At 41.3% G+C, this 239,700-nt stretch overlaps 3 protein-coding genes and 1 long non-coding RNA gene across 13 annotated transcripts in view; 1 reads left to right on the top strand and 3 right to left on the bottom strand.

Annotated features, from left to right (window-relative positions):
- The window catches only part of LOC109268490 (uncharacterized), a 17,401-nt gene extending 12,730 nt beyond the window's left edge, over nucleotides 1–4,671 (bottom strand). The window contains exons 1-3 of the long non-coding RNA XR_008417190.1: nucleotides 4,336–4,671; nucleotides 2,262–2,384; nucleotides 376–538 (exon numbers count right to left, since the gene is read on the bottom strand). This is a non-coding gene — a long non-coding RNA (uncharacterized LOC109268490). The remainder of the gene's footprint in view (nucleotides 1–375; nucleotides 539–2,261; nucleotides 2,385–4,335) is intronic.
- Nucleotides 4,672–14,965: 10,294 nt separating this feature from the next.
- On the top strand, nucleotides 14,966–47,368 carry ABHD12B (abhydrolase domain containing 12B). Of its 2 annotated transcripts, XM_019451839.2 has the most exons (13): nucleotides 14,971–15,182; nucleotides 20,204–20,331; nucleotides 21,462–21,564; nucleotides 23,176–23,295; nucleotides 25,224–25,254; nucleotides 28,425–28,470; nucleotides 28,577–28,706; nucleotides 29,128–29,165; nucleotides 33,254–33,333; nucleotides 41,903–41,985; nucleotides 43,232–43,310; nucleotides 43,895–44,013; nucleotides 44,138–47,368. In XM_019451839.2, the coding sequence occupies exons 1-13, from the start codon at nucleotides 15,127–15,129 to the stop codon at nucleotides 44,163–44,165; spliced, it is 1,041 nt and encodes a 346-aa protein (XP_019307384.1). In that variant the 5' UTR covers nucleotides 14,971–15,126; the 3' UTR covers nucleotides 44,166–47,368. The 2 variants fall into 2 exon arrangements, with proteins under 2 accessions (XP_019307385.1, XP_019307384.1); XM_019451840.2 differs by lacking the exons at nucleotides 20,204–20,331; nucleotides 21,462–21,564 and having other exon boundaries at nucleotides 14,966–15,182.
- PYGL (glycogen phosphorylase L) lies at nucleotides 44,667–88,017 on the bottom strand. Its single transcript, XM_019451838.2, has 20 exons — nucleotides 87,523–88,017; nucleotides 82,562–82,663; nucleotides 79,795–79,873; nucleotides 76,498–76,601; nucleotides 68,564–68,695; nucleotides 64,871–64,982; nucleotides 64,320–64,402; nucleotides 61,494–61,637; nucleotides 61,172–61,264; nucleotides 60,401–60,547; nucleotides 59,900–60,063; nucleotides 59,312–59,426; nucleotides 58,682–58,783; nucleotides 58,389–58,536; nucleotides 58,208–58,266; nucleotides 57,961–58,102; nucleotides 56,336–56,543; nucleotides 48,057–48,191; nucleotides 47,556–47,622; nucleotides 44,667–45,014 (listed from the first exon to the last, which is right to left on the bottom strand). The coding sequence occupies exons 1-20, from the start codon at nucleotides 87,763–87,765 to the stop codon at nucleotides 44,838–44,840; spliced, it is 2,556 nt and encodes an 851-aa protein (XP_019307383.2). The 5' UTR covers nucleotides 87,766–88,017; the 3' UTR covers nucleotides 44,667–44,837.
- Nucleotides 88,018–112,823: 24,806 nt separating this feature from the next.
- On the bottom strand, nucleotides 112,824–223,959 carry TRIM9 (tripartite motif containing 9). 9 transcript variants are annotated; one of them, XM_019451830.2, is made up of 13 exons: nucleotides 222,943–223,958; nucleotides 161,873–161,968; nucleotides 159,450–159,572; nucleotides 147,226–147,336; nucleotides 145,718–145,871; nucleotides 137,729–137,874; nucleotides 136,397–136,535; nucleotides 123,848–124,036; nucleotides 121,171–121,212; nucleotides 120,747–120,770; nucleotides 119,589–119,892; nucleotides 116,875–117,037; nucleotides 112,824–114,847 (listed from the first exon to the last, which is right to left on the bottom strand). In XM_019451830.2, the coding sequence occupies exons 1-13, from the start codon at nucleotides 223,762–223,764 to the stop codon at nucleotides 114,785–114,787; spliced, it is 2,376 nt and encodes a 791-aa protein (XP_019307375.1). In that variant the 5' UTR covers nucleotides 223,765–223,958; the 3' UTR covers nucleotides 112,824–114,784. The 9 variants fall into 9 exon arrangements, with proteins under 9 accessions (XP_019307375.1, XP_019307376.1, XP_019307374.1 ...); XM_019451831.2 differs by having other exon boundaries at nucleotides 119,643–119,892; nucleotides 137,729–137,886; XM_019451829.2 differs by having other exon boundaries at nucleotides 137,729–137,886; nucleotides 222,943–223,957.
- Between the last annotated feature and the right edge of the window lie 15,741 nt (nucleotides 223,960–239,700).

Consider the following 239,700-nt stretch of genomic DNA (forward strand, 5'->3'; position numbering starts at 1 on the left):
CTCTGTTTTAGAAGTTTCCTGACTCCTTCCCTCTCTCTTCACTCTCTTTCAGTGTTTTGAAAGAGAAGCTGATATATATGGCCTTGGCTTCCTCATTCCTCACTACATTGAGATCTGGTTTCTTGCAGGTTTAGGGAACTGTCCCCTGGAGTCACCACTGCCAGACTCTGGCCTCTGATTGGTTTGCCTCCTATGGGGCCTCTCCAGTGCCTCTGCAAATGTCGACACCACTCTGCCCTGCATCCTCTCTGTCGTGCCCCCCGCCCCTCCCCAGGGCCAGTCCTTCTGGTTCACCTCCTTCCCCTCTGACCACTCCACTTGATCTTGGTCTCTTTGGCGGCCCCCTCTCCTCCCCGGGTTCCCTTAAGTACCTACCAGTGTCCCCCAGGCTCCGGCTCAGACCACTTGTGTCCCCATCTCCATGCTATTCCTGGATATGCCTGTTCATTCGGTAACAAGTCTCTGCTCTTGACTCTGCAGCGAGATTTCTATTCCCATGGTTGCTCCTGAACTTTGTAGCCACATTTCCAACTTTCTGCTGGAAAGATCCATCTGCTTCTCACATGCAACATCTTCATAAATGAAGACCCTCCTCCTCCTCTTCCTCCTCCTCCTCCTCTCCAAACCTCTCCTCCCTTCGTGTTGTCCATGGTGAAAGGTGTCACCATCAATCACCCAGGTGTTCTTAGAGCCTCCTTCTTTTCCTCCTCCCCCCCCCACTCCCCATCTCCAATCATTAACAAGCATTATTTATTTTATCTTTAAGCCAGATGTTCTTTTTTTTATTGAATCACTAGACCTCTCAGCAGTATGGTGAAGACTTTGGATTGCTTCTAGAATAATGCTTTTTAGAGAATAAAACAAAATCAAAGGATCAAAAAGGAAATAACTTTTTGAAATACGGCTTCTGAAATTATAAAAAGTTTTGATATGGTAATACATGTAATAATACACTAACAGTATTAAATACTTGGATCCAATGTCAGGTGTAATTACCATCATTTTATTTTTTTAATGTTTATTTACTTTTTTGAGAGAGAGACAGAAGCATGGGTGGCATGGGGGGGGGGGGTGAGGGGGCAGGGAGAGAGGGAGACACAGAATCCGAAGCAGGCTCCAGGCTCTGAGCTGTCAGCACAGAGCCTGATGCAGGGCTCAAACTCATGGGCCATGAGATCATGACCTGAGCTGAAGTTGGACACTAAACCAACTGAGCCACCCAGGCACCCCTAATTACCATCATTTTAAAGTAATGAGGACCACAAATGATACTCGGGGATTCTTGGAGAAATGCGATGTGAAAAATCTGTGATTTCTTTTGATGACAAAGCCATACATACTGCTAATGTAATTTTCTTATATTAATCATCAAAGAATATGATAAATTTTAGTAAGAGAAAAGTAAAAATAAAGATATAGTGTTTCTCCCATACAGGTTTACAAACCCCTTGAGTTCTATCCAGACTAAGAAGACCTGCTTTAAAATGATCTCAGAGGGGCACCTGAGTGGCTCAGTTGGTTAAGCATCTGACTTTGGCTCAGGTCATGATCTCATGGTTTGTGAGTTTCAGCCCTGTATCCAGCTCTGTGCTGATAGTCTGGAGCCTGCTTCAGATTCTGTGTCTCCCTCTCTCTCTGCACCCCCCCCCCCCGCCCCCACTCATGCTCTGTCTCTCTCTCTCAATAATAAAATAAATAATAAAAAATTTAAAAAAATGATCTGAGGAACTTTCCTACTTCCATTGCTCCTGCCACTGACCTAATTAGGGTCCTTCCTTCCACATGGAATCTCCACAGGTGCTTGATTGGCTCCTCCCCTTTCTTCAAAGCCCAATCTTGTTATTGCAGTGTTCCCAGCATGCCTGAGAAGAGCCCCCCTCCATCCTGTCACCTAAACTGGGTGCCGAGTATCAGGCTTTGTCTCCTCAGTAGAGCTCAGACACGTCTATCTTCTCCACCCAGCTTGACCATCTCATTGGTCCATTTGATTGCTCACGGCCACCTCCCTGCTACCCTGGCTTTGCCTCACCAATCCTTCTGGAAGCACAAATCTCTCTAAAACCCAAATCAGATAATGACACCCTGTTGTTTCCAATCCTCTCCCGTCTTCACTATACAATTTGGGCTCCTTAGCCTCCCATGGCTTCTGCCCACCTTTCCACCCCGCTCCTGCAACTCTGTTCCAGCCAGCTCTCACTTCTAGAGTTAGCCAAACTGGAAGATAATTGAGGGTCAGAGCAAGGGCTCTGGAGCCAGAATACCTCAGTTCAAATGCTGGCTGCACCGCTCACGAAGGACGTGACCTTGAAGAATCACTCCATCCTTTGGGCCTCAGGGACCTCAGCTTTAATATGGAGCCGTAAGAGTGCTTGCCTCACAGAGTTCTGAGAACGAAGTGAGATGACACATTTGAAGTGTTCAGAATGGGGCCATAGCATATAGAGAAGCAGAGAAAGAGAGGGACCCTGGTATTATTTCACGTTTCCCTTGTGGGGAATGACCTCTCTCATGTTTTCTGCTTGGCCAACTGGTCCTTTAGGACTCAGCTCAGGCACCTCCTCCTCCTGAGAACCTTCTGGAACATGGGCTGGGGGCCTGGGGGGGGGGCAGGCAGGGTTCTGGGCTCCATGGCCCCTACCCAGCCATCACTTAGCTGCATCCCACAGGAGAATGTGTGGCTCTCTAGGTGTGGGAGGTGGCTCCCTCCGTTTGTAACCCAGGAACTGCGAGAGCCAGGCACAGGGCGGGTGGGTGTTCAGCAAGTGTGTAGAGGCTGAATGGATCAAAGAGAGAATTCAAATCAAAGGACAAAGTGTTAAATAAAGAGAAGCCAGTTCTCTCCTACTCTCCTGACAATTTGCTTTTCAAAGTATTATATACAACATGGACTTATTGTACTGTTTTTCTGCATGGTCCTGTCTGCAGTGAATCCCTCCCTGGCCAGTTCTGGGGCTCGATAGCATGAAGCTTCTGAAAAAGAGAAAATGTAACATAGGGTCTGGGAGGTGTGTGGGGGGGGGGGGGCGGGGAGTGGGCAGGACTCTCCACCACCAGCCACTGACAAGGAAACCCTCAGGAAACAGGCATCCAAGGATAGGATATGCACTTAATACTCTTTTAGCAAAGGAGACTACAACAGTAGGAGCAAGAATTTAAGCATATTTTTAAGAATGGAAGAGAAAAACCTGCTGTGTGGGGCCCTGGCTGAGGGCACGTCCAACATGGCGATGGCCCTGACTTTAGTTAGAGCTGTCCCCATTCTTTCCTTTTCAAACAGTACAAAATAATTCATGTCTTGGGAAAAGATGAAACAGTGCAGAAGGGGAGAAAGTAAAAAACAAAAAAACAAAAAAAATCCCCAAAGCCCCCAAAACCAAAACAAACAAAAAAACAAAAAACCCCCAAACCCCAAACTTCCTATTCCCCAGAGGCACCCTCTGCCTCTGTGCAGATTCGCACCCCCAGGGAGGCTGACACTTGCAAGCATGCTCAAAACATCAGAAAGTGAAATCACGCCTGGATTTGTCCAGAGAGACAAACCGGATGGACATGTTACCACACTTTTTTTTTTTTTTTTTTAACAGCGGACAAAGAAACGATTTAAAATATAACATGTAAAGGAACCCTTTCTATCAGAGATGGCCTGGGGTATAGAGGCGCAGAATGGAGAGCAGGCTTTGGGGTTGGCCTCGAACCTGTGCTCTTCCTCGCGGCTCCCGCAGGAGAAATGGCCCCCACTCAGCAGGAGGAGGGCCTAGCATTTCTGGCGGGCGGCCGGGGACGGTCCCATTTAGAAATGCCCCCCGGGGGCCGGGGGTCCGAGGTGGGTTGAGAGAGGGCCCGCAGCTTCGGGGCAGGGCTGGGCGCTGGGGCCTGGGAGCAGAGGCGGGGCCTCAGCCCCGGTGCGACCTTCCCCAGCCCCCTCTATGCGGCTACCAGCGCTCTAGCGACTTGACATTGTGGGAAGAAGGGAAGCTCAGCACCCGGAGGGCCGCGCTCCGGCGAGCGGAAGCAACAGTTGTGCGAAGGGAAGGGGAGACGGGGTGGGGAGGGCAGCGCTGGCGAGTCTAAACCTGCCGGCCTAACAAAGGCCTGGGGTGAGGCTCACCGAGGGGACCGTGCTGGGTGCTCCATGCGGGCAGTTCTGGGGCCACATGGAGAGGGAGCCCAGACCCTCCCTTCCGGGGTGTCATTCCCCAACTCCCCAAGGGACCAACCTGCCTTTTATTGTGGACCAGCCTGCCCTCAGTAAACACCCTCCCCCCCCCCCCCTTGCTTCCAGGCCTCTCTCACTTGCACCCTGGCTTGGGGGGTAAAGGTGGGTGGCTGTGGTACCTTTGTTTACGAAATCCCCAGTCTGCAGCATCCAGGTTTCAGACAGGCAGGGATGAGATGAATCCTCTTTGGGGAGGCAGAGGTAGTGCGGCTGCGTTCCCTCATTTAAAAAGGAGCCCTTGGAAACCAATTTGCTCTAACGATGTTGTCAGCTCCAGTCCACCGTGGGTTCTCCACTAAGGCGGTCCTTGTTACCTTGTGCACCGCTCCGGGCTTGCCTTCTGTGCCCTCCTGGGGTAGGAATATCTTGATCCACTCCTGGGGCTTCAACTTGGACCAGTCAGGAAGATGCTTGTCAGCTTTAAAATGCTCATACTCCTAAATGGATTAAAAAATAATATTTCTGCGTGATTTCCTACAGTGTTGGTTCTTCCCTCCAGGTTGGGAGGCAATAACCACCATCCCAGGAATTCTCAATAAATTTTTATTAGTTAAGCTTAAAAAAAATAATAATAATAATATTGTCGGGGTGCCTGGCTGTCTCTGTACAGAATGCAACTTTTGATCTCGGGGTTGTAAGTTCGAGCCCCACGTTGGGTGCAGGGATTACTGAAAAATAAAAAATCTTAAAAAAAAAAAAGAAAATTGTGAGTAAGCAAAGCAAAACATTTGGGAAGTGAATGAAATTAAGCGCTAACAGGGAGCAGAAAACATATGCTAGAACGGTAAATTCTGCTAATGTTTGATTTTAAAGTTTTTAGAATAATGTGTTTCTGTTTGGTTTCAATGATTTTAAACAGCTAGCTGGCTTCTCCTGGTCTAGAGTCAAACTTTCTGGCTCAAAGCTGTTCCCATTGTTTCTGCTCCTCATTGGCTCACTGCTGCCTCCCTGTGTCTGATCTAAAAATCACAACACCGTGGTCGGCTTCACAAATACAGGGTAGAACCCCCCTCCCCACCAGTCTATTAGCTTCCATGACAATAAATTACACAGGATTAAAGCGATACTTAAGTTTGTTAGCGTGAGCTGTACATACCACCTACCTTCCTTCCTCCTTCCTTCCTCCTTCCTTCCTTCCTTCTTTCCTTCTTCCTTCCTTCCTTCCTTCCTCCTTCCTTTCTCCTTCCTTCCTTCCTTCTTCTTTCCTTCCTTCCTTCCTTCCTTCCTTCTTTCCTTCCTTCCTCCTTCCCTTCCTTCCTTCCTCCTTCCTTTTTTCCTTCCTTCCTTCCTCCTTCCTTTCTTCCTTCCTCCTTCCTTCTTCCTTCCTTCCTTCCTTCCTTCCTTCCTCCCTTCCTTCCTCCTTCCTTCCTTCCTTCCTTCCTTCCTTCCTTCCTTCCTTCCTCCTTCCTTCCTTCCTTCCTTCCTTTCCAATTCATTGGGCCTTTGCTGGAAGGACAAATTTAATCCTTAGAGAGATTGGTTATGATTATATTATCAATGTAAGTCTTACTAATGATACCCCCTTCCAGAGACATCACATAACTTATCCATATCCAGTGATGTACATTATATGTTATTTGATACCGTTCAATAAAAATCCTACATCCAGGATGATTACAAGTTTGCACAAAGAGTCTCTGATGTGAGATAAATTCTGAAAAATGGCTCAAACAAATACACATCAAAATGCAACCTCCTTGTGCTCACCTGGTACCTTTGTCTTTAGTGAACAGATCAGATCCCCACCTTGATGTGAACTAGCTCCCTCTGTGGGTTTGTATTAAGCACCAGTTCTTCCCGTTTCTTGCTCATCCATGTAGTTTGAGATGCTTCTTGCTTCATAGAAACTGGGAGCCACACCGAATATCATGTTGTCCCAGATGGATTTTGGAAAATGCCTTCCATCCTGAGTAGATCAAGGAAGGGGCTGCTCCCTTTTGCAGAAGCATCACCTGCATGGAGGAAATTACCACTTGCTCCTAACGGTCACCCCAGATTCTTTCTATGCTGCAGCGGCGGCCTTACTATCGTCTCTCAAAGACACCTGCTGAAGCAACTTCGGTGGCTCCTGAGTGCTTGTCTTTCGATCTTACCGGTCTTTCACTGCTCAATACGAAAATAGCTCTGCAGGAGAAGACATGGGCTTTACCTCCTCCAAAGTAATTAAACAAATCTAGTGAAATTCAGTGCCCACATAGGATGCTGTAGCTCCCCTAAGGCAGATTGTCTTACACCCAACCCCATATCTGCTCCCAAAGGGAAGATGTGAAGGGCACGGTGTGAACGGGCAGCCAGTATTACTGAACACTTCAAGTTTGTGTTCCCACCTGGGTGACTTTGAACTTGCTCTTCCCTCTGGTTAGAACTCTGTTCTCAAGTCTTGCCATTAAGATCTCAAAAAGGGGTGCCTGGGTGGCTCAGTTGGTTAAGCGGCCAACTTCAGCTCAGGTCATGATCTCGAAGTATGTGAGTTTGAGCCTGGCGTCGGGCTCTGTGCTGACAGCTCAGAGCCTGGAACCGGCTTCCAATTCTGTTTCCCTCTCTCTCTGCCACTTCCCTGCTTGCTTTTTGTCTCTGTCTCTCTTAAAAATAATAAACATTAAAAATTTTTTTAAAAGATCTCAAATAAAATAGTTTTTCTATGACCTGATTTCATTTTAATAGCATTTATCTGAATTTGTATCGTGTATTTGTTTGTATGATTATTTTTTTGTCTTCCTCCTCTAGAACGTCAGCATCATAAGAGCAGTGAAGTTATTTGCTTTGGTTAACATTGAATCCACAGCACTTAGAACAGTACTTAGCACATATGCTAAATAAATGCTTGTAGAATAAATAAAGAACAATGCAGAATTTCCCTAACTATAATCTTAGTTCTTGAGATCAGGGGCCATATCTTATAATTTCTGCTCTTCTCCTTAGAGCCTGGCATGGTATAACTTGTACAGATGGTGTTTAATAAGTGCTTGTTGAGTGGGATTGCACAGGAGAGGGAATATGTGTGGAATCCTTAGGTGGGTCAAAGGCAGAGTGGGGCAGGACGCCACCTTTGCAGAGGGCACGATGGGCATACTAAGCTGGGAATGTGGCTCTTGGGTGTGGGGAAAAGGAGAATACGGCGGTGGACCCGCAAGAGACCTCTAAACTTTCTCTTGTCTTGAGTTCTACTTTTCCATGATCATGCAGTTCAAAATTGTATAGATGTGAATCAGAGAGTGCCAGAGGGGCCAAAGAGAATGTATGTGATGGGGAGATTGGGATCTTGTGGCACTGGTCAGGTTGCTGAATGATTCCAGTTCTTCAATTTTTCATTCATCTTACAAAATACTTACTGATGGGAATGCAAGCTGGTGCAGCCACTCTGGAAAACAGTATGGAGGTTCCTCAAAAAACTAAAACTAGAACTACCCCAGGACCCAGCAATTGCACTACTAGGCATTTATCCATGGGATACAGGTGTGCTGCTTCGAAGGGACACATGCCCCCCCCCCCATGTTTATGGCAGCACTATCAACAATAGCCAAAGTATGGAAAGAGCCGAAATGTCCATCGATGGATGAATGGATAAAGAAGATGCGTGTGTGTGTGTGTATATATATGTATATATATACACACACACACACTGGAGTATTACTCGGCAATCAAAAAGAATGAAATCTTGCCATTTGCAACTACATGGATGGAATGGAACTGGAGGGTATTATGCCAAGTGAAATTAGTCAGTCAGAGAAAGACAAAAATCATATGACTTCACTCATCTGAGGACTTTAGGAGACAAAACAGATGAACATAAGGGAAGAGAAACACAAATAATATAAAAACAGGGAGGAGACAAAGCATGAGACTCATAAATATGGAAAACAAACAGAGGGTTACTGGAGGGGGTGGGGGAGGGGGGTGGGCTAAATGGGTAAGGGGCACTAAGGAATCTACTCCTGAAATCATTGTTGCACTATATGCTAACTAATTTGGATGTAAATGAAAAAAAAAAAAGACTAAGAAAAAAATACTTATTGAACACCTGCTTTGTTCCAGGTGTTATGCTAGGTACTGGGGATACCCGTGCTGTTCCAAACTTGACAAGTAATGTCAAACATAACAAGGATTCCCAATTCATACAGTCCAAGGTGATAGGGTTGTGTGTTAAACCCTATAGCCTTTCTGCTTAAAAACTGCTTAGCAGGTCATGTCACGATGCAATTCAACACTCGCCTCTCCATCATGTGCTGGTGGAGTTGCTAAGCAGTTTGTGACTGCCTGGTTGGGAGGTCTCCTTTGGGAGTTCCTATCCCTTTTGACACTTAGCAGTCAGGAGAGGGAAGAGTGTCCCTTACCCCCACCCTCAAGCATTCCTTTGTCTCACACCGTAGGGAAGGAAGAGAGTCTCCTGCGATATCAATTTTTAATTCCTTTTGGTGGGTGATGAAATTGATGAGATCGGCCGCATGGCCTCCTCTGTACATCTGTGTACCTATTCGTATTTATTACTAATTAAACTTCTATGTCAGTCTATGAGCCACAATGCTGATGACTGTATTTCTAAATGAATGCATGCAAATGTGCCTAGGAGCCGGACAAAGACAGTATCAAATATACTCATTAATAAATAATATCAATACTGTGCATCTGCAGGCTGAGATGTTTTTAACTTCAAAGAAGAGCTTTCATATCTATGATCTCATCTCACACTACATATTATTATTTAAAAACTCCTCTCTAGGGACAGGTTGTTCCACGCATGTAAAGCCGGGCAGGGTGAGGATAATGAAGACCCGCCTCAGGCTACCCGACATCACTCCGCAGGGCAGCCCAGCACTCGGTGCCCTCCAGTCTCGTGGGGTCTCTCTTGGCTTGTTTGAAAACTAAAGGCAAACATGAAAAAGTACACTCGTTTCAAGTGGTGCTGGGAGCACACACACACTCGGGGCAGGAACAGGGAACTAAGGAAGTGAGGCTACTTTCAGGACTGACTTTGGAGCTTCTGCAAACAATGAGAAACAGACAACTTCAAACTCACGTCAGGCATCCAGAAAGCCCAGAATTGGAAACCTCTAGTCTCCTGGGACTGAAAAGCCAGTTCCTGTTTACTCTATCTACAGCTGTGACTTTTTCCCTGTCTTCCCCAATTTCTCCAAGAGCGTGCCTTCATTTTCAGGAAGGTTTTTTTTTTTTTTTTTTTTTTTAACATATTTTCACCTAACCTTTTAAGGTTTTTCTGTTAGACTTCCTTTGGAGTAAAAACACCATGTCATTGTTTTCCTAAGGCTGGGCTGTGGTTATGGAAATGCCCTTCTCTGAAATTGCTCGGACATTTAAAAAATAACTCAAGGGCGCCTGGGTGACTCGGTCGGTTGAGTGTCCAACTTGGGCTCAGGCCATGACCTCACTGTTCGTGGGTTCAAGCCCCTCATCGGTCTTGCTGCTGTCAGCGCAGAAGCCTGCTTTGGATCCTCTGTCCCCTCTCTCTCTCTTCTTGTCCCCCACTTGTTCTCTCTCTCTCAAAAAATAAGTAAACATTAAAAAAAAATTTTTTTTAAATAACTCAAATAAAAGTAAAAAACAAAAAAAAAAACCACAAAAAACAAAACCACCCTGAGAGTGAGGCTCTCCCCCATCCCTATCTGTACGGTCCTAATACCAACCTGCAGTGTTTACACTTCACAAAAATTCAGGCTGTATCACCTTCCCTGGAGTGGACACTGTAAAGGTTGCTTCAGAATTTCCTACCTGGGTATCTGACCAGGTACTGTGGGTGGTGAATTCTTCCACCCTGATTACTCATGAAGAAAGAACTAACTTGTGATTGGCTATTTTAATTCTTGCATTTTCAAGGGTAAGTGGAAGGACTAGTAACCCAGGTTACAACTACCAGTTGGTCCCACCCACTTTGCCGTCACTGCCCTGCCCCTTGGGCTGCTTTGACACAGGTTGGTTTCTTACCAGATACCAGGTGCCCTTTGAGAATTAGTCTCACTTTGCCTGCTGCTGTTTTTTTTTAGTGTTCTTAAAAATTTTTTTCTTAAATGTTTTTATTTATTTTGAGAGAGAGGGAGAGCGGGGGGGGGGGGGGGGCAGAGAGGCAGAGAGGGAATCCCAAGCAGGTTTCGCGTGTCAGCACAGACTCTGATGCGGGACTCGAACCCACGAACCACGAGACCATGACCTGAGCAGAAACCAAGAGTCAGATGCCCCTCACCTGCTGTTTTGAATGAGTGTAGCCTTTGTGCGCAGTGGGCACTCAATCCATCCTGAGTGAATGCAGCTTAACATCATCATTTGGTCTCTGGGGGTCTGAGTGTCCTCTATGTAAAATGAGAGTACTGGCAAATGACTGCTTATATTTCTTCCAGTTTTAACATTCCATGAGGCCTTTTGGACAGCCATTTAAAATTACCTCCCATCACGAAAGCTGTTTCCAAGCAACAGAACAGTACTTCCTGACTCCTTGCCTGACCTCTCAGCCCACAAACATGTTTCTCACCGAGCCTACAGCATGATAGTGTCTGTAATGCGTATTTATTTATTACCTAGTGATACATCTCAGGTTGTTATTTAGCTTTCCGGCTGTGTGGGTCCTGTCCTTGAGATTAGAGTGTAAGCTTCCCAAGCCAGATACTATCCAGAATGTGCTCAGTAAGTATTTGTTAAATAAATAAATATTACAACAAGGAATAATCTTCCTTCTGTCTACAGGGAATTCTGGGCTTAAGGGAGGCAGAAGAAATCAAGGGTGAAGCCCCGATTTGCGGTTTGGGAAACATGGTGTGTGATGAGGCTGCTCTTCAAGACAGGGAGTCCTGCAAACATGCAGGTTTGGGGCAGGGAGGAGAGGAGATGAATTTAGAGAAGAGCTGCATTCTATACATCCTTCTTGAGATTCTCAGAGAGCATTGGCCAGGCCAGGTAATTATTTTGAGACATGAGGTCCTGGCCAAAGGAACATACTTTGTGTTCAGCCCAAAGCTTCCCAAATAACTGAATGTGTGTGTGTGTGTGTGTTTTCGTGTTTGTTTACTTTTGGGAGGTGGGGAGGGGCAGAGAGAGAGGGAGACACAGAATCCGAAGCAGGCTCCAGGCTCTGAGCTGTCAGCACTGACCCCAACTCGGGGCTTGAACCCATGAATTTTGAGATCATGACCTGAGCTGAAGTCAGATGCTTAACCGACTGGGCCACCCAGGCGCCCCTAACTGAAAACACTGGTATAACCTGCGAAGAGAAGCAGGGCTAGGAAGGAAGCCTGCAGACCAAGTCACCTTTAAGGAATGGCCAGGGGCATTTGAAGAAGAGCATCCAGAGAGGGACGAGGAGTTTTAACTGCTGGGCCTTCATCTGGGCCCAGTGCTTCCATAGGTACAGGGAAAAGGCAGAGACCCACCTCTTGCCAACGGAGCGACAAGGAAGCCCTTGGGCCATGTCCTGGACCGTGCGTGGTTCTTGGGAAGATAGAAGGCACTTGAGCACTTCGCTCCCAGGTTCAACTCTCCCATCACTCTCTCTTCTCAAAGAAATCACCCCTTCCACTAAAAGGAAGCTCAGAGGAACACTCTGGAGTTCAAACCAAGAGTAACCATCCACTCTTGTAACTGTAATAAATCAGGCTTTAAATTAGACCTGATGTAGGCAAAGACAATACAAAACTTTAAAAGCATAGAAAAATGAATGTTCTGAGTGAGTCACCTCACTCACTCACTATCATCTGGGACTGTCCTCAGACTTCCCTTTAATGTTTCATTTCAGCATCAACAGCATCAGTTTGTTTCTTTTGGTAATTGCCTATTGGCATATGGGAAACTGAGGCAAGGTGAAGACGTCGAGCAAGGGGGTGCACGGGGTGCTCATGCTGGTGGGATTGAACAGTGGGGTAGCCACTTTGGAAGAGAGTTTAGAAGTCCCTCAAAAAATTAAACACAACATTACCATATGACCCAGCAAAGGGCATGGGGTTTCCTTTTGGAGTGATGAAATATTCTAAAATTAAATAATGGGGAGGCACTTGAGTGGCTCACTCGGTTGAGCATCCGATTTGAGCTCAGGTCCTGATCTCACAGCTCGTGAGTTCGAGCCCCGCATCAGGCTCTGTGTTGACAGCTCAGAGCCTGGAGCCTGCTTCAGATTCTGTGTCTCCCCCTCTCTCTGCCCCTCCCCTGCTCATGCTCTGTCTCTCTCAGTCTCAAAAATAAATAAAAACATTAAAAAAAATAAAATAAAAAGAAGAAAATGCAAGGGGGATGAATACTTTACTTTCAAGATGAAATTTCTCTAAATAATATAAAATTAGCGAGTTGTTGTTTGCTACTTCTTTGTTCCTCAAGTGTTTTGTCACCAGCAGTTTGTTTTCACAGCTGCGTGGCAACTGAGAGACAGTGTTATCTCCGATTCCTTTTTGCCAGAATACCTCTTTCTTTTTTCGTTTTTATTTATTTAGGTAATCTCTGCACCCCATGTGGGGCTTGAACTCATGAACCCCGAGATCAAGAGTTGTACCTTCTTCTGACTGAGCCAGCCAGGCGCTCCTCCAGAACAATTCTTGGTGGTAAAATTAATCTATCTCTAACTGAGATTTCTTTTTCTACTAGAAGCGTAAATAACATCCACCCATTGGTTTCTGAAATATGTGTACCAGGGGTGTCTTGTCATTTCTACAAAATCACATAAGACATGTTTACTTATATAATTTGTCCATACATTTCTTAGATTTCTTTCCACAAGTCAGGTTTGTTGAGGTACAATTTATATTCGGTCAAATTCACCCTTGAAAGGTTTCCAATTCTATGAATTTTGGTGAAAGCTTACAGTCATAAAACCACCACCACACTGGAGATGTATACTTTTTCCATCACCCTAGAACGTTCCCTCATATCCCTTTGGACTCAACCTCCTCTCCCCACATCCAGGCCCTGTGCCCCCCTGACCTGAGTGCCCTTAGTGCACTCTTCAATTCCTATCCTGTGTTCTCGTGATTTCCTCCGAGATAAATCTCTCTACCGAGCAGGGTGCTGCTTTGTATCCCAACGTGGTACCTGGCACTTAAAAGTTGCCTAGCGAATAATGCTGAATAAATGAATGAATCACTTGTGTTTTAGATTCTGCCAAATCCAATCAGAGACTCTGCTCTCTGATTTCCAGGACATGCCATTTGAAAAGGGGCTATTAATGTCAGGGAAAGCTTTCACCTAGAGTTTTAATTTTTACAGTCTTTTTTAAGCACATTTTTTTTTTTAAGTTTATTCATTTTTGAGAGACAGAGAGTGAATGGGGGAAGGGCAGAGAGAGAGGGAGACACAGAATCTGAAGCAGGCTCCAGGCTCTGAGCTTGTCAGCACAGAGCCTGACGTGGGGCTCGAACTCATGAACTGTGAGATTGTAACCTGAGCCGGAGTTGGGCGCTTAACCGACTGAGCCACCCAGGCACCCCTCATCTTTACAGTCTTTTTAAAAAAGGGGCCATAGTGATTTCCAACTTCAGGGATTTGGCAGAGCATTTCAAACATTTTGCTAGACTTGGGGCCTACAACTTTTTGGCTGAACCAGCTTGTGGACCTCTATCCTCTCAACTTGAATAAACAGATGGAAATGCAATCTGGGACCAAATGCAGCTGCTGCATAGTCCTCCCCCAGTGCTCCCTGTCTCTGATCGCTCCACCTCCACATGGCAAGGCCTAGGGTCTCCTCCAGAGCTTCCCTAAACAGGTTCTATGGGATTCCAGACCCATTTTGTGAAGGACATCTGCTTGAGTGGGAACGTAACCTCCCTTACCATGCAGGGTGTGGGTGGCCCTAAGAAAACTCACCTGCAGGTGGCTCATCAGTCAGGCCCAGATCCCTTCCATCCTTCCTGATCTGATTCCTCTTCTGTCTTGATAGGACCCAGAAAATTGACATCCCCAGAGCAATTACAAGAGGCAGTGAACAAAATTCCTCCTTGGCTGGCTAGTTATAGGAAATGGCCTAGTCCTTGAAGAGAACGGCCCTTTCTTGAAAGGTATGGGTGCTTTTCTCCAGACTGTCCTACTGGACCCAAGCAGGGGGGGGGTCCCTGTGCCCTTTCTGGGGTTTGGCAGTCCTCCCTTATGCCCTTTGCCCCATAGCACAGGTACCACAACAAACAAACAAACAAAAACACATAAACACATGCTCCCTCCTGGGGAGGTTGCTCCTTGCCTCCAAGATGAAATCTTCATACTGGCATCAAATTGCATCTGATAGAGACCGCATTCCCTTCCTTCCTCCTTTGCCCCCACACTTTGCCCAGCGACTTCCCTGCGTGGCAATGCATTATGTAGGCCAAACCTGTCAAGGCGTGAACCCCTGGATACAGGGCAAGGTTCTGAGAGATGTTGCTAAATAAACCAAATGGCAAAAAGGTGTTAATTTTAGTGTTAATTGTGTAGTTCATAACCCTGTGGACCGATAAACCATTACTCAAGGGAAGGGGGCTGGAGGTGCGGGGGAGGGGAGCAGGGATGCTGGAGATGGGTAAGCTTCAGAAAAAGGTAAAAACAATAAAGACAAAGAAAAAAAAAAAGAAGAGGGGTCAAAGTAGAGGAAAGCTTATACTCTTCATGCAGATCTAAAACTGTGACCATCAGATTTTTGCGCTATTACCACCATGATAAGAAATCTATTTTATTTCGTCGCGCGGGGCGCGCACACACATCCACAGATGTATGGAATACACTGGAAAGTAAAATCGTGCACAGCTAGCCCCAGGCGTGGGTGACTGGCTTCTCCAGCACAGCCGGGGGGCCGGGGTCACGCCGCCAGCAGCCGGAACCCCGAGGCCCGCCCCAGGCCGGCAGCCGACAGGGCCCCCGCGCGGGGGAGGAGGGCGGGCCGGGCGCCCGCGGGGTGGCTCGGGCTCCCGGCCGGGGCTCCGCGGTGGCGGCTGGGCACACGGCGCGGCGCCGAGATGGACGCGCGGGACTGCGCGGCCGCCTGGTGGGAAATGGTGGCGCGGAACCTGCGGTGAGTGCTGGCCGCGCGCAGGGCCCGGCGCCCCGTCGTCCCCCCGCCCTGAGCCCCGGGGATGGGCAGGGCGCATCGGGCCCCAGGCGGCGGGCGGACCTGGCCCTGGGCCTCCCCGCAGGGTTCGAGGGCCCCCAGAGACCTGCGAGCCCCCCGGCGCCCTTTGGGCCGCGTGATCCTTCGCCTCGGCGCCTGTTCCCACCCGCGAGCCTCTAGGGTTTGCTTTTTCAGGAGCTTACATCCCCTTGGGGGTTCTGAAATAGAGATTTCCAGAAAGATGGCTCAGGTTCCTCTACCGGTCTCTTACCTGCTTTGACCATTGTGCTAAAATTCTGGGCGGATTTTTAAAAAGACCAGTAATAGTGACAATACGAATCTACCATGACTCTTAGATGGCATCCACTTAGGTCAAAGGCCTGTCTGTGTGGGCGGAAGGCCAGCTCCCCCAGGGGGAACTCTCTTGGATGTATTTAAAGAACATCCCTCCATAATGCTAAAAATGTATAGTGCATTGAAACCATACCTGTGCCAAGTTCTTACATCCTTTTAACTCTGAAATGTCTGTATCAAGTGGGTTTAAACTTCTTCTTTCTCCTATTTTAAATCCGTGGCTTTAACAGTAATGTTAAACTACCCTGAATCGACCAGCAATATATTGCCAGTCTCATTTGCATTGAATCCAGGTGTTGGTTAGAGACCCTGGACTCAGGAGACTCAGTATCTTGATTTGTTTTGTTGGGGTGGGAAGGTATTGGCATTTCTGTTCACCTTCCTTTATATTCCTATGTTTTGTTTATTGCTGATTACAAAATATCCAAGAGTCACATCCAGACACCAGGGACTTCACTTTGAAATGTGTGAGTGATGAAGACTAAAACCGATCTTGTCTCTTCTATTCCTTCTGGAGCAGAGAGCAGCTCTCCCCTGGGCCAGCAGTGTAGACCCACACTGACCATTAGTCAGAATATCCTGACTGATTACACTTTTCAACTTCACATTCCTGGGCCTTACCTCCTTGACATGGTTGTTCTGAAAAAGCTGGCATTTTCTGCTTTATCTTTCATGCTCTCTCTAGAGTTGACGGCTGATTATTTAACATTTATTTGGCAGAGAATCAAAGCTGCAGTTCATGCTTTTAGAGAACAATCCACTTTGTTGATAATGGAATGGGACATGGGGAATTGGGGACCCTCTCTTACTTGCTTTACTAATTACTAAAAAAGAAGTCTCAGGAGATGCTTCCTGAAAGAATAAGATACAAGCACATTTCGTCATCTCTACTGCTCTAATTTAAGACCTGCTGAGGCTGAAGCACAGACCGATATCCAGCATCCTGGATCCTTTTGTTTCTTGGAGCCAAGTTAGTTTAGATCCGCAAGCATTCACGGAGGGCTGGCCCTGTGTCTGGAACCGCTAGTCGCACAGGATGTATTGTGATGTGTTGTGTGACTCAAGGAAAACATTTAATGAAAAGGTGTTTTCAGTGATTATTTTTTAATGCCTTGGGGATCTGTTTATTTTGCAAATATTTCATAAGGTGTAGTTGCTACTTAAGATAGACGGGTCCAGGAGAGTAAATCTTCACTTGCAATTGGTTTTCTTCAAACTAGAAAAATGGGAAATGTGCTCAGGAAAGAAGCTGAGGGAAGCCAGTGGGCTATTTCCCTCTTCGTTGCTCCCCATTCACCCTGAGTCTTTGCATTTCTGGATAATTTAAGAATACCCCCCGCCCCCCATGAGCAGGCTGGTAGACGGATTCATTCTTTCCACAGCACTGGCTGTCGCCTCCCCGTTGGGCACTAGTTTAGGCTTGAGCACAAAGAAGTAAATAAAACTGGCACAAATCCCTGCTCTTGTGAAGCTCACATTGATTAATTTTCTTTTCTTTTTTTCTTTAAAAAATTTTAAATGTTTTATTATTTATTTTTGAGAGTGAGAGAGAGAGAGAGGGAGAGACAGAGCATGAGCGGGGCAGGGGCAGAGAGAGAGGGAGACACAGAATCCGAAGCAGGCTCCAGGCTCCGAGCTGTCAGCACAGAGCCCGATGCGGGGCCCAAACTCACGAACTGTGAGATCATGATCTGAGCCGAAGTTGGACGCTCAACCGACTAAGCCACCCAGGTGTCTCTCCCATTGATTTTCAATTGTAATTCAGAAAAGAGAATGAAGCCCTTCTTCTCTACCCTGAAGCTACTAATACGCATTGCTTCCTTCTCCCGTAGGAGAGAGATCCACTTGCAGGACAGTTCTCGGACCCGAGCTAGACAGGGAGCACCGTAAAAACAGCACTACATGCCATGTGGTTCTCGTCAGTGGGAACGCAGGACTGATAGTGGGAAAACAACTGGAGAACAATTACAGGTCAAACTGAGGCCCAATTATAATTAGTGGGAGGGGTGAAAAGAGAGGGAAGGTCACCGTGGAAGGTCTATCTCAGAGAGAGGCTTCAACAAAGAAGAAACCCTTGAGTGGATTGACGGAAGGGGAGGATTTGGTCGGGAGGAAAGAAGGGAGGAGAACACAGATATAACTTAGGTGCTCGGTGATCAATTCATGTTGGCTGAATGAATGGGTACATGGGACGCCTGTGTGGCATTGTCTTACTATTTGGAATAGCTGTCTTGCCAAATGGGGTTAGAGTTGGGCTTCCTAAAGCTGGTGCCTCTGAGCGTGAACATGAATGATTCGCCCCGCAGCAACTCAGGTTCCAAGGTAAGAATGATCCAGTTAGGTTCTGTGGCCCCTGTGGGTTGCTGTGCAGTTACAGCCACAGCTGATCAAAGGGCAGGCGAAAGAACACCAAAGCATCAAGGTGGCTGTTTGATGTGGCTGGCCGTTAGCGGGGATTGGGCTGAAATTGCATCCTCCACTCAAATAAGGTCTGTTAGCCACTGGTGACTTTTGATCCCCTGCTGATCTAGGGGAAGTCAAATTGACAACCCCTAGTTAAAAGAAGTTGCTGTGCATTATTGATGCTCCAAGGGATCTGGTCACTCTGTTCTCTTCCCACAGTGCTTCTCACAGAAGTGCCTTGAGCTATTTGAGAGAAGGGTCCTGTATGAATTATTCTTTAAAAACAGAAACATATTTCCCTCTACTGCCTCTGCTTCCCAAGCACCCTGCTACCTTCAAAAGATAACTTAGCGGGAGACTAACAGGCAGGGTAGCGTGAGTTCAGAATCAGGAGAAAGAAAGCCTGAGCCAGCCAACTGGAAGGAAGCATAAGAATTCAACCTGTGTTCCGTTCTGCCCATCTGGACTTGATCTGGGGCTCAAAGTGGCTTCTCTGGGTTGTTGGTTTCTTATCTCTAAAATCAGAACAACAATGTCCTCTCCTTCCCACCTCCTTCATGGAGGCTATTTTAAAGTATTATGAAACAATCATTTTCATTTTCTCCTTGCTGATTTTAGGCGTAGGCAGTTGCCTATGCCTGCTACTTGGAGGGCTACCCATTACACTTAGCCCACGTCTCTTTTCCACAGCCTGCAGAATTGCTGGAAATTCATTGGCGATGCATGATCTTCTCCCTTCATGCCTCTTCCAGACATATAAGCACTCTGAATTTTTAGTATTAACACGAGGGAGAATTTCTTTTTAGAGGTCTTTCTTTAATGACTTTGGAGTCAGAAGGCTCCTTGAGAACACAGGAACAGGAAAGGAGAAGAGTGTGGGAGGAAGAATGGACCCTAAGAAAGGCCAAGGGTGCAGAAGGGGAGAAGGCAAGAGTGGGGGTGGTCCTGAAACAACTTCCTCTAAGGACTGAATTTTGTTGCCAGAAGCCAGTCTTGTTCTTGAGGTTCATTTGTGCCTGTGTGGATGGCAAGCAGCATTCACCGGGACTGTGACAGCTCAATGGACATCTTCATAGAACTCTGGGGTCACACCGACCTGTGTACACGTGACTCGGCCATTCATTGGCTCTGTGGCATTGGGGAACTTACTTAAACTTTTCAGTCTCCTCATTTGCAAGTTGCAGGTAACAACAGCTATATTTTAAAATGCTCTGGTCTAGCAGAGAAATCAGGGTTGGGGGGGGGGGCGGGGGGAACAGTGCATCCAAAATGCTTTCCAGTCCCACAACCTCATGATTTGATACACTGAGCAGTCTTTTACATTGACAGAGTGAAAGAGGGAAAGGGATTTCTTTAATGGATGATGTGGATAAAAACTGGAAGCAGGAAGTGGTGACACTGACTTCCTGTGTCCCTCGTTTCTCAAAGGTAGGAGGCATTCAACTCTGATAAGAGATGTGGCTTGAGACGGAGGTGGCATTAGTGACCCCTCATGGACAAGTCCTAACTAACTTGTCTGCTGATGGCTCCTGGTTTGGGTGGTTTGTGTCATGGGAACAAACAGTAGAATAAACAAAATGTGTATGGCCTGCTGTGTCCCATTTCCTGACCAGGCCCCCGCCCTGATGCAGCAACAACCTCCAGGTACTCCCCTGCTCCCCACCCTGCTCCTCACAGCCACTCTTACCTGGGATGTCACGTCAGAAGTGGGGATTTTTCTTTCATTGGCTCATTTCTTCTTAAGACCCAGCCAGAAGACTGGGGAATCTGATGATTTTTCATGCACTGCTTTAGACTAATAATAGTTAACATATACAGCACTAAATCATGATGTGATCAAAGACTGTGGCACCTGTTAGTAGTCTGCATCCTATTTCCTGATGACTTTGGGGTCCAGCCTTGGTCTTCTTTGGGGATGCACTGGGGGAACGGGCCTGACCCTGGTGCATTCATGCCCCCTCCCACTTCTGTTCTGTGAAACCTGGGCTTTTTCAGCAGCTGGTTGGGGCCTTGATTTATTGCCTTCCTTTCCTATTCTCCTTAGTGCCCAGTCCTGATCTGTCCTAATTACCTACAATTCTGTAAAACATTTTGCTTTAATGCCAAGTCACCTGTAATTCCCAGTGTTAGTCTCTGAAATTCTATTTGGTTGTTAAGAGAAAAACCACACCAAGACAAAACTTGGACTAATTTTGAACACCTTGTTTTTGTTTCACAATATCTTTCAGATCCATTCCACGTTCCTGTTCAACACTAGGAAGAAAAATTGCGGCTCTGTACAACAGCTTTACTAGTAAACCGTTAAAAGAACACATTTTTCCTCCTTTGATGAACATGCTAATATTTTTTAATTTTTGTAAGTATATATCTTTCATTAATTTGCCTATATATTTTTTCCCAAATAAAGACCTCACTGCCTTTTAAGTTGTGACAATGAAAAAGGCATGTCAGCTATAAAATTGTAGCTAGAGGAGCGTCTGGGTGGCTCAGTCAGTTTAGCATCTGATTTCAGCTCAGGTTGTGATCTCACAGTTCATGGGTTTGAGCCCTGTGTCAGGCTCCACACTGACAGTGTGGAGTCTGCTTGGGATTCTCTCTTTCCCACTCTCTCTGCTTCTCCCTCACTCGCACTTTCTCTCTCTCTCAAAAATTAAAAAAAATAAAATAAAATTGTGGCTAGATTTCAATGATCTGAAACCTGTTTAACACTGGCTTTGGGGTCTAGCATGAATCCTTGCAAACTGTTGGGGGGAGATGGATAGAAAAACATGGCCTTGTGGGTGGGGTTTAACTTCAGGAGCTCAGTCTTCATATTAGCTGGTAATATGGATACCTTACTGCTTGGTGTATTCTCTACTTTCTTGCTTCTTCATTTTACCTGTACCCCTTGAAAGAGAGAGAAAGCAGAGAGCTGGGGTGGGGAGACACTGATGTGAGTAATCTGTTTTCCCATGTTTTTTCTACTGAGTGCTGTTAATTAATGTAACTGTGTACATTGTAACAACACAGTCCTTCCAGCGCACAGCCAATGCTCTCACTGCCTGGTCCCACAGGTATGTTGATTCTGGCCATCTCATGGTTTGTGGCTAATGATTAGATTTTATTTAGTGGAAACAGTAACGCTTGACATAGGAAGAATCCTCATTCCTTTCTTCTAGACCCTCTTAACTTTTTAGGGGGATAGTCTCCTTTGTTTTTAGCTTAAGACTAGGCTAAGGATTGAATAAACTCTATTATGGTCTATCACACTGGTGCTATTTTAAAATCTTGCTTTAGGGTTTTTTGTTTTCTTGTTTTCTTGTTTTGTTTTGGCACCTCTCCTGTGGGCTACTCCTAGTTTATAAAGTAAAATACTTTGCTAAGAATTTCGTGTGGTAGCTTGCAACTTAGAAACCATGTTAACCATGAGACTAACTACTTTTTTCGATAGTGATTAAAAGACACGGAATTTGATTTGGGGTGTTGATAATGACTTCTGCTTTCTAGTCAAAGCACCCTTTCTTGTGGATTTAAAGAGACCGGAGTTAAAGATTGCTCACACAGTGAACTTCTATATCAGAGTCGAACCTGGGGTGATTCTGGGAATCTGGTGAGTGCACTGAGGGACACTGGGCCGCTTCACGGATGTGGTTTTCATGTTACAAGGGCACGGGTGAGCAGCACGGTGTGAGTCACCTGTGGAGAGGTTGGTGTTTCTTGCTGTTCCATATACCTTCCCTTTGTACGGATATCTGACCTACCTGAATTTGCTTCACACTAATTTTACCTTGGAGTGCAAAGTCTTTTGGGTGTTGCTCTGTGCATTGGCTCTTTCACCGGGTCTGAAGGACCTGCCCTGCCTCACTCTTCTGCCTTATTCCACACCAGCCTTCCTACACTATTGCAGACCTGCTGGCCTCCTTGCACACCAAGCCACACTCTCGCAGGATATGCTCTGAGTGCAACACTTTGCTCCCTCCTTTCAGCCAGCTAACTGCCTACTCATCTTCAGGGTCTCCATTTCAATGGTAATTTGGTAATTTTCAATGAAGCCCTGCCTCATCTCCCATTTTAGGCCACCTGTGCTTGTCCTGTACGGCATTTATTCCCACGGTAATTCAATCAGTGCTTGTGCGATTATTTGGTTAATGCCAGTCTTCTTTACAAGACTGTAACTTTTGTAGGTGACTTTGTTGGTGGGTTTTCACTGCTTAGCACAGTGCTTGGCACAGAGAAGACACTCAACTGTCAAAATCATGAGCGTTCTGTTGTTTGTTTTGCTATGCTAATGTCAGTATTTTTTTCTGTTTGGTTCTACTGCTTGTTCTTGGCTGCCATTTTTCCAGTGTCCTGTTTTATGGTTCCTCTTCCTGAGTTCAAACGTGTGTTCCTAGAATGTGTGGAAACCAACATGGGTTCACATAACTTCTTCCTAATGTGCACCGTGTGGTTCAGCTAATTGTGCTGGCATTTGAAAATCTTTTTATTCTTTGCTCCTGCCCTGGCTTATCCAGCTGGCAGTGATGCCTGTCCTCTCGGTGCTGATGGGTTTGATGTCAGACTTTGTGCCCCTAAACGGTTGAGAGGACTGAAGATTTATCATTACGTAGCCAATTCTCCAAGTCCCTTTGTGACATGTCATATGGCAGGATTTGCGTCCTCAGGATTCGTTCACTGATTTAACAGGGTGGAGGAACTGGCGTTTAGGCAGGTGTTTAAAATCACAAGGTCACAGCTTTCTGGAGAACAGCTTCATTTCACACTAAAGTTCTTTTCTCCTACCTAAACTGGTTTCCCTTTAAATTCTTTCAACTTGTTTTTTTCAGCGAAACAAATAGCAGGTGACAAATACCTATTGTCTTTTACTTGTTTCCACCCAATGGACTTCATTTCAATGGACAGCACCTAAGATTCGCAGTCTGGGAAGATTAATAGGTTTAGGCATCAGAAGAACTAAAACAGCAAATGGTTAAAAGGGATTGTTTCTGTGCATGAGGGAGGTGGGGTAGAGTAGTGCTTTCTGCTGTAAGATGTTTGTGGTATTATATTTTAATTTTTACCAGGTGCATATAATACTCAGAAATTTCTATACATAAATATGTAGTATATATTTATACATATATAAACATATAAATCTATATGATTGACGTAAGGAGGGCTTCAGACTTTGGCTAGGAAAGCCAATTCCCTCTGTTTGTTAAAACCTTTCCTTGCTCTTCAGGCACACGGTTCCCAGCTGCCGGGGTGAGGATGCGAAGGGAAAGGACCGTTGCTGGTACGAAGCAGCCCTTCACGATGGCAATCCAATCATTGTTTATCTTCATGGCAGTGCGGAACATAGGTCAGTGCCTTTGCTTGGAGTTTTTTGTTTTTTAAAGAGAGAAGTAGCATTTCAGCCCCATAGGGGAATAAAAGGCAGAGCTCAGTTTTCAATTCTGTAAGCATGCCTCCATATAGTCTTTTCTCCTTTGTGGAAATTTGAGGGCGTTCTGGCAATAGGCTTCTCTTAAAAAAAAAAACCCTACATATTCCATATGTAGAATAAAGTAGATCTTTAACTGAAAGACTAACTTCTAAAATTTGGATCCCAATTTCAAGGAAGGCAGTGGTTCCTTTACTCCAAAGAGTGTCTGAAATGATGAACTGAGCCCACGGATAACTGGAAAGGGAACAGGCATGAGATATGGGGAAAAGGAGAGCAATTTCCATATCAATGGTCTTCTCACAGAAGTACATGGAGATTCCTTAATTACCATGCATCCTATTAATCAAATGCATGGACTCCCTATGAGACATCATCTGGAATTCTGACCACTGGTACTGGGGACCATCTGACTGGTTCTAGTCTAGCATACTGATGCCTCAGCCCACTCTCTGTTGTTCCATCCTTGCTTTGTAACAAAGAACGCCTCCCTGAAGTCCTGCTCCCTTTTGATGTGCTGCCAGAGCCTCCAGTGGGCCTGTCATCGGTGATGATTATCAGCTGTGACTGCATCGCTTTGGGTTGGGGGAGGGGTGACGTGCCTCAGAGACCTACAGACCCAGCTCTGTCTCTGAAGGGACATTGCACACTAAGTGACAAGCTCTGGAATCTGCCCCTAGGCTCTGTTGCCTGTGTCTTTTTTTCACTCTCTTTTTCTGTCTTGATGGCTTTCTCAAGACTTGACTTTGCACCAAGGGCTTTCAGGAGATGTCCATTTTAGAGAGATATTTACAGAGGCTTTCCATGAAATTCAACATCTTTCAACACTGTTTAACATTGTTCTGATTGGGCAAACTTGGGCACGGTGCTACAGTGTATGTATTTGGCCCACACGTTCATTTCTGCCCCTCTGTGTGAATCTGCTGTTATCCCAGATTTACTGGCTCTGGGGTGAGCCCCAGCTTCTTCCTGTTTCCTGCCAGAAGTCTCAGCTTGCTACCAGCAGTACTGAGCCAAAAGGAGGCCAAATGGGAGGTCACCAGGACCTTGGTGAAAATAGTGGTTCTAGACTTGGGACCCAGAGAAAAACCCCGGAGGGTCCCTGAACCTCTTCCACAAAATTGTACAGAAAATGTCAAATGTTAAGCTTTTTCTGGGAAATGGGCCCATAGCTTTAATTACATGTTTTAAGGGCTCCATGATCCACGGAAGTTGAAGACATTTGGCTCTAAAACAAAAATTCAAATGGTTTTTAAAAGAATCCTCTGCCTTTTGAATCATCTTTGTCTCCCTTTTATTAATAGAGAGTAGATGATATGGTTATTTGGGGGAAAAAGGGTTTCTTGTACCTTCGGGACTGTGAGTCTGTCTCCTTCACTTCATCTTGCACTTAATGGCAGGGTGAACGGGGTACAGGCACATCTTAGTTTAGTGAACATGGCTGTGTCATCCTTTGTTCTGAAGAGCCACTTTCCGGAACTGATTTTCCTTTAGCTTCTAAAAGTATTCTTAGAAATAAGTTTTGCTGTGTAGCAGTGAAAGGAAGTGGATTACCAGTAGTTAATCACATGCCTCTTTTGAGAAGCACTGGCCACCTGGGCATCCGGCACCCATACAGACTCACACAGCAGCAGTGGGGAGCCATCCATCATTCACCCTGACACATCCAAGCGGGCTATGACACCAAAAACCATTTCCCTTCCTCCTAGTTATTTACTTTCCTAACCTGAAAAAGAAAGGCATGAGGTCAGATGCCAGAACCATGATAGTGATTTTTATTGGATTTGTCATGGTAATTCCTAATTCTTGCTTTTTTTTTTAATTGTTTTTTTTTACCTCCTTTACAGGGCAGCTCCTCACAGACTTAAGCTCGTAAAGGTATGTCTGAAGGGGCCTCAAGGTACCAATTCTATGTCTTTATTTATTCTCTTTTGGGCTACAGCCACAGATCTTTCTCAGCCCTCAGCACGGATATCTACTGAGAGCTCCTGAGAGTGGGTTTGGTGTCTAGTGCTCAAAGTCCCTCACATGGGTTTCTCTTCCTGCAGTCACCACGGGGGATGAAAACAGAAGTGAACATCTCTGAGAACCAAAACACTTTCATAAATATATTACCTTCATCACCAGATGGAGTTGAAGACCTATTTGATTTTTCTGAGGGCTGGGAGGAGGGTTGAGAGAGTATATTAAATGTGAAAGTTACTCCTATGGGAAACAGCCCCCCCCCCCTTTTTTTCTTTTAGTGGAAGAGGATAAAGACATAGAATGTCTGCTTTTAAAAGTCATTCAGGGGGCACCTGGGTGACTTGGTTAAGTGTCCAACTTCAGCTCAGGTCATGATCTCATGGTTTGAGGGTTCCAGCCCTGTGTCAGGCTCTGTGCTGACAGCTCAGAGCCTGGAGCCTACTTCAGATCCTGTGTCTCCCTCTCTCTTTCACTCTGTCTTTCGTGCTCTGTCTCTCTCTCAAATATAAATAAACATTAAAAAAAAAAAAAGTCATTCAGGCTCTGGCTTCCGTCCCATGAAGGGTTTTGCAAGTGAAATGGTGGCCACACTGCTCTTCTCGCTAGCCTGCTACCTGACTACAGTTTGTGGGGCGCGGCCCCTGCATTTCCAAGTGTGAGGGAGCAGGCTTTCCACTCAGCCATCTCTGACTCATGGCTGGTAGGGCAGCTACCTGTTCATCTTCTCCCACACCCTGATTGGGTCACCTCTCCCTCAGGTGACCAGGCTGCTTGTCCAGTTATTGACCGCAGGACCTGATCTCTCCTCCCACATGCCCTCCCACCTCAGAGCCCTTTCCTGGCGTGACAGCGTTAATGGGAATCCTGCCAGGCCCAGCATGGCCAAGTGCCCCCTTCATCCTCCCTCCCTTATTCAGACAAGAAACTCCTCTCTTGTCTACTCCTCCCTGTCTTCACTGCCTTCTCAGACTGACTCTTGCGGAGGAGTGGTGGTCTGGATGCAGTTCTGCCTGGGATGATCATGTCTATTAATTTTTAGGTTTGCTTTCTACCCTGCACCTCACTCTCCACACTTCCTAGGCCAGATGGTGGTGAAGCTGATGTCCATGAGAACATGTGTTTTTCCCTCTCCCACTCTTGGCAAAGCTGAATTGTATATCCCCTGTGTGCACAGAAAGGAAAAGAGTCGTAGGTGTAGGTGTGAAAAGTAGCCAGGTCATGCTTGTGATAGTTGGGGTGGGAGGGGAAGGTATGATAAGACTTCTTCCCCCAGGCCGACCCTGGATACCTTGTGCCATGGTCATCATTTCCCAGCCTGACCAAACATCTTAGCCCTTCATTCTCTTCTTTGAATGGATGATTTCCTTTAAAAATTAAATCTTGGGGTACCTGGATGGCTCAGTCGGTTAAGTGTCCGACTCTTGATTTGTGCCCAGTCATGATCTCACAGTTCGTGAGTTCGAGCCCTGTGTCAGGCTTTGCGTTGACAGTGTGGAGCCTGCTTGGGATTCTCTCTCTCTCTCCTCTCTGCCCTTCCCCATTCACATATGTGCCCTCTCTCGCTCTCTCAAAATACATAAACTTAAAAAAATTAGATCTTTACTATTGTTGTCGTTCCTCTCTTTCTTCTTGCCTTCCTTCCTTCCCTCCTTCTCATTGTCTCATTCATTCATCCATTCATTCATAGCTTCAGTCATTCAACATGGCTGTTTTCATTAATTTGTAATCCACCTTACCGTCTTTATCTCTTTATATAAAGTTTTTATATAACTGTGATTGCATCTGCATGTAATTTTATGTTGTGCTCTTACTTAATACTACCTTATAAACATTGTTCCATGTTTTCCCATAGTTACCACAGTCACTAATTTAAAAGGTGATCATTCTCCATTATATTTATTGACAATTGTTTATTTACTTAACTATTCCACTGTTCTTAGATACAACATTATCTAATTATAAAGTCAATAGTCCCCCTGCTAAAATCATTTAAACAATATTGATAGAGAAAACTTTAAGCCTTTAGTTTATTCTTCTTTTGGAATTTTCTCCTAGAGATCAATTCTTAGGAGTAAGATCTGTTACTGTTCTTGAGTTGTTTCATCAAGTGGTCTTTCATTGTATAGTGATCACGTGAATACTCCAATTTCCCCGGATGCCTAACTGCTCTGTGTCTTGGATAACTATTTTGGAGATATTACAAAGTTTCACTTCGTTTCTCATTATCAGTTGGATTTATATTTAAAGATTCCTAGTGAGATTCGGCTACCTACCTCTATGCAATGGCAGGGGAAGTGCAGTGTTTGGACATAAGCAGTCCCAGGTGTGAATCCTGGTTCTGCCTCTAGCCATTTGGGTGACCAAGAACTAGTTACCTAAACCCTCAGACTCAATTTCTTTATCTATAAAATGGGGATAACACCTACCTTTTAGGGACTATTGTGAGGATTAAAGAACATTTTCCATTTTTGTCCCCCTTTTCTCTTTGCCTATCATTGCAATTCATTTCATTTGAAATTATATTTTCGTATTCCTTCCTCATACATCCACTTGGGGCTTGGCAATGGTTTCACAGAATCAGGCAATCTGTTTATTTTTGATTGGTATTAACTCTTTGTTCATATTTAATATAAATATCTTCCCATTATTTGACTCCTCTGCTACAACTCTGTGTAGACCTTCTGTTCTCAAGGGAATTCTTGAAACAGACATTTACTATGTACCAAGATACTTTAATATGTCATTTCACGTATTCTTCCAACGATCCTGAAGATAGCCACTAGTGTTTTTCACTTTTCAGAATAATATTTACATATTCGGATGTTTAGTGGCTTGCTCAAGGTCACACAGCCAGTAAGGGGCACAGCCGGGGTGTGAGCAGGCTGTCTGACCCTGCTCTGCCCCCGCCTCGCTCCTTTCCTTTTGAGGCTGACCTTCTCACATTTGAAGCCAGGCAGCAGATTTCATCTATTCCCTGCCTATGAAACCATCACAACTAGTTTTATGGAAGTGTTGAGGAGGTTATACCACCTTTTCTGTTTACACCCCCTAATTAAAATGGTAACAGCTCCTTTGTCATCTAGGTGCTGAGTGACGGTGGCTTTCATGTCCTGTCTGTGGACTACAGAGGTATGTGTTAAGAACAGTATATAAAGACTTTTCAATAAGCAGGAGGGCTTTTGATGGCCCCGGTTTTGGAGGTAGTGATTCTGTGCTTGTCTTTCCTTACTTCCAGGGTTCGGGGACTCCACAGGGAAGCCCACAGAGGAGGGGCTGACTGCAGATGCTATTTGTGTCTATGAGTGGACCAAGGCAAGAAGTGGTACCACCCCTGTGTGTCTCTGGGGCCACTCTCTGGGTACAGGGTAAGTGGGGTCTGAAGATGGCTTTAGGTGGGTCCTTAGGACTTTGGTGTCATATCAAAGGCAGCAGTGAACAGAAGAAGGAGCACTGAGCCAGGAGAGGGGGCTCTGGTTTCTCTCACATCCCACATGTGGCTAGAGACAATTGCCATCGCAGATGCTAGTTTGTAATGCACGGGAGGGTGTAGCTCTATGGTCATCTGTGACACTGAAACCCATTCCAGAACTCTCCTTGAGAGTTTTAAAGAAAAGGATTCTTAATTTAGGGCCACTGGAACTCCTTGAAATCCTATGCGAAATTTTGTGTCTGTGTTCTAGCGGAGGGTCCAGAGCTTTCATCAGATGCTCATATTGGATGTCTGTACTGTTTACTTGACTGTTAAGTTACTGCTTCACAAATGTACTAATTTTCATTGCTTTACAGAGTTGCAACCAATGCCGCAAAAGTACTGGAAGAGAAAGGTACCATAAAATGCTCACACGTTATTTCTTAGCTGGGGGTGGGAAAGTAAACACTGTGCACGCTCAGAACACAGAGATACCTCAAGCACCCCAACCTGAGACAGTTTCTGATAGTGTAATAAGCTTTTTTTTTCTATTTAATACAAAATAACAGTTGCTCTTCAAGATCATGAAATTAAAAGTAAATGCTGAGGAACAGTTAAAATTACCTTTGAAAAAGCCCTCACTGTGAAGTAAATGTTACTATGGAGTAATTTGGATTATAGGGGAGGAAAAAATACATTTATGAAATAACAAGCAGGACTTGCTTGCTGCAGCCCTTCTTCCATCACGTTAATGTCAGTGTTTCCCAAAGTGTTCTGACAGCTGCCTGTATCAGAATCCCCAGAGGTGCTTGTTATAAGCACACAGTTCCTGTATCCTAGCTGTTTTCATGAATTAGAATCTCTGTGAATAGGACAAGGGGATTTTGATGTACGTTAAAAGCACGTAATCTCTTGCGTTATATCTTAAACCTAACTTGTCAATACAGGTCAGGTTGAGTTACATAACATTTGAAAGCAAGTCACCTGCTATACGCAGTCTTAGTTATGGAAATAAAGCAGATATTATTTCCTGCTCCTCTAAGTTCTCATAGCTCCCTGCACACACTTCCTGCACAGTGTTGATGATGCTGTATTTATCTGACCTAAATTCTCACACAAATGAGTACTTCACTTCTTAGATAAGCAATGACCTTAGAACACTTTAATTCCATCTACATTCCTGACTTATGAACTCTTGCTATCATGTATTTTAATTTCCTCTTTATTACTCGCTCCATAAAACATTACTATTCTTATAGTATGAAGTCAGTATTTAGATTTACCCTTTTCTTTGCTTTTTACTACTTATAGCATTTCTGTGCTTTCATTTGGGATTTTTGTTCTGCCTGTCTGTGGTGAAGAATTCTCTCAGTTTGGGCCTGAAAATATCTTTATTTTATCTTCATTTTTGAAGGATATTTCCATTGGGCATACTTGGTTGGTAGTTATTTTATTTCAATACTTTGAAGACATCATCCATTTTGTTCTGGCTTTCACTATTCCATTGGGAAGTCAGCTTCCAGTCTTACTGCTGCTCCTTAATTTGAAGATAATGTTTACTTTTTCTTCTGGTTATTCTGAGATTCTTTTTGTCTTTGGTTTTCAGCATTTTTACTGTGATTTTCCTAGGTGTGGGTTTCCTAGTACTTATCCTGCTTGGGGTTCATAATACCTCTGAACTCTGGCTTGATGTTCATCCATTTTGGAAAATTGGTCATTATATCTTCAAATATTGTGCCTACCTCATTTTTCATCTTCTCTCCCCCCGGGACTATAATTATATGTATTTTTTTAGATCTGTTCCCATGTCCTGTATGTTTCCAATATTCTTTTCTGGGTTTTCCAGACATTTTTCTATTTGTGCTCTAGTTTATTTTTATTTTTTTAATTTTTTAAAAATGTTTATTCATTTTTGAGAGACACAGAGAGACAGAGTATGAGTGGGGGAAGAGCAGAGAGAGAGAGGGAGACACAGAATCTGAAGCAGGCTTTAGGCTGTGAGCTTTCAGCACAGACCCTGATGCGGGCCTCAAACTCACAAACCTCAAGATCATGACGTGAGCCAAAGTCAGACACAACTGACTGAGACACCTAGGTGCTCCTGTGCTCCAGTTTAAATATTTTCTTTTGACATAGTACACTGTTTACTATGTAATACCAAATTTTATTAAATATTAAAATTTTAATAAATATTTTACTATATTACAGTTTATTTACAAGTTATTTTAAAGTCCATATATCATAATGCCAATATCTAGTTCCTTTGTTGATCTGTTTCTGTTATCTGTTGTTGTTGTTTTGTATTTTTGGTCTCTTTATGTTTTTGTTTTTATTTGTTGTATGCCTAATTATTTTTGATTAAATGTAGACATTGTTTATGGAAATTGTAAAGGTGATTTGAGGGACTAGGGATAATATTCCAGACAAAGTTACTTTTCTTCTGAAAGGCAGTTAAAATAGAGGGGAGATCACCTTAATTCAATCAGAAATTGAGCTGATTTGAAGCTGGGCTTCAGTCTTTATGACAGCTGGTCTGTTTCTAGTTCACCATTACTCCCAGGGTGTAGTCCTTTGAAGTCCCAACAAAAGTCTGAGAAATTTCTTGAGCCCTCCTTCTTGTCAGATTCTGAACTCTAATTTTTGTCCTTTTGATCCTGTGGGAATGCTGAAAGTTCTCTCTAGATCTAAGCCTCTATGAGCAGCCACCACTGTTGCTTTCAAAGTTTCAACTGCTTTGAGGGGAAAAGCAGCTCAAAATCTTGTGGCTGTTTTTCTTTTGTTATTGGCTCTCAAAATCTCATTGATTTAGTAGCTCTGAGATGCCTTCAAACATACACATATACATATAGTAGCCCTCCCTTATCCATGGGGAGTATGTTCCAAGACCTACAATGGATGCCTGAAACCACAGATAATACCAAACCCTATATATACTATGTTTTTCGTATATGTATATACTTATGATAAGCTTTTTTGAAAAAATTTTTTTAATGTTTATTTTTGAGAGACACACAGAGTATGTGGGACATGGGGGAGGGGCAGAGAGATGGAGACACAGAATCCGAAGCAGGCTCCAGGGTCTGAGCTGTCAGCACAGAGCCCGAGGCAGGGCTCTAACCCACGATCCGTGAGAGCATGACCTGAGCCAAAGTTGGATGCTTAACCGACTGAGCCACCCAGGTGCCCCTGATAAAGTTTAATTTATAAATTAGGCACAGGACACCTGGGTGCCCCAGTTGGTTGAACTTCTGAGTCTTGATTTTGGCTCAGGTTACGATCTCCTCGTTCATGGGATTAAGCCCCACATGGGATTCTCTGCCCCTATCCTACTTGCACTCTCTCTCTCTCAAAATATAAATTAGGCACAGTAAGAGATTAATAATAACACACTAACATATATAACAGTATACTATAATAAAAGTTATATGACTATGGTCTTTCTTAAAACATTGTACTGTATTCAGTTCCTGTGATGATGTGAGGTGATAAAATGCCTACACGATGAAGTGAGGCAAATGATGTAGGCATTGTGTAGTGTTAGGCTACTACTGACCTTCTGATAATATGACTGAAGCAGGATTATCTCCTTCTGGACCATACTTGACTGCAGGTAACTGAAACTGCAGAAAGTGAAATTGTGGATAAAGGGGGACTACTGTGTACCTATACAAATTCATATCCCCGTCTAACACACATTTTCTCATTGTTCTTAGAGGGAGTGTTGGCTAAAACAACCTAGTAAGCATCTAGTACTTTCTAAACAATGAGCTGCAGAACAATCTCCCTTCCTATAGTACTTTGCTTTCTTAAATTATCTAAGTCATGAAAATGTGGTTTTATGTTTTAGAAGAAGGTAATGGTTTTCAATTATCATGTGCATAGAAATCTCTTGGGGTGGGGGTGCTTGTTAACAATGAGCATTCTTGGGGGTGCCTGGGTGGCTCAGTTGGTTGGGCACCTGACTTCTGCTCAGGTCATGATCTCATGGTTTGTGAGTTTGAGCCCTGCATCGGGCTCTGTTCTGACAGCTCAAAGCCTGGAGCCTGCTTCAGATTCTGTGTCTTCCTCTCTCTCTGACCCTTTCCGGCTCACATTCTGCCTCTCTCTCAAAAAAAAAAAAAAAAAATTAATTAATAAATAAAAATAAGAATAAACAATAAAAAATAAATGAGCACTCTTGGGGCACCTGGGTGACTCAGTCAGTTAAGCATCCAACTCTTGATCTCAGCTCAGGTCTTGATCTCAGGGTTGTGAGTTCAAACCCTGCCCTGGGCTCCATGCTGGGTATGAAGCCTACTTAAAAAAGTGTGCATTCTCCACCCCTCTCCTTCGAGATTTTGACTGACTCAAGTCTAGTGTGGAGTCCAGGAATCTGCATTATTAATAAGCTTCACAAATAATTTTGGCATAGGCAATTCATGTACAAGACCTCAGAACTCCTTATTTAAGAAAGGTAGTATTTATATATGATAGAGGAGTTACTTCTTTTTTATTATTTTCAAGGATTCCCAGTTGATGCTATTATCCTGGAGGCTCCATTTACCAACATATGGGTTGCAACTATCAATTATCCCTTGTTAAAGGTGAGTCTCTGATTCATCTTCACAAGATGTTAAAGTGTTTCCAAAGCTATTTCCACACACTTATGCTTATTAACCATTTTCTGGTATTATATGTTTCTAAGTTATTCTAACCTAAGACAAGTTATTAGCCAGTTGCTATTGAAGGAGGGCACAATGCTTTTGGATTTTCTAGTTCTTTTCTTTTCTTCTAATAAATTGAGATAGTGGCTTATTAAGGGCCAAAGTTTTTTTCCTCCTCTTCCACTAACTGTATCTTGTATCATGTAGTTTTTTAAATAGACTTGACTTAGGTTAGTTTATTACACTTTCTTTTTAAGGTGATAACATGCCTCTCATACATCATTTTTAGCCCTATTATTGTCAGCCATATATTTTTCATTATTTTATGATTAAAAAAAAAAAGTCTTTAGAGAATTCAAGGAAACTACCAAATGGTTTTATCCCAAGTAGAGAAGACAAACTTCCCAAGAAGATAAAGTTTAAAGAATTGGGCAACAAAGTGTCATTTTTAAACCTGTCATGTAGATTATCCTAATTTAATATTTTCATTATTAATTTCATAATTCCATGCCTAATGTTCAGTTGCTTAGAGTCATGCCTCCATATAAATGTTAGTAAATGAGACAGAGAAAGAGAGTGGTAGGATTCTCAGAGGGGATACATGACAACATGATCCAAATTTTTAGATTGTTGGTTAATGTCAGAAGGCATTTTAAGGGTACTTTAATTCAACTGCCTTTTGGAATTTTTTTTTTTTTTTTTTACAATAAATCACCATAGAACTTTCTGAATTTGCTTAACTATTTCTGGAGAAGGTAGCTCATTACTTCCTGGGACAGCTAGTTCACAGAACCACATAATCTTGAGAATAACTGTATTATAAACTCCATCTCAATATAGGAATCTTCCCATTAATAGATGATACTGAATGCTGAATAATTTAAGATACAATAAAACACTTCCAATTGGTTTTAGACAATTAAATATTCATCTTAAGGTAACCACTAATGAGCATTTATTATATTACTCTAATTACTAATAAATTCACTAACTTTTAAGTATAATTCAGGTACAATCTTTCCATGTACTTTTGTTTCTTTATTGAAATTCTAATTTTGAAATCTAATAGGGAAACACACAATTTAACAAATAATTATGAACAGAACATCCATGTAACTAACACTTAAGTCTAGAAATTAGTATCACTAGTACCCCAGAAGTCTCCTGTATGACATTTCCCAATCCAATAAGGCTCACCTTAGATATACAGTCCTTACACTGAGTTTTATGGTCATCATATCCAAGCTTCTCTTTATAGTGTTATTGCCTATGTGTGCCTCTCTGAGCCATATAATTTTATATAATTTAATTTATAACATATATTATATAAATATATAATTTGTATAACATTGAACATAATACCAAATAGTATATCATCGTATAAATATACTATACTTCATTGACCTGTTGTTTATGGACATTTGAGTTGCTTTCTCTTTGGGCTAACTAATAAAGTTGTTATGAATGTTCTTGAACATGTATTCTGCAAACGTGTATATGCTTCACTGAAGTATATACCCTAGGAGTAGAATTGTTGGATAGTAAGATATGCATATGTTCAGCTTTAGTAATTACAGTGCTAAACAGTTTTCCAAGGTGACTTTACTACTTTACTCTCCCACCTGTTGTGTGTGAGCATTCCAGTTGCTTCATATCCTTGCCCTTGTATGTATATCTCATTGTATTTCCCTTATGACTAATGAAGGTGGGCATTTTTTGAAGTTTATTAGTCATTTAGGTATCATCTCTTGTAAGATACTTGTTTATGTCTTTGCTCCTTTTTAAATTGTCTTTTTTTATTTGTAAGATAAGTTTTTTTTATAGGATAACTCATTAGAAAATTATTTGTACTGCAAGTATATTTGCTTATTTTGCCTTTTTTACTCCCTGAATGATATCTTATGATGAAGAGATGTTCCTAAATTTAATGTAGACCAGTTTATCAACTATTTTTTATGGTTAATATTTTTAAGAAAAGTGTCCTGCCTAATAAAACTCTGGTTACCAAAGATTATGAAGATATTCTTCTATGCTATCTTACAGAAATTCTGTTTTACCTTTTACATTTACAGCTATAATTTACAGGTGGGTTTTGTATATGTACGAGGCAGTCCATGTGGATATCCAGTTTTGGTTTCATATCATTTACTAAACAAACCTTCCCTACCAACTCTACAGAGCCAATGTTTGCATATATCAGGGCTTAATATATGTGGATCTGTTGGTAGATTCTCATTTTTCTCCCTTGTCTATCTGTCCATTCTTATATGAATACTGCAATCTCTTATGTACTATACCTGTATAATATAGGTTTTTGTAACTGCTTCAGCTTTTTCCTTCTTATTGAATATTTGTCTTGACTATTCTTGATCCTTTGTATTTTGACATACATTTTGGTATATGCTTACCAATTTCTATAAAAAACATCCCAGGATTTTGACTGGAATTGCATTAGGTCTATAACATGGGTGAATTGATACTTTTCTAATATTGAATCTTCCAATTTATGAACATGGTATTTATAAATTTATGTTGACTGATTGAGGTTTTCTTAATTTTAGTTTTAGGTCAGGTTCTCCTAGAAGCAGAACCTATGGCAGAGATTTGATGTCACAATTTATTGAGAGAGTACCATAAAGGAGAAGCCTGCAAGGTCATTTGAATGAGGGTTGTAGGATAGGGAAGGGGAAAGAGCAGAACAAGATGTAACTTCAGGTAAAGTGTAGCTTTGGTCTAATCCACATGGGACTCTAAGCTGCGAATTAACAGGGGTGGTTGTTTCTGTTATCCCCAGGGTCAGAGGATAGGTTGGAGGAAGGTGACATAACCTTCTAGGGGTGATGGCTTTGGTTATCCAAGGCTAAGGAGAAGGGAGACAGCCAGTGTTTATAGCAAGAATTATTTTTTAGTCTTTTCAAAGAACCAACTCAGACTTTGTTGATTACCTATGCTGAATGTTTTCTATTTTATTAATTTCTGGTTTTACCTGAATTATTCCCTTTCTTCTGTTTTCTTTAGATTCAATTTATTATTTTAAAAGTTTCTAGGGATGCCTGGGTGGCTCAGTCGGTTTTAAGCACACTTTTGATTTTTGCTCATTCATGATCTCATGGTCATGGGATCAAGCCCTGTGTTAGGCCCACCCAGTGCAGAGACTCAAAACAAATAAACTTTAAACAAAATTTAAAAAGTTTCTAAGATGGTACTTGAATAATTTATTTCAGTATTTCCTCTTTTCTAATTTATTCATGAAGGCATACTCCACTGAAGCCACCCTTCAGCTGCATCCCACATTTTCAAATGTATTTTAATTATTATTCAGTTCAAAATATTTTATAATATTGTGACTTTCGGGGCGCCTGGGTGGCTCAGTCGGTTACGCGTCCGACTTCAGCTCAGGTCACGATCTCACGGTCGGTGAGTTCGAGCCCCGCGTCGGGCTCTGGGCTGATGGCTCAGAGCCTGGGGCCTGCTTCCGATTCTGTCTCCCTCTTTCTCTGCCCCTCCCCTGCTCATGCTCTGTCTCTCTGTCTCAAAAAAAAAAAAAAAAAAAAAAAAAAAATTGTGACTTTCTTGACCTATGGGTTATTCACAAGTATATTTTGTAATTTTGATACATTTGGGGATTTGGTTATGTTTGGCATTGATTTCTAGCTTAATTCTATCATGATCTGAGATTTCTCTCTGTACGATTTCAGTTTTTGAAATTTATTCAGACTTGCTTTATGTCCCAACATATGGCCAATTTTGGTATATGTTCCATATGCTTGTAAAGAATATGTTCCGTTTTTGGCATAGTGTTCTATTTATGTCAATTAGGTCAAGATTACTCATGCTATTCAGTTCTTCTATATTCTCACCGATTTTTCTCACTGGTTGTTTTATTGGTTACCCAGGGAAGAGTATTACAATGTCTCATCATCATCATTGTGGAGTTATTTCTATTCTAGTTCTGTCAATCTTTGCTTTAGCTTTTTTAAGGGTATGTTATTAGGAACATACATCTAGTAATAATTTAATTTTATATCTTCCATGTGAAATCGATCCTTTTTTTTATCATGAAATATCCCTTTTGTTGATTAATAATGCTTCTTGACTTAAAGTCAACTTTGTCCATGTCCGATATTAATACACCTTTGTTTTGAATAGTGTTTGCATGATGTATCATTTTCTATTCCTTGACCTTCAACGTTTCTGAATTCTTGTATTTAACATATATCTCATTAGCAGCATGTAGTGGGGTTTTGATTTCTTTTCCAGTACCACAACCCTTGTCTGTTAATCGTAGTAGTCTAGTTAACTTAATGTGGTTATGATATATTTAGGTTTAAATCTACTTTCTTACTATGTTCTTTTCTATTTGTGTCATCTGTTTCTATTTGTGTTCTTTTGTCTCTACTGTTTTGCTTTCCCTGACTTGCCTGCTGTGTCTCCAGGGGAAAAGTGGTGTTGAATGTCAGTTTCACCTCTCTGAGATTCCCTCCTCTCTGGGATCTAGACCACTCAAGACCTCACTGCCTTGGTAGGTCTCTGACATCTTCACAGAAAGGTTTTTAAGATATTTTTTTTCCAGCTTTTCTAGCTGTCTTGGGCAAAAGGCTTGGTTTGTAACAATTCTATTATTAGAAATGGGGAATCTCCTAATATTTTTAAGTTTGGAATTTAATTAAAAATGTCATATAACCTTAGTTTAATAGGTACATTTATGGTTTAGAAATGTAGGAGTTCTGTACTATCACGTTGTCTTTAAGAACCACAGCTCTGGCGTCAGACTTGCTGGCTTGATTTCCAGGGCTGTCGTGTAACAGCTGTATAATCTTGGACTAATTGCTTTTAAGGACTAAACACTTTATCTATAAAATGGGGGTAATAATAACCTATTCCAGATTACTGTGATAACTAGATAAATTAACATATGAAAAGCATCTATAATATAATAGTTCCCAGGACAAAGTAAGCACTGAGTGACCATTAACTATTTTTGTATCAGTGGAGTGCCTTTACTCTGAATATGACTGTTAAATAAGAACATGTAGGTGGCGTGAGACATACAAATAGAGTGAAAGGCATGGGTCCTCACTCCCAAGAACTTCCTGTCTAGTTGGGGAGACAGGAAATTAATAGTGGGTATAAAACAATGACAGGGATTTCCATATGTCACTTTGGAATCAATTTCATTACTCAAAATAGGAAGGCAGCGTGACACGGTGGAAAAAACAGCATGGGCTATGGAGCCAGACAGATTTGGGTTGAAATTTGGCTTCTGCCACTAACCAATTATGACCTTGGTAAGTTATTTCCCTGCTCTGAGTTTTCCCATTTTTATATAATGGGGTTGATACTGCCTATACTTGTTTAGAAGATTAAATTAAGTAAGATAATCATTGCAAAGTACCCAGCTGCTGGTGGGCACTCAACCAATGTGTGTTCCCCCCTTCCCATGTTTTCTATTGCAAAGTAGATTAAGGTAAGTGCTAGTGTGGGATCCAGAACAATAATTTCAGGGAAGGAAGAATTCAGGGAAGAGAAGGGTTTCGTGTGCAGGTATGGTCAGTGAAGGCCATAAGATAGGATCTAAGTTCCTTTCTTGAAGGTAAGGGAGAACAGTTAGCAAACACAGAGGAGAGGGGAGAATGTGAACCAAAGCACGTTGTGGAATGGGGCAACTGTGTGTTATAAAATACCTGAGAGTCATATAAGGCTTCCATGAAATATCTTGCATACTTGTCATCCTTTTAAATCCTCATAGCAACTCTCTGAGTTTGGCATCACTGCCTCTACTTAGGAGCTGAGTGAAATGGCGGCTCAGAGGCTTCCCCAGCTGTCACACACCCTATAAGAAGAGGAAATGGGACTCAATCCTACATCTTCTAACTCTAGGCAGACAGACTGGAATTGTGCAGCCTTTGGAATGAAAGATTGTGGCCAGATGTGGATGGGCTTGCAGTCAAGATAGAAGTTCCTTGTTTTAAGTAGCTTGTGTGGTAATGCCAAAGCTTTGTGACAGTACGTTTTGCATAACTGGTCTTTTAAGGATATTTATTTGGTGGCATTCCAGAAGACAGGAGGCAGGAAGACCAATTAGGAGCCCATCACTGTAGTCTGGGCTAGCGGGGATGGTGTGACCGCTGAGTCTCAAGAGTCTAAGTCTCCTTACCTCTGGCTGGTAAGGAATAGTGGGAGTAGATTGACTTGGGCCTGCTTTCTTTTTATGCCTTTGGACTTTGAGATGAACTGCTGAAGGGCTTCTCTTACTGAATTTCCCTCAGAGGAGTCCTGATCCCAGGGGTGGCAGAATCAGACGACAAACACAAAAGAAAAGAAAACAAAACAAGAAATCTTGCCCTTAGTTATGGGTAAGAGGAGGGAAAAGGAAGAAGGGACATGAGAGGGTGTATTAGGATCTCCAGGTTGCACCTGAATGCAAATCACTTGCCATGAGACCATGCAAGAAATGCAAGCCAAACAAATCCCATGAAAACATGGAAGTTTCCTGAAAACAGCAGGCCTACACCAAAATTGTGAAGCAGACGTTTGTCTGTACTGGACCCAGCGTACCTTTTCTGTACCACTTTCTCTATAGTGACGGGAATTATTTTTTAAAATCAGGAAACCACATTTTTTTAAAGTTCATTATATTTAGAAAGATGCTGTTCTCTATCACTACAGTTCATAGCAAGAGACTACAGTAAATGATTTATGCTAGCTGGCAACTCTAATTTCTCCATACCATAAAGGGGCAGTGATATGCATAACCTAAAAATTGCTTCTACAGTGAATATCCTTCTTTTCTTTTTTAAACTGTGAAGCAGTTGTTTGTCTTTCCTGGCCCCAGCCTCCCTATGCTGTACTCATCTCCTTCCTTTGGCAATGCCCCATTTATTACATTGCTCTTTCCTCCCCACTCCCCTCGTAGGCACAATGGAGGAATACATGTGATACTTTTCTGGCCTTTTCTCTTAGCAAATCTATTCCAAGGAATAAAATCTGAACGAAATTCAAGTCACACTAAGATGAAAATGACAGATAATAGCTTACCGTTTACGCCAGGGATATTTGCACAGTAGATTCATTCCATCTTTAGCAAGTAGGTACCGAGCGTCTGCTAGGTACCGGGAACTTTTCTAGGTTCTGGGAATAGCACCGGTTGGAAGAAAATGGTGGCCTGACCTCCTAGGAAGTATATATACTTGCTGGAGAGACAGAGAGAAGGCAAGTACACAATAAGCTGATTCTCAGGAGTGAGTACTGCTGTGACAGGGAGTGACTGGGTGGTGGGGAAGCGGCGGGTAGGGAAAACCTCTCTTAACTGTCATCTGACGTGAGACTTGCATGATAAGGGGCTGTCATGGGAAAATCTGGAGGTCTTGAGTTGAGGGAAAAGATAGGCAGGGGTCCTGAGATGGGCTCAAGCCTGATATATTCCAGGAACGGAAGGCAGCAGGGCCTGAGGGTGGACAGGAGTGGGCTTAGTGAGAGGGCAGAGACACAGCAGCCACATTCTGTAAAGCCTCGAAGGCCAAGGTAGTGCCTTTCGAAAATGTGAAACAAAAGAGTGATATGACACAAACTGCACATCAAAACTACCACCTTGGCTTCCCCATGGGAAGTGGATTATAGCAGCCTGAGGCTAGAAGCAGGGAGCCACAACAGACTGCTGGCACAATCCAAACAAGAGGAGAAGGGTAGATTATGCTGGGTGACAGTGGGAATGGAGAGAAATGAATGCATTGGGGATACAGTTTGGGGGTAGGGTTAGAATTTTGTGACAAAGGTACAATATTGCTCAGGGTTCCTGTCTTTTCCTCATGTTCAGTTGAGATGGATGTTTTTTAGGACATGTAAACGAATTTACTTATTGATTTAATAACAATGTGGTAAAAGCTAATTAGGCTAGCCTTCTATTTACTATAATTTGCCACTGAAGAGGAAATTCAGTATGTTTAGAATGATAATTTTTATATTTGGAGTCCTGTGGTCATTGTTAAAACCTAAATTGCCCTTTTAAAGCACTGCAACATTAAATTTTATTCAACAGTTTCTAATGTTTAAATCCTTTAAAAAATTATCTATGTATTGCATACTTTCATCAGAATTTTTGACTAATCAGAATATTCTGTTTCACACCTAAACCAGTAAATTATGTTCACCATAGAAGCAATTTTTAGATTATGCATATCACTGCTTCTTTACAAGTGTGAAGAAAAAGAGTTAGGGGTGCTATTTGTATTTTAAAGAAAGATAGGAAGCAAAAACAACAAAACGTTAACAGTGATTATCTGTGGATTGTGGGGATTATGTGTGATTTGTTTCTCCTTTCTTCCTTTTGGTATATTCCAATTTTCCTACAATGACACGAGTTACTTTTAAATTCATGAGGTTTTTTTTTTTTTTAAGTTTATTATATGTAGTAAGTTGCTATTGTCTACATTACTAAAATTCATGTAGGAAACTAACAAATGACACAGATATAGGCCATGTTTTAATTTTTTTTCCTTTAAAAAAATAGATTTACCGGAAACTTCCAGGATTTTTACGCATGCTTATGGATGCCCTGAGAAAAGACAAAATAGTCTTCCCTAATGATGAAAAGTAAGCTAATGATGAAAATATGTCATTACTATATCTGTGGGATTCTGGGAGGGGGTTAACTATCATGTGACTTACTGAATGGGTAGATGAGAATTTTTAGATGGGCTAACGTGTCCACAAATATTTAGTATTTGATATTTTTCCTCATGTCTGATTTTATAACTTCACCAATTCAGTACTTTCTCTGAAGTCGTAAAGGGAGTTGTAGATTTAGGGTCTATCAGAAATCAGAACCTTTTAGGGGCGCCTGGGTGGCGCAGTCGGTTAAGCGTCCGACTTCAGCCAGGTCACGATCCCGCGGTCCGTGAGTTTGAGCCCCGCGTCAGGCTCTGGGCTGATGGCTCGGAGCCTGGAGCCTGTTTCCGATTCTGTGTCTCCCTCTCTCTCTGCCCCTCCCCCGTTCATGCTCTGTCTCTCTCTGTCCCAAAAATTAAAAAAAAAAAAAAAAAAAACAACGTTGAAAAAAAAAAAGAAATCAGGACCTTTTAAAAGGAGCTCTGGGGTCTAGCCTAACATTACTTGGTCTAATGACCAAAATTTGGCAGGTTAGCTCTTGCAGCTGGAGAAGGTAAGAGTGCCTCCAAATGGGCCGTTGTTATCAGTCCTTTCTCTATGTCAGCACAACTGAGGGATCTAACCTTCCCAGGAGTAACAGTGAGTCACTGGGATGGGGTAGATGAGTATCAGAATTTGGGGAGTACTGTTTGAGAAAGTTGCTAGAGTGAGGAACAAGTCTTCTTCCTGCTGTAGCCTTTCTGAATTACTAAATCAGGAGGTTGACCAGGAAGCTGATTAAACTTGTTGATCACGTGTCCATCTGTACATTTATGGGGGAAAGTAAAACATTGCTACAAAGAGTTCTCTTTAGTCCTGTGGTGGTTCTTGTTATTTTTGGGTTTTGAGTTGTTTTATTTTCTTTTATATGGTCTTTTAATTAAAATATTCCAGAAATTATGAAATAAGGTAGAATAAAGAAAAAGATTAGGTCCTTTTAAGTATAAAAATTCAGTGTTTTTAGTATTTTTCTTCTTCATTATTTTAAAAAATCACATAGAAATAAGTTAAATTAATTAAATACTTAATTAAATTGTCTGAGTAAACAGAAGAGAGATAATCTTGCCTGGAAAGAAACAGTTACTATATGAAGTTTATTATGTACAAAGTTGTGGTTCCTGGGAGAGAAGGAAAGAGAGATCCTGTATTTTAAGGCAAACCTCAAGACTGTTCTTCTTCTACTTGTCCCTAGTGTTAAATCCCTGTCTTCTCCCCTTCTCATCATACATGGTGAGGATGACAACACGGTGCCTTTGGAGTTTGGAAAAAAGGTAAACTAAGCCCAGTGCTGACTAAAACATGCCATGCTTATTTCACTATTCTCTCATCTAGCCACAGTCTGATTAGAGCCCACAGGAGGGTCTCTGACATTATGAGGGACTCTCTCCACCCCTAAATAGCCATGCTGCCTGGCGTATACAAGAAGCATTAGTGTGCTGTGCTACTTAGCTGAAGGTGTGTTTGTGGTGGACCCTGGTTCCTCATCCATGCATCTGCAGGTATAGAAAGATCCCAGGCCGCTATGGGAACCTCCATGTAGTCTCTCCCACAGCAGCTCTAAAAATGGGATGTCAATAAACAGAGATGGTCTGTTGCAGTTCCTGTCCCCATGCAGGGAGGGTGTTGGCGGAGAAGGATGACGACCTGTCAGTGTTTCGCGTGACCTGTGCAGCTTTCAGTTCCTCAGTTGTAGAGGCAACCAGCTGGGGGGAGGGAGTGGAGACTCCCTCGTCTCTGACTTAATGGGACTACCTCCCCAAGATGGCTGCTTCTGTACCCTCTTAGGAAAATTAAACTAGAAAAACACCACCTTTGATTGTCAGCCTTTGAGTCTCGGTCTTTCTGTCCCGTGCAGCTCTATGAAATTGCACATAATGCATACAGGAACAAAGAGAGGGTCAAGATGGTGATCTTTCCTCCTGGTTTCCAACACAACTTGCTCTGTAAAAGCCCCATGCTGTTAAAAACTGTGAGGTAAGAGTTGCTTTACTAAATGTGATTATTTTTCCCTTCAAGGCAATTAGGGCTGCTCTGGCTTACTTAGACAAGGAAGTAGAGAAGGCATGTGAGCTGACCTAGGTCCTTTTTTTTTTTGCAGAGATTTCCTGAGCAAGCAGTGGGCATGAGGGCTGAGAGGGATGGAAATCTACAGTGAAGACTTGGTCTGAACACCACCGATGATATATATTTTTTATGGGAAACTGCACCGGGCTGCTTGGATGAGCTGAAGTCACTGACATTTCTACAAGTCACCTGCCATTTTAGTAAGGAGGGAAAGCATGGATGCTAGGTGTTATTGAAAGTTCTCATTTACCTTATCTCAGTTTACTTTGTGGAACAAACTGAAACCTCACTGTAGAGAATCAGAATTTGGTAAAATTTGGATCCCATCTAAAAATGTGCAGTTATTAAACATCCTGGGGATATTTATGAATAAGGTGGTCTGTGGTTGGGACTTAAAAGTGTAGGAAAGGTGCTCCGATGTAGTTAAATACCTTGTTTTAGTTTAGTAAATTTAAATGGAATTAAAACATTTCAAGTATTTCCTAGCTTTTTGAATAGCACTGGGAAAAGTTCTAGCATGCTACTCAGTCTGCCATCAAATAACAAGTTTTGGCACTCATGCAGCTCTTGTAAATTGACACTTTATTTTTAGCCCTAATACAGTCTTATACTTTCTTCCCAATGCCCAGAAATTCTTAGATTATTTGCTAACAAAACAAAACAAAATCAAAGAATGTTGTAAAAGTGTTTAAATCCAGTAAGAAGCTGTTTTTTTTCTAGAGACATTTTACAACTTACTTTCCATTGGCTTTGTTCACCCCATTGCTAGATTCACTGGATAGGGAAATCTTGAGATCTGAAGGCTCCATGTTCCAAATGTCCCTGGCATATTCCTTAATTGTTCGGTCACTAGAGAATTTCCCTGCAGCAGCTATGTTTTTGAGTACCATTGTGTTCCAGGCCTTTGGATTCTGTAAACAACACATACATATATATGGCCCACAGCCTGAGTGCCCATCAAACTTTATGACAAACGCTAGGCCAAGTATACCCAAGCACATTTCATGGAGAAAATGACAAGAGTAAGTTGTAGTGAATCATAAATATATTTCTTTCATGGCTGAGAGCTAGATAGGGCAGATTGTGCTTTTCTCCTATTTAGAATATATTTAAGAGTGAAAAAAAAGTATTTTTCATTTTAAGAGAAATCATGGATATAAATTCCCTAATTGGTAATTGTTGCTATGGTTACAGTGTTCTGGCATGCAAGCCATATTTCCCATGCTTTTATTTTTTATTTTACCTCCCTTTAGACAGAACATTCATTGTTTGCTAGATGCCATGTCAAGAGATTTAACCTGTGGCTGACATCATAGTTTGAAAAACTCTAGAATGACAGCTATCATGCAGCAAATAATCTAATGGGAGAATGTATTGACCTACTTCTCTTCTTTTGTTCTTTCTGAAGGAAGATGCTCCAGTAGATTTATACTGAATCCCAAATGTTCCATTGGGATTTCAAAACAGGATCAATTAAGGCCTTACCCTTAATAAAATATATAATATCCAAATTTTATAATTTTTATACAAAAGAATACAAGAAGCTATTTATTTTACACTCTCATGATATTGTAAAGAACTCTGAAAGTTCATTAAAAATGACCAGAGCATGATTCAAAGCCATTAGCAATGTATCATAAGCATTTAGAAGAAAAACTAAAACTTCCATTATTCCACAAGTACTGCAAAACAGAGTCTAAAATCAGTTTATTCAGGCTTTGAAAACTTACTAAAATAAGAGGAAAATAAAAACCTTTTTTCACTTTTTTAAACTATTTAAATTTATAATGAATAGACTTCCCAACATGTTTCTAAGCCTAACAATATGATTATTGTTAAGAGTAAAAACTGCAATTTGTACAAATGAACAAGAAAGACTGAACCAAATGCAGGGCCTTGAGATAGGCATCTTTGGATATGGGCCAGAACATTAGCAAAGAGGTCCATTGTGCAAAACTGACATTCACATGTCCTTGCCCTTGTTCATATTTTCCTGTCTTGCTCTATTTATATTTCTTTTCCTCTGTAGCCATTCTACACATAGCATGAGTTGAGATCAAGAGGAAAGAGCTTGAGTTGGCCACTTTCTTTCGCCTGTTTTGAGTTCTTGGAGGCAGGTAGTGAGCCACTCAGCTTAAGGACTGCCCTTCCTTGCTTAGAGCCATTAGCTGGAATTTACTGTGCCTCTGTACATTTTTGGGGGACTGGATATGATTCTACCAGAAGATAAGGTCTGTAAAGCAGCATGGGCTTTAATCTTATTTTAAAACCCCAATGGGACCCATGGGATAACTGTAGGAACTACCTGTCACCTGTTTTGGGAAAGGAATATAAAGAAATGTTAGTGAAGCATGTTTTTGTTGGAAGTAGTCAGTCATGTGTCCAAAGGGCAGGAGAAAATTCTATGGAAACTTGCTGTTCTGCTGTATAAAGGCTTTTGAATTAAAGGGCAAAAATGGAGACTATATGAGCAAGGGAAACCATGCCCAGAAAGCTCAAGGGCATCAACCTCAAGAAAACCATCCTGGAGTCCTGGCACAGAGCCAGTCTCCTGTATCTACTCTTCTGTAGTTCCAGCAATTACTGAAAGTCTTTCTTATCAGAGATGATCAACCTCTCTATATTTACTAAATTTCCATTTTTACTAGCATTTACTAAATGCTCCTAGAGGGCTAGGCTATTTGAAGATGTATAACCTTGCATGTGAAGGGTTACTCACATGGCTCTAGCTTTTTTTTTTTTTCTTTTTAATAAAGCCCAGTCTTTCTTGTTCCTTTCTTTTCCTTTTTAAAATTCAAACATGAAACCTCCCCTCTTTCTATATATTTGTATCATACAGATAGCCCCACTCCATGGGTAGTCCAGGAGAGGTACTTATTGTGCAATTTTCCTGGACTACGGGTCAGTCCTTGACCTAATTAACTGAGGCTCAGCCTGAGAATCATCTTAACAAGTTTTCAGACACTGATGGTGATCCCACCCATTACTGGGTCACCATCTCTCAGAGTGGGGCTGGCAGCCGTGTTTTGGAGAAGTTGCTCCCGGTGACTGTGATGCACACTTTTGGTGGTGAGCTCTAGTCCAGTGCCTGCCACCAAGGAGTCCCCAAAGCCTCTCTGTCAAATCAACGAGTTGGTAAAATGCATATTTAACTTGGCTTTATAATCTTAGCTTCCAGGCCATGCCTGCTATATGGTGGGTGTTCAATAAATACTGAATTGTGATATTTTTACTTGAATATTAAAAAATTCACAATTACTACTTACATGTCAAATCTCAGCCTCTGCCTGAATGTGACAAAAGCCAAGTTTTGATTTGAATAACCTAGATAGTTGTCTCACTTCTCTTTTTGGATTGATAATGGGGCCCTATTATTTAGATTTAATAAAAAGAAACAAAAATTTTAACCATAGTAAACTGGGTCCTTTTATAGGTCTCATCAATGTACTTACCATGTACAGCTGGCTGACTTTTTCTTGACACTTGACATAGGCCTCATAGTCTGCAAAGACTTTAAACCTGTTTTTTGTGATTGGAAGGAAAACACAAACCAACAAAAAGCTTCATTAAAATATGTGTGCTAAGATTCCACTTAAAATTCTGTTTTACTTAATGTCAGGTATGGCTGGTTCACCAAACTTACATTTCAATTCACAAGAATTTTAACCAGCTTCAACCTTTATATGGTTCTTTCCACAGATAAGAATGTCAACATATGGATGTTTGTGAAAGCTGGGTATACCAGCAGAAAGAGAAAAAGAATACCAGATTTGTGGGTCTTGTTCTTAAACCTTCCTAGCTTGGTTAGTAGAGAATATCTAATATTTCTTTCTAAGAGTAGGTTAGCTTCTCAGATCACAGAGCATTCTAATTACATGGGTGTGTTACAGCTGGTTTAAGATATTCTTGTCCACTTTTCATGGCTGAAATACCATCTTCTTGTGGGAACTCACCTGTCATGATAAAATAGCATGTTGATTAAGTCTTTGAAGAGGTCCGGCTGTTTGGGAGAAAAGAAGCCATTGTCAATTTGATCAATCACAAGCTTCAGCTCTGGAAGTGCCTCATAATATTCTTTTGCATCATACCTGTGAGATGGGAGTGGGGATGATAAGAAAAAGGTTAAGTTAGTATATGTGATTAACAATACCCTAGACAGGTGACTTCCAGGGAAGATGATGCAACAGGAGGACCCTAAGCTCACCTTGTCCCACAAATACAGCTAGGTAACACCCACATTAGTGTAAATAACCCAGAAAATGACCCAAAAACTGACAGAACAGACTCTCCACAACTAAATGTATAGAAGAGGCCACGCCAAAGAGGGTGGGAAGAACAGAGACATGGTTGGGAACTAAAGTGACCCATGGGACTGTCTTTAGGAGGGAGGGATGCTGTGGGCATGGAGAGGGTAGAGAGACAGACTCTCACACAGAAGAACCCACATGAGGAAGACAAATCCCCATAACATTTGGCTTTGAAAACCAGAAGTGTTGAATTTTGTGAGTTCTTATAATCAGCGGGGATTACCACCTGGGATTTTAAAAATCAGCAGGCTGGCTCTGGGAGAGCAATAGGAAACCAAGTCCCTGACTTTAAAGAGATAGTACAGTAAACAGCTCTATGGAGATACAGCATGGAAGCAGAAGTTTGAAAAACACCTGAGGTAAACTGGAGGAATGTCAGTTTACTAATTTGAGAGCATGTACTAGAGGGGCAGGGGTCTTTGGGAGGCTTCTCTAGGAACAAAGGAGCTGGTAGGTGCTATTTCCCTTTCCTGTCCCCCAGCCTAGCCACATGGACACCTACAAGAACAACTGCTGTGCCAACACTTGCTCCTTAACTTGCTAACAGTGTGCCCAGCCTCCAGGTTCCCCTGCAGATACATCTCACCAGCCAGTCTTCTGCTCCAGGTCCCCTCCCACAGCAGAGCTGTGCAAACCTTGCTGGCACTGCCCACCTTGCCCCCGTGTTCTCCTGTGGTCCTGCTCCCTACAGTATGCTCTTGGCTGGAGCCCATCCAAAGTGGTGCCACAGGCAGGGCAGTGTGCAAGCAGCCCCCAAGGGGGTCAACACTACTCCAAAGTGACTTTTGCCCCAGGGAGAGGGAAAGAGAACCATATACAACAATCCAACTGCAGGCCCAGCAGAGGGCTGGGGGCAGACAGCTGGTCTGACTACAGTCCCCACCCATCAATAAAAGCTTCTCAGGGGACAACAGAGGGAGAATACATTGCAGCTGCGACTACAGCTCTGGAAAATACCTGGTCTGACTCTACTCAAGCTCAAGGCAGCCCCAGACTGGCCCACTAATGACACAGGGACCAAACCCTGCCCACAACAGGCAAAGAGCCTTGCAGACACCTGAACTGGAGGAAAATGTGGCTCAGCCACAACATAAGGGTGTATGCAATACACACAGGAGATACCCCTGAAGTACCAGGTTCTGGTGAACAGGGGACACTGCACTATAGGGCACTAATGGACCTCTTTTTCACAAGGCCACTACTATCAAGAGTGGGAGATGTAAGTGACTTTCCTAATACATAGAAACAGACACAGAAGGTTAGACAAAACGAAGGACAGAGGAATATGTCCCTAATGAAAGAACAGAACAAAATCACAGCAAGAGACATAGGCAAAATGGAGATAAGTAATATGCCTGACAGAGATTCTAAAGTAATGGTCTTAAGATACTCATGGGAGTTGAGAAGAGTGCAGGACCTCAGTGATACCATTAACAGAGAGAAAACATAAAAAAACAGCCAGAGATGAAGAACTTAATAACTGAAATTAAAAGCATACTAGATAGAATAAATAGTAGACTAGAGGAAGCAGAAGAAGGGATTAACTTCTTGGAGGACAGAGTAATGAGAAGCATCTTGTAGAACAGATGAGAGAAAAAAAAAATGAAAATAGATTTAGGGAACTTAGTGACTCTATCAAGTGTAATAACATTCACATTATAGGGATCCCAGGAGGAGAAGAGAAAGAAAATGGGACAGAGAATTTATTTGAAGACGAAATAGCTGAAAACTTCCTGAATCTGGCCAAGGAAACAGAAATCCAGATCCAGGATTCACAGAGAGCACCCAACAAAATCAATCCAATGAGGTCCACACCAAGAAACATAGTAATTAAAATGGCAAAAAAATAGTAGTAAAGAGAGAATTTTAAAGGCAGCAAGAGAAAAGAAAACAGTTACATACAAAGGAAACCCCATAGGGCTATCTGCTGACTCTTCAGCAGCAACTTTGCAGGATAGAAGGGAGTGGCATGATATACTCAAGTGCTTAAACACACACACACACACACACACACACACACACACACAGTCAAGAATACTTTATCACTCATTATAGAAGGAGAGATAAAGTTTCCCAAACAAAAGGGGGTTAAAGGAATTTATGACCATTAAACCAGCCCTACAAGTAATGTTAAAAAGGATTCTTTGAGCGGAAAGGAAAGACCATAAGTAGGAGTAAGAAAAGCAGGAAGCACAAAAGCAGTAAAAAAAAGTATATCTAAGAAAATCAGTCAAAAGATCCACAAAATGAAAGGATGTAAAGTATGACACCATATACGTAAAATGGAGGGGGGGGGAGTGGAAAGAGTAAAGAATGGGTTCAAACTTAAGTGACTGAACTTAATAGAGATGGCTACACGTGTAAGATGTTATATACAAACCTAATGGTAACCACAAATCAAAAACCAGTAATAGATATGCAAAAAATAAAAAGGAACCCAAGTATATCATTAAAGAAAGCCAACAAACCACAAGAGAAGAGGACAAGAGAAGAAAGTAACAGAGAAGAACTATAAAAACAACCATGGGGCGCCTGGGTGGTTCAGTTGGTAAGCATCTGACCCTTGGTTTCAGCTCATGTTGTGATCTCATAGTTCATGGGTTCAAGCCCCATGTTGGGCTCCCTGCTGACAGTGCAGAGTCTGCTTGGGATTCTCTCTCTCTCCCCCTTTCTGCCCTATCCCTGCTCATGCTTTCTCTCTCAAAATAAATAAACCTGAAAAAAACAATAACAACCATAAAGCAAGAAACAAAATGGCAATAAGTACATACCTATCAATAATTACTTTGAATGTAAATAGACTGTTCCAATCAAAAGACACAAGATGATGGAATGGACAAAAAAGTAAGATCTATCTAAATGCTCACTACAAGAGACATACTTTACACGTAAAGACACATGTAGATTGAAAGTGAAGACATGGAAGAACATTTATCATGCAAGTGGAAATGAAAAGAAAGGCAGGGTGCAATACTGACAGCGGACAAAATGGACTTTAAAACAAAGTCTGTAAAAAGAGAGAAATACTACATAAGCATAAAGGGAACAATCCAAAGAAGATATAACAATTGTAAAGATTTACGCACCCAACATGGGAATACCCAAATACATAACGTCGCTATTAAGAAACACAGGAAGTAAACAACAGTAATCCAATAATAGTAGGAGACTCTCAAACCACACTTAAATCACTGGATAGAGCATCCAAACAGAAAATCAACAAGGAAACCATGGCTTTGAATGACACATTGGACTAGATGGATCTAACAGATATATTCAGAACATTGCCTCCTAAAACAGCAGAATACACATTTTTTCAAGTGCACATGGAACATTCTCTAGACTAGATCACATGTTAGGCCACAAAATAAGTCTCAATAAATTTAAAAACATTAAAGTCATACCATGCATCTTTTCTGACCATAATGCTTTGAAACTAGAAATGAGCCACAAGAAAATATCTGGAAAAGCACAAATACAAGGAGATTAAATAACATGCTACTGAACAATGAAGGGGTCAACCAAGAAATCAAAGAGAATACAAAATACATGGAGGCAAATGAAAATGAAAATACAGTAATCCAAAATCTTTGGGATGCAGCAAAACTATTCTAAAAGGGAAGTTTAGAGCAATACAGGCCTATATCAAAAAATAAGAAAAATTTCAAAGAATCAACCTAACCTTACATCTAAAGGAGCTAGAAAAAGAAGAGCAAGCAAAGCTCAAAACTATTAGAAGGAAGGACATAATAAAGATCAGAGCAGAAATAAACAATGTAGAAACTAAAATAACCCAACAGAACAGATCAATGAAACCAGGGAATCGTTCTTTGAAAGTATCAACAAAATTGATAACCTTTATCCAGACTCATCAAAAAGAGAGAGAGAGAGAGAGAGAGAGAGAGAGAGAGAGACAGATGACTCAAATAAAATCAGAAATGAAATGAAAGAGGAGAAATACCAACCAATACCACAGAAATACAAAAGATTATAAGAGAATATTATGAAAAATTATATGGCAACAAGTTGGACAACCTAGAAGAAATGGATAAATTCCTAGAAACGTACAAATTCCCAAAAGTGAATCAGACAGAAATAGAAAATTTGAACAGACTGATTACCCACAATGAAACTGATTCAGTAATCAAAAGACTCCGAACAAACAAAAGTCCAGGACCAGATGGCTTTACAGGTGAATTGTACCAAACATTTAATGAAGAGTTAATACCTATTCTTCTCAAACTATTCCAAAAAAATAGAAGATGAAGGAAAGCCTCCAAATTCATTCTATGAGGTCAACATTACCCAAATATGAAAACCAGATGAAGACATTACAAAAAAGGAGAACTACAGGAGAACTAGTATATCTAGTGAACATAATAGATGCAAAAATCCTCAATAAAGTTATTAGCAAAACAAATCCAACATTATGTTAACAAAAATCAGTCACCACGATCAAGTGGGATTTATTCCTGGGATGCAAAGATGGTTCAATATTCACAAATCAACCAACAGGATACATCACATCAACAAGAGAAAGGATAAGAACTCCATAGAGTCATTTCAATAGATTCAGAGAAAGCATTTGACAAAGTGTACCATCCATTCGTGATAAAAACCCTCAACAAAGTAGATTTAGAGGGAACATACCTCAACATAATAAAGACCTTATACAAAAAACCAACAGCTAACATCATACTTAGTGGTGAAAAACTGAGAGCTTTTCCCCTAAGATCAGAAACAAGACACTCACCACTTTTCTTCAACACAGTACTGGAAGTCCTAGCCACAGCAGACAACAAAAAAGAAATAAAAGCCATCCAAATTGGTAAGGAAGAAGCAAAACTTTTACTATATTCAGATGACATGATATTACATATAGAAATCCCTAAAAACTCTACTAAAAAACTACTAGAACTGATAAATTAATCCAGTAAGATCACAGGATACAAAAATCAATATACGTAAATCTTGCATTTTTTTAAAGTTTATTTATTTTGAGAGAGAGTGTGTGTGTGCGTGTGAGCAGGGGAAGGGCAGAGGGAGAAGGAGAAGGCTCTGTCAGCACAGAGCCCAATGTGGGGCTCGATCCCACAAATCATGAGATCATGACCTGAGTTGAAATCAAGAGTCGGATACTTAACCAACTGAGCCACCCAGGCACCCTTAATCTTGCATTTTTTATACTAATAATGAAGCAGCAGAACAAGAAATTAAGGAAAACAATCCCATTTACAATTGCACCAAAAATAATAAAATACCTAGGAATAAACTTAACCAAGGAGGTGAAAGACCTGTACTCTGAAAACTATAAGACACTGATGAAAGAAACCGAAGATGATATAAGCCATTGAAAAGATATTCCATGGGCATGGATTGGTAGAACAAATATTATTAAACTGTCCATACTACCCAAAGCCATTTACACATTTAATCAATCTTTATCAAAATATCAACAGCATTTTTCATATAACTAGAATAATCCTAAAATTTGTACAAAACCAGAAAAGACTCTGAATAGCCAAAGCATTCTTGAAAAAGAAGAACGAAACTGAGGTATCACAATCCTAAATTTCAAGCTGTACTACATAGCTGTAGTATTCAAAACAGTACAGTACTGGCACAGAAACAGACACATAGACCAATGGAACAGAATAGAGAGCCCAGAAATAAACCCACGATTATATGGCCAATTAATCCTTGACAAAGGATGCAAGAATATGCAATGGGAAAAAGTCTCTTCAATACATGGTGGTGGGAAAACTGGACAGCTACGTATGAAAGAATGAAACTGAACCACTTTCTTATACAAAACACAATAATAAACTCAAAACAGATTAAGGACCTAAATGTGAGACCTGAAACTGATAAAATCCTAGAAGAGAGCACAGGTAGTACTTTCTCTGACACTGGCCATAGCAACATTCTTCTGAGGCAGGGGGGAAAAAAGCAAAAATAAACTTTTGGGACTACATCAAAATACAAAGCTTCTGCACAGCAAAGGAAATAATCAACAAAACTAAAAGACAACCTAGTGGATGTGAGAAGATACTTACAAATGACGTACCTGAGAAAGGGTTAGTATCCAAAATATATAAAGACTTATACAACTGAACACCAAAAAGACAAATAATCCAATTAAATATGGACAATTAAAGGTGGCCAACAGACCCATGAAAAGTTGCTCAACATCACTCATCACCACGGAAATGCAAATCAAAACCACAATGAGATATCACTTCACACCTGTCAGAATGGCTAAAAATCAAAAATGTAAGAAACAGCAAGTGTTGACAAGGATGTAAAGAAAAAGGAACCCTTATGGACTGTTGGTGGGAACACAAACTGGTATAGCCACTGTGGAAAATAGTATGGTGTTTCCTCAAAAAATTAAAAATAGGGGCGCCTAGGTGGCTCAGTTGGTTGAGTGTGCAACTTCGGCTCAGGTCATGATCTCACAGTTCGTGAGTTTGAGCCCCACGTTGGGCTCTGTGCTGACAGCTCAGAGCCTGGATCCTGCTTCAGATTCTATCTCTCTCTCTCTGCCCTCCCCTGCTCACATTCTGTCTCTGTCTCTCTCTCTGAAAAATAAATGTTAAAAAAATTTAAAAAAAAAATTAAAAATAGAACTACCATATGATCCAGTAATTCTACTACTGGGTATTTACCCGAAGAATACAAAAACCCGAATTCAAAGGGATATATGCACCCCTCTGTTTATTGCAGAATGATTTACAAATAGCCAAATTATGGAAGCAGCCATGAAAAGAATGAAATCTTGCCATTTACACCATGGATGGATCTAGAGAATAATGATAAGTGAAATAAGTCACTCAGGGAAAGACAAATTCCATGATTCCACTCATACGTAAAACTTAAGAAAAAACAAATGAACAAAGAAAAAGAGACAAACCAGAAAGCAGACTCTTAACTAGAGAGAATAAACTGGCTGTTACCAAAGGGGAGGTAGGTGGGGGGATGGGTGACATAGGTGAAGAGGATTAAGAGTACACTTCTCGTAATGATCACCAGGTGATGTATGTAATTGTTGAATAACTATACTGTACACCTGAAACTAATATAACACTGTAAAAAATGCACTCAGAAATATTAGCACTTATAGAAGCCATTATGGAGTTGAACACGGGTATAAATAATATTTGACTAGATCTTGAAAATTTCCCCCCTAAATTTGATTAGTTTCTTATAACTGGAGACCCAAAAAATAGTAAATAATAAATATAATCTAATCTGGTAAAATACAGTAAGATTCATTTCAAAAGGACTTTACAGCTCTAAGCAAGTATTGTATTAAGAGGACCAGTTGCTTTTTGGACCCACAGATCCCCCAAATTTGTTGTTCTTTAGCGGAAACTCACTTTTAAGGGCCAGGAAGTATATCCAACACCCTCCAAATTTTTGGATCCCTATTCATTTCTTTGGGCAGAGCTCCTTATTTGTTTTAATTCAGATTAAAAAACGTATCTAGATATTACGTGAAACTAGTATGATTGATTCGTGGGTGCTTCTGTATATCCATACCTATCCTCTACCACATTTTAGTCCATTTCCCTGAAATCTTAAAAGAGCACTCAGTGGTTTAAATTATAGGCAAAAATTTTAGGAACTGGCTCATCTTTTGATCAAAGTCAAATCATAGATGCAGAAATGAAAGCTCACTAAGCCCAGATCTTCAGTGGCTGATAACTAATAGCAAGGACCTCGTGTACCTGTGCCTTAGCTCCTTTCATGTTCACTTGCTACGTTTAATAAAACTAACCTGTGGCCAGGAGGCTCCTCTGATGCATGGGAGATTTTCTGTGGCCACATTTCATGTGACCCAACATCAACAGGATACCTGGGTGGGCAGGCACTCTCCTGGGGGTGGAGGGCACCCACCCAGTAAGGAGGAGCTGCTCTCTTACCCTTTCTTGTCCAAAGCAGCCACATCATCTACTCTCATGCCAAAGATGAACAGGTTCTCTTCCCCAGCTTCTTCTGCCATTTCCACATTGGCCCCATCCATAGTCCCGATGGTCAGGGCCCCATTCAGCATGAATTTCATATTGCCTGTCCCTGAGGCTTCAGTGCCTGCGGTGGAAATCTGCTCCGACAGATCTGTAGCTGGAATGACTGCAAGCAAGGCGTATTAAAATCAGTGGATTCTGTCTCTCTAGACCTGCTTGTATTGTATCTGAGCATTTATCTACCTGGCCTGTTTTGATCATTAAAGTACTACACGTACATCAAAATAAACATTCCTATGGTATACAGAAGGATGGATCTCACTCTTCCCCTGGACTCAGGCAACTGCCTTTATCCATTTTTGATGTGCTATCTGGGTGGTTATTGCCACAGTGCTAAATAACTATATGCTTATACTACTCTTTCTTGGACTGGAAACTCTGAAGAGTATCTACTGCTCTCTGCTATAAAAGTTGACATTACATTTCTCTCTTCTCTTCCTCCCAGTTTTTGTTATGGTTTTATTTTTATTTCTTCTGCTTTATAACTTTATAAAATATATTAAAACTTTTCTTTATTGAACTTGAAATTTCAGCCTCTGCTGACTCTCCCTTTATAATCTGAGGAAATTGGATTGTCTGCATTCCTTCCTCTTCTCACCTCCTCCTTCCCTCTTTCAGCCCTGAGCACCTGTGGTGTGCCTGGGGCTAGACACCAAGCCTCTGACCTTTCAGCCTAATTTACACACAAATTAGTATTGCCAGAAGGTCCCTTTTGACCATTTTGACTTCAAAGGTCAGGATGAATTCTCTGTTTTACTTTGAAGGCTTCTTTGTGGATTAGCTATATCTTCATTTGCATCTCTAGGAACCTGGCTCTTTTCTCTTTATGCATACAATGTTAAACAGCAACTTCAGAGGACCCAGAAATACCTCAAAAAGAGAAAGGTCTGTTTTCAGTTTGGGACTTGGGTGAATGCACAGTTGGCATTTGCAGGTGGATGGTGCTTTGTGAGCACATGATGCAAATAAGCAAAGGTCCCAGTGGTAGAGAAAGGGATGTTGGCTTTCTGCCAGCCTGACTTTCCCCACGTGGGAACTCCATGCGTGATCAGTGCCCATCTAAGCACAGGTAAGCCTCATGCTTTGCAGCCTGATGTCTGTCCTTACTCCTTGTTGTCATGTACACAAATGACAGCCCTTCTTCATTCCACGAAGTGACCAGAGGACTATCAGGGGCTGGGGAACTGGTGTTCTATTGCAAAACTGGAGCTGGGAATGGAAGACCTTTCCTTTACTTTGGAGAGCACAGTCTACACTTTGCCAAAACCTCAGGGTCACTTCCTCCAGCACCCAGCTCTGACTAGCTGGCAGGAAAATGCACTTGCAAATGTAATCAGTGATACTGACTTTAGGGACAGCAATCTTGTTGTGAGTTGGATCACCTTAAAGGCTCTTAGCCTAGGCCCTTATTCTTCTATCCTAAGTTACTGGCTTCCTGTGCCCAGCTACTTCATTTTTCCATATCATGTCATCTTTCTCTAGAATTTGTCCTGGCCCCGCATGATTTGTGATGAAGAAACTACCTTTTTCAGCAAGAGATACTCTGTAGTTCTCCAAGAAGATGACTTTCAACTTGCTTCCAACCATAGGGTCATTGTTCACCACATCTGCCACTGAAGTGATCAGCTTTATGATCATTTTGGCCATGTGATATCCTGGGGCAGCCTTGGAGAAGAATGTCAAACACACTGACAGAATGCAGCCATGATCAAGTGGAGAAATGGTGAGAGATCAGGGCCCCCAAATCCCCAGTGAATAGAATCAACTTACTTTGCCACCAATTATGACTGTTCTGGGCACGAATAACTTCTTAGGGTCTTTCTTAATACCTGAAAGAGAATGAGAAGCGGATGGAACGGAGGGCAGTTGATGGCTAGGGAGGCGAGACCTGCGCCAGCCAAGAGTGTCACTTCCACTTCCAGGGGGCGTGGTGGCCACAGGGCTGACTCACGGTTGTACATGGTGACCACGTGCAGGCAGTTCAAGAGTTGCCGCTTGTACTCGTGGATCCTCTTCACATGCACATCAAACATGGAGGATGGGTTGATTTTCACTTTGTACTCCTTCTCCAAGAACTGGGAAAACTTCAGCTTGTTCTCCTGTGGAGACAGTGCATGATGCCAGAGCCCTTTTGACTTAGAAGCATCAGGTTGTCTGTTTTTAAAAACTGGAGCAATAATAAACCATAATAAAAACTGGAGCAGAACAAATGCCGTGGAAAGAATCCACACTGGGAAGCCTCACCTGCTTCACGTTGGAGAGTTCTCGGAGAAAGACGTCATCACCCACGAAGCTATGTAGCTTTGTCAGCTGGCTCAAGTCTTTCACGTAGTCTTCCCCGATTTTCTTTCAGTTTAAAGATGTGATTTAATTAATCAGGATGGCAGTCAAGCCCAAATGAGCAGTTTCTGTCAGTCCGGTGAGTGCTTGTGCTCGCCTACAGCAGGATGGCTGACCTACCACATAGTACGCAGAATGGCCACACTCACAGAAGAGGCTGGCAAGGCCATGTGGGAAGAACACTTTGCTAGTATCTTAAATGTAGTTTCAGTGGCGTTAAGTGTTAAAAACAGGAAACCTACCTAAACGGGGTAACACGGAACCCAGGTTCTACTAGTTATTTATATGGCCTTTGTTATTCTCTTTTACTAAATAGCATTACCATCTTTCATCTTTGTGTCATAGGAGTACGGTCAGCCAGGTATGTAATTTGCAGGCCCTTCCTTTACAAATCAAGAATTTCAAGATGGTTACAGTGGAAAATTAAGTCAAGCACAGAGCCTGTGGGACAGCACAAGTCACATGCTGGTGGCTGATGTAGCCGCCTGCTGCAGACTGGGTTCACAAAGTGCAAGGGCACCCCTTCCCGGTTACCTCTGCTATTAACTCTGCAAGCCCCGGGTTGCAGAGTAAGAGCCAGCGCCTTGGAGTGATCCCATTGGTTTTATTCTGAAACTTGTCTGGTTCTAGCTCGCTGAAGTCCTTGAATCTGGAGACAGAAGAGACACATCACTGAATCTGGCTGCAAGAGTGTGTTTCTGCTACATTCAAGAAGCCAAGTGTAGGCTTCGCAAGATTAAAAGATGGAAGGAGGAGCTGGCAGCAGCTAAGGCTGTTATTTGAAATAGAAATCCATTTGCAATTCCAAATAATTACAAGAAAAACTCCACATCGAATCAGCTCCGTATGATTTCCTGGCTGGCACTGACATATAGACCAGACTTTTCAGCAGAATAATTTTGTGTGGGTTTTTTTTTTTTTTTCTCCTAAATCTAGAACTAGGATGGTTGAGAGAAGAAGGCATTTTTTCTTTTTTAAGTGAATGTTACTTCATGTAGAAGAAAATACTTCTGCACATCTTGATAGGGCCTTTTGTTATCCCCAAATGCAAGCCAGCATCGACTAGCACCAGTGCACTGACGGAGCAACTTCAGACCCAGCACCACAGGAATGGACACTCACACTTGGGTCTTCACGATGTCTGAGTGAATTTTGGCCACGCCATTCACAGCATGGGAGCCCACAATGCAGAGGTGGGCCATGTTGATCCGTTTGCCTCCTTCCTCTTCAATCAGAGACATCCTTCTCAGACGGTCGACATCTTTAGGAAACAAGGCCGCAATTCTCTGGCCAAAGGAAGAGAAAGGCCTTGCTGGCCACTCAGGTTTAAAGCAACAGTGAGATAATGTCGTTCACTTCCCAAACAAAATCTTTGATGGAGCAAATACAAAACTTCACTCCCACAGACAGGGGTCGGGTTATCCCTAGGGAGTTGCCATCCTCCATTTTAGTCTTTTCAAAAAGATGCTTTTAACAAAGCCCCACCAGACTTGAATACTTTTTATGTATCAATGACGGAAAGATGTTTGGGCCTCCAGTTCAGTAAGAGGGGACACTGTAGCTACCCTTAACATCTCAAGACCTCGTTGTCAAAAGGGCTATGAATCTCTAAAAATGACTTACATCTAAATGCTTCTGATTTATCTCATAAATGATTTGCAAATGTCGAGGAAGCAACTTTTCCACCAGGTCTACAGGCCAGCGCTCCAGGGCCTCTGGAAGCACCGTGTGGTTGGTGTATGCGAAGGTCTTCTGGGTGATCTCCCATGCCTGCAGGAAAAGGAGGGGCTTAGCAGCTTTCCTCTGCAAGAAAGGTGGCCCATCACACAAAACCAGACATTCCCTAAGCTCCCGCCAGTCTGCAACGGGACAGTTCATCTACACAGTAAGACACGCTCAATTCTACCAGGTTCCTGAATGGTCCAGAGACTGGGAATATGTAAGGGGGGGTAGGTGGGAAGCAGTTATTTGCAAAACTGTCTGATAAAACTGAAGACAATATACTGATAAGGTTTCTCTACTATCCTAACATGCCTTTTATTTATAAAATAAGCAAAATCTGAGGAACACAAACAAGTAATGTTTTCAATTAGCTGTGTTCTGAGGTTGCAGAGTTTAATTTAGAATCATTTTAGATGCAGAAATAAGGGTAAACACAACAAAAGTCTGAACTACCGAGCTGTGCCCCATTAGGAATGTATTTATTTCTTAATCTTACTCCATGTAAAGCAGTAAGGAGAGAGAGATGTTAGCACCAGGGCAAACTTATTTTTAACCACTGGGAGTTAGCAACAGTAACTTATTTTGAAAAACCGTAAAAGGACCTTTTGGCAAAATCTCAGAACCACAGATATTCTCGTTAATTGAGGGAAAAGGAAGCCAAACTATCCAGACCTTGCACCAGGGCAATTTTTCAATATCCACAAAAATCCTCATCAGCTCAGGGATGGCCAGTGCGGGGTGTGTGTCATTCAGCTGGATGGCAACCTGTGTGGGGAAAAAAGGCATCGGTGTGAAGGTGACAGATGGCCTAGTGTCTGCTTCTTTATCCTCATGCATGTCTGTGCAAAGCACCAAGCAAAATGCCCACCTTTTGTGGGGTGCTTTAAGCCTACCATACTTACTCAAATGTTTTAGCAGAGAAAGGGTTGTAAATCTAATAGGAAGTCCTGAGCCCTCAGTTGTCCCTCTCTGTGTTCACAGACCAAATACTTGCCTGGTCTGGAAAGGCATCAAATGTAGTCTTGGCATTGTCAGTGGAGCCAAACTTGGAGGCTTTGAAACGTCGGATGACATCTTGCAAGGTAGCAGCCACCACAAAGTACTCCTGCTTCAATCGTAGCTCCTTCCCTTCAAAAAACTTCAAGCCAGAGAGACTGAGTGAGAGTAGCTCACCCGGTGGGCGTGGCCAAAATATGACGGGGATCTCCCGCCCAGAAAACTTTAAGACTAAAGCTCATAGGACATACAGTGGAAGATGGCAGGTTGAATGTCAAGCATTAGACTTTGTTCTTTCCTGAAGCATTATTAAAATGACAGTAAAGGGGCTTAAAGAAGGCATACAAATAAAGGATGAAAGGAATGGGAGACAACAGTAACAAACTTTTTGAAGCTGAAAAATAGATGGATGAGTGTTAATTGGGCCAGAAGACCCAGGAAAGCTGAATTTTGACCTGGTAGAGGAGAAGAGCCAAAAAGCAGCTAAATTTATGTGCCAAATCCTCTAAAGGCTCCGGACTTGGCAGCAGTGGGTGCATTTGGAAGTGGGGGTGAAGATGCGGTAAAAGGTTAGTTGCGAGGGGGTGCCTGGGTGGCTCAGCTGGTTAAGTGTCCAACTCTTGATCTAGGCTCAGATCATGGTCTCACAGGTTTGTGAGATCCAATCCCACGTCAGGTTCCACAACGACAGCATGAAGCCTGCTTGGGATTCTCTCTCCCTCTATCTCTGCCCCTCCCTCCACTCTTTCTCCTTCTCTCAAAAATAAATAAATAAACATTTAAAAATAAATGGTTAGTTGCAAGCCTAGGAAGCAGCTGGCCTCAGACTTCATCCCCAGTTCCCTCAGCTGAGCAATCTCCTTCCCCAACTCAGACAGAAGCTGACATTCTCTGGAGATGGAAACACAGGGTTCTCTGTGCTGGAGGGAAGCAGGTACAGTCGAAAGCAGGGTTACCACTCTGTACTGAAAATGGGGGGAAAGGGAGTTAAGTGAAAATTTATGGGCTGAATTGTTGAGACTCTAAGTTTTCTTCTCCCAATCAAATTTCAGAACACAGGCAGCCAACATTAATTCTGCGAGGAAAGAAGCTGTAAGAGCCTTCTCTTGGAGGTGAGAAAGATCAGAGCAAACAGTCCTGCATGGTCAGACCTCAGACCAGGGCAAGACCATGGAGGATGCGTCAGAACTCAAGATCGTGTCATTTTTTTTTAAAGGTTATTTCTTTATTTTGAGAGAGAGAGAGAGGCGCAGAGAGAGAACATGAGGAAGAATCCCAAGAAGTCTCTGCACTGTCAGCTCAGAGCCTGATGTGGGACTAAATCTCCTGAACCAGGAGATCATGACCTGAGCTGAGATCAAGAGTCAGACACGTAACCGACTGAGCCACCCAGGAGCCCCTCATGACTGTATTATTGAGGAACTTAGGGAGCATATCTAAGATTCTGTACTTTTCTTATAGGTGATTAGAAGACTTTAAAGAGCTTTAAGCAAGGGAAAAAAATCTAGCTAGCAGAGGGAGGACAGTTGGAAGATTCCTGGAAGAGAGACTAATGTCTGGATGAGGGCTATGGCCAAGTTGGGAAGACAGAATGAGTTTGCTCTTGTAATTACAGTACAAAAATGATTTATTAACTTGTACTTAAAAATAGGCACGACCCCAAGAGCTACCTTTTACTCAATGAATTTAGTTAACTTTGCATCCCATGCTAACTTAGTATACTCTGTGAACTGCTAGAGATAATTACTTCCGAGTAAAGTTAGGTTTGGCCCCTACTGAAGCCGGAGGATGCATTTTAAGCCCCTTCCAGTTAAATAATTTGGGAGGCTGGGTTTAGCTAGGTAGTACTTGGAAGGATTCTTATATTAACTGACCACAAAACAAGACCACTTTTTGCTTTTGGGTCAGAGATTTTTCTGACATGCACTGAAGTCACAATGTTTCTCTCAAAGGAAAAACTATACTATAAAGTTTCTGAAAATACTACGGCAAACTTAATCCTCTGTAGAGACTATAGTTCAACACCAAGTGGACACCTGGTCTTAAGGACCATTTATATCCCAGTCTTCCAAACCTTCTTTTGTGCCACTTTTCAGAGCACAGTAGTAATTTGGTTGTTCCTGAGACTTATTATAAAAGAGTAATCATTACAGCTTCAAGAAAACAATTTCACCCGTATATAAGGTAGAGCTAAGTATATTTAAATCAACTGAGAATCCATAGTGGTCTTCTGTGATCCAGTTCCAAGTTTTTTAAAAAAAGATTTTTTTTTTAAATTTTAGCTATTTTTAGTGTAAGATTAGGAATAATCACCTATTAAAAAAAGTTTCAAGGGATGAATAAGTGGCATAAGAAACAAATGTTTGCTTCTGGGTCTGCTCCCAGGTCCAGACCCCACCTTGCCTGAGGGCAGAAGGCTGGGACGAGCCTGTCAGCAAGGGGAAGAGGCCAGGCAGGAAACTTCCAGGGTCTCCTGACCCTGTGGAAGAAACTTCTGTTTGGAACTGAAGCAGTATTTCACCAGTGCTCCCTTCATCTTTTATATCCAGGCTTGGTTTTGAAATGCACATACATAACCTCCCAACTGGTCATGAGGTTACTAGTCAAGGGCAAAATACCCATTCTGATTTCATGAAATGTACAAATTTGTTTTCCTTACTTGGCGGGGAGCGGAAGGGAAATCTAGTAATTCAGGAGGTGACAGAGATTACTGTGCACTGAAGAAAAAAAATCAGTATTGAAGATGTGCTTTATGGGCTATAAAGGGGTACTTCTGAAATAAGCTGCTTCTGTTTCTACTGGGAAAGCAAGCTTGACCACTCACATTATCATTGGGATAGAGGACTCGGGAGATGTTCTCGGCCAGATTTCGGTCCAGCACAGCCTGAATGTAGTCTCCAACGTTAACTGGGGGGAAGGTTAGAAAAATGAACAAACAGATAAGCCAGCCACTGTTATCGAAGCCCCTTGACCTCACCTGATGCTTGCTGCATGCCATGTGGATGTAGGGATTCTACAATTCCTGAAAGTTCAAAAGGAATTCCATAGATCTCCCTGCTGTGATTTGCATGAGAGTCTAAGAGGGCCAGACAGAAGGACTGCTTTAAAAATGTCCTTGCATGTGCTCCATAAAATGGCTGCTCAGCCACTTAAGAGTTCTATCAGAAACTCAAGACTGTTCTCTCAAGCTCAATTTGATACTATTAATCAGAAAGACTACACAGGCATACACACACATATACAGAAACCATTTATGCCCCACTCCCCAATATCTTTGTTTTGTGCCATCTTTTAGAGTTCGTGCTGATTTGGTTGCTTCTGTGATCAAAATATTAAACATACACACACAGACACGAGAGCCCAGTCTGTACTCACAGTCTCTGAGGTTAAAGTCATTTGGCGCCCGAGCAGACCAGAGGCGCATGGTGTTGACGGTGTTGTTCATATAGCCGGGCACCGGGGTGTCATATGGCAGGGCCAGGACCACCTGTGGGATTAAACCAAAGCAGCTGCTCAGTTTCCCATGTGTAGGGACGTTGGCTGAACAATGGGATGTAAGTTAGCAACTGGGTTTCTGTTCCTGGCTCCATCACCAACTCAGACTGTGAGGGGCCTAAACCAAGATGAGGGTCCTAGGACTGGAGGGTAAGTTATTAGGGACCATGTGGAGCTTCCTCCTACTGGAGCAATCTGGGTGGCTGGAACCATCTAGACTGATGGTCCCCGGAATCATGCCAATGGTGCCTTCCCTTTGTGTCCCTTGCCTTGATGTGGATGCAGATCTTTCATGTTTCAGAATAAGCCATTGCTCTAAAAATAATAAAATATGATGTGCAAAGTGACAAAGTGAATCTGTATTCACTAAAAACAGGAATAGGGCAATTTTAGTGTAGGTAATTCAATAGTCTTATTTCAAATATGGTGAAAATTAACAGAACAGAAACATATGCAGCTAGATTATAGATGACGTTTAAAATACTATGCTAGATTTTTCAAAGTTGCATGGAGAAGAGTTATTTTGGTGATGAGACCAATCAGCTGATGATCAGCTGAGATGGGTGTTAAGAGGTGAGCTTTGGAAAATTGGTAGCTCAGTCTTTGTGGCAGTCATTGAGACTGAGAAGTACAAGAAGGTAACTGTGTTTCACATGAATTAAAATTTATGTGGGAAAAGACTCATTTCTATTCTGACTCATCAGTCAAGCTCTAAGGAAAGGCAATGACAGAGAGGGAGGGGGGCAAACCATAAGAGACTCTTAAAAACAGAATAAACTGAGGGTTGATGGGGGGTGGGAGGGAGGGAAAAGTGGGTGATGGCCATTGAGGAGGGCACCTGTTGGGATGAGCACTGGGTGTTGTATGGAAACCAATTTGACAATTAATTTCTTATTAAAAAAAAAAAAAGAAAGGCAATGACAGACTGACTGGACTGAAGGGTGCTAGAGATCACTTAGTGCAACCCACTCTTTTTGGACATGACAGGAATGAGGCTGAGAGAGAAGTGACTTGCCCACAGTCACAGTCAATGGTAGGGGTGAAACCGAAACACAAAGCTCTTTAATGCGAGTTATGAGTGAATGAAGCCATATAGTCTGTATCAATCACATATATTTAATCATGCTTCCATGAATACCAGGATCTCGAAGTAATAAATCACCCTCCTTTAAATACCTTTTACCAGGAAAGACAGATCTCTGGAGATTTTTAAAGTACATTGTGATCCATCAGGAAAAGGTGGTTACAGAATGGGAGTGAATCTGGGTTGAAACAGGATTTGTCCTCTGATCCTTGAAGTGTAATTGAGGCAGCTGTGGAAATACACTCAGATATCCCTTCAGAGAACTTTAGGCAGAATTTGCCACCAGGGAGCTTGAGCCGCTGAGGCCATGCTTTCCTAGGGATGCTTCCATCATGACGGAGCTTGAGAGCTAGGACTTGGCTCAAGAGCAATCTTTAATCTCAGGCCCCACCAACCTGGCTGCTTGCTCTGAAATACACAGCCACCTGAGCTCTTCCCGAGGATCCTCCTTCTTTTCCCTTTTCTCTTCACAGGTGCCACACCTCCTCCAACTGCCCCCTCCTCTCTGTCACTATTAGCAATTGCCCCAATATGTCACTTGTACTTCTAATTCTCTCTGGTGTCTGCTTCCCAGAGGACCAGTGCTGACACACATGTGAAATGGATTGCTCAGTTTCCTGGAAACTGCCCACAGCATGTGTATACCACGCCTGTCCTCATGCTCTCTGACCTCACCAGCTACAGACCTGCGGCTGATTTGGGTGATGGCTTCCATAAATCCATAAAGTGCTGCACAGTTTGGGCCAACTCACCTTATGTGACACCTGCCCCATAACCTTGCCTTTGTGGGCACAGAAAAATATATTCTTTCTAATTGAATGTCTGGATATATTATAAAAATGCTTAGAGGTGCTCTGTAAATACAAGGTAGCTCAACAGTGGGACCTGGTGTAAACAGAATGCTTCAGGACTGATTGTGTTAACTACATACATTTGAACAGGTCAGAAGTCACTGGAAGTTTTTAGACACCAAAACGTATACCAAATACTTGCTAGTTGAATACGAAATACTTGCTAGTTTAATACCAAATACGTGTGTGAATTCTTTGGGCATATTAATGATTGATTTGTTTACAGCTCTCCTGATCACATGTGTAACCAACTGCAATTTAGATTGTATTCTATTGTTCAACTAAATTTAGAAAAAGAGAAACTTATCTTGAAATTATAGTATTAGTTTATCCCTTATACCATTATACTATAATGACCTATTTTAGTTTCTAATCTATTTCATATGTTGAAGAAATTCATCCTCAGATAGAAAAATCATTTTTAAATAGTCTTATTTTTCTGAACTGCAAATAGCTCTACATGGATTAGCAGAATAAATTATCAGTTTAAAAAGTCAACTATAAAATGGGTGTTGGTTCTTCTAAAATAAAATGAAGCTTTTATTCATGGAGAATAATCCACAAACCATCTGAATTTAGCATTACAATACTGAACTTCATTCACAGTTTTGCTAAATAAAAATATCTACTTGGTCTTTACCATTTCCTTTAAGCTTTTAAAGAATGGCTAGTGACACATCGTTCCCAGCCTGAGACCATATTTATTAAGCAAATATCTCAAATGGAGCCTCCAAAGATTAGACAATGCAGTCTCGTAATAGGGGTTATTTTCAGGAAGTAAGAAGACAGCAAAGCACGAACCATCACTGGGGGTGCTGAGAAGTGAACTGGTCAGCAACATGGTAATGCTCCATATCCATCCATGAATTAAGTACGCTTGGATCGACACCAGCATTATTTTTCTAGAAGTGATTTTGCACAAAATAACAATTTGTAAAATTTTGTATTATTTTTCTTAACATATAAATGTTGGCATTCCTCTAAATACTTTAGTTTAAAAAAATTATTTTTAAATGTTTTATTTAATTTTGAGAGAGAGAGAAAGAGACAGAGTGTGAGCAGGGGAGGGGCAGAGAGAGAGAGAGAGACAGAGAATTCAAAGCAGGCTCCAGGCTCTGAGCTGTCAGCATAGAGCTTGACATGGGGCTTGAACCCACAAACCATGAGATCATGACCAGAGCTGAAGTCGGATGCTTTAACCGACTGAGACACCCGGGCACCCCTAATAAATACTTTAGTTTTAAAATATTTACCCCTGTGAAGTAGCAAGTAAATATATGGCAGTGAGGTGAGGAATGACATTTACATTTATTTAGTCTTGGCATCAAAAACTTTTTATAAAACTGGAGAGTTAGGCATGCTAGGATTACAGAATCAATTAATCTGATGAAGCTGATTGTAAAATGACCCTGATAAGTTACTTGATCTTGAGGAAATCACTTCTCTCTTGGTCTCAGCTCCCTTGTTTCCAAAATGAGTGGGTTCAATAAGATAAGTAATGGATTTATTTGTAAAAATATACTCTTCAATTATTCAAAACACAATGTACTATATCAGTATCACATACATTATATTTTATGCTATGTATCCACTGTGCTATACAGTACAAAATATTCAGCATGAGGACACTCTGAATACCTGGGTGTCGATCCATTTGGTGCCAGTCTTGGTGTGCTCTACTTTTCCATAGAAGTGCACAGGCAGCATGAATTCAGGACGGGCTTTCTCCCAGGGGTTTCCATGCCTGAGCCAATCATCTGCCTCTTCTACCTGCAAAAAGGACATGGCTTAGAATTTATTTTTCAGGAGGGATGCCTGGGTGGCAATTATTTAATGTTTAATAAGTAAACATTAAAAAAAATTGAAAAATAATTTATTTTTCAGGAGATGTGGACCTTCATTTATATCAAATCAAAAATATCTTTGACTAAATCAATGCAAGAATACTTTTCGTAAGAAAGAACTGTGAAACTCAATTCACCTTTGTTAATGTATTACAATAATTTAGGTAATACATTACAATAATTTAGGTAATACATTACAATAATGTATTACCTAAATTAACAACAATAATACTTGTTAATACATAACATTTAATCCTCATAGCATAACTCTATAGGATGGAACTATGATGTTTCCTTTTTTATTTTTATATTTATTTATTTTTAAGAGAGAGAGACAGAGACAGAGCATGAGCAGGGGAGGGGCAGAGAGAGAGGGAGACACAGAATCTGAAGCACCTGCAGGCTCTGAGCTGTCAGCACAGCCCAAATGCGGGACTCAAACCCACAGAGAGATCATGACCTGAGTCAGACGTCCAACCGAACGAGCCACCCAGGCACCCCTATGTTTCCTTTTTTAAAGAGGAGGAAATTATAACATCTGTCACACAGATGGTAAATGGTACAGCTGAGATTTGACCTTAGGTCTGCAGGTTCCAGAGCCTGTGTCTTAATATCTGTAAATATAATTGTCCAGCTTGAGGGATAGAGGGAGGCCATCCAGGAATGTTTATAACTGGATACCTGGACCTGATGGGTCCTAGATGATGGTTTCTGTCAAGATTCTTTTGCCTAGAATACCCAGAATCAGTTAAGAAATACTACTCATAGAGTAGTATAAGCCTGGGTGGCTCAGTTGGTTAATCATCTGACTCTTGATTTAGGTTCAGGTCATTATCTCACGGTTCGTGAGTTCACGCCTCACACTGGGCTCTGCACTGACATTGAGGAGGCTGCTTGGGATTCCTTCTCGCTCTCTGCCCCCCTCCCCCCCGCCACTTGCTCATGATCTCAAAAATAAATACAATAAAATAAAAAAAAAACACAATACTACTAATAGAAAATTCTCTTAAGAAAGCTTATTTCAATATAAGCATAAGACACTATTACATTCTGTAGTCTTTAATTTAATCCTTCATAATTGTGATCTGATAATGAACTATTAATTATGGTTCATTTTGAAAATAACATCTACTAATACATAAAGAATTTTTTGGCAATTTCAACATTTCCCCATGTGTTTATGTTAATTTATAACAACACATTTTTTATAAAAAATTTTAAAATCATAATTTGTATGATTTTAAATCATGTATGGACATGTATGTATGCACATCAAATTAATTTTGGTTTGCAACACACATGCCCAAACAAGAAAAAACACATTGGAGAGGGGGGGATGTATTTTTAAAGTAAAGATATCATTAGTGAAACCTTTAAAATACTATATATATATCAAAAAATTTAGTTGTGTTTTCACAAGAAAGGAAGGGGTAAGGGATTTTAGTGTAAAGTACTCATCAAAGAGATTACCCCAAATATTGATATTTTACCTATTTGATTCCTCACCTTCCCCTCTTAGAATATATAGCTTTATTTTAAGAAGATTTTGCTTATGAATTATGACAGACTGCTGGATGTTTCATGACTCTCACCTAAATACAAGTTCAATGCCTACCCCAGGCATACTGTAGAGAAAAAGAAATACAGTATCTTTCAGGTATTAGACAAAACACTGATGTCAACAGATAGACAAGAAAATACACATTCATTTATTCAAACATTGACTATGACTTTATATCAAGAAAGCCAGTAAGCTACCCATTAATACTAAGTACGTGCATAATGGTGAATCAAAAGGGGACTCAGAGAAACAACATCTGCAGGTAGTAGATCTGGGCGTGAGACAGACGCTAGAGGCAAGATGCACCACAGGTAGGGTGAAGCCTAGAGAAGGCTGGAGCTGGGTTTGAGCTAATCAGCTGATCAAACCTTGTTAAAATGCAAATTCTCAGTCAGTCTGGGAGGAGGTCTAAAATTCTGCACTTAAGGGGCACCTGGGTGGCTCAGTCGGTTAAGCATCCAACTTCGGCTCGGGTCATGATCTCATAGTTCGTGAGTTCGAGCCCCGCGTCAGGCTCTGTGCTGACAGCTCAGAGCCTGGAGCCTGCTTCACATTCTGTGTCTCCCTCTCTCTCTGACCCTCTCCCGTTCATGCTCTTTCTCTGTCTCAAAAATAAACGTTTAAAAAAATTAAAAAAAGATAAATAAAACTCTGCACTTAAATTTTTTTTAAAACTTTTAACATTTATATTTGAGAGAGAGAGAGAGAAAGAGAGAGAGAGAGAGAGAGAGAGAGAGAGAGAAACAGAGCACAAGCAGGGGAGGGGCAGAGAGAGAGACACAGAATCCGAAGCAGGGTCCAGGCTCTGAGCTGTCAGCACACAGCCCGATGCAGGGCTTGAACCCACGAACTGTGATCATGACCTGAGCCAAAGTCAGATGCTCAACTGGCTGAGCCACCCAGATGCCCCTGAAGTTCTACATTAAAAAAAATGTTTTTAATGTTTATTTATTTTTGACAGAGAGGGAAACAGAGCATGAGTGGGGGAGGGGCAGAGAGAGAGGGAGAACAGAATCTGAAGCAGGCTCCAGGCTCTGAGCTGTCAGCTCCCCCGGGCTCGAACTCACGGACCTCGAGGTCATGACCTGAGCTGATGTCGGACACTCAACCGAATGAGCCACCCAGGCGCCCCTGAAATTCTGCATTTTTAACATGTGTCCTGGGGCTCCATCCATGGTGCAACCAGGAGCTATGTGGTGATACAAAGTCAGTAACTGCAACTCAGAATTTAGACTTCCGCTTATTCTAGTCGGAAGAGAATATCAAAAAATGAAGTAAAAATTTAACAAGGAAACAGCTGAATTTTAGCAGCTGATAAGCTGGTTAAGTTAGAGTCCATTAGCTTGTGTTGACAGCTAGAAACGCTACACAAATAAATGAACATATCCACAAAGGATCAAAACATCCTGACTTACAAAACACTTTATGCTGCATTTAGGCAAGGGCAGGCTGGGGGTTTTCAAACACTGGTCAGTGTGAACACTGCTTCCTGTAACAGGAAGAAACCTCATTTCAGCACTGGAGACGGTTGTAAAACCCACCTGAAGGCATTAAACAAAATGGGACAATGAGGCAGAAACAGCTTTCCTCAAAAATCTGTGTATAGGAGAGCTGACAATGTATCTTCTGCTGAGAAATGCAGCAGGATCATATCGTTTTGCCCTCAAGCAGCGTGAAATGCTCTCAGAACAGATGAACTCTGGGCTCGTCACCACTGGCCCACTGCTGAGAAAGTCAGAGGCTGCATTTGCTCTTTTGAGAGAATATGAGGTGACAAGGCACCAGTCAGCAGATTACTCGTAATGCCATCAAATGTCGGTCTTTTTAATTTTTCCCTGAATAATGGCTGATTTCAACTCCACTGGGTTAACAAGTTATGTAAGAAGACAGAACTCCTAGCTTGCTGTTCTTTGTCTCGAACCTCTTCCTGATTTGGTAAGGAACCGGTTAATTATTCCCTCAATTTCACAAATCTTGTTTTTAGGGTAAATTGGCCAACATTTCATAAGCACAGGCTGGTCTGAACAGATCAGAGGAGAAAAGGGGAACTGCGGCCACCACCCCCACTAAACCCTCAGAAGCTGCAGAATGGTGATAAACCTCTTCTCTACCTTGCTTTCTTCCAATGAATCAACAAACTGGTCTGTAAATTTAGACTTCCATGTAGCCAGTGACCCCTGAATGCACCGACATGCTGAGTCATGTGAAGGGCAGGGGCAAGATAGAAGAGCTTTCATTTACATCCAAGTGGGCTGCTGGATCTGAACACGTGGGATCAAAGAGAGCGGAGACAAAGAAAGTGTGGGTCTGTGGAGGAAGGAGCGGTGCTCCTGTCAGGGGGTGGGGTGGTGAGGAGGGGGCACAGCCTCGACTTGGCATCTTCCTAGAGGAATGGCGCAATGGCTTCTGTGTTCCAGCCAGCATGGGAGCAGAGGTCAGCTCAGGGAGCTCTGTTAGTGACTGAACTGTAAGAAAGGCTTTCCCCGTCGACTGGGACACATGGGACATGAAGAACTAGTGAGCCAACAAACTTTGTTTTCTGATGGTACAACAAATTGAAAACTGTTTATGGGGGCACCACAAATTCAACAGTGGTAACTAGAATCTTGCTGGGCAATGTGAATTGTGCGAGAGAGAGAAGGGTTGATTCTACTCTGAGATACCTACTGTGAGCACCTTTCTACTCTGAGCTTTGGTATGGGACTGTTAAACTTTAATGTGAGGCTGTTCCAATTGTCTTTCCCTCCTTCCTCCCAGGGGCCAATTATTTTCATTCAAGACTATTACTGATAAAGTTTCAATGATCCCCATTAGAGTCTAAGGTAAGTCAAGAATTTTGGCAATAAAATTACTTTCCTGGGGTTTCTGGGTGGCTTGGGTGGTTGAGCGTGTCTGACTCTTGATTTTGGCTCAGGTCATGATCCCAGGGTTGTGGGACAGTCCCTCTAGGGTCTCCACACTGAGCATGGAGCCTGCTGAAGATTTCTTTCTCTGTCTGTCTCTCTCTCTCCCTCAGCTCCTCTCCCCTGCTCTTGTACTTTCTTTCTCTTTCTAAAATAAAAATAAATCAATAAATCAAATTATTTTCTTTAGGGTATTCACAATGAACACTTTAGTACTGCAAATGTTCCTTGAAGAGACTTCAAAAACTAGAAGTTCATTAACCTTTAAAAATCTTCCCAGTGTGTGCCATTTTCTTCAGCCTTCTCCACTGCAGGAGCAATGATGTAGCTGATGTGTGTGGGAGCATGCCCATACCTTCAAAAGATAGGCTTTCCTGGAAGATACTTTTTTTTTTAATAGAAATAGCTTCTTTTTTAATGGTACGATGTATTTTATGTTTGCCCTTTAAAATCCCATCACAGTAAACAATGGATATGGTAAATATGAGTTTTTCTGACTCAGATTCAAGTCATAGTGAGAGTAGTGATGATGGCTAGCAAGGTCAGCTTTGGAGACTTGCAAAAGTCATGTAGTGTCTCTTTCTCATGAACACTAGAAATATAAGCTTCCTGGATCTGACAGGAGAGAAAGGGAACGTGTCCTAGAATAAAGGCCATTTAAAAGTAGCAAAGGTACATTGAAAAGGGCATCTTTTGGGATGAGCACTGGGTGTTGTATGGAAACTAATTTGACAATAAATTTCATATAATAAAAAAAAAAGAACACCTAATAAAAACTTTAAAAAAAAAGTAGCAAAGGTAGTAGGTATGGTTTTAAAACAGTGAACTTACATAAAATCCTGGGGAAAAGGCACTTGAAGAAAAATTGAGACTGATGTGCTGAGTTTCTCTTAAATTGTTCACAGAACAGTAAAGAGGTAAGAAAGGAAATCCTTATTCTGAGGTATAATGCATGCCACACATACTTTCAAAGACTGAGACTGGATACTATGTATTGTTTGGTCGGGTTGTATCAAAATGTTGGTCACGCTAGAAATGCCTGTTAAACTAGGCTTCTCACAGTGTAACTCTAGATTACTTCACTGTGGAAGGGAGCCTATTATTTTGTTTTCTAACTTTTATGATTATAAAATACACACGTCTTGTGAAATATGAGTCATATTGAAGAGCGAATGTAGGATACTAAAAGTGACCTGTAATTGTATCTCCCAGAGATAATCACTGTTGAAGCTTTGATGTATTTTTTCCTAGTATTTTTTCTTTATCTTTTTGGCTTCTTTTGAAAATCCATGATTCCACACCTCCTTTTTTCAACTAACATAAATAATCTCCCATTTTATTAAAATTAATCAAAATATATTAATAACTATATTAATATTATACAATACCACAATTTGTTAAATTATCCTCTTTTTCTTAGGCAAAATTATCACTTTTTTGAGTGCCTATTTGTGTGCCAGACATTGTAGATATCTTCATAATAGTTTCATGAAGCTGGTATCTCCATTTTATAGGTGAGAAAACTGAGGATCAGAGAGGTCAGGGAACCTAATCAAAGCAACACAACTCATAAGTGTAATGAGTAGCAATTAGGCTCAGATTAGAAATTAGATCTCAGTTATGGCCTTAATGGTTTTTTTCTACACAATGCTGCCTCCTAATTCCTTTAGGGATAGCTAAGGGGCGCCTGGGTAGCTCAGTAGGTTGAGTGACCGACTTGGCTCAGGTCGTGATCTCACGGTTTTTGAGTTTGAGCACCTCATTGGGCTCTGTACTGACAGCTCAGAGCCTGGAGCTTGCTTCAGATTCTGTGTATCCTGCTTGTGCTCCGTCTCTCTCTCTCTTGAAAATAAATAAAACATTAGAAAAAATTATTTAGGGACAGCTAAGATATACTGGTCCTTAACAAAATTTGGAAGTGTGTCTTTCAATATGTTCCCAATAGTCTCCTTCTGAGACTTTTTCCTTGGTGCATTCTCTCCTCACATGCAAACCTTTTAGTTCCTTCTTCCTTGGCTCAGAGTGTCAAAATACTGAGGGAGGGAGAGAGAATGGTGCTGACACTAAGCTTATTCTCATCCTTCCTCTCCCCTGGGATTAGCTCCAGCTGAGGTCCCCCCATCCAACTCTGAGCACTCCGTCCTCAGACTGACTCATGGAAGTGTGGGAGGGGCTCCAAGAATGTGGGCTTTTTGAATTTTGTCAATGATGTGCGTGTAGGGGGGAAAGATAGGGAGAGAGAAAGCCTAAATCACACTAGGCATCAGAAAGACCGTCCACACCAGGGCTGATTGTAGGCTCAAAGAATTACCAAAGATAAAAGAAACTAGCACCCAAGAATCCAGTTTAGTTATATAAAAATCAAATGAGAGTCATTTGTATGGACTATTTGTGCAAATATCTGTGGAGCACTATAATTATATGTATTAAATATGTGCCAGATTTATTTGATTTAATAGTTATAAAATTGCCTGCTTGCATCTTATAAAAAATTAGAACAATGAACTCATCTATCTTATACGATAAACATATTAAGGAGGGCAAGACTGAGTGTAGAGAAAATCTGGGGATACAGACCCATGTTTGCCAGCAGTGTGATCTGAGGTAATGCTACTTAAGAGTCTCAGTTTTCTCGGGGCAACTGGGTGGCTGAGTCGGTTAAGCACCTGACTCTTGATTTTGGCTCAGGTCATGATCTCATGGTTTGTGAGTTGGAATCCTGTGTGGGGCTCTGTGCTGACAATGAGGAGCCTGCTTGGGATTCTCTCTCTCTCTCTGCTCCCACCCTGCCCCTCCCCTCTGCTCCCCCCCCACCTCGCTCTCTCTCAAAATCAATAAACATTAAAAAAAAAAAAGTCTGTTTCCTCACCTATAAAATGGGAACATGCTTCCTACCATCAAGAATTATAGGGGAAGATCATAAGTCAAAAAATGTATTCCTCCATCTTGCATGCTGCAGAGAATAGACATTGTACGTTGTAGGTGGTCCACACTCAGGTGTCAATGATAAATATTTTCAGAGTATTCTCATGAGTCAGGTACTATGTGAGGTGCTTATGGATCTGGTGCTGAATGATATTGGTAGGCTCTCTGCTCTTAGGGAACTCACATCCCAAAGGGGGAAGACTGATAGTTTTCAGTGATGTCAATTAAATGCCAGAGAAATTAGTAAAGCTTTATATTAACTGTACATTATAAATCACCCAGAATACTATGAAGGAGAAGTATTTTTAATAACAAAATTTTGAAAGATGGCTCACATACCTGCCATCCATCTCGGATCTTCTGATTAAAGATTCCATATTCGTATCGGATGCCATATCCATAGGCTGCAAGTCCCAAGGTTGCCATGGAATCCAAGAAGCAGGCTAAATTAAAGAGAACACAGGCAAAAAACAGAGTCATCAAGGTTAGTCCAAATTTCATCTTTCTTTAAAAAACACGGCAGCCAAAAGACATTTTCTCTAAAACACATTTGTATTTAAAAGCACAGAGACAGCTGTGGAGTGGGTATTCAATTTTTTAAAAATAACATTTTAAAATTGTTGGCATTTTTTTTTAGAACAGATAAAGAAGATGGCCTGCCTTAGATATATCCATTATTGTGTCTGTCACTCACACTACCCTTTCTAAGGGAAGCTGTCTCTATGGCCCCTACTTGAAAAGACGGCCCTAGGAGAGTATAATTTACATGTTACCATCTAAACAACTAGCTGGACATCTGTGGTAGCCTCTCTTTCTGGCTACTGGAATTCCAATGTTGTTCAGATATCAGGTGGCCATATGCTTCAGGGAGGCTGGGCCAGGAAATGAATCTTGCTTTGGTCTAAGCTTCTAAGCCAATCATGGGCACACAATGACCTACAATCTAAGGAGAGGTGCTAGGAAATCTGCAAGATGCAGTGAAAGATTTCTTTGCCCCTGCCATTTTTTTTTTTTTTATTTTTTTTTCCATGAGAGGAAAGCCAAAAGAACCACAAAGATCTGACAGAATCATGCTGTTGAACTAATCTTGGGACGGCCCAACTCCTGGAGTCCTTGTTTACTGACAACACATGTCCTTGTTGGTTGAACAAATTTTTGCTAGATTTTCTGTTACTTGTGGCTAAGAACATTAATGACAGAACCTCCGATCCAAAGCAGCCAATCAAAAGACTGAGTAGGGATCTATGTTGTGGCCAGGAGCAACCTGGGGGGTTACACTAATCTGATTGTCCCTCTCAGGAATTTGAACTGAGAAATATACAGAGAATGAGGAAATGTACAATAGGCTCTAAAACCTTTTGAAAAGAACATTTGTAGATCAAACAGAAATGGACTGAGTTAGGGTCATGGTGGGGCCCTAAAATGGAGAATCCACAAAAGCCAACAGCCAACGCCTTCAAGTTACTGTAACATCACAGTGGTCTTCTAGTCCCTATGTTCATGTAGCCTGACTCTCCCCCAGTTTCTGCTCTCTCAGAGCTGTGGCCACTTGTCTTTTCCTGGGTCACTCTCAAATTATTCTTAGAGCTTGACCAGAATGGGGTCCCAACCTTTTCAGTCAGGTAAAAATGAGGCTATCTAATGAGAATTACTCAAGCCTCATTCACCACTTCATTCTTTGACCTTACATCCTTATCAGGAGCTAGGTCATTAATGTCAGGCACAGAGTGGGGTTAACTCAGCCAACAAATAGGCCTGGGGCTTTACATGAAAGGCAGGCTGGTTGTCATTCTTAGATGAATATGCCACTGGTTCTGCTGGTCTTCCTATAGCCCCATGGAAAGCCTACTAAATTGTCCAATGGTTGACTTTATAAGGTAGTAAGTATCTCTAATACTAATAGCAGTATTAACGAACACTGCAACTAATGTAGTAAGGATTAAATGCTGCAAAATACACACAAATGGATTTCCCATAATTTGAAAGTGTGTGTAAAATTAAGAGTAAAATCATTTCGAAAAAGAAGAAATGGATTATTTTTCATAGAGCACAATCTGATACATACATGTATGATGGTACATTTCTATTACTCAATTTAAATTTCACATGTACATTGTATGTTAATTATACTAGAATTAAAATAAAAAAATAAGCAGTGACTGGGTGGCTCAGTCAGTTAAGCATCCGACTCTCGTTTTTGGCTCAGGTCATGATCACATGGTTCATGAGATCAAGCCCTGCGTCAGGCTCTGCGCTGACAGCGTAGAGCCTGTTTGGGATTCTCTCTCTCCCTCTCTCTCTGCCCCTCCTCGACTCTCTTTCTCTTGCAAATATAAATAAACATTAAAAAAATAAAAAAATAAATTTCACAATACAACCTCATTGTAAAAAAACATTGAAACATTACAGATGGCATCAGTACCCTCTATTTTGCACTCTTCTCTAGGAAAGATCAGAGGGAATATTTCAAACTCCAGACTTTTTTCCCTATGAATTTATACATATACTTACAGAAAATATTTATTTTTTTAGTGTTTATTTATTTTTGAGAAAGAGAGAGAGAGAGAGAATCCCAAGCAGTCTCTGTACTGTCAACACAGAGCCAGATAAGGGGCTTGAACTCAAGAACCATTAAGATCAGATGACCTGAGCTGAAATCAAGAGTCAGGAGCTTAACCAACTAAGCCACCCAGGTGCCCCAGAAAATATTTAATTTTTAAAAAACATAAATAGTATCACACTGTGTTACTTTTAATGTCACTTGGGGTTTTTTTCCTTCCCCCTGAGAGGTCTACCCAGAGAAGTATATACAGATCAATTTTACTGTTTTTATTTTTTACTGTAATATTTTTACTGTGTGTGTGTGTTTTTTTTTTTTTACTGCAATGTACATGTTCTAATACTTACTCTTATATCAATGGACATTAGGTTATTTCTAATATTTTGCCTTAATAAATAATACCGTAATAATTTTTTCACATGCCTCCTTGTGTACCTGTTTGAGCATATCTTTAGAGTAAATATCAGGAAGTTGAATTGCTTGGTCATAGGGAAGCATATCTTTAATTTAATGGAGTTAGTATTTTTTTAAATGTTTTCTTTTACATTCGTTGAAAAAGCATTTCCTAGATAAAGCACTCAAATTGCGTCCAAACAACAAAAAAAGATATTAATGAACTAAATCATACCAAAAATATAACAAGTGTATCACTGCCTACTAGTCAGTCAAAAAGCAAACTGTCAGGTGCATAAGACAACAACACGATGGTTAAACAACTGAGGTCATACCTCCCAAGTATGGGATTCGAGCAGCTATGGACAAATAACTGTGAAGTAAAGGGTCCGCTTTGGAAACCCTTCAGCGCACAGGAAGGAGCTGGTTAACTTTGGGGTTTTAAGCAATGTCTCCAAGGGGTTTAAGCAATGTCTCTTTTGTTCAAGTTCCCTTCTCTACTATTTGTGTAGAACTGATCAAACCATAGTGCAAACTCAAAAACAAATCCATCTATAACCAGCTCACACCTTGCACTCCTCCTACAGAGCCTTTCTGGTTCCTGTAAGCATGGTCTAAGGTACGCAGCATCTGAGAAGCCACTGACTGTCCAGACAACAGAACACACTCACCACGTCACTTACCAGCAAGCCTCCCAAGACCACCATTGCCAAGCCCGGCATCTTCTTCAATTTCTTCTAGCTCCTCCATATCCAATCCAAGCTAGTGATGAAAGGAAAACACACTGGATGCAGATACAAATGCAGGCCATTTCAGAAAGCATAGTCATTTCCTAAAGCTCTGGGTCAGGCACCTGGGTCATCTGTGTACTCCATTCTGTGGGCACCCTCACAGAGTATTCTGGCATCAGATGCCCGCTGCAGATGGTGGCGACCGCAGATGCATACCACACAAGATGGCACAGCAACAGCTCGGGGAGGAGGGGAGGATCCAAATGTCCATTTCTGGCTCTGTTACTTCTTAGCTACCTGACTCTGGGCAAAGTAACTCTCCTTATACTTCTCTTATTTCAAAAACGAGGACAGGGCCCCCGGGGGGCTCAGCCAGTTAAGCGTCTGACTCTTGATTTTGGCTCAGGTCACCATCTTGTGGTGCGTGAGATCGAGCTCCACGTTGGGCTCTGCACTGAGTGTGGGGCCTGCTTGGGATTCTCTCTCTCCCTCTCTCTCTGCCCCTCGCCCCTCATGCGGATGCATCCTCTCTCTCTCACGCAATAAATAAATAAACATTTTAAAAAATAAAAAATGAGGATAATAGTATCTGCCTCATTTAGGGCTGCCATGAATTAAATGGGAGTATACAAAGCATTTAGAATTACCTTGAACAGATATTTCTCAATAAATATTAGCTACCCCTCATTTTTAAAATTATTTTTTTGTGTGTGCTAAGAGGTAAAACCTCAGGAATGGTCCAGTGCCACTCTGATACTAACTAGGCTGAAGGACTTTGAAAACTATCAAAAAGTATGAGGTCAGACCTTCTGGGATGAACTAAAGTTCATCTTTTCGTGACCACAATATATTTACTCAGTAGGGTCAATGGTTGTTAACCCAAAACCAGTTACTGAGTCACTGCTCAGGAGACCTGGGGTCAGATAGCAGTCAGGGAAACAGCCCTGTGGGCCAACTGGTAAGGGCCAAAATCCTCTACTTCTTTCTGTGGTGCGTAAGAGACTATGGGAGGCCAATGAGCCTCTGTGACGCTGGTGATAGATGGAACTGGTTCCCAACCAGCTCCCTGACCCAGAGCATTTGGTGTGCACAGCCAGAGGCCACTGTCATCAGCATGGACTCGTGTCAGAATTGTGCAGCCCTGGAGATGACTCTGGACCGTTTATCTTGCAACGAGGAAACTGACAGATAAATTAAATGACCTCTTCTATGTTGACTAGATAGTAACCTAGCCCATGCTTGGCTAATACTGGTTTGTTGTGAAAAGGACTGTATTCTTAGCTAAAAGTGATGCAATCCACAAAATCCAGAATTATTTAAAATGGAAACATAATTAAACATATTTACAAACATCCATAAAAATTAAAAGCATGAAGTTGATGCCCAGGTTTTCATGGAGCCACCTACTTGGATCCCCACCTTTATCCCAAAAGTGGCTTTCTCACACCAGTGTCAATAACTAAATCTTCTCAGAATTCAAGAATGGCTTTGTCTGTTTACTGTTGAAGAGGTTTTCAAATTTGCTCCCTGGTGACTAGAGTTTACTGGGGTCCTTGTGCAAGCCAACAACACAATGGTTAAGCAACTCAGGTAATACCACACAAATATGTGACTTGAGTAGCTGTGAACAAATAACAGTGAAATAAAGGAGAGGCCACTTTGGAAAAAACCTTTCTCGGTGCTAACGTCAACATTCAGGATGTTTTCAATTCTCAAAATGTAAATCTAAAGTAGGCTGTAAACCTTGAGTAGCTTGACAGGGGTTACTTTACCCACCTGCTTATGCGAGGGCGGGGAGGTATATTATTTTCGCCTGCTATCAGGGGACGCAAAGAAAGGGAAAACAGGGGAGCTGCAATGATTCTTTCATAGAAAATACCTCTCGCACGTGAAGGAAAACAGTCCTTAGTGACAGCAGCTGGCCACATGAGACAATCCCATGCTAAGGAAAAGGAGTGGTTTGAACAATCTCTCATTTAGAACGTGTCTTTGCAAATACACATTTCTCCTTTCAATCACATGAAAAGGATTAAAAACTGTTTGTTTTTTAGCGTGGAGATCCCTGAGGCTCTGGGGAGAAACAGTTAAATACATTCATGAAAACAAATTAGCATATTGAGTTTCAGACCTCAAGCTCTTCATTTAAGGAGGAAGTGTATTTTACATCTCATTAAGCAATAAAGCAAGTATGTCAATGCAATTTTAAAAACCTATTATTTATACATGTTGCCTTGATGTATGAATAATAGGCAAACTTTGATCATTTTTAAAAGTAGACACGAAGGGCTCAGTTGGTGGAGCGTGTGTGTGACGCTTGATCTCGGGGTTGTGTGTTTGAGCCCCACAGTGGTGTAGAGATTACTCAAAAATAAATTCTTTAAAAAAAAAAAAGTAGATAGGAGCCCAAAGTAAAACCTGTGATTCTGATAGCAGGGGCTCAGGTACTTTTAAAAGGCTTGTTCAGATGCTGATTCTTAACATGTAATTTGTAATGTGTCAACTGATTGCAAAAGAAAATTCTCATGAGGCAAAACCAGTTCTCTTTGTTTCTCTTAAACCAGAGATCTCCACTAGTTTATATTTCTAATTGTAATAGCCACAGATAAAGAAACAACTTTTCACTTTTTTTTTTTTTTTTTTTGGTGCTATGCTCCCAAGTTTCCTGAACTGAACTTGAAATTTAAGGGGAGAGAAGCAAAGATATATGGAGACAATGTACCTGGTAAATGGCCTCATCACAGGCATTTTGCAGGCCAAGGTTGATCATGGTGTTCTGTAATGTTCGGCCCATATAAAATTCCAAAGAGAGGTAATAAACTCTCTGAAAACAAAGAGAGGTCATGTTAATGCTAGAAGGCCAACCTTACTTGTCAACATAAAAGCACAAAAGGTCACCAATAAGAAACAAACAGACAAGACTACTTTAATACAAATTCAAATGAGACTCTTATAGAGGTATGAAGCGCTAAATAAAAGCATAACTGACAACTGGCTTTGAGAAAAACCATTTTATACCCTATTTTTGGCAAAGTAGTTTCTATGCCTAGGGAGAAAAAAAGCAAACTCATCCAACTAATCAGATTCAGTGTTTTGTGTGTGTGTGTGTGTGTGTGTGTGTGTGTGTGTTTCCTTCCTGTTCATAAACCTCATAAATTAAGCTATGTTTTGGACAGAAGTCAGACTGCCACAGCTCATCAATCATTTGTAAAATACTTATAGGATGAGAGTCAGGTGGGGTTGACTGTGATCATCTCGACTCATCCAAGAAACGTAAACTCCTTCAAGATACACCCAAAGGCTAGACTATAGCCACTTTGACCACTGCAAGTAACACTGCGATTAATTATTTTAGGATACAATTATTCTTGAAAGGCTATGATCTGGCAATAACAAAAGATTACCTCAGGTTTATTGGGGTTTGTTCTTGATGAGGTGGGGAATTTCTCTAGCGACTTAGAAACTGTTGGCCTTTGACAGAAAGCCAGGTAAATACTATTTGAGCTGAATGTGAAAGGTGCAAAGGTCAGAGTTGCCTGAAACCTTTCAAAGTACAAGCACAATTTACTAATTAAAAAAAGAGAGGAAGATCAGTGAATAACTTCATCATCCCCTTTTACGATGCCTTACTTTCCATATCAGTTCCCCTTTTCTTTTTGGCCAAATGCAAAACAACAAACATCTATAAATGCATCACTATAAAGCACTGCAAATTTTAGGAATTCTTTCATTTCCAGATAGGAAGAAGCAGAAAGAAAGTATTTGGTCAACCTGAAAACATAAAAAGAATATACTTCAACATAACAGATTTTTATTATAATATTTAACTCATTAGTTACACACATATATTTAGAATAAAATACTATATGAAAATTTCAACTTAGAAATTTCACTTTTTGCCACTTTCATTTAATGAAACAATTGGCTTTTAAGTGTTCCCACGGATAGTCAATATCCATATCTTCGTGGGTAGTATAATGCGATCTTCCAGAGTATATCATCATTATTTTTATCCCAGTGGTCTGAATATCTATAAAGCTGTTATTAGCTTATTAGATGCCTCTGTGTGAGTTGGGAAAAGGTATCTTTCCTGAGGCAGACACACACCAAAGAGGTGCATGGTGTCACTCATGCCCACGGATGTCCATGAGGCTAGTATAGCACAGGAAAGAATGCCTCAAGCCACACGTATCATTTGCATAATGTCAGTGCAGTTTTCCCCATTCTTCCCTGTACATTCATTATTTCAATAAAACCACAATGTATTATTGCTTTTCACATTTTAGTGATGTATAAAAAGCTTGTTTGCAATTGTGAGGTCACACCTGCAGATGACTACATGTGTTCACTTTCTTTGCTTCCCTTTTAATGAATTAGCATGGACTTAAGACATTTCAAGACATTTCAAGGTCTTCCTAAAAAAATGTTGTTGCTTAAAGTAATTGAAAAAGCACCTCATTATATGACAGACTTTACAAGCACATGAATTTAAAGTGATTTCCTGTTTTCTCATAAATAACTTTCGGCAGGGAGGAAACCTCATCTCCTATTTGGGGATATATGAGACCTTGAAAAATTGAACTCTCTCCAACCTGAGTCAGTGGTCTCTGAACACTTAAAACATACTCCTGGTAGTAAAATATTTGAACATCTCCAACACACCTTAAAAACTGGGTACATGCACTACTGTTACTGACATTTTATGTATATATTACATAAAGTGGACATTTTCAAAAGGCTTATAAAAAGACACAAGAACTAATATTTTAAAAATAATATTATTTTTATTTCTAGCATCAATCAGAGGACCCGGGTACTTCTGGGAAGACATATGAACAGGTGGCAACACAACTGACTTGCAGGACAGGTAAGAGTTGAGCGTGGAGACACGTGGAGGGAAGGGCAATCGCACATGACAGGTGCACTGTGGGCAGAGGCCCAGAAGTGGGGAGTACAGGGCAGGGACAGGGACAGAAGATTGGTTTGGTGGGAAAGCAAGGTAGGTCCAGGAGAATAATGGGAGATAGGATAGGAGGGACAGATTCATCTGGACTGAGAAGGACCTTAAATGCATGACTGTGACAGGCAGTGGGGGCCATGATATCTGAACAGAGGGCAACATGTGTTCCTTTAGGAAGCTTAATTGGGCTACAGTGCCCAGAGGGAGATGGGATTGCATACCTAGATGCCTCCAGGAGCCAGGCAGGGAAAATAAATGTGTAATGGAAGTCACATGAAACAATGAGGACTCCTGGGCCAAGAACTGGGGTGTGTGTGTCCTGCTCGAAGGCACTGAAAATTTAACTGCTTACAGTTGTCTCGCTGGCCAAACAAAACACAGTGTCTAGCCACATTCAGCCACACACTGCCAGCTTTACCACTCAGTGGAAAGCAAGGTAACCGCTCAGAAGTCTACTTCATACACCAGGAGCCTGGGCCTCAAGCTCAGAAAAGGGAGAATGCAGGGGAGTGGGTAATTTCAAGAGGACCCACGGGAATCAGCAGAATTTGGCAACTTGCTGAATGAAGAATCTAGGAGAAGATCAAAGGTGAGTCTACAGCGTTGTGTCTGGGTGACTGCCAGGAGGGCAATGCCATTAAATTAGAAACAGAAGATAGGTCAGGATTGGGTGGGGGTGGGGGGGTGATGATTTGAGTTTGAGGAAATAGGAAGAGATTTAAGTATGTATGTTCACTGAGCACTCAGAAATGTAGGAATGGAGTCTGAAAAGGAACTCAGGCTAGAGGTCCAGATTTGGGATTCATCTGCATGGTTCCCAGAGAGCAGGGGAGACGGGAGGGAAGCTTGGACACATTTACTGGCTCCATTCTCTGCTCTAATGAGGCCAGGGATCTCCTGTTTAGGGGAACTATCACAAAGGAGATACTTTATTATTTTTGTTCATTTTATTTTAGAGAGAGAGCGTGAGCATGATTGGGTAGAAGGGCAAAGGAAGGGAGGGAGGGAGAGAGGAACAGGGAGAGAGGATGAATCTTAAGCAGGTTCCACGCTCAGCACGGAGCCTGACAAGGAGCTTGATCCCACAGCTCTGGGATCATGACCTGAGCCAAAATCAAGAGTCAGATGCTCAACCGAGCCACCCGGGAACCCCTGAGGAGACAGTTTATTAACACGTGTGGAATGAATCTTGTTTGCTGTTGTATCCCCAGTGTATCATTCTCAGAATACCCAGTGTATACCTGCACTCAGGGCCAGTGAAGAAACTAGCCAGAGGACAGAAGAACAATAAAGTACCAGATAAGGCCACTGAAGGAGAAACATACAAGGTCAGTGTATTCTATGGTGCTAAAGGCTATGGAGGGGTGTGTGGGGGGTGGGGGTAAGGTTCTAAAATATGGCTCATTGCCTCACTCTCCAGCTTAAAAACTTATAAAAGTATTTTTAATGGGAAGTCCCAAGCTGCAGTCCCTTCTGTGCAAATAAAAAGATACAATAAATAGAATACACAAAGTGCTAAGATTATATTTTAGCAGTTGCCACCTTTGGGTAGAGGCCTAGGCTTCTGGGGCACAGAAGCATTTGAAAGCTTTGTTACAGCTGCAGTTTCTTACTATGAGAATTTCTTTTGCTCATTGGTTCTTTGGAGTATTCTTTCTTTTCATGCTTTTACATATTGAAAATAGTCCTAATAAATGTTTATATGCATTTCCCACTGCCTCCTGGGTATATTCCACTTTCACCCTTTCCAAGATGCCTCCAGCCAGTCTTTCCAGTTTCCTCTCCAATACTTACTCACACCCACCTCGTTATGCACAACACAACACCTCTCCCTGCCAGGTTCCTTCCAACCTTGGCACTCCACCTTCCTAGGTTGGCCAGGTTGGCCTGGGTTGTCCCTCTGTGCGCCCGAAACCTCCCTAAGGACCCCTGCATTCCAGCCCCCGCGCAGTGGACAGGGGTAGTCTGTGAACACCAGCAGCTCCTCGGTAGGTCTCAGAGGCCAGAGCACGTCCTGGCCCTCTGCCTCCAGCCCGCAGGAAAACAAGGAAGTGCAGGAGCTCCACACCCCACTCACTGGTAGGAACTGCTGGGAGCCAGCGGGCAGAGCTCTGACTGCGGGGGCGGCACCCTTGCCCCTCCCTCCCCACCTCAGACGGGATGAGAAGCCCGGGTCATCCACGCATCCCCCAATCTAGCCCCTCCAAAGCCTCTAGGGGCAGCGAGGCACCTTCCTTCATCTCCTCTTTTCTGCCTCCTCTCCACGCCCCCCCACTCTCCCAGTTCACATTCCCCTTTCACGGCCAATTTGTCTCCCCTCTCTAAACATTAAACTTAGCCAAGGCAGCGCTTTTGTTCATTTTGTTCGGGGCCGCCTGGCCCAGAACTGTGCCTGGCGTGCAGGCAGGAGGCGCCCGAGACCTCCTATTAAACGCAGATGAGCAGAGACGTTCCAAAAAAGTTAGTGAAATAAGCGGGCAGCGAGGGTAACCTGGGCGGTCGCCCACTGGGCGGTCGCCGGAGCCCACGGGCGCGGCGGCTCGGGTGGGGCTGGTGCGCGGCGCCGCCGCACCCGGGTGGGGCTCTGGTGGAGTGGCGCAGTGCCATCCCCTGCCTCCCGAACACGTCAAGCCCGGGCTTCTGGGGGCACTTCCCCGCGGGGGACGGGGGCAAGAACGGGGTGAAGAGGGTCACTCCGGGGGCTCCTCCCGCCGGGCCGGTACCTTGGGGCACTTCTCGTAGTAGTACTGCTGCGTGCGGATCCAGCGCCCCACCAGGTGGTCGCGCACCGTGTGCGCCAGCGCGAAGAAGTAGTCGCGGGGGGTGGCCACGTTGCGGTCCTTGACCAGCGTGAAGTGCAGGTGCCGGTTGAAGCCTTTCTTCAGCTCGGCCACGTTCTCCACGCCCACGATGCCGCGGATGCTGATCTGCCGCCGCTTCTCCTGGTCCGTCAGGGGCTTGGCCATGGCGGCGGCGGCGGGGGCTGAGCAGGTAGCGGGACTAGCGGCCTGGCGCCGGAGGCAGGACCGGCGGAGCGGGCTCCGCGCCGCGCGCCGCCGCTTTTGAGTCTGAAGAAAGTTTGGGGTCCGCCCCTGGGCGCGGCGCCGCCCCGGGTCCGGCCCGCCGGCCGCGGGGCGGAGGGAGGACCTGGCCCGCCCTGGACTCCGCGGCCTCCGCGTCGGGGGCGTCGGGGGCGGGGCGCGCGCGGGACCCCTGCCGGCCGGAGTGTGCGCACCAGCCCTACCGGGCTGGGGCGGGGTGGGGCCGGGGCCGGGGCGGGGGGCCGGGGGCGGGGCCGGGACCGGGCCCGGGGCCGCGGCGGGGTGGGGCCGGGGCTGGGCTGAGCCCTCTGGGCGGTCCAGGGCGGGACCTCCGGCTGGTCACGTAGCCACTCGGCGGCTCGTTTCCGAATGCGGGAATCCGGGAGGAAGGCAGGTGTCCTGTCAACCCACTGGAGATGCTCGGCTTTAGGAGGACGTCTGAAAGCACGTTGTCGGCAAACTTTTGTTTTACAGAAGTTTACCTGCTGTGTCGTCATTTCTCACCTGGAAGGGGTGCCACCAATAAGCATCTGAAGGGATCAGCACGCCTTTACTTCAGTCCCGTCCCACTTGTCAGTCCGTGGCATTGCCCCACCTTGGATCCCAGACTTCAGAAGGAAATCCCAGGGTGCCTCTTTTGCTTTCAGCTAAAAGGACTCAAGGATTCGAATTTCTTGACTCCTCAGACCCACGTTTGCCCTGGCAAAAGCCCCCTACTGCTCATCTGTAGAGACAACTTAGTAAGAATCAGAAAGTCCTGCGTTGGACCTTTGGGCTGATGAGGCGGCAGGAGCTTTTACGTTAGGCCTCTTGTTTGAATTACCTTTTAGTTTTTAATTTTTTATTTAATTTTTTATTTTAAGGAGAGAGAGAGAGAGAGAGAGAGAGAGGGAGACACAGAATCCAAAGCAGGCTCCAGGCTCTGAGCTGTCAGCACAGAGCCTGAGGCAGGGCTGAAACTCAGGAACCTGGAGATCGTGACCTGAGCTGAAGTTGGAAGCTTAATCGACTGAGCCACCCAGGCACCCCTGAATTACCTTTTAAAGGAAGGTGGGGTGCAGTAGGGAGAAAAGAAAAGGGTCTATGTGTGGAAAGTGAAGGGATAACTCACTGAGCCAGTTGCCGTGTTAACAAGTTGCCCACAAAGCAGTCTGTGTTAATCTGTAGTACAGGCTGATCTTTGCACACTGTTTGCCTCCAGCTTGGGTGCTATTTGTGTGTGTGTGTGTGTGTGTGTGTGTGTGTGTGTGTAAGCCTTGGAAAAGGCAAACACGTGCTGTTTTAGGATGTCATCAGAGGCTTTTGCTTCTTCAACAAAGGGTGGTGTTAATCTATCAGACTCTATCAGAAACAGTCCATTGCCAGAATTGCCAGCAATGACTTGTGCTATTCCTGCTGCTCAACTACCGGTCCCCCGCGGGTGCTATGATGAAATGGCACTTGTGAATACCTGAACAAACTGTCCGGACCTCACAGGACAAGTATAAGTTGCCCATTGTCAGAAACGAACGTTGGGAAAGTGAGTTAATCCACGTCTTCAGAGAAGCAGATGCTAAGACATGATTAAACGTGCAAAGATTTTATCAGGGCAAATGCCTGTGGGAGAGAAAACGTAGAAGGAGCCAAGTTAGCCTGGGAGAGTATCAGACTGTGAGGCTAGTTTGACCACCTCCCCCCACTCTGTACCACTGAAGGAGAGAGGGAGGGAAGAATGAGAAAGGACATCCCAGGCTGCCCTGAAGTCCTAGGAAGAACCAGCAAGGCCACAGGGCTGTTCTGGGGCCAAAGTCAACTGTCAGAGGTGGCCCTGTGCTCTCTGAGTCATCGGTGGGAGCATGCCCCGGAGGCATGGCCCCTGTACAAGCACAGCGAGGCTGTCCAGGAGGTCTGGGGCCCTTGCTCAGTTATGTTTTCTACAGTGGGAGGTCTCTGAGGCCCATTCTGGGGGCCACCACAGAAAGATTTTAGATAGACATAGATTAACAGTCAGTATGTTTCTAAGTGGAGACGATTGTGTTGACATTCCACTTTCGGATTCATCAAAACTGCAGCCGGCGTTTCCTGAGGGCTCTGGCGAGGTGCTTAATGTGCATTCCCTCATTTAATCCTTTCACCTGCTCTGTGGGCAAGTTGTAGCTTTCTTCCCATTTTACAGATGAGGAAACCGAGGCTTAGGGAAAGTAAGCAGCTTGCTCAAGACCACTTGAATAAGGGGCTGAAGAGGTTTTCAGTTCTTTGCATGTTGTTTTCCCTCTTCTGAAACAGGGTTTGAGATCTATTTTATACACCTGAATTCTGACTGCCCTTCAGCTGACCTACTTACCCCATCCATGTGGTTTGCTTAGTACTGTTCTCTGGCCTTTTCACCTACTTCTAATCAGTTTTGAAATTCAGGGATATGTCAGAAGTCCAAAGTGACCCTGCAACAGGTCACTTGCACTCTGGGGATGGGCAGGATAAAGGTGAGCTGAGGTTCATGTTCACTGAGCTTATTTAAGTACATTCCACTCAGTATATTTAATGTATGAGTCTGTCAACCAAGGCTACTACCTAGGCTCTGCTGTTTTAAATATTTAGTAAGATGACTGAGAGCCCAGACTTATTATACTGTTGAATTCCCTTAGAATCTGTAGACAGCACGGCTGACCGAATTGCCATCTCTGTAATTGTCTGTGACTGTGACCATTCACTTGCTACCTGAATATATTTGGCTTATCCTGAAGCAAGTGAGTGTTTCTGGCACTTTCAGATCCTGTCATATTTGATTTGCTCATTAATACGGTAGTTTGGCTTGTTAGGTGTGGCCCAGTGGGAGTTCCCGAAAAGCCAGAAATATTTAACAATCTGTCTTCTCCCCATCCATCAAATCACTGATGGTCTTAATATGCCTGGTGTGGAATATGCTGAGACTGGAGAATCACTTAGTGCCTCAATTTTGACTTCTGCCAAATAAGACTAAAGCTCTCTGTCCTGTTCACTCCACAAAATGGCTAAGCTCAAAAAAGGTATGCATGGAGAGATACTAGGCTATGTTAAAAGCATTCTTAAGATGTAAACTTTGGACTTGGGATTATGTTTGGAAATATTCATCAATATATTTTTTAATGTTTTTTTAAAATTTATTTTTGAAGGAGAGAGAGACAGAGGATGAGTGGGGGAGGAGCAGAGAGAGAGGGAGACACAGAAATTGAAGTAGGCTCCAGGCTCTATGCTGTCAGCACAGAGCCCGATGTGGGGCTTGAACTCACGAACTGTGAGATCATGACCTGAGCTGAAGTTGGTCGCTCAACTGACTGAGCCACCCAGGCGCCCCTATTCATCAATATTTAAAAAAATTATTTTTAATGTTTACTTTTGAGAGAGAGAGGCACACAGAGTGAGAGTGGGGGAGGGGCAGAGAGAGAGTGAGACACAGAATCCAAAGCAGGCTCCAGGCTCTGAGCTGTCAGCACAGAGCCCGAAGCGGGGCTCGAACCCACGGACTGTGAGATCATGACCTGAACCGAAGTCAGACGCTTAACTGACTGAGCTACCCAGGAGCCCCTACATTCGTCAATATTTCAATTTTCTCCTGGTAGTTTGCCTTTCCCCCATCTCCCTTGAGGAGCTGCTCTAGCACCTGTACTTATAAGCTCTGAGGAAAGACGTGAGCCTTCCTGGTTTGGGGGATGCATGAAGAGGAAGGGCTAAGGGCTGAGGAGACTGGGGCAGGAGTGAAAAGATGACATATCGGGTATGGGGGAGTAGAGACGTAACTGATCTTGCAGCAAGGAGCCTGGAGCCTGCTTTTCTGGGGAGACAGCAGAAAACCCAGGTAGTCTGAGTCTGTGAAAGCAGCCTGGGATGTTGCTCTGCTTTCTTGGAAGATCCAGGGAGGTAGCAGGGCCCCAGGGACGATGTGGCTGCTCGGAGGCTTTCAGTGGTCCAGGCTTAGATGTGTTCACAAAGACTCTCCACCCACCAGGAGCCAGGCTGGAGACCTGTGCGAAGCTGACTCAGAGAATACGGGGCGGGGGGGAGGGGGCAGGGGGAGAGGAGGGGGGCAGGGGGATGTCAAAGCCTGAGGCTTCCATCCCCCACCCCTTCCACTGGTGCCTTGGTCTCCAAATGAATGGACCAATTGACCGCGATCACATTTTCCCCCTTCCAGGAGAAATGAGGGCTCAAATTAGAGATTAAGCTGATAGATGAAAAATAAAGCTGCATTTCTCATTTAACTGAGTTTATATACTGCTGTGTTTGCTTTAGCCTCTGGTATTATTCCTAATGCAACAATGCATGTTTCAGAGAAAGCTTTACCTTGTAATGGGAATGAATGAGAAGATTAATTCTGAGAAAATTTTGCAAAGAGATATGAACAAATCCTGACAAGTGAAGGGAAGTGAGAAATGGGCTAAGCACAGGGTTTCAGCAGATAATCATGATGCAGCATGCCCTGGGGACAGCATCCCAGTAACCTTGGCTCAGGCCCTTTGTCATGTGCACACCTAGGTGAGCTCACATTTTGACTTACCCTTTGTGTGTGATTGATTAATTGTAAGCATTAACCAAATAAAACATAGGCCGTAAGAAACTGTGGTTCCCTGAAAACCTCTTGGTTCTCCTGTACAAATATTATTGGGTTTTAGAATTTTGTTTCTTTAGAGGTTGACCTGAGAATCACCAACACCAGGTTCTCAAATGCCAGATACTTTAACAATTTCTGAGCTGTGTAATTACCAACCTTTAAATCTCAGTAAGGTGTTTAGATACTGAGGGCTTAAAACATGTAACACAGAGAAAAATAGTTTCCTTTTCACTTGATATTTTCAAGGATGAGTTCTGGGAGTTGGGATGCTATATTGAAAGCTGTTCTCATACACAAATGCACGGCTTTTCTTTCTGCATTTCTTGTCTTCTACGGATTGTAGTTCACAAAGCATAGTTTTACATAGCATAATCTATCTCTGTTTTTCAAATTCAATATTTCTAATTTATTGTTTTATTAGAAAAATATTTAAGTGCCTACTGTGTATCCAGCACTGGGCTGGGCACTTGAGATACATCTACTGACTATAGAGTAGCCAGATGCATTGTTTCCCTGGTAGTCTGTTTTCTGGGAACTACCTTCCTCTCTTGATCTCCTTCTCACTCCTTTATATTTAAGAATAAGTCTGTATACTTATTGTGGGAGTGGTCATTGTACAACTGGATCCAGGTTGTACAACCATGACTACAGGACTCCCTTATGGTCATGTACCAGGTGAAGAAGGACCTGCAAGTATTGGCCAACTTGGAAAGTCAACAAAGTAATCATTGAATGAGCACCCACTGTATACAAGGTACGGTGTTCACGGCTAATGGTACAAAAAATCGAGGCCACAGTCTCTGCCTTACCAAGAACTTTAAACTATGTTAAGTTACCACAGTCACATGAAAATACAAGGCGGAACAATGCTAAAGGAAAAAAAAAATAGCCAGGACCTTAAGTGCTATCTAAGTTCACAGGAAGGAAAGAGCAACTTGTCTTTGTCTTGAGGTCAAATGACAGCAGCTCTTTATCTTTCTTCCTGGAAGTTCTATCTCCTCTTCCACCCTCTTGAATGATAGTATCTTAGTCATGGAATCATAATACACTCCCAGTTTAAGATGAAAACATGAAGTTTCACCTCACTCATAATTTTCATGACAAACCATCTTTCACGTTTTTGAGGATAAGATTTAGTGCGAGAACTGCAGAGACAGGCTCACACCAGCAGGTGGAGGAATGTGCCGTTTGAACTTGACCTCTCAGGTTACCCAGTGGTTCTGGAAAGGTTGAGATTGCAATTTTAATTACTGCCTTAGTTCTCTTTCTTTGTTCCAGATATTTCTGCACCAAAGTACCCTGAAAAAAATACCCATATTCTGAAGAAGATAAATCAAAATTGATTATTTTCGTCACTGGGGCCAGAGCATAAAGTTTGTCCCTTTCAAAATCGGAGATGTAAAATATTGAAATCTAAAGAAACAATTTATTCTGAGACAGAATATTGGAAAAGTCTTAAAATTAAAAAAGAAAGCATGGGATCTTAACATTCTTTTTTTTTTTTTTTTTTAATTTTTATGTTTACTTTTGAGAAAGAGAGAGAGACAGAGTGCAAGCAGGGGAGGGGCAGAGAGACAGGGAGACACAGAATCTGAAGCAGGCTCCAGGCTCTGAGCTGTCAGCACAGTGCCCCATGCAGGGCTCGAGCCCACGAACCACGAGATCATGACCTGAGCTGAAGTCAGATGCTTAACTGACTGAGCCACCCAGGTGCCCCAGGATCTGAACATTCTTATGCTAGATTTAAGACAGACCTAAGTTGGGTGTGCTAGTAGGCTTCCCAGTCAACTACGAGTTTACAGGATTAGAATGGCAGAGCAGAGGGGTCTCCACTAGAGAGGTTTTCAAGGCTATCTGGGCATGTCTGAACTGATAAAACAGGCCTGAGTGAAGTCAAGTGCCCAGGGGAGGTTGAAGTCATCTGGGAGGAAGTCAAGTCATGCCCACTGTGGGGTTCAGGTGTATATGAGCATGTCTGGCAAGCTGTTGCTGGTAAGGTCTGAGGAGCTTCCTGGGTGAGAACTCACCCTAAGGGCAAAAGGAATCTGGTGATAAGCTTGAGCCAGGAGGAAACCTTAGTTGTCAGAGGGGAGCAGTGTGTCTGACTGGGACATTGTAGCAATCTCTTGATTGTATTCTGTAGTCTAGCTACTGAGAAGCATGTGCTTCATTGGGACATAGAGGACTATGGTAAAAACGGAATGAATTTTTGCATTAAGCTTTATACAAAATACTCAGATCCCAGAAATACTGTTTTCCCTTCCAACTTGAACAGGTGAGTCATTCTCTTGCATTTCACTCCTGCACAGCTTGGAGGAGGGTCTGGAAAACTGCTTGCTCAAGGGGCAGAGGCGGTTGCCAGCAGAATTGGGAGCACATGGAGACACCTTCTGGAGACTTCCAGAAATACAGGACGTGTTATATAGGGGCTGGAGGTTTGGTAGCAAGAACCAGGGACATTTGTGTTGGAGTTAATGGGATGTCCTCTGACTCAGAGGCTTGTTAAAAACTGGAGAAATAGGCATTACAGATATACTATTAGCCAAGTTCTTAGAATGATAAAACATCTACTAAAAGAATCTTCATAACTGTGTCTCTCTTGATGTATAAGCTTTTTTTGTAAAACCCCATTTCTTGGGCAATATTTTTAAATTTTTTCTTTAATGTTTATTTTTGAGAAGAGAGAGACAGAGCATGAGTGGGGGAGGAGATAGAAAGAGGGAGACACAGAATCTGAAACAGGCTCCGGGCTCTGAGCTGTCAGCACAGAGCCCGGTGCAGGGCTCCAACTCACGGACTGTGAGATCATGACCTGAGCTGAAGTCGGACGCTTAACCGACCGAGCCACCCAGGCGCCCCTTGGGTAATATTTTTATAGCAGTAAAACATATGCTGGTGGATAAATCTTAAGTTTATATCACAACAAATTTTACAAATGAAAAACGTGTGCACACCCACCTAGACTGATTTACAGAACATTATGAACAGCTTAGAAGTGCCCCCTGGGCATACTTCCACTCTCCCTCCCTAAGGGTAATCACCACCCTGATTTCCAATATTGCAAATTACTCTTGCCTCTTTTTTTTTTTTTTTTTAATGTTTATTTATTTTTGGGAGAGAGTGCACAAGTGGGGAGGGGCAGAGAGAGAGGGGGACAGAGGATCCCACGGGGACTCTGTGCTGACAGCAGAGAGCCTGATGGGGGGCTCGAACTCACAGACTGTGAGATCACGACCTGAGCCAAAGTCAGACACTTTACTGACTGAACCACCCAGGCACCCCTCCTCTTGGCCTCTCTTAAACTTTGTATAAACGGAACCATACAGAACATCGATATTGTGTTTGACCTGTTTTACTCAATACTATGCCTGCAAGTTTCATTTATGTTCTTGCCAAACTTCATGTTTTCATTGCTGTACAATATTCCATTATATGAATGTAGCACAATTGTATTTATCCATTTTACTGTTGGTGGACATTTGGGTCGTGTCCAGTTTTTGGATATTATGAACAATGCTGCCATAGAGATATCAGAACCTGTTTTTCCTGCACACATGCCCTCATTTGTCCGGATCTGATATATAATTTTTAATGGCATTTTTTTCCTTCCTGATGTAGAAAACGTAATTTCCTGATGTAGAAAATGTGCAGTTCTCCTGAAGTAAAGGGATTGAAGTAAAGATGAAAGTAATTTGAAGAGAAGGCTAGGAAGAAAGCACTGGCATTACTTAGACTAGCTGGGTACTGATACTTTTGAATACTCATTTGCTATCATAAGTTAAAGTAGCAACAATGTGAACTATGTCATTGCTCATGACAAATTTAAAAATAATTAAGATAGGGGTGCCTGGGTGGCTCAGTCAGTTGAGCATCCAACTCCTGGTTTCAGCTCAGGTCGTGATCCCAGGGTCGTGGGATGGAGCCCTACATCGGACTCTGCACTGGAGTCTGCTTGTGATTCTCTCTCTCTCTCCCTCTGCCCCTCTCCCCCACTCTCTCTCTGTGTCTCTCTAAACAAAAAAATAAACAAAAAGCAATTTGGGTAGCTTTCCACTGCTACCTAAAATGTCTCCTCCTGGAAGCTCATTTTTCATATTAGCCTTAGGAAGATAAGCTTAGAAAACTAATTAAAATTACGAAAAAACATTTCTGTCCATCAGTGGAGATGGCTAGAAGTTGGTGGCAGCACGGATTGTGGCATTTACCCCTGTAGGCTGAGAAGCATCAGTGGGTCTTCTAATTGTTTTATTTTTAGTTAATCTGTTTTGCGTGTTGACCTTTGTGTTTCATGAATTTAAGCTATGAAGACTGGATGGAAGGAAATAGCACTAAGTTTGGGTCCCAGGAGACAAATGTTTTGTGCTGTAAGCCTCACTCAGAATCTCTGTGGCGAAAAATACCCCTGGGGTTAAAATTACCCAGTAGCTCTTGGTCCAACACTGAAAATTCTGCATCTAGTCTCTAAGACTGTCACTTGGATTTGTTGAAAACTAATATTGTTTCTACTCACTTTTTAAATATAAAACTAGCATGTGTTTATTCTAGAAAAATTGGATGGTGTGTAAAAATATAACACATAAAAATCTCATGTAATAGCATCATCTTTTGTTAATATTTTGGAATATTTGCTTTCATTTTTTAAGTTCCCCATTTTTTTCCCATAGTTATTTTATTCAGTGCGTGTTTTTGAAATTTTCCTATGTACTGATGGTACAACTGAATAGAACCGGGTGTCCTGCAATCTCTTATAGGTTCTCCAAGACTTGAGCTTACCCAACAGGATTCAGAACAACTCCAAGACCAGAGATGATGGGGCTGGAAAGAATGACCTCCAGGAAATGGTGCAGGAAAGTGAACATAGCAGCCTGAGACAGCTGTCCTTAGAAAGGCTTGCTGGTGGGGCACCTGGGTGGCTCAGTAAGTTAAGTGTCCAACTCTTGGTTTTGGCTCAGGTCATGATCTCACGGTTCGTTGGATTGAGCCCTGTGTCAGGCTCTGTGCTGACAGCATGGAGCCTGCTTGAGATTCTCTCTCTCCCTCTCTCACTGCCCCTCCCCTGCTTGTACACGCTCTTTCTCTCTCAAAATAAATAAATAAACTTAAAAAAAAAAAAAGAATGACTTACTGGCAAGTTTGGCCCTTGCCCAGCAATGGAAACTTAGATTTCAGGAGTTTTCTTACCATTCTCTAACTGATAAGGATGGTTTACTGTACCCAGCCTAGACTGTTTGTGCAAACATATGTTTCTGGTGAACACCTGTTCTTCTGAGAGTCTGGAATTTTGACACATGGTAGGTCCCTACATGGGAAGCCTCCAATAAAAACTTTGGATACTGGGTCTAGTGAGGTTCCCTGGTAGACAACACTTTGCATAGGTTGCTACATGTGGTTGTTGGAAGAATTAAGTACATCCTATGACTCCACTTGGAGAGTTATCTGGAAGCTGATTCTAGGTTCTTTGGGACTTTGCCCCAGGCATCTTTTTCCTTTGCTGATTTGGCTTTGTATCCTTTTGTTGCCATAAACTGTACCTGTGAGTATAACTACATTCTGTGAGTCCTTGTAGCAAATCACTGAACATAAAGTTGGTCTTGGGGGACCCCTGATACGGTGACCCACTGGGAACTTAAGTTACCAGATGAGTCATTACCTCTCCTTTCATGGTGAACCTTAGGATAAAGCTGAGGATATAAGTCCTTGAGTGGGTCTCCTCAAAAGCCATGCTCCAGGGGTAGAGATTTGGGCAAGATAAATGGCTTAATGTCCCAGGTAACTTATAGCTACAGGAGGGTTGGAGAGACTGAACCTGAGGACTATCTATCTGTTCAATCCACATCCTCCTCTGCCCTGAACAATCCTCTTGCTGGAGAACAGTCTCACTGGTTAAAAAAAAAAAAAAAAATCGCAACTATCAGCATAGTTCAATATACCCTCAGCCCAATATAATGTCCAAACATTTAAGGAAAACCAATAGTATGATAGGCATGGATTCAATAGACAGAACCAACTCACAAAAGAGAAAGAGTTAATACAGGAAGCAGAGGAAATCTTAAAAATAAGTACAAATACATAAGAAAATTGAGAAATTTTTATTTATACAGTTCTCCTTACTGAGAGCCCCGTACATGATAGAAGCAATGTGTTGCTTGGCTGCTGGATTATTCTCAATAAATCCTGGGGATTTTGCTTTACTCTCCAATCCCCAAATCACTTGGTCTCAAGCGCTGAGACGCTTCTCACTTAAAACTGGCACTAGTTTATGGAAGCTAAGAAGTGTCTTTAAAGACTTGGCACAGAGGGTGGTAATAGAAGAGAATTATGTCACAACACAGGAAATATCTCGAAATCAGTTGTCAGACATCATTGTGTCCACAGACCCTCAGAGACGGTCAGAGGGAGTTGCTTTCTGGCTGTTTCTTTCCTTGGGTCCTATTCTGCTTCCATGCTCTTAGACACCATCCTTAGAGATCAGAGTGGCTTTTTCTAGCTCCTCTTTCCCTTGAGACCCCTGACTACAATCTCTGGGATGCCAGCAGGAAAAAAGAAGTCCCTTAACATGCAACAGGCCAAGAAGTAAACCGAAACTTACCTGCACAAAGATGAGGACTCACATTACTGCACAGAACAGCTTAGTTCCATATCCTCTCAGTCATCCTTGCTGGGCTGGGCTGGGCCAGAGCTTTCCTTTTACATAATCAGAGTTTCCTTTAAAGTATTTTATTTATTTATTTTTAAGTTTATTTATTTATTTTGAGAGAGACAGAGGCAGCACAAGTGGGGGAGGGTCAGAGAGCAAGGGAGAGAGAGAAGCCCAAGCAGGCTCTGCACTACCAGCACAGAGCCTTATGTGGGGCTTGAACTCATGAAACCGTGAGATCATGACCTGAGCCGAAACCAAGAGTTGGACGCTTAACTGACTGGGCCACCCAGGTACGCCTCCCTTAAAGCATTTTCACAAAAAAAATGGGGAAAAAAGCAGTTTTCCCCCAAGGCAGTTGTCTCCAGTGTCCTCAATGCAACGGTGGCTGCAGCTTAAAAAATTCTAGTCCTAACTTCCTCCCTTTTGTTCTGCTTCACGAGGAAAGAGAATTTTTGTTGTCGAGAATATTAGTCAAATACCCTCAATGTGGCTGGCCTCTGAAGATTTTCCTGCCTCAGCCCTTACGTGCCAGCATCACCTCCAGGGCAGGGCACGCCCTCTGCCTCCAGCTCTGGGTGTTCTGAGAGGTACAGTCCTGAATGGATGCAAAAAGAGGAGGTGGGGCCCCATCGAGAGCAACAGGGCATAGCTCCTGGGTATTATTTTGTGCAGGACCTGCATTTCTGAGCTGGGTGCTGATAGTGGGATGACTCGTGCTCCTTTTCTGTTCTTCCCAAGCGCCCATGTGGCTCTGTCTTAAGGGCTGGAGCCTGTTTAGTTCACTGCATTCTCTTTGTGTCTTGGCCACAATTATGTTTCACAGGCCAGTATCCTTTGTGCTGGCATATGGGTCTAGATTCCTTTTGGGTCCTGTCAAATGGTTGACAGGGTTTCTTTTTTTTATTTTTTAATTTTTTAAAAAATGTTTTTATTTATTTTTGAGACAGGGAGAGACAGAACATGAGCAGGGGAGGGGCAGAGAGAGAGAGGGAGATGCAGAATCCGAAGCAGGCTCCAGGCTCTGAGCTGTCAGCACAGAGCTGATGCGGGACTCGAACTCACGGACTGTGAGATCATGACCTGGGCTGAAGTTGGACGCTTGACCAACTGAACCACCGGTTGACAGGGTTTCTAATGCTGTTGAAACTTTTGTATTTTAAGAAGCTTATATGGATATCTTAGTGGGAAGTTGTAAGAAACTATTGGAGTATTACCCTGATGCAGCAGTAACCTGGAAATTGTAGGTTGGGAGATTTGATTAACGAGGGAAGTGGAGGAGACATTGAGCTGAGTACGGCCCCTGAGGCAGGGATGGGGTAAGTTGCAGTTGTTGGAAGCTGTCCTACTTTGGGTCCTGTATTCCTGGTGAGGAGGGCCGAACAGGAGAGGAAAGTGAGAGGTTACCAGAGCGATACCTTGTTTGCTTTGGAATTTTGCCTGGTGTTGGCTTTGGTCTCAATCCTTGTGGATACTAGATGGGAAATAAAGTCTAAAGAAGAGAACCTTTTTACACCAGCTTGGTGATCCTCTGAGAGGGCCAAGGCCAAGGGCCAGGGTCTAGGGAGACCAGATTTCTATCAGAATTTCTCCAGGTCCTGGACATAAACCTTTTTAAAATTAAATTTTGTTTTATTGTGGTAAGGACATTTAGTGTGAGATCTATTCTGTTGACAAATTAAGTGTATAACACAGTATTGTTAACTATAAGTACAGTGTTACGTAGCAGATCTCTAGAATTCATTCATGTCGCTTAACTGAGACTTAATGTCCACTGATTTGCAGCTCCCCATTCCCCTATCCCCTGGCCTCTGGCAACCGCCATTCTGCTCCTTGACTCTGTATTTTTGCATCCCCATATTCATTGCAGCATTATTCATAATAGCTAAGATATGGAAACAACCTAAATGTCCATTTGCTGATGAATGGATAAAGAAAATATGGCGTACACACACAATGGAATATTGTTCGACCTTAAAAGAAGCACATTTTGAATTTTTTTATATTTATTTATTTTTGAGAGACAGAACGAGACAAAGTGAGACTGGGGGAGGGAAAGAGAGAGAGGGAGACACAGGATTGGAAACAGGCTCCAGGCACTGAGCTGTCAGCACAGAGCCCGACGCGGGGCTCGAACCCACAGACTGTGAGATCATGACCTGAGCCAAAGTCAGACGCTCAACCGACTGAGCCACCCAGGTGCCCCAAAAGAAGCACATTTTGTAATGTGAGGCAACACGGATGAACTTTGGGTACATTATGCTGAATGAAATATGCCAGTTTCAGAAGAGACAACGCTACATGGTTCACTTACATCAGTATCTAAAATAATGAAATATTTGGACAGAAACCGCTTTAATCTATTCCAGGAAAAGAAGACCTAAGTCCCTCTAATCCTCCACCAGTGTCTGATTCCAATTGCCAACACTTCCTCCACGTCTTGTGTGCCATTCTCATGAATGGAGGGAGCTGAGAAGCTTGACCAAGATCAAGCATTAAAGGAGTGTCCATAGGTTGTTGTGGCTGATTCACGCAGGTAAAGAATAGCATATTCAGTTGTTTCCTACTGGAAGGATGCTAAAGAAGGCACGGTCCCTGTCCTCAAAGAATTCATTCACATAAAGTATTTTTCCAACAAACTAAAAACTTGAAAACTCTTTAAAATCTACTTTTGAGGATCCACAAAACACATGTAATTTTAAAACTGGAGTTGTAATTTGTTAGGCCACACCCTGAGCAGAACAACTGTATGCAAGGGAGGAAGCTGGGCATCCCACTGGGGGTACATATAGATTAGTGCTTCTTTCCTATTCAGAAAATGGAACAGATGGTTAGGAGTGAAGGCCCCAGAACTGACATGTGGGGGTTTCCTTCCAAGCCCAGCTCTATCACTTACCAGCTGCGTGACCTTGGGCAAATTAGACAAACTGTATTTGCTTTAATTTCCTCACTTTTATTTAAAAATTTTTTTAAACATGTATTTATTATTGAGAGACAGAGCATGAGCATGGGAGGGGCAAAGGAAGAGGGAGACACAGAATTCGAAGCAGGCTCCAGGCTCCGAGCTGTCAGCACAGAGCCTGATGGGGGGCTCGAACTCACAAACCGTGAGATCATGACCTGAGCTGAAGTCAGATGCTTAACCAACTGAGCCACCCAGGCACCCCAGGTTTCCTCATTTTTAAAATGGGGATTAACAGTAATGCCAACCTCATAGGTTTGTTCTATAGATTAAGTGAGCTAGTAGCTGTCAAGTGTTTAGAATAGTGCTCAGTACCCTGTGAGCACAGTAACAATGACTATTGTTACTTGCCCTAAGACACATGGGTGTGAACGATACTCAAAGAATGAAAATCTTGTGAAGTTATTCAAGGCCAAAATCCCTTGCAAATTTTTTTCCCCTTCCCTATCCACGTTATAAACCTAAGAGCAATGCATATTTAATTATATACTGACCATTCTGCATTGCCAGGGTGGACAAGAGCTTAACCAAGAGGAATTCCAAGGAAGTGTTACATTAGGCCATATATATTATTTTTTCACTTAATCCTTACAAGCACCCTTTCGTGTAGGTATTATCTCCGGTTTATGACAAACTAAGGCTTATTGAGGTTAATTACCTTGTCTAAGTTCATATGTGATAAAGAGGTTGATGTGTGCTGGGAACCTGATTTTTGTGACTCATGACTCTGTTGAGACAGATTTTCAGATCAGCAAGACCCAAAGAATGATTAAAAAAATTTTTTTTATCAACTATGTGGATCTTTATGTCGTGAGAAAAAATTCCCAGTTCAGTTTTGAGTAACTTAGAGGCAGGGACTTCTTGTGTTCATTGCTCAGAAAAGATGTAGAAGGTAAAATTGGCTCTGGCCCCAGATTCAGCCGAGTTGTGGAAGCTCTGTTGTTTTTTGAGCTAAATCAGTTGAGCATTTAGTATTCTGAGACATAACATCAATACTGAAGAGAATGTCCCCCTTCCCTGTTTATTCTCTGCAGAGATTGAAATTGAGCCACCTTGCTTCCTGTCATTTCTAAAACATTTGTTTTTGTAAACAAACAACAAAAAAACCACTGCAGTATTTAAAGGCACAGACGTAAACAACATTCATTCACTCAAATCACTGCATAGATATAACCTGTCACTTTCATTTGCTCTTTTTGCTGCTAGCACCCATCCCCACTTTTCTAGAAACAGCACTCAGATTGAATGCCGTGGTTTGAGTTCTAAGTCATGATGTCCTGCCATCCCTCAGCCAAGCGTCAGACACAGGACCCAAGCAAAATCACACTATCTTTTTGGAATCAAATCTTGAGCAGAGAGAAAAAGATGGGAAAGAGCAGGAGCGTTTGAGCAGCATTTGTGGGGCCTGGAGAAGGCCAATGGCTCATCAGTTTCTGCTCGATATTTAGAGCTGCTCTGGTTCCCATCTTTCGGAGCTACCATTGTAATATCTTCTGTCCGTGCCTTTAGGTCAGCCCAAGTTCCAGTTTTTGTAACCAGACTCTTACCTGCTGTTTCTGGCCTGCGGGAGCCTCCCTGGTTTGGCCCTGCCCACCTCCTGGCCTCACCTGGCGCTGCTTTCCATCTCACTGCAGGTCAGCTGTACTGCATTGCTTTCTAGCTCCTTAGACCCAAGGCCCTCTGCCATTGCCCATGGCTCTGCAGCCCAAATACCATCTCCTCAGACAAGTACTGACCACTCCAAAACTTTCTATCTCATGAGCCGGTTCAATTTCTGGTCTTAGTATTTAAAATTATCTCGAGCTTGGGCACCTGGCTGGCTCAGTCAGTTAAGCGTCTGACTTCGGCCTAGGTCATGATCTCGTGATTCTTGAGTTCGAGCCCCACCTCGGGCTCTGTGCTGACAGCTCAAGGCCTGGAGCCTGCTTTGGATTCTGTGTCTCCCTCTCTCTCCACCTCTCCCCCGCTCATGATCTGTCTCTCAAAAATAAATAAATGTTAAAAAAAATAAAATTATCTTGAGATTTATTTATTTACTTATTTATTATTTGCATTTCCCAATTAGAATATTGGGTCTAAGAATATGGAGACTTTGTCTATTTTGTTCACTGGTATACCTAGTATTTAACAGTGTTTAGTGCTTAATAGATCCTCATTAAATATTTATTGAATGAATGAGTGTGTTGTATGTGGTGCACCCTAGGCAGAGCAATCACAGTGTCCTATAATCAACCAAGTGGTTAAGAGCACAGGCCCTGGAGTCAGGCTGTTTGAATTGTAATCTTGACTCTGCAAAAATTCTAAATGAAGTACTAGCAAATCGAATCCAACAATACATTAAAATAATTATTTACTACAATCAAGTGGGATTTATTCCTGGGCTGTGGGGATGGTTCAATATCTGCAAATCAATCAATGTGATACATCACATTAATTAAAAAAAAAAGGGTAAGAACCACATGATCCTGTCAATAGATGCAGAAAAAACATTTGACAAAACACAGCATCTTTTCTTGATGAAAACCCTCAATAAAGTATGGATAGAAGGAACATTCCTCAACATCTTAAAAGCCATATATGAAAGACCCACAGCTAATATCCTAAATGTGGAAAAACTGAGAACTTTCCCTCTAAGGTCAGGAACTTGACAGAGATGTCCACTCTCACCAGTCATTCAACATAGTACCAGAAATCCTAGCCTCAGCAATCAGACAACAAAAAGAAATAAAAGGAATCAGAACAGGCAAGGAAGAAGTCAAACTTTCATTCTTCGTAGACAACATGATAACCTACATGGAAAACCTGAAAGATTCTACCAAAAAACAGCTAGAACTGATACATGAATTCAGCAAAGTTGCAGAATATAAAATCAACATAGAGAGATCGGTTGCATTTCTATACACCAATAATGCAGCAGCAGAAAGAGAAATCAAGGAATCGATTCCATTTACAATTGTACCAAAAGATACTTAGGAATACCTAGGAATAAACCTAACCAAAGAGGTAAAAGATCTGTATTCTGAAAACTATAGAAAACATGTGAAAGAAATTGAAGAGGACACAAATAAGTGGAAAAATATTCCATGTTCATGGATTGGAAGAATATTGTCAAAATGTCTATACTACCCAAAGCAATCTACACATTCAATGCAATCCCTACCAAAATAACACCAACATCTTTCACAGAGCTAGATTAAACAATTCTAAAATTTGTATGAAACTAGAAAAGACCTGAATAGCCAGGGTAATGTTGAAAAAGAAAACCAAAGCTGGAGGCATACAATTATGAATTTCAAGCTGTATTTACAAAGCGGTAATCATCAAGACAGTATGGTACTGGTACAAAAACAGACACATAGATCAATGGAACATAATACAGAATCCAGAAATGAACTCACAAACGTATGGCCAACTAGTCTTTGACAAAGCAGGAAAGAGTATCCAATGGAAAAAAGACAGTCTCTTCAGCAAATGGTGTTGGAAAAACTGGAAAGCAAGATGCAGCAGAATGAAACTGGGCCATTTTCTTACACCATACACAAAAACAAACTCAAAATGGATGAGAGACCTAAATGTAAGACAGGAAGCCATCAAAATCTTAGAGGAGAAAGCAGGCAACAACCTCTTTGACCTAGGCTGCAGCAACTTCTTACTGGACATGTCTCTGGAGGCAAGGGAAACAAGAGCAAAAATGAACTATTGGGACCTCATCAAGATAAAAAAGTTTCTGCACAGTGAGGGAAACAATCAACAAAACTAAAAGGCAACCAACAGAATGGGATAAGTTATTTGCAAATGACATATCAGATAAAGGGTTAGTATCCAAAATTTATAAAGAACTTACCAAACCCAACACCCAAAACACAAACAATCCAGTAAAGAAATGGGAAAAAGGCATGAACAGACACTTTTCCAAAGACATCCAGATGGCTAACAGACACATGAAAAGATGCTCAACATCACTCACCTTTAGGAAAATGCAAATCAAAACCACAATGAGATACCACCTCACACCATCAGAATGGCTAAACAATTCAGGAAACAATGGATACTGGCGAAGATGCAGAGAAAGGAGAACACTTTTGCACTGTTGGTGGGAATGCAACCTGGTGTAGCCACTGTGGAAAACAGTATAGAGGTTCCTCAAAATGTTAAAAATAGAGTTACCCTATGACCCAGCAATTGCACTGCTAGGTATTTATCCAAAGGATGCAGAAATGTGGATCCAAAGGGGCACATGCACACCAATATTTATAGCAGCACTATCAACAATAGCCAAGTTATGGAAAGAGCCCAAATGTTCATCAACTGATGAATGGATAAAGATGTGGCATAAAAATACAATGGAATATTACTTGATGATCAAAAAGAATGGAATCTTGCCATTTGCAACAACGTGATGGAACTAGAGTGTATTATGCTAAGCGAAATAAGTCAGTTGGAGAAAGACAAATATATGATTTTACTCATATGTGGAATTTAAGAAACAAAACAGATGAACATAGGGGAAGGGAAGGAAAAACAAGATAAAACCAGAGAGGGAGGCAAACGATAAGAGACTCTTAAATACAGAAAGCAAACTGAGGGGTGATGGTGGGGTATTGGGTGGGGGGGATGGGCTAAATGGGCGATGTGCATTTTAAGGAGGGTGTTGGGATGAGCACTGGGTGTTATATATTTGTGATACATCACTAAATTCTATTCCTGAAGCCCTTATTACACTACATGTTAACTAACTTGGATTTAAATAAAGTAAAAAATAAATTAAAAAATAAAAATACTAAAAGAAATTAACAGATTTTATAGGCTAAAATAAAGATTATACAAGCTGTTGTTAGTGGGAGAGAAAAACAGAATCCTTGACTCTAACATTTGCCTGCTGGGTAACATTAGGCAAGCTACTTAAGCTCTCGGTGCTTCAATTTTTATCATTTCTAAATGTTAATAATAAAAATGTATAAGATGAAAATTAAGTAAGCCTCTTGTACATTGCATGGAAAACAAGGTGATTCAATATATGACCACTAATATTATTAGCGTATTTCTCAATTGTAACAAGCTTTTGTCAGAGATTGTAAGATGTACCACGGACTTCACATTAACTCTTTTGGAGAAAACCACAACCAAATATAATGTTAAATGCACCCAATTTTAAAAAACCTAATTTACAACATCATAGATTTATCTCTACAAATACATGCTGCCTTCCTTTTCAGGATGACAATCACAATTGGGTCTAACATGCCTATCAAGTATGGCCATTGGCTGTTACATGTAATGTAATGGTAACCGCTGCTGGTGATCTGGACCTTGTTAGCATCTTTGTGATATAGCAGAATAATTTAATCACATGTCAAAGAATATTGTGGGTTATGTGGGGTTTCATTAGTTTCTTTGCATTTCCTTTTTGGCTACCTTGTGTTGTTGCGGATAATTACATTACAAGTAAGTTTAAGTAAAGAGCTTTTCTGGGAAGAGCTGGAAGCTTTTGATAGATTTGGGCATCTGAATGATAGTTTTTGACACATCAGTTGGTCTTAACAATTGAAAATCTTATAATCTGTTCTCAGAATTTTGGCAATTTTTACTGCTTTCAATCACAGCATCCAATGTATGATTAATTTTGTGCATACACAAAATTTTGTTCTATGTTGCATTATTAGTGGAATCTTTAAAAAGACCTTTTAAGTGATAATTGTAATGTGGATTTAAATTTACCAGCTATCTGTACACGTGAGACTAATATAAGACTGTATGTTGACTGTAGTGGAATTAAAATTTAAAAATAATAAAAATAGATAAATGAATAAATTCACCAGCTATCAGTGCAAAAAACTCCACAGAAGTAACAGGTGACGAACTGACCCACATCATGTGAATTTCCTAACCACAGAGGGGGTGAAAATTGTGAGTGGATGCCATCCACTCGTTCTCTGCCTTCTTGAACCTGACTGCACATTAGAATCATCTGGGCAACTTAAAAGATTCCCACATCCTCAGGCCAAATCCCAAACCAAGTAGTCTGATATCACTACTTTTAGAGTTCTTCAGATGATTTCAATGTGCAGTGGAGATTGAGGACCACCCCTGTACCAGTGGCTGGTGACCTTCTTTTGACACATGTGAGATGTATCTTCATTGCAGAGATGTTAAAGTGTGAAAATTAATTAAGAAAAACAAGAGATCTAAGAAAACAGGGTATTATTATTGTTATTGTTAGCCCAGCCCCAGGAAGATTCAGACCATGAAAAATAACGTATTGGCTCAGACCCACTTTGTGGAAAAACCGATGTTCCTTTTTGTCCTTTATTGCACATTTGATAGTTCCTACTAGGAATGTGTCTGAGTGATTGCCTTTCCTTTAGTTACTACCAAAGACCTGACAAGAGGCTTAAAGATGAAGTCTGACACTCAAGCCCTCTAAAGAAAAAAAAAAAGGAGGTGTAGAATGCATCCAATGCTCCTTGTCAATGAGCATTAGATGCACCTGTATCCTGTTCTCTCTTGTCCCCTTTGAGTTCGTTTCGGCATCCCAAATGCTCCGGGACTGGACCTCAGTGCTTCCTCTGATCCAGTGGTATCCTCTCTCTACCCATCCCCAAGGCATGGAGAATGGATCTCAGGTTCTTTTTAACATCAGGAAAAAGTGTCCCTCCAAGTTGGATGATGGCCGAGCAGCTTACAGTACGTGTGATTGCAGGTGTTAACTGCACTACGTTTCTAGGATGGACTGATTTCTTTCCAATGGATATTTGCAGTTTTTTCCCACAGGTCTATCAGGTCTGAGCATATCACTATACCTAGGCATTAAAGTTTGCATATTTGCAGAGCCTATTGTATTGCCAGCGACGAAACTAACCTCAGGAGAAGCTGCAATTAACCTTCACCTGCTCATCATTTTAAGCCTGCCAACTGAGAAGACGGGGGACTTATTTCTTCACATCTGACAGCCACACGGCCCACCAGGCAATTAGGAAAATATATTGAGTGGAGCGGTCTTTTCACAGATCACATGTGGAAATCAGCATTACAGAAGGAAGTGTTAGGATCCTCATTTACCGCAGACGTTGTGCTCATTATAAACTCATTAACTACTAGGTTGAAAATACAGTCCAGAAACAGAGTGCAGAGTAGTTCATATTTAATACTTACATATTTCCTTAAAAGTAGTTTGTTAAATGGTGGCATAGCAATAAATCAATACAGTCAATAAGTCTGTAGTCCTAGAAGTAGGTTTAGACAGGAGAAAGATGGGCCCAGTTAATTAAAGAAGGAAACAGATGGGTATGACATATAGGCAGGGGTAACAAAGGAGGGTTCAAAATGAAAAATATAAGTTGTGGAGGAGTTTTAGAAAATGGATAAGCTTACTGCATAAAGTAATTTACAGTGACATAAACCTCCTTAAGAAAGATCAGATGAGTATTTGTAATCTCTTCTGGCTTAGTAAAGTTTTAAATATTTTATGTTTAATATCTTAATATCTGGGTTTTGATATGATTAAGAATATAGCTTTGCTTTCCAAATAGCTGACCAACTTTCAAATATTTTTCATCACTTTTGAGTAATTTTCATTCCCTCTTTTGTGATTCTCTGTTCAACATCTATTGAAATCTCTGTTTCTGAGTTGTAGTTGATTTGAGTAATAGCCGGCCCTTTTGATTATTGTGGTTTTGAAGTCGATTTTAACGTGTCATGTGAATTACCTTACTGCTTTTGCTCAGAATGTCCTTGCCTACAGTCTTCCATTAATTTAACAAAAGAACTATTTTGTCAAGCTCAAGAGATAGGCATTGTCTCCCAAGAAGACGATTACATGAATCATTGTTGATATTCAGTTGGGATCTTAGGAATAAAAAAGGGAGGGGATGGGATAGTGGCATCATGAACAGATTGCACACAAATGAATAATACCTACCACTTCATAGCACTCATCGTGGGCTAAGTGCTGCTTAGAGTGATTTACACATATTGTTTGATTTAACCCCCAAAACTATTCTATTGTTATCTCTAGATTATAGAAACTATGGTTGAGTTTCCATCGTGTGCTCCAGGGCACACGGCTGGCATACCTTGGAGCCAGGGCCCAAATTCAGACAGTCACCGCCAGATGCTGCTCTTGGTCACTATACTTTTTTCCTCTCAGGGTCATCTGATAATGCAGAGTGTAGAGGTTACTTAATAATTAATACTCACATTTAACATGTCTTTCATCTCGATTGCACGAAGCACTTTTACATGCATGATCTCACTTTGTGCCCCTTCCTTTGTGCAGAACGTATAGAAATGCATGGTTGGACAGTGTCCTTACTAGAGAATTTTAGCCAGGGTTGAAAACCACTGGATTGTACTTTCATGAAGTTTCTCTTATCAAGGTGGTTTTTTGAAGCGTTATGCTTTCCTTTATTGTACACATTACAAATTGTGGCTATACATCACAAGATGGTTTGTAAGTTGTTAGCAGGTAATTAAAATTTAATATTCAACCATGCTTATTGATGGCATTATAATTTATTATACTCATCATTAGAGAGTTTCAGGGAAAAATATTGGAGAAAAAAGGGCAAGAATTACCAACCAAAATATTAACTCTTTTAGACTTCATGGTGAACGTTTATTTTTACCTGGTGCGAGAAGGAAGAAAAATGTGAGCAAGATTCGTAACCACTGGGGGTATGTTAGAGCTATTTCTAATTGCTTCCTTAATGGCAGTCAGGGTTTTACTCTCCCCACCATCATGGCCCTCAAGAAAGGGGCAAGTTAAAGTCCATGTTAGAGAGGTTGAGAGTGAAATGGAGAGGCAATCTTCACCAGATGGGGAGAGGAAGCAAATCAAAGCCCTTCCACCAACCAAGGGAATATGGGGGTGGGGGGGGGTGGGGGAGGAAAGGAAAGGAAGGGAAGGAGAAAGTAGGGTCAGGAAGTCTGTTCCTAGGCCCTCAACACCCCTTCTTCGGCCTTGGGCTTTATCTCAGAGGACAGGCTGGGGGAAATAGGAACAGACTTGGGTGTAGCTGGAGGGAGGGGATAAGGAGAGTCCTGGTCATGTCCAACACGGCCCTTCAGCCTTTCAAGTGTACAGCTCAGTGATTTGTGGTACAATCACCAGGTTATGTCACCGCTAATTCTGTGACATTTAATGTGTACCTGAAGTTTTTCTTAGTGCAGTGGTGGCACCGTGGAGCAGACAATACATCCGAAAACTAGGCTGATCTTTCTGTGTGTATTTAATTAGGTGCCTCCACCGTACAGTCTTATTCAATCCCGCAAATTCTGTGTGTGTCCGAAACACTGGCTCTTTGGATAAAGACAAGGTTTAGGAAGCCTCAGTTGCCCGTGATGTCTTATGTCAGACCCAACTTTCCATAAACGCCAGTATCTGTGGAAGTAGCTGGGACATATATTTGAAAAACAGATGTGGGTATCGTTAGCATGTTCGCAGTAGTCATAAGGTAGTGTGATCCGAGAACCTCCTTAACTGCTATAGTTCCCTTGATTCATGATCAAAAATCCTGGTTCAACAGAAAGTCCTCCTTTCTTATCAGTGAGTTGAATAGATGAGCAAAAGATTAATGCACCCATTAAAGGCAGAAAAAAGGGATTTCACTTCCAGAAAATAGAATGAGATCTTTGCAAATCACTTCATCATCCTACGAGGCAATGCCAGGGATCAGAATTTCCATTAACCTTAGTGCCATGAGAAGACTAGAAAGTGGCTAACGGGTTGCATTAGGTAGAGAATAGAAGGAAAGAAAACCATGAGAGCAATGGGACCCATAGAAGAAGAAGGAAGTTTCAGGGTACAGGGCGAGGATGTGGGGAGACCTGGGTGGACACAGAGCAGGAGCTGTTCCAACTGCCTAGTGTGCTGCTCTGAGATGAAAACCAAGGTCAGCCGCTTGCAGGTGATGTTTTCCTTTAAACAAAACAAAACAAAACTAAACAAAACTAAACTAAACTAAACAGGGGCCCTGGGTGGCTCAGTCGGTTGAGCATCCGACTTCAGCTCAGGTCATGGTCTCGTGGTTTGGGGGTTTGAGCTGCGCTGACAGGTCAGAGTCTGGAGCCTGCTTCAGATTCTGTGCCTCTCTCTCTCTCTTTCTCTCTCTCTCTCTCTCTCTCTCAAAAATAAACATTAAAAAACAGTTCCTCTTTAAAAAAATTTTTAATGTTTATTTTTGAGAGAGAGAGAGAGAGCGTGAGCATGACTGGGGGAGGGGTAGAGAGAGAGGGAGACACAGATTCCAAAGCAGGCTCCAAGCTCAGAGCTGTCAGCACAGAGCCCGACGTGGGGCTCGAATTCACACACGGTGAGATCATGACATGAGCCAAAGTCAGACGTTTAACCGACTACGCCACTGGGCACCCCCCACCCCCCACCGACCACCTCAGAAAAAACAGTTCATTTTAAAAGGGTAATGACAATAATACTGTTGTGATTATTTAAAAACAACTGTATGGTTCAGCCAGTCAAAGCAATGTTGGAGGCACCAGGTTTGAAAAGTCAGTGACACTGTATTTTGCAATACACGTTTATGGCCTTTCTCAGGAGCAGGCTTGTTAAAAAGTAAGTCCCCGATATTTGGAGGCAGACCCAAACAGCATCTAAGTTCTAAATGTTTCACACCAAATTAAGATTCAGGAGGTGGGTATCACCAGGAGACAGTGCCAGGGCTCCCAAGGAAATCAGATGAAGAGCAAATATTTTCAAGAGCTCGGGGGACTTTCTAATTACACTCGGCTGGAGAAATATCGTTCCAACAAAGGTGAATTGTCATCCCAACTAGGTAAAAACCACGACATTCTGAAGAGACATATGATCTTCCCTCATAAAAATCTTTTATTGGCACACCAGAAATATCCATTTTTTTCTAGTACAGTAGCTGTATGCATCTACAATGGCCATTCTGTGTAAACTACGTGTTACAAGTCACTAGAAATCTAATTAGCAAGATGAATTTAATAAAGAACAAGAGTAATTATGAGTCTACAGCGGCCCAGCCTTCGAGTCTCATTGGAGAGTAAATCAAATATCAAACTAGTGTTGCCCTGCAACAGAGTTTTTCTGTAGCCAAGAAACCAAGATGGACGTAAACAGGATAGCACCCATTCAATAAATTAGGTACGCTTAACTAGAAAAACACTGTAACTGATAGAAATGACCTAAATAAAGCACGAAAGGAAATAATCAGCTATTTACATATATTATTTTTTGCCAAAACTTTAGTTTGTTAGCCTTCCCACCTTACCTCTTCTATTTGTTATTCTTGTTTTTTCATGGTGAATTTCTTGGCTCACTGGCAAATGCTTAGGCAACTGATCAGGACCTCTTTCCCTGTTCTCCGTTTTCTAAAACTTCACGGCAAACTAAAGAATCTGAAAGGTAACCTGTGCGAGTCTATCTCTCTAGAGAAGTAATGAGAATTATTGTTCTGTTCTCAGTCACAGCCATGACGCACAATCGCATTTTTCTTCCACACATTGAACTACTCCAGAGAGCTGGGTTGTGCATGGCAGCAGAGTGGACGGATTGGTTATTTGTGACAGGCACAGGTACACATGGAGACAAGCGTGTTTATCCTGAGAATGGGGGTGCCGTGGACTGCAACTTCAGATCCCCCATTACTGAAAATGGGGTCTCTCTCTGGTTGCTTTTGTTTCACATTTATTTTTAAGGCTTAGTGTCATTGCAGCATTAACAAATAAGAATGCTGACGTCATTTCTGTCAAAGAAGGGCTCTGTGATGAATGGCAGCAGGTACCATAATTAAAATAGCGTTGTTGAAAAGGCATCGAGTTGGTATGTTTCTGCCGCTATGGCCAGAATGTGTAGATTTTTAGCATCGCTCTTGGAGATCTGAGAGATCTTGCCAATGAGCCTCTTTGTCCCTTGTTTATTCCCTTTCTAGTACTTATAACAATTTTGTAATTGTTTTATTTTCAGTTTGCTTTCCTATGAGAATATAAGCCCCAGAAGGGCAGTAACCACACCTGTGTATTCACCACTGTGTCTCCAGTGTCTAGAACAGTGCCTGGTCCATAGTAGGTTCTCAATTAAAAACTTGTATTAAATAAATGAACCAAATCATAAATCTCCTGGTCTGCCTATGTCTAGAGACTTTCTAGTTTGACTAGATGACCAGGGTTTCTGGCCTATCCTAATCATCCTACGTGCTGTGAACCTCTGTGTAGCCCTATGGCTAATATTTTTGTGCTTCGATGGATAGTATAACTCCTCAATGCTGCATTCGTTCTGCCCATCTCTCAAAGACTAGCTATGCAGGGCTAACTCTGCATGAGAGATAACAGGGCAAGAACCTTGTAGGAGGTAAACTGCAAGCTCCAAATTCAACTCATTCTTCCCCGGCTCTCTTTACAACCTCTTTGTCAGAAAGCTTAAGAAAAAGGTCATCAGGAGAATATTCTCTCGGTGGTACCAGTTCAGTTAGTCACCAATAACATGATCAGAAAAGAAACAAAATAGAACTCACCTACATTAAAAGAAACTTAAGTTAAATGAAAGCAAAATCTGGGAGTGGAAACTAAGTGACACGGTGGGCTGTCTAGGTCCTTTGTTGCTGGACGCGGAAGTGACGGCAGGCATCAGAGCAGGAGGGGGGTTGGAAAAGAAGGGGTGGAGCTGTGGGGTGTGAAGACACGGGGGTCCAGCTTTTCTCTCCTCCTCCCCCTCTGCTTCCGGAGTGCTCCCTCTGCATGCTGGCTGAGCTCTTGCTGTCGCTCTCTCAGGCAGAGGTGAGGACGGCCCGGCCCGTCGTCCTTAGGCTATTGATGCTCTGCTGGAGTAGAAGTCGGGGACTGGGAGCCCGGTGTGAAGCGTGACCTGGGGGACGAGACTGTGAGTCCTGGAGGCACCGCGGGAACCCTCCCGGCATGCCCCTCCCCAGGGCACAGGGCGTGTGTTCCTAATTCAACAGGGGCCCTGTTGGCTTCCTTTAACGTCTATTCTAGTAGACGTTAAAGAGAATTCTAGTAGAATTCTGCCTGTGCGAGGAGCCTGGCCACCATGGTGGGCTCCCAAATCCTGGAGACACTTGATAATATGGTTCTCATCCATCTGCCTCTTTTAAGGATCCTGGGAAGACCGTGTTCCTTATGACCGAAGACACAGGCATTGATCTGCAGGTAGCAAAGCCTGTTGGCGAGGACGCAGTGACACTGCCAAGTCCATGGATAGAGAACAGGTGAGCAGACAACCCTTCCCTTACCACTTGTCCACTAGTCACTCCCAGGAGGGTAAGCCTTTTGTATGGGAAACGAACAGGTGATTGCCAGGTAAGAAGAAACATGGGCACTTATACGGTTTCCCTGGTTCTGTGCAGCCTTGCACTTCAGTGGGAAGCTGCACGGATGAGGCTGGAACTGTTCCATGCGGGGCTGTCATCCCTCCCCTTCTCGTCCCTGTCTCCCCCAGCCCAAGAGTCTTTCTCCAGATACTCAGAACATCCCGGAAACCGCTGAAGAGCATTGAGTGCCATACTCCTGGGAAGGGGAAACAGCTGAAAATGTGGAAAACTTCGAAGGAGGTTTTTCTAAGACTCACTTCTAGGGCAATTTATGGTTTTCTTCCTTCCAAGGTAGAGGCTGACCTCTGAGAGATTAGATTTCAGCCTCCCAGAAAACCCGGTCTAGTCGCAGGAAGAGAGAAGGGCAGAGGTCACTGGGTTGCAATCACTTTTACTGCACACACTGATAAACGACAATTTTTTTTTTTAAATAGTTCCCAAGATTGCAGTTCTGAACAGAGCAAAAATCACCTGCAGTGTTTTGATTCCCAAGGCCTATGTACCTTAAGGCAGCTGTCTGCTGAATGAGGTGCACAGCTGATAATGAGAGCTCCAGGTGAGAAGGGCAGGGGCAGCCCCTCAGGGCACCCCACAGCTCTCTGATCTTTGCCTCAGCCGTGGCCCCTTGGTCCCACCTTGCCCCTGTGAGGCCCCTCATACCTTAGAAACTTTGTCCTGGTTGCTCCCTCTGCCAGGAAACCTCCACACGGCTCGCTCCCCACCCCCCTCCAAGGCTCAGCTCACCTGCCACAGCAATAAGACCTACCCTCAGACTGCAGCTGCCCGCTGGTCCAACCCCAGCACTCTCCACCCCCTCGCCCTGCCCTTGGCCTTGTCTCCCTTGCACTTATTGCCTTCTAACACATTATATAATTAACGTAGTACTTTGCTTATTATTTCTTCTATCTCCTGTAACTCTATGAGGGCACAATTTTGCATGTTTTGTTTTCACTGATAAACAACAATACTTACAGTAATTATAATAATGGTGCCTTACGTATTAAAGGCACCCAGTAGGTGTTTGTTGAGTGAATGCATGAGAAGAACCTGTAGTTTTGCCATTTGCAGTAAATCCTAAGTAAGTGGCCCACAGGCAGGGATTGTTTTCTATCCCTGTGGCATCTAATAGAACCGAGTAAGAGTGCAGAGAAGATGTTCAGGATTTCTGATAATGGTGCTAAAACTTCAGTCTCACACTTTCACTTCTGGGGTGCTTCTGGCGCTCTGCATAAGTCATTCCATCTGTTTTCATTCCAGCTGGTTCAGGGGTTTCGTTCCTACTAGGGATGAATCTAGGCCTCGGGGACGATCAATAGCAAACCATGAACAGAGTTCCAATTCGCTGTTCATTAGACTGCGTCCAGGCTTAACGAAGGGGCTGATGCTGATCTGGAATCATCTCAGTTGTCACCGTTGATCCCTTTCCCCTCTCCTTTCCTCCGTGTCTTGGTCTGGGCCTTACACGGTTGGCTTCCCTGTCTCGGGGATCAATGTACTGCCCGCGGGCAGCCTTTGAAGCAGAGCGAGCAGAAGCTGAGGTGACACCCGTGGGCGCGGTGCTTACCTGCACGTTCCTGTTCAGGCTGACGGCCGGGAAGAACAGGCCTTCCACGTTCTCGAAGGCTATGGGCCCCTGCTGTTCGTCGTTGATAAAAAATGTCAAGGTTTTCCGATTTAAGTCGAGGAGCACCCCGATGGTGGCCCCCTTGGTGATTCCTCCCTCAGTTCTGTGAGAAAAGAAAACATCACATGTCATCATTCTAGAAGCTCTCCTTTTTGTGCCAAATGTACAAACCCTTTTGACTAACCAGTGTTTCTCGACCTGTTTAAGAATATCGTTCCCCACATCCGAGGAGCATCTTCAAATATCTTTTTTCCTTAATCACCCCTCCTCACATAAAATTTTCATATCACAGATATGCTGCGTATGTTTCTGTGTTGTGTATATATCTGTGCTTTGTGAATGAAAAGAGTAACATGTTTTGCTTGCCCCCAACCCCCACACTAATTTTCACTCCCTTGGGGGGAGATAGCGCCCCCGTTGAGAATATAGAGTCAACCACACTGCTCTGCTGTTGCTGATGGTGAACTCTTTCTCAGAAGGTCTCTACCACTGAACCACAGCAGCAGAAAACAAATCAGTAAAGTGCAAGAAAAAACAAAGTAGGCTTTGGGCTATCAGAGCTCTACCTACAGCTGTGCTGTGTACTTTGCACAAATGGTGTGGCTTGAACATCAACTCCAAAATGACTTAATTTGAAAGTCAAAATAAAGAGGCACTTAAGCTAAATCTAAAGTATATGCATGAAAAATTGGATTTGGGACTTTATGCTACTCATTAAATAGAAAAAATCATTCCGGAAAGATGTTAATTTTTGGCCTGTTGAGTTTGAATTGAGAAGGCTGTCCATAAAATGACAACATCGAAGAGGATTCTCCCCTGCAAAGTGAAACAATTACGTTGTAGAAGATGGAGTGGTTTTCAAGAACCTGCACTGAAATGTCGTTTTAAAACAAAGTATGTCTTATGCTTCAGTTGGTGGTTTCTCAAAAGTCATTAACACGGATGACCAGATTTGTCTTACTGGCCACTTCCCAACTCTTTGAGGTCTAGCAACATTGAACTTCACCCTGATCTCAGCAGAGCATACAAATTGGTAAGTGTTGTTCCTCCCCCCCTGGCATGCAGAATACAGACTGTACATAGCGGTTAAAAGACAGGCTTGTACGTTGCATCTTGTTAATCACAGCTTCAACAATGACAGCACAGACAACGTGCAGTCTGCACGCAAGCAGACGTGTTCAGCTTCAAGAACGTGTTTTTTTTTTTTTTTTTTTTTTTTTTTTTGCATAGTGTGACACTTGTATTATTCTTTACTCCTTTACTCCAAAATAAAGAAGCTAGAAGGGAAAAGTAAGTGTGCTACCTCGGGGAATGGCATCAGGAATCTAGTGACTGAGGGCTCCCCCACGTGTAAATCACCAAAGGTGACCGCTCATCTACATCTAGAAGGATTTGATATCAGGTGCAAGGGCATGTATGTTCACTTTCAGCGATAGTGGACAACGCACACCTGAGTGGAGATGTATAGAAAATGTCTAAGGGAGTAGGAAGTGGAGGTCCTAAGAATCCTACTGGCTGGAGAAGGAGCAGAGATGATGTATCCAGAAAAAGGTGAGACCGTGGAGCCCACCAGCCTACCACTGCCAGACTCACTTTCCTTTTGATCTGACTGAATAGAACTCTATATTTTTTTCCTTGAAACACCAGTGAGAGCATATCTCAGGGAAATCTTTGAGAATAAGGTGGATGAGGATCCATGAAAGACACCTCTCTACTTACACAAACCAAATGATAAAGGAAGTGTAGGGGGAAAATGTGTAGCATAGATTAAATTATAATTGCTTATGATTTGCTGTTAGAGGCAAACCTAAGGAGATTTCTATGTTCTCTTTCCCCAGCAAACAAATCAAATTTATACGATAATAAGACAGTCCTACCCAAAGGAGTAGGTGCTAAAGGTTCTCAAGTTACCCAAACTGACATCCATAAGATTTAGTTTAATGAATGGCTTCTATTCTGGGCAGTGGTAGTAATAATAATCATACCAAGAAGAACAATGGCTTCTGTTTTCAGATGCCTCTGATGTGACACATTTCCCCATATCTATCTCTTTAATCTTGAGAACACTCCCACATGAAAAAATATTATTATCCTAATTTGGTGGATTTGGAGATGAAGGTTCAGAAAAACTCAATGACTTTCCTGGGAAGTTGTAGCTCGGGATTTTAGAATCCTGGGATGTTTTCCTGAAATGGATATGCATTGGAATCCTTAGTTTCCAGCCATGGTGGAATAGAACAGTGAAGGGCCTAGGAAAGTGCTCATGTCTCTGGCATTATGCAAAACATCATATATATATATATGCATGTATATATATATATATATATATATATATATATATACACACACACACACACATACATATATATATATACATATATATGTGTATATATATACACACATATATATGTATATATATATGTATGTATATGTATATATACATGTATATGTATATGTGTATATATATATATATATATATACACATAAAATAAACAAACACTGAGATGGAGAGTGGTAGAATTCCCGTGCTACCCACTGAAGACCACCTGCCTGGCTCCCTTAATGTCATCTCTTTAACAGGACTTTGAGCCTGGGCTCTCGTTTTTGACCAGAAGCCAACGTGAAGAAGGCTCGGTTTGGGGGCCGCTGGGTACCTGTTGGTGTGCGAGTTGTTGTGCATGAACCAGCTCCGGTTATTGTCCACATACATTGCCCAAGCTTTGTCGTCCTTTCCTAACATCACATCCTTCATCACGTCGATGCGAGCCACGCCGAAGGCAGGGTCAGGGTGGTTGTCATAGCGGTCTACAGTTAGCTCCCAGTAGTGGACGCCCTTGGAGAAGCCGGTCTTCCCCAGCACCACCCGGTCATCGTAGCTGCTGCAGGTCACAGTCAGGTTGTCATTGGAGAAGATGATGTCAGAGTGTGCCGAGCCGGGGTCGAAAGCAAACCAGGCCACTGGGAACAAGAGAAGGGAGTGCGGTTACTAAGGCAGACCCAGCGAGCTCTACGCCGCAACACGCTCCTGCGCGGGCGAGGAGTGTCGTGTCCCGTTTTCATGCTGCCATGCAGGAAGGAGGCTTCCGGGGCCAGAGGGGGCCCTGAGTGAGCAGACCGGGGGCATGTCCTGGGAGGTGGCACTGTCTGCACCCAGAAGCAGACGGAGGACACAAGACCGATTCAGCAGGGGTTACCTGACTCAGACTGCACTCCCAACCAGGTGATCCGGGAGTGAGGTGGCATCGATTTTGGAAGGTGCAAGTCCCTTCACCCGGTGACTGGGACAACAGTACACCAGAGACATAAAGGGAGAGGGTGCGCTAAGATGCCTGTGTAACCCTGAGGCGGGGAGGCTAGGATCTACAGTCCTAGATGGAGGAGGGATAAAACACACTGAGTGAAACCAGCAAATATCCCTTCGGCAGAAGTGCTGAAGTCTAGTCATTTTGAAAACTTCCTTAAGCGGTATTGGAAGCTTAAAGGCTGCGAAGCTGTCGGCAACACGAGCTGATGTTCATGAGTGACTGTGACTCGGACTTAAGACAGGTTGCTTTCTTTGTACCTTAAAAATAACAGTTTGCATGTTACTCCTGACCCTAACGTGTAAACTATTTTGCTGGAGCAGCAGGTATTTTGGACATCGGGTGAACACAGAATGACATCTTTGAACACATCGTTATGACTCGAGTTCTAAATGCCGCCTACCAATAACACACTCTGGAGAGATGTCATTGCTGATTTACTGAACCTGTGAGCCACCTCACATGCACTTTGGTCTTTGCTATTTGTAACAGAATAAGGTTATTCCATACCTGCCAACAGCTTTTTAATGTCAACTGTTGTCATTCCAAGTGAAAGGCATGGGAGAGAGAAATAGGAAGCAAAATTGACATTGATAAGAAAACAGGTCTCTTTTGATAGGCTAATACCAGAAAAAGACTCAATGCAGGACACTGCAAACATTACAACAGTTGGTCTGACTGGTACCTTTACCCACGTGAGCGCTCATAAAGAGTGCATTGGTGTTTAAGAAAAATGGGGGGAAATGTAACCTTCTTCTAGGTATAAAATTTAGAAGTACATTTTTCCAAGTATTTGAGAAACTTATAATAGGATTTTAATGACAATTAGACAATTTTATTGACATAAAATAAGCTGCCGCCATTTATTTGCTGAAGGAGATTGAGCATGCCAACCACAAAAGTAAAAGATGACAATCACAGTAGGTGTACTTGCCTAATTGAGAGTAAGGTGCAGATTGTGTCTCAAAATTGCATCCTATAAAGAGATACTACACATCAAAGCTATGAAACAGCAACCAGGTTGATAAAAATTATTTGTATACAACGAAAAAGCACCAGCTGAAAAGAATCACCAGAGGCCTGATTCATGAAAAACCAAAGCCCTTTTTATATTTGTTTAGTTTTCTGGATAAAAACTGTTTCTCCTTCTCTTTCAAAACGAAAAGTACATCTTTCTTTTTTCCATTTAACAAATCCTCCTCCAACTGATGCTAAACTATACAGCTTAAATTTTTATCATCTCCCCACGCTCAACCTTTCCCACTAAAATTTCCATTTTAAGAAGGCTTGCTGTTTAAAATGAGAAAAATGTGGGGTGGGAGGGAAGCTAAACAAAATAAAATACAAAATAAAAATGAGAAAAATTCACCCAATTGAAGTGGAGAAACCAACAGATCTTGATAAAACTCTGTTCTATATTACTTGTCCGTGCACTTCTAACTCTGGTGATGCAGGAAGGCCTTTGTCGTGACTTGGGCCCAAGTTAAATGACACATATATGTATAAATGAACATGGAATGTAACATGTATGTTAATAAAAGCATCTGATAATTGTTAATAATGACATGAATTAAATGTAGTAAAACAAATTACTTCATCCCCTTCTCAGATCATTTTGTTATATTAGTTCTTCTTACCGAAGGGAGGGGAGGGGGCCCTGGTGGAGGTACTATGGTCTCAGAGACATATTAGAATCACCTGTGGAACTTTTTCACCCCCTCCAAATCTTAGAAGATTTGGATACCCTCTAGCTACTCCATGAGAAACTGGGTTGGGGGGAGGAAGCAGCCTAGTTTTAAAATGTTCAAAGGTATATAAACTATAGTTTCAAGTCATGTTGGGGACTGAACTGGAAAATGCATTTTTGAGGAGCACTAGGGTATCCCCTAGAAAGGATCATTTAATTTTTTTTAAGTCAGTAAGACCCTTATAAAGTAATTTCTAAAACAATCAAATGATGATACACTGAATTCAAATAATTTTAGAATTAAGATAGCAACTTACCATAAAAAAAAGGACTAATGATTAAGTTAAAACACAAAATTGAAAGGTTATGACCTTACTTTTGGTTACTTTATTTTACTACGGGATGAGTTCACAGACAAAAGAATCAAGAATCATCTTCTCCTGACTCATGGCTGATTTTTATGTTTAATTTCCACCATTTATCACTTAAATTCCTATTCATGGGTTAGAGCATAGTGAGTACTGACCACAGGGGTTTGATTAAAGCTGAATCGCCTATCCCACTTTGGAAATAAATCTGTAGAATCCAAATAGGGCTTTTGAAAATTTTAAATGAATCATGCCTTGTGCAAGTCTTTTTCAAAACAAGTTCTCTGAAATCTTTTTACACTATTTAAAACATACCACCATACATTTAAGATTCAACGATACAATGAGCACAATGCTGTGAAATACAGCCATCACATCTCCCCAAATCCACATTTCATTTTATTCTCGAGACAGTACGTGTTACAAAGACTACAACAATATTTCAGTACATTGGACACAGGTGAAAAGAGTTCCATAACAAAGCATGTCTTGAAAGCCAGTAGTGCACAGAAAAACAATAAGAAACATACAAGCACAAAGAAAAAGGTCGTTTTAAAGGGAGCTTGAAGTCCCTGCATCCTTTTTGCACTGTCATGCTGTGGCCTTCTTCATTCCGGGATGTGGGATGAGCAAAAAGAAGAAAATAAAAAACAAAAGAAACCTTTGGAAATGTGAAATGTGCACCACGTGTATCCACGATTACAATATAGTCCTGAAGAGATCAAATAGGTCTGCATCTTAGATGTTTTCGGGTTCTATTTGCTAGACAGAGTTGATTGCACAGTAACGCATGTCTAGCTTCCCTGAAATCAGCCTGAAGCCCTGTCGCAACCTGCTTGGCTGTAGGAAACTTGGGGGAAGCCAGCCTTTTCCATGACTTGGATCTTTGGGCCTTAGGCCAGTTAAGGGTTTCTAATTTGGCTAGTGATGATCCCTCCCCTTCGCTAGGGAAAAAAAATCAGCCATGAGCCAGACCGTCCTACCAGTGAGCACGGGCTTTTGCAGAAAATACTTTCACTTTCTGCTCTCTGGTTTGCCCGTTTTGTAGGATGCATTCTGTTCTTGGTGTGTTTTTACTTTATTTTTCCAATAAAGATCTCTTGAGTCTATGTTTAATCAGACCACTATGAGCTGGATGCACTGATCCAGTCTCCCAGACACAGCTGGTTTCCTGGATACAGCAGGGTTGCAAATCTCCAAACGAAGGCCACAGCCTCCACTCAGCCAGCCTATGCCGTGCGATGCCACTGCATGTGATGACGGAGCGGGTTATCCGTGGCGGTACCAGCTTGTGCAAAAAGAACCATTTCGCTCGTCACTGTCCAATGCCATTGTACATTGACCACAGCTCGATGGTTGGGCCTTACACCACACAAACAAGAACGCCACAAAGCTCCAGCATCCAAATGCTCCTCAGACCGGAAGCAGGCCACAGACATAGAGACTAGCTCATTGCCCTCTCCATGCACATGAATGGCAAGAACAAAACAGGTATTCGGAAGATGCCATCAAGGCACAGAGAGATCAAGGGGAAAGGTCAGACGAGCTCAGCTCACCCGGTGCATTGAGAGACTGCAAAGAGGAATGCAAGCTCAGCTGGTGGGGTGAGGGTCGGAAATCAAAGTAGGATCTCCCGGGAAAGCTGGGTTGTAGATTAAGGGTGGAGGAGAAAGGACTCATTCTACGGAGCGGCAATCTTTCCGAAGGCACTGGAAAAGGGAGTGTCTGTTCTTCTGAATCTGTGTCTAAATGTAAGATCAATGCAAACTAGAGATCAGAAATCTGGTACCTGCCCGTGCACGGTTCCCCAAGACCTGCCTTACCAGTGCATGTGCACAAAGCCTCATCCATCCCGCAGGTGCCACGAGGCATTTACAAAACCAACGTGGCTTGGGGCTAGGAGGGCACTCTCAGCAGCCAGGACTCAAGAGCACGGGACACCTCAAATATCACAGACAATTGCTTTCACTTCTCCCAATTCTCAGTGGTAGAGACAGTATCTTGGAAGGTTCCCTTTTAATTCAATATTTTAGAGTTGAATTTAGAAACTTTAGAGGTAGATTTTACCCATTGATGACCAAGAGTAACACTTTACCCCTTTTGGCTACCTTGGAAGGAAGTTACTACCTGTATAACAATGGCCTCTTAAAGGGTTTTTGTTTAGGAAATGATGATTTTTTTTACCCACTCTTTGCTTTTCCATATTTTTCCCTTTTCTCTCTTATGTATATATTTCCATTTCTGAATGGACGAGATGATTTTTCTTGTGTACTAGCACACAAGACCTGCTCTTGAATAGGATAGGAAGATAGGGCTGAGCAAGTAATCAGGGAAGGAGCCTTACCTTTGTTTCCGAATTAAGATCAGACCCCAGCAATGCCACTTGGACATCTCTGGTTGTCTAATAATAAACAAACTGGGGCAGTGGTAAGGTGCGTTGGTGGCAAAAATGTCTTTATTTTCAGATACTTGGGTATGGCATGAAGGTCACTATTATATTAAATAAAGACTTACTGATTATCCGACCTGGTTTTAGAAGGGCTTATTAGATAGTTTCTCTAAATTGCTAAAATCACTCCTTTCTCTTTTGTCAAACGAGAGCTGGTTCTATGCAGCAGGGTGGTCTGGTCAGAGACAGATATTTTATCAATTGGGGCCTTCTTAGAACATAGTTTGACAATAATAATTTAAGAAATAGACACGGTACAATGGTAATATTCTCTGTCCAAAAACACCAAGCAACCATCTTTTCATTGAAAAAATAATTTTGTTTTTGCGGCCAGAGGATGTTCCTAGGGATACTTTTCTGGTTTGAGTATGTCAGCATGCTTCTCATGTTGAACATACCCTTAGCCTATCAAAATACTATTGTGGACATGTTCAAGCCAAAATAACTGAAGTGTGTGAGTGTGTGTGTGTGTGTGTGTGCGCGTGCATGTGCATATAACAAGATCCTATTTGCAAAGCTCAGAATAAGGGGATTGGCTAGTTTCAGTTGAAACTGCCAAGAGTCAGTCGCATTTTAGTTTCTGAATTTACAATATTAAAATTAGCTTTTCGGGCTTTACTCTTATCCTTGGGGAATTTTCTTTTTAAGAAGTATAAAAAGATCCCAGAGAAAAGGAATTGCTATCTATGGAGTTAAGGTGTTGTGTTCCCAATCACAATGTATCAAAATTTCTTCAACCTAAACTTCATATAATTTCGGTGATTTGACGTACGTGGTCATTTCTTGGCTCAAAAATGTTAAATAAGAAATGATTCTGATTCTATAATTGTCTCAAGGGGGAACTAGTCTTTAATGGAAAAATTTTGAAATACAGCACCACAAACTGACATGGGCTTCGTTTAGGAAGAGAAGGCCATATTTATGTCAGTAAAAGATTTTTCATTAACAAGAATTTGCTTGGAAATGTATTTTTCACCAGGTGGTAGCAATCAATTCATTATATTGAAAATACTTGTTGCTTTAAAAATTAAGGGAAAGGATATACAGAGTAAAATGAATTCCAGAGTACATTGAAACTCCAGGTCATCATCTGAAAACCAAGGAAGAGATGTATACTGAATCCAGATCGCAGGGACCATACCCAAGCCATCATGAATCGTACTCACCTTTCCTATTCTCAGTACTGAGTTGGTGATGGCACCATTCTGTGGGGTGGGGGCTGTGAGTAGCTGTGGCCATTCATACAATCAACAACTTGACACTAAAATAGTTATTGCTTTTCTATCCTCTTATGTGTGTCCATTATATTGATGACCCAATTTTCCTTGACCTCTCTCACTCTTGAACTATGCCCTCTCTTCAGGCAAGCTTATTTAATATCCAACCATTCCATCTCTGTCTTTTTCCCCCCCACCAATGGCCTCCCATACTCTTCAGCTGGGCTGATGTTCTCTAAGGAGAGTCTAAAAAAATTTCTTACCTCGTTGTGAAAACTTTCCAAATGAATTACAAGAGAGAGAGTGTTTTCCACCTGATCCCAGCAGGCCTAAACAACAGTGCCCCTTTATGCCCTTCCCCATGGGCACATAGTACAAATGTTTGGTCAGTTGCCTCTAGGTCATCTATGTTACCTGATGTTATCTTAGATTACAGGAGTCTTAGAGGAGGACGCTTCTTTCGGTAACGTCTAAGGAGCAATCATCATGCTTCCCCTTGAGATATCCTGGGTGGAAGAACTCATTGCCTCTGGGCAGCCCCTCTCCAGTTTACAGTTACTGCTTATATTGCTCTGGATATTCCTCTTTGGGATCTTTACTCATCAATTGTAGCATTACTATCTGGGGCCAAGATAGTTTTAGTTCTTCAAGTATTTGAGGGGAGTCAGCAAACCCCTTTAAATCTTCCCTTTTCTGGGCTAAATAGAATCTATTTCCAACCCTTGTTCTATGGTATGGATTTCAAATCTTTACTTTCATTGTCTTGCCCCTCTGGACATATTCAAAAACATGAACCAAAGACAATATGACAATATTGGGAACAGTATTGCCACTCCCCGGTTTAGCCAAATCACACAACTCACAATGAATATACACACAGCTATGCAGGAAGGATGTACATCCTCCTCCCTCACCTCCTCTTGAAAGCACAACTATTGAGATCTGGAGAAAGTTTCTTAGTCATCAGTATTCTATTAGCCAAGACAAATAGGAACAAAGTTAATCTTTTTTTTCCCCCAAAATACATGATATGGAAGCCATGTTTCAGATCATAGCTAATATGCAGGATTATTATTATTATTTTTTATTAAAAATGTTTAATGTTTATTTATTTTTGAGAGAGAGAGAGAGAGAGAGGGAGAGACAGAGAGAGAAGCAGAGAGAGAGGGAGACACAGAATCCGAAGTGGCTCCAGGCTCTGAGCTGTCAGCACAGAGCCTGATGTGGGGCTTGAACCCACGAACTGTGAGATCCTGACCTGAGCCAAAGGCAAACGCTTAACTGACTGAGCCACCCAGGCACTCCACAGGATCATTACTATTAATTTTTAATGTATATATCACTAGAGAAAGACACGTAGCGCCTTAAAAGATTTTTAATTTCTTGTCATGTTTCATTCTATGCAGTAATCTGTCTGCTGAAGAGTTTTGCTGAGTAAAAACAGTTTATCAGGAAAGGCCAATGGAAAGAGCAGTAGAATGTCAGCTGAATACTGTTATGGTAACTCTAGGCACAGCTGAATCTCTGTGGTGGAGACTGTGGTCATAATGGGAATGCATCAAGACACAATTTCCATCAATTCTATCAAAGACCACCATTTTCCTCTTGCCCTTGCCTAGACTGTTTTCCCTTCCCACCCAGCATTAGCTGGATTCAGGAGTTGAGGCCTCTGTTTTAAAGAAGCAGTTAAGAATTATCAAAGCAAAGATCAACTGGGGATCACACTTATTATTTAATGACTTTTGGGTTCAAGGTGAAAAAAGAATGTGTAGGTACTGTACTCCTGTTTGGCTTAGTGTTTATACTTTTTGTTGCTGTTGTTCATTAGTTAATATTTACCGAACACCTACCATGTGGCAGACATTGTATTAAAACTGAGCAGCTATGAAACATGAAGTTGGCAAACTGACCACAGGAAAAATAATAATTTAGAGAAAATCTTCTAGAGGTAGAATTTCTTGACTGATTCCAACATGTACAGAGTACGAAAGATTTCTGTAGTGTGGTAGAATATTTTGGAAATATTTCTCATCAGTCTTTGACGTATTATTTTTGGAATTCAAAGAGGAAAAGCAAACTGACAGGTCTTCCTTATGACAGTGTATGCTAATCCAGTTTCTTTGTGACTGGTAGAATTCTTGGTCATCTTTTTGTCTGGTAGCAAACAGCTTCATAACTTGGACAGCCCTTGGGTGCTGGGCTGACAAGACAGTTATATTTCAAAGCACAGTAAGGCAGAATATGTCAGTAAGAACTGCACAAATGGCATTAAGCATGAGTTTCAGTTCAATTATAAACCATCTGTAAAATAATTTGCCTTCTTTAGGAGACAAAGAAATGAATGAAGGAGGCTGAGATTCCTCAAATGATCTAATAAGCATCCAAAGTCACAATTATGTCCAACTGGCACATAACTTACAATGAAAGGTGGTATTTAAGCTCTCTTAAGTGTGGCATTAATTGCAACTGGGAAGTGAGAAGCAAATATGTTTTGAAAAATTCCTTCTAAGGGAAGAAATGAAATAGTCTCTTACCACTCCTGGGACAATTGCGTACTTTGTCATCAAATCTCCACTCCAATTTAGAATTATATCATGGAGCTATTTATAAGTAACTACCACCAGAAGAACCAAAAATTCCTATATTTCAAATAGATACAAAAGATCCCAAAGGACTAAACTGCTCTCCAGAGTGTCAACTGCAAAGCATATTCCCCAAAACCAAAGACAGGGTCTGGATCCAATTCAGTTCTATGGAAAAATTCAGAAAATTCCCTGGGATATCATGCATGTTGTCAACATTGAGAGGAACAAGGTATCTCTCTTTTCTGGGTTCTGAAACCTATCATGCTTCTCACTTTGGATTTTGTAATATCGACCCGAATTTGTTCAAGTATGATTTACCTACCTTGAGGATTTTGTCCTGGAAATGCACATTCTTCTAACTAAATAATGTTTTGGGAGCTCTGATGCTTTGAGTGAGGAGAAATAAAGCAGAGGCATAGGAAAAAATGTCTCCAGTGGACAATATACTTCTCCCTATATGACCCTTTATCAACTATTTTCTATTATTGTTGAATTCTCAGTATCATAGGCAGATCTTTAAGACCTATTAAGACCCTTGGAGGAGGGGGGAGGTGTCTATGCCTGTTCATAGCATTTTCTGAAACAGTTAACAGATTTCACAAGTACTTTTGAAGACAGAAACCATATAAGAAAACCAGGGGTACAGATTGTAAAGAACTTATAGGTTATCTGCTCTAAGTCTCTAGTTTTGGAGACAAAAACAAAAACAAAACCACCCCCCTAAACCAAGAAGCCTCCCCACCCCCCTTCCCAAATACAACAACCACAAAGCAAAAACCCCTAAAGTCCAGAGAAGTTAAGGGACACATCCCAAGTCACACTGCCAGTTGTGGTAGGACATGATAGGGACCTAGGCAGGATCAATTCTTGGGGAATAATACCTTGGGAGTGACAAGGCCATTGTTTCTCTTTTGTGCCTTGGAAATGCACAAAAAGGTAAAGTCTATGCCACAGGCCATGGGCACATGCCAGTGGTCTCAGAGGTGGCCAGGCTTTGTGCAGATGAACCTAATATATCATTCTCCAAATCCTGCACCATACTGTGTGAGGGTGAATCTTTCTTCTCTAAACGGAGCAGTTTTGGGGACTGGGGTGGTTAGGGATTGAAAGGCAAACACATCATCCTCCCCTTCGGGATTTTGGTCATGGGGAGTGGGTGAGCAGAGAGTTTCCTGTTGTTGTTCTTCTGAGATCAGATGAGGGTCCTTTTCCCTCACAAGGTTACAGCTTCTCTGGGGTGGAGGGGGGCCGGCGGTTCAAGACATCAGGATTTAAGAGTGCAGTACTTACATTGGTCCAAAGTCACTATAAAATATCTTCAAAGAGATTCTGGACAGATGCATCTGGGGCTACTCTGGGGTCATATTCTATTTCTACCACTGAATATTCTTTGGATTATTTCCTTTAATGTGCAGGAGAAGGAGCTATCACATTAGAAGGGGGAGTATGATGCTAACAATCCAATGCGGGGGCGGGGGGATAGACATTTTGATGTTATGAATAACATCTTCTATGCCCTCTTTTAGAAAGCATTTTCTAAGATGTAATTTTAAGAATCTTAACCCTTTCATTATCATTACACAAGACAATCCTGAAAAGTGTTGAGGAAATGGCTCCTGTGGACATTCAGCTAAGAAAATGCTGGAGAGCATCCTCTAAAGACTGAATCTCTATCACTATTTACCTTCTCTCTAGTTTTCTCACAATTGAAATCTGGAGGGTTGAGAGCTTTTGTCAAGAAATGGCTCTGTGGTTTCAACCGCACAAGAGCTCCAAGACCCAGACCTCATTTGGTAGGATCTTTCAAGGACCTTGAAAAGGTGACTCTGACATTCCTTTTTTTCCCCCAAGCAGTGACCTGTCACTGCCAGCCAAGAGCATACTCTAGTACCAACAAAGGAGAAGGGCCTCTCTAGGGAAGCACTCACTCCGGGGAGGAAAGAGGGGGGAGCTAGTGGAAATGCAGAGACAGAAGAAAAGGACAGGACTTGAGTAGGAGCTTGGATATGACGTTGGAAAGGACAGCCTCTTCACACCTCCTTCTTAAAGGACGAATGTTATTTTTTTCACCAAAATTCTAACATGACTGTTTGAAAGTGTTAAAGTCCATTTCTGGCTGGGGTTTCTGGATGAATACATGAGACAGCTATGCAGTGCTGTTGCATTTTGACAAGATGTTTCACACACTTAGCAAACAGATTTAGGATAGGGTTCCCTCTTTCCTCCCTTTTGGTTGAGCGCAAATAGCACTGTTCTAATGTCAGCACCAGAGTGCACTACACTGGGCATTGCAGGCCGAAGGCCCGGGTTTGACATATCACTTAACCTCTGGAAGGCTCAGTTTTCCCAAATGCAGTGTGAGATAATAATGCTAATACTTCCTCCTAGAGTGTGGTAGGATTCCAGTCCTTGGAATCTGTGAATACATTACCTTACTGTCAAAAAGAACTTCACAGATATCATTACGTTAGGGATTTTGAGATGGAGAGATTATCCAGATGGGCCCAAGATAATCACAGGGCTCCTTATAAAAGGGAAACAGGAGGTTCAGAGTCAGGAAGAGATTCAAAGATGCTACACTGCTAGCTTTGCAGATGGGGGAAGGGGCCAGGAGCCAAGGAATACAGGTGGCTTCTAGAAGCTGGAAAAGGAGAGAGAACAGATTGTCCTCTAGAACTACCTGAAGGAATGCATCTCTGCTGTGAAATCCACTTAGGATTCTGACCTCAAGAACTGTAAGGTCATAAATATGTGCTGTTTTAAGCTACTAAGAGTGTAGTAATTTGTTAGAGCAGCAACAGGGAATTAATACACAGGGTAAATGTGGAATATTGCAGCAACAGAACAGGAGAAGGGTTTAGACATGACATTAGCAGTGGGCACGAAGGTGCAGTCTGGAATCTAAATAGCTGTCTTAGAGTGAACAGAAAAAAATTCCTAGTTTTTCCTCAGAAGCTTAGAATGAAACATAGAATGGATAGTTTTTATACAATTCCTCCACTGGATTTCAGTCTCCTAAAAATACTTGCTGGCTGTCGTGTTGCTGTCATTTTTCATGGACTCTTTTACTGGACAATGTAGAAATGAGGCAGTTTATTGCAATAGTTTTCTCAGTGTATTTTGTACTGTGATCCCATAAAGCCTTCTGAGAGACACCTAATGCTCATTATGAAGGGTTCCAGATAATGTACTTTTAAATGTTAGATGGAAATATTTTTAAAATTCATGTATGCTTTCTTCCTTAATCAGAACCCAAGCCACAGAATGCTCTCTTTTGACTCCCCCCTCCTCTGGGTCTGTTCTCAGTTTTCTGTTACCTTCCCTGATCACCAACCCTTGTCTCTTCTAATGTGAAGATCCTAGTCTGCTGTGGTCTTCCCAGCTGGGTCAAGGAGCTCTCGGACTTGTGTGTAAAGTAAGAGTAAGCAAGAACTGAGGGAGACCAGGGGCCCTGCTGTAAAGACACAGGAGTGTCTACGCCTGAACTTTGTTGCCCACCCCCCCCCCAACCTTTTTTTTTTTTTTGCCAGTAAGAGGTCATTGTCACTTCTTGATTGTAAGATGACCATCTAGATTTCAGGGTGGATATCTTAGTTCTAGAAAGGTGAGATACCATAGTTTTCAGGCACTCTTGAGTCAGGTGCCATGGAGTTCAGGAGGGAGGAGGGGTGGAGCCTATAAACTCCAGGGCAGGGGCCATGTCTCATGCATCTTTGTGACTCTGGGCCCAGCACAGTGCCTGACAAAATTGAGGTGCTCAATTAATGCTTTTGAATGAGTGAGGTTTCTTTATCATAGCCAGCTCAAGGCAGACTTTGAAGTTTTTGCCTTGCATACAGTTATTCCCTGTGTTTGGATTTCTGTCTCTCTACTCTCTGGGAAGTCTTCTCTCCTTTTTAGATTATATTCATTTTCCCTGCAATATGTTGTAACATATTCCATGTAGCTCTTAGATGTAAAACAATTGAGATATTATTTCCATGAAAATATAAATTTCAAAAGCCCTGTTTGAGAAACACTTACTTTTAGGGGGCTGCTTGTTAGTTGAAATTAAACTCCAAATAGAAGTAAGGTGATTTTAAAAAACGGAATGGCTCATACATTTCTGGTGTAAAATCTATCTGGAAAGCAATTTAGAAACACAGATCAAGGGCCTTAAAAATGTTCCTACTCCTTAGTCCAATAATTCTAATTCTAAGAATTTGTCTAAGGAAGATAATCTTTTTACACAAAGATTTGTGTTGGAGAGTATATACTGAGTACAGAGTGCCACCCTTCATGTTCTAATTTCCCCGAAGGACTCCCACCTATGCTCAGACTGTGTGAAGCAATTCGCTCGCAATTCTCTCCTCTGAGAGGTGGGTCAGAGAGAGACCCTCTCATTTCAGCCAGTTAATAGTTATTTGAGCCCCAGGAATGTTACCTTCGGTCTATTTCATTTTCTCTCCAGATTAAAGAAAAAGAAAAAGGTAAGTCTGTTTAGTTAGGTAAAGGGAAAATAGGGAAACATCAATAGGAGGTTTTCCTATTCTGTTCTCAGCCTTGCCTAGAAAATTTTTTTTGTTTCAGGAGGAGTCTCCCACATAGAATAAGCCCCAGAACTCTAGTAGGAACAAGGCCCTATTACATAATGGCTACTCTTTTGCAGATAGTTTCAAAGACTGTGACACAGCCATGGTGGCTATTAAATGGGTTACTTTAAAAATATATACAACTGGGGTTGTGGTGCTTATTTTAAAATTTCATAAAGATTCTTAATTGCTTACAGTTATATTTCTTCTTCAGTCGGGGGGTAATTTGGTTTAGATCTGCAACTGGCTTTATTTGCATGGCTGTTTTAGGTATATTTCCAAGAACTCTGCTTTCAGGGAACTAACCACATTTGAATTCATCCAATAATGCATTTTCCTTTCCTTGTCTCTTTTAATAACACATTCTTTATCATTTCCATTGAATTACATTATTTTCATTGTTTTCCTGATGAATCCCCCCCCCCCCCGCCGCATACAAATTATGTCTTCCTACTAGTCCTTTTTCCTTCCTTCGCAGGGTTTATAATAACTTGTATGTACATAACTAGCCGTGTGTCTGTGTTTTTCAGGACCATCTCTCTTCCTAGACTGTAAGCTCATGAAAGCAGGGACGACATCTACTCAACCCTCTAAACTCACAGCGTAACAGACAGTGAACATTTACCAAACACTGCCCAATAAATACACAGAATTGCTGTCAGAAAAAATGGTCAGCATTTCTAACAATGTGGACATGTGATCTCCCCTGCATAATGTTACCTGTAAGTCAGCAGATGGTTTTATGACAGTTCGAACAGTATAAGTGATAAGTGATTTAAACCTCGGACTAAATGCATGTAAATACAAGTCAGACTTGCTATCACATATGAAATAATACCCTTCTGTAATACAGATTTTTGTTTTGAAACTTGGAAAGGGGTTAGCTCTTGCTACGAAGACCGCACAAGATTTGTTACAATAGAAAGCTAAAATGAACCACCACATCACCCCCAATAGCAGCAAAGAAAAAAAATGTTTTCCAAAGCAAACCTTTCCAGGAGCTGTAGGAAGTAAGATTAATAGAGGATAATATAAGTTCAGTTAATGTATTGATCTCTGTCAATGGCATTTTTCTCACTGATTTCTAAAAAAAAAACAATATATATATGTGTGTGTGTATATACACACACATATATATATATATCTACATATGACTCTTTAATTCTCTAGGTTTTCTCTATCATTACAAGGTTGATCAAATCTTTTTTTTTCTTTTTAATTGGCCATTCATGATATTTTTTTTTCTTGCTTTCTAAACCTTGTCTCACCATTTGAATGGATTAGAATGAGGGAGAAACAAATAGAACAAACCAAAGTTATGGAGAAAGTATGTGTGTGAACTTTATTTCATCATGAGAAAATCACTTCTGGGCAGTAACAGAGAATACTGATATCTACAAGATGATAAGGTTTTCTTTGTATTTAGATACATACCTTATATTTGTACACAATATATAAAATTCATGGAGGAAATTAATTTCTACAGTACAGTTTCTTTGTTGGAAGAGGACTTGTTCCGTTAGTTTCTTTTAGAAAATGACCCCCAGTTCTGTGACGGGGATCGCAGTTCCAATCCTGGAATTTATTAGACACCATAATCTTATGAACATTAAGAGAAACTGAGAAACTACATCCTCCTGCAGGATGAAAAGAGAAACGTGAATGCTCAAGCTGCTATGCTAATAACTGATTTTAGCAGAAGAATATGATTTCCATGATGGATTATGAGTAGAAATAGGAGGTCTCATGACACATATTAGCAACATTGCTGCAAACTGGCTCCCTGCTCTGATGGCATGCACTTCACTCTTCAATCAAACCGCCTTGTACGCCTGGTACGCACGTGGGAAACGAGGCCATCATCAGGAAGGGCCTTCTGCCCCGCATCAAGGCAACTCTTGAGGGCTTTAGCATTTAGCATGGTGCTTTGGGAAAAGAGGCAACTGCTCTCAAGCGGATAGGTCATCCCAGAGAGAAGTTGCTAACGTGATCATTCGGGAGGCTGCCGCTGCCACATCCCCATAACCCGACGGGAATAGGTCACGCGGCCATTTTCCCTTCAGCGAATCCTTCTCTTCGAATACCGTCCCTCACAGACTTACCCCTGCTCCCCAGGCACGGTTTGTATGGCTAGGGACCTGCCAACCTTGCTGTGGGATTTGAAGTTGTGCTTGTTTTTAACCATGTGAACCATTTTAAGGGTGGCTGGCACATGCCAAGGTCTGTGGGACGTGGGAAAAAAACACCACCACAGTTCTTTTAGCTAACATCTTGAATTTGAACAAAATCAACACAATTATAGTTCTGCAGACGGAGGTCATGGGGGAATGCCGGTGGGGGGGTCACTTCTGTGATTAAAATGACACCCAGGGGGTCTGAAAATGCTTTGGCACCAACCACAAATACCTCTTCATAGGTTTAATTTCATGTGCTGTGATTGCTTTTAAAATGAAAATGTTAAAAGCCTCAGAGGTTATACCTGGTCATCAAATTCAAGCCCTTCTTCTGAGGGGAATGGCTTGCCTTTGATGGCCAAACTATTTACAGTACAGCCAAGAAGCGAGTGTTCGCTAGAGAGTGACCTTGTGTGGTGGCCCTAAGGTGGCCTGACCAAGCCTAGAGGGACGGGCAAAGGTGAAAATGGCGAGGTAATGCGGAGTTGCTGGTCACTTCCTGTTTGGTGCCCACAGGAAGCCTCAGTCCAGGCGCCGCCGGCCTCGGCTTTGGGTGAGATGGAAGCGGTCCGTGCTGGGGAAGCCAGGAGTGGCCAACAGGCCCTCTCTGAACAGCTCTAGCACCCACACCCACTGGAAACATGTTCAGTCACACAAATCCACAGCTGGAAAGAACCTCGGTCCCACCCTCAGAAACAAGCAAGCACTACAAAGCAATTTAGAACCATCTGGGCAAAACTGGCAAGTGATGTGTATCGTGGAGAATGGGAGCCTGCCCTAGAGCCTAGATACATTTGTGTCACACACCGGGGGGGACATTCAGGCCTTCATTTTTCAGCTTCTTCAACTGCAGCTTATTTAGAATGTTATCAAAGGAAGCCGACGCCCCAGGCCATTTGAACTGCTGCTGTGGACTCTTTGGTTTGATCACATCCACATACCATGGGCTCTCTAACGGCAGGAGAGGAACAGCGGCCTTGTGCCAGAATGCAGAGCAAGTCATGGAAACACTTGAGAATGTGGGCAGTGGTGGGGTTACCTCCGGGCTTGTCAGCCATTTTAGATGCCTCGAAGTTCTCGCTCTGAGGGATACTGCTGAAGGGCCTTACCCTCAGACGTTTGGAGGACCAGGGTCTTGCTGTACTGGCTGACTCCTGTTTTGTTGAAGGCCTTGATGCGAGCGTTGTATGTGCTGTTGAAGTGAAGACCGTCCACGGTGCACATCGTCTCCTTTCCAACATACACTTCCTGAGGGTCAACAAATAACAGGCCACCGTTTAACGCCATCTCCCGTGAGGGGTTGGGGAGGCACTGTCGCTCAGAGGTTAGGAGCAGGCATTTTAGTGTCAGCCTGATCTGGTTCAAATCCTGTGAGATCCTAAGCCATTTAATTGACCTCGTTTCGTCTCAGTTTCCTCATCTGTAAAACGGGGACAGTAATGCCCACTTTATGAGGTTGCTATATGAGCATATATGGAGGTCATGTGTGCAAATTGACACAGTGCCTTACATTTAGCATGGGCCTCACACCTTAATGAATGCCACTTACTAGTGGCTAGGGCTTAAAAAATTAAAACTGGGTGCTTTAGTTAGCATTATGCATACTATTATTAACTTGGCGTTTATAAATATGTTATACCTACCGAGCTCTTTATCCTTCCGTGAGATTTTTAAAAACTGGTTTGAAAACATGAGGGTGGTCTCTGCTATGTTTATAACTCCACTGGTAATTTCAGAAACTGTCACAAAGACTACCCTCAAAGTCACAGGAATATCGGTTTTATCGTGGTACAGAGGGAAGGGGGAGGAAACAGGGGCTGGAGGAAGAATGACATTTCAAAGGCTTAAAATAAATCGTAGCATAATGCATCTTTAGCATAGGTTAGGCATGTGCCTCCCTCTTTAGCTGTATGCTTTGCAACATTATGCTGATGTAATGAGTAAAAATAATTTGTATTCCAAGCACAGCCTTAAAATGACAACTGTCTGGTGGGATACTAACACGACTGGGGTTGGGGATCCTGGCATGCTGAGAATTGCATACGGGTTGTCTAATTGACTCTTAACAAAAATGCATAAGGTACATGTTAATATTATCCTCATTTTCCAAATGAGGGGGTCCCGAGGGCTCAACGAGGCGAGAAATGGGCAGTCACACAGCTAAATGGTGGAGTCCGGATATGGGTGCACGCAGTCTGACCCCAGAGCTTACAGCACTGCATCCGCTTTCTCTGAAGAAGCGTAGGGCAGTTTCTACTCAGAGACTCCATCATCCATCTTTAATGGTTCAAGGAGAACACAAGCCTCAGTTGAAGGGCAGGCAGGCCCTGCCAGGATGGTCTGGCTCTAGGAGACATGGGGAAGCTTGGCCTGAGACCCCACGGTGGGCTCTCTGAGGTGGTTAGTGGCCTTGGTTGACAAGTAGCAGGTTCTCTGCTTACCCGAAACTGACCACCGTTGCCGTCATCCAGCTCCAGAATGTAGCCTTCGGCAGGCACCGTGGACAGAGGTGGCTGTTTCCAGGACAGTGTGGCGCTGTTGTTGTGAGTGCAACACTCCTCCAGCTGCAGGATGGGGGTTGCTGGGACTGGAGAGGAAGCTAAACAGAAATTAGTGTGACCCTGGTTTCTGTTGAGCTGCAAACATTTCGGTGTCTCAGAATGTTAACATCCCCCTGATCAACACGTGGCTCCACTAAGTAGCTGGCCCAGGGACGACCTGAACTGGATCCCTTCCGGAGTCTCCAGGAGTGGGGATGGTTCCTGAGCTGCCGTGCTGCCTTCTCCCAAGCTGGTGGTGGGGCTTCCTACCTTAACTGGAGGGGAGACAACTGCTCTGTTCTCGCCCCCTTGAGGACTGAAGACATCATCCCCAAGGGACACGTTTTACATGGGGGATGGGTTTCCGGTCCAGACCGCTAAAGTCTATTTAACTCACAACATGGCTGAAAATTTTATCATAAAATTTATTCTGTGCCTTGACCCCCCAGTTTATAAACTTGGAACTGCCTTCCGAGCAGTAGCTCTGAAACCATCGTCCTTCTAAGGTTCTATCCTTTTTTTTTTTTTGTTTGTTTTTAAACCAGTGATTCTACTCAAGTCTTGTGTGCATTAAGTAGTTATAACACTGGCTTTTGAAAATTTGGTGCCAAGTGACACAAAAACAGTGATTTTTGCCATTTCGAAACTTCTGAGGAACTTGACCTCATTCTTTCAAGGTAGCTACGCTAGCTCAAGTTCACTCTTTCCGCGGGCGTAGAACCGCCAACTGTGAGCCTGGAGAGTAGTATGGGAGCAGAAGGGGCCTGGCAGGGGAGGGTCAAGGTGTCCTCGTGACTTTGTGAGAATCTGCCACAGTATTACTAGTCACAACATGCCCCTGTCCCCATTTTGAGCCGAGAGTCTTTTCTATTACTTAAAACTGCAGAGTGGTTGAGGCTTCAGACACAAAGACGTGGAAATGTTAGGTAACACATAATCCCAGTTCCTAATATATAAACTCAGTATATGTATTTGGAAACAATGTTTTTATGAACTGCTTCAAATATTTTTCAGCAACAAAACATTAATCTTTAAAGCACTTTAACAATAGGAGGGAACAGTTTGGACCACACCCAGGGACATTTAAGCGAACAAATGTTAATTGTACAGCACCTGGTATGCTGTACCAAGATTGGACTCTGTGTCACACATTGAGTTACACGCTCCCTGCCATCACCTCAACCAAAAAGATGGCTTATTTAATAGCAGTTTAAGAAGCAGGTTCTATGGTAGACAACGTAGAAAACACAGGCAGTGACCATAACACAAGAAATGGGAAGGTGAGGCAGGTCAATTATACGTAAGAAAAGACTGTGATACAATAAAACCATGCCTGAGTGACTAGGTCAAACATAATTAAACCAAAATTATGAGCAGTTAATGGAGGTGGTGAGTTTAGGAAGGGAAATCACGTTTCAGGTTTCAATGGCATGGAGTTCGGTTGGTCTTAGGAGAGACCAGTGGCTTCTGCAGCCTTGGAGGTCCCAGAACATCTGGAAATGGAGGAGAGGAAATGAATTCATTGCCTTGTTCAAGAAATAGACTACAGGACTGGATGGGAAGGGGAGGAGAGAAAAGATGTAACTCCTCATGATCATCTACATATAAACAGGCATCACCTAACAGTTGTAATTGGAGGGCTAGCTTTAGGTTATCATGTATTAGGGAGCTACTTTGTCATTAAAAGGTTTTTGTTTATAAAAACAATAAATTTTAACATATTAACAGTGGAGTAGATTATAATAAGTTTGAGCAACCTGTTCTTCAAAGGGCTTCTAGAGACATGGAATGATTCTCCCCAGGGATATTTGCTGTCAGTTATCCTCATTAATCAGTGCCTACCATAAAATAATTCCTTGGACTTTCTTTATTTCATTAGCTGCCCTATCAGTGTTCATTTTCCCTTTGTTCATGTTTCAGGCAGCTTACATTTCATCAATTTTCAAATCAAAGAGTAACATCACAAGATGGTTTCAACTTGAATCATGCAAATGCTTGCAATGTCTCTGATAAGAAACTCAGATTTCCTTGTATAGGCATAGGTATAATTAACAGATTAATTGAAACACATGGTGTCACGTGTAATTAAAACATGGGAACTTCATTTGTAATCCTCAGCGGATACACTTTAAAAGACCAGAAAGATAATAAAAAGTCTAACCAGTCACTAATCTTTAGATTTTAATATTGTCCAGATTTAAACAAATAAGCACACAAAAGATCAAGCTGAGGAAGAGAAGGAGGGAGGGAGGGAGAGGGAGGAGAGAGAGAGAGGAAAATGAAGGACCACAGAAACATTTGCATGTCTACATCTATTTCTCGATGTGCTTCAAATTATTTTTTCTGTTTCCTTATTTACTCCAAAGTGATGTTGCCTATAAAAGGCAAATGTGACAAAATTACAGCCTCATTAGTAAAGACTAAGGCTGACATTTTAGCAAAACAGATTTTATAGTGGGTGTTATATTACCCTATTTCACTTTATTAGGTATAAAACAAATGGTCTATAAGAATCCAAAATATTTTCAAATTAACTTATTATTTGTGTTTTGGAAATGGATAGCATCACGGTTCCTGGGCTGAACTCTAAGAAAAGTTTTATTTTATTAAAACTGCGTCACTGGGCTGCTGTAGCCATCTCAATCTTAACACTTTCATGATCATTCTTGGATGTTTATGTTTTTCCTAGAGAACTAGTTTCCCCTGCCCTGATCAGAAGACTAGTGCTTAGCATTTTTGTTAACCATAAAACGAAGTCTCTGGCTAAAAATTCTCTTCTTAGTTACAAGGAACAGCTATTCTTACTGACCTCCTTGAAGGGGACCTCCTTGAGCCTGGGCTCAAAATGAAATTCTGCAACAGTGTCTTCTTAAAGTTTTCAAATAGCCATTCTGGTTCAGATTATAGCTTAGTTTTTTTTTTTATAATCATTTTTTTTTTTCCAGATCCTTCAGATTGTGAACACTCACAACTAGGCAGAATTCCTCTGTGAAAGGTCATAGGACTATGATGAGGACATGTGAGGACATATGGCCTCCCGCACTGGACATGAAAAATAATGGCAGGGGCTGCTTTTCGAGCACTTACTGAATGCCCGAAAGTGTGGTGAGAGGCTTTCCATGTAGTCACTCGTGTAATTTTCACAGCACCCCAACAGTAATGGGTACCATTATTATGTCTATTGTGTAGAAGAGGAAACTGAAACACAGAAAGTTTTCATGGCTCCTACCTAAGTGGGAAAGACAGGATTTGAAGCCAAGCAGACTGGCTCCAGGGGCTGTATGTTTAAATTGTACTACACTGGTGTGTAGTAATAGTGTACTACAGGGAAGTCCCCAGCCTAATTCCAGGAGGAATGTCTCTTTTTGCTTCCTGTAACATCCATGAGAAAGTTCCCCAAGACTTGCTGGTATAATTAAGGAAATATTTCACCACACATAGCATAATGTAGCAGTTGGTCAAATGTCTATGTTGTTCATCTGAAACTAATGTAACATTGTGTGTCAACTATACTTGAAAAAATTGCAGAAAGAAAGAAACAAAGAAGGAAAGAAAGAAAGGAAGGAAGGAAAAAAGAAAGAAAGAAAGAGAAAGAAAGAAAGGAAGGAAGAAAAGAAAAATATTTCACCATAAGAGCTACAGTGGTTGGGAATGCAAGTCTACTGAATCATCTTGTCTGAATGTCCTTGGTGGACCGTCACTCCTTTTTACGGTAGCTGAACTATACGAGTGGCATCTGAGTAAAATATAGACTTTAGAGGGACAACAAACCATTTCTGCAAAGCTCTCATTCGTACACTGTTAAAGAGAAATGTGAACGTAGGTTTTGAGGACAAGCATTTCAGGCCTCCAAACCATGAACAGATCACATGCATGAACAAATTACATGTGAGTCAGCATTTGTGCTCAACCCTATCCCCACCAAACAAACCTCTAGGTGTTCTTTCTCCATGATTTATAAGAGGGTCTGTTCACATCACACTGACCCTGCCCATGACCTTGGTGCATAATCAAGGCTTTTACATTCAACATGAGTTAATGAAGACAAATGTGTTCTTAGGTGAGAAGAGGCACTTAAGGGATTAGCAGCCATCGCTCTAAGTGCTAAAAAGGCTTGGAAAACATTAGGTCACTGTGTTATCCTGGTTCAGAATGAACATGCTGGCATTTCATTTTAGTACTGACTCATGAACCTTGGGATACCTTGTACACTTAAAACAATTCTGGGCTAATATTTTTCTGGAGATGTTTGAATAAAGAAGGTTCTGGCATTCTCCACTTAGATTTCTTTCTTTCTTTCTTTCTTTCTTTCTTTCTTTCTTTCTTTCTTTTCTTTTTATTTATTTTTGAGACAGAGAGAGACAGAGCATGAACGGGGGAGGGTCAGAGAGAGAGGGAGACACAGACTGTGAAGCAGGCTCCAGGCTCTGAGCTGTCAGCACAGAGCCCGATGCAGGGCTCGAACCCACAGACTGTGAGATCATGACCTGAGCCAAAGTCGGAAGCTCAACCGACTGAGTCACCCAGGAGCCCCTCCACTTAGATTTCAATTGCTTGAGGGAGATGTAGAATAAGAAAGAGCAGATCAGTTAAATCCTTGGCTACGAGAATAATTTTAGGCAGTGCATTCTTGCTGAATAGTTGCTGGCCTAACTAGAAACATTTAAAAACCAGCAACACATCTATCTTGGATATCAAGGGACAAAAAGGCATCTGAGATGAAATCTCAAAACCAGAGAGATGCTAACATTTTTAGTCAAGGAATAAACAGATATTTTTGTTGTCAATTTGAGTCATAAGTTTAAATGCATATTTTAAGTAGCTTTGAAGATCTTTTAACTTTCTACTGTAATCCACTTAGTACTATTAGAAAACATATTAGTAAGTACACGTACTGTATCAATGGTCAGATTACTTTAGCACCATTCTCAATGCTATTTAAATTTTGGCCATTTGTGCATGGATTCTGGGGTACAGTTTCTTGAGATATTTTTACTGACAAGCTGTGAAAGTGCAGTTTATTAAACTGACCAAGAAGAGCCTAAGGGAAAAAAATGTCTAACACTACACTGGGCACAGTTGTGTATGTTGACAGATCTCAAAAAGGCCAGTAGGAGTAGTTTTAACTATAGCTAGCTAAGATCTGTTGCCTCATGACCTTTTGGCTTTTTCTTTCCATCAAAGACATCTGACAGGTAAAAATTATTTAGAGTCTATAGAGGACTTGGCTCTCACTGAATTAATTAAACTTAATGAGCACAAAGCAAAGCATATAAATGAGCTCTGTAGAAGGACACTAATCAGAAGTAAATTAAATTAATAGGAAGTGTTAAAAAGAAAAGGAAAATGGAATAATCCAGTCTCATGCCAAATGGCCTGTTATATGAACTTCAGAAATAACTGTTTGGGATAATTTTGCATTCCAGGTGAATTTTTGCTGTGATTGTGTTCTGCGTTTTGGTCTTTACAGTGCTTGGTATTCTCTGCCGTGTGTACAGACTTTAGTGGAGCGTGCACACAGCCACGTTCACGCATATTTCTGTAGGCAGCTTTACATGGCTGAGTGACGTTGCTTTAGGAATGTGGTCTGTGACACACAGCACACGAATCTGCAGTTTCCATACCAGATGAAGGGCCTGTTCACTCCAACACAATTGTTCCCATCCTGCCAACTGGCCTGGACTCCACTCTGGGCAGATGGGCGTGATTCAGAAGGACAGCAAATGGGGGAGGAGAGGGCTTGGTCAGGCAATGAAAGCATTTGAAAGCCCTGAGGCTTTTACCCTCTGCCTGTTCCATCACCAAGGCTAATTGGGTTGGTTCATTTTTTTTTTTCCGCTTCCACCAAAAGCCCTTCCCTTGCCCTTTGGGACATATTTTCTCCCCTGAGCTGTTTTGTGACATAACCTTTTAATGATTTTACCTTATTGGGAGAACTGGGTACAGAGAGAGGCTGATCGAGGGGGATTTACCCGGGGCTCCCTATATTACTCTGATGGCTGTATTTCACAGGTCACCATGTGGGTGTGAAAGAAAAAAAATTTAAACAGTAAGAAAGACTCGCTGTAACAAAAAATTAAATTTCTGAAATTTAAGAGAGCAATTCAGTTATTCCTTGAAGAAGCCAGTTCATTACACAGTAACATTATAACACAAACTGGAAGTTGTGTTATAATGAGGACAAGTGAGGTTCCGGAACCTCACTCCCTGGTTTTGAATCTCTGCCCTGTCACTCCCAGCTGTGTGAATTCAGGCAAGTTATCCAGTCTTCCTGTGCTTCAGTTTCCTCAGCTACATACTAGGGCTGTGAGAATAAACTGAGTTAATTCACGTGAAGCACTTATTTGGTTTGGTAAGCAGTCGGCAAAGGCTAAACATTTTTATTACTGCACCAAAGTGCTTTTATTTACAATCTTTATAGTACTTCCTCCAAAAATTAATGAAGGCACCATCCCAAAGCCATACATATTAAACAAAAAGCGAGAAAACTGAAAATAAAAGAGCAAAAATCTATTAAAGGGATGAGAGAGGTACTTGTACAAGGTACAGGGGTGAGTTTAGCTGCATGATGGAAGCCACAAGCGTATAGCCTTAAAACTTGCTGGGTTAGACGGTTTTCTGTCTAATAAAAGGAAGTATGTAGATTTTTCTTAAAAAACCAAAAATTTTAAAGTGCTGGATTCTAAGTCCTTTATTATGTGGATGCTTAAATTAGGAAAAGCAGAGAGCAAATACATTTCTTCAGTTTTAAAAAAATATTAGAAAACAACAAAATTACAGAGATGAAGAACAGAAGAATCCAGGGATTGGAGGTGACAGAGGGGAGGGGCATCGGTATGACCGTATGGTGATAATGGGGTAGCATGAGATCTTTGTGGTGATACAGTGGTTCTGTATCTTGACTGCAGCGGTGGTTATATGAGTCTTCACATGTGACAAAATGGCACAGTCATACATATACACTGTACCAATGTTAACTTCCTGGTTTTGATATGCTAGTTATGCAAGATGGAACCATTGATGGAAACTGGGCTAAGGGTATACTGGACCTCTCTTTACTAGTTTTGCATCTTCTTGTGAATGTATAAATAGTGCAAAATGAAAGTTAAAAAGAAGTCAGAATATTGCCCAAATGGATATTACCTACACAGCCATAAAAATATTGTTGCATGGTTGGCTTTTTATTTTTCTTTGTAAGAGTAATTTTAGGTACTTGCATTTCCCATCAGCCACCCCAAAAAAATCTCAGAGAGATCTTGCATATCCCTGTATCACATAAGCCAACAAGTTTAAAAAGTTAAAACTTGTCTCAAATTTTCATTTTCCTTCGGTAACCAGGCTTGCATTTTCCTGATCAGTTTTGGCAAGCCAACTGGGATCCTCTCAAAGTCCCACTGATTTCATGCTCAGCCATTTGCTCACTACCTATCCACGTGGAAGCAGTCACTTCAGTTCTCAACTGCCTTGATTCAGTAACTGGGTTACTTTCTGTAACAAGATTTTATTTATGTACAGTGATGCTGTCTCTATCTCCTTAACTTTTTAACGTCAGCGATCCCCTGATATTAGGCTTGTGAAATTTCTAAGACTCTCAAAGAGGCAAGCATTGAGTTTATCTGAATTTATCTGACTTTCTGAGAGTTAGGTCCCACTGCTACAACCATATATTTCCTTTATGTGATAAGATAGGAGCCACTCTAGATTTCTGTACCATTAACCAGAAGTGTGTGTGTTTACTTCCTCACCCCTTAGGTGATTCATAAACCTGGCAGCTGCCTTTTTTTTTTTTTTTTTTTTTTTTGCAGCAATCTGGCACAAAGCCTTGATCCTGCTTCAAGCACCAGTATCCACCCGGGATGTTGCTCTGTTTAGGGAGATGCAGGCACATACCTTTCATCTGTACGAAGTCGAGTTGGTGAATGGATTGCAGCAGAGGGCTGTTGTCCAGACTCAGGTCAAAGTCCGTGGTCATCCTGGGAGTGAGCGTGCCTTTCCCCCACTGATCCTCAGTCAGGTGCACTCTCCTTATGAGGGCGTCAGAAATCTAATCACATCAAAGACCACAGCCTAAGAAATATAACACCACACTGGACACAGAACGCTGCTCCTCCACTCTCTGGGAGCTTTACCAAACCACTTTGGGACTCATACCCTTCCTGTCTCCGTGTAGGCAGTGAGGAGTCTCTTCTGATAAGAGTGACCCATGCAAATCTGGGTCCTTCTGTGAGTCAGAGGGGGCCACTAGAAATAATTAGCAGCTGTTAATTGCTCTAATAGACAACCCTGGATATATGCTCATGCTATTTATGACTGATCATAATATGTTGGTGATCAATTAATCCTACTAGCACCAACAACCCTAAGTTTCTAAGAGGAGGTGTGGGTTTCCTGTCAAAACTTGGAAATGAGGGTTTTTTTAAAGTTTATTTATTTATTTTGAGAAATAAGAAATAATTATTTTGAGAAAGTGGGGAAGGGGGAGAGAAAGAGAGAGGGAGAGGGAGAGAGAGAGAGAGAGAGAGAGAGAGAGAGAGAGAGAGAGAGAGAATCCCAAGCAGGCCCTGCAACACCAGCACAGAGCCCAATGTGGGGCTCAAACCCACAAACTCAAGCCGAAGTCTCAACCGACTGAACCACCCAGGTGCTCCAGAAATGAGTTTTATAAAATAGTAGAGAGGCTGCATATGGTAATCTGTAAAGTGGAATTTCTTACACTTTAAAGCAGATCATCTGACTGTATCACTTTATTCTTTGATAGAGACCTCTTCCACTTCTTGTATTTAATCTCCCTCTGTCATTCTTGGCCAGTTTGACAGAATGTGAGTTGGAAGGATAATCTATGTATTCCTTAATAAAAGGTCCCTTAATCATTATGATCAAAACTTAAGTAAAATTCAGCTGACATCAGCACATCTCATTAAAACAATACTGAAGAAATCATGAGAAATCCAAGCAATGAAAAACCTTCACTTTATTTAGGAAATCACTGAATAACTGGCCAGTAGGAACTGTCAAGAAGGTAGAAGCCTTGCATATTTAGACATTTCTAGCTGACCAAATTGTCCAAGAAATTAGTGGAAAGGGACTCAATTCTTAGGCAAGTCAGTAGCTCTGCTTTGGGGGGAACTTAAAGGGAATTACATTTTCAAGATTAAACATGAGCAAAAACAAATTTTAAAAAGCCCACGCGCTGCTCAATCTTGTAGCACATGGGGGCCAAGGCTTCCAACAAGTCAATGGAGTTTTGCCGGCATCCATATATGCATGGCAGTCTGAAGGTGGGTTTCATTGTGGAGGGGATCCTTGCTCTCCAAGGGCTGTTAGGAGTCCACCCTGGCATCGGAGACTCAGTCTCATGGGACATTGAGAATCTGAAGTAGAAACTAGCTGGCACTCACCTGTAAAAAGCCACTGGGATCATTTTCCTTAATGACCTCCAAGCAGTACTCCATGAGACCTGTGGTCTGGCGCAATTTCACTGTGCAGTGAGAGATCTGATCTCGAACCACCTAGGGTTGATGAGAGAACAGAGTGGTCCAAAATGGCAGAGGGTAAAAAAGAAGCAAACTGGGACGTTAGAAAGCTTCTTCAAACCATATTCCAAGAGCATCATGGAATGGAATAAATGTATGAGAATATTTTGTGGCAGTGTCTGCTGTGGACAATGGCTCCAGAAGACAGATTGTATAAATGCTTTTATTACAGGGACTGGTAACAACAGGACCCATCAGAAAGGCATGCAGATGGTGGAAGCCCGGGAAGCTGGTTACTCTGGTGCCTGAAGGGACGTCTTCCTAATTCCCCCTTCTTTCCGTCTTCTGGGAAGCTGATACTGTGAGCTGTTCTAAGTGGGAGGTCGCTGGGAGTCTACAAAGGAGCTGCGTAACCCGAGGTGTGGCTGCAGCTTCTGTTCTGGGAACAGTCACCCACCTGCTCCCACCCTGTGCCTGTCTCTTCTAAAGAGCAGATGTCACCATCCGAACCAGTTCCTTCTCATTCTGATTCTTTTTCCTGAGGGGGTGGTGGGGTGAGGTTAAAGGTGAAACTTGCTGAAAGACAATGAGCTAATAACCACAAGTAAGCCAGAGAAAGACGGATGCAGAATTAAGTTTTGAGAATAACCCACTTAGAAGCAATCACTGCCTCATTTGGGAAAGCAGTTTTAAAGGCTCTCTATTTACCATGCTGTGAGTCTGGTTTAACCTAGAAAGGCCTCTCTCTGAACATGCAGTTTCTGCCTCTGGGAAGTTGTCTTTGCCCAGTGTCAAACACATGACAGTCCTTGAAAAGTTTCTTTCTTCAAAGATGTTCATTTTCTGTGTCCTCTGCTCAGTGACCCAAATCCTGAAGTGGTTTCTGAAGCTAGAGTTGAACAAGAGTTTTCTAGGAACCTCAATTGCTTACATCCACGATATTTATACTACTTTGCAAAAGCCTCAGAAATATCCAGCCTTCTGGATTTTTACAAATAATAACTAAAAGGAGTTTTAATATTAATTATTGAAAACCTTTTTCTTTGTTCCTTCTTTTTAGTTTTGATTATATACCTTCCATTAAAGGATGTTTCATTTACTTTCAAAAGCAATTGGAAACTAGACCAAAAAGCAATCATCTCATCACTCTACTGAAGATTTTTAAAGGATTTTGATATTTCCTTTCAGGTTTTATCCTTGAGCTAGATATATGTATAGTTGCAATCGTAATATGTGACAATTTTACCTCCTTCCCACTTAACACTATACTATAGTCATTTTACATGTTGCCACCATCAATAAATGTTACTGGCTACATAAATATCCCACTGAGTGGGTTATCATAATTTATTTAATCATTCCTGTTCCTCTATTTTTGGACATTTAAATTCCTCCTAATTTTTAAAAAGTTCATTTATTTATTTTGAGATTGAGAGAGAGAGCACACGCAGGCATGCACGTGCGAGCAGGGGAAGGGCAGAGAGAGATGAAGAGAGAGAGAGAATCCCAAGCAGGCTCTGGGCTGTTGGTGCAGAGCCCATGCAGGCACAGTCCCACTAACCGTGAGATCTTGACCTGAGCTGAAATCTAGAGTTGGACGTTCAACCAACTGAGCCACCCACGTGTCCCTAAATTCCTAATTTTTTGACAATTCATCCATTTATTATTGCTGGTCTTTGTTTCTAATTTTTTTTGTGTGTGATGAAACATATATAACATAAAATTTACCATTTTATCTATTTTTAATTGGATAATTATATGGCATTCATATTGTACTCAATACATTCATATTGTTGTGCAACTATCATCACCGTCCATCTCCAGAACTTTTTTATTTTTCCAAACTAAAATTTTGTACTCATTAAACAATAACTCTCCATTCTCCCCTCCCCCCTGGCCCCTGGAAACCAACATTCTACTTTCTGTGTCTATGGATTTGACTACTCTAGGGCTCTCAGATAATATAATATCATACAATATTTGTTCTTCTATGGCTGGCTTGTTTCACTTAGCATGATGTCTTCAAGGTTTACCCATGTTGTAGCTGGTGTCAAAATTTCCTTCTTTGTAAGACTGAATAATATTCCATTGCAGGTTTACACCACATTTTGTTTATCCATTCATCTGTTGATGGACATTGGGGTTGCTTCCACCTTTTGGCTATTGTAAATAAAGCTGTTATGAATATGGCTATGTAAGTATCTGTGGAAGTCCCCGTTTCACTGCTTTTGGGTAGATAGCCTGAAGTGAAATTTCTGGGTCACATGATAATTCTATTTTATTTTATTTTTTTTAGAAATCATTATACCATTTTCCACAGCAGCTGCACCATTTTATATTCCCATCAGCAGTGCACAAGAGTTCCAATTTCTCCACACCCTGTGATACTTATCGCTATCTGTTTTTTTTAAAAAATAATAATAGCCATCTTAATGGGTGTGAAGTGTAGCTCATTGTGGTTTTGATTTGCATTTCCCTAATAACTAGTGATGTTGAGCATCTTTTCATGTGCTTATTGGCCACTTTATCTCCTTTGGAGAAATGTCTATTCAAGTCTTTTGCCCATTTTTTAATTGGTTTTGTTGTTGTTATTGTCTTCTGATGCACAAAATTTATACATTTTTGTTTACCTTTTCCTTTGTTGCCTGTGCCTCTGGTGCAATACCCAAGATATCATTGCCAAATCCAGCATTGTGAAGCATTTGCCCCGTGTTTCCACTTAAGAGTTTTATAGTTTTACTTCTTACATTTAAGTCTTTGATCCAATTTGAGTTAATTTTTGTATACGGTGTTAGGTAATGGCCCGACTTCATTCTTTTGCATGTGGATAGCCAATTTTCCAGTGTCATTTGTTGTAAATCTGCCCTTTCCCCATTGAATGGTCTTGGAACCCTTGTCAAAAATCATTTTACCATATATGTGTAGGTTTATTTCTGGGGTCTTTATTCAATTCCAGTGGCCTATATGTTTCTTTCCATGCCATACTACACTGTTTGGAATTTTGTAGCTTTGCTGTAAGTTACGTAAACAGGAAGTGTGAGAACTCCAAGTTTTTCCTTTTACACGACTGTTTTGGCTCTATGGAATCTCCTAATTTTTTGACAGATGATTTGTTATCACTTTTTAAATTTTAGTAAAAGAAAAACAAAAAATAAAATGTAGGATTTAAAAATCTCCTTATCAGAATTGGTGAAAGAAACCAACTTTGATGTGAAGACTGATTTTGACAGGTAGAAGGGAGATCAAATTTAAAATTCACTGTTTGACTTATTTTCTTCTGGCATCTAGTATTCTGCTCAAGGGATGCAAATTATTTTATTTTATTTTTTAAATGGAAAGTTTAACCTTTTTAACAGAAGGTTAAATTTCTACTCCTTAGTGGGGAGAAAACCTCACGCATAAGTGAAACAAAAAAAATGCAGGACAGGTGACCTAAAGCTAATCTGCTACTTCTCTCTGCTATAATAGGCTTAACTAAATTGTTCTCAGAAAATGTTGTTATATTTTGGTAGCCAGTGCATCAATGCCTCTAGCTAGCAGAAACCTCAGCAGTTATCATTCACTAATCAAATGGCATCTGTCCTAGGACTGTGCAGAAGTGACTGGTGCTCCAGTCTGAATAACAAGCACGGATTAGGTCTGGGCATTGTAACCCAAAGCGAGTTAGCTTTTGAAGCAAAATAGACTTGAATTGTTGTATCTACTTTCCAGAGCATTCAGATTAATGATAATTTTATGACTGAAATGCTGAAATAAATACATTAATCAGGGCTCATAAAATTCTGTTTGCTTCTACAAATTTCTTCTCAAGTAAGATTTATTTGATGCCAAAGGAGCTGAGCGTTGGGTCTCTCTGACTACTCTTAGGAAACTTCATTGTTGCAGTGCCAAAGAGTTGGTGAGTTTCAGTGGGGGTTTGCCATTGCCATTTGCTCCTGTGTTCCATGGTTCAAGCTTCTTGGAAGGATTCACTATTCCTGAGCTCCTGGCTCTCAACTCCCACTGTTGCAACAATGGATTTGGGTCCATCATTTTACCTGTTAATCAACCACTTCACAATGGTCACAGTAGCCAGTGATAAAAATCACTGCTTGGGGCACCTGGGTGGCTCAGTCAGTTAAGCATCCAACTTTGGCACAGGTCATGATCTCATCGCTTGTGGCTGCGTTGGGCTCTGCGCTGACAGCTCAGAGCCTGGAGCCTTGTTCGTTCGGATTCTGTGTCTCCCTCTCTCTCTGCCCGTCTCCTGCTTGCATCCTCTCTCTCTCTCTCTTAAAAATAAACATAAAAAAATTTATTTAAAAATTCACTACTCAAAATTAAACTTCAGGTTTCCCAGAGGCGGTATTTTTGGATGTGTTGTAATTGACGTCTAGTTTTTGAATTAATTTGGCAAGATTTTCCATCTTATGGAAATTAGCCAAATAGTTAGATCTTTTAAGAGTATAAATATTTTTTCTTCAATTGCATGTCTTTATCAGCTCTCTCGTTACCTTCTTCACTCTGTGTTATTTCTACTATTTACTATTATTATTTATTTTACATTATATTTTTGTATGGAAAACAATCCCTAGGAAGTGAGGCTGTGTCACTTTTTCTTTGGGTTCCACATTTCTGTGCAGTTGCTTGGATGCTCCGGAGAAACCGTTGGCAACATGTTTGCTGCTGGCCGGAGTTAAGAGTTCCTTTTCTCAGGAAGGAAATGTGCAAGTGACAGGAATGACACAAATAGGGACTGGGAAACAATCTTCCTGCTTTCATCTGCAGTAAAGCCTAAACTAGCTCTGGGACAATGAGTTAATCTTTAGTTCATGGTTTCAGAGAAGGCTTTCACCATTTTATTAGCAGTCCCCATCTGTTCGGGATGGCAAGTCTTATTGCTTGCTTGAACGGCTTTATTTTGCTAAGTGGCAAATTTATGAAGGTCATTCCTTGGGTCAAGATATGTCACTGACACTTTGGAAAGGGGGAATTGAGCATTCCCTCTGAATGCTTGAACTTTTTTGGTAGCATAGAGCAATCCACGAAAGCTTATACAGTATATAAGTGTAAGATTTTGTTCTATCTACAACTACATTTTTCCATCCCATCTCTAGTAGACCAATCTCCTCCCTCCACTCAGCTCAGGTAACACAACCAGCAGCAAGAACTGAAGCCAATTAGGGTGAATTTCCTTATTTTATCCAATTTGACCTCGATACCCTTTCTCTACCTCTGTTCACCTCTCCCATCTTGCATATGGCTCTTTAAAATTCTTTCTTTCTTTCTTTCTTTCTTTCTTTCTTTCTTTCTTTCTTTCTTTCTTTCCTTCCTATTTTTAATAAATACTTTCACTCATAGTATTTTCGTTCATCCTGGAGTCTGGAGAGATACCACTAATGAATTTTTAGTCTAAGTCAACACTAACATCTCTCTCCTATTTTAAGAAATTTGTTCTTAAATATATCCCTTCCCATCACAGTTTAAAACAGTTTCCCCCAAGTATAAAGTAACCTCTTTTTTTTAATGTAAGGTACAAGTACTTTCAAGATGCAAGCTTGAAAAATGTATTCTTCACAGGTCCTTTTGGTCAGTGGAGGGGAATTTCTATATGCATCATCATTCCTGAAGCAAGATGACTAACTAATGCCTGGAATTGACTCATTTGTGAGTTACAGGTGAAGTGCTTTGGCCACGAGGTTCAGCTAATAAAATAATGAATTCTCTTTTTCTCCCCCTAGGGTAGAATTTTATCTTCTATATTATCACTATATTCAGTGACACTTAGAGGCATTTATTTTTTATTTTATTTTTTTTCATTTTTTCATTTTATTTATTTATTTATTTTTTTCAATATATGAAGTTTATTGTCAAATTGGTTTCCATACAACACCCAGTGCTCATCCCAAAAGGTGCCCTCCTCAATACCCATCACCTACCCTCCCCTCCCTCCCACCCCCCATCAACCCTCAGTTTGTTCTCACTTAGAGGCATTTAAATTAAGGAAGAGCTTTTTAAATTTCTCACATGCCACCATTCTCCCACATGGTTAGAGGCAAATATTTCCCCTTTCTCTTGGTACCACTCTTCTGTACGAGTGTTATTAATTACCCACATTGGCAACTAATCATTTCAAAGACAGGTTCTTGAGGCTTTGAGTTTTTCATCAAGAAAAGGATCATTCAGCCCTATCAAATGAATAAGACATGTACCTGTTTTGAGAAAGGCTTGAGATTTTAACAGCAAAACTGTGAACTTTCCATTCCAGAAATGTAAATGTCACCAATAGCCTCATCAATAAACGTTGGGTGGAACATGCAAAGAAAGCATGCTCTTAGTGTGTAGAATACTACATCCTTGTACAGAGAAGTTAGTGAGGAAACACAAGTCATTTGGAGACAGAAGCATGGTGGTGCGGACCCATCCACACAGGAGGACACTAGTGATGCATACAATGTGGTGTTTCCTAGGCTGTGAGGCTCAGGGAGACTCACTAGATTGCCATCTTCAAAGTATGTGTTTAGTGCCCTCTGGAGGTAAGGAATGTCACTCATGTCTGGGTTCAGGCAAAGGGCGTCAAAGGTCTGTGACTGCCCTTCATGGACGTTGCCAAAGCGGGTACGGGGTGTTCAGGAGTATGTCCCGTAGCTTTGGTGAGCTCCAGCTGTGTGTGTGGCGCCCGGTGATTCCATGGGCACCCTGGGCACTCTGTTCTGTATTGTCCCTCTGTGACTTCTGCTCCTACGTGGTAGGAAGCAGAGGATCACAGAATTTGCCAAATGAATTCCCCCTTAATGATAGGCTTATAATCAAAAATGATTGTGATTAAAATTTTAGGGTTGGACCCCTAATGGCAGCCAAAGGTTTCAAGTGTTTTGGTGTGCCCGATCTTTCCAAATGTCTTGACTGTAATGGACTTAACAGAACTTGTTGCCAGTAGTTTTACTGGGATTGTGCTGATTATTGGGTTAAATTCGTTGCTTTTTCTTTCTCTTTTATTTTTATTAAATTTTTTTTTAATGTTTATTTTTGAGAGAGAGAGAAAGAGAAAGAGAGACAGAGTGAACATGAGCAGGAAAGGGGCAGAGAGAGAGAAAGAGAGAGGGAGACACAGAATCTGAAGCAAGCTCCAGGCTCTGAGCTGTCAGCACAGAGACCGATGCGGGGCTCGAACTCACGAACCATGAGACCATGACCTAAGCCAAAGGTGGACACTTAACTAACTAAGCCATCCAGGCACCCTGATTTTTCTTTCTAGTAAAGTCTGTAGCCCGTTAAATCATATCTGATTATTTAAACAAAATTTTGTGGGCTTGGATAGGTCTGTCTTCCACCCTCCCTCCCTCTCTTTCTTCCCCATCCCCCACCCCAATCTAAATCAAGGGTTACTTGTTTGTTTTAAGACAATGGCAAATAGCTTAAGTAAGCAATTCGACAAGCCGGTAATATCCCTAGTGTAAATGTGTACTCTTAATGATATGACTGTATAATTTTTTAATAAACATAATGGGAACATGATACGCAATACATGGTAAATAACAACCAAGATAATTGTCACCATAATGAGAATGATTCTAACAAGATCCAACAGTACACTTGGATTCAAAATCAAACCTGTGTATAGTTACAATTGGGATGTGTTGGCTGCTGTAAAAACAGTACACTTTATCGTTATCCCTCAGCACACTCGCTCCATGATTTTGTTGGTACGTTCATTTACTGGCCACACATGGAAATTAAAGCCTAGATTTTTGGGGGGATATTTTTGAATAACTATAACTTTTTTTCTTCCCAAGAATCTTAGAATTGAAAGGTGACCAAGAAGAAACCTGTCACTTTGTTTCGCACACATATGAATTTACTCTAAAATACTGGAGCAAGTATGTATTTAAGATCATTGTGGAATTACTTCAAATTCTGAACGTTACATAAATAAAAATAATTCTCTGATATTTCTTTGGGCCTACCAAAAGAAAAATGACATTGTCAGTTTCCCGAGAAAAGCACAGATCTCATTAATGGCACACTTCAGTGTTGTCACAAATTCCCTGTGAGGATCGCAGATGGTGAGGATACTCTAAGGTCCTATTCAGGTCAAGAAGGCCCAGAAAGGATGTTAACAAAACATATAGTTCATGTGGCACCTGAGTGGCTCAGTCAGTTGAGTGTCTGACTTTAGCTCAGGTCATGATCTTCTGGTTCATGGTTTCGAGCCCCATGTCGGGCTCTGTGCTGACAGCTCAGAGCCTAGAGCCCGCTTCGGATTCTGTGTCTCCCTCTCTCTGTCCCTCCCCTGCTCACATTTTGTCAACAACAACAACAACAACAACAACAACAAAACATGTAGTTTGAACAAGACACCCAGGGGCTCCGGTTTACCGTGCTTATTGTGGGGATATCACCCAAGTAGTCTCAAAAACATGAGTTAGTAATATCCCTTGGAAGCTCAAAAGCAATTTTCCCCGTCAGTAGCTTTCTGACATTTCATTAGTTCACCACATCCTGAAAATAGATATGTGGCTCCCAGTGTTTTTTTTTGTTTTCAAACCAAAGAATAGTATTAAGAAACAATATTCCTAAAATACGGTCACAGCTGCATACATATGTCTCAAGCCACTCTCCTAGGTCCAGAGACAATCACGCCTGTGTATAGACTAATTCTACACCACATTCTCTAGTATTATGGAAAGCCAGTCCCTTGGAGAACTTCTTCAGTGTACTTACTAAGTGATACCAGGTTTCCAGGCATTCTCTCTCAATGATAACAACAGTAATAGCTAATATTTATTGAGGACTGTGCTAACGTGCTTGGCAATTTCCTATGATGTGATGACTGCTTCTGGCCCGATTGTACACACAGGTGAAAGAAACTGAGCCACAGGCTTGCCCACAGTTAGAGATCTAGTAAGTGAGAAAGTGTGTCCTCACACCCCATTCTCTGTGACACAGAATCTGGGCTCTTTACCTCTCAGCGCCAGCTTGCCTCAGAACCAGAACTATTCAATCTGCTCAAGCAATCAGTGCTTTCAGAGAGGGGCATGAGGAGATTATAAAGACTGTCTTTATACACACTCACTTTCCAGCATCCTTAGCCTTTTGGATTGCTCAAGGAGAGAAAGTTGCCAGAAAAATACACACACAACTCTCCTCTTTGTCAGCAAAAAGCAGGGCCCCTAGAGAACTCTGCCAAAGGGAAGCGGAAGACCATAAGATTATCCTTGCCGGACTATGAGTGATGGGTTAGCCAACAAAGACAGAAAGAAGTACTGTGCTTGGCAAGCGATGTCTATAAAAGGCCAGTCTTTTCTCACAAATCTGAGGAGCAACAGAAATGACAAGAAAGGGGAAAGGCAGGAGGGAGAAAAGCAGAGGGAGGGAAATTGGAGGCTGCATCAGTAGTCACGGCGTCGGCCCTGCTGGCTGTTTTTAGAAGCAGTGACATACAATCCACTGGCAACAGCAGAGAAACAAATCGCTCGAGACAGAAGACAGAACAGCTTTCCTGCGGTGGGGGACAGCCAGCCACCTGTCTCCTGTTTCCGTGGCCCTATGGGATCAGGGGCAGGGAACGCCGCCCAGGGAAGGGTGGAATGCGAGCAGGCAGCTGCTGCTGCTCAGTGTCCCCGGGCACACCGCTGTGCCCTGCTGGGGCAGGTCACCAGGTTCCTCTGCAGTCCCTCCATTAACTGATTTTCGCACAGTCCCCTACAGCAGAGGCAGCACTGAGCAGAGGCACCTGGGGGGGCTTTCACGCCCCTCTGCTACCGTTTGACATGGAGAAGTGATACTTTCTCAATCCTTGATTCCCTTTTCTGTCCAGGTCACTGCCCTTTTGTCTCTCCCACGCATAAAACCTGGAGTTGCGGCTACAGTCACTATGTGGTTTATCACAAATGGTTCACTGCGTTCTGCTTAAAGATACCAAGAAAGTGTCTGAAATGTCTTAAAAAAGAGATTTCCACTGAGAACAAGTTAAAATCTGGTGGCTACCTACTAAAACGGTTGGTCTACTATTTAGAGAGAAAATCCAGCTGTCCAGCTCATTTCCTGAAGATAGCTGTGGTTTTATTTTAGGTGGCTCTAGGTGGTTCAAGTGGTATTCTGAGTTCCACCATAATAATAAAAGTTCTGGGTTTCTGAAGAGTGTTACATGAAGGGCAATAGCAACAATCGTTTAGTAATGTCAGAGCAGGTGACGGAATCAGGTTTGAGTGCATTCTAAGATGAACCTAAGAGGGTTTTCCAGTAAGAGCCACCACCAAGAAACAGCAATGGCATCTCTGGAAGCAGGGTTATAATCGCCAGCCTCGCTTCACTGTCTAAGCCAACAGGCTGAGGCTCTCTGAACATTAGAGCCCTGTGCACTTTTCTTTCCAAACTCCTTCCTGGTTCAGATTTAACTTCAAGGCACACAATTTTCTTTATCAAGGAATCTACAGTACCTCTCCTTGATAAGATTGCACTGCTGCTCCCTCATCAGGAACATGTGGAGAGACATGGCCCTGATACAGCACCCAGGAAGTCAGGCCAGCAGACTTCATCACAGGGCAGAGCCCTCAAGGGCTCTTTCTGGACTTTGTTGCCCCAGCTCTGCCGCCTGCCTGATTGAGTTCCACAGGCCCTCTCAGAGCGACACCTGGGCAAGCCACAAAGGCAGGGGAGAAAGGTTTATATTCCAGCCACATTATTGCTCTGACTTTGGGGCAGGAAGAAGCAGGTGTGTGGCTCTAAATGTTTTGCAGCAGGTGGGCAGCGGAGGAGGGAGCCTCTTAGAGGAGGAAGCTGGAGTTGGGGTTTTCTTACTTTTGGAGAGAACTGTTAAGCTTCCCTGGGGAGAGGTTGTTCTTTATCTTGTTGCCTGTCTCCCTGCCTTCTGGCTGAGCCCCCTGGGGCTCCGGGTCCTGGTGTGTGGCTGGGGCATAAAGTTGGAAGGTTGGTGACTGCTGCTCAGGGCTCAGCATTGCCAGTCTTGCTGCGGGTCTTGCCCAGGTCTCATGCCCTAGTTGGCAACTAGTTTATTGCCTTGTTTCTGGTACCCATGAAATGGGTGCTGGCCCTGTTTGATGAAGCTTCCCTGCCACTAAGCTTGAGCCCCAAATCTTGCAAGCTGTGCTCTCTTATTTCTTCATTTCTCCCTTGGTTTTCCTACTGGAATCCCATTAGTTTAACAATGGGGCCTTCCCCTATTCTTCAGGGACTATAGCCTGTTTCCAACCTGCTGGGGTATCTGAGGCTCACAGGGCCATTCATGAGCTCACGTGAGGTTGTATCCATTGCCTGCTGCCCACATCATGAGCTCCCTGAAGTTGGCTGCCTAACCCCAACAAAGGGCCTGTGGTCAGACCTTACCTCTCCCTCTACCCTAATGTCAGGCCAACATTGTGCACCTCATATCCTCTACCCACTGGTAGTTACCCTGGGGCTCACTGGCCATGCATGTGGACCTCTGCTGACTGCCTACTTCTGGGCTCCCTCCTGCGGGGTTGTTCCCATGTCTCCAGCCTGCTCTCACATCTTGTTGTCCTGCTCCAGTGAGGGAGTGGATGGGGTATCAGATGTCTCCAGGAGGACCAATCCTTTTGCCAATAGGGCCCACACTCATAATCAATCAACTCCACTGTGCGATGACAAAAGTCTGTGTAGCCGTCCCGTCACACAGTTCACTTCAGAAGTTAAGAAAAACCTTGTTTGTCTTCTGGAAAGCATGGTTTCCATTCCCATTTCAAAAATACCTTTTGCCTCTGTATGGCCACTCTGGCCACCTTGTCTAAAACTTCAACCCCCTTTCCTAGGACTTCCATCCCCTAATCCTTATTATTTTCCTTAGCTTTTTTTTTTTTTTTTTTTGTACTAAATACTGCGTATTTTACTTACTTATCTTGCTTACTGTTTATCCCTTCTGGTGGAAAATAAGCCTCATGAGGGCAGTGATTTTTATTTATTTAATTGTGCCTACACTCAGAGCAATTCTTGGCCCAGGGGAGTCATTCAATAAATATCACTGAGGTAAATGAGGGAGTGTGTGGGGAATGAAGGGATGCTTGCTCCTTGCTCTCCAGGCCACTGGCCACCAAGACTGTGGGCATCTGGCCCACCCATCTAGCCTGTCCATCCCGGCCCTGGGAGCCTGGCTCCTTGGCTTTCTCCTCTCCCCATGGAGCAGCACTCACCTTCAGCTTGTGCTCATGCTCCTTGTTGACACGTGCGAGCAGCTGGGCTTTCCTTCTGTTGAGGGCATCGATGAGGGCATCACACTGGGCCACCAGGCAAGCCTCGAACTCCACACTGTTCTCCTGCATGAGAAAGCACATCTCTCAGCCGCAAAGCACCCGGTCTCCTTGGGCTGCAGGGGAAGACAGAGCTCCCCTGACCATTTGTGGGGTGCAAATCCCTGCTGAAGGAGATGAAAAGGAACTCTGTCCACAATGCACATTTCACGTTGTTTCAATACCTGGATACATTTCATTCTACAGTGATAGTGTTCACTTTAAATTGAAAAGGATAAATATTACTTAATAAATTTATCAAAAGGAAATCATACCCACAGTTTACATTATATTGTATAAAATAAAGCTTCAGTTTGTGGAGTTGAACATGAATCTTTCTGAGGGCTGGCGGATGTCTGCTTATGTATGGTGGAAGGTGGCATTCAGAGAGGCTGGCTGCCTGAGCAGGTGGGGTATTGTAGAGGCATGAGAGCTAAAGAATCATTAAATTCAAGAGAAGAGGGAAGAAAGAGGACAGAAGTGGTCTTCAATATTAATCAATAATCCAATGATAATAGAACGTTACAAGAATAATCATGGGCAAAAGTACTTGCTGCTTTCATTAAGGAAAGCAAATAGTTAATGTACATAGACAGTCAAGAACAATTGACTTGACTTCTACCCAGCCCTAAAAGTCAAGCCACGAACCAATAGCTTGTGAGGGAACACTTACCATGTTCTAAATGAATTATAGCTTCTCTGTGATGTTTACATTGAATGTTGGATCTAACTATTTTCTTGATTTAAATCTGTACATGCTATAGCATTTCTTTCAAGCAATTCTCTCCCTAAATCATAAGCATTCATTAATGATAGTCCTTTCAGTAAATCACATATGTAATTTTGATTGTCAAGTGATAATCTGAAAGACAGTTATAATTTATAGCAAATGAAAGATGAATACTCACACATACATGAATAGCATTGAAAAAATAGCACCCAACTGAGTCAACTGTAAGCTCTAGGGGGCTGGCAAGGAAGGAACAGCTTAGCCTATCAAATTTTAATTTATTCTCTAAGTCATAAAGAACTATGTCTCTTAATATAAGGATCTACTGATAGGCATTTGAGAACTTTTTAAATGCAAGATCTTCTTCATGTAATGTGTTATATTAGTAATTGCTTGACTAGTGCCTTCTACATGCTAAGTTTTGGCTTTCCTGGCAATTGTTTTTGAGTACTCAGAGAAGTCCTCTGGAAAACGTCATTTAAGAGGGCTCTATGTCCCACACAGGGTAATATTGGGAGGATGAGGGCAGCCCTCTTGCAGTTTCTGATTTAGAGCAGAAGGAAAGCTTTGCTCTGATGAAGAGGTGGGGTGCAGGGCAAAAGCAAAGAAGGGACTGACCGATCACCTCTGTTGTTCTGGAAAACAGAAGAAAGTGTACAACTGTTAGATTGTCAGGGGATCAAAAGTTTTAACATGAACATGCGTGGAAAAAAGAGTGAGGAAATCAATATAAGATGCTTTGAAAGCCTGGCTTACCTTTAAAAAGACCATTCTACTTTGACATGGGTTAAATATTAACTAGGAAAGCCAATTTACTGGAGGCCAGAGTGAAGGTTATTTCTGTGAGGCAAACCTCAAAACATAAGAACAGTAAACAGTGTAGATGTTCACTAGTTAAGCATCTCATGCAGTTTATGGTTTCTCCCTTTAGCAATAGCGGAGAGCTCACGAGCTCTCAAATGCTGGCTGATCTTTGGGTCATTGTGTCCAAACAAAGCAATCTGAAATTATAGTTACCAGGGGGGTCATGGTTGGAAAACACTTAAGTATCTAAGTAGAGAAGAAGCATTACTATGGGCAGGAAGGAAGGAAAGAGTGAAGGAAGGAAGGAAGGAAGGAAGGAAGGAAGGAAGGAAGGAAGGAAGGAAAGGCAGGAGGGAAGGAAAGGAAGGGAGGGAGGAAGGAAGGAAGGAAAAAAGAGAAAATGTGACCTGTTTGTTATCATCAGATAAGATATAATTATTGCAAGGTGTTTTGGGAACCTGAAGAGTTTTAAAAACTCAACAATAATGACTCTGAATTCACAAAGAGGCCTCTTTCTAAATACGCAGTAGTGGAGAATTAGGACCCTAGTGCCAAAGGTAGCAACTATTTGGAAAACTAGGTTGTGTTGCTGGCTTGTTGGCAAAACACAACCACCTCGAGAAGGGGTGTGTTTGAAGTTGGCCTGTATGTGTGTTTGTATTAGAAGGGACAGAGCAGAAGAGAATAATTGGAATTTCTCCACAACACATTAAGGTAGAAGAAACAAACTCCCTGCTACACAGCTACATCTTAACCCACGGAGTTTGCTTTCTGTCTCAGGTGCTGGCAATACCTGGATCTGTTGGACCATGTTGCGGAGCTGCACCAGAAACTCCTTGGCTTCTTTGGCCCTGTCTGACAGTCCGTTCAGCGCCTGGGAGAGCTGGCTCTGCAAAGATAAAGAAGGAAGCCAGGGAGCTGTAACCACAGGAAGTAGCAACAAGGTCTTACGGTGTTGTTTTGATCCAAGACCCAAGAGTTCTCAAGCCCCTCAGATTCCTCTTCTCAGAGCTTGGGGCAGTTAGCCAACATCTGTATATGAGGATTCTGGTACTAATGGCATCCAGGCACCTTCCACAGGCTCCTGAGAAGTTTCTCCTCTGAAGCAGTGAAAGCTCCTGGTCATTGCAAAGGCCCTCACCAGCTGATACCTGCCTGGAAATTCCACATGTCATGAACTAGTTAATTAATTCAGCAATAATTTATTTAACTTAAAATTAAAAGCTAAAGTGAGTCAGAAGATATGATGATTATCAAAATTATTTAGGCCAAAGTGCTATTGGTCTGGCGTTGGGGCAGGAAGAATACAGTCAAGAACAGGATGAAGGAAGGAAGGGTTAGAGCACTGGTATGATGCTCTGGGGCTACTTCAGTGTAATGGCACATACAAAACCCACAATCACATTTTTTTCATCAAGGTCACCTTCCTTCTCCCAAATACAGCCCTGTTGCCCTAACTCCTGTCCACTCCTCAACCAAGGAAGACTCTCATCCTAATTTTCCACAGTGTCCTGTCCATCTGGAATGAAGTTCTGCTGGGGGCCATGTGTCCAGGTAAACACTGGCTTTCCCAGCCTCCCTGTCTGCTGGGGTGGCCATGGGACATACTACTAATTGATGAGACTCAAGTGGAAGATGGCTGGGGGTGAGGAGGGGTCTGAGAAAGCTCTTGCTTTTCTGCTAACATGAGACCAATGTGGCTGGTACAGCCTCTGCCCTTTTGTTCCTGACTTTATGGCAGATGTCTTATGACTCTCACTGAGAAGGCCAACATGGTAAGGGAGGAGGGGTGGAAGAAGAAAGAGCCCGGCTCCATTGGCATCATTGAGCAGCTGAACAACAGTTGAGTCTCCTACCACTAGGCTTCTTGTTTGTGGGGAAAATTAACTCCTTGTTAAGTTCCTGTTTGGGATTTTCCATTACTTTCAGCATTGTACTTAATGCAAAATTCCTTCTGCTATATCCTTTCATCTCACCTGTAAATTACAGAGACAAACTCCTTTCCCACAACACCTTCTTTAAAGACTAAAGCCCACTCTCCTTACCAACACAAAGCTTCATCCCTCTCTCCTCTCAGTAAAAGGGCAGAATCTTGGTCTAATGAATGTTTCTCTTTCTTTTTTCTCTTCAATCCAGTACAGTTAACATACAGTGTTATATTAGTTTCAGGTGTGCAATATAGTGATTCAACAGTTCTATACATTACTCAGTGCTCATCAAGTGTACTCATAAGTGTACTTTTAATCTCTTTCACCTTACCATATGATCCAATAATTCCACTACTGGGTATTTACCCAATGAATACAAAAATACTAATTTGAAAGATATCTGCACCCCTATGTCTACTGCATTATTGAAAATAACCAAGATATGGAAGCACCCCAAGTGTCCATTGATAGATGAATGGATAAAGAGGATATATAGGAGATATATCTATATCTATATCTAGATATATAGAAGATATATACACAATGGAATATTACTCAGCCATAAAGAAGAATGAAATCTTGCCATTTGCAAGAATGTGGATAGATCTACAGAGTATAATGCTAAGTGAATGTTCTTTTTATATCTGCCTTATTAAATACAAAGTTAGGCACTGGATCTCTTTAAAAATATGCATGTCAAATGCTTGATAGAAATAATGTGGGGAGATAGAAAGAACATAGGCTTTAGAAGGGTTCAAATTCTGGCTCTGTCCCTTACTAAATGTGACCTTGAGAAAGTTACCTCTGCCTGAGTTATTCCAAAGCAAACAATGGGAAGCATAATAATATTTTGTAGTTGGGTTATTGTGAGGGTTTAGTGCACTCACCAATAGGAAAGCTCCTGCTAGTAAGGGTAATGGTTAAGGGAACTAATCCAAATTCATAAATTCTGCCAGTCAGTGGCTTTTCAAACTTTACACATGGTTTTACCTCATCCATAAAATGAGAAGAATATTACTCTTCTCGGGTGTTATGGGCATTGCATGAGATATTAGATTAAAGCTCAGAACCTCTCTGGTGCATGCTGCGTGATTAATCAACATTGGCTGTTATTCATCTTCTTCCTTCCTGCTCACAAACACCTGCAGACTGACTGGGGAGAGTCACAGGGCAGATTCCTGGAATGGGCTCTGCTCATCCCTTGTACTTTGATTTATGTACTCAGACTCTGGGAGGCTAGACCAACACAGCTGAGGAAGAAAAAGCACAAAGTGAGCTTGCAGTGCTGGAAGGGCTGCTCAATTATTTATTACTAGTCCCAACTGCACCTATAATTTGGGGTGAAAGTTTTCTCCTCAAGAACTTTTTCCAAGAGCTGAGGGGATGAGGGAGAGTAGTAGGGTCTCATTTAGAAGAGCAGGCAATAAAATGGGAGAGACATATTCTAAAGGAGACATTTTTCATTGTTACTTTAAACTCACTTCCCTTCTTCTGAATGAGCAAAAGTTTTGCTGGCTACCAGTTTTCTTCCCTCTTTTTAAAAATTTTTTAATGTTTTTATTTATTTTTGAGAGAGAGAGGGAGACAGAGCAGGGGTGTGGGAAGGGCAGAGAGAGAGGGAGACACAGAATCTGAAGCAGGCTCCAGGCTCTGAGCTGTCAGCACAGAGCCTGACATGGGGCTCAAACTCACGAACCACAATGTCATGACCCGAGCCAAAGTAGGATGCTTAACCGACTGAGCTACCCAGGCACCCCGTCTTCCCCCTTTTATGATAACCTATGCCTTAGTAACCACATTTGTATGTTGGAGTACAGAAGCCAAGTTCACTCATTTATACAGAACAGACGCGACCTGATTTGTTGTATCCCAGGCTTGCAATTAATTATACAATGTAAGCTAGATCTGACACCCATAAAAAATTGTTGACCAGGTACTGCTATCTACTTAGAAAAAAATTATTCCGTAGTATACAAAGAGTGCTGGCCTCATCCACTCCCAGGTTTTGATATGGCAAAGCAATAAGTCAACTGGAAAAATCAATTCGTTGCAGATTACCTTTCTTTGTGTCTATATTCAGTCCCAAGAATGCCTTCTACCTGGCTAACGATGGTTCTGGTATTTGATAAACAATTGCATTGTAAGATAAAGATCTAAAAACCTTTCTCTTAAGCTTTGCCAACTTGTAGAAATTTGAGCAGGAAACAATGAAAAACCCTGGAAACTATTTATCATTAGAAAATGCTCTTATTATAAGGATTTATGTGTGCGTCGCTTTTATAGGATAGTTCTTTGATCACATTTATAAGCTAAATCTGATGTAGAAGAACATTATTATTGATTGATTTTGTTTCCCAGATGCATTTAAATTCCTGCTCTGGGCTAACAGAAATGTTCTGTATTCAGGACCACAGAGCAGCCTTGTAAATTTATACCAGAACACCAAAGATGCAAATATTTAGTGTGTGTTTTCGTTACAGCCTCCCTGGCTGTATATGTAGCCGTTAGAAGCGGTTTTTAATGCCTAAGAAATGACATTCTGATTTCCTGGATATTTGTTTTCCAATTTTCTGAAAAGGTGTCACGTTCAGAAAGTGAATGAGAGTGGGGAAATGATGTAGCCGTGGAGGCACTGACAAATTTCCAGGCAAGATCTCAGAGCGTGCTCTGAATAACCAAGATCTCCCAGAAAGAAGGCAAGTTGCTCAGAGCTTGAAGGAGAGGAACAAAGCACTCCGCCTCCTCCTTCCTTCTTCTGCTGCTTTGTCCCTCCAACTTCCACCCAGATTCCCTACACCTTCCAAAGGAGTGGAGGTTATAAGGGGTCAGAAGCTCAACCTGGAAGCCCCAGGGGGAGGACAGTTCACAACCCATTATTACTTAGGCTCAGCAAACCGGTATGGGATTCAGTTCATCGTGACCAACTCCTCACTTGCCCGAGCATCTGCCCAGCTGCCAAGGCACGCCCACGCAGAGGAGGGTGCCCTGCCATGAACATGATTCACGTGTCACTTCCTCCCTCAGTTTACTATGAATATTGGATGGAGACAATGGGGACAAATGAAAGGAAGCTTCCTAGCTGTCTGCAATCTGAAGTTACGGGCATGGGATGGGTCAAAAGGGTCAACCAAAGAATTAGTACAAAATAGATGAGGTGACAAACCAGCAACAGTGGCTTGGCTTGATGGCCCCTGTGACCCTGTCACAGAGCACACCTCCTTCCCAGGTACGAGGGTCAACACAAAATGCAGGAGCAAAGTGATGATTGATGCCATGTGATTCTAAAGTAAGGCCCCTCGGAGAATAACAATTTTTTTCTGGAAGAAATACTGGTTTTTTTAAGTCTTACTACATTATTGACATTATATAATTAAAAAGCAAAGGCAAGAAATTCTAAGAGTTATGATATATTGATTGTTTCTTATTATCAAGGAACTGATGGTTGCTTTTAATGTGTATCCTATTTAATCCCAGTCACCACCCTGCAATTTTGCAGAGTCTCAGAGAGGACACACATGGGTTTAGGTTTTATTTATCTATTTTTTTAGTGTTTATTTATTTTGAGAGAGAGAGAGAGAGTGGGGGGCAAGCAGGGAAGGGGCAGAGAGGAGAGAGAGAATCCCAAGCAGGTTCCTTGCTGTCAGGACGGAGGTGGACATGGGGCTCGATCTCACGAACCGTGAGATCATGACCTGAGCTGAAACCAAGAATCAGATGCTTAACCAACTAAGCCAGCCAGGCTCCCTGAGTTTAGGCTTTACAACTTACATACAAAAGAGTAGGAACACAAAGCCTAGTTGTCTGACTCCAAAGTTGTCCTCTTTGCTTCAGCCGCCCAAAGAAGTCTTCTCTCACTCATGCAGGAAGAATAAAAACAACCTGCAGTGAGAGCATGTGAAACCAAAGAAGGTGATTTGGTGGGGGGATTATGATTGATTATGAGGGAATTTGATTATACTTAGCAATCAGATAAGATGTGAACATGACCTGTAAGCTCTGTGGAGGACAGAGGGGAGGAAGACCTTACACACCTATAATCTAACACACTGTTCCATATTATCCCATTTCTGTTCCTCAGTGCTAGATCTGGACACACAAGTACACAAATATCCACACCAAAAGCTAATGCATAATGCCATTTACCTCCTTTTTGATAACAATTTAAATCCAAACATTCTGTTTTCGTCATTCTTTAAAGCATAAACATGGACCAGAAATGCTGTTATTTCACCAGAGAGCAGCAACTGAATGAGATAGGGCAATGGGAATTAATCTGGCAGTGGGGTTAAGAGGACAGACTTTACAGTCAGATGGACTTGGCTTTAAATCCTAGCCTTTTACTAGCTGTGTGACCATGGACATATCACCTAACTGTAGTGGATATTGTGGTGCTCTGCCCAGATTCCCTTCTAAAGGCTGGTGTGTTCTTCTTCCAGCTGCTGGGAATATCACTGTTGATAGATGGCACTAGGTGTTGTTCTTGCCTATGGAACTGCATTGCTCAGTGCTGTGCCCACATCCAGGGTGTCCCATGAATGACTGACTGGCCTCCTTGCCATGATCTGAGAACAACCCTGAAGGGCCATCCCAGCTCTAGAACTCCCTTCAGACTTGGCTGAGGCCACTGCAGGTCAGGTTCATCCTCTGCTCAACCCTGGCCTTCTCACTTCCTCACAGGTGGACCTACTGAAACCCTGAGCAGTTAACTATCCCTTCACAACTCTCTGAGTCTGTGTCCAGGAGGCCCAATTTAAAACACTAAGCTTGCTAGGTTTCAGTTCCCCCACCTACAACATGGGGATAATAACACTACCTCTGTCGTAGGACTGTAGTGAGGATTACGTGAAATCATGTATTCAAAGTTCCTCTATACAACACCTGTGAGCATTGTGTAAGCATGTAATACTTATAAATAATTACTATTTTTATAATAAGAATTATGTTAAAATATACATGCATAAATCATTGGAACATTTTGTTATGCCACATGCCCCAGTTGGGGGTTTGGTCAACTACGATTAGTCAGACAGTGCCCTAGATTGTAGTATTGTTCACAACTATTTGCCCCCTCCTCATTTTTGCCATAAGACTTGTGGTGTCTCCTGTAGAGGGAGCATGTGTTCCTGCCCCGTTCTTATTCTTGGCCATGTGATTTGCTTTAGGTTAAAGAAACGTTGTGATTTTCTGCCAGCTCCTTTGCTCTTCTTGTCACACAAATTCAATGGCATGTGGACAAACTGGCTCTTAAAAAACACATTCGATTTGTAATGTTTGCTAATTTCAAAGGTGTTAATACATAGTTGGTTTTAGGCTACCAACACGACATTACTGAATGTGGAGTTAGAAGAGGTGTGTGTACTATCAACTCTTTGGAGCAGTGTGCAGGTACAACGAGGTACCTGCATACCTGCTACCACTGGGCGTGTCCCACACAGTGGCTGTGGGCTTCAGAAAGAAGACATATGGAACAGAACTTCAGACTACCTCCTACGATAGAATATGAGCAAGGAATAAACCTTTGCCTCTGAGATTTTAGGGGTTGTTTGTTACTGTAGCAAAACTGACTAATACAGATAGCAATGATAAACTTTTCCTTTGTGATTTGATTCAATCAATTTTCATGGAATTTGCTGTGGACCAGCCACAATGACTCATGCTAGGAAAACAATGATAAAATAAATACAATCCCTTCCCTCATGAAACCATCACTGTTCTGAAACCACCACCATTCTGAGCTTAACAGTGTCCATTTAAAAGTTCTCTCTTATGGGCTCTCTATTGAAGCAGAAGAAGACTAGACTATTCTAACAACTAACAACAGAAATGTACCTTCTCCACCTCTCAGGGCAAATGAGAAGTAGCTGCTTTCCTCGCCAGGCATAGCCAGTTCTGGCTACAGTTTGAATTCCAGACATATACTCTGCACGGCCTTAATCCACCCAACTTAAAATATTTATCTGCCTTAGACAGGAAACTCTCAAGCTGGAGATGCAAATCAACATGGAGGGTTTCTTTCAGCGAACTAGATAGAAGAGCCACTTATCACCTTAAGGCACAGCAAAAAAAAAAAAAAAAAAAAAAAAAAAAGAAAGAAAAGAAAAAGAAAACAACAACAACAACAACAAACAAAAACAAAACAAAACAACAAAAAACCTGTTGCTTTGCCCAAAGTTCATAGCTTCTTGGGGGAAAATCAATTTGCCATGTCTCTATGGCTTTTGCAGAGTGCTGGAAGCAATGAAAGAATTCATGTAGCAACTGTTGCCAGGGAAGGCATGAAACTTTAATAATGCAGCAAGCCTATAGGCTGCATGGTCAACATCACCCTGCCCAAGGCTCTGTCAGAGAGCATGCCTTTCTATGGATATTCAACACACATAATATGTGTGTTGTTAGGCAGTTACTAAGTATTTACAGCCAAGGATCAAAAATATGCCTTCCTTGGGCTAAGCCTTCGTGTAAATATTGGATTTTACATCCCAGAGATTGATGACTGGATAGATCTCCTTTGTACGTATGTTGCCTTTTCTCTGGGGAGAATTCTAGGGCACCCGTCAGCAGGCTCTGAGTCCTTTCCCAGAAAGCTGTTTTCTTTGTGGATCCCTCTGGCTGCCTGAATGTCCACACCGGCCTTCCCGGTGGTATAGCATTCTGCATTGTCTGATACTACTGGGGAACAGTTTGAAGATAAGCAAAACAGATTTGAAAACAATAAAATTTTAGTTCTCTATAGTTTTTAAGTGTCCCAGAGGTAAACTTTCATTCTTCAAATGAAGGTTTTTCTCTAAACAATTAAAAACATGTTCTTAGAAACATATATGATGAAGTAAAAAAAATCACTGAACTATTTTTTTATATAGAAATGCTTTCATTGTGTTCTTTCAGAGACACAAGTGGTAAGTGCCAAAGCTGATGACCATTATTTGTTCCTCATGTTTCTAGTGGTGAGAACTAAGTAACTACTAGTAGGAGCAAGACGTTTTTGTTTCAAGAAATAACTCCCCACCCTGCCCCCCAACCCACCCCATGTTTCAAAACCAAACATGCTCCTCTCAGAAAAATCAGAAAATAAAAGACTTAAAAGAAGAAAAAAATTATGTCACCAGATACATTATTTTTTGAATTTATTTTTTAAATAAAGCTTATTTATTTTGAGAGAGAGAGCATGATCAGGGGAAGGACAGAGAGGAAGGAGAAAGAGAGAATCCCAAGCAGGCTGTGCACTGTCAGCACAGAGCCCAATTGGGGGCTTAAACTCAAACCATGAGATCATGACCTGAGCCGAAACCAAGAGCTGGACATCATAGCACCCCACCAGATACATTATTAATAGCATTAATAATGAATCCTTGATGTTTATCCTTGGAGATCTTGTGTACATTGATAGGCAAATATGTATCCCTCTATGAACAAAATTGGAATAATGTCATATACTCATTCCTGTCTTGAAATCTGCTCTTTGCACTTGACATGATATAAATGTTTTCCCATCTGACTAAAAATATGCTACTTCCCCCTTTGTGATAGCTATCTAACACTTTGATAACATTTACTATGTGCCCAGCACTGCTTATAATGCTTTGTACATATTAACTCACATTTTACACACACACACACACACACACACACACACACACACACAACAGCAAAGGTGGGTACTATTATTGTTCATAATTTTTGTAGGTGATAGAACTAAGCAAGGGAAGTTATGTGGTCCAAAATCATTAAGCAGGAGTGCATGGGTGGCTCAGTCAGTTAAGCATCCAACTTCAGCTCAGGTCATGATTTTACGGTTCACAAGTTTGAATCCCGCGTCCGGCTCTGTACTGACAGCTCAGAGCCTGCAGCTTGTTTCAGATTGTGTCTTCCTCTCTCTCAGCCCCTCCCCCGCTTGCACTCTGTCTCTCTCTCTCTCTCTCTCTCTCAAAAATAAATAAACATTAAAAAAAAACTGTTAAGGAGATGCTGTGACCAGAATCTAATCTGTTACTCACTAAACTATGACCACTAACCCAATGTATAGATGCATCCTAATTGATTTAACTAATTTCCTACTTTAGGACATTTAGTTTGCTTTCATCTTTTGCAAAGAATTTCTGACATGAATTTCATGAAGAAAATCCTTCAATACATTCTTGATTATTCTCATTTCCCGAAATGAAAATTCACATTTACTTATACTAAATGTTATCATGTTATCAAAATGTCCTTGAGTGGTCATTCAATTTACACTCCTGATAAAGCTGATGTGAGTGATACTTGCCTATATAACTCACTGAAAATATCATTTGGGGGCACCTGGGTGGCTTAGTTGGTTAAGTGTCCAACTCATGATTTCAACTCAGGTCTTGATCTCAGAGTTTGTGAGTTCAAACCACGCACCAGGCTCTGTACTGACAGTGTGGAGCCTGCTTGGAACTCTCTCTCTCTCTCTCTCTCTCTCTCTCTCTCTCTGCTTCTTCCCTTGATCACGTACTCTCAATCTCTCTCAAATAAATAAATAAACTTTAAAAAACCCCACAAATATTATCATTTGTATTTGTTTTCATGATCAGATAGGCAATGAATGAAATCTTACTCCTAAAATTTGCATTTTAAAATTACAGGGTAGTGGTTTCAAAAGCTTCTTATTGATCTTTTCCTAGTTAAGGTGAAAGGTCCCACTGGTATTATTTGTAAAGCACTCATGAGAGGTCCTAGCCCATAGAGCCCTACTAGTAATGCATAAGTGTTTGTTCAGGAATTAGTTTCTTCCTACTGTTGATGACTATTGGTGAACAAGGCTGGCCTCAAAACACTTGTTTGCTTACCAAGAATGCCTGAGGGACCAAAAACTGGAAAACAACCTGGAAAGTTTAGGTGGCCTTCCAGAGAAGTGAAAAGTCGTGGCTTAGTAGTTTTAGTAGAATTCGGTCAGAATGTCTGGTTCACAAAATCTCTACTCTTTAGAAGTTATAATCCTTATTTTGTGGACACATACATGTACACAAGAGCTTCTATAAACATTAAATGGGTATAAAAGAAGAATATAGTCTTTGCTTCTAGGAGAGAATATATATAATATAAAGATAATATGCACAATATAAACTTTTGTAACACGTTTGTAAGCATAATTAAACTTGTTAACTGGGTTATTCAGATACTCTATATTCTTGCTTGTTATTTGTCTCTTTGACCTACAATATTTTCAAATAAATATGTGATTAAATTTCCCACAAAGATTGTGCTTTGACTGTATTCTCCTTTATTTCTGGGAGTTTTTATCTTATATAATCTGTGGCTTTGCTGTCCTATATTCTTTGTACATTGATTGTACCTTTTAACATTAGACCACATCCGTCTATGTTTCACTTAGGTCTTTTGGCTTTGAACTTCATTTCATCTGATATTATTATATATACCCTCCTCTCTTTCTCTCTTTTGTATAAACTTCCTCATCTTTTATTTTATTAAAAAATTTTTTTTAATGTTTATTTTTTTGAGAGAGAGAGACAGAGAGCAAGCAGGGGAGGGGCAGAAAGAGAGGGAGACACAGAATCGGAAGCAGGCTCCAGGCTCTGGGCTGTCAGCACGTGAGATCATGACCTGAGTTGAAGTTGGAAGCTTAACTGACTGAGCCACCCAGGTGCCCCCATCATCTTTTATTTTAAAACTACATTTGTTTTTGACTCAATCTGATGCTTTTTCTTTTACCTTATCATAGGGAAATTTGGGCTATTTACATTTATTGTATTAATTGATATAGTTGGCTTTATTCCATTTTTATCATATATGTTTCTAGTATCCATTTTCCTTTAAATTTTTTTTTTTGGCTTTATCACATTTCCTTTAATATCTTAAAGTACTCATCAGCTAATTTGGATATTTTGCTGTTTTTCCATTTTGCAAGCTGTTACCTTCCCATGTTTCATAACATGTAAACCTAGATTTGTCTATAACTAAGTCAAAATTAACTAGTAACTTTAATTCTCCTACCCCACTACATTCCCCCAAATGCTTCACTTAATGTTTAATAATCTCTTAGAAATTAAGAAATATCATTTTAAAGAACTCCTGGATCAAACAGAAAATTAAAACTGCATTTACAGGTTCCTATATATTAATGAGGAGAATCAGTTTATGAAATATATTGCTTTATTTAATATGATGTTTTTGGGCTAGCTAGGCAACTCAAACACTTTACTACTGCTCCCTCTAGAAATACTGTTCTTAATGGAAAATAAAAGAAATGGATCATAAAAGAAAGAGGTGGCTTTTTTGTACTTAAGTGCTTCTATCTAGGATGGCTCTGATTATTCTTAAGTTCTAAGGGTTCAAAATTTCAGAATATTTTTTTTAATGAAATCTCAGCTTACTTGAACTTACCTTAGGAAAGCTATATTTTTCAAAGGCATGGGGTTATTAGTAGGCTGGGAAATGTTAAACGCAATATTTGAATTTTAATTCTGACCTTAAGACCCGAGTACACCACTAATGCAGACATTAGCACAGATTCTTTATTTTTTTAAAAATTTTTTTTTACGTTTATTTATTTTTGAGACAGAGAGAGACAGAGCATGAACGGGGGAGGGGCAGAGAGAGAGGGAGACACAGAATCGGAGGCAGGCTCCAGGCTCCAAGCCATCAGCCCAGAGCCCAACGCGGGGCTCGAACTCACGGACCGCGAGATCGTGACCTGAGCTGAAGTCGGATGCTCAACCGACTGAGCCACCCAGGCGCCCCATAGCACAGATTCTTTAAAAACAAAGGGCACACGAGGAGACACCACTACACACCTACCAGACTGACAACACCGAGTTCTGGTGAGGACTGGGAGCCTCATACATTGAGAGTGGGAGTTAAAATGGCAAAAACCACTTGGGAAAACTGACTCTTTCTAATAAAGTTAAATAGATACCTACCCTACATGACAGCATATGTCCACAAAAGGCTTGGATACAATGTTCCTAGCTATTTTATTTATACTAGCCCCAAAGCTGGAAACAGTGCAAATGTCTATTAGTGGTAATATGCATAAATTGTGTCTATTCATACATTGGAATGAAAAAATTGTGTATATTCATACAATGGGATACTATTTGGCAATAATAAAGTACAAGCCAATTTATGCAAGACATAAATAAAATTTTAAAAATTATATTGAGTAAAAGAAGTCAGACACAAGAAAGTGCATATTATTTTTATGTAAATTTCAAGAATAGGCTATTTCAAGAACTAATCTATAATGATAGAAGTCAGGAAAAATGGGGAGAACTTGAAAGTAATGTAAAGAAATTCTCTGACGTGGAGATATGTTCTATATCTTGATTGGGGTGGTAATTATATACATGCATGCATGTATATGTATGTATGTAAATATAGACATGTACATATATATGTTAAAGTTTATTGAGCTGTCAATTTAAAATTTGTATACTTCATTGTAGACAATTTATGCTTTTTAAAAAATGGATATTTTTGATCCTGAATAGCCAAAGCAATCTTAAGAATGCACAAAGTTAGAGGCATCATGCTCCCTGATTTCAGACTATATTACACTGCTATAGTAATCAAAACAGTATGGTATTGGCATAAAAAGAGACACACAGATTAATGGAACAGAATAGAAAGCCCAGAAATAAATTCACACGTACATGGTCAAGTAATTTACAACAAAGGAGCCAGGAATTTATAATGGAGAAAGGACAGTCTCTTCAAGAAATGGTGTTGAGAAAACTGGACTACTATTTTACACCATACACAAAAATGAACTCAAATGGATTAAAGACTTGAACATGAGACCTAAAACCATAAAACACCTAGAAGAAAACCTAGGTGTTAACCTCCTTGACATCATTTGTGGCAATGTTTTTTGGATTTGAGACCAAAAACAAAGGCAACAAAAAGCAAAAGTAGATGTGTGACTACATCAAACTAAAAAGCTTCTGCAAAGCAAAGAAAATCATCAGCAAAATGAAAAGGCAACCTGTTGAATGGGTTATATGAATATTTGCAGTATGTGATATATGAATATTTGCAAATCATATACCTGATAAGGGGTTAATATCCAAAAAATATAAAGAACACATACAACTCAATAGCAAATTAACAAATTATCACATTAAAAATGGGCAGAGGGGCGCCTGGGTGGCTCGGTCGGTTAAGTGTCCGACTTCGGCTCAGGTCATGATCTCGCGGTCCGTGAGTTCGAGCCCCACGTCGGGCTCTGTGCTGACAGCTCAGAGCCTGGAGCCTGTTTCGGATTCTCTGTCTCCCTCTCTCTCTGCCCCTCCCCTGTTCACGCTCTGTCTCTCTCTGTCTCAAAAATAAATAAACGTTAAAAAAAAAATTAAAAAAAAAATAGGCATTTTTTCCCAGAACATACAGAAGGCCCACAAGTATACAAAGAGAGCACTAATAATCAGGAAAATGCAACTCAAAACCACAATGAGATATCACCTCATACCTGTTAGAATAGCTTTTTCAAAAAGACAACAAATAGCAAGTGTTGGTAAAGATGTGAAGAAAAGGGAATGCTTATGCAATGTTGGTGGGAATATAAATTGGTTCAGCCAATGGAACACTCTAAGGGGGTTCCTCAAAAAATTAACAATAGAACTACAATATGATCCAGCAATTCCACTTCTGGGTATTTATCCAAAGAAAATGAAAACACTAACTTGAAAAAATATATGCACCCTCATGTTCATTGCAGCATTTATTACAACAGCCAAGATATGGAAACAACCTAAGTGCCCGTTAGTAGATGAATGGATAAAGAAGATGTGAGATATATACTCAGCCACAAAAAAGAATGAAATCTTGCCATTTGAGACAATATGGATAGACCTCGAGGGAATTATGCTAAGTGAACTAAGTTGGAAAGAGACAGAGAAATACCATATGACCTTATTTATATGGTAGAGTCTCAAACAAAACAAAGTAAAACAAAACAAAAAGACCCCCAAACTCATAGATACAGAGAACAGATTGGTGGTTGCCAGAGGGAGGGGGTAAGGGGTGGATGGAGGTGGTGGGTGAAATGGGTGAAGGGAGTCAAAACGTATAAACTCCCAGTTATAAAATAAATGAGTCATGGGGATGTAATGTATGCACAGCATGGTGACTATAGTTAATAATATTGCATTGCACATTTGAAAGTTGCTAAGAGTAAATATGAAAATTTCTCATCACAAGAAAAAAAATTTTGTAACTACGTGTGGTGATGGATGTTAACTAGACTGATTGTGGTGATCATTTTGCAATATATTCCTTATCATTAATATATCATTAATGATATATTCCTTATCATTATGTTGTCCTACACCTGAAATAAATATGTCATATATCAATTATACCTCACTAATAAATACATAAATAGGTTAAAATAATGGACATTTTTTCTTCAAAGATGAATACTCCTTATATAATCAATCTCTGCTTACTAAGACCCCATGCTGTGTAGAAAAAAAATGTTTGCAGATGGCCTTGTTTTTTCAATTTAATCTCTGAATTTAAGTAGATATCTACAAAACCCTCAAGCATCTTGTAATGGATCCATAGAAATATTTCACTCAATTTTGTTTCATACTTGATATTGGGAACTGTCCACTTACAGGCTGTTATTGTCTTGGATCATCTCATGCCCTTCCCCTGGTCATCATGGCACTTTTCTCCTGTTGCAGAAGAATTCCACTCCGCCAGTATCTTCGCCCACTCTCAGAAACGTCCTGTCCTTTGGGAAGGCACAAATGCCATCAGGCTCCTTACACACATGTGCCCTTTTTAGTCAACTCATGATGTCATAAGTTTGTAGGAAGAAGAACTCGTGTGTAGATGTTCTTGGTTCCCTTACTTTGATTATGAGCTTGAGAAGTATGTGATCCTTTCATCTTGATAATAAATCTACATATTCCCTCTCTGACAGTCCTAACATTTAATCTATAAAGTCCAAATATAAGAAAATTAAATTACCCTTAACATAACTCTCCTTTTCACTACTATTGCTTTGATTACTCTAGGAACACAGTAAAACACAATGTTTTTCTAATAAATGATTCTCTTTGGCAAAAGAGAAACTCTTTGGGATATCTTAGGTAGCATCTAAAGCATATTTTGGTTTTTCTCTCCCGAGTATTGAAAGATTTGTTAGAATTCAGTATATATAGGTCAATTCCCATCCAACATAAAATTAATAATGATCATAAATATCATTCAGGAAAATGGATTGAAGCCATGTCTGATTTCTTTTCACCCTTTCCCTCTGCATCTCTGTCAATCCACCTCCATGCAAGTCAAGTGCAGCACCAGCCTAGTGAAAAGGGAACGGTTTCCATGACAACGGATTTTCGCTCTGCTAGTTAGAATCTAAGATATGACTCCCACAGAAATAAATCTCACCATGGGAATTGGTTGATTTTGTAAACGACTAAATAACTGTGCAATCATTTCCAAAGAAAAGCCTGTTCAAAGCTTGCACGAGCAAGGGGAGGTTATGCGAGGTGACTGCTGAATCTGCCGCTGACATCACACGGAGCGCGGTGCTGGGAAACGCCTGTTTTGTGCTGCAGCTTGTTCTGTTCTGCACCCACCAGATGTGGGTTGTACAGCCTGGCCCTCTTGTGAATTTCAATGATGTTTTAATTCCAGGTGGAGGGAATAGATTTTAGAGCAACCTCATAGCAAATGACAAGTGTTCACCCCCAAATGTCTTTCCTCTTATATCCAGAAACTATTAGTTCCTTGAAAGGACACGATTCCCAAAGCTATGCTTAAGGCATCCAGCATGGTGTGAATTTAATTGCTTATATCTATTTCTCTGTTAAATTAGTTGCCGCTAGCGTACAAAAATGCTCTTTTCCACTATCATTTTCCCTTTTTAGTAGTCTGTCTTATTTTATTAATTATAAAATATATAGAAACACTTCCAGATTTTTAATTTTCATTTAAAAACCTGACATGATGCCAAGTGTTTCAAAAATGTTTTATGAACATATTTTCCTAATAACATTCATGCAAATTATAATGGTTAATTCTGATGTGCAAGACAAAAATTGCTATCAACCTACTGGCATATAATTCAGGTGAATTCCATTGCTTCCATTCCTGGATCCAGTAAGCCAGGTTTCCTTCTGAACAGCGGGGCTTGCTGCTGAAGCAGGGACTTCTGTCAGAATGAGGTGGTATCTTCAGCAGGGATGTGAAGAGGGAATGAATGTGTGTCTTTGAATAAGAATACTTTGGAAGTATTCAGGGCTGGAATGAGAATGCACTGCAAAGTGCAAATTTAATAGCTAACTCAAATCCTTCCCACCCCAGCATATGGATGCATTCATGCTCAGTGAGCTGGTTTTGAAAAGTCAGTGCAAGTATGCAACCGAAATCCCTTAGTACCCAGCCTGTCACTGTCCTTGCCCAGCAGAAGATAATTATGGCTAAGTCTGGTAAAGTCCACATCTCCATGTTGTGCACATTTCCTGTCACTTCACGCTGTCCCCTGATGCCCACTTGCCTTTTCCTTCCTCCTTTCAAAGCTTAGGAAGGACCTAATGTCAGTCTCTTAAGAATGATGGGCCAAGTAGCCCATTAGCCGCTCAGTGAAATTCATGAATATTAAATTTTTATCTAAACCAAAGATTTCCCTTTTACATTTTTCATCTCTAGTTCTCAAATGAAAGATTTTGTAGTTAAGGAAATTTTCAATAATGTGTAGAAACGTGGGGACAATTTGGCTTAGGAAAGGGGACGTTGAAATCGCATTAATTTTACCTTGCTGGCCACAAAGGCAAACCCGATACTATATTTTTAGGATGAAGTTTCTTTTCTCCTACTTCTCCCATTGGGCATCTCGTCCTTAGGGCAAAAGCATCCCTATGAGGTCACTGGAGGCCTAGTCTTATTAGTAGGTGGGGGTGGAGGAACTGGTCCGTTCATCATGAGCTTTTCCCAGGACCTAAGCCCAAGCTGGTACAGACATGCCAGCATTTCTTCATGCAGACCTGTCTACAACCTTCTCTGGTGAACAAAGGGCTAGCCTCCTTCCCTGCCTCCTCTGATATATAGCCTGGCATAAAACATGATCTAAGATTATAGTTAATAATGGCAATGGCATAACTTACTTACATGAGGTCTTAAAACGGATACATTCTCTCTCCTATTGTGTTTCTACTCCTGAATTTCTGACAAAGAATGTTGTTAGTGGAGTGCATCGATTTTATGGCAATTTTATGGAGTGTATCTTCCTGAATGTCTTATATTTGGAACATCACCTTTTGCGTATTTCTAGTTGTATATTTCAAATGACAGAACTCAGCTATGCTAATGGCTAACTGATGACAGGTATGGAGAGAGGCAAGGTGTTGGGGATGGTAGAAACCAGACTGTATGGAATATGTGGTCCCATGAGGAGAACACAGCTGAGACATCAAACTTTGGAGAGGAACATCCAGAGGGAGGAGACAGGGAATGGTGGGGACAATGGAAAGAGGATGAAGGTAAAGAGATACACACAGGGAAGATGGGGAACAAGTTAGAATCAAATATAAGACCATGTGTGGTGGGAAGGAGATGCTGTGATCTCCAGAGCACTCTTGATCATTTCTATCTATGGCCCCAAAAGCTAGGTGATGTGGCCTCAACTGGGGCTAACCCTGAGGAACCAGAGGGGATCAATGCCGCAGAGGTTATAAAATCTGGACAGGTAAACAAATATTAGTACTTATAGCTTAGAGATTCCTTATCTGTTTCTATATGGCATGCAACCACAGTTAGCAGAACTAAGCAGCTCACTATATGAATGCTTTTCAGTTCATGGTCATACAATGAAACCAGAAGTGGTAGCTTCCAAATGTGTCAAGGTAGGTTGAACTACACCCCCTGGAAGCCCCTCTCCTGTATGCGTAGTTAGGGTGGGCCACAAGAGAGATTCCTGTAGGAGATCTGGAGGGAGGAAGTGAATTATCAGTCCTTTTGTAGCTCACAGACAATGTTACACCTGCTGTCTCAGCCAGTTGGCATGCAGCAGCAGCTAAGACAGCATCTGCTCTCCTCTCCCCAGGTCCTCCCTTTAGCTTCTCTCATTTTGGGGGCCAGGTGTGTGTGTGTGTGTGTGTGTGTGTGTGTGTGTGTGTGTGCGCGCGCATGCGTGTTTAGTTCTATGACAAAAGGCCTGTGTGTTTAGTTCTATGACAAAAGGCTCCAGATTCTACAGGATACCTGCATGACATCATCAAGGTCAGAAGCAAGAACTGACATGGGTTTCAGTCAAACCTCATGGGCTCCAACTTGTGCTTGTGCATTTTAGCCTTTGCTAACTCTGCCCTGTGAACTTCAAGCTCTGGGATCAGATGTGAAGTTGACAGCCTTATAGACACTGCTTAATGTATCAGTTCCCCCACAAATGTATGAAAAATCTTGTACCAAATCCATCTAAGTAAGTAAGTAAGTAAGTAAGTAAGTAAGTAAGTAAGTAACAATACCTCCTAGTGGAACTGCTTCTTTGATTGGATCCTGACTGATACCAGAAGGTAAGAAGGGTTCTGAAGACATTTAATTCTAGCATAAGCAGATTAAGTCTTCTTTAATGACCAAGAACACTGTGCATATAAGAATCAAATCAAAGCGTGAATTGAAAACCACTGATTCACACCCATTAGGATGAGTATAATAAAAATGACAATAACAAATGTTGGAGGATGTGGAGAAGTTAGAATCTCATACATTGTTGGTGAGCATGTCAGTTGGTGCAGCCACTTTGGAAAACAGCTTCCTCAAAAAATTAAACACAGAGTTACCAAAAGATCCAGAAATTCCACAAGAATTGAAAACATGTCTACACAAGAATTTGTACAGAAATATTTATAGCAGCATCATTCATAAAGCCCCAAAGTGGAAACAATCCAAATATCCATCAACTAATGAGTAGATAAATGAGATGTGGCATATCCTTACGATAGAGTATTATTAAGCAATAAAAAGAAATGAAGGACTCATATATGATATAATATGGATGATGTACTAATTTGGATGTTCATTAGAAAGAGGATAGTGGTCCTGATAAGATCCTTCTAGTGATCATGATTATAGCAAATTATCCACTAGTAACGTTCATTGGAAAAGAAGCAAATTGCAATATAATAGATGGGTTAAAAATTAGGCTTTACAATGATAACATTTTAGAAACGGAGGACAGTTTAGTGGTTTCCAGGGATTAGGGAAGGGGTTGGAGCAGGTTGAGGGGGTGACAGAGGAGGTATGGGTTTAAAAGGGCAACATGAGGAATCTTTGAGGGGTTGGACTTATTGCTTATATTGACTGTGGTGGTGCCTATATAAACTTCCACAAGTGCTGAAGTTGTATAAAAGTTAACATACACACACATGAGTGAAAGTAAAATTGGGAAACCTGAATAAAGGTGGTGGATTGTATCAATGTCAATACCCAGTGATATTGTGATATTGTATTACAGTTTTAGAAAATATTACCACTGAGGGAAACTGAGAAAAGCATACACAGGATTTCTCTAAATATTTCCTATAATTGTATACGAATCTACAGTTTTATTAATTTAAAAAGAAAGAAAGAAACATCATTTCAGATATGAAAAAACTGGAAAATATTCTTTGTCTCCTGTTCCATGATAGAAAATTAAAAAACTTTTCACTCTCACAGAAAAACAGGGTGATTCTCACTAATAAAATTACTTTTATTTGTTTATTTTTTAATGTTTACTTATTCTTTTTGGGAGGGGAAGGAGGGAGGCGAGAGAGGGAGAGATTGAATCCCAAGCAGGCTCCATGCCTCACGTGGAGCCCTCCATGGAGCTCAATCTCACAATTGTGAGATCACGACCTGAGCTGATATCAAGAGTTTGATGCTTAAGTGACTGAGTCAACTGGGTGTCCCTAAAATTACTTTTAAACACAAGGTAAAAAAAACCTCAGCCTTTGGAACCAGATTGCCAGGGAGTAAATCCTGGCTTTACCACTTATTATTTGTAAAATTTTGGACAAATTAAATACTCTGAACCTTAATTTCTTTTTTAGTAAAATGGAATAACAATAGTACTGACATCATCAAGTCGTTGTGAAAATTAACTGGATCAATATATTTATAGTGTTCACAACAGTGCTTGGCACATATTAAGTGCTGGTTCTTACTACACGAACACTATGATACCACTGATATAAAATTCAAAAGTAGGTGTTATTAGGATAGGAATCCACACATGTATAGTAAGACTATAAAGAAATGCATAGAGGGGATAAATACAAATTCAGGACAGAAACACCTCTGGTAACAGGGAGGGAAATATCCCTGGGAAGGAATACAAAGGGATTACCATTTATCTGCACAGTGTGCAATTTCTGGGGCACCTGAGTGGCTCAGGTGGTTAAGTGTCTGACTCTTGGTTTCAGCTCAGGTCATGGCCTCACAGTTCATGTGATTGAGTCCCACATTTGACTCTGTGCTGACAGTGTGGAGCCTGCTTGGAATTCTCTCTCTCCCTCTTTCTCTCTCTTTCTGCCCCTTCCCTGCTCTCACTCTCTCAAAATAAATAAGTTAATTAAAAAAAGAGAAAGAAAACCATTCTGTAGGATGATGAAATTATGGGACTGATTTATCATCAGAAGTGTTTCAGTTAGGAGCAAGAGAGGACAATGAACACTCTGCCGCAAGCTATTTGATGGGCAATTAATTAAAATATTCATGACGCACCTAACATGTGCAAGGCACTGGTCTAGGCCCCACCATACAAAGGCAAACAGGATAAGGCACATACTCAAGGGACATATGGTCTCATATAGGAAAGACTTGCACATATGATCTGTCTCTGGTAAGAAAAATGGCCAAAGAAGGGTACTGACAAAATGCTGTGGGGTGAAACTGAGATTCTTTTTTTTTTCCCCAAGTAAGAATAACACACCACATCTTAGAGAATAAGAACAATACTTTCAACAGAAATCTATAGCTTTTAACAATGTTTTATATAAAAATATTTTTAATGGAAATATATAGACTTTAATAAAAAGTTATATTTCATTCTAATTAAAAAAACCCCTAACATAAGAGAACAATCCATTCTGAGTATATATATATATATATATATATATATATATATATATATATATATTCTTATGTAATTTATTATTAAAAAAGATCCCCTTGGCAAATGTTATAACCATGCAGTATATGCCTTCATTCAGACACCGAAAGGTAACATTTTCCTTCCTGATTGATAGCTTGCTCCAAGATGCCATTTCCTAAATTTTACTCACACAACATGCTGTTGTTAATGTTAGAACAATGAATATCTAGTTTTACCAAATTAAATCCCCCAACTGTTGTGCAGCGCAGCAGTTTTCAGAATTAAAATGGTTGTCTAGTCGCTTATGGAAGAATCACTGCATGGCAATCTCTGCCTTGTTAATTAACATTCAATTGTATGTGATGTAGAGGCCATGCTGAACACCTTGAACCCTGTCCCTGAAGGCCAGTCCTGAGAATTCTCATCTTACTGATCTTACAGACAGGAGCTATATTCAGTGCGACAGTCCAGGAAGAGAGTCACCAATCCTTTTCCCCAGTGAGTATGTTATCAACATGAGTAAGCCTTCTCTTAGGCTTTCAAGATCTCTCTTGCTGAGAAAGATCTCACTGTTAAGAAAGTTCCCACATTTGTCTGTCTGCCTATCTATCTATCCATCTATCTATCTATCTATCTATCTATCAAAGTTTCCTGTTGAGTGTGTCCTATGTAAAAATCATTGCCTTCTTGGTGGGGTACAGAGACCAGTAAGACCCAGACTTTGCCTCCAAGCTCCTGGTGATCCAGGAGAGGCCAGGCACACAAACTATTAAACATAAAAAGGGGTGCTACAATTCTGGGAGAGGTGTGTGTACAGGGTACCATGGAGTCAACAGAAGGAAGTACCTGGTTTGACGTGGGTGTGGGTTGGCTTCCGAGAGGAGGCAAGCTAAATAGTTGTAGCATTCCCAAAACAGGGAACACAGTGAGCAAAGGCCTAGAGGTGTAAGATGGCCCAGTTTGGCCAGGAACAGTGAGCAGTTCAGCATGGATGTAGTAGGGCAGTGAGGAGACATGGTCCAGAGATGCCTTGATGCTTTCTCTGCTTCCCATAGCAAGCACAGCCCATCTGATCAAGTCATTGCTAAATTTCTTAAATTAGTGAGCATGGGTGTTATTCTTGGTTTTATTCTGCTGGCTTTCAGAAAAGCTCTGACCTATCATCTCATCAGCAGTACAATTTACCTTGTACCCAGTGACACCCAAGGCAAGCCTGCCTTTAAAATATATCATAGAATTCTATTTACCTTGAAGTTTTAATCCTTTGATATAGCCTCATTACGATAGCACTCCACTATTTCTTTTTTTTTTTTCAATTTTTTTTAACGTTTATTTATTTTTGAGACAGAGAGAGATAGAGCATGAACGGGGGAGGGTCAGAGAGAGAGGGAGACACAGAATCCGAAACAGGCTCCAGGCTCTGAGTAGTCAGCACAGAGCCCGACGCGGGGCTCGAACCCACAGACCGCGAGATCATGACCTGAGCCGAAGTCAGACGCTCAACCGACTGAGCCACCCAGGCGCCCCAGCACTCCACTATTTCAAAAAGCCTCAAAGATTGTTGATTTTGGCATGAATGATGAAGAAACTCAAAAGCAAATGGCTGGTTCAGATTCTGAATCCACAAATTAGAAGTCATCCCATCTCAGTCTTATCATTTACATTAACATGGATTATGTGAGCATGATTATGGACCTTTCTTATTCATTTATCAAGACTGAATAGATGCTACCAGGTTCACTATAAGTTGAAGCGATGTGAATGCTTCTTGGCAGCTAGAATCTGTGCAGGCAGTGGAATCCTGCCAGACACATTCACTGCAGTGCTTCCACCACTGGTCAGAGCAACCTGGGAATGGCCTGCAGAAAGAATCACCATCAGTCTGTTTTTTCAATCATCCATTCAACACACACACACACAGACACACACACTGAGCACCTACTCTGGAGTGGGTATAGTTTCATGAACTGGAGATAGGAGATGGACACTGTTCCATACACTGAACAAAATGAGTTCTTTCCCTATGGATCATCTCTACTTCTGTATTTATTTATTTATTTATTTATTTATTTATTACTAGACCTCAACCACAGCCTTCTTTTTCCCCTTCCACCTCTTTGCCTGTAGGATGTACTGTATGTAGTCATGCACTTTGTATTAATATATTAGAAATCTACAAATCTGTTTTGTACTTTTTATACTGTTGGATACTTATAATCAAAACTTTTACTAGGGTATTGAATAAATTTAGTCTTACTAGAAAATAAAAAAAATGAGTTCTTTCCCTTAGCGATAGGTGTCTTGAAGACAAACAGAGCAATTGATATGATCTGATTTACCAGCTATACAAAAGAGTTATAACCACTTAACCATAGGAAATCCTCCCCTTGGAAGACTATATTTTCCAGAGATAGCCATATCTATGTATCTATCTCTTCCTAGATGTACTTGTAACGATGTTTCCTCTTCCTGAATCTGGAGAGACTCTTGGAGTATGACAGAGGTGATCTTATGTACCTTCTAAGGCTAGGTCATACAAAGGATAAAACTTCTGCTAGCTTCCAATCTCTCTCCCTCTCTCCTTCTCTTCTCTCTTCTCTTCCCCTTTCCCTCCCTCTTTCTTTCTATGGATGTTTACCATTGGAAACCAGCTGCCAGGTTGTAAGGAAGCCCGGTCTACCTGGAGAGACCTATGTAGAGAGGACAGAAGCTTCCTGCAAACAGCCAGCATCAACTGGCTGGCCATATGAATGAGCCTCCTTGGAAACTGATTCTCCAACCCTACTCAAATCTTACAATGCCTTTGATACCAGATAACATCTGATTTCAATCTTAGGACAGACTCTCAGCCAGAATTACCAGCCACTCCTGATTCCTGGTGCAAAGAAACTGTGAGAGATAATGAATTATTTTTAGTTACTAAGTGGTGCCTAAGAGCTAGATCATGTAGGGCCTTGTAGGTCATGGTAAGGATCCTGGATTTAATTCTAATTATGGCGAGTCACTGGAGTATTTTTTGTAAAGAATCAATATGCTCTGATTTACCAGTTACAAAAAAAAAAAATCATAACCAGATAACAAAGGAAATCCTCTTTGCCCCTAAAAATTTTTTATATATTTTCTCTTTCCTCCTATTTCTTTGTGTCATCTTTTCCGTCCTTGTCTCCCTTCAATGTCTCTCTAGCTCCTTCTTCCCACTCACTGCTTATAGCCCCTCTCTGTTATTCTCATCTTCTCCCTCTGTGACTTGTCCAAGGCCACTCAAGGAGTGTGATTCTCTTAGCGAAACTGACTGTGGAGGAAAGATCAAACAGGAATTTGGTTTGGGTGGGGCGGAAGCAGGCAACTCTGACCTGGCAGGCCTCTGTTGCTCATTGAGGTTGGAAGATCAGAGATTTTTACCCAAAGCAACCAGGAAGAGATGCATTCACATAACTTGCCAGTGTGGGTGTACTTGGCAGAGAAGTATAATACAAATAGCTACATCATCCTGAACATGAATTGTGAGGTACAAATGTGGGCTCCCTGAAGACAAAGATGGCAGTTAGATAATCCATACTTAAAATCTTTTAGCTTTTTATTTTGAGAGAGAGAGTACAAGCAGGGGAGGGGGGCAGAGGGAAAGAGAGAGAGAGAGAGAGAGAGAGAGAGAGAGAGAGAGAGAGAGAGAGAGAGAATCCCAAGCAGGCTCCATGCTCAGGGTAGAGCTCAATACAGGGCTCTATCTCATGACCCTGAGATCATGACCTGGGATGAAATCAAGAGTTGGACACTTAACTGACTGAGCCACCCAGGCGCCCCTTAAGTCTTTTATATGACAGTCATAATGATCCAGGTACTGAATTCTAATATCTTCATCTATCTTGGCATTAAATTAATTCTTTCAATGCATATTTTTCCAAAATCATTAATATGGTGAAAAAAAGACCTATAAATGCTGTAAAGCAAACTGCCAACTCCCTAATACTTGAAAAGACCCTTTAAAAATAACAAAAGAGCCAAGGTCTGTAAACAAGATTAGAAATTACTTTTTAGTTAATAATGACTTCTCAAAACATTTTTACCCCCTATTGTGTATCTGCTGAATTCCTTTTCTCCTGGGAATTAAATGTGATCATCACCCCATCCCTCAGCATTTTGGCTACTGTTGCTATTAGCAACACTTAACTTGTGTTTATTCCCTAAGGGCTTGATTCTGAATGGGAAGGAGAGTGATTCTGATTTTGCCTGAAGCAGCACCATTGAATCAACGTGTCATCAGTCTTCAATGACACGAGTCCTTGATTTCAAAGTAGGAGTTTTGATGTAGGCACAGAGGCGGCCAAGATTATGACACTCAGTTAGCTGCTGCCACTATGCACTCAGACTCTATTACATAAGCAGATTTCTTCAGCCCTCATTTTAGACTCCACATACAGACATTATTGCCAATACTCTATGTGTTGAGGGTTAGAATTCGGCAGTTCACGCCACTTTACTGGTGCACTGTGTAAGCCTCATACCTCATTCCTGGCACTGACAGAGGGAACATGTCACTTTAGTACCTCTAATTTTTTTTTTTTTAGTTTATTTTTGAGAGAGAGAGAGAGAGCGAGCATGAGCAGGGGAGGGGCATAGAGAGAGGGAGACAAAGAATCCAAAGTACATTCCAGGCTCTGAGCTGTCAGCACAGAGCCCTACGTGGGGCCTGAGCTGTGAGATCATGACCTGAGCTGTAGTCGGACGCTTAACCGACAGAGCCATCCAGGTGCCCCTAACTTTAGTAACTTTAGAGTAAAACAAGAAAACTCAGAATCAAAAAGAATCTTGAAAAATGCCTTGCCCAAAGCTACTTCATATTTATGAAATGTTTTATTAATGATAATAAGGTAAGCTTGATTTTAGGTACTTTCTTAGTATTTACCAGATATTACCAAATTCTTAAGAGTCCCAAGAGGAGTCAAGTTTATAAATACTCATTTGCTTCCAAGGTCCTCAGGGTAATCCTCTGCTTCTCTAGTATTTTCTTTTAAGGAGTTGAGTCTTTGTGGAGGGATGTGTGTGTGTGTGTGTGTGTGTGTGTCTGATGACAGGGAAGTGATACACATGCTCACGGACAATTGTGGAAGGACGTGTGTGTGTCTGATGATGGGGACATGCATAGTGACAATAGGAGATGCTTCAATTCAAATGTGGAAAGTTCTTTCAACACTCAGTTTGTAGTGCACACTTCATACCCTCTGGGAGTGCCTCAGACACACAAGTTCAAGTGCCAAATTGATCAGAACAGGTATTGTTATGGATGGGAGGGGTTACAAATTGTCATTCAAAGATAAAGACTACAAAATGTAAAGGGAATATTTATGGGCAAGGCCTACAAGGTTCAGCTTCCCTAAAACCTTTAATAAAGGAAATTGTCAATTTAATCAGCTGCCATCTCTAAAGACAGATGAATGACCAACCTGAATTTTAAAAATTCATTATTTTAAAATTTGATATAATTGAAATCCAGAGACTATCACAGAATTTATTAATCTTTCTATAGAAATCATCTTGACATCATTCTGAGGGTATGATTTATGACACACAGAAGAGAAAGAATTGAATCTTATACTCATTTGGTTTATTACGGTGAAGCTACAATAAATCATTTCATTAAGTCTAAATGCCATCAATTTTAAGAGGCACCACTATTTTATGTTCCAACAAGAAAGAAAAGAATTGCCAATGTTTTAAACTAAAAACTAATCTTTTCTTATCACATTGATTGTAAGATGTATCCTGATTGTAGACATGATAATATGTGAAAAATAAAATGTGGTAGGCAGACTAATGGTTCCAAACATGTCCACATCTGGATCCCTAGAATGCATGAATAGGTTGGGTTACATGGCAAAAGGAAATTAAGGTTGCAGGTGGAATTAAGGTTGCTAATCAGCAGATGGGGAAATTATCCTCCATTACAATCACAATGTAATCACAAGGGTCCTTAAAATGGAAGACAGAAAAGTTAGAGGGAGATGTGATTATAGAAGAGTATTCAGAAAGAAGTAAAGTTGCTGGCCTTGAAGATGGAGGAAGGGGCTATGAGTCAAGAAATGTGAATGGCCTCTAGAAGCTAGAAAAGGCAAGGAAACGGATTTTCTCCTATAGCTCTGCTGTCACCTTGATTTTAGCCCAGAGAGACCTGTATCCGACTTCTTACCTAGAGAACTATAAGAGATAATTAATTTGCACTGGTTCAAGCCACTAAGTTTGTATAATTTGTTATAGCAGGGATAGGAAACTAATACATATACATCTTACAATCCATGATGATAATATAACTTGTGCAAATTTGAAATTGTAATATTTAACTTTTACTAGATATATAAATTCATGAGAACTGTTCAACTATTATTCATAAATAAATAGTTTTAGACAATCCTGAAAAGCTTAATTATGGCACTCCTCTGCCTTAGGGGACAACTTTCATTAGCATGTATAAATTATACAGTAGGATGTATGAATTATCAATTGTATGTCCAAAGCCCAACCTCACTACTCAACACTCCTTTCATGCCTCTGATTCTTTTTTTTACTTCTTGGTTTTTGTTTTTGTTTTTTTTACTTTTATTGCAGACATGGAAAAGAAAGCTTTTACAATGGGACAAAAATTATGCTTATGCATTCATAGTGCTTGATCCAGCTAAAAAGTCAGAAGATCCCAGAAGTATTAAAACCTCTCTAATCAGGCCAGAGATTAATTTTATACTTACGGGGGCACCTGGGTGGCTCAGTCAGTTAAGCATCTGACTTGATTTCAACTCAGCTCATGATCTCACAGTTCATGAGTTTGAGTCCCACATCGGGCTCTGCACTGACAGTGTGGATGGAGCCTGTTTGGGATTCTGTCTCCTTCTCTCTCTGCCCCTCCCCTGCTCTCTCTCTCTCTCTCTCTCTCTCTCTCAAAATAAATAAATAAACATAAAAAAATGTATACTTAGTGAATCTTTATGATGCAATGGACTGAAAAACATTAATTGGCATTTATTAGGTTTAAAATTTTTTTGAATATCAAATTCTTTGCTCACCTTTGGTCCAGCACATAATACATTAATTCTGTACAAATGCATAGTTTGCAACCATACTACCTAAATCCAAAGCTGAACCTCTAACAAAACAATAAACAAACTCATCATGAAATAATCCCCAGCACCAAATATGCCACATTCTAGATCCCAGATCTCATAATCTCCACATGTAAAACTTTGACATTAAACAAATGAGTCCAACATTTTTCAGGCAGTATGGAAATGTCACTTCACATGTGCACAACAAGCTATCCGTCAGAGAGCAAAGCCCTCTGAATACAAAACAGATGACTCAGGCAATTTGTTTGGATCAACAGCTCAGCAAACCATCAAAAAAGACTATGACAGTATTTTGCTTTTTTATGCCATTATCCTTCCTTCCAGTTTCACAATTCCAGGATCTTCACTGCAAATGGTCCAACATCTTGATTATTCCAGCAACCAGTTTTTTTCTTTCCATTTCTGTGTTTCTTCTATCATTGCTGTCTTGTCATATGGAATACAATTTGCCCAAGCTTTTCCCTTACCTCTTTCAAATCGAAGGTCAGTATGTCCAGCTTCAGGTATTAAGAAGCAAGTATTTATTAGGGTGAAACAGAGATTGAAGACAATTATCTTGTACCTACTAATATTCATCTGGCTTACCTTAGCTTCTGCCTATCAGATAGGAGAACAAATAAATGAACTCGTCTCCTATTCATTAACACAACCATTCTGGAGCCTTTTACTTTCTGGAGCATTTGGGTAGCCAGCATAGGGCCTCAGATATATTCTATCTGTATCACCACTGATGCCATACTCAAAACTCCCCATCACCCTTTAGTAAAAATCGCTCACACTTTCAATGGGCGGCCATGACAGCAAATTACTTAGCTAATGAATTGTTCTAATACTGCTATTAGCCTGACTATCAGGAGTGCTCCTCTTTTTACAGAATTAAAAGTCTTCTAAAATAACTCAAATAAATTTACAAATATTTATAAATCAAATATTCCTTTAGTTGTCTTCAATGATGATGGTTATAATGCAAGTCATATTATTTCCCCTTTCAGATGAAAGGAAAGGATTTGTTTTCTGAAAGTCATCACAATTAACATTATTAAAAAGAGCTCCTTTTTACAGTAATATTATATCTGCTAAAATAAAACACTAAATGTAAGATACCGCTTTGTTATTTTTGAAATTTTTTCTTAGGTTTTTTTCATCTTTACAATCTGTTTATCAGCTGTCGGACACACTAAAAACATTACATCCACAGGCAGAGTTACATAGTATACTCATCAGCAGTTTTCAGGAAGTATGAAAATCGTGTGTTATTTTTGTTATAAAATCCAAATCATGATCTTCTAATCTGATTTATTCACCTTTCTTCTAGTAATGTACTCTATTGATTTAAAAAAATAGGCCACACTTATAAAATATGTAAGTCGAAAAAATTTTTTTGAGACTAAAACATTTGTGTAAGACTAAACCTCTCTGGAATTCAAGTAAGAAAGAAGAGGTAAGTGGAAATGATGCCCGGCAGAGCCAACTTGATACACAAGTTTATCCATTAAAGATCACTTAAAGATAATTTACTCAAAGGAGAGAATTTGGGCTCTGATTCCATGCTGATTTACTATGATTTTAAGTTAAATTCTAACAACCTTGTTTATTTACTTCTACATCTATAACTCATTGAAGGTAACACTTCTATAAAAAGATTACAGAAGAGGTAAGAGCTGATAGCCTGTCAGTAAAGAGCCTGAAAACCAAGTGAAAATGAAAAAAAAAAAAAAAAGTCTCCTGGAAATCCAGGGGCCTTGGCTAGCACAGCCAACTGAGGATGTTCCTATATTACAGTACAACACGATTAGACACTGGGACTTAGAGCCCAACAAGAGCCTAGTCCAGAATAACCACTTAATGAGTACCCCTGGGTATGCAGGTGCTGCGAGCCTGGCATCTACAGAAAGGAAAAAGTTATTTCTGCCTTGCCTACTCCTTCATTGTCATTGGTTGGGAAGACAAAGTGAGATCATACACTTATTAGTTAGGTTATTGATTCAGCTGCATGCGAATTCTCTCTACCAGAATAAAGACTGCATTTCCTAGCCTCTCTTGCAGCTGAGTGTGCCACTAGAATGACCTCTGGACTCTGGATGTGAGGGGAAGGCATCCTCCAGGAAATGCTCTCCCGTTGCCTTTTCCCACTGTGGTGAGAATGCATGTCAGGTGGTGAGCCATCCTGACCCACAAGGAGGATGGACAAGACCAGAGGCACCTGCATTCTCAGTGACTGCTCCAGCAGCAGACACACTCAACTCAGACTCTTACCTGAAAGAAATAAAGTTCTACCTTGTTGAAGCCCCTTCAATTCAGCTGCCCAATTCAGAATGACAGATGCCCTAAAGATTTTGGGTGGGATTTGCTATAAGGTGTTTGAAGAATAATATATATATATATGTGTGTGTGTGTGTGTGTGTGTGTGTGTGTGTGTGTGTGTATGTATGTGTGTGTGTATATGTGTGTGTGTGTATATATATGTATTGCTGATTTAGAAGCTTTCATGGGTTTCATTCTAGAATTCTCATGTGATCACTTGCGTTTTTCTTCAGGAACCCTTGGGCTGACCACAGAGTTCTCCAAGTTCTCTAGAGCAGGTCAGATTATGTCAGTAAAGGAAGAACCGATGAAATGGAGGCTTAGTCGGCCAGGCCGAGGACCAGACCAGTATCAGCACAAATCCCCACCTTGGGAAATCAACTCATTCCTCCAGGGAGGAAAAACCGTGAAGAATAGAGATGATCAGAGAGCAGAGACAGGGCAGAGATTTTTCATTTCCCCTAAACGCCACTTCTACAACTTTGCCTCGTATTACCATGGTTACCACATGACTTTTGAATTAATTTCTACAGAAACAGCAATTGTGGCCTAGCACACCATACCCAGGTGCTCTCATTATTAATAGAACAGGCTATCCATTAAAAATACACATTATATATTTTCCAACATTTGCTTTTAATTGTTCACCAATATTCAAATTGGAGGCATAGAATCGGGGACACAATGAACAGAATGGGGAAAAAAATATAGCCCTAGTCCTTTACTATGGCTTTGAACATCTAAACCTTCAATGTAGCTTTTTTAGAATATTGGTTACTAGCAAGGCCATTAAAACCACGTTCCAAATAACACATTAAGTGGCAAATATGGAATAAGTTTTTGTAAAAGAAATGTTTTATCACAACTTGGGGATTTTTACAGGTCTTTCATTCAAAAAGAATTCTATCAAACTAGAGTACACAGATGAATCATCTCCTCCTACCTTGAACACATCGGAATTTGTGATGGGTTTTCTAGCTTTCTGTTTCTTCCTTCTATAAATCAAATTGCACTTGGCTGTGAAGACAATATTTCATAACCATTTCTATCATATTATTTATCTGTTAAGAATCTAAATATTATTATTTTGTTTGGTCAATTCTCACTCCCTTAGACTACCCTTTGGAGTCCTTTATCAGTTCATCTTCCTGTTACTATCTAGTTAACCTCTTTACCCCCTCAGTACTCTGAGGTCAACATCATAGCACTCTCTACCTATATCATACATTTCCTATTTTTTTTTAAATTTTTTAAAATGTTTATTTCTGAGACAGAGAGAGACAGAGCATGAGTGGGGAAGGGGCAGAGAGCGAGAGGGAGACACAGAATCCGAAGCAGGCTCCAGGCTCCAAGCTGTCAGCATGAAGCCCGACGCGGGGCTCGAACTCACAAACCATGAGATCATGACATGAGCCAAAGTTGGTCGCTCAACTGACTGAGCCACCCAGACACCCCCATACATTTCCTATTTTTATAGAACCATACAGTACGAGGTTTTTGTGTGTGTGTCAACTGCTTTTACTCAACATAAAGTTTTTGAGATTCATTCATATGTATCACACATTCATTCTCTTGTATTGCTGAGTAGTATTCCATTATGTGGATATTCCACAATGTGTCTATCCATGCTCATATTTATAGACATTTGGGTTGTTTACAGTGTAGGCTATTATGAGTATGACTACCATGAACAACCCTGTACAACTCTTTTGTGGGCATATATTTCTCCTAAGAGTAATATTGTTGATTCATAGCATAGATATTTAACTTTTTAAGAAATTGCCAGTTTTCCAAAAATCATTTTATTCCTCCACCAGAAATTGATGAAAGTTCTAGTTGCTTCATATAGTTGCTAATATTTGGTATTTTCAGTATGTTTAATTAGAGAAACAATTATATAAATATAAAACAATGTATAATATAAAATGGTATCTTATTGTGGTTTTAATTCACTTTTACTTGATGATTAATGATGTTGAACATCTTTTCATGCGCTTAATTGCCATTCCTAATTTTTGGTAAAATGTCTGTTCAAGTCTTGTCATTTTTATTTTATTTTTTTATTTGAGTATAGTTGACATGAAATGTTACACTAGTTTCAGGTGTACAACTTAGCGATTTGACAAGCTTGTACACTATGCTATGTTCACCACAAGTGTACTACCATCTGTCCCATTACATAGTTACTACAATGTCATTGGCTGGATTCCTTTGGCCGTGCCTTTTATTGCCATGACTTATTCCTTCCATAAATGGAAGTCTGTATCTCCCTTGAGTCTTATCATTTTGAAATTGGATTATTTTTTTAATTACAGGAATATATATGCCAGATTCAAGTTCTTTGACACATGTTTTATTTTTTCCTCGTCTGTGTCTTGGTGCTTTTTGATTTGTAAAAAATAAATTCTTTTACATTTATTTAAATTCAAGTTAATTAACATACATGTAGTATTGGTTTCAGAAATAGAACCCAGTGATTCATCACTTACATATAACACCCAGTGCTCATCCCAACACAAATGCCCTCTTTAGTGTCCATCACCCATTTAGCTTATCACCCCACCAAACACCCCTCCAGCAACCCTCAGTTTGTTCTCTGTATTTAAGTCCCTTATAGTTTGCCTCCCTCTCTGTTTTTATCTTATTTTTCCTTCCCTTCCCCTATGTCATCTGTTTTGTTTCCTAAATTCCACATATGAGTAACATCATATGATATTTGTCTTTGACTGACTTACTTCAATTAACTTAGCATAATATGCTCTAGTTCCAGCCACATTGTTGCAAATGGCAATATTTCATTCTTTTTGATCACTGAGTAATATTCCATTGTATATACATACCACATCTTCTTTATCCATTCATCAGTGGATGGGCATTTGGGCTTTTCCATAGTTTACCTATTGTTGATAGTGCTGCTATAAACATTGGGGGAAAATGTGCCCCTTCGAATCAGAATTTTTGTATTTTTTGGATAAATACCTAGTAGTGCAATTGTTGGGTTACAGGGTAGTTCTACTTTTAATTTTTGGGGGGAATCTCCATACTGTTTTCCAGAGTGGCTGCACCAGTTTGCATTCCCAACAACAGTGCAAAAGTGTTCCCCTTTTTCTTCATCCTTGCCAACATCTGTTGTTTCTTGAGTTGTTAATTTTAGCCATTCTGACAGGTGTGAGGTGGTATCTCATAGTGGTTTTGATTTGTATTTCCCCAATGATAAGTGATGTCAAGCATCTTTTCATGTGTCTTATTAGCCATCTGGATGTCTTCTTTGGAAAATTGCCTATTCATGTATTCTGTCCATTTCCTCACTGGATTGTTTGTTTTTGGGGTGTTGAATTTGATAAGTTTTTTGTAGGTTTTTGGATACTAATCCTTTATCCAATAAGTCATTTGCAAATATCTCCTCCCATTCTGTTGGTTGCCTTATAGTTTTGCTGATTGTTTCCTTCACTATGCAGAAGCTTTTCATCTTTTCTTTAAAAAATTTTTTTAATGTTTTTATTTTTGAGAGAGAGAGAGACTGAGTGCAAGCAGGGGAGGGGCAGAGAGAGAGGGAGACACAATCCAAAGCAGGCTCCAGGCACTGAGCTGTCAGCACAGAGCTGGATGCAGGGCTCGAACTTGTGAACCGAAGATCATGACCTGAGCCGAACAGAAGCTTTTTCTCTTGATGAAGCCCCAGTAGTTCATTTTTGCTAAATATTTTGAAATTTTGATAAAATTAATTTATATATTTTTCCCTTTATGGTTAACACTTTTTGTATCCTCTCTAAGAAATTTTTGCTCTTTCCAAACTGAATATACACTCTCCTATGTCTTCTAGCAGCTTTATGATCCTCATATATACTGTTAGGCCTATGATCCAATTCAAGCTATTGTTTATATATAGATTAAGACTTGAGGTTTGTATTGTTTTTATTATCTATCTATCTATCTATCTATCTATCTATCTATTTATATTTGTATACTGGCATAATTTATCCTACTTAGGCTTCTGGCATAATTTATCCTACTTAGGCTTCTGTTAGCCTTTTTGGATCCATGGCTTAAAACAATTCTTCAAATATGGAAAATTCACAGGCATCATGTCTCCAAATATTTCTTCTGTCCCATTCCCTTTCTCCACTCTTCCGGGACTCTAGCAACATGTATGTTAGACCATGTAATATTATCCCACAAATTTCAGACCCTCTATTTTGATTTTTTGTTTGATTACTTCCTTTCCCTTATTGTTCCTCTTGGTGTTTTAGTTCAGATGATTACTTCTTCAAAGTCACTGATTCTTTCTTCTACTATGTCCAGTCTGTTATTAAGCCCAATTAATAAATCTGTTTCATGTTTTGAGGGGGGGAGGGGCAAAGAGAGAGAGAGAGAAAGAGAGATAAAGAATTCAAAGCAGGCTCCAGGCTCGGAGCTGTCAGCACAGAGTCCAGCACAGGGCTCAAACCCACAAACCATGAGATCATGACCTGAGCTGAAGTCAGAGGCTTAACTTGACTGAGCCACCCAGGTGCCCTTGGAATAGCTTTTATTGAAATTACCCTTGTACAAGTATCAGTTATAAACCATAGGAAAAATACGCATTTAAAAAAAGTATTTGAAGACACTGGAGAGCAACCAAAAACAGGCACAGGTAATTCCTTATTCACCACCTCCTTCTAATCACTCCCCAATTCATTTTACTATTTTATTTGAGTCTTAACACCTGTCTTTACCAAGTATCAAATATATTATTTATTTGAGTTTGTGTTATTTCTGTTTCTTCCAACAAAATATACGTCTCATGACAGCAGAGATACCCTTGTTTATTGCTGTATCCCAAATCCCTAAAAGTTACTGACAATGGTAGGTGTTCAATACTTGCTGAATAAATGAATTAAAGTTTGAGTGGTAATCAAAATTTATTACACACCAAAATCACCTAGAGGGCTTGTTAAAACACAGATTTCTGGACCCCATCCCCAGAATTTCTGATGCATAAGTCTGGAGTGACACTCAAGAATTTGTGTTTTTAACAAGTTCACAGCATATGGTCTAAAGACCACACCTTGAGAGCTGGGCTAGTATTTACTGAGTGCCAGCTATCTTTTCCTATGCTAGGACCATGAGGAGTAAGCTCCCAATAAGCACATACTCTAGTTAAAAAAATAAAGAAACCTTATATGTATGTGTGTGTACACATACAAGCAAACACACGTGTACATAGAATAAAGTCAATAGATGTGAGATGTCAAATAGGCAGCATTAAGTGGTAAGATCAATAAGATCTCACAAGAGGGAGGTACAGTAAGAATAAATATCATGTGACATTTATTAGGAGCTTCCTATGTGCCTATAATAGGCCTAGTATTTTACATGGAAAATAATAGTTAAGTGTCACAACAACCTTGTATGTATTATTTTTAACCCCCATTTAAAAAATCACAAAAATAAGGTTCAGAAAGGTTAAGGAACTTCTTGAGAATTGTAACCTGTATCTCAAAACTCAAGCACTTAGCCAGTCATTGTTTTGCCACCGTGGGTGGGTTATAAGTTGAGAAGAATAGGAAGGATGGGACATTGGGTAGAATTAGAAGAGGAGGAATTAGAAGAAGCGAGCCTGTGATGCAGAGCCAAAGCTTAATCCAGGGTTCCTGGCATTCTAGAACACCTGTTTATTCTCCTGCCATGCCTCCATGCTTCTTCTGATAAGATTTTACAAGAGTTGTTGGGTGTTTAGCAACGATTTCTGTTAAATGAAGCATTGTTTAACATTTTTGAGTGAGGACTGGGATGGTATGAGGTTAACAACATGGTAAAAAAAAATTAGTGTCTTGGAATATCAATTCAGAGTGATGGTCTGATGGAAATAGAAAGGATAAACTAGTGTGGGGTGCCCAGGTAGGAGACAATTTCAATAGTCTAGACAGGAGGATATAGGGGACTGAGGTAAGGTTTTTAGTAAGAATAAAGGGAGAGCTGAATATAAGAACTGATAGGTTCAGAAATGGAATACATCTGAGAAAGGGAAATATCCAAGTATTTGGAGGATTCATGCCTGGGTAATCAGGAGAGTGGCAGTCTCAGGAACAGAGAAAGGTTGAGTCATAGGTGCCTTTATATGGGTCATCTGTCTCAGTCTAGACCAGTGGTTCTCAATTGGGGGTGATTTTGCTCCCCAGGGGCCCCTTTGGCAATATCTGGAGGAATTTCTGGTTGTCACAGGTGGTAGGATGGAAAAATAGATATTCTACTGGCACCTAGCCAGTGGAGGCCAGGGATGCTGTCAACATCTTACAATGCATAAGACATCCACCACCCAACAAGAAATTACCCAGCCCCAAATGACTCACTATTGACACAGTGCTGAGATTGAGAAATTCTGCTCTAGACTATAGGGACAAATTGTAAACCTGAGGCCCTCAGGGCAAGTCAGACAAGGTAACAAGATGTGTTTAGTGTGTTCTGTGATGCTGTTGTTTTTAATTTAAACCAACATTTAAAACCAAGAGAGTTCATATTAAAATGATCCAGATGGCAGTCTTCTCTTGGAAGATGTGCCAACTCTGGCTCCAAATTTCTCCTGGGTGAGGCCCGACTGTAACTGACTAACTGCACCTTCCTCGGTTTGCCAGTCTCACAACTCCAATTTTCTCTCCTATCACTGAGACCAAACTCAGCTGCCATTTATCTTTGCTTTGCACTATTATTTTTCTTATGTACAACAGTACAATCAATCCTTATTATTTGCAGATTCTACATCGGTAAATTTGCCTACTTCCTAAAATTTATTTGTGGCCTGAAAATCAACACTCACAGTGCTCTCATGGTCATTCATGGACAAAGCAGTAGAAAATCTGAGTTGTCCAACGCGCACGTCCTAGCTGAGGTACGTGCGCTTCATTCTTGTGTCAACTCTCATACTGTAAACAACTATCCTTCTCAGGTGTATTTAGTGCCATATTTTTTTTACACTTCTGTGCTTCATTGGTGATTTTTCTATTTAAAATGACCACCAAGGATAGTGTTTAAATGCTGCCTGATGTGCAAGAAGTGCAAGAAAGCTGTGATGTACCTTATGGAAAAAATGCATGTGTTAGATAAGCTTTGTTCAGGCATGAGTTATAGTGCTGTTGGCCATGATTTTAATGATAATGAATTAACAATATGTATCAAATAAGGAATCTATAAATAGAAAAACACATAAAACGGGGTTATATATTGATCAATTGTCAAAAATGTGACGAGAACTCACAGGAACCTAACCATAAATTTCCCCTAGGAGCAATGGTTCAATATTTGCTAATTCAGTGCTCTTGGTGACTTCATACAATATAGCTACCTTGGATAATGAGAATAAATGGTATGCCTTTTTCAAAAGTACATAAGCCAAAGTTAGACTAAGGGCCACATGTTACTTGAAAACTGGGACAATGTGTTTCTTTCTGAAGGTGAAAACTATTGCTGTCCTGGACTAAATAGGAAAAACTTGCTTGTATCATCTGGTCCCTGTAGGCATTTGACTCACAACCTTCGGCGTTTGTTGTTTTTGTTTTTGGCTGAGATCGAAGATGTCTTGAACCAGGATAGAAAATGATGAGTCAGAGATTCAGACAACAAGAACCATCATATAAGGTAATGTAAATAATCTTGGGAACTGTAACACACTTACATTTTGGGGCTGCTGCAGAAGATGGAATAGGAGTCATACTGTCTAAGAAAGTGATGGCAAGTAGGTACCATCTCAGATGACAACTCTGATAGATTGGTATTGGTCTCCCAGTGAACTGTGTTAAGAATCTGGGGCTGCATTTGGGTTACACCTGGACTCACTGGGAAAAGTGCTATGGTTGACAATGGTGGTTGCCATGGGCCCAGAATAGAGGAATGGCAAGGTGCTTTATATTTGCCAGTCCTGGTCTCAGCAATGTGAGGAAGCACCATGAAGGGACAGCATAGGGACAAGAGAAGCAGACTGCATGGAAGGGAAATTTCTCCTCTTCCCAGTTTTGCTCTGGGCTGCCCAAGCCATGTGCAGTGAAAAGGCACATGTGGCAGGACAGGCAGGCCTAGCCTTTGGGGGCAAATGCTAGGCCTTCAGGTGATTCTGCAAATATCCCCGATTCTTTCTGGAACATTTTAAGAAATTTCTTTCCTCTTCTTCATGGGGAGACTTAACTCTCCTGAAACAGTAGTATTAATACTTTATCCTATGTTGTTACATGATAAAAAATAATGAAGGAGGTAAAGCATTTAGGCTTCTATGAAAAAACTGTTTGGTGTGTTTGACCCACATTCAATCACCCAGGAAAAGTTCCTTAATCTCTGAAATTGTGAATTATTCTTTAAAATGTTCTATATTCTTGCCATAGAATTAGTTTTGGATGAATAGATTGCACTCCTGTATCTAAATAAGGATTTAAAAAACTAAGAAAGCTCACACAATACATAGGAGGAATTCAATTTTTAGTGAACATGGTTTTTTAAAAAAGGACTTACAGATAAGAAACAAGGTTTTTCTATTGAGATAATAGAAAGGAAAATGAAGCGTTACCTCTGGAAACTTTAAAAAATTCACATTTAATATGAAATCAGAATTACTTTTTTGAAGTAATTGAGGTTAGAATTTATTTTTTTTCTTACAGACTATTTGAATAGCTCTCACTTTCATGTAAGAAAGAATGGCTCACTTTTGAAAATGTATTTGCATTTGCACTGTTTTTTCTTAAAAAAACCCTTCTCTCTAAAATTACCTTACACTATTTTGAAGTGAAGCTATGAAATAAACCCAAAATCTGGTAAAGACCTATAGAGAGCAATGTACAGTGTAGGAGAAACTCTGAGTTGAGAAAAAAATTACACAAGGAAACAGAGTAGGCAAATCTTTTCTGGTTAGCGCCTTTGGCCCACAAGTGGCTTGTTTCATAACTAGGGTTTGTTTTGTTTTTGTTTTTTAGTATTTATAGGTAAAAAAAGAAAGAGCAAAAATAAGGTAGACAACTCAATGGAAAAGTGGGCAAATTTCTTAGACTCCACATGAAAGAGGATATTCAAAGGACCAGAAGACATACGAAAATGTCCTCAATACGTGGTACTCTGTGGTTGCCACAGCACTGTGGTACTGTTATATACCAACCAGGATAGTAAAAATGGAAACAATAGCAAATGTTGGTGACAATGAGGTTTACTACTGGGGGAATGTACTATGGCATCACCATTTGGTAACACTGTTTGGCAGAATGTACCAACGCTGAGCTTATAAGCGTACTCTATGACCCGGCAATTTCTCTCCTAGAGATAAAACCGACAGAATCACTTACATTTGTGCACCAAAAGACATGTACTATAACATGTACAGCTGCACTACTCGTAATAGCCAAAACCTGAAACTGCCCAAATGACCACCAGTGGTAGAACGGATAAATTATAGAACATTCCTAAAATAAAATACTATAAAACAATGAGAATGATCTAAGACTACATGCAGTAATGTGAATGAATCCAACAAACACAAAGATGAGCCAAAGAAGGGGCGTATGGGTGGCTCAGTTGGTTGAGTGACTGACTTCAGCTCAGGTCATGATCTCACAGCTTGTGAGTTCGAGCTCTGCATCAGGCTCTGTGCTGACAGCTCGGAGCCTGGAGCCTGGTTCAGATTCTGTGTCTCCCTCTCTCTGTCTGCACTACCCCCCCACTCTTCACATTCTGTCTCTGTCTCTCTCAAGAATAAATAAATATTAAAAAAAAAAAAAAAAGATGAGCCAAAGAAGCCATGTTGCAGGGCATGCTGAATACTTTCATGTAAAATACAAAACCAGGCAAAACTAACATGCAGTTAGAAAGCAGGGTACTTACTGGTTACCCTTGGCAGGGATGGGTGGACTGTTGGCTGAAAGGGAGCATGGGGAGGGCTTCCAAGGGCTGATAATATTGTTTCTTGAGTTTTGCTAATTACACAGGTGTAATCAGTTTGTGAAAATTCACTGAGCTGTACATTCATGATTTCTACACTAAAAATTTCTGTACCATATCTTTTTTTCTTCTTTTTCCAGCTGCAGGCTTAAATAATTTTAGAAAACTTTCAATTTGGCACTTCCTCTGGTCTGACATAGAGGAAAAGACACTAACAATAAGTGGTGGTGTGCTGGAGCTGGCTTGTTCTGACTCTCTTCTCAACTTCAAGGTCAGTACCTTCATGTCAGGGTAGCTGGAAGTCACCCTTGGCAAATGCTGGAAATCAAGGATTTGCATATTTGACAGCACACCACTGAATCACAGCAATGATAATGAAAACAAAAACCCAAATATCTATTTCTTCTGCATAAATAATAATCACTTGAAATAGAAAGAATTAGGAACATCCCTTATTCCCTTTAGAAGTTTAGCACCCAACTGACTCTTTCCTTAAAATAAGGAACTCGAGGGGTGTCTGGATGGCTCAGTTGCTTAAGGGTCTGACTTGGGCTCAGGTCATGATCTCACAGTTTGTGAGTTTGAGCCCTGCGTTGGGCTCTGTGCTGACAGCTCAGAGCCTGGAGCCTGCTTCGGATTCTGCTTCTCCCTCTCCCTCTACCCTTCCCATGCTCATGCTCTGTCTCTCTCTGTCTCTCAATAATAAATAAGTGTTAAAAAAATTAAAAAAAAAAAAAGGAACTCGAAGTCAGGTTCACATCAACACTTAATCTTCAAAATCCCCGTGATGGGGGTGTGAGAAGGCATAAGCATTATTTACCCATTTTGTTTCCATCTTTTACCTTTCTCAGTAGAATCTTACCTCTCATTTCAGGAATAGTCAAAACAGCTTGTTTATTCCTTCTTGACCACCCCCCTCCACCCCCACACTTTTCTTCCTCTGCAAGGAAGTGACAATGAGTATCATCTGTAGACAAGGGTCATTACAGGTCCACCAGTGGGTTGTTCCACCCAGGATGGAGAAGCAGAGGCCAAAACTGGGCAGCAGGTGCCTCTCTCCCCACTTAGCTGCCTCTGCCTATTACACCTGTCAGTGCAGTGCCCTCCACATGGCTCTGGAGCCCCGGGGCACTGCCAAGTCCTGGGCAAAATGAGGGGGATGGAAGGAGAACGCTATCTGGTCCATCTGCCTTTGATTTCCAAATGGTGAAGCCCCAGCCGAGAAACTTGAAACAAGAGGAAAATTAAAGTGTCTCTTTACAAAGGCACAAGCAGCAGGTAGCAGACAGTTTTATCCAAGAAACTCTTCTCAGGAACTGGGCCAGAGAAACATCAATAAATCTAGATCCCATTAAATTCACCACTGACAGGGATCTTTGCTCTCATCTAATTCTACACCCTTACCCTCTACATGAGAAGCTGGAGGTCCAGGGGAGTCAAGTGGGTTGCCCAAGAGGTAGATACAGGATCAAAACAGAGGTCCCTAGCTCTGTTTTTTCTATTATATGTGGCTGCCAGTATTCTCAATTCCTTGATGGACCCCCACCACCACTGTTACACCATGTTAATGTTGCTGAAATTGGGATATATCTCACAATTCTTTTTAAAATTCTTGTTCTTTTTGGCTCTTTTCTAGAAAACAATTTAAAAGGCTGTTATTAACTTGTTGGTGTCCTGGAATCTAGGCAATGTGGCTTTACAACAGATATTTACATTTGAAAAGTATATACCAAAGGTTTCTTTATACTGAAATGTCTTAGTACATTTAAAATATGGTTTGGTTTACATAAAATGTTTAGGAACACATGCCTACTTGGGGCTGCATTTCAGAAGCAACTTGTTGCCTGCCAATCTTTCTTCTATTTTTTCTGCCCTCCTTGAAGTTGCTGCCCAAATTCTCTGCAAATACCAAGAGGTGAGTGAGAGACAGGAAGCCTTGGAGCAGGCCCTGGGCAAGAACAAAGGACAAATACAGACGGCTGAGCTGCCTTAACTCTCAAAACTTTGGGGGGAGGAATCTGATCTATCTGAATTTCTTATTGCTCTTGGTCAACTTCTGACAAAACCAATGTGATGGTTAATTTTGTGTGTCAACTTGACTGGATCATGGAATGCCCAGATATTTGGCTACACATTATTTCTGAGTGTGTCTGTGAGTATGTTTCTGGATGAGATTAGCATGTGAATTGGTAGACTGAGGAAAGCAGTTTGCCCTTCCCAGTGTGCACAGGCATCATCCAGTTTATTGAGGGCTTGAAAAGAACAAAAAGTGGAAGAAGGGAGAATTTGTTCTCATTAACTGATTGTTGACCTGGGACATTGGTCTTCTCCTGTCCTCGAATTGGGAATTATGCCACCAGCCCCCCTGGTTCTCAGGCCTTCAGACTCAGATTGAACTATGTCACCAGCTTGCCTCTGTCTCCAGCTTGCAGATCATGAGACTTTTCAGCCTTCAACTGCATGAGCCAATTCCTTATAATAAGTCAATATGTAATATAAATAACACAAACATAATATATAATTACAAATTACAATATAATTTATATCTATGTCTATAATTTCAAGCCCCACTTCATAGGTAACAATAGCACACATTAATCATGCACACATTCTGGCCAAGCTGTGTTCCAAGGGCTTTGTGTCAACCATACCTTTCATCCTCACAACACTCTTTGGAGTGATTTTTAAAAAGCAAATTTTTAAAATTCTAGTATAATTAACACATAGTGTTACATTAGTTTCAGGTGTACAACACAGTGATTGCACAACTCTATATATGGTCTGATAATTGTCTCCATTTTACAGATGAGAAAACTGAGGCACAGAGAGGTCAAGTAACTTACCTAAGTTCACACAGCTAAGCAGTGGAAAAGCCAGGTGCTAAATATAGGAAGTCTGCTTTAAGGCCCATGTTCTCAACCCTTCACTGTGTTGTCTGGATTATAGTGGACCCAGGAACAGACCCCAGCTTTTTGGGCCCCATACCAGTGAGCTGCACAATAGCATGCAGGCAGTCCACACTACAGCTTTCAGCCTCTTGAGCCTGGCTCTAGTCCTCTGGTTCTAATCCTTTTAGTACTTGCAATAAAAGGGGTTAACCAGAGACCAATTTTTGCATTTCTGCCATGCTCATTCTATTTCCTGTTACCTGATTCTTGCTGTGAATCTTAGATTCTCCAGCCTTATATATAGAGTCAAAATGCTTGTCATCATTTGCCCTCAGCCAGCAAGGCACTGATGTGGCAACTTCACAGAGGCTTGCATGATCGATTACTTTTAGGAGCAGGGAGGAAGGAGTCTCATGCTTCCTGTAGGAGACATGAGAGCCTTGACAGGGTGTTTTAAGGTCGGAGGTAAGGTGTTCATGAGCGTCAGACTTAAGTTCCGGCCCTCAGTCTCAGCTTCAATATACACAAAGCCCTCCTAACCCAGTTCTAATGATCCTTGCTATTAAATCAAAGAAACAGTTCATGGTGGAAAACACTCTGATATGAAATCACATCTTACAGCAATTGGTGCACACAGCAAATCCTGTTCTAGCAACAGCTGTTCCATGACCTTGGTTTTAACATTATGAGAACAAGTTCTTCTTGGAGTGCTTGGGAATTGAAATGGTCACACGCCATTATCTGTGTAACCATTATCCAGTCCTCTTCCTGGGGCATAAAAGTGCTTTGTTTATGTGTTCAAACTGGAAATCTCCCTTACTGTGTGAATTTCCCCACTTGAGCAGCTGAATAAACCTGGAGCACAGGGTCGGCTAAATAGACAGTGGTCTCATGCTATACCACCAGTATCCTAATCTTGAATCAGCAACAGGAATGGCCTTACTCAGCCCACATTGGTTCTTGCAGTAATTACAGTGAGGATGGAGTTGTGAATACAGATCATTTAAATTCCTTAACATGGCTGGGAAGATTAACAAACAGCAGGACAGGAAGGAATGTAGTGGGCTTAGTATATCACTGATAAATGTAACTTAATCCCGGAAGAAAATCATGAGATATGAACAAATAAATACTAAATGAAATTAATTTTCAAATATAATATTTATGGGAATTTTATACCAATCTCTTCAGATACACATTCTAATTAAGGAATTTCTCTAAAAACACTGGCTTAACTTTTGAGGGCTCTATCTCACAATAATAACCTTTTGTACATATAATTTTAGAAAACTTAATAATTGACCATAACCTAAAAGCCATCAGCATATGCAAATTAAGTAATATAAACGGTAAATTGATGACACTGTTCTCATGTAAGTAAATAGAAGACCTATGGGAGTAAAACTACAATATAATTGAAGTATTTGGCTCCACTTGGAAGACAGTAATTGGCCAGTCTCTGGCTAGCCTCCAAATTGAGTAATAATCTTCTACTAACTAACTCATTCCTTCCCTGTTTTACAGATGAAATTTGTAAATTATTTCTTACTTTCTGCCTTCAACGTAAGAACTTCCAGGTTCCACTAAATATCTTATCATATTACATTTCAGTGGTGGCTATATGTCAACAGATTCTGTGTTTGTATTTGGTTAAATCATTTTATGGCATGTTTCAAACGAAAAGAATTATGTGAGTGCATTTTTATACAACCTAGATGTATATGTTATAATCTTATTTTAACATTACGGGTGATGGGCCAAGTACATTACAGTAATCTATTTTTGGGATCAGTGCCAGCTCTGAAGCTGCTACCCATGAGGTATGATTTGAGGAGCTGTCAGCACTGGGTCCTTCACTGGGAAGGAAGCCAGCCAGGAAAGCCAGTGTCAGGCTGGAGGCAGAGGATGCACAAGCCAGAAGGGCTGGGCAGAGAGACACTCCCAGAAGTTGCTCGTCAAGAGTCTAGCTAGGGTTGGGTGAAGAGAACGGATACACAGAGGTCAGAGCAAGGCATGGCGATGACCAAACAAAGGCACATATGTTGGAACCAAAGCTGGGCTTTCAAACAGGTAGGCAGAAACCAGAAGATTCACAGGAGACCACTGTGGGAGGGGAGGGGAGAAATAGAGAGCACTGGTGGTCAGTAAGGTGCCAACAGAGTTGTCAAGTAGTGTACTGGAGCTGGAGAGAAGAGCAACAGGAGACTCTCTTTTGCTTCATCCTATAAACTTCTTTTGTGCTTTTGGCTAGGGCAGTACCCAATCAGACAACCAATCCGAGGGGACAGCCATGCTGTAATGCTTCAGTTCTCTGTGTGTAAGGGACAAAACAAAGCTTATTTTCTATAAATTCTTCCCTTTCCAGTTTTTATGCTGAAACTCCTCCATTGGATTGATCCTTTGAGCAAAGGCACTGTCTATTGAGGGCCAGTATTAAAAAAAATATATCTTATTTATAAGGAAGGAACATTAATTCAATAGTATAGAGATATACAATTTCCCCTTAAAGAGAGAACAACACAGTTAAGATAAACTTTGATAGTTGTGATCATGCAGTATAGAAAACCGTGATTATAGTTATCTGGGGGCACAGGAGAACCTCTAAAAGAAAATAGGTGTTTTCATTGACCTTCACTGAACACACACACACACACACACACACACACACACACACAGAAGCAACTGAAAACGGGTCCTGGGATGTTCAGAATTCTTAATATAAGTTCTAAGAAATCAACATTTTTTGTTTTTGTTTTGTTTTCTTGTTTTGTTTTTGATAATACATGCTGTGTGATTTTGGTAATTTACTGAAGTGTTCTGGGATTTACTCCTTTGATTTTGGAGGGGGTTAGAAAGTGATCTCAAACATCTAGTGTCCCAATTCTATCAACTCATAACTCTCAAATAGAGGGGAAGAATCCACCATCTTGACACCCTAAGGTGATGGTAATTTTTTTAATACCATGTTGATAACCTATAAGTAACAGAAAACATAGTACCACTGAAACTTAATAATATATGAGTGAATATCACCACCAAAGTTGGCACAAGTGTAACTCAAGTTGAGGAGGAGGTACGGCCACCATATCTAGGTACCTTGATAACCAAATTATTTCCTCCTACTACTTTTCCATGTTTCCTATTCGTCTGGAGCCAATTCTGAGGCAGAGCTCAGATAAGCTCTACCAGAATTGGCTGATAGAGGTTATTGGGCAAGAAATTAGCAGCAGGTCCTGGTGGGCCACAGTCTTGACAAGTTTTTCCTCATACTCAGTGCTGTGTCTGCTTTTTACTTTCTGTGTCTTTGAGAGAAGAGAGGCTCACATCGCTGTCCCTTCCATTTTAAATGAGTGAATAAGTGTCCAGAATATATAAAAGCTCTCTTACAACTCAACAATAAGGGAGAAATAACCCAAATAAAAATGGCAAAGGATTTGAATAGACATTTCTCTACAAAAGATAGAAAAACAGCCAATGAGCACATGAAACGATGTTTAATATCACCAGTCATTAGAGAACTGCAAATCAAGACCACATGAGATATCCTTTTGCAACCACTAGGATGGCTCTAAACAAAAAGTGTTGGTGAAAATATGGAGAAATTGGATCCCTTATATATTGCTGGTAGGAATGTAAGATGGTACAGCCTCTTTGGAAATCAACAATCAAGGATATTGTCAATGCTAGAAGCATGGACTTTCTCTTTGGTTTGATGTATTTTTTAATTAATGTAAAATATTTATGTGTTGATTTGCCAACCAACACCAATATTTACTAGTATGTTTTAGATCTACATAACTGGACTTTACTATCAATTCAAACTTTTCTACAACATTTTTTTATACATAATTTATTGTTAAGTTAGCTAACATACAGTATATACACTGTGCTCTTGGTTTTGTGGGTAGATTCCTGTGATTCATCACTTATATACAACACTCAGTGCTCATCCCAATAAGTGCCCATCACCCATTTCTTCCCTCCCCTGCCCCCCCATCAACCCTTAGCTTGTTCTCTGTATAAGAGTCTCTTATGGTTTGCCTCCCTCTTTGTTTGAAATTATTTTTCCCCTTCCCTTCCCCTATGGTATTCTGTTAAGTTTCTGTGAGATAACCAGAGCAATCAGAAATCTACGTCCTCCTCATGCACATGGATTCTACCTAAGTCTAGGTAGAAAGGTGACAGTTTTGAACTGTAACAGAAGGGTAGTTACCCTAGGTGCCCTTGCTTATTATGCTTATTGAAGCCAGCCTGGAAATTCAGTGCTTGTCCAAGTTTCTGTATTCCATATTTCTTGTCTCTCAAAATAGAAAGTTAGAGAAAATTTTATTTAATGCTGAGCAATATTTTCATTCCACTACTAGAAGATTTGCTTCCTTAATGGCAGAAGGTAGCCAGATAACATGAGTTGAATGTAAACATCAAGCTTCTTCACACTGTATTGAGCTGTGTGTTGGAAGCTATTTATATTTCCTTGCTAAGTCTGGCCAGATGATTGATGGTCAATGAAATCAATAACGTCTGCTTGTTAAAAGCACCACAGATTTATTCGCACCATGTAAGATTTATTAGATTGGATGGGAGTCCAACTTTACATTTGATTTTTTGTGACTAATGCTCTTGGGATACCATTTCATAGATGTAGGGGTGAGGATGGCACAGGCAACACCATTTTATCAAGTTACCCATTTTATCATGAACCTGTGTCCAGGTGATGGCATAAACATCATCAGGAATACCATGTAAATGTACCACATATATCTACAGTAAAATCACTTGTTGGCTTTTTGTAGTGATGAACAGAAATTAAAGTAGAGGCAGTAAAAAAGGATAGAATATAGAGTTATTTTCCTTTGGCTTTGGGTGAGCTGTAATTACAGTTGAGCCTGCATATTTTTGACCTTCCAAGCATTTTCTCCCTACAGAATCAAAAAGCCCATTAAGAAGACCTGCCTTAGGAAGAAACTGTTTAATCCCCCCATATTCACATTTACTTCTCTCTGCAACCTGCTTTTTCAGAGATTAGATAATGTCTTAGACTGGCATACAGCATAGGTCAGAGCAGCATGGCCCTGTCCCGGGCTTTTCCTGGAGCACGGGAGAGAGTAGTATTTGGTGTCAAACAGTTGCTTCTTAAAATGCAAGCTGCAAGCAAAGTGAGAGTAAAGAGAGGGTGAACAAAAATCTCAATAAAGCTGAATTGATGCTATCTGGCTGGAAAGGCAGCTTCACATGAATAAATCAGCAGTCAATGAGAATTAACCATCTATGTGTACTGGCTAATGACAGAAGGTGGCTATTCCCACACCAAAGAACAATGTTAAGCATTCTACTTCTGAAGCTAATTCTTTAAGGAACAGTTTCTTCTTTGACCAGAGCTATTAGTATAAAATGCACAGTTCTGGATCTATGCAAGGCTTATAAAAAACAAATTTTATTTGGCAGTGCTTAAACCCATTCTTAAACAATAGGCTTTTCCAATTCATATATTCCTTTTCATACTTATGGAAAAGGCAGGCCAGGTGTATATTCTCGAAAAGGAATGTATGTATTTCTTTTAACCACCTCAGCAAAAGGTCCAAGAAAACAGAGCAGACACCTGCTTATGGGTTTAAGCATAGTTTTGTGTTTTCCAAGATAGACTTGTAAATGTTTCAGAGCTGCAGAAATAAAGATACTTAAAATGCCAAAAAACCTCAACTTAATCTTTTATGTTATTTCTGTCTATAAAAATTTTAAGATGATTATTTTGTTATAAGAGGACAATGAATCAGTGACTGAGCTGATAGAACCCCATTGCCTGCCTGTTGCTTGATTGGTTTGGACAAGGAGGTGGGACAGAGCCCTCCCAGGGTAATCTGGCCTACCCAGTGCACCTCCGATGGTCTGGTCTATGGAATACTCAACATATTTGTCTTTCCTTTCTCTCTGCCCCATATTTTTCTTTTTAAGTATACTTTATCACCAGGAAACTTAGGAGACAAATGACTTAATTGCTCAGTAATTTTCATACATGAGAACTAAAGGAATTCAGTTATTTGTTTATGCCATTGTAATTTGCAGCATCATAAAACAGTGCTTTATAGGACAAGTGTTTCCTGTGATTATCAGAGGGCAGGACAGATAGCAGTTAAGTACATGAGCTCTGAAGTCAGACAGCTTGGATTCAAACCCTGGCCCTGCCACTTACAGCTGGTACAACTTTATAATCTTTCTGTGCCCCAGTTTTCTCATAGGAAGATGTGTGAATTCTGAAGATTAAGTGAGAAAGTGCTTGGACATGGCTTAGAACAGTTCCTGTCATGTAGTAAGTGCTCAGTAAATTTTAAACAAAAGTATAAAATAGAAGGTTTTCAAATTTAATTATTATTGTCAGACTAATATGAAAAACTTAAAATATTGGAATATTTGCTAATCATTCATCTGTTAATTGACTCTTTTCTTCATTAAACCCTTTCAAATATCTACTAAGTGCATTAATGGAGGAAACAAGGGCACATTAAGAAACTTTGAGACTTTGAGTTAGTAGGGTCCAGTGGAAGATTCTAACATATGCAATTATAATACATTGGGGGATGCTCAGTGTTGGAACACAGAGATGGGAGCTGTGGAGGGGCGTGGAAAGAAGACAGAAGAGAGTTTGGGAACACATTGGGAAAGGGAATGAGACTGATGGCTGGTTCAGACATTCAGGTGCAAGTGAGAGGTGAGACCATGGAGTAGATGAGTCTCTAGAGACAGGCAGGTTGAGGAAGAGAGAAGAGTCGGTGATGCTTATTTATTCATGATTAGAAACTCAAGACAAGTTTTCTTGCTTTTTCAGCTTAAAATGAGTCAGTCAAAATGAAGAAAAAAACTCTACAGTTGAGGAAAAAAAAGTGTAATTAAACCCAGCTGGGGTGGGAGTGGCGCAGGTGCAGGGGTGACTCTGGTGGAATGAGAGCAGCACTGAGCTTCCGGCTGGCTGGTGGGTTGGGGCTGGTGGGAAGGTCAGGGCCAGCTCAGCTGGTCTGAAGGTTGAGTTTTAAAAAATGCTGGAGGGCAGGGCTGCTGGAGTGGGAGACAGCTCTGTGGGGAAACTGGAAGACCATGCGGGTCGAGAAGGAAGAGGTAACTTAGGCAGATGGGAGTATGGCTGGATCCGTGGCCAAAATGCTGCACCATAAGCCGTCACTGTTAACAAGATGACAACGCCAGGGCTGAACAAAAGTGAAGTGAAATTGTGATGATTTCCCTGACGATGTGTCAAGTGCATTCTGTGTATTCTGCTTGGGTTTTTCTGGATAATCTCACTCTGAGTTTCAGACAAGGGTCCAGTTTGGGGTTGGGATAAAACTGCTGTGAGAACACCGCAGGGAAGTGTTTTTGGTTTTGAGATGTCTTTTGGGATTAATTAGACACACTGCTGACAAAGCCTAGATGGTCTCTAATAATATAGGTACACTGCTGGGGGCCATTTTATAGCTAACTCTTCTTCCAAGGTTACAAATTGACTCCAAATGTCATTTTGAAAATATTAGCAAAGCCTAGAATATAACAGTCAAGCACTGCTCTTTTAACTTTCATAAATTGTTGTGATATGCTGTCACAGAAGCAACTTTAGAGTTTAAACTTTTAATTATCATTTTTTGCTTTATCATAAGTACTTTAAAACAATCTATTTATGTCTACCACAATTTAATGACAAACTCAGTCAAATAAGTCACTTGGCATCATATACACAATGCCTAAAAATAGTCAAAGTGGATCAAAGCCATTATTTCTAGTTATATTACATTAGTATTACTGATGCCTAAAATAATTTTTCAGTTATTTACAATACAAAGGAAAGCAACATATACTGAACATATGTATATAAATACTATAAAATTTACATTAATTGCTTTTACCTCTATTTTTAACTTTAATATTTAAAGAATAACATGGGGGTGCCTGGGTGGCTCAGTTGGTTAAGCAGTCGACTTCGGCTCAGGTCATGATCTTACAGTCTGTTGAGTTCAAGCCATGCATCAGGCTCTATGCTGACAGTTCAGAGCCTGGAGCCTGCTTCAGATTCTGTGTCTCCCTCTCTCTCTGCCCCTCCCCTGCTCAATTCTCTCTCTCTCTCTCTCTCTCAAAAATAAATAAACATTAAAAATAATTAAAAAAATAAAAAAATAACATAAATTTAACTTTTTAAATGTTCATTTTTTTATTTTGAGGGAGAGAGAGGGAGAATCTCAAGCAGGCTCTGCACTGTCAGCATAGAGCCAGATGGGGGGCTTGAACTTATGAACTGTGAGATCATGACCTGAGCCAAAATCAAGAGTCGGCTGCTTAATCCACTGAGCCACCCAGGCAGCCCAAATTTAATTTTTAATACATGTTTTAAGAATTAATACAAGGGGCGCCTGGGTGGCTCAGTTGGTTAAGTGTCTGTCTCTTGATTTTGGCTCAGGTCATGATCTCACGGCTATGAGATCAAGTGCTGTGTCAGGCTCTGCACTAGGCATGGAGCCTGCTTAAGATTTTTTCTCCCTCTTCCTCTGCCCCTCCCCTGATTGTGTGCTTGCTCTCTCTCTCTCTCTAAAAAAAAAAAAATCAATATATGGTTTAAGGATAGTCTTATTTGGAACAGTTATCCATAGACTAGAGTTTTAGAGTAGTCTACTCTGCATACACAAGAAACTTATTTTGCTACTGGCTTATCATTGTCTAGAACAGTGTTTCCCAAACTTGTTTGGCACTAAAAAAGAGGTTCTACAACTTAAGTGTCCATCAACAGATGAATGGATAAAGAAAACGTGGTATATGTACACAGAGGACTATTATTCAGCCAAAAAAAAAAGGAAAGTCTGCCTTTGGCAACAACATGGATGGACCTTAGAGGTTATAAGCCAGAGAAAGACAAATACTCTATGTTCTCACTTATATGTGGAATTTAAAAAAGCTGAACCCAAAGAAATAGAGAATAGAATGGTGGTTGTCAAGAGTTGGGGGTTGGGTAAATGGACAGATGTTAGTCAAAGGGTACAAATTTCCAGCTATAACATGAATATGTTCTAGGGATCTAATATAATATGATGACTATAATTTACAATACAGTATTATATACTTGAAAGCTGAGAGTGTAAATCTTTTTTTTTTTTAATGTTTATTTAGAGAGAGTGAGAGAGAGAGAGAGACAGAGAAAGAGAAGGGGAGAGAGAGAGAATCCCAAGCAAGATCCATGCTGTCAGCATAGAACCCAATGTGGGGCTTGAACCCATGAACTGTGAGATCATGACCTGAGTGAAACTAGGAGTTGGATACCTAACTGACTGAGCCGAGGCACCCCCAGAGTGTAATTCTTAAAAGTTATCGCCACACACATACAAAAGGCACTTGTGTGAGCAGATGGGTGTGCTAACAAACCTTGTTGTGGCAATCATTTCACAATATATACATGCATCAAATCATCACTTTGTACACCTTTAACTTCCATAGGCTATATGTCAATAGTATCACAATAAGGCTGGAAAAAAATGAAAAAATAAAGTTTCCAAAGACAAATAAGTTTAGAAATTTCTAGATTAAATCAAGCAGGGTTTTTTTTGCTGCCAAATGGGTCAGTACATTGTTATAATAATGTACAATGTGGACCATCTGGAGCACATGTAGAGTGGAGTGTCTCAAAATTATTTAATCACAGAAACTTTGAGGGAACGCAGTTTGAGAAACTCTGACCTAGAGAACGGGTCAAAGCAACATGTATGTTTTCAGAGGTTTCTTGACTTTGGAAAAAAATAAAATTGATTATTGATTTCAGAATCTCCCTGTCCAGCCTGTTGCCCTTGACAGTATCATCACCACATACACCAAGTAATTTAAAGTTGGTAAAAAGCAAATTTCCTTACGCTTCTTTGTAAGAAACCCCTCAATAAGAATAGAGGAAAACAGCCAATAGACTAGTACAGACTACACAGCAGCGAATGGGTAGACAGTGTTAGATTAAATATCACATGATTCCTGCTTCATTAAATCAAAAGTGCTTTCCATTTGTATATTTGTATTTGTTTGTATTTTTGGCATCAGAATATAATATTCTAGAGACAATATCTAGAATGAATAAGAATTAGTATCTTCAAACACAAATGTTCACATGTGTTAATTTGTTTTTATAAGTTAGGACTTCTCAGTTGAAAGTGGCTGAAAACTGACACAAACTAGCTAACACAAAAAAGGAGGGAGGTCTCTTGGCTCAGTAACTCAAAAGGCAAGAGGGGTTAGCTGGCCTCCTCAGTCATGACAGGTTCCAGAAGCTCAAATACTGTTCTCTGAATTCACTCTCCATTTCTCAGCTCTGTATTTCTGTGGGCTGCCTTATTTTCTTCTACTTATGGGGTAGGTGGAAGAGGCATGGATATAGACAGCTTCTGGCTTTTATTATTCTAGCTGAATAATATTAACAAGCCCAGAGAAGAGCAAGGCTCTCTGTCCCTGACTCAGTAGATACAAACCTCAGAAAGGACGCTGATTGGACTGGCTTGGGACATGTGCTAATCTTTTAAATGAATCACTTGGGCCAAAGGGATAGGGTGTCATGACTGGCCAGGCCTATGTCACATGCCCTCCCATCTGGCCAGGTAAGGCAGGGCGTTGGATTGGCAACCCCACCAGAATCGCAGGCACTGGGCAGCGGTAGGAACTGGTGGTGAGGGAAGCATTTAACTAGGGCAAGAAGAATACTGCCGTTATGAGGCCAAAAGACAAAAAACACAAAACACTGAACTCCATGGTTACTAAAGCTCTTTTTTCCTTCTATGAAGTAGCTGCAATTATTGACATGAAACTATATGAATTTAATTTTCTCCCACTCCCAACCCAACTACATACTTTAAAAGAGGTACCCAAAGTTAGTACAAAATCATGCTTTGGCACCTTCTGTGCTCCTTCCTCCGCTCATACATAAGTCAAGTCAGAAACTGCTTTGCTCTGATGTGGCCCCATTCACCATAACATATAATAGTAATAACAACACACATCACTTTGGTGGTGGAACGCTGCTGGGGAGAGGAAGCAGCGAGCTACAGCTGCGGTGTTCGCTATACTTCTCTGTCTTCTTTTTCATCATCATCAACTCTTGCTTCACCTTCAAAGCAGCTCAAGAGATTAGTGCTGCAGCTAGAATGCGGAAGGTCCAAGGAGAGCAAAGGGGCTTTCTTCTGCACCCAGAAGGGTTTCCTCTCAGACTGCACAAGAGGTACTAGTCAGTGCCTCCCTGCCCCTGCTGCTCTCAAAGGCCTTCTGCCTGGAGCTTTCCTCTGTCCATCAGGGCTGGGACTGGGGGTGGGGAGGGGGGATGGGGAGTTGAGGCACTCGCCTCCAGTGTAGAATTTAAGGGAGTGCCAAAAACCTCAGTCATCAACATTAATACTATTTTAATGCAGTATTTTTTAAAAATAAAATTAATGCAAAGAATCTATGAAGAACAAAAGGTCAAAATATTAAACAAAGAGAGGACCAATACTACTGATATTTCCTTTTGACACAGGCTCCAATATGGCTCAACATGGCACTGTTACTGACCTTGCCTTTATTTTTTTAAAATGTTTTAAAACGTTTATTTGTCTTTGAGAGAGAGACAGAGTGTGAGTGGGGGAGGGGCAGAGAGTGAGGGAGACACAGGATCTGAAGCAGGCTCCAGGCTATGAGCTGTCAGCACAGAGCCTGATGCAGGCCTCAAACCCGCAAACCGTGAGATCATAACTGTGAGATCATAACCTGAGCCGAAGTTGGACGCTCAACCAACTGAGCCACCCAGGTGCTCCCCCGACTTTGTCTTTATTTAAAATGTTGATATGTTGTCCATCATGGATTTTTTTGCATTAATTTTTATTGTTTAAGATATTGCATTATAATATTTTGTATCTTGATTACTGAGTGTTTGAAATTTTTTAAATGTTTATTTGTTTTTGAGATGGAGAGAGAGACAGCATGAGCAGGGGAGGGGCAGAGAGAGAGGGAGACACAGAATCCGAAGCAGGCTCCAGGCTCTGAGCTGTCAGCACAGAGCCCGATGCAGGGCTCGAAATCACGGACCGCGAGATCATGACCTGAGCCGAAGTTGGACGCTTAACTGACTGAGCCACCCAGGCACCCCCGAATTACTGAGGTTTGGTGCCCCCTTAAATTTTGACGTAAGGTGAGTGCCTCACTCTAGTCTTCTGCATCCACCTCACCAAAGGGGTGGGGTCATGACCTGGAGCACCATCAGGAAATACCTCACTCAAGTTGAGCTAATCAGATTCTTTCTCTAAACTTGAAAATGGAAAGAGACAGAGACTCTATCCAGATGACAGTGAACACTTGCACTGAAATGTCATTCTGAGTTGTGGCTGGAGGACTCTTGTCAGGCCTTGTTCAGGCCAAAGAGGACCACTGTAAGAGACAGAATGAGGGAGTTGAGCATGTGGCAGATTTTATTATTTGTCCAAAATATCCTCTGCCCCCCTCTATAGGGTCCTTTTCTGATGCCTCTTTCTGTTGGAAGAGTGTATTGCCCGCAGCAGGGACATCAGGCATGGCCACATGACTTGTTTTAGCCAATGGAATATAAGCAGAGGCGAAACGCCACATCTGAGTAGAAACTTCAGGTGCTATTGAGTAGTTCTGCTTTGCTGTCTTCCCTCTATGGTAAGGTTGGCATGTTCCAAACATGCTGTCTCAGCTGAAGTTCAAGAATAAGAAGATGTGGAGAAGGGCCACAGCTGATTCTCAGTGGGCACTGAGGTAAGAAATTATATACTTCTGTTATAATTCACGGAAATTAGGAAATGGTTACTGTAGCATAACTTAGTCTAACCTGACTGATACAGAGAATAAACTTAGTTTCTAGTTTTTCAGTTTGTCCTCCTTGAAACTTGATTTTGTTTCATACCCATGAAATCCTCTGAGATCACTTAAGTGGGTGTTCTGTTCCTTATAACCAAGAGTCCCTGATAAAATTGATAACAATGATATTATTTAGAACGATTTTGTTCTTTTTACCATGTAATGGGTTCTTTCCTCCCCTGTGCCAAGGTTGAGTTGTATGCATGCACACACTTTGAGAAATGCTTAGATGAGAGAATTTACTGCACTGAAAGTAAGGATAATTTTTGACTGTGTATTATTATTAGTCAATAACAGATAGCTATGATAGTTTTCTCTTACTTTATGCAAACTGCGACTTAACCTGAAATTTCAATTAATAGCATTGTTTCATGGTATATACAGGAAGAACAATTTCTGCTACTTCAGAGTGATAACACTATCTTCACTGGAGAATCTGAAACAACGGAGTCCTATTAATTATCATTTTAGCTTTGTTATTGAAAAATAAAATCCCTTTGTTTACTATATACATAAATCTTTGTGTAGTGTTTTCATTCCTTGAGTTTAATTCAACTGAGTATTCTCTGAACCGCCCCCCCCCCCCCCCCACCACCCATGAGGGTTTGGCTCAGTCTTTCAGGCTACCCTCAAGAGAAGCCTTTTACTGCATCCTGTGCTCTGAAAGGAGCGAGCAAAGTCTCCAAAATCAGGGCATGAGATTTTTATGCAATAATTGTTGACTAGTGAGACAGTAACTTGTGTTTTACACAAAACTTTCTCTTGTGCCAAACTGAAATGAATAAACATTTAAATTAGTTTTTCAAAATATTTCCACAGGTATAGTTTTGTGGGTAGGAAGCATAGAAGTTGTAAGACTTGCTTCAAGCTCTTGGCAAGTAAGTGGCAGCATCAGGTCTGGAATGGGATCTCTTGTCATCTAGCTATTTCTATTATGCCTTGGTACAAAGAACAACTGGCTTCTCTGATACATTCTCCTCAATATCTGTAACACTGTGCACAGAATGTTCTGATTGTCCTAGAAGTAAATTCTAAAACTATAAAAAACATGAATATCTGCTACCTATTATATTTACCATAGGAACATCTAGATTATACTGTGTTTACTGCTTATAGTTAACTGAATATCATTTTAGTTATATTAAATGACACGCTTTGCTACACACATATTTGATGAGATGCCAACATACTAAAAAGCAGATATTTGTTTTCCAGAATAGTTTGAAAATCAAAGCACTGACAGTTTATTTTAAAATGTAGCCTAAATTGCAAATTTTCATTAAAAAAAAGAAGGTAAGAGAAAAATAACATTTGAAACAAGATTCAGAGTAGATAGTATAGAAAGGAAAAGAAAATCCTTGCTCAACTGCACAAATACAAAAGAACAGTTACAAATATATTACTGATTCAGTGATTGATAAAATATACCAAGAATTCAAGGAGGATGTTAGATTTAGAAATGTGAATTGCTAAAAATACAAAGCAGTAACAGTGGTTCCAATTGCCTATTTGAAAGTCTCTACAAAATTATTTTTTTGTGTAGCAATTCTTCATACCAGCCTAACTTGGGTAAAATAACATAGCAAATGCTGGTACTAAATATAAATTGTTACCAGACATTTTTCTTATAAGGCAGTATTATTTTTCATGGATTTTGAAGGCCATACACATGTGAGAAGTATTTTAATTTGGTCAATTGACAACTAATGAGATTCAACCAGTTGTTTTTAAAGCCTCTAAAAATAAACTTCAGCCATTTTGTCTTAATGTGTAAGATGATGATTTAGTCCTTGAGGGAAATACTTATTCATAGAATTTTAATCACTAGAAATGACTAACTAATACAGTAGAACATTAATGAAAACTTTCGGGTCTAGTAATAACCTGTGTTGATAACTACTTGCCTAACTTTGGGAAAACTACTTAATGTAATTCTTTGCTTTCCATTGTTTTGAAGGGCATAGAAATTCTGGCCTATGAGCTTTTGTGGAAACAGAGCATAAAGAGACTATATGGGAAAATTTAGTATTAACACATTAATTACTTTATTAAGAAGATAAGATGGGCGAGTAATGCTTGTTGTTCATCCAAGATGATAAGCAAATGTTAAAATCTGTCATCTTTGTGCCTTATTTATTTATTTATTTTTGGCAGTTTAATGATCCTGATGTTGACTGAACAAAAATTATACATATTCACTATTTTGGAAAAAATGTGCAATAGATCAGAGAAGAAATGTTCTCCCTGCCCCCCTCCCCCCCGCAATGAACTAACCTTCCTTTTCTAGCCTGCTTATGTCTCAAGGTCTTTGACATTATTGGTTTTTTAACAGACATCCAAATTTCAACTCAGTCCACACCAGTGTCTACTCACAAATTCCATTTCTCATAAAACGAATGATTTAACATTTCAAATCTACACAGGGTTTGACAAAGATGAAAGGTTGCTTTTGGTCTTAATGGATAAAGTATATAGGCTCTCCGTCACAGAAAAATAATGCTGTGGTTTGACCATCCTAATTAGCCTGTGACTCTAAGTTCTTTTTTCAGACAGGGCGATTAATTTCTTAGTTCCAAGGGTAGTTTTGAAGGGTAATTTAAAAGAGGCTGTAGTTAGCAGTTTAAGAGTGAAATCATAACATGAAGAAAAGATTGGCGGCAAACTAAAGTTTTGAAAACTTTCAAAATTAAGTATCGTTAACAATTTTAAATTGAAGTGTCTTCAAAATAGTGGCATGTGCCTAGTAGGGCTCAGATTTGTGCTGATTCAGATTTTCATCAGTACACATAAGATGTAATAGGTTACATGTGAGAACACAAATGACTGTAAACACAGGTCACATTCAACTAATACTGAATTGAGAAAACCTCCCTGATGGCTGAAAACAGTGATACCTTATTTCTTTTCTTGTTGTAAATAAAATATCAATGTTCCAGCCTTAACCCCATCGTTTCTCTCAAAGGCTAGTCTTTCTGGTCTCCAAGCAATGCTGGGAAATCCTTAGTGGGGCACAGAGGAGGCCTGAGCACCAACTTTACTGCCCTGCCTGATCCTTGGGCTTGCAACTCAATGATGTGAAGAAAATCTCCTTACAACAATCCTGAACTCCTGTCTTACCCTTTGCATCTCCAACAAAGTGAATTATTTAAAATTAGAATGGGGCACCTGGGTGGCTCAGTGAGTTAAGCTACCAACGCTTGATTTCAGGGCAGATCATGATCTCAAGGTTCCTGGAATTGAGCCCCAAGTCCAACTCTGTACTGACAGCAGGGAGCCTCCTTGAGATTCTCTCTCTCCCTCTCTCTCTGCACCTTCCCTGCTCACACTCTTGCTCTCTCTCAAAATAAACAAACATTTTTTTTAATCTTAAAAAAATTAAAAGTGCAATTTATACACATCTCCTCAAGAGTGGTTCCCTTCCTTCTAAGCAGGGTGGGCATAACATTATCAAGATCTTTCTCCTCATGAAGCTTATTTTCTAGTGTGTGAGGAGGGGAGCAATAAATAAATACAAAAATAACAGGATAATTAAAATATACAGCATGCCAGTTAGTGGTGGCTGAGAGGAGTGGTGGCAACTGTGGCCAGAAGGGTCTGGCAAAGGTGACACGTGAGCGACAATCTTAAGGAGGGAAGAGAGTGAGCCATTCCATTACAGGGTTTTGGGTAAGGCTGTCCCAGGTTGAAGAAACATCAAATGCAAAGGCCCAGGGGCCGGAAAGGTGTCTGGTATTGGTTAGGGGACAGTGTAACTGGAGCAGAGGGGAAGAGTGGGAGGAAATAAGGTCGATGAGACCGAATGTGAACAGGTCAAGCAGGTCGTGGTGGGCCATTCCAGGGACCGTCTAAGAAATGGACGTTTGGAGGATTCTGAGCAGAGGAGTGGCATGACCTAATGTTGTTAAAGGCACTCTTCTTGAAGCTAGTTTTGGTGGAGGCGCCATCAAAAGAGATCAGAAAGATAAATCCGATGGTAACAGGTGCCTCAAAGCTTGCTAGGACAACTACTGAAAGGGGAAAAGGGTTGAATCCTGGACCAACGGATGCGTGGTGGTTGGGAGCACGGAGTACCCTGGGAGACGCACCTGCGCAGCTTTCAGGCCTAGACCACCCAGAAACCTCTGGTCCTGCTACTTCAGCCCCAGGTCCCTAGCCTGGGGAGGGTCAGGGCCCGAAGCCCTCAAGCCTGGTTGCCGTAGCCACCACAGGATTTTTCTTTCCCCTCGCTACACTCCCCACTCCTGGGAGCAAAGCACCAGGTCCCGCATCCGCTCCAGCGCAGACTCCCAAGTTTGGGGCAGCGCAGACTCATCAGTATTCCGCCCGCGGAGTTCTCCCCGCCCCCGCCGCGAATCACCGCGCCCGCCTATCCCGCAGCTCCAGCCTTTCCGCGTTCCGCGCCGCCTCACCGCCCCCACCCGGTCCCTGTGGACCGCAGCCTCATCTGCCCTGAAGCGTTCCTGGCAGCCCCGGGCACTGGCGGGGTTACGCCGCGCTTTCCAGCAAGCTGGCGGCGGCCACAAGCTGCGCCTCCGCAGCGGAGAGGGGGCGCCCTGTGCTAGGCGGCGCCCCCGGGGAGACCCGCTCTAAGGCATCCCCGCAACAACTCTAGGGATATTCAACTCCCCAGCTCTCGGTTTAAGGTCCCCCTGCACTTCTGCAGTGCACCAGACGGGGGAAGCAAATATAGGAGGACCTGCATTGCGCCCCCGCTGGGATGCACTTGCGCAAAAAGGAGACCGTCTGCTGCAAAACCGGAGGATCCGAGGCGCAGGGAGTTAGGGGTGGGTTTTTCTTTTCTTTTTTTTTTTTTAAGGACTCACCTTGTGCAGTTTCCACATGGCCCCCAGGGCTTTGACTTCGTGGCTGGAGTGTTTGCCCTCCTCCAAGCACTGGTAGCACACAGGCATCTTGCACTGCACGCAATACATGCTGTGGTTCTCCAGCTCGTGATCTGTGCAGGTGGATACCTTGCGCGGGCTCAGCCGCCGGCTCACGCGGCCCTGGGCCGGGGGCACCAGGCGGTGCTTGGCTAGGGGCCCTCGGGGCGGGTGGCAGCGCAGGCGGCACGGATCGCAGTAGAAGACATCGCACTGTTCGCACATGACGGTGGCCTCCTTAGGCGCCTTCTCGCAGAGCTGGCACTTGAGGGCTGCGGCTTTGCTCTGTTGGTAGCGGTCAATCACCCCTTCCAGGACGCGGTTCTTGGGGAAGCCGCGGAGCCCCCGGTCATCCAGTATGAGGCTGCGGTGGCACTGGGGACAGGTGATACAGGAGTTGCGGGGCACCGGGGCCAAGGCCGGTGACAGATGGGTGGCCGGTGGCGGCATAGCCGGCGGGAACACGCGGACGCCGTTGGGGGACTTCTGGCACGGCGTAGTGGGGGCACTGGCGAAGCCCCCGTAGGAACCATAGCCGCTGTCTGCTTCGCTGTACAGGCTCATCTTGTCCAGGTCCAGATAGTCATAGTCGGAGACCCCAGAGCCCGAGGCCCGACGGCTCTGGGGGGACTCAGACTCCGGGGTCTGTACCAGGATGTTGCGGGCGCACGCTTGACACAAATTGTGAGAGCAGGGCAGGATGATGGGCTCCCGATAGAAGGAGCCGCACACAGGGCATTTTAACTCTTCTTCCATCTCTTCCATGAGGACCGGGCTGGGAGCGAGGCAGCAGCGGCTGCAACGGTTGCCTGAGCTGGTGAAGCGGCCGACGGCCTCTCGTCTCCAGCACCTTGGCCAGCGGCGGCGGTGGTGGTGGCGCCTTCCCGCGTCGCCTGGGCACCGACTCCCGGGGAGGCGCTTTCTCTCCAAGCCACTCTGTCTGTGAGCCAAAGAACCGCGACGCCGCGCGCCAGCCCCGGACCGCCCCCTCCTAGTCCCGCCCTGCCCTGTAAACAGCGGCCCATTGGACAGCGGCGAGAGAGCGAAGCTCTCATTGGCCACGCGCCCCGTCCTTCTCCTCTCTTCTGCAGGCCAGGGGGGGTTTCGTAGCGGACTCTGAGGATGAGCGAGTCTTCGCTCCCGGCTGCAGGATCTCGGGAGGGGGCCGGCGTGCGGAGGCGAGGGCCCGGGAAGGAGGAATTAGGCGGGATGACTCATCCTTCGCCCCGCTTCCTTCCGACCTCCGGTGCAGTCACCCAGGAGCAGGGGGCGTGAGAAACCCCTCCCCGCAGCGAGTAGGCTGGCGGAGGGGGCTGGCGCTTCTCGCCAACTGTGTTGTGTTTGGCTTCCAGCTCTGGTGTCCGCGCCGACCTACCACCAGCTAGGGCCGCGCGACACCGAGGACCACCCTCCCCGCCTTCTCTTTCCGCTGCTGGCAGCCTGGGCTGGCGCCTCACCCAGGCCTGGATTTCGGTACCGCAGCCGGGCTCTTCTCCCCTCCAGGAACGCGGTGCAGCCCGGCCCCGGCTCTACCCCATCCCAGGCGTCTGGCCTGAGCCCTGGGAAGCGCTTCTTTGCTTCTTTCACCCTCAGTCCCTGGGTTTTAAGACGGGATTAATATTAATTTCTTAGTGCTGCCGTGAGACTGAAAGGCTCAGTATGTTAGTTAAAACCTCTGCCCCCTACCTTTCCCGCTTTAAATTCAGGCTCGGCCCAGAGGCTTCCCAAGCCGTGGTGTGAACCCCAGGGTGCGAACGTGCCTCTCTCCTCTCCTCACTCTCCCTGCCTTCCAAAGCTGTGCTGTCACCCTGCTCTCAGCGCCTGGTTGTGCTTTCGCGAGGCCAGCAGTACCTTTGGCTCAGTTTGAGGCAGGTATGGGTTGCCTATTTCTCAGTGCCCACAGTTTAGTAACTAGCTGCAGATGAATCACTGTGTCACTGCGGAGTCTCCGTGTTTGAATCCAAACAGCATTATTCAGTGTCACGTGGCCTGAGCCTTTACCACAGCTTCAGAATGGTGGGTTCTTTCCGTTTCTTCTTGTTTCCTCCAGTGAAGTGCGTGGGGGTGCTGGTGGAGGGGTGCGGGTAGGGGATGGGGGTTAGTTTTAGTGTTAGTCCTCAAATATTAAGCCCCCTTCTTTTCCCTGTCCCCAAACATTGATGGAGATATCTGGTCCTGTCCCTTGCCCACAGAACTGTTAATTTGATTAATGTAGGAGGAGGAGGAACCCTCCCCAGCAACCCCCCCCCCCAAAAAAAAAGAAAGAAAAATCTTTGAGTCAAGTGACATTCTGAGATAGCCGCTTTTTGAAATAGTACATGGCTGCCTTTTGCTGAGTAAATGGCAAAAACTCATTCCAAGGTTTAAGAAATCTTCCATTTTTCATCTTCCAAAAAAAGATAACTTGATTATATGCAGCTACGTTTATAATTTAAAAGCACTTTATTGCCCAGTGAAAAATGGACCATAATCCTGCCCTTGGAGAAACAGTCCAATAAACTAGGTTATCTTTCCAACACCTTCAGTTGCAATGAAAATAGCATTTGATTATTGTTTGTGGGGGGTGGGGGGGGGGTGGGGGGGGGGGAGTTCTCATTGTTATTTAAAGTTACACTAATCACAAATACCATTTGATTTATTTTTAATCTGGTTTTTAACTAGCTTAGTTCACAGCATCCAAAGGCACATGTACTCCTGTTTACAGACATACAGTTTCTTCATGTGGGCTTGGAACATTATCTGTATCTACAGGATTTATCTAATTTAAGGGTCCCAGAAGAATTTGCTAACACTAGTTAATTATTAAGAAACTGTTAGAAAGGAGTGTCAGTACCACTCATAATTTACAACCCTTTCCATGACTTTTGTATGCATTTGCCTGAAAGTCAAAGTGGCCTTGGGCCAAGGCTATGGACATTTCAAGGCAAGCAGCTGTTACTCCTTTTATGAGTTTGAACTTTGCTTATCATAGTATACCATCTGCTATAGATTAAATGTATCTCCCCAAAATTCATATCTTGAAATCCTAACTTGCAAGGTGATGGTATTAGGAGGTGGGGCTTTTGAGAACTGATTAGGTCATGAGAACAGAACCTTCATGAATGGGATTAGTACACTTATAAAAGTGGCCCAAGAAGTCTCCCTTACCCTCTTCCAGCCTCATGAGGTTACCATGAGAAGACCACCATCTATGATGGCATCTTGCCAGATGCCAAATCTGTGGGCACCTTGATCTTGTAATTCCCAGCCTCCAGAATGTGAGAAATACATTTCTATCATTTATAAGCTATCCAGTCTGTGGTATTTTGTTTTAGCACCCCAAAAAGACAAAGACACCATCTAACAGGTCTGCTTATTAGCAGAAAACGTATCCTAAGTTAAAAATAAAGGATAATTTGGGGTGCCTGGGTGGCATAGTCAGTTAAGCAATAGACTCTTGATCTTGGCTCAGGTCATGATCTCAAGGTTTGTGAGTTGAAACCCCACATTGGGCTGTGCACTGATGGCACGGAACCTGCTTGGGATTCTGTCTCTCCTTCTCTGTCCCTCCCTCTCTTGTGTGTGCTCTCTTTCTCTCTCTTAAAATAAATAAACTTAAACATTTTTTTAAAAATAAAGGATAATTTTAGGAAATGTCTGAAGTGTAATACACTGTTGGTTTCACAGAGACTCAATAAAATACAGATTTATAATATAATCAATACACAAAGAATTGAGCTATTACACAATATATTGAGATGATTTAATTGTTAGATCTATTTGGCCAGGAATTAGCTAAACCAATCCCAGGAGAGCTGTTAAAATGACTGTAATTTGTTAAGCGTTCATTTTGTTCCAGGAAGTGGGTTTATTTATTTACATGGATTACATAGTTCAGTCTCTGTGATAATAAAAAGAGGTGGGCATAATCGTCTTCATTTTAAAGATGAATAATCTGAGGATAAACAAAGTACTCAAGGTCAAATATTGATGAGGCTGGGATTTGAATCCAGGCACATGTAATTTTGCTTCCTTGCTCATTCATTCAAAAAATGCTGAGTTTTCACTCTGTCAAGCTCTGTGTGTAAGAAATACCCAAAATGATATTTTTTTAAAGTTTATTTATTTGAAAGAGAGCACACATGAGAGGGAGGGGCAGATGGGGGCGGGAAGCAGAGAAAGAGGGAGAGGCAGAGAGAGAGAGAGAGAGAGAGAGAATCCCAAGCAGGCTCTGTGCTGTCAGCAAAGGAGCCTGATGTGGGGCTTGATTTCAGGAGCCATGAGATCATGACCTGAGCCACCCAGGCACCCCCAAAATGATCTTTGTTAGCTTCTATACTATTCTGTTTACCTTCTCGGCGAGTTTATTGTTTTTCTTGAAATCATTTCTCTACAAATATTTTCTAAACTTTTGAAGATTTTCCCTTCATGTGGCCATAATGTACTTTAAAGTCCTCCAATGAGCTGTGTTTAAAAAGAAATAAAAATCTGAATATAATTGATGGTATTATAGAAATACTGTAGGGAATATCTTCTCTCTTCCAGCTGGTGATCAGCCCATGCCCTGAAGCATGAGGATTGAAAGCTCTGTAATTTTATCATTCCTGGGGTGACTGCAGATGTTCTCATTTGTGTAAAGTGCCTTATTATACTCTGAAACTTACTAAAGTATTCACCCAAATGATGTTTTTTAGTAATGGGTTGAGCACATTTAAAATGTACTAGCAGCTTTTCCATTTTTTTTCAAAAACAAATGCTTTCCAATGAAAAATTTAGGTGCTTTCCTACTTAATTTTTGACTAAAGTGCTTGATTTTTGACACAATAATCTCTTTGATTCTAAAGAATGAGCACTCAGAGAAGAAAGAAGTCTCTCTCTTCTCCCTGCATTCTCTCCTAAAGCCCTCAGTCCTTAGTTGTAAAGGGAGGAATCAATTAAAGGAGCTCATTATAGGCTTTGGCAATTTAAGATTCTTTGACACATAGATAAAATACTCTGTATTTACTTTGTGATTAAGGACTTGCTGATGGTGGTTTGTAAAAATTGCACTATTTAAATAGTGATGTTTTTATTTCAGAAGAAATTCTGAGGAAAGTCATGGGGTAATTTAGCCCATTAACATTTAATTTTATATTTGTAATGTTTGTGCCATCCTTTAATAACTCCCATATTTATTTCTTATTGATATCCTATTGCCTTTCAAATTACACAAATATTACAGTAAATTAAGAGTGTTTTGCCCATTTAGTACTACTATATTCAAATTCTGTAGTATTCCTAACTATAAATTACTAATAATGTAGAAAGGGTAGACAGGAGAATCTGGGAAGATGGAAGTTTAATGAATCTGGTATCAAGGTAAGAGAGTTGGAGGATAAATCCAGGAGGCCTGATGTGTGAATAATGGGACTCCTAGAAGGAGGAAAAGGCACAGATGGAGGAAGAAAATCATGATTGAAAAAGTAATTGTCCTGAATTAAAGAAAATATGTGAGATTACAGATTGAAAGGGTTTTAGAATTATAGATGACATTGATGAAAAATTACCCAGCTATATATGGACATAATTCTTGAACTCCAAGGGAAAAAGAATATCTTACAGGCTCCTAGAGAGAAAACTTAATTATAAAAAAGAAATAATCAGATTGGCACTGGACTTCTCTGTACAGCCTTGAAGACATCAAGAATGTGAAATAAAAGAACTAGCCTATGACCCAGCAATTGCGTTACTAGGAATTTATCCAAAGGATACATGAGTGTTGATTTGAAGGGGGCACATGCACCCCAATGTTTATAGCAATGTTATCAACAATAGCCAAAGTATGGAAAGAGCCCACATGTTCATTGATGGATGAATGGATAAAGAAGATGTGGTGTATATATATACAGAATGGAATAGTGCTCAGCAATGAAAAAGAATGAAATTTTGCCATTTGCTACAACATGGATGGAACTAGAGTGTATTATGCTAAGTGAAATAAGTCATTCAGAGAAAGACAGATATCATGTGATCTCAATCATATATGGAATTTGAGAAACTCAACAGATGAACATAGGGGAAGGGAAGGAAAAATAAGATAAAAACAGAGAGGGAGGCAAATGATATGAGACTCTTAATACAGAGAACAAACAGGGTTGCTGGAGGAGGGTTTCCAGGGTGGGTTAAATGGGCAATGGGCATTAAGGAGGGCACTTTTTGGGGTGAGCACTGGGTGTCATATGTAACAGATGAATCACTGGAGCCAAGACTACACTGTATGTTAACTAACTTGAACATAAATTTAAATACATACATACATACATACATACATACATACATACAAGTGAAATAAAGCCCACAGCCTACTAAAAGCAAAAAACAAACAAACACAAACAAACAAACAAACAAAAACCATCCTAAGTATTTCATAGCCACCGAGAGATCACTTGATTGTCAGGTTAAAGAATATTTGCAAGAATATACAGAGTGTAGCACTCACATATTCCATCTGAGGAAAATACTTCAGAAAAGATTTTAAACTAAGTAACAAATGACTCCTAAGATGGTAAGGGTAAGGAGCTAGTGGGGAAGGAAAAGTACCCTGAGGCCCTGGTATTACTTGAGAAAGAGAAGAAATGGGAAAGGTAGGAACAGAATATTTTGGTTGGAGGGGTTACTTAGCAACTTTTATTTTTCGCACAACAGTAAATAAAATGGGCATTATGAGGCATGCCAAAGGAAATATAATTATTGATATAATGGAAAGTACGATAGAACTCACAATTAACAAACACTGGGAAAATACTCTGTGAAACTCTATGACAACAAAATTTAAAACCTAAAGGAAATGGGGGCACCTGGGTGGCTCAGTTGGTTAAGCGGCTGACTCTTGATTTTGGCTCAAGTCATGATCTCATGAACTGTGAGACTGAGCCCTGAGTTGGGCAGAGCCGGCTTGGGATTCTCTCTCTCTCCCACCCCCTCCCCCCTCTCCCCCCCCCCCCCCACTCAGGCACAAGCGTGCACTCTCTCTCACTTTCTCTCTCAAAATGAATAAACAAACATTTAAAAAATAAAATAAAACCTAAAAGAAATGAATGCTTTTTCTGTCAAAAATATTTTGACTTAATTAGTCCTTCAAATCCAGCATCAATGTAGCATCAGCTTCCTTTTGTGGTAGCTGAGTAGGTATTCTCAGAATTGGATACCTTTAATATATTTTTTTAATTTTTTTAACGTTTATTTATTATTGAGAGACAGAGAAACAGAGCATGAGCATGGGAGGGGCGGAGAGAGGGAGAGACACAGAATCTGAAGCAGGCTCCAGGCTCTGAGCTGTCAGCACAGAGCCCCATGCGGGCCTCAAACTCACAAACCGGGAGATCATGACCTGAGCTGAAGTCGGAAGCTTAACTGACTGAGTCACCCAGGCGCCCCTGGATAGCTTTAATATTTTTATGCAAATTGAACCTTTGGCTTTTGGTCAATATGTCAAGATAGATTTTTCTTCCTCATATATTCCTCGTACTGAAGAGTCAAAGATATTAAATTGAGCTCTTAAATTAATGGATTCTATGTAAGTTACACAGTCTTAATTTTATACCTGTAAATAGTACTAGATAGGCCTTCTACCATAATATTCCAAGAATGAAGATAGCAGAGGAGTTTAAAAAGAACATTTTTAAACAATCAGTTAATCTACCATGTAAAGTTGCTGTAAAGGATAATGTATACAGATTTTCTGTTCGAATATTCTATTGTAAGCATGCTAACACTATTATGTTTCTATTGGTTTTGAATGGAATGACATTGCAAAAAGCAAAAGAAAAGAACCTTCAAAAAAGATGTTAATATGTTCTCAAAGTGGAAAGCTTGCATAGACCAATTTCCAGAAAAGAGATTTGAAAGGTAATTTCAGATTTATCATTAAAAAGGATAGGACGGTTGCACAGATGAGTTCTAGTTAACTTTTTAAAAACAAGTAATTTCAATGTTATCAAGATAATATAAAGAAAAATACAGAATGTTCCCTGATCTGCTTTATCAAGCCATCATAACTTTAATAATAAAATTTAATAATACAGTTAACAGAAAATGCAATAACTAAAAAAATACTATAGGCTAATATCACCTAAGTAATAGATGTGAAAGTGCTAAACAGTACATTACAAAATAGATTTTAACATTGTTTCAAAAGATTAATAAACTATGACCAAGTAGGGATTTTCCCAGGAATCTAATGTCAGTAAAACTATCAACACCATTTATTACATGAAAAATTAAAGGGGGACAGTTCCCTCTTTGGGCCATATGGGAATAATCCTCCTTCCATCAATACTAAAAGGCAGGATTAATTATAGGAAACGACTATTGTCAGACATTGGATAATAGGCAGTGTAGCACTGTGATTCCTGAGAGAAGGCAAAGAGGTGAGTCCTACCGTCAGCCGAGCTTTCTAACAGATGGTAATTTCTAGACTGTGGAACAGGGAGGAGGAACCCAAACAAATCCCACCAATCTCTCTGAGTTGAGGAGACAGACAGACTAGATTTGGGGAAGGTCAAGGAAGGTACAATCTGCAGAGAGGTATGAGTGAGACAAAGAGTTTCAGCATAGAGATTTGCTTGGGTCTCTGACTGAATACAGTGTGTGCACGTATAGGGTGAACCTCCACCAGTCGGCTGGGTGAAACAACTTCTGAGGAAAGAGCAATTACTGGAATTGTAATACAATTTTCAGAGCACACACAGGACCAGGAATCATTTATATTCCCTTCAGTCAGAATGAAGAGAACTCACTGGATATACAAGATACACAAAAATCAATCATACTAGCAATGCACGACTAGCAATTGATATTAAGAACTGTAGCATTTATAACAGCATCAAAAAACATGAAATTGGATTAACAAAATATGTGGAATATCTATACATTGACAACTACAAAACATTCCGGAGAAAAATTCAAGGCAACTTCAACAAATGGTGAGATTGCTATGTTCACAGATTGGTAGTCACAATATTGTGTAAGAAGCAATTTCTCCCAAATTGATCTATAGATTCAATGCAATCCCAATTAAAATTTTCAGAGGACTTTTGGGAATGAGGGGTAGAAATTGACAAACTGATTTTAAAATCTACTTGAAGATGCAAAGAAGCCAGAATACCCAAAAGTGTTTTGAAAAATATCCTACTTGAAAGACTGATACTAACTTATTTTAAGATTTACTGTAAAGCTATGCTTAATCAACATGTTGTGTCTGTGACTTAAGAACAGACATAGATCTCTGAAACAGAAAGAATCTAGAAATAGAATCACATACCTATGGTCAATTAATTGTAGGTAAACATTCTATGGAAGCTGTATGGAAACGTGTATTAAAGTCAAAATAACCATCTAAAAAAGTTGAGAAGTTCCACTCACCAATTTCATTTCTAGGAAGCTATGTTATAAAAAGGATTGATATGTAAGAATATTATAGAATGCACAGAAAGATTGTAATGGGAAAAACTTAGTATGCCTGACTCCACAGTGGCTTCTGTCTCCTTTGCTGCTGTGACCTATAGGTTAGACACTTCTGTTTAGTCTTGTACATACATATGTTAACCATCAAAGGAATTTTGCTTACAGCTACGATCTGCAAGGCTGTTCTTTACCTGAAATCCATCTCCCCAAGCAGATGCAGAAGCATGTACAAAAATAACAACACTGCATTTAGGGTTTACAGTAAGGACAGGACCAGATTCCTGTATGCAAAGATCAATTGACTAAGGACAAACAAGTTATATGACTTCCCTTGGACCCTTGTAGGCACCTATGGATGTCAACTACTTTTGATGCTAGTCACCTGCCACTTCCTCCTCTTCCTAACCTAAGAGGCTTGAATTTCATGCCGAGTTAAGGTGGTACTTTAGGACAATAGTGCACAATCTCTTTGATTTGCTGGATTTCTAAATAAAGTTGCTTTTTACACCCCAACATCTTGTTTCTCAACCTACTGGCCTGTTGGGCAGTGAATGGAACAAGCTTAGACTCACTTACAAGATGTTCAGATTGTCCCTAAAGTGGGGGGTGGGGAGCAATAACTTTCACTGATAGTGTAATGTTGAATAAATTATATTGCATCCACACCATGGAATATGAAGACATGAATTGGTTAGCACTTGATTTACATGGATTTCCATCAATCTTGTGGCTTCAGAAAAGGAAGGTACACAGAGTGTACACAAGATGATTTTGTTTTTGGGAGGTTGACAAGGACGCCTGCTTAAAATACCTATGTAAATATGTTTGCATATGATTATATAATCACATGGAAGCTTATTAAAGCATGTACATCAATTGTAAACCATGGTTACCTAAGGAGGTCAGGGGATGGTCTGTAGGTAGAGATGGAGGGAGAGTATGGAAGTCATTAAAAACGTATCAATTCTATTTCCCCAGCACATAGGATATCCCACTTATGTAAACAAAGTTTATGAGTGTCTTATGTACTTTATACACACACATACATTTTTATTGTTCCAATTTTAGTATATGTGCTGCCGAAGCCAGCACCACACACATACATTTTTAAAGAAAAATTACCTAGATGTATAGATAGTGACATATATGGTTATCCTAATATCCTGTCAAATGAAAAGCAAATTGCAGGTTAATGTGCACATTATGATTCCCTTTTGTTAAAAACCAACCAGTTCTGGGTGCCTGGGTGGCTCAGTCAGGTAAGCGTCTGACTTCAACTCAGGTCATAATCTCACAGTTTGTGGATTCCAGCCCCACATCGGGCTCTCTGCTCTCAGTACAGAGCCCATGTCGGATCCTTAGTCTCCCTCTCTCTGCCCCTACCCCCCCCCTCAAAAAAAGATAAACATTAAAAAAAAAAACAACCAACCCACACACCACTGGGTATAAATATATTCACTTGAATGTATATGTATGAACAAGAAGAAAGGATCAGAATACCATATTATCAGCACTGCTTCTGAGTTCGGGCTGAGAAAGGAGCAAAAAGAGAAATAATTGGCTTAGTCTTTATACACTTTTGTACTAGGTTATTTCAATGTTTGTAACAAGCGTATGTTACAAATGTGTTATAATTTGGAAAGTATCTAATAAATAATTTTCTGACGAATTCTGAACTAATTTCCAAAGGAGTGTGAGCATTTCTCCTTGGGATCCCCTTTCTCCTAGCTAATCTACATTGTCACATATTAGAATTTGAAAGCACCTCTTATATTCCTGATCTTGTATTTTGGAATTCTACTTTCCATATGCTATTATGGTGTTAATCTGACTTTACACCACTTACTTTGTCTCTATTAGAAATCACAGCTACTTCCTCCTTAGAACTTTCAATACGGTTCCAATGCCGTTGTTTTTTATCATGTTCTCAGGAGTTTTCTTCCTGGTGAATTTCCCTACATTCTGTAAGTTTTCAAATATTTTTCTTTGCCTTTAAGAAGATGATAGTTTGCTAGAAAAATAAATTTGCTGGGAGAATCCTTTTTCTTTAGGTGTTCAGTAAATAGTGCCTCTAATGTGTAAGTCTCAAAGTCAGAAGTCATTCATACCATAATTTATTTTCAATTTAGCCATTACCACTTTTGGTCATGCTAGAAGACACTGAGTATAGGAATTTGAAAATGGAAAGACTGAGTCCATTAGCTGGGGGGGGGGGGGGCTGCCTAAGTATAAAGGGTAAGAAGTGTAGTAGAGGCCAAATTAGCCAATATGATTATACAGAAGCTAAAGTTTCAAAAAACATGATGGTGTGGTAGACATTACCAGTGTCTCACAATATTTAGGGAGCCCATCCTTCCTGGGCATATGGGAAACTATTCATCCCACCCCTTTGTTGTTAGGGAAGAGTTTGTGACCAGTTCTGGCCAAAGAAATGTGTACAGAAGTGGTATGTTTTATTTCCAGACAGGGTCAGTTAAAAAGTTCCTGCACAATGTTATGGAAAATGTGTTGAGATTTTGTTGAACCAGAAGATCAAGGCTGCTCTGATTACTGAATCACCACATGGGAAAACAGCTATCAGAACTGTTGTTTCACTGCTTGGAGAACAACTTAGGAGAAACTAACTTTTGTCATGTTAAGCCAGAGACAGGAGGGCGATGTGTTACTGTAACATAGCATAGCCTATCCTGACTAATATAGTATAGTAAAGGGAGATGAGGAGAAGACACAGGCCGAGACCAGTCACGAGTGTGGTACTCGAAAGAAACAAAGCAGCTATGTTTCTTCTTAATAGCTTATGTCATTACCGTTCCCATTAGGCCTAGCATTACTTTGGTTTCTTTATTACCTTGCATGCTCACAAACCTATTGGTGTCTTTACAATATATTTAACTTTTCTTGGTGAGCTTACGGGTGCCTTTTTTCCTGGCATTCAAAAGACCAAAATCAAATTATTCAGTTAGTCACATTTTAATTACTTATATATTCAGCTCTTGTGGCAGATGCTGTTGGTGCTCTTAGCATGCACCTCTTCGTGCTGAAGGCTGCTTCGTGCAACAATCTGAGTTTTTAAAGGATTTTTCTAGCTGAGGGCGTGTGCTCAGTGAAGACACAGCCAGCAGGGCTAGAGAGTCAATACCTCTGGAAGCAGCCCCAATAAATGATGCTGGGTAGGTGAAGGTTTTGGCGGATAAATACACAGGTCCCTAACATCTCTTGGTCTAGATAATTTTGAGGCATGTTCCACATTGTCTTCCAGAGTCCCCGTAAGCTCAAGATGCCCAACGTGGCCTGATAATATCTTGTCTTTCTTTATGCACTTCCTTAATAGTATTCCTTGGGATCATCCCCCAAAGAAAACTTACACTTAAATTCCTGTCTCTGGGTATGCTTCTCAGAGGAATCCGAACCCAGATAACCATTTTGTGTGCATAAGCAGGCCATGAACGGCAGCTTCATCTCATGAAATTGTCATTTATTCCTCCACTTGTAGTGACGCTCTGCCCATTCTGCCTTTTATACCACCTAATTTCAGCTGCCAAATTTTCACTTGATTCTTTTTAGTTCCTATCTCTTTGTTTATATTCGCATTCTGTTCATGTATCCTTTTTTTGTTTTTTGTTTCACTTAGTTGTCTGTGTTCTAAGCACACTGAACTTCTTTAAGACATCTATTTTGAATTCTTTGTCAGGTAATTCACACGTTTCTTTATGGTCAGTTTGTGGAGCTTTTTGTTATTGTTGTCCCTCTGATTGGGCCATGTTTCCCTGTTTCTTTGCATGCCTGGTGAATTTGTGTTGTTGTTGTTGAAAGTTACATATTTGAAAAAAACAGCCACCTCTTCTAGTCTTTAAGGGAAGTTCTGTACAGAGGAAGACCTTCGCCAGTTAGACTGGGCAGAGATTCTGGGGACTTCTGAAACTTTTTCTGGGGATGTGTCTTTCCTGTTGTGCATGTAATTTTCCAGTCAGAAAGGTTTGCTGGTTTGTTAGGAGCTTGTAATCTCTTGCTCCTTCTGGTGTCTGTTTGTGGCACTGCAGTCTCTACGGTGCTGCAGCAAGCCCCAGAACTCTTTTGTTCTCTGTGTCATTGCCCTGCCTCCCGTCCCCCAACCCCAACGCATGCCCTCAACTCCCAGCATCCAAACAAAGTAAACTGGTTCCATTGTCTTTCCAAACCAGGTGAGACAAAAAACAGTGTCTTGGGCAACTGGAACATCAGAGGCACATTCCACTCTTCTCTCTCTATTCTAAGAGAGAAGCCCTGCGTTGGGCTTTTTCTTCCCTAAACTGTACCAGCTGAGGTGAGGGGCAAACTGCAGATCGAAAGCAGTAGTTTTCTTTACCCATTTTAACCCAGCTGTTCTTGGCTTTGCATTCACCTGAGGTATCAGGTTTCTTAAGTAGTTTCTGGAGTTCTCCTAAAGGCATTTTATTCCATCTATTGTTGTTAAGTCAGTGTCTCTGTATGGCAATGAGGGCTGGAGCTTCCTGTTCTCTTTCTGACATTATTCTTATCTTCTATATTTAAACAGAATTTATTTGTGTTTCCATCCCATAGAATATAATTTTCTCTTTTAATCTTTAAAAATCATTCAGGAGATCACAGAATATATAACAAAAGTGCCTGTGTTCATTCAGGACTATATAACCTATAGGTTATATACATCCACATTTACCATCTTCTTTGTTAAAACTCTGCAAAATAATCCTGGCAGGCATGTTAGTTTTAAAGGTACAGAAACTGGGACTTAAAGAAATCTAGTGACTTCTCCAAGCTTACAAAGTAATGATCAGAGCCAGGATTTTAAGCCAGGACTTCTGATGTCCAGTACAATTCTTTTTTTCCTGCATTGAGCTAGTAGAAAAGAAACAATAAAGTTATCATTCATATATTTTTTAATATTGGTAAGGTAAGAGAATTTGTAAAGATCCTGGACTTGAATATGAAGATTTGAATGGACTGATTCTTTCAACTTGATCGTTCCTTGAAGATGGGAATCATAGGTTCTCGTTCTCAAGTTAGATTTCTAAAGACTGTATGAGCTATATGATCTTGAATAGGTCCTGTGCAGATCCTGTACCCTGTGGGCCCTAAATTTCTAAGTCTTAGGAATGCCTAGATGGTTCCTTGGATCCTTTGAAGCTCTACAAAACTTTGGTTTTAATAGCTACACTATATTTCTGCAAAAGAGGAAGAAAAAGAGAAGGGAATGAAGAAAAAATAGGAGGAGGAGGAGAAGGCAAAGAAGGAGGAGAAGAAGGAGGAGGAGGAAGATGAGGAGAAGGAGAGAAATCTGCTATGTAGTCTCCAAGGAAAAGACTTACAGATCATATTCTCCCAGCCCAATGAGAATCAGGATAGACTCTAGGACCCACTTAGTACTTAAAACATCCTGTACAAATTCATGTGATAAGTGAAAGGTAAAAACCACTTGCTACATGATGACATCTAAATGGGATAAATTAGAGCCCAAACTCATTTCAGAGAGGGTAACTGCTCCAATATGGCTATAGTACTATTAGCCATTTATTATTAATTCCTGTTCTTTGATATGATTTTTAGTCAATTTCTCAAGCAGATAATAACTATTTATATCTTTAAGTAAAAGTTTAATGTAATAAACACATTAGTTTAATATTTAAGCAGATAAGAAACATAATAATATCTTTGGTATGGTTCCTAATTTTTCACTATCACCTTCATATATTTGATGTTCTCATGACCCTGCAGAGTAAGTGACTTTCTCTTTAAAAAGCAGAGTCTCTGGAAGGTTAAATAGGGTGCCCAGGGTCATGCAGATATCCTTGGAGTAGAACTCAGGTCATATGTATGTGTAGCCAAACCAACCTGTAAGGCGACATTTTGTCATAATTTTTGGAAGTAGCATTCTACTATGCAATGTTTTCTCAGCTTCAGTGACATTTATGGAGTAGTTACATAGAAAAATGAGATACCAATTTTTATGAACTGGTTAATATGTATTGCTCCATATTTCTCTTCCTTGATGCTACTAATGGATACTATATTAGACTGTCTTTATGCAGATTTTTGAATAGTTTCATTTATTTCTGGTTTTTGAGCCCTAGGTTTTTCAATTTTACTGAACTATTCCTGGCAAGAGACTGAACGAGCAAGATCATTTTCCTTGCCCTAAATCCATGATTCAAATCTCTTTGAATTGCTTATAATCACCTCGTAATTGATTAACTATTAAATTATTTTATAACACTTCACAAATTTGCATGTACATTTGGTTCTTCAGTGCAACCTCCAATTCTCCTGGAATAATTCCTTGTGCAGTATTAATGACAAATAATTATTTATAGATTGAATGAAAATCCTCTTCCGTATTCTTACAGATTCAAGTTAACTGTACGTGGGGTTTTTATCTGAGTGGCATGTTTCTTTGTGGCTTTGAAAATATCTGCTTCTCTAAAATGGCAGTTAAAAAATCTGAGTAGAGATAATTATGGGCTTAATTATAAAGAAAAATGCAGCCAATTAAAAGCATTTACCGCTCATCTGTTGATTATGAGAGACTTGAGAAGGGCATCCCTGACCTCTCCGAGTTAATGTTTTGTTAGAGAATAAGACAAAAGTCACTCATGATTATAGAAGACCATAGATGCCAGAGAAGGGTTCCAGAATGTCATAAAGGTCAGAGGAGGAGGGTAGCCTGTGTGGGTGAGGTTATGAAGCCTCCACAGGTGGGATTTCAAAAGAAAGAGCTAGGGTAAGGAAGAACATATAGTAGGGTACATAGTAAGCAGAGAAGTTGGAGCTTGGGGTTTTTGAAGATATAATTTATAGTAAAGGAGAATCAATCCTGAGTTATTATTTTACTGTATGGAACACAAGAACATATGGATGGAAGGGTCCATTGGATTTTTTCCAAAAGGGCAAAACATGTCAATGAGTCTTAGCATCCTCTGAAAAACTCAGAATAATTCCTTCTAGTGAAAATCTGATCTTTTTCTGGAGTCTATACAGGAGAAGGGGAATTTAACAATATATTTTTTAGTGAAAAAATAATATATGCTTATTGTTTAAAAAGTAAACAATTTAGAACCAAGAATTGAAGTTTACTTTTTGGGTACACTCTTTTATTATAGAACAAAGGCAGCACCACATAACATTTATTCAGATTACTCAAATAGCACAGTCTTCTCCCTTCGAGTTCCTCCATTCCAGTTGCCATGTGTAGTGAAAAAGCATGAATATCGGGATAAGACAGATCTGGATGTAAATCCACTTACTAAGCTGCAAGGACATGGG

This window comes from Panthera pardus, unplaced genomic scaffold (assembly GCF_024362965.1).
Source record: "Panthera pardus isolate Hobbes unplaced genomic scaffold, ASM2436296v1 HiC_scaffold_24, whole genome shotgun sequence".
NCBI classification, from domain to species: Eukaryota; Metazoa; Chordata; class Mammalia; order Carnivora; family Felidae; genus Panthera; species Panthera pardus.

Coding starts and splice junctions, on each gene's coding strand:
- PYGL (XM_019451838.2), bottom strand. CDS start 87,765: ATGGCCAAGCCCCTGACGGACCAGGAGAAGCGGCGGCAGATCAGCATC. Junction 79,874..82,561: donor GTGATGAGGCCATTTACCAG/GTACATTGTCTC, acceptor TTTCATCACTAG/CTTGGATTGGATATGGAGGA. Junction 60,548..61,171: donor AAAAATTGCCCTGGTGCAAG/GTCTGGATAGTT, acceptor CTTTTCCTGCAG/GCATGGGAGATCACCCAGAA.
- TRIM9 (XM_019451829.2), bottom strand. CDS start 223,764: ATGGAAGAGATGGAAGAAGAGTTAAAATGCCCTGTGTGCGGCTCCTTC. Junction 161,969..222,942: donor CCATGTGGAAACTGCACAAG/GTGAGTCCTTAA, acceptor TTATCTTTGCAG/AGCCAGCTCTCCCAGGCGCT. Junction 136,536..137,728: donor GCAACGGTGGTCAGTTTCGG/GTAAGCAGAGAA, acceptor GTTGACCCTCAG/GAAGTGTATGTTGGAAAGGA.
- ABHD12B (XM_019451839.2), top strand. CDS start 15,127: ATGGACGCGCGGGACTGCGCGGCCGCCTGGTGGGAAATGGTGGCGCGG. Junction 29,166..33,253: donor AAAAGTACTGGAAGAGAAAG/GTACCATAAAAT, acceptor ATTATTTTCAAG/GATTCCCAGTTGATGCTATT. Junction 41,986..43,231: donor GTCTTCCCTAATGATGAAAA/GTAAGCTAATGA, acceptor ACTTGTCCCTAG/TGTTAAATCCCTGTCTTCTC.